We start from the raw sequence: 263,256 nt of genomic DNA, 5'->3' as shown, positions 1-263,256 counted from the left end.
TTGCTCTGCAATTTTTGTCTCTGGGTCATTCTAGCTCATTGCATTTTAACCATATTCTCCTTTGTGTGTGTATATGGGGAGGGGTGTGTGGTCCTCTCATTACACTAAAAATTTCAGGTGTCTTTTAAGGACTTTTCCCTCTATAAAACTCTATGAAAGAGTTTTGGTAACTTTCTCAGCAATTGCCAAGGTAAGACCGCTTCACAGACTTCCGGTGGTCTGGCAGAACCTTTGAATTCTTCCTAACTCTGGAAAGCAAAGGGTTGCTGTGGGACCCATTTAACAGCAGTGCGAATTTCACCTGCAAATTATCTGGCACACACAGGAGAGTCTTTCCTCTATCCCCAGCCCTTCATTTTCCCTGAGACAAATCTCTTGCAGCCCAAGCCGTCCTTGAACTGTATTTGTAGTGGATGCTGGCCCCGAAAACTCCTTATTTTTTACCTCCCGGAGTGCTGAGATAACAAGAAACCTGAGCCACCTTGCTTGGCTTCCTTGCTCTCCTGTGTCCTGATAAGAGGATGATTTCAACACCATCCATACCCGTTTGCTGGGAGGTGTAGGTCATGACCTTCACTTAGGAGAAGGCAGATGGCCTGCCTGAAATTACCCAATCCCCCAGTTTGGAAGGTCTTTACCATTTTTCACAAAATGTTCGTTCCGTTCCCAGCTGAACTCCTCTAGGTAAAATAAAAACGGCTCTGGCAATCTTCTGTTTAGGGGTCCAAGGTTGCTCGCCACAGGGAGGTGGGGAGGTTGGAGCACTCTGACTCTGGGCTGGATAAGCATTAGATAGCGAAACACGAAATGGAAAATTTTCAAGTCCATGTGGGAGAGGAGGCAGGGAGGGCTTCGGGAAGTCGCAGGCCTGAGTGAAAAAAAAAAAAAAAAAACCCGGGCCGACATCGAGAGCACCGAGGACCACACAGACGTACAGAATCGCGTAAGCAGTGCTCGCAAACGCTGACGCACAGCACTGAAATTCAGCGTGCAGGGACCTAGAGATCCCAGGTGCAGCCGTGAAACTCCGAGCGCATCCCAATGCAGGTCACGCCCCACCCCCTACAGCCTCGGGCTGCCGCGCTGCAGATGGCCGGCCCGGCACACACAGACCTCCCGTCTCCAGACCGAGGAAGAAGGGCCGGCCTCGCCGAGCCCTCCCGCGGGCTGTGGTGGGCGGGGCCGCGCCGGCGGAAAAGGGCCCGTGTCGGCCAGCGAGGTGGGCGGGGCCGTGCCGGCCGATTTGGGCCACAGCGGGATGGGCGGGGCCTCGCTAGCTGAGGCGGAAGCCGGAACGCGAGCTGAGCGGGCGCCTCACCAGCTAAAATAGGCGGAAGTAGGAAGGCGAGCTAGGCGGGGCCATGGCAGCAAAGGTGGGCGGGAGCGGACGGGAGAGGTGGGCGGGGCCGTGGCTGCCGAGGCGGGAGAACCGATGGAGTGGGCGGGAGCGGGCACGGAAATGTGGGCGGGGCCGACGCTGACTGAGGCGGGCGGGACGGCCGAGACCGGCGGGAGCCGCAAGCGAGGGGGCGGGGCTGTGCCCGCGGTGGTGGGCGGGGCCAGCGGGGTGGGCGGGGCCGCCGGCTCCAAACTCGGAGCCCGAGGGTGGGCGGCACTAGAGGGAGCTGCGGCCGCGCCCGCCCTGTCGCGCCTGGCTTGCCGCTCGGAGCGCCGCCTCCCCAGCCGCTCGGAGCCGCCGCGATGGCGGAGGACAGCGAGTCTGCGGCCAGCCAGCAGAGCCTAGAGCTGGACGACCAGGACACGTGCGGGATAGACGGAGACAATGAGGAGGAGACGGAACACGCCAAAGGGTAGGAGGTGGCGCGCGCGGGCGCGGCGGGCAGGGCGGGGACCGCGAGCACCGCAGGGCTCCGGCGCCGGCTCGTGGCGCGCGGGGAGCCCCTCGGCCGCCCCGCTCGGCGGTGGCCTCGTCCCGAGACCCATTGTGAGGTGCAGGTCTCCCGGCTCTCGGGGAGCGCGCGGGGCGGGTGGGCGAGGCCCGAGGTGGGCGGGGAGACTGCGACTCGGGCCCGGGGACCCGCGTCTGGGCTGTCACCTGCCGCGCGCCCCCGCGGGTCCGCCGGCCGGCCTCACCCAGCCACGGCGTGTGGCTCGGGGTGTGGGAACCCAGCAGGGGCGCAAGGCCCTCCCCTTTGTGGCGGCGGCGCCTCGGGCCGCAGGGGCGAGCGGGATGCAAGTAGTGCCGCTTGCGCCTCGGCATCCTTCTAGTACTTTCTCGTCACCCCCCACCCCCCAGCCGCCGCTAACCCCCTGTGGAGACGAAACCCGCCAGGCCGGTCGTGGGGGGTGGGATAGGGATGCGCCCTTGGCGGTCTCGGCGCTGCTGCCGCCGAACTGCGCAAAGTTCTGCCTCCTAGGCCCGGCAAAGGACGCCTAGGGGGATCCAGGTCCTGGCCGCGACGCCTGAGGACATTCAGCTTGGCGGCCTCTGAGCGTGTCCCTAGAGCTTTCTAGAGCAGAGCTGACCGGGGGACGGAGTTCCCGCGGCCCCGACCTTATCCTGACTGCAAACCTGGTGTCTGAGCTCCAAAGCCAAATGGACCAAGTACTTTTGAACACTTGATCTGTTTCTCAATCTGTGCCTGCCCTCTTCTGCCCTGCAGACTTGATGTGTTCTTCTGTTGGAGAAAAGACTGCTTCTGGTTAAGGCTGGTGTTGAAGTTGTGTTTTAGAGGCGGGGACTGGGGGGGATCATTTTAAATGAAGACCCGTGTCCTTTTGTAGGTACTGTTTGCCTCAGCCTTTTACCCTGTTGGATTCAAACTATGCCCTGGCATAGAGCCGTTACTGCTGCCCCTTAGAAGTGAGATTCTGCGAACCATGGTGACTGTGTAGAAGTAGGTCAACCCAAAAACACGATAGGGGAGCCTGAGTCACAGATGGCTTATTTATTCAGTTCATGGAGAATCTTTCCAAGTATTTGTATTTTATTCATCGTTTACTTTAAGCTGTATTTAAGAAAGGAGGCTTTATTGATCTTGAATATGTTATAAAATATTAAATGACAAATGAAGAAAAAAGCTGACTGCGTATATCTCCCCTTGGCAAGTTGCTTTTTAATTTTTTTCAGCGAACAGTTCAGTGGCAGCTGCAAGTACTGAATGTTATCATTCAAGTCTAGATTTTTTTTTTAAGCCAGAAGAGGAAATTCTACAGAAATCTGAGCCTGAGTTCTGTTTATGAGTAATAGAAATTTGCCTGTGATAGCCAAATATAAAAATGTATTTTTGAAACACTGGCTTTCTTGCCAGAAATGGGTCCAGATGAGCGCCGATAGATACCTCAAGTAACTTCAGCACCTGTCTTACCTTTCTGGGGAGACCCTGGACTTGTCTCTCCAGTTTCTAATTGTTCTGTGTCTACTTGATATTCTAGATTGGGGTTTTAATTAAAGTTTCCTTGCCTACACAGTCAAGGATACCCTTGATAACAAAAAATTACTCGTGTGGAAATGGGACTATCTAATACCTTGCTATATAGGCTGTTGAAGTTCCCAGAAGAGCATCCAGAGGCATTTTGGGGCCCTCTTCAGAGGTTTCCAGATTTATACATCAGCACATTAATTATATGTTACGATGCTTAATCAAATTTAGAGCTGCCCAGTGGATTGGATTGTTTTAACCACGGATAGGCAATGTGGTAACAACTTGTAGTTGGAAAAGATTAATATAATAGATTGTTAGCTATTAAAATACAGAAAGATTAGTAAAACTCAAGTTGCTGCTCTTTTCTTGTTGAAATGCTTTTTTTTAAATTGCAATTTAGCACAATTTGAGGAAGTCATCTTGTTTTATTTGGCTCACGAATTTAATAGTGCTCTGTAGCAACTCAGAGCTACGTTGAGTAGTTCAAGTTTGTCAGTGTTAAAATATGGGAAACTTTTTCTTCCCCACTTGGTCTCTTCCTTCTCCACTAGTTTAAATAAACAACAAATAATGAGCCTTTAGAGAGTGAGTAGATATAATGCTTTACCTCTAATAGGCAAAGTATTGCTTCTGAGCCAGTAGACAGTGGTCAGTACTTGGAGCAGTAATTTGTTCAATAGCTCCCCTGTGGCTTGATAGGATTAATATACACCCAGCATTCAGTGTAATGCATTTACGAGTTGTTTTAGCTTACTGTGTTGAAACAACAGGTTCAAATAAAGGAAAGCCACCCAATAAGATACTACTATGCTTTTGATTTTGTAAAACACTTTATTGACCTTTTTACTTCACTTTATGGGTAATATTGAAAGCCCATGAGGTTTTATGTTTAAAACAATAGCATAAGTATAAAATACTTGAATGTCACCATTTTTGTGTTTTATTTTTATGGAAAATGTGCTCTTTAACTGTTTGGTTCACCCAAATATGGTAACAGCATATCACTCTAAAAATTATATGCATTCTCAAAGCATTGGCAAAGGGAGAGATTGCCATTTTTAACTAGTGAGAGGATAGCTCAATGTAATTTTAATATTTTCAAATAATTTGGGGAAATTAGAAGTAGGATAATTGAAGATTACCTAAAAAGAGATCTCATTGGTAACTTGCTTTACCGTGTGATTTAAAATTGGGATAAAATAAATAGGTATCAGGAAAGAGCTTGAAAACTTCCAGGCAAATTAAAAAGTCCAGATGACTGAAGACTCCATTTCTGTCCTGGGTAGCAGTGGCAGGAAAGAGGTTATCTGCAACATGACTAGGAATTTGCCAACCCAGGTGTGAGTCTACAGAGGTAATACTCCACTCGTTCTTCTTTTGTTCTCCCTTCTCAGTTTCTGAAGGAACTTGGTAAAACTGTTGAAAATGGGGCACAATGTTAAGTCCACTAAAACTCAGGGTCTTGCCCCACTGAGGTATGTTTTCTCCACTTGTAAACTACGTCCTAGAGGGTTCCTTAAGCTTCACCCTACACTGAGTACTGTGTTAGTTAGCTTTTTAATCACTGTGATAAATACCTACCTGAGAGAAAGTTTAAGGTTGAAAGATCAATTTTGATTCAAAATTCCAGGGCTTTCTGGACATGGTCTGTTAGTTCAGTATTTTAGGACAGAAGCCCAGGATAGAATGATTTGAAGGAGTCAGAGTTGCTCACCTTGTGGCTATCAGGAATGGGGGTGGCAGGTGTAGGGATTTACCCGGCTGGTAGAGCAATTTCCCACTGTGCATTTTGCTCTGGGTTTGATTCCTGCTACACAAAAATTTTATCCCAAGTATGGTGGCACATGTCTGTAATCCTAGCCTAAGGAAGCTGAGGAGAACCTTGAGTTTGAGACTAGCCTGACTTCCATAGCCAGATCTTGTTAAAAAAAAACAAAAAAAAAGTGGGGAGGATCTTGAGACAAAATAATATGTGGTTTTATGTTGATTGAGAGTTCTTCGAGTATATGTTCCCAGGAGTGATATAGCTGATTCATAAAGTAGTTCTGTTTCTGTTTTATTATTATTTAGGAACCTCTACACTGATTTCCATACTGATTAGGCTAATTTACATACCAACCAGCAACACATACAGGCTGTCTCCCCTCCCCCCATCTTAGCTACCATTTTTTTGGTATTTGCTTTCTTAAATAATAGCCTCTCAGTCGGGGTTAGATGAAATTTCAGTGTTTTAATTTCTATTTCCTAATGGCCAAGAGTGCTGACTTTTTTTTTTTTTTAATATTTATTGACTGTTTGTGTTTCATCTTTTGACAGCTGCCTGTTCATTCCCTTAGCCCATTTATTGACTGAATTGTTTGTTTTCTTGGTGGTCTTTTAAGTTCTTTATGGAATCTGGATACTTCTGTCAGATGCATAGCTAGCAAAGATTTTCTCCCACTGTAAACTGTCTCTTCACTTGTATAGAAGCCTTTTAATTTCATCAGTTCCATTTGCCAGCTCTTGTTGAGCTACTTTCAGAAAGTCTGCCTTTGCCAGTACCTTTAAGTACTTTCCTTACGTTTTTTCCTCTAGCAATTTCAAAGTTTCAATCTTACATTAAAATTTTTTTTTTATTTATTTTTTTATTTTTTTGGGGGGAGTACAAAATGAGAGGTACGGATCTAGTATATTGTTCCTTTACATGTAGATATCCAGTTTTACCAGTACCATTTGTTGAAGAGGCTGGCTTTTCTTCAAAATAGGCTTTTGGCATCTTTGTTAAAAAATCAGGTGGCGGCCAGGCGTTGGTGGTGCACGCCTTTAATCCCAGCACTCGGGAGGCAGAGCCAGGCGGATCTCTGTGAGTTCGAGGCCAACCTGGGCTACCGAGTGAGTTCCAGGAAAAGGCACAAAGCTACACAGAGAAACCCTGTCTCAAAAAACCAAAAAAAAAAAAAAAAAAAAAAAAAAAAATCAGGTGGCTGTCATTGTGGATTTTATTCTGTATCCTCTGCCCATTCCACTGATCTATGAGTTTGTTTTTGTGCTGGTACCATGCTGTTTCTATTATGGCCTGTAGTATATCTTGAAATGAGGTACCACCAGTATTTTTCTTTTTGTTCAATCTTGATTTGGCTATTCAGTATCCTTTGTGCTTCCATATGAATTTTTGGATTTTTGTTGTTGTTTTTATGGAAAATGTTGGAATTTTGACACTAACTGCATTCAATCTGTAGGTTGCTTTTGGTAAAACACATTAAAAATTCCTTTATAAAAATAAAAGACCCAATGTGTTAGGAAGATCGAATCTTTTGTTTGTTTTGTTTTTGAGACAGGGTCTCAATGTCAATCCAGGCCAGCCTAGCCTGGAATTTACTGTGTAGCACGGACTGAAACCACCCCCAATCCCCAGCCTTCCTTGTACTAGGATTTCAGGTATGAACTGTCACATAACTTGGAATTAAGAAACAAAAACAATAAAACAACCTTTCTTGTACCACCCTCAAATTGGGGGAGGGGGTTGAAGATAACACAGCATATCTAGCTGTTGTGGAAATGGACTGTGACTACTTCCCTTGGTCAGCTACATGGAATCAGTGAGAAAATGCAGGAGCATACTGTAACTCCACATTCTCATTATAGGAAATTCAAGGGATAATTCAAAGCTGCTCTTTCTGAAACAGGATCTGCTGTCAAATGTATAAATTTAAATGGAAAGATAGATTAACAGCCCTGGTTCAAGGAATCCTCGTTCAAGAAATACTTAAAGCAGTGATCAGGTATCCGCTAAGAGTTGCATCTTAGGTGGTGACATCACCTTTGGCCCAGAGCAAACTTTCCCCAGAAGCTGGCTGAAATACAGAGTTTCTAAGGACAGGATGCACACTTTGCCGTCTTTGTTAATCACTATCAATGCATATCACTTAAAAGGTTCAAGCTATTCAAGTTCAAAAATACCACTTGGTTTGTCACCATTCCATTTGAAAATATTTTTATCACTTTTACTGGTTATATGAGTAAAACATGCAGATTAAAATTAAAAATAAAGTATACAGAGAGCAAAATTCCTTGGTTATCCTATTTCTTAAGATTTATTTATGTTATGTATATGAGTGCTCTATCTGCATGCATGCCTTTATGCCAGAAGAGGGCATCAGATCCCACTAGAGATGGTCATGAGCCATCATGTTGTTGCTGGGAATTGAACTCAGGACTTCTGGAAGTGCAGTCAGTGCTCTTGACCGCTGAGCCTTCTCTCCAGCTCCTATCCTATTTCTTTATACCCCAGTTTAATTGACAGTGTAACTGATTCTCATTTTAGTATTTGCCCTATCAACATAAATAAGATCATGTTTTATGTGGTTCATTGGCAGCCTTGTATTTTTTTACTGTGAATGTTTGCTAGCATGTTCTGAGTCAGTAGAAATGCCCATTGCAGTAGTCATTATTCACATGGCGCTGTTGGACATTTGAATGTGCCTTGAGTGACTGAGAAACTAAAATTTCAATTCATTTAAATTAACTTACCAAAAAAAGCCTTCCACAGATGGTGACTGTCATATTATACAACTCAAATAATATGTACCTTTGAATTTCCTGTCTTTATATACTTAAACATTTATTTCCCTGTCTTTTTCAGAATATAGCATTTTCAGTTTTTCTTCCTTCTAGGAATTCTTTAAATTTTTAACAAGCATGTTTTAACCATATTTCTCTATCATTGTCACATTTTAACCACTCCCAGCTAGGCATAGTGACACATGCCTGCAATCTCAGCACTCAGGAGGTAGAGGCAGAAGGATCCGGAATTAAAGGTCATCTGAACCATAGTAAGTTGGAGGTCAGCCTGAGCTCCATGAAACCTTATCTTAGAAAAATAAAAACAAGATTTAAACCACTATCCAAAACATTTTACCATTTTACTTTTTAGTGTTCCTTTCTTCCTTAAATTTTACATTTTGTATTTACCCTGTTCAGGTTGCTCCTTTGCATCATAAGTCTTCGTTAGACTTACCACTAATAGCCACACAACAGAGTCTATACTAGACTGTTTTGAAATTTCCTCTACCAACGGAATTAATCCAAAACATTGTAGCCTCAGGCAGACTTTTCAGACAAGGGCAAAAAGCAGCCACTTCCTTCACCAAAATAACACAAGAATAATTTCTAGGCAACATACTAAAATTCTTTTCCTCTGAAACCTCTTGAGCTCCCCCTAACCCCCCACCCTGTTCAAATCATTCTCAGCACCTCTGTCTTCCATGTTCACCAAAATCCAAATTCCTCCAAACAAAAACGTGATCGGTCCCATCAAAGCAATTCCTCAGTCCCTGGTACCAACTTCTGTCTTAGGGTTTCACAGTGACCACGCCAACTCTTATAATTAAAACATTTAATTGAGGTGGTATCTTACAGTTCCAGAGGTTCAGTCCATTATCATCATGGTGGGACATAGTGGCGGGCAGGCAGACATGGTCCTGGTGAGGTAGCTGAGAGTTCTACATCGTTTGACTGTCTCAATGGGAGTAGCTTGAGCATAGGAGACCTCAAAGCCCTCCCCCACGGTGACACACTTCTTCCAACAAGACCACACCTCCTAATAATGTCACTATCTTCAGGGGCCATTTTCTTTCAAATTACCACACACTATAACCAAAGAGTTTGAATATTCTTTCATTTTCTGGCTCACCATTCTTTTGTTTAGTTTTTTTTTTTTTTTTTTTGGTTTTTTCAAGACAGGGTTTCTCTGTGTAGCTTTGCGCCTTTCCTGGATCTCGCTCAGTAGACCAGGCTGGCCTCGAACTCACAGAGATCCGCCTGGCTCTGCCTCCCGAGTGCTGGGATTAAAGGCTTGCGCGACCACTGCCCGGCTTGTTTAGTTTTTAAAGCTAAATAAAATGGCACACAATTAATGAATGATACTTTCTTGTGTACTTAAATTTCCATGGATCTCAAGTCTGTCTGTCCAGGTTGCTACCATCTCATCTTTTAACGGTATCCTAATGTTTTTGGTTCCTTACCAGCATTTGAGTCTATGTGAAACAGATCTCTTGAATTTTCCCATCAAGGACTCCCTAAATGGGCTACTGTGCACAGCATTTATTGAAGGTGTTGTGCATAATGGCATGGAGGACTATAGCATATGAAAGAAAACAACTCCCAAATTCATGGTCAGACATTATTGCTCAGCAAAGAGAATTCATCTGTTTCTGTGACTCCCTATAAGCCCTCATTTGCTGCTTCTCCTCCATGTCCTCTCCTTGGGAGAATGAGCACTTACGTTTTTCTACTTTTCCAGATTCAAAGCTATTGCAAATTTGTGTTATGTCATGAAGCTTTCCATGGTCATAATGACCTCAAGTGATGGTGCCTGTCAAGGCCCTGGAGCCCTTACAAGTTGTAGCCTTTCTGTGCTATCTATCCTCCATTCTCTCCCATGCTATCATCTCCTACGTTGTCTGCAGGCAGGCCCTTGTTTTACTGCCAAGGTAGCCATGGCTCCTAAAGATAAGTTACTTGAGCCAGGGTCACATAGCTGGTAAGTGGGGTGCAGCATAGTTCCTTTAATGTGTGTCTTACTTGTATAAACTGACTCATGTAAAAGATGATTTTGTTTAAACATAGCAATATGTGACCTGAAAAGTAGGGCTAGTCTCTATTAGAATTGAGGATCCAAGGTCTCTTTATCTCTGTGTCTTTCTCCTGTTCTGCCTCTTCAGTTAAGTCCTCACTGTCCAAAGGGTGTTTCTTAACTCATATTCTCCAGAACACACCTCACTGGTTCCTAGGCAGCAGGAAAATTATTCAGGCTTGATCAGTTAGATGTGGTGGAGAAATAGCACATAAGGGGAGGGGATTGTTGTGTGGCATAGCATGGCTATTCAGAAGCACCTTAGGTGAGATTTGTGTTTATTATAATTGGAATCATGAGCAAACCAAAGGCTCATGTGTTAAAGGATTGGTGACCCTAGGCGTGACACTCCTGGGAAGTTGTAGAAACTTAAGAAGCAGGCCTAGAGGGAGACCTCTAGGTCATCAGAGAATGTTCCTAAAGGGGTTTGGGGAACCAGGCTCCCCTCCTCACTCCCTTTGGCTTCTTGGCTTGTGATCTAAGCAGTCTTGGACACATGCCTGCTATGATGCGTTGCACAGGCTCAAAGCAACTGGGCTACTTGGTCATGGGCCGAACCTCCACTAATATGATCCAGAATAATCCTTCCCTCTTTAACAGCTAATTTTCTCAGGTTTTGTTTATTTTGGTAATGAAAAACTAACACAGTGGTCAAGAGTAGTTTTTAGAGGAGATATGAGAAGACCAGAAACTGGCTTTGGACCAGTTTGTGTCTTCCAAATTAATCTATGGAATCCTAAACCTCTATTGCCATAGTGATAGGGAGGGCCTTTGAAAGGTAATTAAATAATGAGAGGGAAGCTGTCACTTCAGTAGGATTAGTGAAGAAGACACAAAGAGCTCTGTCTGTCTACTGGAACTCAATCATGCTGGCAACCTGGTCCATCCTCATAATGGACTTCAGCTCCTAAAACTATGAGAAACAACATACTACTTAGAACAATATACTATTAAATCTTTATACTGTAGCAGCCAAGCTGTACCTATAAAGCATGAACATGTGTTTGGAGTCATAGGCAGACTGTAAGCGTGGAGATAGCACTTTGCACCTTTGAGTCTTAGACTGTCTGGTATCTCATATACGTTAAAAGCTTAATAAAAATTGGTTGAATGGGGTTCAGTATTTTTTAAACAATTAAATTTGTGTGTGTGTGTGTGTGTGTGTGTGTGTGTGTGTGTGAGAGAGAGAGAGAGAGAGAGAGAGAGAGAGAGAGAATGAGAATATGTGAATATGTGAATATGTGAAGGGGGAGGGAGAGGGCCTGGGTGTTTTGTCAGTGAACATCCACATACATCCACACTTTGATGTGGATTCTGGGGAATGGACTGACGTTGCCAGATTTCATTGGGAAGCACCATTACCCACAAACCTATCTCCACAGCCTTCCAGTGTATCTTTAACCCCAAATGACAAGGAAGATGTTTGCCTGTGTGCATTATGAGTAGGTGCAGATTTTAAAAAGTTAATTATTTCTGAGACAAGATCTTGATATGTATCTCCATTCCTTACTGGCCTTCAGTGGGTAGCTGTGGGCTACTAGCCTTCTGGAACTAGGACTTATCAGTGGCTTGCTGCTATGACCACAGATGGTGTGGCTTTAACAATATTCTGTACATCAGTCCCCAGAGGAGATAAAGCTGCAGAATCCACAGTGAAATCTCACTGAAGATGAGGTCTGTAGATGAGGCCATTACCTAGCCCAGCAACAGCAGCTGGGAGGTTGGCTTCTGCTGTAGATTGCGCGTCACCCTAGGGGAACAGAGTGAAGAAATTAATGCTAGAAATGCACAGGTATGCCACTGACAAAAGCAAACCCACATTACTTTTTCAAGAACCTGAACTGCAAAAGTAAAAAAATAAAAATAAAATTCATTTCTGAATTTAGTGGCCATGACATAACTTACAACAATGTCTCTGATTCAGGATGAGTACTTATTAGTAGCCTGGACAGCTGATCATTTGTTTGAACCTCAGCCGACTTGTCCAGCTGAATTTCAGTTCTTTTTCATCACCAGGGCAATGTGATACAGTTATCTTTCCTGTTATTCTAAGCTGAATGAGAACCTTGGTTCTCTGCCCTTTTCTAGTAAAGAGATTTGTTATTCCCTTTTTTTTTTTTTTTGTTTTTTTTTTGTTTTTGTTTTTGTTTTTCGAGACAGGGTTTCTCTGTGTAGCTTTGTACCTTTCCTGGAACTCACTTGGTAGCCCAGGCCGGCCTCGAACTCACAGAGATCCGCCTGGCTCTGCCTCCCGAGTGCTGGGATTAAAGGCGTGTGCCACCACCGCCCGGCCGAGATTTGTTATTCCTAACAAGGGCACCAGAGCATATGTATACATATGAGTACTGAAGATGTACAGTAACCTGATCAAAGGCACAGACATAAAAAGGTATTCAAAGGTCATGAAGAAGATGCAGAAGTCATCAATAAATATCTTAAGAAATAGTCAATAGAAATGCAAAAATAAGGAGCAATACAATATAGTACTGGTGTGGATTCTGAGTGTAGACTGGCTAGATTTAAGTCCTGGCTTTGTCATTACTAAAAGTGTTACTTTCAGTGAGTTACTGAGTGGCCCTATATTTTAGTTTCCTTTGCCATCAAGTAGAAATAATGTGTTCTTATTATGACAGTTCATAAGATCAGATATAAGGCACTTCATACAGCACCTACTACTATGCGTTTGCGTTGGGTTCTGTAAATTGTTAGCTGTTGTGACAGTGACAGGAGGTGGTTGTTGTTGGTGCTGGTGGTGGTAATTGTAATGCCAATGATAGTGGTAATGGTACAATTGATGGTGGTAGTGATGATATTACAGAGATAGTGATGTAGGTAGGGGTTGTAATGCTGGTGGTTGTGATAATGATGCTGACGATATAGGTGATGGTGTGATATGATATGTGTGATGGTGGTGATAGTAGTTTTGGTTGTGTAAAGATGTGTGATGTTAGTAATAGTTGATATTTTATCAACTTATTTTAAAGTTGATGACAGTGGTAGTAGTAATAATGATGATGGTTATGACAAAGATTATGTGTGATGTCAGTGATAACAGTGTTGATACTGGTGGTGGTGGTGGTTACGATGATGACAGGAGCCATGACAGACTTTTCCTGTCAGTGGTTGCACCAGCTTACATTTACCAGAGGTATGTGAGGGTTGTCTTTTCTCACATACTTCTGATGTTACTGGACTTAAATATACTTGCCAGATCAGTGGACAAAGTAGAGCACATTTTTTTCAAGAATATTGGCTGCCAGAGCTTTTTCTTTGGTGAAGTGCTTATTCATATCCTCAGCCCATGATTCTGTCAGACTTTTGTCTTTTTCTTAATGATTTTTAAAATTGATTTCTCATTCATCCAGAAAATATTCTCTGAGGCTCTTTTGTGTGCCAGATACTATTTTAGGTGCAGGAAATAAATGCAAAACTCTGTGTTTATGATTTTTGTGTCTAGTTGGAGGGAGACAGTACAGTTTGAGCTAGCATTGTGTTACATGAATAAAATAAAAGTAGAACCATCACAGTGATAGCTAAGTAGATGCTGAGTGACTTCTGTCCTGCTACAAAGGAAAATTCTTCTATGCATTAGCTCACTTAATCCTTAGGATTTTTCTAATACTGTTTTTTGAAAATGTCATCCTTTTGCAGATGTGTAAACTGAGACACAGAGGAGTTAAATAATACACTCAATATAGTTGTGATGTTAGGACTAGAACTCAGTGGTCATATCTGATTGCCAGGGCTGGGAACTTGCTGTGGACTCACAGAGAAGCAGGGTGGGGTTTTGTGGGCAGGCATTCTCTAGGACACACTGAAATGTTTCTGAAGCTCTCTAGTCTATTGTCTCTTCTAGTAAGTCCTGCCTATAGTTGTCATTTACAATCTGCTGGAATGGAAAGTTCAGTATTTGATCTTTCCATGTCAGAGATAGAGTGAACTGGTTCCAGTGGCAGGTTTGAACAAGGCTCAGAATCCCATCCCCACCGCACATTTTTCCAGCTTAAGAAAACAAATTTTAGGACTTGTTTGGATCTTTCATGATTAATCTCAGAGAAGAGGGACATGGAACTCTTCTTAAAGCTGGAGAGATTTTTGTGAAGGGGTAACATGATTTCCACAGTTGCATTTCTGGACTAGGTGATCCACCTCCAACAGGAGTCTAAATCATACTCTACTGGATTTCCATGTGTAACCTTTTTCTAAGAGGGTTTCTCTTTTACTGTCCTGGTGCCTGCTCAGCATCTTGCTCACCCAGGCTTGTGACATCTCTTTCTGCTGTGTGTGTGTTTTTTCAGAGCCTGTGGCCTTCTGTAAGAAGCAAATTCCAATTAAGCAGCTCTTATGGTTCTGGGTCTGTTCAGGCCTCCCTCATCCTGCTACCCCAGGCATAGGAGTTCACTAGTTAATATTTTTTAAAAGGTTTCATTGAAATAAAATTTATATACCATGCAATTTGTCCATTGAAAGCATACAATTTAGTGGCTTTTATAACATCCACAGAGTTGTACAACCATCGCCACAGTCCGTTTTAGAAGTGATTTTCATTATCCCAGGATGAAACCCATATCCCTCAGCAGTCCATTGTAGTTAAATTTTTCTTTGGGCTACCAGCTCAACAAATAATGACATGGAGACTTATTAATTATGAAAGCTTGACCTCAGCTTACTTAGGCTTGTCCCACTAGCTCTTAAAACTTAATCCATTTTTTTTAAAAATCTTCATTCTGCAATGTTGCTTGTTACCTCATCTCTCCGTTATAACAAGAAATCCAGCGTAATCTGTTTAAAGGGCAAAGAATTTATTAAGGAGAAAAACTCACTGTACAGAACAGAATTGACACAGGTTCTGGAACACTGTTCTGGTCGCCTGGATTGGTCCCACATCCAAGTCCCACGAGGGAGTGAAGAGAGTGCAATGCCTACCTGCATCTCAGGTCTTAAGGGTCACAAGAGGTCACACCCCAGAGGCATGTACTTTAATGTCATAGACAGAACAGCTATCCACTACACTCCATACTGCCCATGCTGCTTCCTCCAACTCTGCCTTCTTCCCAGAGTTCTCTGTCTACCTAGAAGTTCTGCCTGGAAGTCCTGCCTGTACCTCCTGCCTAGCTATTGGCCGTTCTGCTTTTTATTACACCAATCACAGCAATACAATTTCATACAGTGTACAAATATCCCACAACAGTCCATCCCCTAGGCTAACTCTACTAGTCACTTTCTCCTTTCGACAAAAGCAATTCAAGACAGCTTTTCTTTTTAAAGTTTATGGGAATGTAGTCTATTGTGGTGAGGGAGGGAAGGCAGCAGGAGCAGTTGGAGGTTGCTCACACTGCATCCACAGTCAGTAGGAGATCATTGCATGTTTGTGCTCAGTTTGCTTCTCCTCCTTATGCAATTTAGGACCCCAGTCCCAGTCCATGGAGCAGAGCCACCCACGTTTAGGGTGGGCCTTTTTACCCCATTTAGCCTATTTAATCCTTCACAAAAAGGCTCAGAGGCTTGTCTTTTTGGTGATCCTAGACCATGTCAAGTTGACAGCATTAGCCATCCTAACTTGCTTTGCTCCTGACAACCACGAATCTGTCTTGTATTTCTTTGGTCTGCTTATTTAGCTATTTTATACAATTAAACTATATAATATGTGGGCTTTATAACACTGGCTTCTTAAACTGAATTCTTCCTTGTTGTGTGTATAAGTGCTCCTTTTTTTATTTTTGAATATCAATCTATTATGGATATGCCATGTTTTTCTTATCTATTTGTCAGTTGATAGGTATTTGGATTGTTTCTATTTGAGGTCTGGCTGCTGTGAATGTTCATATGCAAATTTCTGTATAGATAATTTTTTTGTTTGTTTAGAAACCTGAGAGTATAATTGCTGAATTACATTAGATTATTGTTGAAAGTTCTGAGGAGGGGCTAAAGAGATGGCTTTGTAGTTAACAGTGCCTGCTGCTGAGCAGCCACATAAAAATCCAGGTGTACCTTGCATACCTTTAACCACAGCTCCCATGGGGGAAGAAACAGGAGGATTTGGGACTTTGCTGGCTTCTATCCCTAACGTAGAAAATGTGTACTCCAGGTCTCTGACCCTGGCCTGAGAGGAATGGGCAGAGAGAGTTCTAGAGAAGGACATCTTGACACCCTCTCTGGCCTCTGTGTGTTTAGACAAGAGCACACAGTCACAAACACATACATGCACACTCACACATACAAATAAAATCAGTTCCAAAGAACTCAGAAAATCCCAAAATGGATTATTGTTTTGAATTCTCTATAGTCCAGTTTATCTTTGTCCTTGTATTATTATTATTATTGTTACCATCATCATCATCATCACCATCATCATCACCATCATCATCATCATCATCATCAGTGTGTATGTCTGACTGCTTGTCTGTAGGTGCACCACATACATGCAGGTGCCCATGGAAGCCAGAAGAGGGTGTCAGAATTCCTTGAACTGGACTTACAGAAGGTTATGAACTGCCTAGTGTGGGTGCTAGTACCCAAACCTGGGTCTTCTGCAAGGGCTCTTAATGTGCTGAGCTATTATTCTTCAGCCTCTACTTATTGTCATTGCCAGTAGTCATGTTTTGAGGAGCAGGTTGGCCCCAAACGCATGATTTTTTTTTAGCCTTGCCCTCCTGAGTGTTTGCATTACAGGTATGTCACACCATTTTGAGTCCTTCTCTGTATTTTTTATTGTGGTTGTCTTAGTAATACGAGACTGTACCCCTGTCAGCTCTCACTCCCTATCCTACCTCGTTTCTTTAAGGCTTCTGAAAAATAGAATAGTAGCTTGTCCTTAGTAAGGGTTGGGAAGGTCGGAATACAAATTTGGAAGAAGAGATAAAGTATTTGGTGCCATTTTTTTTGTAGTTCTTTGCCAATTTTTTGATGTTCAGATAAGCAAGGGAAGGGAGAATTTTATAAACTAAGCCTATTAAAAGTTGAGTATATTTTCTTCATTATAACAAAGTACAATTTTAAGCTGGGTATGGTAGCATTCTTTAAATCTCAGCACTCAGGATGAGTCTGACCGAGGCAGATATGTCTCTGTAAGTTTGAGGCCATTTTGGTCTCCATTGTGAGTTCAAGGCCAGCCAGGGCTATACAGTAGAGACCTTGTCTTTAAATTAAAAAAGAAGAATTTAAGCAGTAGAGTTTAGGGAAGGAGTTTGGGTGAGTAGTAGTAACTAATTCTCAGAATAATTAATGCAAAATTTTATCACATATCTATCCTAGTTTATATTATAGGTGATACAAACTTATTTAAGGAATTTTTGATTAAATAATCTGGTGGTTTTGCTTCTAATGTCTCTGCATCCTTTCTAATGTCTTAAATATATATTTGCTAGAAAGCCACCAGGACAAAATTTTCTGAATTGTACATTGAAAATAATTTTATTAAGTTCCAAGCATGCCCACCAGTCATGGCTACTCATTCCCTATCCTGCTGTAAGAAAGTGCTTTAGGAATCTGGGCTATTTCAGACTGGCTTTCCAGTGGTTTCTAGAAAAGGGTTCTGGCAGGAGAAAGGTGCTTGCCTGTCTTAGGAAGCAAGACTATGTCCTTAATGACCTCAGCCTCGCTGTGAACACAACACAGTGTTGAACACTTAAGTAAACATTTAGAGAACATTTGGTATTAGTTAGGTTCAGTAATCATTAGTACGAAGGTAGGGGAAATTACTGCTTTTCAGAGGTGTTTTACTGTCTGGTAGTTCGTGACCGGAGCTACCCTGAGAGCCAAAATTATGCACCAGTCACTCATTCAGAAGGTATTTGTTATTACATCTTATAGTGGGAGGCATTAGGGACCTTTGGGATGCCAGTATGAATTGATTACTTTTACCCCATGCACATATACATGCATATCTACATGTGACTCCCACATCAGCACAGCACTGTCACCTCTTTGTAAGGAAAACCTAAAGTATCCTTGTTCCAACTCAGAATATCTCAAACCAGGCTGATCCACAGCATGTTTCTAGTTCCAGTACCTGGCTCTGATAAACTCGGTTCAGCCCAGTTGCCAGTCAGATATTTATGGGCACCCTTAGTCACCAGATGATTTTAAATATAAACATGGTGATTGTACAGTTTGATTCTCCTGATGAAGATAAACTGCTCATTTTGGGGTGGGAATGCATTACTATTTTTAGGCCACTAGGTTACCACTTGACAAGGTCTTAATAGATCTTCAGCACTGAGCACTGCTTTCTATTTTAGGATTAGGAACAGGGAAACATGAATCTATAGCTGTATATGGTTTTTGTATTTTGGACTTATGAAAGAATAAATTATTCATTTAAAATGTAATGCTTATTATTTTAACACATGAATAACTGATAAAAGAAGGAATCCTTCTATAACCTTGATGTTGGGCATAAAGATGACAGTGTGCTAGGGTATGAAGTAGTAATGGACAACCTCACAGTTGTTGCTTCAGCCAGTGAAGGTGTATTTCGCTCTCATACCGCACAAAGGCAGAGCCCTTCAGCTTCTGATTCACCCAGAGACCTTGGCTCTAGGACACAATGCTGCTTGGCATGGAAGTCAGAACAGCCAAAAGAGAATATATGGTTCTGTTTGTTTGTAAGGCACAAGCTGAAAAGCCAGCCTGGGATACATACTAAATTTGAGGTCAGCCCAGCCCAAATACTGAGATCCTGTCTTTAAAACAAAAGGGAAGGAAAGAAAAGGAAGTAGGAAAGTAGAACACACTTCTGGTGTGTCTGAAGGCTCTTACCTAATGGTTGAACCTTTGACTGGTTCCCAAGATGGTGGAGAGGTAGGGGTTGGGACTTGGTTGGAAGAAGTTGGTCATATGGCCTGAGGGTATCCTTGTGGATAATATCTTGCCCTGGCCCCTTCCCATATTTTCCCCTCTATGTATGTTTGTGGACCATTGTAATGTTCTGCAGATATTCCCATCACTGTGGACCATTGTAATGTTCTGCAGATATTCCCATCACCATGGTGTTCTGCCCACCTGCATGGTTGCCAAATAGCCATGAATTGAACCCTCTAAAACCATGAGCCCAAACAAATCTTTACTCCCTTATGTGTTGTCAGATGTTTTCATTACAGCACCACAAAAGTAACTATTACAAAGCCACAGTTGGAGTCTGACTTGGGGACCCCTGAGCTGGATTTATATGATTCATTTACATAGCTGGTAGTTATGCTGGACCTGAGCCAGGAACTCACAGTTTCCAAGTCAACCAGAGAGTCAACATGAGCCTCACCATCATGGCAGATTCTTAAAGGAGCCAGGCTTTCGAGAGTGTTACAAAAGAAGAAAGGGTGCATGGCCTTTTGTGACCTAGAAGTCACAGTGCCACTTCCACTGTGGTCAGAGCAAGTAAAAGGCTTTCTAGATCCAAGGGAAGGGAGAACAACCTCTAGCTCTCCATGAAAGATGTAACAAAAATTTGTGGACTTGCTCTAAATCTGCTCCCAGCTGCAGCAGCATCTGGAGACACATGGACCTCATTATGGAGTTGTGGAAGGTGTGAATGAGTGTCAATGAGTAGAGGTGCCAGATTCTGTTTGTCCGTTACTACCAGTCTTTGGATACTACAGTTTGGTTCCTGGACTAACATGTTCTATTGTATGAGAGCCTCTTGTATTTATAACATTGCCCTCTTGCAGCAGTAGATTTTAAACCCATGGCTGTGTTTGCAAGCTAGACAGGTGCTGTACATTGAGATACTATCGAAAGCCCCTCAGGTGCCTGCCAAGAGGAGATTTCTCCCAGAGTCCTGGGGAAGACGCTATGAGTGGTGTGGTTACTAATCTGAGGGATAACAAATGAATCTACTTACACGAAACTCTTTAGTCCATTCACTTTATTCTTCTAAGACAAAATTCTATCTACACAGCTTTAATTCTGTTCTAGTGCATAGCTCCTCTCTGTCCCTTCTCCTGTCCTCTCACAGTTCTAAGTTCTTTCCATCTTGTTCTCATCTTTGTCTTCATTCCTCTCTCCATCCTTGTTCCTTCCTTTCCTCTCCCGGTGACCCATCTCCATCACCTACAATCAGCAATACTCTGGCCTTGCAGCTTTCTGGTCAGGCAGGGTAAGTCTGCTGGAGCTAGGAAACCTGTATCATAGCTTGAATCACCTGGTATGAAAAAGCTCTTTTGTTTCTAAGTTGCTTGAGGGGGAAGTCTAGAGGTGCCACTTAGGCTGTGAGAGAAAGGGGGGGTCTGACTTAATTTGCACAAGAAGCAAAGCTATGTACCTAATGTCCATCTGGCCTAGTGAGTGTCTCTGTATGGATATTTACCTTAATTCAGGTTGTCTGGAAAGCTTACTCTGTCTGCTCGTTTGTCCTTAAATGCTTTTGTCCAGAGCAGGCCCTGACTTTGGATGCTTGCTAAAGGAAGATAATTGGAGAAGACAGACATCTGATTCTAACGCTAAAAAGAAGAAATAGAAAACCTGGAAGCAGGAAGCCTTGCCTACGTGACTGTATCTAAATACCTAAATTGTATATGCCCAAGGAATGATCATTCCACACTCTTTAGAAGTTCTTAGGAAAAAGAATCAATTGGGGAAGCTATGATAGCGCACATAAAGTTCATAGCAGAAAACAGCTGTTACATTAAAAAAGCCAAATAACACCAATCAATACTCCTTGAGCCTTGGCTTCCTCTGGAAAGTCCTTGACCTTCCAGGTAATAGCTTTTGTCGTATTTAGCTGAATTCCTACTACATATTTCTGTGGCCCGCAGCAAGATACATACCCATCATGTAATTTATTTATTTATTTATTTATTTTTTTGAGATGGCTTCTTACTTTTGACTTGCCTCTGTTAGCATTGAATTTATGCTGTAGCTCAGGCAGGTCTCAAACTTGCCATCTTCTTGCTTCAGCTCCCTGTGTAGCTGAAATTATAGGCCTGTCTCTATAATGTATTTTGGGGATGTTGAAGACAAAAGTATTTCATGTGTATATATTTGGTCCCAAATGGGTTAGAAAGAGAGACTAGAGTAGGTTTCACAGTTTTATGTTTCTGATCTGTTTTTTTACTAAATGATATGCAAAATGAAAATATGATTAAAGAAGACACTTTTGTAAGCGAATATACCAAAAAAACCCTACTATCTTTGAGAGCCAGTATCATAAGGCTTTGAGTATACATTAATGGCATTGAATCTTGAAGGATGACTGTATATATGCTAATTAGGTAGAAATCAGGAAAGAAAATAATCAGGGACAAATTGATTTACAACAGTGGAGCAAAATCAGTTGTTGCCATTACTTTCCCTACATAGGCAAAAAATGATAATCTCTGATGTTAAATTTTAATACACCTATGAAATTTATGGTAGAGTAAGATAGTAAGTGAAAATTTTTGATATTGTGTCTCTTTTATTCTTTTTCAGAATACAGGATGGAAAGGGTTCCAAACAAAAATACTTTATCCAGTAATATTTTTGATACTCAAGAATTTTTGAAAATATATTATGTTTTTATTTATTTATTTGGTGGTGGTGGGGTGTGTGTGTGTGTGTGTGCACATGCTAGAGTGTGCCTGTGGAAGTCAGGACAGCTGTAGGATATAGGTTTCTCTCTTCACCTTGTGAATCCCAGAGATTGAACTTTAGGCTATCAGGCTTAGTAAGTAGCAGGTGCTTTTACCTACTAAGTCATTTCACTGACACAAACCTTAAAGGTTTTTATTGATTATTGTAAAATTTTTAATCAAAATAAACTTCCTCATGTGGAAATGCAGTTTCTGTTGCTTCAAGGTAAATATTTTGATGGGCTAGGGATATAGCTCAGTAGTAGAGTGCTTGTCTAGTATGTGCAAAGCCAAATGAACAAAAAAGATGACTAGTGTCATCTCAAAGAGGTATCTATAATTTATATTTTTATACATGCAGGTCTTTTTTTAAAGATTTATTTTTAATACCTATGAGTGTTGTATATGTTTGTGCACCATATGCATGCCCGGTGCCCTTACTGACCTAAAGAAGACATTGGATCCTCTGGAACTGAGTTACAGGCAGTTGTGAATGCCACATGTATACTTGGAACCAAACTCAGTTTCTCTGCAAGAGCAGCCTGTGCTCTTAACCTCTGAACCATCTCTAACCTCACATGTATCTCTTAAGGGCTAAGTAAAAAGTGAGTTAGTAGAATAGGAGGAACTATGGATGTTTTTTGATTTCAGTTATAAGTGTGGTTTGTATCTACAATTTTTATGTTTAGAAGGCGTCCGAGCACCAGCCATGTGACAGAGCGAGAACGAGTGTTTGCTCATAGACATTTCAACCTGACACTCTCATAACCCACACATCCTAGTATAGTTATCCTTCACTGTGCAGATCACATATGTTTTTCTAAGTAATGGCTTTTATGCAACTCAGTTTTATATAATGATTTTTTCCCTTTGGTTTGTTTTATCCTCCTTACATTTCCTACAGAAGCCCTGGAGGGGATTTGGGAGCAAAAAAGAAAAAGAAGAAACAGAAGAGAAAAAAGGAGAAGCCGAATTCTGGGGGTACCAAGTCCGACTCTGCATCTGACTCCCAAGAGATTAAAATTCAGCAGTCTTCAAAAGTGAGAGCCTGTTTTTCTTGCCACAGTGTTGCTTCACAATGCAGAAGAGATGGGTTTGGGCAGGGTAGCCCTTTGGGCTAGATGTGTAGCTAGTGATTCGTTTGGCTGTGTGTTGAATGGCACTAGTAACTGGAGGGTATTTATAGCCTCCCTGAAGCTCACTGTGGCACCCACATAACCAAGAGGTACATACTGGGCTTCTCTGTATGTGTATGGCCACCTCATTTCTCCTTCTCTGTGTAGTAGTCTATAGATCATAGTCATAGAAGAATGTCTCCCTGGGAGCCTGGTAGGAGATTTTTGTTCTGTTTTAGTTTTGGTTTTGGTTTTGTTTTGTTACACTTAATCTGTGATTACTTTTAGTTCAGAAGATATTCACATTTTAATTTTTCTGGGTGTCTGTCTAATTACCTGCATAGCACAACGCCATCTGGCAGCAGATTTCAGCGGGAGCAGCCATGGGTAAGTCTTCTGTTGACTTTGAATCAGCCTGGTCTCCAGTGGCTGTCCCTCATGCCATTGCTAAGGGTGGGGAACACCTCCTCATGTTCTCCCTTAGGACACCCCTATTTTAGACCAAACTTTTTGTTCATCTGGGTCCCATGTTGGCAGATAGCCTGCTGAACAGAGGGCTAGTTGTGCTGTACATAGGTCTGGTGATGTAGTTGGCAGTCACCCCTGTTTGTGGAGATTACCCCTTCCTGTCACACAGGAGAACACAGCCCTGGTGGTACAGGAAACCAGAGCCAAAGGAGCTGAATAGAAAATAACAAGATGACTTTGATGGCTGTAGCTTCAAGTAAATTTTTCTGGGCAAGTAGCACCAAGACCTGGCACGTGGCCTTAACTCCATTACTCACAGTATACTGCATCTCTTTGAGCCTATTTCCTTATCCTGGAAAGCCCATTTCCTTCCCCCAGTCTGTAGAGCTGTCATGAAGTTAAAGTGAGATCCTTTTTAATGAAGGTTGCCTTGTTTTCTAAAGTACAGAGCACATGGCAGGAGGCAGCACCTTCAAATTTTGTGGATTTCAGTTTTTTATATGAAGTTTATGTCATATAAATCAGTCTGTGGGTATTTTTTGTTGGTGGTGGTGCCTGCTTTATGTGAAAGGACCAGGAGTCTCTGCAAAGGGTAATGCCTTGCCCCAGTTTTGCCTTGAGTGACTGAGGGAGAAAACAAAGTTGAATTTTTCTCCCTAGCTTTCCTCTTGGTCTCAGATAATCAGTGTTCCACTAGACATAACTTCCAAGGTATATCAGGAAACAACCATCAGCTTGCAAATATTTTTCCCATTTCTTGGTGTTGCTTCAGCAGATAAATGCATCACTTACCTGCAGTTGTGGGCAGCTCTTTGCTTCTACCATGCCATTGGCTTTACCCATCCCTTTTCCCTCAGGGATTCTTAGCACTTCACCTCCACTCTGGGCACTGAAACTACAGCCAACTGAGTGAGAGGAACTACTGCTAGTGTATATGGTAGAGAGTTTGTTTTTTAAACATTAGAAGCTAATGTTTAATAAAACAGTGCTTTTATCTATTGCATTTTTTTAAAAGCTGGGGTTTCTCACTCCCACCTCCCCCCCCCCCCCCGTAAATTTATGGCAGCTATAGATAATGCCATACTATTACAGTGAACTATATTTGGAGAATTATCTGGTCTACATTCAAGGATTAAAATTAAAATATTTATTTGGATTCTTAACAGATTTCTATATGTGGTGCTGGGGATTGAACCCAGGGCCTTGTGCATGCCAGGTAGGCACTTTACCGCCTGAGCCACAACCTCAACACTTTGTTACAGATATTCTAGTGGCAGAAGACTTGGACAGATTTTCCTAAGGTATTCAATATGGAAAATAATAGACAAAGAATGTAGCTGATATTTAGTATTCTTTAGGAAACAGATATGGAAAGAAAGAGGAATTCCTGCCTCTTAGGTAAGAACATAATAGTGGGCAGTTAATTGGGGGCTAATGCAAATTCTCGCCTTTCTCCCCAGGTGGTGATACTATGGAAGGTGAATGGATAGATTTAAGAATGTATCATAAGGTGAGCGTGGTGGCGCCCGCCTGTAATCCCAGCACCCAAGAGGCCTAGGCAGGAGGATTGTGAGTTGGAGGTCAGCCTGAGCTGCATAGGCAGACCTTGTCTCAAAAAAGAAAAGAAGAGTAATAATCCTAGGGCTGGGGGTGTGGCCCAGTGGTTGAGTATTTGCCAAGCATGATATGCAAGGTTTTGCATTTATTCCCTGGCATCTCAGAAATAATCAGAAGGTCTAAAAAAAAGATTCACTGTGAATTTCCTTACTTTGACATAAGTTTGAAAATTGTACTTACTTGTACCTATTTTCGGAAAGCCCTTAAATAGTGAGCATTGGGACATAAATGTGTCACAAATGGCCATTATTTTAGCACATGAGTCAGCTTGGTAACATTGAGGAGGTAGCACATATAAACTACTCTAGGGTCTTCCTGGAGCTGGAATATCATTGGCTCCTTCAGAACCAAGATGCTGTTTCATGATTACTGCAAAATAATTCCCTTTTGGTGTGTCTTGGAAGATTTAACTCAACTATCAGAAAAGAAATTCACTATAACAAACTCAGTACAGGCTCTGTAGACAGGTTTATTTTTTTAAGCTTAGATTCTACTTTGCATTTTCAAGTCAGGTTAAATGTATCTTCAAGCATTATTAGTTGAACTATGTTATAAGCTTGATTAGTTGAACTGTGTTATAAGCTTGGTTCCAGTTGTAGGTCTCTTAGTAGACTGGTGGAAGTTCAAGTGGTTATTAATTTTCTTATCTTAGAAATCAGTTACTTATAAAGTGTTGGAAAATAAAACAGACCCAAGTTGTTGTTTTTTTAATGCAAGAAAAGTTTGAATTAAAACTAATTCACATGAGGTTATGGATTTGAAATTAAAACAATTTACATACATCAACTAAGAATAGCTAGATACATACTATTTTGTTGTTATAAGAGAATTACATTACATTTGAGTATTTGTGCTTAGTAAAATGAACAACACGACTGAAAAAACAGGGCCACATATTGTGGTTCATGCCTGTAACAGTTCCTATTTGAGAGGCTGATGCAAGATCTCAAATTCAAGGTCAGCCTCGGCAACTTAGTGAAACCTGTCTCAAATTAATTTTTTTAAAAGGCTGAGACTATAGCTCACTGGTAGAGCATTGCTTGTCTAACATGTATATAGCTCTGGGTTCAATTCCTAGTACCACTTCCAAAAATGAGAGAAGGGAGGGAGGAAGAGGAGAGAGAGAAGGAATACAATGATTAGAACAGGAAAGTATTCTCTTTAATTTATGAGTCATTAAGATAAATATGGCTCTATTTTTTAAAACAGCTTCCAGACTCAGCAGTGCTGAGTGGGAGCTGAGTGGAGGCAGTAAGCTGTTGGCCTGCTCCAGTTAGACTTCACAGCTTTGTCTACTAGGTAATGTCAATGTCAAGAACCTGAAGAAACCCAGTAAATAAGGCCACCACGGGACAGCCTGTGTTTTGTACTTTAATTAGAGAAGTTTCTCAGGTTATAAAGGGCTTGTTCAGAGCACAGCCTTCAGACTCAAAATTGAGCAGAAGTCCAAAGTTGTTGCTTCTAAATCATGGAGAGTCTATTGTCCCTTTGCTTCATGTTCAGAGTACTGATACACAGCAAAACCTAATGACTCTCAAGTTTCTTACAATCACAATGGAAAGTATTATTTGAGTGGTATCAAAATCCTAAAACTCAGTTGTTTTACATACGGGGCAGGGGAAGGCCACTGAATTCTATATCCAGTCTCAGGTCCAGTGTCTCATTTTGAATGTAGTCCCAGTGTATTATTACAATTAAAGATTAAATAGATGGAGAATCTGCAAGAGAAAACCAGGAATATTGGCTTTGAGAAAGGAATTTTGGAATTTAAAAATATTGCCCACTTTATTGATAAGAATATGTTTTACCTAAAAATGAGGCTAGTTTTCCACACTTCTGTTGGGAGAACAAGCAGTGGTTGTTAAGGATCATGATTTGCAGAGAAAAGCTTCTCTTCTGCCTTCTGTCTCAGGGTTCCTCTAGTATGAGAAGGGTTAGGTGTAGTCCAGGAGGGAGCAGTATCAGGGTTAGTGGTTTCTTCTTAACCATTTCCTTTCCAACGTAGCCCTAAGGATCTCTTTCTTTTTCTTCCCCTTTCTCTCGTCTAATCATCTCTTGTCTGTCTAGTTTCTGTTCTAGAAATTGTTTCCTCTGCCCCTCCATTGCTGCCGCAGAGCATTAACGCTAACAGCGCAACCGAGGCTCCTGGCTGCCTGGCTGCTGTGTGACAGTAATGCATGCCCTGCATGTCACTCTTTGCTTTCTTTTCCCAAAGGAACAGTGGGACCGGCACAGATGGGCGGGATCCTGAAGCAAAGGGTGCTTCTGTGTACTTAGCATTCCCATCCCTCCAGAGTCCCCTTGACACCACAGCACAGTGATAATCTGCAACAGTGCAGTTGTTTCATCTCCATGTATTCACAGACAGCCTTCAGCAGGCTTCCAGGAGGTGGGGCAGTGTTTAGGTGTTGCAGCCTCTGAGACCAGTACACAAAGTTGCCCTGTGTTCAAAAGTGGTGACAGCTTCTTCATATCATGTGTCTCTGTGTCTCTGCTGTTCTAGAATCCCACCATCCCTATTCAGAAGCTACAGGACATCCAGAGAGCAATGGAGCTGCTGTCTGCATGCCAAGGCCCAGCCAGGAACATTGATGAGGCCACAAAGCGCAGATACCAGTTCTGGGACACACAGCCAGTGCCCAAATTGAGTAAGCTCATATGTGTGTTTCCTCAACCTAGGATGAAGAGACCTCACTTAGTCTTGTGTCATACACTCAAAAATGAACACAAAAGCTAGTATCTGTCTTCTTAAAGTATAGATACTAGGTAGGAACATGTGTTTTCAATAACACTGATTGTAGCCTAATTGCTGTTTCTGTTACATTATCCAGTTTTCCCGAATTTGAAATGTGTATTATATATATTATAATTTCCTATTAAACTTTTCTATGTGTATGTGTGTAATATATACAACTGACTGTATGCTAGGATAAATGCTGTATATGATACATAACTATATACACTATATTCTTATAGTATGACTAATATATAGTATATATAATATATAACCTATATATACTGTACAGAAAGATTTGTTTTTTTTCTCTTCATTCCTGTTCTTTACTTTTGATCTTCAGGAAGTTTTTTTTTCCTATGTATTATTGTATTTTTAAGATTTTTTAATTTTTATTGGATGCTTAATGACTGTTTAGCTTGCATGCATGTATGTGAACCATATGTATGGTTGGTGTCCATGGAGGCCAGAAGAAGGCAATGGATCCCCTGAAACAGTAGTTAAAGATAGTTGTGAAGTACCATGTGGGTACTGAGAACCAAATTTGGGTCCTCTGCAGGAGCAGCCAGTACTCTTAACCTCTGAGCCATCCACTCTAGCAACCCCCTCTATCTCCCACTACATTATTTTTTTAGCATTTCTTACACCTCAGGTATTCTAAAGGACTCAGAGAAAAAGTTCCCAATAATATCTCACTAAACAGATAATTGTGTACTTCAGGATTCTGAACACACTCTAGGGTGTACTAATTCAGTATCATATGCGAGTTAGGGTGCCCTTGAAAGTAAAGGCCTTTGTGGGTCTCTGTTCATGTAAAGAAATAACGGAGTCTTGTTCCTAGCACCAGGCCTGCTCCATCAAATTCTACTTAAGACTTTTCCCAGTTAACTTGCTGCAGACGTAATTAATTACTTTTCTTTCCCATTTTGCAAAGGTGAGATTATAAATAATATGAAAGTGTTCAAATTACGTGACAGTGTAAGTGTCCTACTTTGATTTAGAATTGTGCCTACTTACATTTTGATTATTTAGGTTCCAAACAGCATAGAAAGGGTCACTTACCATCTAAAACTCTAAGCAGCCCAGTTATATACAGATAATCGATTTTATTGTGATAACACAAGAGTAATGTTTTTCTGAGCATTGAAGAATCAGTCATATGTTTTCCAATCCTTTCCCACATATATCCACCCCAACAGCTAAAAGAGATGGCATCTAAGTAGGAGAGAAAGGAATAAGAGTGAAAAGTTGGGAGTATGCCTCAGTGCTAGAGCACTTGCCTAGAATGTGTGAAGCCCTGGATTCATCCCTTGCAGTGGGGAGGGGTGGGCATCTTTTTTTTCTTTCAGTGTCTAGAAATGTGTCTGATAATGGAGGAATATTCTTTAGAATGAATTTACAAAGTCTTTAATGGCACTTAATTAAATGAATATTAGCTGAAGAATCTAGATTTTTGATTTTGGTGGATGTGGTTCACAAAGCTTCTTTTTGCCCTCTAGAGAAAACACCTGACCCCAGGGCTTCTTTTGGGAAAGATTGCCCGGGGTGCATCCTGCTTTTCCTTCTTGCTCTAAATCTTTTCAAGGTTCTCGGAATGCTCGAGCTCTTAGTGCACTTGAGTTCAGTCAAAGACCGTATCTGGTGAGGGAACCATAGAGACTGCCTCTCTAGTTCTGTCTGGGGTGTGGCACGGTCCAGGCTAAAAACACCCAGCTGTTCCAAGTTACCTGCATGGCTCATCTTGTAAGAACCAAGTGTTGTCCAGGCTTCATTGGGGACACTGTATAGGAGTGACCAGGAATTGGGCCATATGGGCTCCTGGAGAAAGTCTGAGGAGCTGGTGAAAGTTGTGTACTTCTTGTAGAAGGATTCTGTGACCAGATAGATGTACCAGATCCTTACTCAGCAGATGGTAAATGCTAGGTACAGCATGGGGTCAAGAAGTGGTGGTGGAAAGTGGGACAGAGGTCGGAGGAGTTGTCTAAGGTAATCAAGCACAGCAGAGGCCTTTTAGATCTTCCATAGGAAAAGACTTCAGTTATTGAAAGATGCTGTGAGAAAATGACTTGTGAACGGAGAAATTTCCAGGGACCAGCATCTTAATGACCAGAGGACAAGGCCTCAGCAAAAGGGAGTGCTCTGAACTAGGAAAAACAGTAAGGTCAAGGGCTATAATACTGGGAACAAGGACTGTGGAAGGTATGAGAAGATGCCAGGCAGGCTGGAGCCACAGGGAAATGTGCATTTTATTCCAAATACAAGACATTTAATGTAGAGAAAGAATTGGAAAAGAGAAGTTAAGGGCTGGGCTGATAACTGAGTTTGTAGAGCGCTTGCCTGCTACAAAGCATTGGGTTTGATTCTTAACATTTTATCAACCAGATATGGTACATGGCTGTAATCCTAGCACCCAATAAGTAGAGACAGGAGGATCAGAAAGAAGTTCAAGGTCATCATGGGCTACATAACAAGTTCAAGGCCAACCTGGCATACATAAGACACTACCCCCCGAAAAGAGTAGGAGAACTCAGAAGTTACTAGACATGGACCGTAGTACAGACATGGCTAGCAGTAAAGGTGATGTGGTAGTTTGAATGTAATTGGCCCCCATAATCTCAGGGAGTTCCATTATTAGGAGGTGTGGTCTTGTTGGAGTAGATGTGGCCTTGTTGGAGGGGAGGTATGGTCTTGTTGGAGGAAGTGTGTCACTGTGGAGGTGGGCTTTGAGTTCTCATAGATGCTCAAGATACTGCCCAGTGCCTCAGACCACTTCCTGTTGCTTGTAAGATGTAGAACTCGACGCCATGTTCCGCTGTGATAATGGACTGAACTTCTGAACTGTGAGCAAGCCATCCCAATTAAATGTTTTCCTTTATAAGAGTTGCCTTGGGCCGGGCAGTGGTGGTGCACGCCTTTAATCCCAGCACTCGGGAGGCAGAGGCAGGCGGATCTCTGTGAGTTCAAGGCCAGCCTGGGCTACCAAGTGAGTTCCAGGAAAGGCGCAAAGCTACAGAGAAACCCTGTCTCGAAAAACTAACCCCCCCCCCCAAAAAAAAAGAGTTGCCTTGGTCATGGTGTCTCTTCACAGCAATAGAAACCCTAACTAAGACAAGTATGGAAAAGTTAATCAATTTAGAAATTTGTGTTAGGCCTTGCTGCTGGGAGGGTCAGAAGTCAACTATGGCCTCCACACCCTCAATTTGTGGAAATGAAATAAAAAAGAGAGACCATTTCCAAAGCTGTTTTCTATCAAGCCTGTATCACTTAGAGTTGTGGTAGTGTACTGCTATCTAGGGCTCAGGCTAAGAAATCATTTTATAATGTCACTAGGTGGCATTCAGTTCCTCCTTCATTTTAACTGGTGAAATAAACAGTCCAAAGGAATCCACAATAGTAATGTGTTAGTTATTTCTACATGTGATTATTAATAGTTATATTAATGCGATTGTTATATAATAAAGCATATGCTAACATAGCTGCTATTACTGTTACTATTATTAACTGGATTATTTTGAGCCCAAATGTCCTAAGTCTGAAAGTGTCTTTTAACCTCTGTTGCTGACTGTTTGGGATTCTCAGACTACTGTGAAATGTAATATCTTCTCTTTTTCCTTTTTCTCCAGATGAAGTCATAACATCTCATGGTGCAATTGAACCAGACAAGGACAATATCCGCCAGGAACCGTATTCTTTGCCACAAGGTTTTATGTGGGACACTTTAGACTTGAGTAATGCTGAAGTGGTAAGACTTTAATTCAACACCTGTATTCACAAACATTGTGTCTAAGGTGCTTTCTTAGACACCTTAGACAGTACACTTGTTTTTTCTTGTAGCTGAAGGAGTTGTACACATTGCTGAATGAGAATTATGTGGAAGATGATGACAATATGTTCCGCTTCGACTATTCGCCTGAGTTTCTTTTGTGGTATGCCTGGCTGGTCATGGGTCATTGATGGATTGTTGAATCAGGAGGTCTTGTTTTGTTCCTGTGTTCTTGGATACTGACTGGTGTGTCTCTTCTCTACCTCAGGGCTCTGCGTCCCCCAGGCTGGCTTCTGCAATGGCACTGTGGGGTCCGAGTGTCTTCAAATAAAAAGCTAGTAGGTTTCATAAGTGCCATTCCAGCAAACATCCGAATTTATGACAGGTATGGGTTGGAGCCTGTGTGCGCCCTCCAAAATATAATTAAAACAGGCTTTAAAAAAATACATAGTAGAGAGCTCAGGTGATGGAGCTCAGTAAAAAGCTCTTGATATGTAAGCATGAGGACCTGAGGTTGGATCCCCACCACCTGTATTAAAAGCCAGGTGCCATGATACATGCCTGTAATCGTAGAATTAGGGGAGCAGAGACAAGAGGGTGGGGGATAACAGGAGCTTCTTGATTGGCCAAGTTACTTGAATCAGCAAGCTCCAGGTTCAGTGCTCAATCCTGCCTCAAAAAAAAAAAAAAAAAAAAAAAAATTGTGGAGAGCCATTGAGAAAGACACTAGATGTTTACCTTTGATGTTGCCAGCTTGTGCTGTGTAGTAAAATTCTGACTCAAAAACCAAAGGACAAGAGATGTACCTCTCCAGCATGTGTGTGGCTTTAGGCCCTTAGTGCCAAAGTGAGTAAGTCAGTGATTACTCAATGTGGCTGTTGATAGTAAGATTGCTTGGGAGAGCTGTTTTGGAGCTTTTTGTACACTGATGCTGTAAAACTTAAAAATTCTAATAATTAGATTTATTTAGGGTTTTTTTTCCTTTTTTTCTTTTTCTTTTTTTTTTTTAAAAGGTAAAGGAAAATTTGGACCAGAGATGAAAGGACAGTGCTGTCTTTCTATACCTCCATCTGTCCTACTATACCTCCCTCCACTTTCCTATCCATCCTGTCCCTCTCTATTTTTCTTTTACTCTCTCTGCCTCTCAATCTCATACATGCACACACCTGTATTTATGTATATATCATGTGCATAGAATTAACAAAGCCATCAACAGATATTTCAGGAAAAAATAGCAATTTTAAAGGAGATCATAAACTCTCTCCAGAGGATAAGTGTGTTATGTTTTTGCTCTGGGTTGTCAGCTCCAAAAGTCAGCTATCCAGCTATGAAAGCCAGAGGTCCAATAGCTAATATGTCTGTTTACCATAGTGGGCTGCCTAGCTGACTGATAAAAGCATGTGCTCTCAAGAACACTGTTATTTAAATAAAATGCATGCATACCTAGAGTCAGAATTGAGCTGTGAAGCTCTGGGACACTTAGGGTAGCTTGAAATAGTGTCATTTCTGGTCTGATCAAGGCCCTTCTCCAGGGGTCTTGGGTAGTCTGTGTCATGTTTGGAACAATACTTTGCCATTTCTACACTGGGTTGTCCAGGAGTGGGTGGGATACTGTTTAGTTGGTTGGTTTTTTTTGGGGGGGGGGTTGTTGTTGTTTGAGGTTTTTTTGTTTGTTTTTTCTATAGTTTTATATATGCAGGAAAAAACAAATATAGGAACACTTGAGGCATATCAGATCTAACATCTAAAATTATAATAATAGACCAAAGTTTTAAATTCTAATTGAGATCAAGAGGCCAAGTCTCCCTGGCCTAGAGTTGATCATTTTGACAGTGGGTATAGAAAATAGTGTCTGGTCTGATTTTGTGAAATGCCTGCACAATGCAGTATTTTTCTTGAATATATGTTTTGGGATGCTTTTTATGATCTTATTCTTTGGCACTTTATGAAAGTATTGCGTTGCTTTTTTAAGTGTGCTCTAATTGTCCTATATGCTTATCAGTGTGAAGAGGATGGTAGAAATCAACTTTCTTTGTGTCCATAAGAAACTGAGATCCAAACGGGTAGCTCCAGTGTTAATTCGAGAAATAACTAGAAGAGTGAACCTAGAAGGAATCTTTCAGGCTGTGTATACTGCCGGAGTGGTTCTTCCTAAGCCTGTGGCCACATGCAGGTAATAGCACCACACAAACATCAGAAGTTTCCCCTTTGCCAGAGGTAATGAGCTTACTACCATCTTGCTAGAATTGTTCTCCTCGGATACAGTCCACATGGATTGGGCTTGCTGAGGATAGGAGTTTGTTGGTAACTGAGATGGAGACAAAACTAGAACCATTGAGTCCAATATTCATTGTACCATGTAGCCCTCTTGGGTATTAAAAGTAAAATTTACCCACCAATGATGCTGGATTTATATTTCTGTGTCTGCCCCATTTGATATCTGTGCGTGGGAAAACCTATGGTGTTGCAGTCTTGAAATGCCCATCCACTGTCACACTGTTTCCTTTCAGCATCAAAACTCAGTTCTCTGCTGCTTCACAGCACTGCTGAATGTGATGTGTCGTATCAGTGTAGAAGTCCAGGTGTTCCTGTTGGCTAAGAAAGTTTAAGCTGTTTTCATGACTTCTTAACTAACCAGGCTCTCAGAGGTTCCTCTAGAGGGAATGCAATCAGACTGTTACTGGTTTAACCTGCTTTCAAGACATCAAAAAAATAATCTCCCTCCACAATTTCTCTTGACTCAAGTAGGATGAAACTTGAAATGAATACAGTACAAAAATACAAAATTTCTATAACTTAACAAATTATTACATTAGTAAATAAACAGAAAAGGGCATCACACGTATATTTCAGGACAAATAATATATTGTGTACCAAAACTGAAATCATATAAATTCAAGAATTTTCTCAGAGTAGTTTTCATTGATGGGTATCTGTTATAACAGATACTGTTTATTTTGCAGGAGTATATTCATGATCTTAAACTTCTTGGTTTGGTTTGCCTCACATAAAATCATGAGGCTCATTAAAAATTCACATTCCTCTTATTAAATAAAATACAAAATATTAAAAATTTAATATTCTGCTTGGCAGTGGTGGTGCATGCCTTTAATCCCAGCACTCGGGAGGCAGAGGTAGGTGGATCTTTGTGAGTTCGAGGCCAGCCTGGTCTACAGAGCTAGTCCAGGACAGGCACCAAAGCTACAGAGAAACCCTGTCTCGAAAAAAAAAACAAAAAAAAGGGAACATAACTAGCAATGCAATTCAATTTTATCAGTCAGTTTTTGTCTTTCTTTCTTTTTTTTTTTTTTTTTTGGTTTTTTGAGACAAGTTTTCTCTGTGTAGCTGTGTGCCTTTCCTAGAACTCACTTGGTAGCCCAGGCTGTCCTCAAACTCACAGAGATCCGCCTGCCTCTGCCTCCCGAGTGCTGAGATTAAAGGCGTGCGCCACCACTGCCCGGCAATTTTTGTCTTTCTTTAAAGCTTCAAATTAATGCATAGGAAAGGGTCAGTGCCATTAGTGCTCCTGGTATAGCATAAGTATTAAATAGATGCTTCTGCAACAGCTAAGACAGTGAAACATCCATTGTTTTCCAGGTATTGGCACCGATCCCTGAACCCCAGGAAACTGGTAGAGGTGAAATTTTCTCACTTGAGTAGAAACATGACCTTACAGAGAACGATGAAGCTGTACAGACTTCCGGATGTAAGTAAGAGGCACGTTCAGCTCTCTGAGTCTGTAACCACTGAAGCTTTGAATGCAGAAGAGCTGTATTAACGTCAGACTGTAGCTGTACTTACATCTGGGAAAGGAGAATGCTGTAACAAGAATGGACGATGTGGGACTCCAGAGCTAGGAAAGTGGGGAATTTACTCAGAAAAGCTTTGTTTCTCAGTCCTTTTTAAGTTCACGGGTTTAGAATTGTATGTAACTAAATACAAGCCAAGGGAGTTTGACGTTTTTTTGAGTGTTGTCCCTTAATGAGGGAGAAAAGTCTAAGCCACCCCTGATTTTTTTTTTTTTTTTTATTGTTCTTAGTGTTTTTGTTTGTTTGTTTTTGAGACAGGGTTTCTCTATGTAGCCCTGGCTGTCATGGATCTGGCTCTGTAGAGCAGGCTGGCCTCAAACTCAGAGATCCACCTGCCTCTGCCTCCCAAGGGCTGGGATTAAAGGCGTGTGCCACCATGCCCCGCTTTGCCCCATAGAATTCAGAGTTCAAGTTTAAAGGAAAGTTTTGGGAAATGAAAATAATGTATTCATTTACTTCTTTTTTTTCTGCTTTAGTAATTTTTTTTAAACTCTTTTTAGACATTCTTTCTGTATAGCTCAAAGTGACTTAGAACTGGCTGTGTAGACTATGCTAGACTTAAAATCTTCACCTGCTTTAGTGTCTCAGAGGCTGGGGTCACAGGCGTATAAGCACCATTCCTGGAAATTAACTTGTTTTATTTTGCTTGGTGTATGTAGTGTGTGAACATGTTCATAATGTCTGTGGGTGCCCATGGGGTAAATATGCATGTGAAGTCAGGGACTGACGTCATTGTCTTCCTCTGTCACCCCATTGTATTTATTTAAGGGGTCTTTCACTGAACCCACATTTGGTTAGACTAGCTAGCAAGCTTACCCTAGAGGTTCCCTATCTCTGCCTTCTGAATGCTGGGATTACAAGTGGGCCACTAGACCCATATGGGGTGCTGAGGAACCCAACTCCACTTCTCAGATTTGTTCAGCAAGCACTTTATGCTCTTCCCCTTCATCCTTTTTTAAGCTACTAGAGTCACAATATTAAAGATTGCCATAGTATAAAAAATTTAACTATAGTTAAATGATATATTGTGTATCATTTTTGCTGATTGTCACAAACTGAGCAGCTGCAAACAGTATGGTTTTGTTTGTTTTTCAGAGACAGAGTTTCTCTGTGTAACAGTCCTGGCTGTCCTGGAACTCACTCTGTAGCCTCAACAGAACTCAACAGAGATCTGCCTGCCTCTGCCTCCTGGGATTAAAGGTGTGCGCCACCACTGCCTGGCTTTTTTTTTTTTTTTTTTTTTAAATAGTTAAGTTTAGGGACTGGAGAGATGGCTCAGCGGTTAAGAGCACTGGCTGCTCTTCCAGAGGTCCTGAGTTCAATTCCCAGCAACCACATGGTGGCTCACAACTATCCATAATGAAATCTGGTGTCCTCTTCTGGCCTGCAGGCATACATGCAGGCAGAACACTATACATAATAAATAAATAAAATCTTAAAAAAAAAAAAAGTTTAAACCAGTCGTAGTGACACATTGCTGTAATCCTAGCACTCAGAAGACTGAGGCAAGAAAAAAAAAAGTTGAAGGCCAGCCTGGGTTACATAAAAATACCATGTTTTGGGACTGGAGAGATGGCTTAGTGTTTAAGAGCACTGGCCTCCACATGGTAGCTCATGGCCATCTGTAACTTCTGGCCTCTGTAGCTGCCATATACATAGTGCACAAATAATACATGCAGGCAAAACCCTCATACATGTAAACAATTAATTAAAAAGACATGTCCTGCCTAAACAAAACAACATGCACATTTATTTTCATATGTGTTCTAAGGAGCAGGCATCATTTAACTGAATCTTCTGCTTCTAGCCATCTGGGTGTCAGTCAGTGAGGGCCAGAGTTTTATACACATTGGGGAAAGATCCACTTCTCTCTCGGCTCATAGGATTGTTACAAGGATTGACTCAACCTTCTGGCTGGTGGGCTGAGAGCCATTTTTGCTTGTCAGTTGCCACGGGCTATTCTCAGTTCCTTGCCACGGGGTCTTCTCCATAGTGCACCCCATAGCCTGGCAGCTTATTTATCTCAAAGCCAGTAAGAACAGTTTAGAGAAGGGGGAGTGGGAGCTGCCAGTTAGATGAAAACCAGAACTCTGTGCAGCCAACCAAGTCCTGAAAGAGACCTCCAGTCACTACTATTGATTGGTTAGTAGCAAATCACAAGTCCCTCTGTGCCCAGTAGGAACAGTTCACACCAGGCATGGTCTATAGAAGTGGACTGTCCAGACACTGTCAGCTGTGCATAAGATCTTCGATTTAATGTTTTGCTATATGTGAATTGAAATTAAAACTGCAGCCATATCTGATATTTTTCACCAGGAAGGACTGTTGTTCCACATTAGTCTCCCAGGCCTCTGAATTAAGCACAAAGCAGTCTAGCATATGTGTAAGGAAAATAGTCACTTACATGGAGGCTGCCTAAAATGGAACAAAGGGAAAACAATTCTGTTACCTATCCCAAGTTTTGTGGGGCTAGTAAAAATATAAGGTGCTGAAAGTACTTTAGACTAACTTGGCCTTTATATTTTTTTTGTACAAAAATTACACAGATAGCAAAGTTTGGTAAATTGATGCTGAATCACAGCCAAGCTTTTGTTCTAAAAGCAGGCTTTGGCATGTTCTTTACAGTTGGCAGGGCTCTTTCTGTAGCAGCCATGTCTTCAAAGGGTTGGCCTTTTTGCCGAGTAAGCTTAGGTTTATAATATGCTTTTACATACATAAATCAATTTATTCTTACAGCTTCAGAAGTTAGTACTACTTACTCCTGTCATATACATGAAAAACTGAGGCTTAGGAAGGTTGACATGTAGCCCAGGCCATAAAACCAAAAAGGGTAAGACTGGTGATGTCCCGTCCTTGACTGCAAAGATTTCCGTTAGCCCCCTTTCCTCATGCTGCTTGCCCTCACTCACACAGCCCTGTAGGGTGCCATGGCTCAGGCCCACAGGTGTCCTACTGTGCGGTCAGTACTGTACACATGAGAACAGAAAAGAACAGTTCTCAAGGTCCAGGCAGATCTCTTTGACATACGTGGTCTAAGCATCTTTCTTCTTTTTCAGGTATGGGAAAGAGGAATGAAGAGTAGTCTAGTTTCATTCTGTTGCTGCGGAAAAAATTGACTAGAAAGAGCTTTGGAAGGAAAGGGCTGATTTGCTCAGACTTCCAGGTCACAGCCCATTATTGAGGAAAGTCAGGGCAGGAACTTGAAGCAGGAATGTTGAAGCAAGACTCATAGAAGAATGTTGCTTACTGGCTCATTCTGTGCTTTGGGTCCAGTTAGCTTTCTTACACAGACCAGGCCAGCCTCCCCAGGGATGGTGCTGCCCACAGTTGACTGGTCCCCCTCCCACATGAGTCATCAATCAAAATAATCCCTCAGTTACAGATACAAGCCAACATGATCTGGGCAATTCCTTGATTGAGGTTCCCTCTTCCCAGGTAACTCTAGCTTGTGTCCAGTTGATCATATAAACGAATTAGCATAGTAGTTGGTAGAAAAAGAAGAGAGCAAAAGAGATAAAAGTACAGATAATAGAAAATTGAAAGATGCCAACAGCAGTTACCCTGGAGCCTCTTGATTAAAGATAGATGGTACAGCTGCTAACAGTCATGCCACTTGTACTGCTCAGCATAAGGGAGCCTTCTGGAGTAAAACTGGCTCCATGGCTGTTTCATTTTTACCATCTCCCCCTCCCCCCCCCAAGACAGGGTTTCTCTGTGTAGCTTTGCACCCTTCCTGGAACTCACTCTGTAGCACAGGCTGGCCTCGAACTTGCAGAGATCCACCTGGCTCTGCTTCCCAAGTGCTAGGATTAAAGGCATATGCCACCACCGCCCCGCTCATGACCATTTTCTTACAGTTCTTGTTTCTGTGTTTTAGGCATAGACTTCCAAACCTAGGTGCTGACATTTATCAGGCCAACATTGTGCTAGAGAATGAACATTTATAATCTCATGCACTTGCCTGAGCAGTCACAGGATGGCAGGTTATTATATCTATCATAGAAGTTGACATGGAAATACAAGGTTGACATGTGGAGTCTGCTTTGTAGGAGCAGAGCCAGCCTGATAACTCATTGTGGCTACTATTCCCCAAAGGCTAGGCTTACCCAAGAAATATATCTTTCTGTGTCTCCCTGCCCTTCAGTGTGATTGTTTATTTGAAATTGAATATTAACAAAGTTGGAGGGAGGAGGCTTAAAAATAAAGGAATTGGAAGTAGCATGTCTGTGCTTTGTGCTGTTAAAAGGTATATGCTTGCTAGGGCACATTAAAGCATGTGGCATGTTCTATGATTAATAGCACCAGATGATCTTAGTACTTAGAAGCTCCCTTCTTAATCATATTAGTAACCATAACCATTGCTGCCACCTCTGCTCTAAATCGACATGGAATGTTTGACAGATAACACTTCTGTTTTTCAGTGGAGCTCTTGAGTTTTCCTTATACAATTATATAAGCTTCAGATTACACGGAATTCAAAAAGTAATTGATACTAGTTGACGCTGAGAAAGTATCTGATTCAGACACAGAATTTGCTTAGGAAATGTAACATGCTTCCGTTAACTAGGAAAATTGCTTTATATTGAACCCCCCAAAAAAACAAGCGTTTTATTCAGTTATAAAAAGCATCCTATTTTTAACCTCAGTTTGGGTCTCCCCATTTATTCTTGAGGACATCTATAATTGTCTCATCTATGAAGCATCATAGCTGAAAATACTTTGTTTTTCTGTGCCGCTGAAGCAGACCTTTTTTGTGCTATTCAGGCCTTCTATACTGAGTGAATAACCTGGCCCAAGAGAAAGTAAATTTAAGTGACTTTGGTCTAAAGGCACATTTTAGATAGTTTTGGTCCTTAACTAGCATTCAGAAATGCATATTTATCTTACTTATTTCCAGGTGGGACTGGACGTTTCTTTTTGCAGTACTAGGATTTAATTCAGGGTCTTATATGCATGTTAGGCAAGCACTTGACTGGACTGGATGTTTCAAATCATTTGAGAGTCACAAAAAGTTTCAGAAAAGTGTGAGCAGTTTATTCAGTATTAGAAATTCAGTTCTCCAGCTTTAGATAATTAAATGGTGTTTTAGTTGAGGTTCTGTATGCTTATAAGCTGTGTACCCCATCCTTGAACAGTTCATTGTAAATGCTCAGCTGAGATCCCTTGGGCCTGTGAGTGTAAAGCATGCATTGCTAGCTTCCCTGCCTTCCCCCACTAACCAGTAATCAATCAACACTGTTGGTCACAGAGCCTTGGAAATACCCTCTCAGGCCCCCCCCCCCCCAGTAGTAGTTAATTGTAGCTGGTTTTCCTTCTTGGACTTCTGCATAGGGTCCTTCAGAAATTATAATGATCTCATTCTAGGAGTTTTATTGTTTAGATTTTTTTTTTTAATTTACTTATTTAGTTTGTGTGTGTGTGTGCGCATACAGGTCAGAGAGCAACTTTGTAGAGTTGGTTACAGATACACACCACTACATCTGACTTTTAGGAAAATGTGGGTTCTGGGGATCAAATCCAGGTTGGCAGACTTCTTTGGCAAGTGTTCTTACTGCTGAGTCTTCTCCCAGGCTCTAGGGATTTTTAGTTTAGAAATATTTACAAGTAATTGAGAGCAAAAAAGTGTATTAGCAGTATTTATGTTACTTCCTAAAATTATCCAATATTTTTTCAAGGTGAAAAAGCATAAAGTTTGATGCTATTACTCATGTCTGTTAAATTCTTGGTATAAGAGCTTGTAATGTTCTATTTGGTTTGTTTGGATAAGATGATAGGACGCAAGCTGGGCAGTAGTAGCACATGCCTTTAGACCCAGCACCTGGGAGGCAGGCAGATCTCTGAGTTCGAGGCCAGCCTGATCTACAGAGCAAGTTACAGGACAGCCAGGACTACACAGAGAAACCTTGTCTCAAAAAACCAAAACAACAGCAACCACAAAAAGAAGTTAGGACACATTGCTTATCAACTTTATCTTTGTGGGAGTGCAGGCTGTCATGCATTTGCCAGGTACACCGGTGGAATTCAGAGGATAATTTGTGAGAGTCACTTCTCTCCTTCCACCATGTGGGTCCTGGGAGTTGAACTCAGGTGCTCAGAGTTGGCAGTGGGCTTCTTTGCCCCCTTGAACCATCTCACCAGCCTTCATCATCTTACTTTTTGACTGCCAGACTCATTAAATTGCCCAGACTGGCTTTGAACTCACTGTATAGCTCAGTCAGGCCTTGAACTTGCAATTAATTCCCATGCCTCATCCTCTCAAGTAGCTGGGATTCTGTAGGCCCAGCCTTTAGACCAGCTTTGGGTTTTAATGGAGTCATGGTATGCTTCAGGCTCTGATTCACTAAAGCAAGTCTGGCGTCTCCAGTTCTAAAAAGTTCCCAAAGGTGCTGCAGGCCTGTGGGCCACACTTTAAGCACACAGTAACTTCATTTTACTGCTCTTCATTGCGCTTGTGCCTTTTCTTTGTTTTTCTTCTAACAAGGTTACAAAGACTTCAGGTTTGAGACCAATGGAACCGAAAGATATCACAGCAGTCCGAGAACTCATCAACAGCTACTTGAAGCAGTTTCATCTAGCTCCAGTGATGGATGAAGAGGAAGTGGCCCACTGGTTCCTCCCCAGGGAGCACATCATTGACACATTTGTGGTGGAGGTAAAGATGAGCTGATAAAATAGTCCTGAGAACAGGTTAAAGCTTTGAGGAGGCTCTCACTGTGCTGGTGGCTTGCCTCCATGACTCACTGCCTCTGGTGGCCCTGCACAGCTGCTTATAGTCCTGGATTGGAGCATTTTCACCATTGCTACATGGAAGTTAAGGTGCTTTTCTTTGTCTGCTGTGCATTTGCTCTCCTCATTTTGAAAAGCTAGTAACTAGTCTGTGCCTCCTCCTAGATAGCTATGTTCCAGAGTTGAATATTATTGGGGCTTTTGTAGAGCTGGCTGGATCTGAGTTGCCATGAGTCGACTCAGCCCCTTAACTTTTGTTGAATGGAGGGAAGGAAAAGGAGCCATCTAAATACTCTGACTGTTGCTTAGATGGATGTAACATGGTTTTTCAACCTTTTTTACAAAACTTGGACTTGGTTGTTTAGATGATATCTCACTTGGAAGCCCAGTGGGTTGAAGTGGAGTTGAACTGAGAAAATGGAATTTCATTTGGCAAGCAATTTGAAGACAGTGAAGGCCAATTAGAAGTGACTGTAGGGTTTGTTTACATTACTTGTAAACAGAACTGTTACTTTAGCACTGTCAAGCAGTGTCATAACTTAGGATCACAGGTCCAGTTAGGGCAGTCTCGGAGAGACTAACCCATGGTAAGGATGATCCACAAGACGTTTCTGAAGAACCAAATGAGCAGCAGGCAGTTTCAAAAGTTATATTTCTAAAAACTCTCTGTACACAAATCTTCTTGTACCTGTGTGTCTCCAAAGCCTCATGAACTGTCCATTCTCAGGACTTACTGTCTAAAGAATTACTCAGAACTCCAAGAGCTTCTACTCGGATGGATTATATCAGTAGCTATTTACCATATTCAGTAATACAACAGTAGTAAATCTGTTGCATGGTACCTAAAGAACATCCATACATAAACACTAATTTTTCTCAAACCACAAAAATTAGTGAAAGAATAATTCCACATTAAAAATAGTGTGCCCTTTCCTTGGCTTTGCTTTCAATTCATTGTGACATACTGCCTTGATTGAATAACATAACATCCCATGAAATACTGAAGATTTGAAAATCAGTGAGTAATTTAACTCTTCGGATAATTGTTGTTTTTTTCCCTTGTGAGATGGGGTCTCAGTATGTAGCTAACTGGGGCCTGCTGTGTAGCTCAGGCTGACTTTTAGATTCTTCTTATCTTACGTGTGTGAGTGTTTTGCCTGTATGCCTGTCTTTGCCTTTGAAAGCCAGAGGAGGGCATCGTATCCCCTGGAACTGGAGTTGCAGAGGGTTGTGAGCTTCCCTGTGGATGCTGAGAAGAGAACCTGGGCCTCTGGAAGAGCAGCCAGTCCTCTTAGGCACTGAGCTGTCTCTCTAGCCTCTGGCTTTAGACTGTTGATCCTCCTGCCTGAGCTTCCTGGTTGCTGGGATTAGTGATGTGCACTATCACACACAGCTCTTTTCAGGTCATTATAAATACTGTTACTTATCAGTGAACTTTCTGTTCTCTTGATCCAAAACTCATTGGTATGTCATCCCCCATCTTTGTCCTCTTCCTCCTCTCTCTGTGCCCCCTCTCCCCAGCACAGTTTTTATACACACTAAGCAGATTCCCTACCACTAACTTACATCTGGTTCTTTGAATGAATTTTATTTACATACAAGGTTGCAACATCATGCATTGGCCACTTGGGAAATACTGACTTACTGGGTTACACAGAACTTCCAAATATTGACATTTCATTAGATAATATTTAAAAATTACATTCATGGATAAGACCTTTGTCATCAGAAAGATTATAAGGTACCATATGGTAGAGGATATGATGGGTTTTTTCCTTCTTTAAAACTTCAACGTAGACCCTGAAAGCTCAAGCAAATGTTATTAACAAACAAGTCTTGTCAGTTTTTTTCCTAAAGTAACCAGCTCTCATTATTCGCTTTTAAGAAAAGGTGTCAGATACCAAGGCTGAGTGACCATGTGCTTTGAAATGGTGTTCTATTCACCACGGGGTAGCTAGCTTGGCATACAGCTCTGTTTCCTCCTGTTAGCAGCCCATATATGCTTCAGTGTGAGTGGGGAAGGCAGCCTCTGGACCATAGCTTAGAGGCTGCAATCTGTTTCTGTCACTGTCCTATCAGCATGGGCATTGACTCCTCAGTTGGCCTGGAGAAACTTTTCATTAGGACCTGCTTTGGAAGAGCTTGCACATCTCCCACTAGCACTTTGCGTAAACTTCTGTCCACTTGTTGGTCTCTCCCCAGCATAAAGGGCTCAAACTGGGTTACAGAGAGGAAAATCTCAGTTGTTGCTCCTTATTTGGACAGAAAGTTGGGTTAAGTCATAAGTCAGCATCAGTTAGCCAAAGAAAGAATGCTTATTCGAGGAAACACTCACTTGCTGTTGCTTACCTCTGTCCCTCAGAGCCCCAGTGGGAAGCTGACTGATTTCCTGAGCTTCTACACACTCCCCTCCACGGTTATGCACCACCCAGCTCACAAGAGCCTCAAGGCTGCCTATTCCTTCTACAACATTCACACAGAGACACCCCTGCTGGACCTCATGAATGATGCGCTCATTATAGCCAAGTTGGTGAGTATCGTTGCTTTCTGTACTGCATGGTTCTCCCTAAGCAAGTTAACTTACAGAAAGGTCCCCTGCAAGAGCAGTGTGGCTCTTTAACCATGGCGCCACCTCTCTACCCCCCTTCCCCAGATGTCTTCATAATAGTCTTCTAAGATGGTTCTTCGGCTGTGGATTTGTATATTTAAGTTACTGGAGAGGAATTGAATGTTATACAGGAGTATATACACAATACATTAAGCCCTTGGTATTTTAAACTTTTTATATTGGCAGAAAGGATTTGATGTATTCAATGCACTAGACTTGATGGAAAATAAGACCTTCTTGGAAAAACTCAAGTTTGGTGTAGGAGACGGGAACTTACAGTATTATTTGTACAACTGGAGGTGTCCAGGGACAGACTCGGAAAAAGTGAGTAAGCTTATTTTGACAGCCCCATACCAGCTTCCTTCAAGATAAAGGGGAGCTTTTTATCTATTTCTAGTGTTTTTAATCTCTCTCTCTCTCTGGGTATGGGGGCGGGGGGTATGCGTGGGTGTGGGTGAGAGAGAGAGAGACAGATTATAAATGGAATCTGTTAACTCAGACAGTCCCTACTACTTACTATAGGATGAAGGGGACTTTTTATTTGTTTTTTTTTTTGTTGTCATTGTTTTGTTGGTGGTGGCTTTTTGTTTTGTTTTTTTCTGTGTGTATGTATATATGATGTGTGGTCACATATGTGCTACAGCATATATGTAGATCAGCGGACAGCTTTGAGGAGTCAGTCAGTAATCTCCTTCTACCAAGGCTCCAGGGACTGAACTAAGGTCAAGGCTTGTGTGGCAAGTGCCTTTACCCTCATAACCAGCATCACAGCCAAGGGGACTTTTTAAAACACAGATACACAGTATTATAACTCAATTTCTTCTTCCATTTGGTCTTACCCCATTTTTTCCTTTCTTTAGGTTGGACTTGTTCTACAGTAGATGGATATGTTACTTCTAGAAGGCTGACATTCTCATTTGTTAATATTCTATTTAGTGAGTCCTGGAACTGCCATTCCAAAGAAGAATAAAAGCACAAGTTGAGTGAAATTGAAGTAGTTGCTAACAATCAGAACAGATGGCCAATAGTACACATTTCTAGTTAGGATGTTGAAGCCAAACTCTGCTGTTGACTGATGCGTGGGAGGGATGAAGGTGTCCACAGAGCTCTCGTGGTAAAGAGAGGATGTTTGTCCTTCCACTCTAGAAGTGGGACTGCTTCTCTATGAACCAAACAGAGGTGGTGGCATCATGTTAAGAAAACCTTTGCTGTTAGGAGAGTCACTGCTGCTTTTCTGTTTGTTAAGTGGTGATATACTTGTATAACAGAACAAGGATCCATATGTGTATCACCTTACATGCTACTGGGAGTGTTTATAGAATTGACATATGGTAGATAATTACGTATGGAGCAATATGAAAATGTACCAGTGACTTAGCACATTTATTATTCCATAAGCATAGTAGCCAAATCAGCAAACACACAGGTCTATCCCATAAGCATAGTAGCCAAATCAGTAAATATGCAGGTTTGTCCTTGGCTCTTCAGCAGGTTAGTGGATTGTTTCAAAAGCAAAGTTCGGGGCAAATGTTCAGCATGCCCACTAAAGAGTACACACCTGATTGACCAGACCTTGCGGCTGCTCGCAGTCTCATTTCTCAGCAATGGCAAGGATGTGTAAGGGAAAGGAAGTAAAAGCTCTAAGGTCAGATTTAATGCCCGGAGGAGTGTAGGAGTGCTGTCAGCACACAGATGGTCTGAATGTTTTTATTATGCACAATTGCACATATTCCCTTATGCTGACTTTTATTTATCATGAAAATTGTCATGCTAATGGAAAATGTCTTACTTGTAAATACGTATTCATAATTTTGTTACTGATGTTGTTTTTACCTAGAATTTGAAAAACAAGTTTCACAGTGTACATATATATATATGCTGCCACTATCCAAGGGAAAAATAAAATACTAAACAAGGCCATTGTATAGACTGGCCTTTGAGTCAGATGCCACTAAGTAGATACTTCTTCCTGCCTTTACTCCAGTGCCTCTGCTCTAGTCCAGAACGCTACTTCAGACAACATGGCATTTCCTTCCCAGCTAGAAAGGACTTTTAGGTCGAGTCTCACCTGTTGGCTGTTCTGTACAGCTCACAAGCTGACAGTGGTCATTAATATTTTGAATGGTTGGGGGAAAAATGGCCCAAAGAATGACATTTGTAGCATGCAAATCTTATGAAGTTCAAGTTTTATCAGAATACAGCCACATCTTCATTTATGACCTACCTATGGCTGCCTCATGCTACAAAAGGAAATCAAGTAGTTGTGACAGACTGGAATGTATTGCCTGCAAAGTTAAAATATTTGCTGTCTGGCCTCTTAACCATGTTTGTGGACTAAGGTCCAAAGAAGTAGGCCACAAATTGTGCCATTCCTGATAGCACCACTAGAGGAGGCACCTGGGCCTCACAAGTGGTGCAAAAATGGGACCAGTACTGTTCCTAAAGACACATGGCAGATTTCTCATTTCATGTGGTCCATGACCAACTATCTGACATTTTTAACAGAACACCTTCAGGAAATAAAACTACCTATTCATTGGAACACTGTTTAGAAAGACAGCATTAGGTAAGCGAGTTTAGTGAATCTGGATTTACAGCTCTCTGGGAATTGTCTCACTCATTGTTTATGTCTTATACAAATTGAGTTTTCCGATTAAGAATTGCCAGTCAGGAGTTTTTTTCATGGGCTTCTTTACCTCATGAGGAAAATGTTAAACCATCCCTTTAGAGATTTGTTTACTGCACATTGCAGTTGTTACAGAACTCATCACTTTAAATACACTAATAGTTCACATTGATATATTCATAACTTAAGCACATGACCACTCGATATTTCAGAAAATCAGTAACCAGTGCAACTGCTCAGATATAAAATAGCTGTTAAAACCAAATATAAATGCGACAGTCTCCAGAGTTGTTTTTAAGTTACACTGCCCTGTCTTTATATCTGAAATGTGCTATAAAGTTTCTTTTCTTCACAAAATGGAAATTTGTCAGTAAATGGAACAAAGGTGGCACAGCCCATGAGTTCAGCCAGAACTTGAGGTGACAAAGTTTTCATATCGTATGTGCTTGCTCCTAAATTACAGAATGACTTTCCAGACACATGGTAGATTTCACATCCAAAGCACTGACAGCTCCATTTCCTAGCCTGAAAGACCCATTGAATCTCTTTTGCTACATTTCACCTAAGTTACTACTGTAATTTTTGCTGTTAGTTTTGGAGGGTTTTTTTTGTGTGTGTGTTTGTGTGTGTTTTGTTTTGGTGCTGGGGATCAAGCCAGGGGTTGTGTGCTAATAAGTACATGTTCTACCACAGAGCTGTACCCCTATTGTACTTTTGATAATGTTCAGTATTGCAAGGAACTTAATGATGTGCAGGGAGGGAATTCTTATTGAAATAACCATATCAGGCTTTTTTTTCTGCATCAGTCAAGCCTTTCTCCATGCCTGTGTCAATGCTTACCTACAAAGAAAGCCAAATTTCTACAAAGTAAAAATGGTATGCCGCTTTTGAAGACAGTGTGCTGCTTAGCATTTAGTGTCTTTCCCTTACAACTAGGACCTTCTCCGGTTGTTTCATCCACCTTATTAGACCATGTCTGTGGCCCATTTTCCAAGTTTGGTAGAGAAATGTTAAGTGCTGTAGGAAACTGATGTTCTTGCAAGCAAACATTGTACCAGCCTTGAAAGCAGTGAATTTATACACGCATGGACATTAGTCTCAATAAACTTCAGTTTTGTTAATCATTGTTTTTGAGTGTTTTCCCTACTTCATGGTTTTAAGTTTCAGCATATCTGTCCCACCCAGTTAGAAAGACTTGCCATTCTGAAAGAAGACCTCCATGCAGAATATACGTAAACATACTCTACTTTATTTGTTTTAAAGCTTATTTAGACCATATCCTTTCATGAAATGACAAGTTCATATAAACTACTTTGAAATGGATTTTTTACTTTTGGGTGGTTTCCTTATCTTATTAGGGTTGGGAATGAGTTTCTTTATTTTAAGGGGTTGTAGTGTTACAGGAGAAGCCTGCCCACCTTCAGCAAGCTTTCTCTTACTAAGTTTTGTAAGGTCATCAAATGAAGTGTCCAAAATCTCTTTGTCCTGGCTTTCCAAAGATTCAGTCTCTAAATTGTCTTTGGGATCTTGGGTTCTGTCTTGAAGCCATGGCACATGTAAGCTGGGCACCCTGGGAATGATGGCTCTTACTTCCTCAGCGAAGTCCGGGGTGTTCTTTCTGAAGCCCAAGGCTAGCACACATTTTAAGCCAATGGCAGGAGCAATTCTCTGGCTGAGCTGAGGAACCTGACAAGCAGGAACAGTTCTGCTTATACTCAGCTGAATCAAGTGTGAGGTGATGATGGCGGGCTTGACGGACTTGCACACTAGAACGAGGAGCAGTTCATTCCTCTCCAGGGCTCTAGTGACTTCATTAACGCCAATGACCAGCTGTTTTCTGACATGTACGGGTGTCCACCCTGACACCTGCAGGTCCCCATCATGCTCCTCTTTCAGATCCTCACTAGTCTCAACATCTGGGCTGCATCTTTGCTTTTTTACAAAAGGTTTTTTTTTCTTTTTCTTATCTTCAATTTTCTGAAGGCCAATCAATTTAAACTTGTCTTCGAGTGTCTGTAATATAAAATGTATGTCCTCTCTTTCCAAGGTGCTCCAGGAAATGACATATGGGTTGTTCAGTGATGTCTTTACAACCAGAGGTCTAGTCTTCCGAATAGATCCCCTCTTTGGTGCTTGAGGGGCTGCAGCCATCTTGAAAACCCTTCAGAAAGAAACAAGATGAAAAAATTCTCATGTTAGTTAGCAATGCATGTTCTGAGAATATTTTGGTTATATTCTCTAGTTTTGTCTTTTACTCCTGATTGATGTGCTACAGCAGGTCTAATTATATATGCCCACAGGTAACCATTCACATAACTTCTCAGGTAAAATGAACTGATTTTAATTTTCCCTATCTTTTCATGATACATAGGCAATGTGAGAATGACTGGTATTAATCTTAAGAGATTTGTTAGCATCTTCTAAGCTCTGGACTTCTCATTTTTTAAAAATTAGTAACACAAGGTTTGGGGATCATACATAGAGCACATGTGGAGGTCAGAGTAGGTCTATCGAACTAGGTTCTCTCCTTCCACCATTGGAATCATGGGGCAGAACTCATGTCACAGGCCTGGTGGTAACTGCCTTTACCCTCTGAACCATCTCAAGGGCCCCTCCCTCATTCGTTAACAGCACATAATCACTGAGCTCCTCCATTGGGAAGATGGTGTTCTAGGCACAGCTGCTGGTAGGCAACAAGACCCCGTGTCCGCCTTCAGAGCTTACCTGTAGTCTCTGAGATTCAAAATTAACCAGATCAGATTTTCAGAACCAAATCTATGTAATCTATGTCCATGGCTAAAACTTCTATTTTGTATCCCTTTGTAAGTCTCCTTCCTCCCATGATCTCTAAGTTCTTCCTAAAACATTTTAAACATACGGGCACATTTTCCCTTCACATGATTACAAGAATGACTGCTTTGGCAGGCAATTTCATGAAAACTTAAGAAAATTTTGTGATGAAATTGAGAGATTAATCCATTAGGGAGAAATAAAAGGGTTGGGCTCCTTCTGAAAGCATATTAGAAGACAGTGGCCTATTCTAGTCTTCCTAGAGACTACGTTATTAATCTTAGACTTACTAGGATGCTCTCGATTGCTCTCTAGTTGGGCATTCTTTCACTTAGATCCAGTTTGTCCTAACCAAAGGCAACCACATACTTCCTTCTCTGTTTTCTCCTTCCTAGAGTTCAACTATAAAGACCCAGTTGACAAATTTTAAGCAAGTCCCCTCTAATTTAGGTTCCTCTAATTCAGGGCACTTTCTCCACATACCCAATTCCCTAACATGCCAGGAAACAGACTCACAGCCTAAACTCAGACTTAGTTTTTCTGAAGACTCATTTTAATCATGGCTCCATCTTAGAAATAATCTGGTAAAAAGATGCCCAGGTTAACTGGGAAAAGAACCAACATTTGGAAATGTTGGTGTGGTACAGGTCACCTTTCTAAACTGGCCAGCCCTAAAAATGCTGTTGCAGACTCACTCCTGGATCCTGATCTTTCTAGTCACCTTCCATATATAAAGCCAGAATTCCAGTGAGAGCTGCAACCTTGCTACAGACACTGTCTATGATACTTTTTCCTTCCCCACACTGCACTGCACTCTTCCAATCCATCCCTCATTACCTCTATGCTCCCCACAAGCTCAGAGATTGAAGAACAGAAGACCATCAAAATCTAGTGAGGTGACTGCCAGAAACTGGTATCTGGCTGTAGGTGGCCCAGACAAAATGACCAGGAAGCAAGACAATGGCATGGTTCCACCACTGTTCTTACTAAACTGCAGATCAGTTTTTGTATCTGCCTAGCCCATTGGTGTAAGAGAGACATTCACACTTGGATGCTCTGCAACCAAGGGGCAGCAAGATTGGGATCACTTCTCTGATGCAGAACCTGGAAGAGGAGATGAAAAAAGTCACGTCTGCATAAGGTGGCCGCCATGCAGTATGAATTTTTTGTTTTGTTTTTCAAGACAGGGTTTCTCTGTGTAGTTTTGGTGCCTGTCCTGGATTTCGCTCTGTGGAACAGGCTGGCCTCGAACTCACAGAGATCCGCCTGGCTCTGCCTCCCGAGTGCTGGGATTGAAGGCGTGCGCCGCCACCCTCGCCCGGCTGCAGTGTGAATTTTTAAAAATGCTGATATAAAGAACTGCTTCACAGACGAACAGGGCAGACTTGCCAAGTGCCTTGCTATCTATGTCTGCAAGCTGCTACTGCCTACAGGATCAACTGCAAACTCAAAGGTTTACCTTTTACCCTCCCATTTCTCACCCATCACGCACATTATAGACTCGGGCTATTTAATGAAGCCTCTGGTTTCTCATGTCCTTATTCACCATATACCCTGCCTAGGATACTACTCACATACCACATCGTTTCTTTATCAAATTCTTACGGATTATCCTTGATGCCCCGGGCCGTCAGGCGTTGTGCAAAGCCAAAGCCCTCTGCAGGTAATAAAAACGGCTCATTTTACAGGTAGTGAGGTATCTTAGGGAGCAGAGAGGAGCGGCCTTCATTGAGAGGGTCAGGAAAAGGCGGCTCTCTGGAGGAAATGAACGCTATCGAAAGAATTCCTTCCAAACGAAGTAGGGAGCGGGCAGCGGGGTATCTCGGAAGAGTATTAAAGCAAGTTCAGTGTCGCTGGGACGGAGATGCTAGGGTTGGAGTTACCGGGTAAGGACAGGATGGTGGAGTGGCGCGATTAGAAAGGCATCCCCGAAAGGCCTTGATTCTGGGAAGGGCCCCTGGAAAGGCTGTCGGCAGCAGAGAAGCTCCCGTGGTCTCGGGAGACGCAGGGGTACCCACGTTACCCTACACGAGGGAAACCCCCGGAAGTAGACTGAGAAGAGCCGGGGAGGGCCTCGGGGACCTGGCACTGGGTGGCCGCAGCTGTCCGCAGTCCCCTTCCCACCTGGCACCGAGCCCGCCCGCGGTGACCCGGGTGCCCACGGGCTGGGACTCGGACCGCAGGCGCGCGCCCCCTTTGCAGAAGCGCCCTGCGGAGACCACGTGACATACCGATTCAGTACAGCAACTCCTCCGCCATCACTGGGGTCCGAAGGCCGGCTCCACGTGCGCTTGCGCTGCGCCTGCGCAGAAGGCTAGCTCTGCCAGCCTGCCTCCTGCATTACGTCACACCCAGTAAGGGACTTCAGCAGCAGCCTGGCGACAGCGGAAGGTCCCTCGGTAAAATCCCTAAGCGCGGGACAAAGCTCTGGGGCCGCACTGCGCAGGCGTATGATCTGTCTCGCGAGAGTCTGTGGTTGCCGTAGTAACCAGCCGCTCTCGGTCGGGACTAGTTGTCTAAAGATGACGTCCTAACCAGTGGTTGGGTTCTGGCTCTTTCTGGTTTTAGCCCAGTTTAGCCCGGTTGCTTCTGGCATGGAACTCTGGCCCGCTCTCTCTTTTTGTACTCGGATCGCAAAGCTCCAGCCTTTATAGCCATCCATTCTCTGCACATGTCGCCGCGCCACGAAAATCAAATAAGTAGGGGTTGGTGGGTTGGATGTCGTTACAATTTATGTGGAGAATTTTGAGCCAACTCAAAGGGAAATTAAGGGCTGCTTTCAGTTCCACAGCAGTACTCCAGAATATTCCAGCGTTATCTGTTGTACCTGCTGCACCAATGCTTATGAAGCCCGGCGGTGGTGGCCCTCGCCTTTAATCCCAGCACTCGGGAGGCAGAGGCAGGCGGATCTCTGTGGGTTCGAGGCCAGTTTGGGCTATAGAACTGGCCTTGAGTTCCAGGGCAGCTAGAGCTACACAAAGAAAACCTGTCTCGAAAAACCAAAAGGAAGAAAAAAATGTATGAATGGGATCACAGTGGAATTATGGACAACTGGCTAAACAGTGGAATAACGGATTCAAGATTAAAACCTAAATCTGTTGGCTACATTTGACCAAATGTCTTTATCCTTTCTGTCATTTTCTAATGAATTTGGGAGGACTCAAGTCCTTCTCTATGTCTTCCTCCTTTTCTCGGTGTCTTCATTGCTCATTTTAGACTCTAAAATTTAGAATCTAGCATTTTCATTATTCACCACCTATTTGACATAAATAACAAAAAGGATTGCTTTTGGTCCAAGATTGTTGCAGTGTTTACAGGAAAAGCGCGCTGTGGATTTTTATCACAAATAGATGAATAAGAATGAAGCCAGTACGCGTTTGGAGTGTACTGACAGGCTTTTTGTTTTATAAAATGTTCTTTACACTAACTTGGAGTCATGTAGCGCTAAAGACAAATCGAAATACTAAAGTTTCACATAAAATCCTGGCACTTGGGAGACTGAGTCGGGAGGATCTAGAATTTAAGGTCAGCCTGGACTACTTCCTTCCGACCACCAATCTCAGCTACAGGGCACACACACACATACACACACACACACACACACACACATACACACACACAAACACATACATACACACATACACACAAACACATACACACACATAGGCACATACACAAGAAAGAAAGAAAGAAAGAAAGAAAGAAAGAAAGAAAGAAAGAAAGAAAGAAAGAAAGAAAGAAAAGGGTGGGAGGGAGAGAGGAAGGAAGGAAGAAAGAAAGGAAGGAAGGAAGAGAAAGAAAGAAAGAAAGAAGAAAGAAAGAAAGAAAGAAGAAAGAAAGAAAGAAAGAAAGAAGAAAGAAAGAAAGAAAGAGAGAGAGAGAGAAAGAAAGAAAAGGAAACCAAGAAAAATGAGAGGCACGAGGGGGAGAGAAAAAGAAGTAAGAGGGTAAGGGGAAAAGGAGGAAATGGCTATGGATGTGTTGTCTCACTAAAGTTCCAGACTTAAAGTTTACCCATGACCTGACCTTTCGCCTCCTACATTACAAGACTTTGGAGCCAGGCTGCTAAGTTAGAACCCTAACCTTCCCACTGACTAGTGTGCCTACGCCCGGGGCAGGTGATGAAGTGATAAAAATAGCGCCTATCCTGAGGATTAGAAGAGAATTCTGTATAAGATGCTTACCACAGTGCCTGCCACATAGTAAGTGCCAGACAAACTGAACCATGGTGGCCCAGTGACATCTGTGGCAGAATTAAGTTCATAAAAATTAAATATATCCTCTACTATTTTAGTCCCTGTTTACTGCATGAAAGTTGGCAACATTTCCACAAGAATTTTATCAAAAAGAACATTCTATATCTCAAAGGTAATTTCCTCCATCTGTGTGACACAAACATTACAACAAAAATAAAAGGTATTTTAACGGTTTTTTTAATCATTTGTGATGATGCAGTCACCCCCACACGTTTTTGTTCAGTTATCTACTAACATTTCATATAGATGTGTGCTAAAAAAAACCCCAGTAATATCAATTCAGTTTGTGTGTAGAATTTTTTCTACAAAACATTTTCCAGTATGTCTCAAAATATGCTTCCTGTAGTTTCCTTAATTAATATAATTTGGTATCCTATTCCAAATGGTCAACTTTACTTTTCAATGACTGCTGTTATTTTAAAATAATAGTTAAGTTTATGAACACCTCATAGAAGCTTTTAGTAACTTAGAAGGTTTATAGAAGCTTTCTTTTTGTATTAATTCTTGAACTGTTAGATTAAAAGGTTACAACAATATAACATTAGTTTCAGATTCTGGGTAAGAAATTGTAGCAGTAGAGCTGACAAAAGCCTTATCAATAAAAAAAAATGTGCAACAAGTGAACACCAGATTCTTCTTTTCTTCCATGAAATCCTGACTTTTGTTCTGTATCTGTGTGCTATTGTGATTTTGTGGTTTCTGCAAAGATAACTGTTAATACTAATGATTTGATTTTCAGTTTTTTATTAGTGTGTAGTAATTGTCTAAAATACTGGTTTCATTATGGCTTTTCTTGCATGTCTACAATTAGTCCAACTTTTGAAAATTCATTAACTGGGAATGGGCTTTAATGATGAGCTGCCAAACCAAAGAACAGACTTCAAGTCTGTGCTATTGGAAGTCCATGGGACACCCCAAAGGGCATCCGTGTCTGTGGCTGCAATGTGAACGGAAGGTGTCATCAATTGTTATCAAAAAGAACATTCTATATCTCAAAGGTAATTTCCTCCATCTGTGTGACACAAACATTACAACAAAAATAAAAGGTATTTTAAAGGTTTTTTTAATCATTTGTGATGATGCAGTCACCCCCACACGTTTTTGTTCAGTTATCTACTAACATTTCATATAGATGTGTGCTAAAAAAAACCCAGTAATATCAATTCAGTTTGTGTGCAGAATTTTTTCTACAAAACATTTTCCAGTATGTCTCAAAATATGCTCCCTGTAGTTTCCTTAATTAATATAATTTGGTATCCTATTCCAAATGGTCAATTTTACTTTTCAATGACTGCTGTTATTTTAAAATAATAGTTAAGTTTATGAACTAAGTTTATGCCTGGTGTTTCCCAGGCAATGGTATGGTAGCGGTACCACCCTTCCACAGGTCAGGCCAGAAAGGAGAAAAGGCACCTGATTAGACTGAGACCATCTGTTTATACTCGAGTAAGCACAAAACAACATGATGTCAGTTCCCTGTACCTCAAATTCCCTGGGACAATATCCTTAATCCCTGATGTCAGACAACAGGTGTCATGTGTATTCTCTCTGTGTTTAAGAACCAACTTTGAACTTTTGCATACAGTGCTTTAGTCTTAACGCAGGAAGCCACTACGCCCAAAGGTGGAACCGTCGGCAGGGAAAGGGAAGGGAACCGCCACAGGCCCGACTGAAATTAGAGAAATGGGTGATGGCAGCCTCGGAGAGTCGTGCAGGGCTCTGGCATCTGAGTGGAGGACAGCAGCTAAGAAAGGAGATCTTGAACATTCTGGGATGCTTATCATCCCAGCACTTGGGAAACTGAGGCAGGAGGATCACAAGGTGGAGGCCAGCCTGTGATGGAATTCAAGGGCAACTTGGGATTCATGAGACTCTATCTTAAAAACAGTAAACATTCCAGCATAAAAGAGAGCAGTGTGGCTTCCCTTTACTAACTTCTTTTTTTTTTTTTTTTTTTTTTTGGTTTTCTGAGACAGGGTTTCTCTGTGTAGCTTTGCGCCTTTCCTGGGACTCACTTGGTAGCCCAGGTTGGCCTCGAACTCACAGAGATCCACCTGGCTCTGCCTCCCGAGTGCTGGGATTAAAGGCGTGCGCCACCACCGCCCGGCCCAACCTTTACTAACTTCTTATAACGACTACAGTGTCAAAAGGTCTCAGCTGAGGCTGCAGATGGACACTTTGAGCAGCCACAACTAGACTAACAGAACATGCTCACTGTTCTGAAGCTAACTTTTGCTCTTGGATCCCACCATGCACTTCCCATGTCCAAGGCCACATGCTGCCCAGACACTGCTCCAAAACTGCCTTTTGTCCCGTAGTTAGAAATTAATGTCACCACCAAAAACTAATCAGAAAGGGGAAAAAAGCAAGATTCACATGAATAAAGTAGCAAAATCTTTCTAAAATACATTTTACACAAAACCATGTTAGAAAGCTTGGGGGCCATTTTTTTTTCTCCATCACCAGTTCTATTGTTCTGTGTTTAAACTCGGTCTCTCTAAAAACGGGGTGTTTTTTCTTCTGTCCACATCTCCACAAATCTGTTTTAATCTGTCAGACACAAAATTCTCCTCCTGAACTGGAATCTTTGTCCAGTTCTCCAGAAGTGTAGCAAAATGCGGTTCAAGGCTTCATCCCCAGACCTTGCAAACTCCAAGTGATGGTGAATTCGCACCCTGGGAGATCTTGGTCCCACTACACAGGCTGCAGCCTTTGCTGTATTTAAATGCCGGCGGAGAGGAGTGCAGCTCGAGTTTAGAACTTACATTTTTGCTTTCTTAAGGTTCACAAGCCCCTGGTCCCTTTTCACTCCTGATGAGAGGTGGTACTTGACAGATCCCAGTAATCGCCACTCACTCCCCAGATTTATAAAATCACAGAGGAAGGATCAAGGACTCCCAGGTGAGGTCCAAGTCCTGGGGAGACCTCTCTTAGCTTCCTGCAAACAACCTCTTGAGAATAAAAAAAAAAATTTTTTTTTTCAAGTTTGAGCCAGGAGCGGAGAAATAATCTAGCAAACTTCTCCAAGGAGAGACAACCCAGGCAGGCTCTCCGAGAGACTGGGCGGGTACAGGCCACAGCCCGGCTCCGCCCTCCAGCTCCCGTGACCAATTAGAGTTGTTCATGCCCAGAGCCTGACCTTAAAGAGGAGGAGCGCTTCTCTTGAAGAAAGTGGCCAAGCCCTGGAGACTGGGACCAGAGCCGGAGAGCCACAGCATACCTTACCTCATCACTATGTCCCTGCAGGTAAGCTAGATCTGGGAAGGCTTTGCAGGCGCGATGCTCCGAGAAGGGAGCGCTCTGATGGGGCGAGAAGAGGCATGATAGCTCCGGGGCAGGGCAGGGGCAAGTGGAGCGCTCCGCAGCGCCCGGCTGCGACCCTGCAGTCACTCCTTACACCTGCCTAAGCGCCTTGATGTTGCCCCGTAGACCGAACCGCACTATCTGTTGACAAAGACCCAGGCTCCCCATAGCAACCCTTCTGGGCCCCAGGGATGGTTGGTATAAATTACCCAGACCTAAAAAACTGACAAGCTCCTGGGAACCCTCCTTCATCACTGTCTTAACAACTCAGGGAAGCAGGTGACATCCACTGGGGTCTCCGCGTCCCTTTGCTCTTGGGTCCTTGGGAGGTTTTCACAGGCAAGTGTTTTGTTGAATAGCAGAGCTAGTTACTCTATGAAGCTCTGACCTTACCGTTTTATTGATAGAAGTGGAACGATAATAAATATGAATAAATTAAAAACCAGGAGAACCTCCCCTGGTAGATAACCACATGCTAGGTTGCTTCCTTATATGTCTTTTTTCCATATGTATATAAGTATAGGTATGTGAGCATAATACATCCGTGATTTGTTTTTATATGTAAGTTATATTAGGAGCATTTTCTCATTAGATCACCTTCTGAGACACACATCTCTAACGCTTAACATTTTATATCAAGAGTATAGCCAACTTCTTTAACTATTTCTTCAGGCAAGATGTTTTCATGGGTGAATGACATACCCCAGAGACATGGAGGCTTGCATCTCCCAATTAGTCTGTGGCATGTTAATTTCTCTGTGTGTGTGCCTCAGTCGTCTTATCTCAGGGTGGAGGAGAAGGGCCTGGTGCCTGCTAGCAAACCTGGTAATCTAAGTCCAACTCTTGGAACACATGAGGTAGATGGAGAGAACTGACTCTTGCAATTGTTCCCTAGCCTCTGCATGCACGCCATGGTACGTGTGCACGCGCACACGCACAATAGTAAATGTGGAGTAAATAAAAGCGGAGCAGAGAGGCCATTAGATGAGCCGCATGGGCGGCGTTTAAAACAGCAGTGGGTAAGAGTATCTTTGGTTGCCTTAAAAATATTTTCAGCCAGGCGGTGGTGGCGCACGCCTTTAATCCCAGCACTCGGGAGGCAGAGCCAGGTGGATCTCTGTGAGTTCGAGGCCAGCCTGGGCTACCAAGCGAGTTCTAGGAAAGGCGCAAAGCTACACAGAGAAACCCTGTCTCGAAAAACCTAAATAAATAAATAAAAATTTAAAAAAATTTCATTGAGGATTTAAAGGTTAAGGGACATCACGAGGGGGCAAGAGACTAAGGCATGTGAATAGTAACCATGACAACAGGGCAGCGCTAGAAAAGTAGTTCAAGGAATCAAAACTGATACAAGGGCATGGGTTTCTAGTATGATCAATGTTAAAATGCATTAAGCCTATTATTGCTGGGACAAAACTTTCTTTCACTTTGCTAAAATAAAATTCTAGTTTTAGCCAGACAGTGGTGGCACACACCTCCCAGCACTTGAGCAGGCAGATCTCTGTAGGTTGAGGCCAGCCTGGTCTACAGAGTGAGATCCAGGACAGCCAGTATTGTTACACAAAGAAACCTTGTCTCAAAAAGCCAAAAACCAAAAAAAAAAAAAAAAAAGGATTCTAGTTTTAAAACATAGGCTTGCTTAATATCAGTATCAGTCAGATCACGGAATGTTTGATTTGTAATCACTGCAATTATTTATACTTAAAGAATAAAGTAGGTGTTACAAATGAATTTTTCTTAAAACATATGCTTATTATTTCAATTTTAAATTCTTACTAATGAAATAATATAATAAAAAATACAATATATTCTAGAAGGGGATAGTCCAAGCCAGGTATGGCAGTACACACCAGTCATCCCAGCACTCAGGACGTGGAGACAGGAGGATTGGGGGTCCACAGCCATCCTTAGCTATATGGCAGATTCAAAGCAGCGCTGTGCTACATGAGGCCCTGTCTCAGAAAAAAACACACCAAAACAAGAAGTAGCTCAAGCAGGGAAGAAGGACAAAGGCAGATTGGAAGTCCGTTTAAGAAACTAAGGGGATTTGGCATGTGTGGACCAGTCGGTAGGGCACTTATTTAGAATGCAGGAGTCCTGGATTCACTTGAAACCACTGGAAAAACTGAAGTAGGAGGATCATTTAAACCTGGATATTCCGGGATAGCCTGGACAACATAGTGAAACCCTAACACACACACACACACACACACACATACACACACACACACACACACACACACACACATCTATACTGGTGATTCATTTGCACACTGAGAGAACTGTAGGTAAGTACTTGTTACAAAGACCATACCCAGGGAAGCCTGGTAGATACAAAAGATGAGGTATTTTTATAACTTGTACCTGGGTCTAAAATGATTTCAAAAATCAAAATGTTAGCTTATAGTAAAACTAAAAAGAACACTGAAAAGCCAGCAGTAGTAGCTGGTTAGCGTATTCAAACCTCTTCTCTCTTCAGAATGGAAATGGCACTGGGATGGAAATCATGAACCTCCTGGGTGCTGTTAGTGGCTCACTAGTGGAAGAGACAGGGAGGGCACATTCACCATTGTCCTGGAAGTGAAGACAGAGATGGAATTCCTAATTCAGTTATCTCCCAACTTTATTTGTAAATTGTAATACAGGTCTTTCGTTTTGTTTGGGTTAACTTTTTTTTTTTTTTTTGAAAAGGAGTCTTGCTATGTAGCTCAGGCTAGCCTCAAACTTTATCTGGTCCTGCTGCCTCAGCTTTTCTCGTGCTAGGACTCCAGGTGTTCACTTTCACACCTGGCCTGACAGTCATCTCACTTAGACACATTTCCTTGTTAGATGATGAAGGTGCCGCAGTGGACTGGGTGATGTGTCTCTTCCGGGCTGGAGATGCAGCTCAGTGGTAGAATGTTTGCAAGAGGCCCTGGGTTTATCCCAAAACATCACAGAAAGTGGTGAGGTGGGAGGAGGGGGTGATTTTACAGTCGGAAGACACACACACACACACACACACACACACACACACACACACGTGATTCAAATAATTTCAGTACCTTGACTGTGGGATTTATCTTCCTAGTTCAGTCCTTCAACAAGGAAGAATTGCTCAAAGGGCTTTATCAAGGTCGTATGTAAGCTGACTGACTGTTGGATTCACTTTCTCCAGAAAGTGAAGGTAAAGTGTGAGTCACCCTCAGAGGCTATCTTCAGAGGGGTGAGATTTGAATGGGAGTATCCAGAGGCCCCAAGTCATTCTTTGAGATGGTGTTCTGTGCTCCTTGTGAGTTCATCCCTGCCACAGGACGGGTGGGAACAGGAGGGCCTTGGAGCACAGTCATGAGCAGGGAAGGGCATTGTTCACAAGGGAGAGGAAGATCACAAGGACAAACATCCAACAAGGATGCTGAAAACTCAATTAGCCAGAACAGAAATGCCTGCCACAGGAGCCCAGCTCTCTGGGCACAGGAATTAGGGAAGGTGGCATTCCTTTTGCCCAGAATGCTTTGAAATTCACTGTCGGGGGCTGGAGAGATGGCTCAGAGGGTAAGAGCACTGGCTGCTCTTCCAGAGGTCCTGAGTTCAATTCCCAGCAACCACATGGTGGCTCACAACCACCTGTAATGAGATCTGGTGCTCTCTTCTGGCCTGCAGGCGTACATGCTGTATACATAATAAATAAATAAATCTTTAAAAAAAAAAAAGAAAGAAATTTACTGTCAATGGCTGCACATGTAAAAGATATGCCAATGGTGATAACGTTCTGATCCACCCACCAAGGATATACGTAACAGTCTTTGTTCAGGCTCTTGCCATGGGTCAGTAGACAAGGACTTGACAATAGATATTAAGGTGACTAGTTATGCCTGCCCTTTATTGTGAATATATGGGGAAAAGAAACCGATGTGATTTGACCCACCCTGTATATTCAACACTAGCGAATTCTGCCTTGATTGTCAGGAGCAGCTTTTCTAACTTGTGTCTTCCAACTGGATACCTGCACACTCTTACCCAAGATGCATTGCAAATACCAGCTTCTTGAGGCAGGCTCCTTCTGAGATGCTTCTCTCTAGCCACTCCACCTCTGTGGTCACACCCATGGCTGCTCACCAGCTTTTCTCTTGGTAAAGTGATTTCTCTTCAGCATTTGTTATACACGGAGGGAGGAGAGGAGACGGAGAGATTACAACAATTTTTTCCTTAGGATAAGACACATTTGCCATTCCACCCAAAGTAAGCTAACCAACTTCTCTCTACCGGAAATCAGTTGACATGAGACTTATAATAAAAAAAAATTAGATTTTATGGGTATATCTTGCTTGCAGGTGTGTGTACGCACCACATGTGTGTGTTTTGTGTGTCCTGGATGTCTTTTGCCCTAGGCTGATTTTGACCAGGCCACACAAGACGTGAGGAAGCTGAAAAGCAGACCTGAAGATGAAGAGCTCAAAGAACTCTACGGGCTCTACAAACAGTCCATCATTGGAGACATCAACATTGGTGGTACCCAATCATTGTTTTAGACAGATCGATATACTTGTTGGCGCAGGGTTTGTAGACGGGCACAGTGAGAAGTAACATTAAAACTCTCTCCTTTTGGCAGCGTGTCCAGCAATGTTAGATTTGAAGGGCAAGGCCAAGTGGGAAGCATGGAGCCTCCAGAAAGGTTGTTAACCCTTAAATAAGGCTAGAAGAGACCTTTTTCACCTCCTACCATACCAGTCAGTGCGATAACATGTTTGTCTCTCTCTAGGGTTGTCGAAGGAAGACGCCATGAGTGCCTACATTTCTAAAGCAAGAGAGCTGATTGAGAAATATGGGATTTAGAATTTGACAGGGGAGACAGATCTGCTTTGGAAGCCTTCATACAGCATCATGACGTTTAGGGGGAAATGCATTAGTAACTCTAAAAATCATGTGTATTTTTCCTATTAGCACGAATTTTAATACTTAGGACTGTGTCAACATAGTTACCTAGTTTTACTTGCTTGTGCAAGGTGACTTTTTAAAATTCCTTTTCAAAAATTGTTTTGTAGTATGCATATAAACTTGAATAAATATCTGTTCCTTTTTTGCATTTGTGTCTGTGTGTGGGTGCTCATATGTGTGTGTTACACATGTGTTTGCATGCATGTGGAGGACAGAGAACAACCTTGGGTGTTTTTTCTAAGGCATGCTACTTACTTCCTGTGAGGGAGGGTCTCTCATCGGCTTGGAGCTCAGCAAGTACTCTAGACCGACTAGCCCCAGATACCTCTTACCTCTGTCTCCCCAGCAGTGGGATTACAGATGTGTTCCACCGTGCTTGGTGATCTGGGGCTTGAACTTGGGTCTTCATGCTTATGAGGCAAGCACTTAACTGACTGAGCCATCTTCCCAGCCCCAGTATTTGTTTGCTTGACTCAATCTGTTCTTCTACAATGAGTTAGTGTTACTGGGCAACAAGAAAAGTTTGTTCAGAATTAATAGCAGCTAGACTATTCCCAATGCTTTAGGAAGTGAAGCCAGGGGAGTCATGAGTTTAAGGACAGCCTGGGCTATGTGGTGATAACCTGTCTCTAAAAAGAAAAGCCTGAAACGGAAGGCAAGGGTGAGTGGGCTGGACAAACAAGAACAGTTCAGTTCCTTTGCTGCACCATGTAGCTTTGGACTCCCACGAATGTGGGCACTGTGGAATGGCTGGTAGACTTGCCTCCAGGCCACTTCCTGACTTCCTATGTGATATGGACAAATTACCTAACCAGGCTGTGGTTTAGCTGCCCGTGGAGAGGCTCTGAGTTCCAGCCAATCACTGCCAGGGCAGCAGGACCACAAGACACCTGGGGTTGTAAGCACCCTGAGGTCTTCCTATCACAGTGGACAGTAATTGTTTAGCATTGTATTTTGTTAAAGCAGCAATTATTCTTTCTTATGAAATAGCTCTAATGTATATTTCTAAAGATTAGATTAAACTTTGAGCCACAGCGTGGTATTGGAGATAATTTCCCTCTGTCAGTCACTCTTGCCATTAAATAGTACAAGAGGCTGCAGGTGTAACCCCGCCTGGAGGCTGCAGGTGTAACCCCACCTGGAGGCACTTGGCTGGAAAAACTTTGTATAAATGTCAATCACATTAGATTCTTTTTTTTTTTTTTAAGATTTATTTATTTATTATGTATACAGTATTCTGCCTGCATGTATCCTTGCAGGCCCAAAGAGGGAACCAGATTTCATTACAGATGGTTTTCAGCCACCATGTGGTTGCTGGGAATTGAACTCAGGACCTTTGGAAGAACAGCCAGTGCTCTTAACCTCTGAGCCATCTCTCCAGCCCTAATCACATTAGATTCTAATAAGAAGATAAAGGACTCCAGCAGAAGTTTTCTTCCTTTAACAATATTTTTATTTATCCTTTGAAATTCTCCTAAATGTATACATTATGTTTTGATCACATCCACCCCTCACTTGCCTTTCCAACGCCCCTGACGGACGGACGTCCTCCACCACGTACCCCTCCCAACTTCATACCCTCTTCTCATCTTCTTCTTTTCAAATAGCTCACTAAGTCCAATTAGTGCTGCCTGCATGTGCCACAAGTGTGTAGTGGCATTCACTGGAGCATGAGTAACATACTAGTGGCGACACCCCCCCCCAAAATACCCCCCTTCCCGCTGCACCTATCAACTACAATAGCTCCTTTGCCTCCCTGACTTTTAGCACTCATCTCTTCCCCAGATAAAGAAATGTTCTATGAAGACATTCATTAGTATGCATCTTTCCAGTCTCTGAAAACTAAAGAGCTCCATCTCCCTGACCCCACGATCACAGCTTGTGATCCGTTTGCACGCTGGCAAGACCGAAGAAAGCCCATCTAAAAACAATCAAGTGACGACAGCTCCAGACACTTGGTTATGTAGTTCTTGATGAATTTCTCGTTGCCAGGTTCCAACAGATAGAAGTGATCACCTGGCAGCGTGTGGACATCAATCTTCCCACTGGTGAGGTCTTTCCAGCCTAGGAAATATACAGAATTTCATTCAGCAATAGATGGCATCAGCCAGTGACAACAGAAGACGTACTTCCAGGTATTATTTCACCAAAAGCTGACACTCAGTGGTAGAGTTACATCCCGGGTCTCAGGTTCTGTGTATCCTGTATTGTTTAATCTCTTTAAGACCTATCAGTCATCAGTGGTGTGACCTGTATCTTAAATTTTGCAGGAGACCAACATCTCTTTGTTTACACCCAGCAAAACTTGGGCTGGTTTTTCTATCTGTTTCAGTGACTAGTACTTGACATTTGCTGAGAACCATCCAACGCCTATTTCAACAAATTTCCCAGAATTATAAAAGCAATTTCACCTTCTATGTCCTTTACCGTATCTTCGGATCCAAGAAAACACGTTATGTCCTGAGAAAGAAGGGCTTCTGAGGGTGTGTCGAAGCTGCAAAGTGAAAGAGCTCATTTGTCATTTTCATCCTTCGCATCCCAGTCTTTTCCTCTCCCTGACTTCACTGAAATGAAACAGGGTGTATAGCCTTGCTTCTTGTCCGTCTTCCACTAGTCCCCACAAGGAAGATGTTCACAGGGACCGTCTCTCCACTAGAGATGACCTGAGGTTCATGGGGGCCAGACTGTTTTCCAGTCATGAACTAAGCACTAGACTTGAATGTAACTTTTAGAAATCTATAGAGAAAAGGAGAATTCATTGGGCAGCCTTGTCAGTAGACTTGACACAGCTGGAGAAAGAATCAGTGAACTTGAAAATGGTCATTGGAAGTGATCCAAGGTGGGAAATCCTACAAAGAAAAGGCAGAACGCCTAGGAGATGTGGGACACATCGATAGACAGTCACATAACAAACTGGCTAATATGTGTGGAGTTGGGTGGTAGAAGGGGGGCTAGAACAACACTGGGGTCCAGGAAGGAGACTGAGAGCTGGGAGGGGTCATAGGCTTTGGTATCTCCCAGCTGATAGAGATCTCTGGGCTAACGGTCTGAACCTTGGTGATAGGAGATGGGAGAGGGCCGAGAGATGCTCTGTGGGCCTAGTTTTATGTATTTTAAGGAGTTGAGAGGTAAAGAGTGGTGAGGGCAGGGTAGATTTGGGAACAGGAAAGAAGGGAGACAGGAGAAGGTGCAAGAGGAGGCTAGAGAGTGCCTTTCGAATCTGGAGGAAGCTAACTGTGATGAGTAGCCAGCACGGTTTGATTCACTGAGGAAGAGGTGTGAATGTTGAGGGGACTTCTCATGTGGAACATCCCTATGGGTGAGTTTATGTTTGTGCTACTGAGGCTGCTCGGAGTGAAAAAATGCAACGGGGGTGAAGTTTATTGTATTTTCCTTGTCAAAGTGGCTTCTGGGGCTGTGGAGATGGCTCCGCACTTTCCCCTCTTTCAGTGGACCCAAGGGTTCATTTCCTAGCACCCAAGGGTAGTTGGAAATATGCCTGTAACTTCAGTTTCAGGGGATCCAAATGCCCTCTCCTGGTGTCCTCAGGTACTACATGCACATGACACATACATACAGGCAAAACACTCATACACATAAAATAAAATCTTTAAAGTGGTTTTGGATAAGAAATGGGCTAAACCTAAGCATGATTTCATTTAATCATCACAACCCCATGAGGTGTTGCTAGTATTTCACTGCATAAATGAAACCCAAACTATTAAATACACATGCTCAGAATCTCACAGCTGCTAAAAAACCTGGACAGAAAGTTTTGATCTTAAAGGATGGACTCTAAGGAAGACATGTTTATCCACTGAGTATGTTTTAATTATGACGGCAAGCTTTTTCATACATCATTTCATTGAATTTACATAACAATATGCATTTTTTCTTAATTAAAAAATTATTTGTGGCCAGGCGGTGGTGGCGCACATCTTTAATCCCAGCACTCGGGAGGCAGAGGCAGGCGGATCTCTGTGAGTTCAAGGCCAGCCTGGTCTCCAAAGCGAGTTCCAGGAATGGCACAAAGCTACACAGAGAAACCCTGTCTCAAAAAACCAAAAAAAAAAAAAAAAAAAAACCAAAAAAAAATTATTTGTGCCTGGGCATAATCCTACCAGTCAGGCTGCCAAGGCAGGGGGATAGCAAGTTCAAGACCCATCTGGCCTACAGAGAAAATTCATTGCTAGCCTGGGCTACATAGTAGGATCATATCTCAAAATTTCAGGAGCTGGAGAAGCATCACAGTAGTAGAACACCTACTTAGGCTGCACAAAGCCCTGGGTTCTGTACCTCCCAAATCAACGAAACCTTTTAAATTGACAAGTGTAACTGACACAATGTGATATTGTGATAACTAGGAAGAGTATAGTGATTAAGGGAAGCTATACACCATCTCACATGGTTACTTCTTTTGATGGTGTGAACATTTAGAAGCTGCAGTCCTATTAGCAACTCACCATGATGCCCAAAGGATCTCAAAATTGTATTCTCAACAACCGAAACCCTGCTCTGCCTAGTACCCCACCCCCCATTCTTCCCCTCTCTTCTGGCAAATGGTAACTTCCATTCTGCTCTCTATGTCTATCTGTTGACTTTTATAGATTCCATATATGTGAGGCTGTGTGGTGTTATCAGATGTATAATTTGTAAATATTTTCTCCAAATCTATATGTCTCTTTGTTGATTATTTTCTTTGCTCTTTTTTGAGATCATATAAAAAAAAAATTCATTAACTAGAGAAAGTCAGAAAATTTCCCTTTATATTTCCTTCCAGACGTTTTTTAGCATCAGATTTATGGTTGCCTTTAATTCATTTTGAATTACATATATATATAATTCATATGATGATTTTTGTACACATATAAACATACATTATATATTATTGTATGATGTGTGTGTAAAGTAAAAAAAAAAATCCAATTTCCTTCTTTTACATTGGATATCCAGTTTCTCAAAACTCTTTATTAATTAAAGAGACTGTCCTGGGCCAAAGATGGCTCAGGGGGCCAAGATGCTAGCCACCAAGACGCTTCCGGCAAGCTTCATTACCTGAGTTCAATTTCTGGGACGCACATGGTGGAAGGAAAGAACCAGCTCCCAAAAGCTGTCCTCTGACCTCCACTTGAACACTTTAGCATGTGCTACACTCAGCCCCCACACTCTAAATAAACGAAGAGAATGTCCTTTTCCCCAGAGTATATTCTTGGCATTTTACTAGTTAGCATAAGTACGTGACTGTATTTGTGAGCTCTCTAGTTCTATATGTTAGTTGGTATGTCTCCTATTACACCAGCACTATGCTGTTTCACTCCCTAAAGCTTAGTTTTCAGTTAATGCATTTTAAGAGAGTTTTTCTATTCTAAGGAAACGTTAGCATCTAGAGCTGACTCAAGTGCCCCTGCTCCTGGCCGCCTTTGCTATCCCCGCGAACGTCTCTTCTTACGTTACTGCTGGAACTGACGAATAAAAATGTCTAAATGAAGACAGCTGCACACCAACTGATCTTTTTGTGACAAGAACACTTTAAAACACTGCTCTTAGCGACCCTCAAGACTGCGACACATCGCTACCCACCGCAGCCGCCATTGCCACCGAGTTGTACGCAGATCTGAGCTGGTCTGGCCTGCTTCCTACACAGTTCAACATTTTTGGTCTTGATCCACCTCTCACCGATTTTTTTCAGACAGTGTAGGAAGGACCTAGTTTATTTATCCACATATGGATATTCAGTTGGTCAAAACTCAGATACCTGCCGCTGCGAGGATTCATTTCTAGCCCTCTTTCCATTCCAGGGGTCTGCATCTCTTTCTAAGTTGCTTGCTGTCCTATGGCTCTATAGTATGATTTGAAGTCAGGTGTGGTGACACCACTCGAATTGTTTGGATGTTTGTTTGTTTTTGTTCAGGATTGCTTTGGCAATTTGGTCTTTTGTGCTTCCATATGAATTTTAAGAATTTTTCCTCTATTCCTATGAGGACTATCATTAGATTGTTAATGGGCACTAAATTGATTTTTTTAGATTGTTACTGCTTACTAGCTCTTCAAAAATGTGTTCTCTCTTCTCTCTCTCTCTCTCTCTCTCTCTCTCTCTCTCTCTCTCTCATTCTGGCCTTTTTCAGAAACACAAAACAGCTTCTCCTGGTGAGATGATTAATCAGATAGAAATGGTGAGAAGAAGATGGACCTGGAGTATCTGTGGAGGTGGGTGGGGGATGGGGGGGTGACACTGTGAACTTTGTGGCAGACCAAAGATGGGTGATGAATGGAGAGGCAGAGAAAATGATGGAATTGTGGTGGTTCTCAAGATGACTGCCCAATTTTTATAACTGTCAACTTCCACTGGCAAGTAGCATGCCCCTACACACACACACATACATACACCACACACACTGTCCCAATGCTAGTTCTGGGCTTTGCAAAAGAAATAAATATGGCCGGGCAGTGGTGGCGCACGCCTTCAATCCCAGCACTCGGGAGGCAGAGCCAGGTGGATCTCAGTGAGTTCGAGGCCAACCTGGTCTACAGAGCGAGATTCAGGACAGGCATCAAAACTACACAGAGAAACCTTGTCTCGAAAAATACCAAAAAAATAAAAAATTTTTAAAAAAGAGAAACAAATATGCTTTTAAAGGTCCTAGCCTAGGGGAGCCAGGCCTAGCCAGACATGAGAATGCAGGAGGCTAAATGCTGACCCCAGAGTGATTTCTCTGGAGAAGTTAAGACTAGGAAGCCCTGCCCCCTAGTCTCAGGGGTCTCAGGAAGGATTTGGCTTTTTAACATTTCAGTCTGATCAGAAAAAACAAGCATGGAGACAAACGCCCTCCAAGAGAAGGGGATGGAGAGGTGATGTGGAGTTCTGCAATTCACTCACTGAACAGTGAACCTGGACAACTTCTGCTCCCTGCTCTGTGTCTTCCACACGTAAGTAGCCCATCCACTCTTGCTGATACCTAGACTGGGAATTGTAATAGTTTATTCAATACATTTTATTATGTGATAAAATATGTATGTCTAATCATAAATATTTTTAAAGAAAACATCTGCCTGTCATCTTTCACAGATACAATTTCTGTGCCCCAAATCCATTCTAAGCTAGTCAAAATATCACAGGAGGCCTCAGAAGAAACGAACACATTGCAACCTTTAGAATCTCATATACACAGTCTCTGTGAACTGCCAATCTATATTTTTCTTTTCTTTTTTGGGATGGGGTTTTGAGACAGGGTTTTACTGTGTAGCCCTGTTTGTTCTGGAACTCATTCTGTAGACCAGGCTAGCCCCCAACTCACAGAGATCCACCTGGCCCTGACTGTTGACTGTTGGGATTAAAGACATGCACCACCACCGTCTGGCTTATATTTTTCTATAAATATCAACACACACACACACACACACACACACACACACACACACACACACAGAGAGAGAGAGAGAGAGAGAGAGAGACAGAGAGACAGAGAGAGAGACAGAGAGAGAGAGAGAGAGAGAGAGAGAGAGAGAAGAAATTACTTACATGAAGTTTTTCAAAATGACAACATCTGCCTTCAGAATGGGAATGCACTGACTGAAAAAATCCTTGTCATCCATGAGATGCTTGGGGGTGCCTCCAAAATTCTGAAGGTAGTATTTGATTTGTTCTTCTGACAGTTTGTTAAGTTCAGGAACTTGAGGCCGGGATTTTGACTTGAAACATCAACAAACACAAGGCTGATCATTCATGAGACACGCTAGCCCCAAACTCAAGCCTGCCTCCTTAAATCAAGGAGGGAGAGGAAAGTGTCATAATAACCTTAGCATCAGAATGCCACCCCAATGGCATTCCCAATTTAGAATGCTAGGCCCGTTCCAGTCTGTACAGAGGAAGCAAAGAAGTTCGAAGTTGGCAAGGAGGGACCCGGAATCACGGACTAGCTTCAAAAGCCACAGCTGATCTAAAAGTTTGGCATCATTTTAAGATTCTTTCCCAGCACTGATTGGTTCCTCTCCTGAAAGGTGATTAAGTTCCCAACTCAGACAACGTGCTTAGGACGGGAAGCAGGGAAGGACAGCACCAGCTCAGAGGGGCAGAGACAATGAGCCAATACTCAGAAGCTGAAGTTCATTTTGGAGGGACCAAGAGAAATATGGTGAGAGATCACAGGTGTTTTCAATAGCACATGGTATCTGTGTCATCATCCCAAAGGCACACAACGACTCAGTCATCAGTACCCCATTTCCCTCTTCTTCATTCCCCCATCCAAAGAAAACCAGAACACTTACGTGGGGGGCGTATGCACTAGACACAAAGAAATGCAGCGGCTCCATTTTGTGTTTCTCCTTGAGGCGCAGTGCGGTCAGAAAAGCAATGTAGGATCCCAAACTAAACCAGGGAAGAGATCAATGTGATAGACGGGGGTGGGCAAACCTCACGGGGACCAGGTGTCATGAGCCCAGCGGTGACCGGGGGTCAGGCAAAAGCTAAGTGGCTGATAGCTGGTTTGTAAAAAGTGTATTACTGACGATGAATGTCAACACAGTAAGAGTTTCCGGGCTGAGAGACAGTTCAGCCAGGAGAGCGCGGGCCGCACATACGTGCTGACCCAAGTTCTGATCCCCGGAACCAATGTAAAAAGCTCAGGCCTGCTGCTCAGGCCTGAAATTTCCACAATGCAAAACTGAGGGACAAAAATAAGAAGACCCCTGAAAGATGGGGGGCCTGATAGCTTGGCGTATGTGGTGGCCAAGTTTCAGGCCATTGAGAGACCCCATCTTAAACAAAAGATGGGTGGTGACTAAGAGCCAACATCCAAGTTCATCCTCCGACTTTTTCATGTATTCCAAGCACATACACCCATCCATTCACACACACACACAAATGTGTACACACACACACACACACACACACACACACACACACACACACGGCACACACGGGTCGGGGCAGGGGACTTGCTCTCTCTTGAAACTGATGGTCAGGTATTTGGCTATAGTAGTGGGCAGTTGACTAACACAAGGAACGGCTTAATTTCTGTTTCCTTTCTCCACTAAAGCTGCATATTACTTTGTTCTTACGATATATATCAACAGTTCTCAAACTGTGCTCTGGGGGCACCTAGGGATTTCCAAGATCCTGTCTGTGCTGGCTAGTTTTATGTCAATTAGACACAAGCTAATGTCACCTGAGAAGAGGGAACCTTAATTAAGAAAATGCCTCCATAGGGCATTGATAGGGGAGGGCCCAGCCCATGGTGGGTGGTGCCTTCCCCGGACTGCTGGTGCTGGGTTCTACAAGAAAGCAGGCTGAGCAAGCCATGGGGGGAAGCCATGTAAGCAGTGCTCCTCCATGGCTTCTGTATCAGCTCCTGTCTCCAGGTTCCTGCCCTGTTTGAGTTCCTGGCCTGGCTACCTTCAGTGATGGACTGTAGTGTGGAAGTATGAGTGGAATAAACCTTTTCCTTCCCAAGTTGCTTTGGATATGGTGTTTTGTCACAGCAATAGTACCCTAAGACACCATTCGATGGCCTATGAAGTCCAAAGTATTTTCCGAACAATACTAACATGTTATCTGTAGCACCAGTGAGATGGCTCAGCAGATACCAGCACTTGCTACATAAGCCTGATGACCTAGTTTGATCTCTGGATCTCACGGTGGAAGGAAAGACACAACTCCTGAAGGTTGGCCTCTGACCTCCACATTCACACCACGGCACACGTGTCTTGCACTTACACACACTACAGTTCTTTGTGATCACTCTTCGTTTAAAATGTTTATCTGGCCGGGCAGTGGTGGCACACGCCTTTAATCCCAGCACTCGGGAGGCAGAGCCACGCGGATCTCTGTGAATTCGAGGCCAGCCTGGGCTACCGAGTGAGTTCCAGGAAAAGGCGCAAAGCTACACAGAGAAACCCTGTCTTGAAAAACCAAAAAAAAAAAAAAAGTTTATCTGCTTTTAATTATGTGTGTTCATGGGCATCTGTATTGGGGGTATGCTTGCATTAAGTGCAGGTGCCTATGGAGACCAGAGGCATCAGATTCCTAGGAGCTGGAGTTACAGGCAGTTGGGAACTGCCTCTTGGGAGTGGTGGGAACCCAAGTTAAGTCTGAAGCAAGAGCAATGTGCCCTGTTTACTACTGAGCAATCTCTCCAGCCTCGTGATCTCTATTCTTTTCATCCCCGTGGGTAAGAACTACTCCTTCCAGCTTCATGGAGGTGGAAACTAGTTTAGAAGCCTAAGAAATTTGCCCAAGGTCATGGCCGTGTAGCTTCGAGGGGGTCTGCAATTAGGTCTATGCCCTTGGGAAATAAACACTATTTCCATATTTTTTAATTTGAAAAGTAAATAGAAGCTTCTGGCAGATTCTTCATTTTAGGTGTTAATTCCTATACAAATTAGAGAACTGTAAAAGTTTTGATTGGCAATAATTACCCAACATTCTCTTTAACCAGGAGAAGAAGTTGTATCTCACAAAACACAAAGCACACACACACACACACACACACACACACACACACACACACACACTTGTGGTTAAAGAACCTCTCTAGGGCCGCGCATGCGATAAGCAAGTGCTCTGTTATGCCCATCCTAAATCCCACACATGCTGTGTACAACAAAATTTAAATACCTGTGGCCAAAAAATGCAAATGCTTTATCCTGGATGATGGGGAGCAGCGCAGACACAATTTCATCAGCTACCTGGTAGATGTCGCTTGCAAACGGTTCGTGAAGTCGAGTTTCTCTTCCAGCCAGCCTTACAGCGTGCACTGGAAGTTAAGAGACAAGTCACTTGCACACCAAGAAGACCCTGAGATGCTGTAACCAGATTAACACGGATGGATGAGATGCCTTGCCTTTGTAAAAGACCTTATGTTTACATGATGCAACTAATTTCAAAGAAGCAAATGATAGTGGTCAAACTCACCGTGATGGCTGTGAGGTCAAGCTTGGTTGGTACTTGATTGGATCTGGGGTTCCACTAAGAGACATACTTCTAATGAGCATGTGACAGTATTTCCTCTGTGGTTCCTGCCTGAATTCCTGTTTGGGTTCCTGCCCTGACGTTGCTCAACAATGGACTGTGATCAAGAAGTACAAGCTAAATAAAACCTTTTCTCCCCAGGTTGCTTTTGGTCATGGTCTTTATCACAGAAAGCAAACTGAACAGGCTCCATCTCAAATAAACGAGAGTACTTACAATGATGTCATTAAAATCCATTCATGCATGAATCAGGGGGTTTTCTTCTTCTAGTGAATGAACAAGTTGAGAGCTGAGGTAAGTATGGCTGGGGCCACAAGAACAGGATTCAGAAATTTTTTATTTTATTTTATTTTATTTTTGTGTGTGTGTGTGTGTGGTTTTTCCAAGACAGGGATTCTCTGTGTAGTCCCAGCTGTCCTGGAACTAGCTCTGTAGACCCGGCTGATCTCAAACTCACAGAGATCCGCTTGCCTCTGCCTTCCAAGTGCTGGGATCAAAGGCGTAGGCCACCACTGCCCAGAAGGATTTGAAATTCTTAAGGGGACAGAAAAAAGCTGGGGAGACAGTTCCAAGGAGACACCTTATAAAGAGAAATGTCTGAAGAAAGGGAACATTCTATAGACACATGAAAATACCAAAACATAAGGAGACTATAGAATCAGCAACCTGCACAAACCAGGTGCCAATGTTTTCTCTAAGCTGCACTTCACTGTATCAACACAAGAGGGCACTAGCAAAGTACCACCCCATCCCCAGCCCTGATGCTTAGGAGGAAAATCCAACATCAGGGGCAAAACCTAACACAGAATACAGAAAAGGTAGATCAGACATCTCTGGCCAGTGAAAATATTTACTAAGGAACTCATGGAGGAGAAAAAACAATGCCCCCAAGTGAATTAACTCCAGTAAGGAATGAAAAAATTATCACTGTAATTTGAATGTTTAAAATGCTGACTAGAAAGAGACAAATAATTTCACAGATTGCCAGAAAAAAAAATTGAATAAAAAGACAAAAGTTATTCTAAAACTGAAAAAGAAAAATCCTTCCCTTGTGATAAGACAGGGCAAAGCATTTGTGGATGTAGGGAACAGGAACGAAGGAACTAGGAGAAGGAAAGAAAAGAAAGAGGGGTGCAAAGAGGGCTGGAGAGACGGCTCAGCAGTTAAGAGCACGGGCTGCTCTTCCAGAGGACCTAGGCTCGATTCCCAGCACCCAAGCAGGGGCTCACAACCATCTGTAACTCCAGTCCTAGGGGAGCCAACACCCTCTTCAGACCTCCATGGGTACACAGACACCCATACAAATAAAATAGAAAGACATCTTAAACAAAAAGGAAGATGGGAAAAAAAAAAAAAACAGTCATGGAAGTCAGAAAAACTCGTATCATGAGAAATCACGTAAAACTTCTCTGGAATAAGATGGGGACCTTCACAGTGAAGGAATGTCTGGGTCCTCAAGATGGCTCAGAGCGTAAAGGCAACTTCTGCCTGATGACTTGAGTTTGACCCCAGAACCCACGTGTTAGGAGAGAAGTGACTTCTGAAAATTGTCCTCGGACCTCCACACAAGCTCTGCTGTGGGTGCACTCCCCAAAAATAATTGTTTAAAAAAAATTTAAAAAAAAACAAGGAGCCTTCTTCAATGATTGCTTGGCATCTGAGATCATGCTTCTAGGTACTGAGAAAACTGACTCCTGACAGTTAAGTTACAATGTTAGATCTAGGGGCTAGGAATACAGTTCATTTAGTAAAGTTCTCGGTGTGCTTTGCTAGCCAGGCGGCAACCCAGGATCCAGGGGACTTGCTGTCTACTAGCACAGCCTAATCAGTGAACCCCAGGTCCTAATGAGAGACCCTGTCTCAAAAACAAGGGGAACAGTTCTGAGGAACAACCTAAAGGTTGACTTCTGGCCTACACACACACACACACACACACACACACACACACACACACACACACAAGCACATGTTAGAATTTAAAGATAGAAAATTTAAAAACCTCAAATTAATACATCATTTATAAGAGAGAGAGACAATCAGGGTGGTGTTTGACTTTGCTGACAAATTTGAAGCTGGACAACAGCAAAGCAAACCTTTCAAGGGTAGCGTGCAGACAGCAGTAACCCGTGCCCAGTGTTAGAGTGGGTTCTACAGAGGTAGGCTGTAGCGAGAGTTCCTGCAGAGCTCTGCAGCTGATTTGATTCCAGAGTGTTAGCTCCTGGCTTTGATCTGCCTTTTGCGACTGCTACCTTTTGTGTCCGGTACCTTCCCTTTGAAGTGTGTAAATCTTACCTGAGTTTCCTAGAGGTTCAAAGTCTATGCAAGACTTGGTTGTGAGAGAACCCAGAAAACTGAGATGTCCTGTGACTGGGAATTGCTTTGGCATTTGTCTCTTTGGGGAGCTTTGGATAAGAGGTTTTGGTATGTGGAAATTGACGTGATAAAGGTGTAAATTGTATAACAATGAAAAAAGCCTTTTGCACCGGGTGGTGGTGGTGGTGGTGGTGGTGGTGCACGCCTTTAATCCCAGCACTCGGGAGGCAGAGCCAGGCGGATCTCTGTGAGTTCAAGGCCAGCCTGGTCTACAGAGCGAGATCCAGGACAGGCACCAAAACTACACAGAGAAACCCTGTCTCGAAAAACAAAAAACAACAACAACAAAAAGCCTTTTGCAAAGCTACACTTGGTCAGTTCGCCAGAGGCTGACTCCCCTGTGGCTGTGAAGGCTAAAATTCATCCTAGAGTGACCCAGTTTCCTCCAGGGACTTGCATGAACTGAACACAAGAGTAGGGACCTGACTGGTCTAAGCAGTGTACTAAAACAGGCAGCGCTTGCTCTGTTTTTATTCTTTATTTATTTGGAGGGTTATAGTTTTGAGAAAAGACTTTTAGATGGTGGAATACCACATGACCAAGTTCTATGTTGTAATAGAAGAGTCTCTGCTGGGCGGTGGTGGCGCATGCCTTCAATCCCAGCACTCAGGAGGCAGAGCCAGGAGGATCTCTGTGAGTTCAAGGCCAGCCTGGGCTACAGAGTGAGTTCCAGGAAAGGCGCAAAGCTACACAAAGAAACCCTGTCTCGAAAACAAAACAAAACAACAAAAAGAAGAGTCTCACTTGACACGGAGTGATTCTGAAAGAGTTGGGAAAGTCAACCAAAATATAAATGGAGGGTGTGGTAGCTGATTTTGGTTATCAACTTGATGCATCTGAAAAGGGGGACCCTCCACTGAGGACTTGCTTTCATCACATTGGCCCGTGGGTGTCTCTGTGGGACATTTTCTTGATTGCTAATTACTGTAGCATGGCTCAGTCCACTCTGGACAGTACCATTCCTAGGCATGTGAGCCTGGGCTGTACAAGAAAGGTAGCTAAACCTTGTTCTGGGCCTGGGAATAAGCCAGGAAGTAGCTTCACTTTGTAGGTTTCTGCCTCAAGTACCTGCCTTGGCTTCTCTTGATAATAGACTATAGAGTCCTGTAAGCTAAAATAAGCCCTTTCCTCCCCCAAGTTGCTTTTGGTCACTGTGTTTATCACAGCAACAGGGAGCAAAACAGAACAGAAGCTTAATATAAAGATATAGATGGAAATAAGAAGAAATCATGGGTTGTGTTTTAATCTCTGACAAGGTACCATTTGAAGACAGAAACATCAAACAATACCAAAATGGACTCAGTGGTTCTAAAGGCTTCATGTTACATAGCAATTGCCTCTAGATTAAAATGTTTCATCCTGGAGAAGGTCAGCAACTCACAAGTCTCATAAAGTTCCTTAAATTTGCAAGACTCTGAAGGCCTGTCCCAGAGGTTCTATAAACAGTTACTGTTGCTAGAGAGAAGAAACTTTTAAGCCTGCAGAGTTCCCTGTGAGCCACACAGGGAGCCCAGATATGCAGCTTTCATCATTTATGTTGTGATGAGTGTTTTGGTAACATGTTATGCATGTTCTGGAAAGTAACCTCTCACTCACACTCATGTAACTTCCCAAAGTTATGTGTTATGCATGTTCTGGAAAGTAACCTCTCACTCACACTCATGTAAGTAACTTCCCAAAACTTACTAGCTGATTAAATTAGACTTGGGTGGAATTTTCTATTGGGTCTGACATTAGTTTACATCTCTCCAGGAAAAGTCACAAGCCACTAAGATTTTTTTTTCCCCCGAGACAGGGTTTCTCTGTTTGTAGCCCTGGCTACCCTGGAACTCTGACTGTAGACCAGGCTGGCCTCTAATTTACAGAGATCCACCTGCCTCTGCCTCCCAAGTGCTGGGATCAAAGGCGTGCGTCACCACCTCCTGGTTGCCACTAAGATTCTTTTTTTTTTTTTTTTTTTTTTAATTTATTTATTATGTATACAGCATGTATGACTGCAGGCCAGAAGAGGGCACCAGATCTCATTACAGATGGTTGTGAGCCACCATGTGGTTGCTGGGAATTGAACTCAGGACCTCTGGAAGAGCAGTCAGTGCTCTTAACCTCTGAGCCATCTCTCCAGCCCCGCCACTAAGATTCTTAATTCAAATTGCTGTGGGATGGTCTGTATGTCAAATGTGTTGCTGATTGGTCAATAAATAAATCACTGATTGGCCAGTGGCCAGGCAGGAAGTATAGGCGGGACTAACAGAGAGGAGAATTGAGAGAACAGGAAGCTGGGTGGGGAGACACTGCCAGCCACCACCATGACAAGCCGCATGTGAAGATGCCGGTAAGCCACGAGCCATGTGGCAAGGTATAGATTAATAGAAATGGATTAATTTAAGCTGTAAGAACAGTTAGCAAGAAGCCTGCCATGGCCATACAGTTTGTAACCAATATAAGTCTCTGTGCTTACTTGGTTGGGTCTGAGTGGCTGTGGGACTGGCGGGTGTCAGAGATTTGTCCTAACTGTGGGCCAGTCAGGAAAACTCTAGCTACAAATGGCGCCCAACGTGGGGCAAGAGTTTCCACCTAAAAACTGAGAAAAAGATTCTAAAACGGAGCTAAAAACAGTTCTTAATTGTCTCTCTCAAATGAGCGGCAGCTGCCGGTTTGAGCTACTGGCAGGTTCCTAGCGTGCGTGCATGCTCGACCTACAGTATGGTGGGAATGAGGCCTCTGCAAGTGGCACATTAAGCTGTGTGGTGGATTTAGCCTTTGCTAGTACAAAACAAAAAAAAATAAAATAAAAGAGGTTTCTGGGCTACACGCTGCTTTGATAGAAGCATAGACCCACTATTTCTGAGAGTTGATGGCTCCCAGAGCTGGCGGAAAACGTACCACCGCCATGTTGGGAAGCTGAAGTGGGTGGAGCCAGCAGCCATAGCGCCAGTGCTGTTTCAGGCTTAGAAGGCTGCAGTTTAAAGCAATAGGCTCAAGCTAATACAAAAAAATAAGCTACGTAAAGATGACTACCACACAGAGAATCTGGATTATGTTCTCTTTGATATTCGTAACTGAAGAAAAACATTTAATTACAAAAGCTGTTGAGTTATGCCAAAATGTATATTTTAAAGGTACCTTGACTTCAAAATTTGGATGTAAGGATATGTTGCTTTGGAAAGGAGGCTCTGCTTTTGTTTCCACAGAAAGCCAGAGGCTATGGATTTGTTCCAGATTAAGATACATCAGGTTTGACCAGCCAAGACCACCTGAAAGGTCTCCGATGACACCATGGCCCAGACGATCCAACATCCAAAACTGTTTCAAGGCAACTGGCTCAGACAATACAGCCTCATGGACTATTCCATAATCCTAAAATTTTCTTTGTGTCCCCATAAGATACAGTGCCCCCCTCCAGCAGGAAGTAGTAAGAGAAGCTACGCCCAAATTCCCAAATATACCAAGCTAACTTTGGAGATGTGTAAAGGTTAAAACCTTCCTTTTTAAGAAAAGAAAAGGGGAAGTGCTGTGGGATGGTCTGTATGTCAAATGTGTTGCTGATTGGTCAATAAATAAATCACTGATTGGCCAGTGGCCAGGCAGGAAGTATAGGCAGGACTAACAGAGAGGAGAATTGAGAGAACAGGAAGCTGGGTGGGGAGACACTGCCAGCCACCACCATGACAAGCCGCATGTGAAGATGCCGGTAAGCCACGAGCCATGTGGCCAGGTATAGATTAATAGAAATGGATTAATTTAAGCTGTAAGAACAGTTAGCAAGAAGCCTGCCATGGCCATACAGTTTGTAACCAATATAAGTCTCTGTGCTTACTTGGTTGGGTCTGAGTGGCTGTGGGACTGGCGGGTGTCAGAGATTTGTCCTGACTGTGGGCCAGTCAGGAAAACTCTAGCTACATCAAATGTCTATTCACTGCATTCATTTTTGTAACATAAAAATACAGGATGTGCAAGAAAAAGAGACAAGTACACCATTGAGAGTTCACATGTGAAATGGAGAAAAAGATAAACTTGACAATGTAAATCTTGTAGCTAAATAATAAAATTTTACTTGATATAGAGAATGTATATATTCACAGTCACAGAACATCTGTGACCACTCATCATAGTGAGGGGAAAAAATATCACAGAAAATCCCACAAAGTGGAAGCAGAATCATGAGAAGGAAGCCCAGGCCGAAGCCTCCTGCAGCTGAGAAAGTTAACACTGAGAGTCAATATGTAATTTTGCAAGACTTTCTCACTTGTTAGAGCCTGTTTTATGATTTGGAATGAGCTACAATTTCCAATGGCAAAGAATTTGTCTGCCATTTATTTTATGATTTATTAACTTGTGAAATTTAAGCAAAGAAGGGCAGGTCGGGTTAGGCGGATGAGTCACTTTAGAAGAAAGAGGGGGTACAATAGATGCGTTAGAGAGGACACATTGGAGGTCTTTAAGTGAATTTGTCTTGTGTTTTCTCAGAAGTACCTGAGGCAGCAGACACAGTGGCTTTGCTCCTCTTCCAGAGGACCCAGGTTTGTTTACCAGCACCCACACTGTGCCTGAGGACTATGTGAGATCTGATGCTCTCTTCTGGCCTCCATGAGAACTGTACATACACGGTGTACATACCTACATGCAGGCAAACACTTATATACATTTTAAAAATACAATAGTCTTTTAAATTACCTTTAAAATACAAAATCAGAGACCTTAGTCAAAAATAAAGAAATAATCTAAATATGCCAAAATGTAATATGTGAAATGCCTGATAGTTCCTTATATGACCAGCCTTCTGCTTGTGGCCATTGAGGACTTTCTAAAAACTTCATTCTGTCTTCCTAACTGACTGGACTGGTTGACAGCCCGCCAGCTGTGTAAATAGGTTCCAGCTGTCCCACTCCTGGGCGTGTACCCCATGGGCTACAAGTGTACCCCTCACGGGAACACTCACACATCAGTGTATTTTTCAGCGCCATTCACAACAGAAAAACTGTAGAACCAACCCGGGTGTTCAGCAAAAGAGTAACGGAAAATAAAACGTGGTCTATACACACAGTGGGAACATTTCCCATAAAGTGTGAAGTCATATTGTTTGTGGGAAAATGGATACAGCTGGGGATAATCATGCTCAATGAATTCAGCCGGTCTCAGAAGACACATAGTGTATGTTTTCTCCTATTTGTGATTCTTTGTTCTGTGTAGATATGTAAAACCACACATGTATCTAAATCATACATGTCTCCGTGGCAGCAGTAAAATTACCTACTGGGACAAAGGTGTTAATGGGGTTGGCGGAGGAAAACAAGGGTAGAGGATATGAAAGGGAATATGCATGTATGACCTACAAAATAGATTTGCATGAGAGCTTAAAATACCAGTTATTTAAAGAGAAGTACCTTGTAGTATATCAACACTTATTAAAAACAGAAGCTACACACAGATCAGTGTTCAGGCATCTGGGAACAGCGAGGAAAGGAGGGCTGAGAATTCTGTAACAAAGGAACCGAGTTTTTCCAGTTCTCTCATGGATTAGAGCTGTGTCTGTGATTTTTGTACAGTGCAGACTTCTCAATCCTGGCTGAAGTGTACTTTCTAAATGTGTGTGTGTGTGTGTGTGTGTGTGTGTGTGTGTATGTGTGTGTGTATGTGTATGTGTGTGTGTATGTGTGTGTGTATGTGTGTGTGTGTATGTGTGTGTGTGTATGTGTATGTGTGTATGTGTATGTGTGTGTGTGTGTGTGTGTGTGTATGTATGTGTGTGTGTGTGTGTGTGTGTATGTGTGTGTGTATGTGTATGTGTGTGTGTATGTGTGTGTGTATGTGTGTGTGTGTATGTGTGTGTGTGTATGTGTATGTGTGTATGTGTATGTGTGTGTGTGTGTGTGTGTGTGTGTGTATGTATGTGTGTGTGTGTGTGTGTAGGCCGGAGGACCATTTCTGGTGTCATCCTCAGCAGTTTGATCGACCTCCTCTGAGACAGGGTCTCACCTAGACTTTCTTGCTGTGGACCTCAGGGGTCCTGCCGTTTCTTCTTCCCAGCACTGGAATTACCGGTGTGTACCACAAAGCCTGGTATTTGTAGATGTGTTCTGGGGATAAAACTCAGGTCCTAGCTTGCAAGGAAAGTGCTCTAACTCAGCCATCTGCCCAGCTCCTGAGACCTACCTTTAAGAGAACAAAAAGCCAGAAATGTTGGCACTCCCACAGAGCCAGAGTACAAAATTGCAACACAGAACCATAAAGAATCCTAAATTAGAAGGGCAAGATTGCAGCAAGAACATAAAACTTTCTCACCTATCTTTTTAATCATTTGACTACACTAAATATGTCAAGATATTAAGTGGATAGAGGTAATAGCCAGGCGTGGCGGAGGCAGGTGAATTCCAATGAGTTTGAGGCCAGCCTGATCTACATAGTGAGTTGTAGGCCAGCCAAGGCTACATAGTGAGACCTTGTCTCAAAAACAACAACAAAAGGAGAACAAAGTATAGGTAATCAAGGCATGGTGATTCACATCCGTAATTCTCATCGCTCAGAGGGATGGGAAGTAGGATCATGAATTAGTAGCTGTCCAGAGTAACATAACAAGACTCCTATCTTTCTATGTATGTATGTATGTATGTATGTATGTATGTATGTATGTATGCATGTACGTATACATCCATCTATCTATCTATCTATCTATCTATCTATCTATCTATCTATCTATCTACCTACCTATTATATCTATCTATGTATCTATGTATCTATCTATCTATTTTTAGAAAGGAATTTACAGAGAGAGAAGATGGCAGATTCTAGACACTCAGAACATACCCGAATCTCCACAAGTCTGAGTGATAACAGAAAGTGCATAGCTATAGGGAGGATGGGTAGCATGGAACAGCACAGGAGTATAATTGCAAACGATACAGACAGACTAGGTGAGCCCCAGAAACTTCAGATCTCTACAATGAACAGAGGAGTCTAACATCAGACAGCGTGGTAGAGAGGGAAGAGACATTTCCCCAGTGAGATATTAGCAAATAAGAAAAAGAAGCCTGCATGGGTACACAGTCTGTAAAATGTAGTTTAGGAGAGAGTATCTGTGACCTGTGCAACAGGACCTGCAAAGGTTCCCTGTGCTTCCAGCATGCCCACTGACACTACAATGAAGAACATTCTAAGAGTCTTTCCAGCAAATCCTTCAGCAGGAGCCCCTGGGTATATATATCTCTCAAGTACCAAAGCCACTCTTCTCCACTAGGTAAGTGGGTGATAGCCCAAGACTCAGGAGACTGGTTGTGATCTCCACACTGCCTTTTAGACACTCTGCTTTGGGAAGTGTGGACCAAGCTGAGAGGAGAGTAGAAGGTGCTTACAGGTGGGGCCTGGGACCTTACCTCTGGGAAGGGGATCAAGGCTAACGGCACATAAATGGAGCAAGGGTTGGAACTGAGAATAGCATGGCCAGGACCTGAGAGTACAAGTCTGTCCCTGCTTTATCAGCAGAACCTGGTTCCTCAGAGTCCCAGAGAGTGCAAGTGGAAACACAGTGCTTGGGCGTTTTCCACTCCCATGACCATAAAAGCAGAGTGCTGATGCTGTCAGGCAAAACCCAAGTAATTGGTCCTCCATGTTGGCTAATGACAACAGCCCGAGGCAGCCCCTACACAACCCTGGTAGCTCTGTGGGAATAAATATGGAGAACTCTGGCAGGAACAGCCTAGCTGTCACGACAGTGCACACCTCAGCAGGGTGGAAAACAGTCTGCAACAGTCCTTCCGCTCTAACTTGTGTGCCTCCTACACCAAGTAAACTTCAAAGAGATGTTGGCTGGGAAAGGCATGCCATCCAAACCCTCTTTCTTTTCAGCAAAAGAGTAATAATGTGCTTTTTTTTTTCCCCCTCTGGCTCTGTATTGTTTTTACTGTATTTTCCCTTCACGGTTCTTTCTTTAAATTCAGAAATTTCTTTTTCTTTTAAACTTTTTAAAATTTTTACTTGTATTTTATGTGTGAGTGCTCTGCATGCACACCTGCATGTCAGAAGAGGGCACCAGATCTCATTACAGATGGTTGCGAGCTACCCTGTGGTTGCTGGGAATTGAATTCTGGACCTCTGGAAGAGCAGCAGCTCTTAACTCCTGAGCATGCTCTCCAGCCCCCTCACTGTTATTTCTTACACCTTCAGTTTGTAATCTTTCCCACCTTGATTCCTTTTGTTTCTTTTCCCTATCTCCATTTCTCTTCTAATTTAATTATTAATGCTTTCACCTTCACTAATTTTTAAACTCCTAGTTCACTTGAGAATTATCCTCACTCTTTCCCCCCAGTTGCTTATTGGAGATGTAGCTGATGTCTTTAGTTATTTTTCTGTCACATTTAGATATCAGCCTTGTTTCTCAATTGTCATTATTGAGATCTACATTGTCTGCTCTGAACGGCAATGAGGACTGAGACCTAAAACTGAAAGTAACACACATACCAAAAGATGCCTAATTACAATGCAGAAATTGAATAAATAGGAAAGGCAAGGCAATCTGACTTTTGAAAAAGCTTGTAACCCTCAGCAATGAAATAAAAATGTATCAAAATAGTTGGAATGTGTGGTGGATTGAATAGGTATGCCCCCCTCCCCCATAGACTCACAGACTTATGTGCTTGAATGCTTGGCCCATAGGGAATGGCACTATTAGGAAGTGTGGCCTTGTTGGAGGAAGTGTGTCACTGTGGAAGTGGGCTTTGAGGTCTTGTGCTCAAGCTACACCCAGTACACAGTTCACTTCCTGTTGCCTATGGATTAAGATGTAGAACTCTCAGCTACCTCTCCAGCACCATGTCTGCCTGCATGCTGCCACACTTCTCGCCATGATAACAGACTAAACCTCTGAACTGTAAGCCAGCCCCAATTAAATGTTTTCTTTTATAGGAGTTGCCGTGGTCACGGTGTTTCTTCACAGCAGTAGAAACCCTGACTAAGACGGTGTGCCAGACAAATACTTCAAAGTCTACTGCAGAAAAATGATCTCAAAGAATACGTACATAAACAGATGAATGGAGCAAGGAAGACAGTTCAAAGGAACACTGGTAATGATGTTGGAACTCTGCATGTGTGTGAAGTTTTGGAAATATAACTTTCTTAATGCAACTCTAATACCTCCGTAAATAACAGGAAATTTGACAAATGGGATTGCATTGAAATAAAGTGCTCCTGCACTTCAAAGGAAACAAGAGTCTCCAGCTCCATACATTCTCCTGTAAATGACAACATTCGGGTAAGATGGCTTAGCAGGTAAGGGCCTTTGCCACCAAGTCTGATGACCTGAGTTTGATCCCCCACACCCGCATGGTGGAAAGAGAGAGCTGAGTCCTGCAAGTTACCCTCTGACCTCTGGTTTCTGCCCACACATGCCCACGCATAAAGAGAGAGAGAATAGGTTGACTCTCATTTCCTTTGCAAGGCAGAAACACTTCATTTTTTAATGTATTAAGGAAAACAAGTACCCTACGCTTCCTCTAATATGTGGGATTGAAGATGGGAGACCCCCCACAAAAGCAAGTGGGAACTATAAGTGCTGTGGAAAGGGAAAGAGGGTGGAGGACTAAGAGAGGGTGAGAAGGGGCTGGGACATGATCAAAGCATTGTTCGCGTGTAGGGAAGCACTGTAGTGGAGCCACATTGTACAGTTAAATCTAGACCAATTAAAGAAAGAATTGTTTTAGGAAGAAATCACAGGAGGGAAAATAGAACCGAGAAGATGGGGCTGCAAGATAAAATCCACCGAGAACCCTAAGAAGTCAGATCAGTGATTGTGAATGGAAGTGCATGGAGAGGTGGCCCAAGACACTGAAGAGCGTCGGTGACCCATGGTGCAACGTCCCATGATATCAAAAATAATAGGGGAGGAAGACAGGTGAAAAATATATTTTTGAAGAAATAATGACTGAAAATTTCCCAGTTTAATAAAGGTTAGAAGTCCACAAGTCCAGGAAACCTAATGAACTCAAGTTTCTCTACATGGCTGCTACTGGGCTTGTTAACTTACTTAGATTAGGATGAACGTCAACATACCTTCCAGTAAGTCATTAATTGTTTGACCCCACTTGGCAAAATGAGCAGAGCCGCCTCCGGCCCAGGGAAAGCAAATCAGCTTAAAAATTGCATCGGGCTTTCGATACAAGCAGTTCAAAACATTTTCATTCCTAGGAGGAAAATTCAAATATATTTAGCATTACATGACGAATATGCGATAAGAGTTCAAAATTGAATTAGGTGCGTTTTAATGATAATTCTCAATTTACCTACACAGTGCATGTGTTCAAATATGAAGAAATTACTTTCTTTTCCAAGAAACAAGGCCCCAAAGGTTTGAATAGTATGTTTTACGATTTGAATTCATAGGGACATAGATGGAACTCCTAGAGACACAGATGGAATGATGAAGTGTCTATGTGTTTTGTGTGTCCAATAAAAATGATATGGCTATTAACTCAGACCTACCTTCTTCCACAGCTGAGGAAATAGTTTTAATCAAACACTTCATGGGCGTCACTCTCAGTGTCTCCGTTACTGAGACACTTCTCAAATCATCTACAAATTTTCCACAACATAAACTTTACTCTCTTTTTTTTGTTTTGTTTTGTTTTTCGAGACAGGGTTTCTCTGTGTAGTTTTGGTGCCTGTCCTGGATCTAGCTCTGTAGACCAGGCTGGCCTTGAACTCACAGAGATCCGCTTGGCTCTGCCTCCCGAGTGCTGGGATTAAAGGTGTGCGCCACCGCTGCTTGGCAAAATTTTACTCTTTTTTAAGTGTTTGATAAACAAATACTATTGAATCTGTGCATGATGTCATTAGAAATTTTATACCAAGATCCAGCATTAAAAACAACTGATCTTAAAAATCGATTTTAAATAGCCATCCTGTATGGATGTATTTGTATTCTCCACAATGTAAACCTCTCTTGGCAAGTTTCCAAATTGATCCTTAAGTTTCTTACAAAGATATGGAAGCGTCCCAAATGAGAAACCATAAGCCATATGATAATGATTTTAAGTCTGTTTTGTCTTTTTAAAAAGTATCAGTATTATAGTTTGGATTGTAAGTGTCCCTCACAATTCATGTATTAAAAGCTTGGTCCCCAACTGATGGTGTTATTGGGAGCTGGAGGAACACTTGAGAAGTGGGAACTGGTGGAAGGAAGTGAGGTGATTAGGCGTATTCCACTGAAGGGGATCTTGGAGTTTTGACCTGCTCTTTCTCAGCCTTTTTCCTCTCCCTCTTCCTCCCTCCTAAGGGGTCTATAACTAAGCAGCCTTTACTCTGCCATGCATTCCCTGGCATGTCCACTTTTCTACAGGACCAACACAGCAGGACTCAAGGACTATGGATTGAAAAAAACATGATTTTAATACAAATGAATGTTTCTCCTGCATGTATGTGTCCCCACAGAGGCTAGGAGAGGGCATCAGAGCTACTGGGACTGGAGTCAGGTTCTGAGTGTTATCTGCTGAGCACCAAACCTGGCTTCTCTGCAAGAATAACAGTGCCCTTGACTGCTGAGACACCCCGCCAGGCCCCCAGTCAAATCTTTCCTCCTTTAAGTTTATGTTTTGACATTTGATCTTGATAAAAAGCAAAACAACAACAACAACAAACCCCAAACCCAAAAAACCTCCCCAAAACCCATAACAACAACAATAAAAAAAAAAACAAAAACAAAAAAACCAGATTGAGGTCTTTCTAGATACTCTGTTCTCATAAGGAGACTTTTAACTTTATAATAAAATAACTGAGAACATGCATACTGTGAGACACTTAATACATGGTCACGGGTGAAAGTTTCTTTGGGGTAAAGATAGTTTTAAAAGAAAAAAAATTTTTTTGTATTGAGACTTGTCAGATATTGCACCTAGGACCTCAAACATGCTGGGCAAACTCTCCACTACTGAGCTGCATTCCCAGCCAAGAAACATTTCTTGACTTATAGCTGAGCATTTAAAGTTAGATCAAAGTTTTTCCCTTTGAGAAAGAACATTTGTTCCTGGAGCTGTGTTCACACTCATCAACCCCATCTGCACCAAACTCACAGAGACTAGCTGGACCCTGGATAGGAATTTCCCAGACACACAGCATCTCAAAAAAAATCCCAAAGCTGTTTGATCTAGGGATGAAAACCTTCTATGGAGCCTGCCCTCAACTCAGTTAAAAACTACAGAAGAAAGGGACGACTTTTCTGATTCTAATTTTTTGGGGGCTGTAGAAGATTCTAGAAGAACTAACTGAGTCTAACAATTCTTTAAATTTTATTTATTTATTTGGCTTTTTGAGGCAGGGTCTCTCTATGTAGCCCTGCTTGTCCTGGAACTCACTATGCAGACTAGGCTAGTGCTAGGATTAAAGACATGCACTACCATGCCCAGCTTAAAAAAAAATTGTTTTAAAGTCAAGATTCCATCTAATGATTTAACTATATATATTCTAATAGACAAAAAAAATGTGTTAGGACAAGATTATCTATGAATTTGAGAGCATGGGGGGGGTCTTTGAAAAATAGTACAACTTTACTAATACAAAATTAGGAACCAAACTTTTGACTCCCTAGTTTTTAAAAGTAAAATCATGATTTCTAGGTCAGCGGTGAGGACAGGGCCTGCCATTAATTGGTTTAAATCAATGTCAATCTCCAGAATTCACTATGATGAGGCACTAATACCAATGATGACCCCATGGCCAAGCTCTCATGAGAGGGTGGAGCCAATGGCTGGTCCCCGTGTGACTGAGCCTAGACTACGGAAGCACTCCCACCCTGAGGAGGCTCTCCCTATGCCCCTCACATCCAGCCTCTTCTTGCCACTTTAAAGACCCAAAGACCACCGACAACTGAATACACATTCTCTTTCTCTTCCTTGTATGTTTTTATTTATTTTTATTTTTATTTTTATTTTTTTTTTGGTTTTTCGAGACAGGGTTTCTCTGTATGTTTTTATTTAAATCATCTACAACTTTAGAGTTGAGAGTGACCAGAGAAAGTATTGACTCCATTTGTACAGTGTAGTGATCAAGGCAGCAGAGGAAAGGAAGACTCCTACTTCAATCCTAAGTACACCTCCTGCCACAGAAGACCATACCTGAGGTTCCTCACTAGTTAACTGTGAAAGCAAAGCACTAAAAGTCCCACTCATAGTTTTAGGCGCTCGTTATCTGTTATGTCTTAACAGTTGACAAAAATGAGACTCAAAGACACTAAGTCAGACTGGCGGCGGTGGCACACACCTTTAATCCCAGCACTCCGGAGGCAGAGGCAGGCGGATCTCTGTGAGTTCGAGGCCAGCCTGGTCTACAGAGCGAGATCCAGGACAGGCATCAAAACTACACAGAGAAACTCTGTCTCAAAAAACCAAAAAGAAAAAAAAAAAAAAAAAGGAAAGAAAGAAAAAGACATTAAGTCACCAAACCGGTTAGTGATAAATCAGAATCAGAGCACGGATCCTGCTCATTAGTAAAGCTCTTTGTCTATTAACCCTTTCCCCGCATTCTCACCATCAATGTCACTAAGTGGCAGGAAGTAGGGGACGTATCTGAGAAGCTTTGGCTTAGGGTTGGGGCAAGAATGGGTGCTTTACGTTAGTGTGTTCTTCCAAACCCTGTAGGTTTTTCAGGCAAGCCAGATATACAATTTAACTAAAAAAATGCTGCCGGGCAGTGGTGGCGCACGCCTTTAATTCCAGCACTCGGGAGGCAGAGGCAGGCAGATCTCTGTGAGTTCGAGGCCAGCCTGGGCTACAGAGTGAGTTCCAGGAAAAGGCTCCAAAGCTACACAGAGAAAATTTGTCACGAAAAACAAAAAACAAAAAACAAAAAACAAAAAACAAAAAACAAAAAACAAAAAACAAAAAACAAAAAACAAAAAACAAAAAACAAAAAACAAAAAACAAAAAACAAAAAACAAAAAACAAAAAACAAAAAACAAAAAACAAAACAAAAATGCTGCCAAGGGGCCAGCAAGATGGCCCAGTGAGTAAAGGCACCTGACAGCGAGCCAAATGGCTTGAGCTTGATCCTCGGGACCCACATGATAGGAGAAAAGCAACGCTTGCCGGTTATCCTCTGACCTCCGCACAGTCACAGTGGCACACACAATCACCAATCAATTCATTCATTAAATGTAAGTTTTTGAAACCCCAAGTAAGTAGCATTTTATATACAAGTAATTGGTACCATCTTGCACTAAAGGCATTGGGCACCAAACTCAATTTCGGTGATGAGTCTCTCTAACCTAACAAGGCAATCTGACCAAGTCGGGTGCTGATGCACCAAAGCTGCTGTTAGGGGAGCCAGGAGTTCCCAGAAGTAGCCTACCTGGTTCTCTTGTTGTAATCTGTTGTCTCCATGCTGTGAGTTGATTAGAAATTGCTGTTCTCAGCAATCTGCTGTGTCCTTCTTGAACTCAACTCGCCCCTAGGCACAAAAATCTCCAATAAGCTTTATGTGCACAGAGTGACTGGAATTCCTTTCAACACGTTGACTATGGTGGTCATTCCCAAACCTGCTTTTAAAAGACAGTGAAGGAGAGGGGGAGAGCAGGGGGAAGAAGGAGGAAAAGGAAGATGTGGAGGAGGAAATGTATGAAGAAGAAGAAGAGGAAGGAAGGGAAGACAGATCAGAGGCAGGACAGCATACAGCAGCCTGGTGTTCGTGGCCTCTGTGTACAGACGGCCATCACTGCAAACATGAACCGGACTTTCAGGTGATGTCCATGAAGGCAGACACTCATCCTTTTGAACAGTTTAAACAGTGCCCAGGTCAGTAGATGGAAAACATTTGGAACCTACTGGGAAGTGGGAGCAGAGATACTTGTTTTGAAAATGGATGTCTTAGCTGTCTGGGTATTTACAAAGTTTTGCCCTTTTTGAACAGCAAGAGAGTGTTAGGAATTCTTTTAAAAGGAGTAGAGGGAAAATTATTACTAGATCTGATACTTTGACTACTTGGGTCCACAAGATAACTAAAAACAAGATTAAAAAACAAAACAACGGGGCTGGAGAGATGGCTCAGAGGTTAAGAGCACTGGCTTTTCTTCCAGAGGTCTTGAGTTCAATTCCCGGCAACCACATGGTGGCTCACAACCATCAATGAGATCTGGTGCCCTCTTCTGGCTTGCAGGTGTACACGCAGGCAGAACATTGTATACACAATAAATAAATAAATCTTAAAAAAGAAAAAACAAAACAACAGCCAGGCTGTGATGGCTCACACTTTTAATCCCAGCACTCGGGAGGTGGATCTCTGTGAGTTCAAGGCTAGTCTGGTCTACAGAGTGAATTCCAGGACAGCCAAAGCTACATACAGAAACCTAGTCTCTAAAAACAAAACGAAACCAAAACAAAACAAACAAAAACCACCACAACAGAAAACCTGGCACCTCCGCCTTCTCTTTGTGTCTACCTTCTTTCCTTTGGGTCCTACACCCACCTGGCTGCATAAGCATTTAACCGTATTAACCATTCAGGGTGTCCATTTACAATCTGTGGCGAACAAAACCACTTTATTTCCCTCCAAGGCTGAAGGCAGCAAGAGTCATTGTTTGAAACCAGAAGTCTGTGGGTATCAGAACCAGCAAAGCCCACGAGACAGATGGTGGCCAATGGAGGAGAACTAGATGCCAGTCAGGACTACTGGGAAGCAGCTGCAATCATCTCAAGGGAGCCAGCTGGTCTGCTCAGCCAAATGCAGTGACTTCTCGGAACTGTCCAGAAGAACCAGAACGGAGACCGTGAACAAGCACCCTCACCAGAACTCCCTGTTACCATGCCTCTCCCCTGCCCCAGTTCTTCCTTTGTTTATACACCACAGTCTGTCTGCACCCTGAAGGTGGACATGGGGTCACTGGATCCCTTTGGTTCACATGAGTGGAATCTCCGTCCTCCGCCTTTCAACATCACTCAGTTCTCACTGTTGCTTTAGTTGGCACAGTGATACAGCCTAACCTGTCTGGGCTGCTGAAACCCTGGGTTTTATCCTTAAGACTCCAGTAATGCTAGCATAAGACTCAGATAATGCCAGCACATCAAACTCCTAATCTTTTAAGCTTCCCTCATTCAGTAAAGAACATAAAGATTACTGTAGTTTATCAACATATAAATGACGCATAATTTGTAAGGATTTTTAAATGACTTACCTCGTAGGAGTCCCCTGAATCCCTGGCAGTTATGTTAAGACTATGGTTTAATTCACAGCCTCAGTGGTGAGCCTCAGGAATGTTGGGTGGAACTGAGACTCAGCCTTCAGCTATGCTCCTTATGGCAGACAGGACGGCACTGAGATAAACAGAGAGCCTGCTCACAGAAGGCAGAGAGCTAGCCTTTTATCTGTAAGGACTCAGTCATCCTAAGGTCTCAGATGACTCACCCTGATAATTCACTAGGCCTTCACTGACTCTGTGAGGAAGTTTTTGCTCCTTAGATAACAATGCAAAATGCAGCTTGGCATGGTGCCTGCCTGCCCTCCCAGCACACAGGAAACTGAAGTACAATGATTGCGAGTGTGAAGTTAGCCAGAGCTAGAGGGAAAGATGATCTCCAAACAAAAGCAAAAACCCAAGCAAAGGAGCCTGTGACCAGCTATCTTTGAGGAGATCAAGCGTTCCTCGGGGCTCAAATTTATGACTTAACAAATATTTTCCTAAAGTCAAATTGGCTGCATCATTTCTCAAGAGTGTCAGGATCCAAAGGCAAAGCAAAAAAGATTCTCTTTAAGGGAAACCCCTTAAACATTTGTTTGCGGCCACAGTGGAGGAACAAAGGCAGGTGGGTTGTGCCCAAGAAGCCAGAGCTCAGATTTGACGAGGACTGATACATGACACCAGGTTAAAAGTGAACCGTGCCTAGCAGATTTTAAGAGAGACAAGAAGGAAATCTGCTTACATCTGTGCAGCAGGAAAACTGAAGACGAAACCAACAAAGGATATTGACAAAGGTAAAATGAACAGAGGAGGCGAGAACAGGACACAGGGTACAGATGTTATCTTTGAGGAGCAGCAGTTAAGCTGCTAGCAATGTAGAAGAGCCATAGAAATAAAAAGTAGTTAATTTTCAAGCAAAAGAGAACCACATGGGTGTGTGAGTGTGTGTGGTAAACCCAGGGCCTTGCTAATGTTAAGTGCTTTAGCACTCAGCTACAAAAGAATCTCAGACAACATGGAATTCTCAGACCCAGCAAAAATGTCTTTTAAAAACCTGAGTAACTGGTAGGATTCTGTTGTTCCCATGCTTGGTCCCACAGCCATGCACATATGGGAAGACTAACAGGACTTAGTGGGTTACAACAAAAAAGACATGAAGTCGGGAGAGGGAGATGTTGGAATATAGGGAGAGTTGAAGAGGGGAAATGATGGGGGACAGATGTGGTCTGCTGTGGAATAATCCTCTTGTACATTGTAAAGATTTGTCGCTTGAATTGGTTTAATAAAATGCTGATTGGCCAGTAGCCAGGCAGGAAGTATAGATGGGTGACCAGACTAAGGATGATGGGAAGGAAAAGGGTAGAGTCAGAGAGTCACTGGCAAATGCAGAGAAGTAAGATGAGAATGTCATACTGAGAAAAGGTACCAAGCCACATGACTAAACACAGATAAGAATTATGGGTTAAATTAAGTGTAAGAGATAGATAGTAACAAGCCTGAGCTATTGGCTGAGCATTTATAATTAATATAGCCTCTGTGTTGTAATTTGGGAAGTGGCTGATGGGTATTCAGGAACTGGAGGGTGGGAGAGAATCATCCATTTATGGTGGTCATATTTCATTGTATATCTATACGAAATTTTAATAATAAAGAAAAAATTTAAAATAAACACATGGAAGAGTAAACCACTGTCTACACAAAATGATGCTAGTTAAAATATGATTTATAATTTTCATCGTAGTTTAGAAAAATTGTGAAGTATTGAAAATTGACTGCAAATGTAACAGAACAGAACATTGGGGGAATTAAAAAAGAAAATTACATTTGTTTGAAAGGATAAACAAACAAATAAATAAATAAAACAAAAAAAATAGCCAATATAAAAACATTTTCACAGCAGTGGAAACTAGACTGTCACTAAGTGGAAGACTGGTCTGAAGGCAAAGTAACTCAGGAACAATGTGAGATGCATGAAGGAATGAAAGACATGAACAGTGGTAAATAACTGAGTGACTAAGGACAATGACAGCATAAACTATAATTGTAATGTGTACTGAGTCTAAGTTGCATTTAAAATATCAGATCCAACATATAAGTCAGCAGTACGTGAAGAAAGAGCTCTCCCTACATTATAAAATACTTGGACTTTGGTAAGTTTGTAAGTTTCCATTTCTAAAGCAAGCCCTCAAAACAATAACAAAAGATGACAAGTCACCAAAAGTTGAAGAGAAAAATATTTAGTCAGTCAAAAGGGAAAGGAAGAAGAAACATAAAGTGGGTAAAAGAGATATAACGCCCAAGCCAAGATCAGGTTTAAACCTGAATTCTGTCCCTGGAACTGATGGAAAGGTAAGAGAGGAATGGTTCCACAAAGTTGTCCTCTAACCTCTCCATGGCCACTGTGGCACACTAAGCCTACGTACACATTCACGTGTATACACACACAGTAATAATAATAAGTAAAATAAAAAATGAAAGGAAGTTATTATCAGATTGAGGCACCTCCCTAGGTCATTTAATTTTTTTTCTTTCTTTTTTTTTTAAAGATTTATTTATTTATTATGTATACAGTGTTCTGTCTGCACATATCCCTGCAGGCCAGAAGAGGGCACCAGATCTCATTACAGATGGCTATGAGCCACCATATGGTTGCTGGGAATTGAACTCAGGACCTTTGGAAGAGCAGCCAGTGCTCTTAACCTCTGAGCCATCTCTCCAGCCCTGTTTTTTGTTTTTTGAGACAGGGTTTCTCTGTGTAGCTTTGCGCCTTTCCTGGATCTCGCTCTGTAGACCAGGCTGGTCTCGAACTCACAAAGATCCGCCTGCCTCTGCCTCCTGAGTGCTGGGATTAAAGGCGTGCGCCACCACCGCCTGGCCCATTTATGTTTTTAATTACATTTATTTACTTGTGTGTGGATGTCTGGGGTGGGAGGAGTGTACATTCAGGTGCCACATTTGTGGACTTCACCTTTGGCTTGGTCTCCATTGTTAATGTGGTCTTCTCAAACTGCCACCTGTTTATCTGTCTGGATCCAGTCCTGCACATCACCTCCATGGTTCTACGGACCTGCCCTCTGCTCCTGGGGACTCCACGGTTCTACACTTGGCCTTTTCAACTCAACTCAACCTTGATGCTCAGTTCAAACTTGCAACCTCCTGGCTTGGATCTGTAACAGCTGCGTTTGCTGACATCTTATCTAGTCTCAGCCCTCTGCTCCACTAAAGCCTCTTTGAATTCTGCTGTGGCCTTCTTAACCTGTTTGTAGTCATTCCGTGACCTACAGATGCATACATAGTACTGCATGTTGTGGATTACGTAGTCCAAGAGTTAATTTAATGAAAACTAACTCTCCTTCCTCCCAGAAGCCATTAAGTGTCCACAGAGCCTCACTTAGGACTGGGTGCTCTTGAGCTCCTTCCCATTCTAGGCTCGAATGCTGGTGGGTCTGATCTTGCGCAGTCTTATGTAGGCGACCACAGCTGCTGTGAAGTTGTGAATGCAGCCATCCTGCCTTGTCCAGGAGAGCGACAGCACCAGCCTGTGTCGTTTTGAGGTCCTCTGAGACACCTCACCAACAGCTTGAGGGAAGTATCCCATATCTAGCACTGATCTTTTTACTTGACTTCTGGAATGAGCATAATCCCTTCCTTGTGTAAGATGGCCTAAGAGTTATATTAGCCATAAAGATTGTGATAAAGTGTGACTGCCAACGGCCATTTGGCAGAGAAACCAGGACTGCTTGGCAAGTTGTGGCTAATGAAAACAGCCTACCTTATTGTTACTCAATAAGCCCTGACATTTTGGAAAAAGTAAAAATAGCCATCTATGATTCTAACATTCAGAACTCCTGACTGTCAGGAAGGTCCACATCTCACTTTGATGATTTTGTGCTGTGAAACTAGACAGGGGGAAGTAACCAGTTACTCCAAGTAACCATGTTAATGACTCAAGATGGTTACAGACACGTCAACTGAATTCTTATAATAACTTGGAAAGCACATAGTGTTGATATTGGCTGATATAATGGTACAGTGTGAACTTCTGGTTCTTGAATTCTAGAATAAAAAAATTGGAGTAGAGATAGATAGTTACAGTAGAAGAAGCAAGGACAACTCATTAGGAAAAATGTGCTCCCCAGTGAGGAAAATAGGTCATAGCAAAGAGAATAGGGTTAGCTCAAGATGCCCCCGGTATACAAAGAATTAGGGCTTTAAAGCTACCTCAGCATAAGCTTGGCTCATTTGTACAGCATGCATTTTTTTTGCCTCCTTTGTATAATATGTTTTGTTTTGTTTTTCTGTGCAAGCTCTGTTACAAGTAGAAGCTCCTGCATCACATGGTTCATCAGCATCTGAAATCTACATCATAGTCTGTGTGGTTGGCCTGGGGTGAGTAGGTGTCCATATTTCCTCTTCTTCCTCTTGGTTAACTCAATTTTTTTCACACACTAACTGTGTATGGCTTTACACAAAGCTTTCCAGACCTCACGCTTGGCCCCATTCTCCTCCCTGAACATTAAGAGGTTTGGACTTGATCTTAAGGATGAGAATTCAAGATGGTGAGCAAGTGTCACAACCACCTGCTGCTCTCCTGTAAGACGGGTGAACTCGGACGAGCGAGCACTGAGGTTTGGATAAGCAGAAGATGGACATGGGTGTGGCCACAAGGCCAGTCACAAGACCACAAACAGGCTCCAGAAGGAAAAAACAATTTCCAGTTGAAATTTATTCTAAGTAAACATGGGGAGGGGAAATATATTTCAAGCCATTCATTGGGAGGCAGAAAAAGAAGGCTGTAAGCAAGAGCAGGTAGAATAGACAAAAGAGAGGAACCTGGGGCCCTCAGAGCCAATCCTGCTGATGACAGGCTGCCTTCCTTTTCTTTTTTCCTTCCTTTCCTTTCCTTTCCTCTCCTCTCCTCTCCTCTCCCCTCTCCTCTCCTCTCCTCTCCTTTCCTCTCCTCTCCTCTCCTCTCCTCCCCTCCTCTCCCCTCCTCTCTCCTCCCCTCCCCTTTCCTTCCCTTTTCTTTTTTCTTTTTTTATCTTGTTGAATTCCTCTTGTTGAATATGCAAGCATCAAGGCATCCCATGGCACCCTGGAGCCAGGATTCAAATCACTTAAAGGCAATTCTGCCTTCCACGAGAAGAGATCTGCCAATATATCTGTTTGAACTAAGGCTTGCTTACTCTTCTTTTTCTAGTTCAAGAATCTCTTTTTTTTTTTTTTTTGGTTTTTCGAGACAGGGTTTCTCTGTGTAGCTTTGCGCCTTTCCTGGGACTCACTTGGTAGCCCAGGCTGGCCTCGAACTCACAGAGATCCGCCTGCCTCTGCCTCCCGAGTGCTGGGATAAAAGGCGTGCGCCACCACCGCCCGGCTCAAGAATCTCTTTTACGTCTTTCTCTCCACTCTTTTTCCCTCTCCTACTGGAAACCCCTTCAGTGTCTAGTGAGGGCCACAGGCAAGCCATCCTCTGGGATGATGGCTCTGCCTCTGTTGTTCCTTAATTATGGCTGATGCTTTCTGTCTTGTCCCTCCCTGTTGTGGCTGACAGTGGCCGCCTCAGACTGCTTCTGACAACTGTTTCCCCCTGTTTACTCCTCCATCCTCCTCCTTGCCTGTGTTCCTCCAGCCTCGGGCTCTTCTGTTCACTCAACTCTCACCAAGGCCAACTCCAGTTTTGTGGGTGCCTATTGGTGAAATTATTAAGGCCACTCCACGTAGTTAAAAGGAGATTTATTTAATGGCGTAACTTATAAATGAAGGGATAGGTAGGTCGCAGGGTCTGGGGAAGGTGTATCGCAGTCCAGCGGTGTTCTCTGGAGCTCTCCTCTGTCCACCTCCGCTGTTCAGGGTCCTGGAACAGAGAGAGCGCTGGCCCATCCCGATCTCGGGTCTCCTCCTCTTCTAAAAGCTGCCTCTGCCACAGGCATATGAGACAAGAATTTTGAATATTTTCTTTCCTTTTCAAGCAAAGATGGAACTGTGTTGTGTTTTGAAACATCTTTGGGTGGCCACACACTACTCACAGGAACAGGCCTCCTTCTGCTTGCCCTTTTGGTATGAGGTGTCCCATGACCCTGTAAGACTTTGTCATATCAGTTTTAGAAACTTTAGGGACACCTTCTTTTACTTTGTTCCAATCTCCTGGACGTCCTTATTTAACCTGAAGATGTCTCTATGGGACCAGAATACCAACCAAATTAATACTAAATTAAGGGGAAAGACCTCATTTGTCTACATGAGCAGAAAGAGTGAAGAAACTGCTTACCATGGGAACGTCACCTTTGGTTCATCCAACCTGCCTTCCTATGAGATTGTACTGACTCCTCTCTTTCATCAGCTTATTTATTCATTTGTTTATCAGAATGACTGTAGACTTATTCAGGAAAAGTAAGAAAGGACTCCTAAGAGTGGGCAGGGGGAGCTCTAAGAGGAGAATCCTAGCAGTTCATTTTAAACCCTCAGATCTGAATTTTATTTCCCAGTCAGTCTCCTCCCTTGGTCCAAATACATGATTAACAAAATTCACTTGGGGATGAGCATCATGAGAACTGTTTTTTTGAACTGCCCAATCTCCAGATGCTGAGTTGCAGAATATAAAGTGGCTTCTATGTCACACAAATCTTCTGAAAGCCACTAAGGAAGCACAGGAAGGAATTAGACAAACTGCTTACTCCTGATCTTTGGGATCCCACAGGCATCTCAGTCATCACAACCAGTTCTGGAGAAGCCCAAACCACAGTAGGAACTAGACACAACCTGAAGGACCAATATGGCACTCAAGGGTAGCTGTGAGCTTTATCCCTGATGCTCTTCCAGATGGAAATCAGCTTTCTGTACCAGTGGACATCCCTTTAAGAAGCATCCCAAGGAATTGAGACCTATCTGATGTTTAACCCCTGTACCCCCCCCAAAAATAAATTTTATTCTTTTGTGACATCTGAGTCTCTATAATATCTAGAGCACAGTGAAGCATGTTCTCCTAAAGGCAACCTGAACTATAACAGTGCTCTTCAGGGAGATCTTTTCTATAACTGAGATGGAAAATGGTCTGATGTTAAAGTTGAAACCTTCCTTTATGATTAGGAAGAAAGGGGAAGTGCTGAGGGATATCGTTCTGTGTGCTGTAAATATATGTTGCTCTGATTGGTTGATAAATAAAGCTGTTTGGACAATGGTGGGACAGAATAAGGTTAGGTGGGACATTCCAACTAGAGAGAGAGAGAGAGAAAGGAGAACAGCAGAGCTGAGGAGACGCTGCCAGCCGCCATCAGCAAAAGCAAGAAGTAAAAGTATCGGTAAGCCATGAGCCACGTGGCAGAGTGTAGATTTATAGAAATGGGTTCACTTAAGATGTAAGAGCCAAGCCAGGCGGTGGTGGCGCACGCCTTTAATCCCAGCACTCGGGAGGCAGAGCCAGGCGGATCTCTGTGAGTTCGAGGCCAGCCCGGGCTACCAAGTGAGTTCCAGGAGAGGCACAAAGCTACACAAAGAAACCCTGTCTCGAAAAACCAAAAAAAAAAAAAAAAAAAAAAAAAAAAAAAAAAAAAAAAGATGTAAGAGCCAGCTAGCAAGAAGCCTGAGCCATTTGGCCATATAGTTGGAGAATAATATAAGCCTCTGTGTGTTTATTTGGGTCTGAGTGGCCGCAGGTCCGGGTGGGACACAGGAAAACTTTCAGCTACACAGAATAGGCCTCTTATCTCTAGAAACATGGGCCCCACACTCCAACCTGTTTGTCAAACAATGTCTTCTAGACTCTAAGCTATAAAACTTCAGATGATGATGACTTTGGAGTATCGGTCACTGTCTGCTGCTACCAATTTCCTTTTAAAAACAGCACCCATGAATCATCTAGACTCCACTGACAGGCAACAAAACTGGAAACCTCACACCCCAAGCCTATGACCCATTTCAGGAGGGAAGAGTCACAAAGATATTATTGTGTGACTTCCTAGAGATTTTAGGGTTTCCAGTTCCAGAGAGTAAATGTAAGGTAGAAAATAAACATGAAGCCGGGCGGTGGTGGCGCACGCCTTTAATCCCAGCACTTGGGAGGCAGAGCCAGGAGGATCTCTGTGAGTTCGAGGCCAGCCTGGTCTACCAAGTGAGCTCCAGGAAAGGCGCAAAGCTACACAGAGAAACCCTGTCTCGAAAAAAAAAAAAAAAGAAAATAAACATGAGATAAGCTGGCGGGAGACCAACCGTGAGATCAGTTATAAGACACTGAGTAGTGTCGAAAGAGGGGAAATGATTTCCAGGGAGCAGAAGGCCTGAGATGAAAGCTTCAGGAAGCATAAATGGTAGTTTTAGTTGCAAAGAGAAATGATTGCTGTTTTTATTAAAAAGAAATTTCTAGGGTCTTTCCATCTATTGCAGTTTTTTTTTTCAATTTATTGGAATATAAGTTTTAAAAATATTGCTTGATAAGTGGCTTGGCAGAGAGATTCCAAAAGAGTGTACCATCCAAGCTATGGCATGGTTATTATTTACTGCTCTTAGTGAGAGCTCCAGTGAGAAAGACAGGAAGATACAAAAAATATGCTGTTGAGTAAGGAAAGGACTGCAAGTCTAAAGTTGCAGGCAAGGGGCAGGGGGTTCAGAGAGAACAGCTGTATTGTTAATCAGATTGGTACTATTATGGAGAAATCTTATACTCTATAGCAGGACCATATTCAAAGGCATGCTGAGGACAAGATCCTACCTATCAAAAGCTCTAGTTTACACCAGTACAAATTCATTTGAGAGGGCATAGTTTGAACCGAGAGTGCTACCATAGGAATTCCCTGCTCAAAAATGGCTATTTAAAGAAGTGTTTTCCCAGGGTAAATCTCAAAGGTACACAGAATCCTGCAGCTGTAGTCCAAGGCACCAGGGTACATTCTGACTGGCAATAGGATTTGGCAACATCATCCACACGCTACAGGTTTTTCAGGAATAGGAAAATGAAAATGTGAGGGAATCCTGGAGGCTTACATGAAGATTCTAGAATGCAGCTGAGGACAGTCAATATGTGTTGGAGTGGAATCCCTTGGAAGGAGGCCTAGAGGGGTCATTGTATGAAGCAGTGAAAGTGAAACACCAGCTACAATGGAAACCCCAGGATTCTGGAGACTCTAGGACTATGGGATGTCCACCCATGAAAGCTGCAGTCATGAAGAGCATAACATTTGCTATAAATGGGTCTGCACCTAGCTGATAATGCCAAGATGATTCCAACACAAGTCCTTAATGCCAGATATGGAGCTTCATGGATTTTTGTTTGCCCTGCTGGGTTCCAGTATTTCTTTGGTTTGATCCTTCCTTGATATTTTTCTATTCTTTCTTTTTGGAATAGGAATGCTTATTCTGTGCCCTTGTATAAGTGGAAGTATATAACTTGTGTTTTCATTTTATAGAGGTTCACAGCTAAGAGTTTGCTGGGAGTCTCAGAAGAGACTGAATATGATAAGATAAAAAGGTCAAATTTTGAATCTACTTTTAAAAAGGAACTATTTGTTTTAAATAGGATAAGTAAAGAAATTTTTTTGTCTGAGTTTATCAAATGTTACTGGACTGGACATTGTTATATATTAATGGAGTTATTCGTCTAAATATGTCAAATGTTAATGGACTCGACATCGTTAATGTAATTCTTGACTGCATATATTGTATATACTTATTGAGTAGTTTTTCTTGTATTAGTTATAAGCTTTTTTAAATTTTAGAAAAAAAGGGGAAATGTAGTGGTATTGTGTTCCCCAAAATATTGTGTACCCTAATAAACTTTTCTGGGGTCAGAGAATAGAACAGCCACAATATTAAACATAGAGGTTAGGCAGTGGTAGCACATGCCTTTAATCCCAGCATTCCAGAGGCAGAAATCCCTCTGGATCTCTGTGAGTTCAAGGTCACATTGGAAAGAGCCAGGCATGGTGACAAACGCCTTTAATTCCAAGAAGTGAGCCTTTAATCCTAGGGAGTGATGGCAGATAGCAGAAAGGTATATAAGGGGTGAAGACCAGGAACTAGAAGCATTTGGCTGGTTAAGCTTTCAGGCTTTTGAGCAACAGTTCAGCTGAGATTCATTCTGGATGAGGACTTAGAGGCATCCAGTTTGAGGAAACAGGATCAGCTGAGGAAACTGGCAAGGTGAGGTAGCTATGGCTTGTTCTGCTTCTCTGATCTTCCAGCATTCACCCCAATAACTGGCCTCAGGTTTGATTTTACTAATAAGACTCTCTAAGATTCCTGCTACAAGAGACTCTGGGCTTTTGAACAGTTTGGGGACTATTGAAAGACTGGGAGGACTTTTGAAGGTGGGCTGAATATATTTTTGCGTTATGTGATGGCTGTGAACCTGTGGATATCAGGTTGACAGGGGGTGGACTTGAGATGTTTCATCTTGATTGCCAGTTTGGTGGGTTTTAGAATTACCTAGAAGATACAATTCTGGAAATGTCTGTAAGGGCATTTCCAGGAAGGTTTAACTGATTAGTAAGATAAACCCTAAATATGGGAGGCACTACTCCATGAGGTGGGGTATTAGACTGAATAAAAAGAAAAAGGGGAAATCACTCTCAGTACTGGAGTTCACCTCTCTCTGTTTCCTGACTCAGATGCAGTATACCAGGCACCATACACCCCTGCTGCTGTGCCTTGTCTGCCATGATGGACTGTACCCTCAAATTGTGGGCCAAAAATAGACCTTTCCTTCTTGACTTCAGTGGATTCCCTCCCCCTCCCCCCAGACTTTGTCATAGCAATGATAAAGTAACTAATATGAGTTCCAAGTCATGAAGAAATGTTTAAGATCTTTGGCCAGTGTGGAAATGTAAATCAAACCTATGCTTACTTAGGTCCATGACATCCTACTCAGAATGGTTGTTATGAAGAAATAAAAAAAAAAAACACAAGGCAATAACAAATGCTGGTGAAGACAGTGAGGAAAAGGAACCCTTATATACTCTTGGTGGAAATGTAAGAATACAGACACTATGGAGGTTCTTCAGAACATTAAAAATAGAATCTATGTATGATCATCCACATCACTTTTGGGTACACAACCAGAAGAAAAAAAATGTCAGAGATACCTGCATACCCATATTTATCATGGCACTATTTATGATAGTCAAATTATGGAATTATCCTAGGTGTTCATTAATGAAAAGTGGTACACACACACACACACACACACACACACACACACACACACACAATGGGGCTTTACTCAACCATAAAGAAAAAAAATCAAGTTAGTTATAGGAACAATGATTGGAACTGGAGTTCACCATGTTCAGTGAAATAAGCCAGATACAGAAGACACGTGTTGCATGGATTTTCTCCTCCCAGAGAACGCTGCACATGAAAGAAAAAGGTAGTCATACTAAGGATCTGGACAGGAAAGGGGAGAAGGGGTGAGGAAGGAAAGATAAGAAAGAGTAGTTGAGGGGCTAGATATAGTCAAGATATAGTCAACACATAGATCATGCATGTATGGAACTTACACCTTAGTTTGTAAAGTTAATATGCACTAATTAAAAAATAAACTACAGGGGTGGAGAGATGACTCAGAGGTTAAGAGCACTGACTGCTCTTCCAGAGGTCATGAGTTCAATACCCAGCACCTACATGGTGGCTCACAACCATCTGTAATGAGATCTGGCGCCCTCTTCTGTGTACATAATAAATAAATAAATAAATCTTTTTAAAAAAATAAATAAACTACATACACATCCAAAAAAAAATAGTGGGGAGAATCCAGGAGCTGAGGAATGTTTTTCTTTGCTAGAATTCTCACCTAGCAGTACAAGTCCCTGGATTTTATCCACAGCAATAGGAGTGGGGGGCATAAGAAATCATTGAGAGGTCAATAATAAACAGGTACAAAGTGGAAACAGGTCTGATTTTGTAAGTCTTCTTTGTAAAACTAGAACAGGAAAACAGAGCAATATAAAAATAATGTACTGAACACTGTCTTGTCATTTACCGTCATTTCTTTTGAAAATATTAAAGCATGATTGCCTAACTAAAGTTGGCTGTGAGGCCGAGAGAGAGAGAGAGAGAGAGAGAGAGAGAGAGAGAGAGAGAGAGAGCAGAAGGGAGCAAAGTTGGAGGAAGTTGAGGGGGAGTTAGGAAAAGAAGGCAGAAGTCTGGCTATTACCTCTGTCTCCTGATATCGTGGAAGTTCAAACAACAAGTTGATTTTCATTTAATAACTTGGAACCTTAGCATGAGTGACTCTAATTTAACCTTTAATTCAGACAGTTAGGGACCAGTGCAGGAGCCTAATTTTAAACAAGGGCCTCCTGTAATATTCATTTAACAATTCTAAGAAATCAAATACAATAAGAATTGAAAGTGCTCCGTTGTGACGCTGATGAAGAAGGAAGCAGGTTTTAGGTACTAGTCTTTTGCTCATGGGCAAAGCTCCAATAACCTGAAGGCCTGGCTCCCAAACACACTCTCATCTCACATACACACGTGGAAAGGGGTAAGAAGAAGTTTGGAGCACCAATACTGATTACTATGTCTAAAAGGAACATTTTAGGAGGCTAAGAAGAATAGATCAGACACTTACGTGATCAAGTAAAACAAAACAAAACAAAACAAAACCTACAATAATTTGATGGTCCAGGGAAGGAGAAGGTACTTACGAAAGAGGCGAGGTTAAAGAAAACCATGGTTTGAAAGCAAGAGGAATCAATGGATGAAGAAAAGTCCTTGAATAAAGGGAGGATTTTGTAGTCTCTATTACTATTCTCCCCTGACAGATGGTACACTCTTTGGAGGTAAAGGCCTCTGTGAACTCTTTCACTGTGGTGTTCTTCACTGCGTTCTACCACGGAGTTGTGTGGTCAGTTGAACAAACAATAAAAAGTAGGTTAGGAGGCAGGTTTCCTGGTTATCGTGAGAAAAGCACGCAGAGGTGATATGGAGACATAGGATATAGATCTGATAGGATGAAAGGATGTATTGTTGAACTTACTTTTAAGGAGCAAATTATTTAAAATGGTTTATATTGGTATAATTTTTAGTTTATTGATACAAATTTAAAGTTAATTTTGTCATACTGTATATATTTTTCCACTCTTGTTTAGGATATCATGTTTATATAACTCATTTAAATTGTAATATATAGTTGAGAAATATAGATTAACAATTAGTCTTCTATGATAGTCAAACTTATAGTCATCTTAAGTTTTCTAGGTATACATAGATATCATTCAGTTCGGTAGGTAATCTTCAAACACTTCAAAGACCTGCAGAATATGGCAGTTAAAATATTTTTAAAACAGCTCTTTCTCAGGGGAAGGACGACAGTGACAGCGAGGGTAAGAAGGCAGTCTTGGTCTTAGCTCTTGGCTGCTGCTCTGACCTCTTGGGCTTTTAACTCTGCATTTGGCCCTGTGTTTCTTATTTAATAAAACTGTTCAGAATTACAAAAAGCAAAAAACAACAGCAACAACAACAACAACAACCCAAACCAAAACCAAAAAACAAAACAAAACAAAACTTAGACTTTCTGGACAGTGAGACACGTCTGCTCCTGGCAGCACTGATTTACTTGAGAGAAAGATGGGCATTGAAGACACTCCATATGGAATTTATCTTCTTCTTGGCCAAATAGCCATTTGGGCAAGAAACTGTTCTTGCCTGGACTGCTTGACAAAATGTTGTATCGACTGGACATGCAGGACCCATAGGAAGGTGACCACTGGACTTTACAAGGCGAGATGGTCCTTCAGGTTCCTGCTTTACAGAAGAAACTGCCAGACATTCTACAGGACACAGGAAGAAGCAACTGAGAGACTCTAGGCCTGTAGGCTGAAGAAGGATGCCCCAACATTGCAGAGGAACTTTGGGTAGTCACCAAAAGTTCCAGGTAGCCAGTTGTCCCTGTCATTCTAGATTTTTGGAAGTTGCTTACAATGCTTTTCCTGTTTACTTAGGTAATATATCCTTCTGAGGTCTGTGATGTAGTTGAAGAGTAGATAGTTAAAATTTTCCTTAGTTATGATAAAAGATAAATTAGATATGAAACTTTAGACTCACAAATATAAGATAGATAGGATAACTTCTTTAATTTTGCCAAATATAAATAGACTAGCTATTATAACTATAATTCTTGCTTGATAACTGTTTTGTTATATGTAATTTTACTATCTTAAAGTCAAAAACCTTCCTTTTGAATAGAAAAAAGGGGAAATGATGGGAGTGTCTTTTTGTATGCTGTGAAAATATGTTGTTCTGATTGATTGATAAATAAAGCTGTTTGGTGAGGCAGAATAGGGTTAGGCAGGACATTCTAACTAGAGAGGAGAAAGGAGAAAGGCAGAACAGAGAGATGCTGCTAGCCGCCGCCACGAAAAGCAAGATGTAAAGATACTGGTATGCCATGAGCCATGTGGCAAGGTATAAATTTATAAAAATGGGTTAATTTAAGATGTAAGATCTAGCTAGTGAGAAGCCTGAGCCATTAGGCCATACAGCTTTAATTAATATAAGCCTCTATGTGTTTATTTGGGTCTGAGTGGCTGCAGGCCCGGGTGGAACTGGAGAAAACTCCAGCTATACAGAGGTCTACTTCTCTAGATAAGAGAGAAGGGAAAATGGAAAGCATGAAACATGAGTACATTTTGAGGTTGGAGAAAAGAAAGCTAGGGATTAGATTTGTGATCCTTCTCCTCAGTGAAGCTGAAGAAAACACAAGAGCAGTAAAGAGGTTGATGATTAGGGTGAGTCAGGGATGCTAACAACAGCTTCTCTGGCAGGGTACAGGTATTGCTGCCTGTACCCAGAGAATTCCCACCTTAGAGCCTGATCAGGCAAAGCCAGGCCCTGGGCTACATACAACACAGAAGAGAGCTTCAGGTTGTGTTCAACTGAAGCAACATTAATGGGTTTATAAAGCAGAGACAAGATAGAATATGCTTTAGATTTGTGTGTGAGAGAGAGACAGAGACAGAGAGACAGAGAGAGAGAGAGAACACATTAAGAAAAGGAACACAGTGTACACCCACAGCATGGGTATGGGCTAATCAAGAGGAAAAGGGTCACACCTTAGTGACTTAGCGAGAGCTTTATGCACAACTTTGTGGCTTTTGAAGTTACACCACTTAAAGGATAAAACTTACAATCAGGCTCAAAGATTATGAAAAAAAACAAAGGCCCAAGAATAACTTCAAAAGTAAGTATAGAATATATGTAGAGAGCTGTGTACGGCTGCGCCGCAAAGATGGCGCCGGCGTCCGGCTTCCACCTTTCTGATGGCAGGTGCTCCTTATTTGGCTAAGGCTAGGATCTGGCTTGCTTCCGCGCACCTGGACCTAATCTGGCTGGCTTGCATATGTCTGACCCTATCGGCATTGTCCACGTGGCACTACGGGGTTGATTGTCCAGTGGCTATAAAGGGCGTGGGCTGGCTTTCCCCAAGAGAGAGAAGAGAGAGAGTCAGAAGATGGCTTTCCCCGGGGTCAGAAGATTGTTCAAGGTTCCTGAATAAACTGCTTGGAGAAGAACCTGGTGTTGCGTCTTCCTTGCTGGTCGAGGCGGACGCGACAAATATACAAATTAGTTTACTTATTTCTCTTATCCTAAATAATTTCAGTAAAACTATCAAGTAGTCTTAGGAAGTACATCGCTCAGGTTTAGGGATACGAGAGGAGTGGTGATAAAGTTCAGATCATACATATTCTGTTCCTAAGTAAGCACAGTTCATTTGTTTCTAGTTCAATTTCTTTTTTAAAAACTTGTTGACATTTTCATAATGCGTACAGTGTGTTTTTGTCATTTTATGCCCCCATTACCCTCTCACTCCCTTCTACCTGCACTGAATCCCTCTCCTCCTCAACAAGTCCCTTCCTGCTTTCATCTCCTTAGTTTGTTTTGGTTTAGTTTTTGGATGTGTGTGTGTGTGTGTGTGTGTGTGTGTGTGTGTGTGTGTGTAGTTATTTACTGGTGTATAGGCAATTTACCAGTGGCAGCATCATTGCAGAATTGTTTGTTCTATTTATTTGTTTGGTGTGTGTGTGTGTGTGTGTGTGTGTGTGTGTGTGTGTGTGTGTGTGTGTGTATACATGATGTGGCATGGGGGAGGGCATCAAAGAATACGTCTGTGAAGTCTTTCTCTCCTCTCCTCTTTACATGGGTCCCGGGGATGGAACTCAGGCCATTGGGCTTGCACAACAACCACATTTACCAACTGAACTGTCTTGCCAGGCCCATGTGCCATCTCTAGCATCCTTAATTATCTTTAGAAAAATAAGCATTATCCCTAGCTAGGAAATCTTTACCAATCTTATCAGCTGTGTTGAAATGCTGAAACAGTACTGAGCATTGAACCTAAGGCTTTGTGCATGCTGGCCAAAGGCTTACCACCAGCTACACTCACAACAGGGGCCTGAACTCCTTGGTTCTCAGCTGGCTTGAGATGTAACCAGACTCTAGAGGAAGAGACTTCTTTTTCTTCTCACATCCCCTAAATTTTTCTCTCTTCCTAACATTCTTCACTGAGGGGGACTAAAAGGGCTGAGTTCAGAGTTGCCAATACCCTGGAACTACAAGGCTGCAGCTCTTACTGCTGCTCAGATTTCTGGAGCTTCTGGAGTAAGAAACAGAATATATATGGAGACATGAGCCTGAAAACTGGCAGGTCAGAAGGTCAGAGAGCCAAAGAAGAGCAAGAATTAAGAATGCCCTGAGAGGACAGAAGATACCACGGGAGTGTAACTAGAGAGTACCAAATGACAGCAAATGGAGGTTGACCATCAGGGGACAGGTCTCAGAGCTGGAACTTGTAATGGAAATAAACAGCAAGTTTCAATAGGAAGGAAGGAAGGAAGGAAGGAAGGAAGGAAGGAAGGGAGGGAGGGAGGGAGGGAGGGAGGAAGGAAGGAAGGGAGGGAGGGAGGGAGGGAGGAAAGAAGGAAGGAAGGGAGGGAGGGACGGAGGGAGGGAGGGAGAGAGGGTGAAGAAATTGTCATGAGGCACCTGCAATAACAAGATAAAACCTCAGGTTTTGAGACTTGGAGGTGAGGTCCCTCTAAATATTGATCAAAGCAATCAAAATAATATTGATGGTGCCTTATGAAGCTTTTGAGGTTTGAGGGTTGATCAAAGTGAGTTAAAGACAACAGACAACACGTAAACACTGCAGACTCTCAGTTTCTCAAGAGCTAAGGAGTAATTCTGCTAAACACATGATACTAAAGTACACTCTTCTTTCTACAACTCAATGCAAAGTGAGCTTTAAGGCCATGTTTGTTCACCACTGCAGAGACAAGGGGGCTCTTACTTTAGGCATTCTCTCCCACACTGACTTACTGTCTAGAATTGCTCTTGGCCAGCTCTTGAATAACTCCCCTTCTTCCTAGACAAAGAACATGCAGGCTCTGTTTTAGTCCACTTTCTATTTGCTAAAATAAAATATCTTGGGATGAATAATTTATAAATAGAGGCTTATTTAGCTCATGGGTCTGGAAAAGGTTCTCTCTCACCATCACAGCATGGCAGACTGTAGCAAGACAGAACTGTTGCATGAATCCTAAATGGTCCTATAATAAAAACCCAGAGCCAGATACCAGGGTGAAAGCTGAAAGATCAGAGAAGCAGAGCAAGCCACAGCAACTTCTCACCTTGCCAGCTCCATGAATCCTCAGACTGAATGCCTCTGAGTCCTCAGCTGAAAGGGTCTCTAGTTTCTGTCTCCCCATGCTTTATATTCCTTTCTCCACCCAGCCACATCACTTCCTGTCTCAACCTTTCTAGTGCTGGGATTAATGGCATGTGTGCTTCCCAAATACTGGGGTTAAAGCTGTGTGCCACCACTGTCTGGCTCTGTTTCTCTCCTAGACTGGATCAAGAGACTGCTCTTCAGGCAAACTTTATTAGAGTACAACAAAATAGGACCATACAGAACCATCATAGGTCATCTCGGGTTTCTCCTGGAGACGTCAACCTGATCAATCTGCCAATGCTAATGACCTCACTAAGTCCTCACCTTAAAAGTGATCCATTTGTGAATTTAGAGACTTGGTTTCATTCAAACCAGAGGTAAGGTCTTTGGCTCTCCACTCTTCAATGAAAGACAATGGTAGGAGAGCTGGCTCATTATTTCAAAAATCACCTGTGAAGTTATTCTTATTGGGACATGAGAAAATTCAGCTTTTCTTAATGAGTTGCCATTAATCAAGATGCTGAAGTTAATCCCATGCATCTAGGACAACTGTTTTACCATCTGAATTATTAATGGTCACAGAACCTCTATATGCTCTGTTTCCCACATTCCTCCCCAGTGAGTTTTAACACAACCCATCTTTACTCCTGATATCTCCTACATCTCTCCAGTTGCCCAAGACTCTGACAATGTATTTCCTGATCCATCTGGCAAAGTGCCTAGCTTTTGACTTTCTGTCTTGCCAACACAGAAGACACACTCTACTATATTTGTTTCTGGGTCGAAGTTCTTCCCAAAGATATAAAGAGCAGTGTGTCCAATGATGAGCCTACTTGGTTCAATGCCTTCTGTCCTCCAAATGTAGAGGATTTGGGTCAAGGTGCTACTGTCAATGCAGGATTTCTCATACCATCTCTTGCCCTTCTCAGACACTGTCACCTGTGGGGAGTGCTGTGGGATAATGCTTTTGTACACCAGTTTAATAAAATGCTGATTGGCCAGTAGCCAGGCAGGAAGTATAGGTGGGACAAGCACACTAAAAGAATTCTGAGAAGAGGAAGGACAGAGTCAGGAGTTGCTAGCCAGACACAGAGGAAGCAAGATGACAAGGCAGAACTGAGAAAAGGTACCAAGCCACGTGGCTAAACTTAAATAAGAATTATGGGCTAATTTAAGTGTAAGAGCTAGTCAGTAATAAGCCCGAGATAATGGCTAAGCAGTTATAATTAATATAAGCCTTTATGTTTTTACTTGGGGGATGCGAGTGGGCGAGATTTGTCCTGACCACTGGCCAGCTGGCCGGGACACATGAAAACTTAGGACTACGGGGGAAAAGGCTATGTACAATCTAGGAAGACACTAAGCACATCAGCTCAGCCCATATATAGGCCCTGGCCCCAATAGTTGCATTTTCAATGAGTAACTAATACATCTTACTATCAAAGAGTCATAGAGGGGGCTGGAGAGATGGACCATTGGTTAGAGCACATACTGTTCTTGAAGGGGACCCAAGTTTGGATCCCAGCACTCATGTTGGGCAGCTCACCTGGAATTCTAGCTTTGGCTGTATTCAACATTCTCTCCTAACCTCTAAGGTGCCTGCACATGTATGTACGACCCCGCCCCTGGCATAAATGTAATTAAAAATAAAAACAAATCTTTTAAAAAGTCATAGAGGACTCAACTTTCCAGGAAATCATTGTGATCATAATGTAATGTAAGGCAATGACATGATATCCATGTGTACTTAGGCTTTGAGCTAAGGCCTCCCTAGGGCTCATGTGCAGTTCTTTCTTAGATGATTTCTCACCGCAGACAGATGGCACTGTGCTTGGATTCTCACCACTTCCAGGATTGGTGTGAGGCCAGAGGGTGTCAGGCCACAAGAACGACGACATGTGTGCTATAAACCCTGTGGTTTAGTGACCTTTTGAGTTGGGAAATGGCAAGTCATCCTCCTGCTCCCCTTCCTCATCTTAGTTAGGGGTGCTGGAGAGGTGGTTGAGAGTTCTACATTTGGATTGGCAGGCAGCAGGAGGAGAGAGAGAGACTGGGCCTGGCTTGGGGTTCTGAAACCTCAAAGCCCATCCCCAGTGACGCACTTCCTCCAACATGGCCGTATCCACTCCAACAAGGCCACGCCCCCCAATAGTGCTGCTCCCTAAGAGCCTATGGTGGCCATTTTCATTCAAACCACCACATCCCACTCCCTGGCCCCATGCACTTGTAGCCATGTAATAATGCAAAAAGCATTCTGTTCAACTCCAAATGTCCCCATAGTCTTATCAATTTCAACCCCGTTTAAAAGTCCAAAGTTCAAAGTCTCTTTTGAGCCTCATGTCAGTCTCTCAACTATCACCCCCCAAAACTGCAAGACTAGGGGTTTTCCAAGTGTCTTTGGTCATATAGGAACTCAGCAGGACATCTGAAGATTACTTGGCAGAACATGCTATCAGAGTAGAGGTCAGAGTATAGGCCTACATTTCTACTATAGGGTATAGAACATGTTAAATTCCAGAAAATGGGTGCCCAACCAAGACTTCAAGTGGGGGAGTGGGAAACCAAACCAGCCACAGAACCTTCCACCTACAGTCTGTCCTGCCTGTGGGATGTGCTGGGATTGGTTGGTGCCTAGCCCAATAGTCATCAGAGAGGCTTCATCCAGCAACTGATGGAAACAGATGCAGACCCACAACCAAACATTAGGTGGAGGTCAGGGAATCCTGCAGAAGAGGGAGAGGAAGGATTGTAAGAGCCAAAGGGGTCAAAGACACCACAAGAAAACTCACAGAATCAACTAACCAGGGCTCATCCCAGCTCACTGAGACTGAACTGACAACCAGGGAGCCTGCATGGGACTGACCTGGGTACTCTGCATATATGTTACAGTTGCATAGCTTGGTCCTCTTGTGGGACTCCTAACAGTGATAACAAGGGCTGTCTCAGACTCTGACTTTTGGGACCCTACTCCTCCTACTGAGTTGCCTTACCCAGCCTTAATACATGGGGATGTGCTTAGTCTTACTGCAACTTGATATGCCATATTTTGTTGATACTCATGGGAGACCTGCCCTTTTCTAAACAGAAACTGAGGAGGAGTGTGTTGGAGTGGGGAATAAAAGGGGGTGGGGGAAAAGGAGGAGAGGAGGGAGGGGGAAACTGACCAGTATGTAAAAAAAATAATTAAAAATATTGGCCAAACCCAAGTTTTACATAAAACAGGAATGGACTTATTTTGACCTTGTAACAAGATGGCTTTTAATCTTAAGACAGAGTCAGGTTGGTTCATCATTCTCCCCTTTCAAATCCTTAATAGAGAACATTCATTTCTATCTGTTTTATGGGCTGATAATTTTGGCAGGAGGGCAAGTATTTTTTTTTTTTTGGGTGAGGGACAAAATTTGTACCACAGTACCAACATCTGTCTTAGTTAGGATTTCTATTGCTATGAAGAGACAACATGACCATGGCAACTTTTATAAAGGAAAACATTTAATTGAAGCTGGCTTACAGTTCAGCAGTTATTATCATCAGAGCAGGGTGCATAGTGGCACACAGACAGACATGTTGCTGGAGAGGTAGCTGAGTGTTCTACATTTGGATTGGCAGGCAGCAGGGAGAGAGAGACACTGGGCCTGGCTTGAGCTTCTGAAACATCAAAGCCTACCCACAGTGACAGACTTCCTTAACAAGGCCACACCTCCCAATAGTGCCACCCCCTATGAGTCTCTGGGGGCCATTTTCATCAAACCACCACATTTCTTAAAGGAGAAGTCCTTCTGTACCTCTTCATGGCATCCCAATGCAGCAAAACAGAAAGCATGAAAAGCTCTTGGTTTCAGAATTATAGCTAAAGCAAAGGGCATGATGTCCTTTGTAGCATCCCAAAGATTGCGAATGCCACAGTTCGATGTTTGCCTACCTTCTCTATTTTGTGCGTTCCTTTTCTCCAACTTTGTTTCCCTATGTCCCCACAGTGCACCTTCCCACCTCCACTGCTTTCTCTGCTAGGAGGTACAGCTGACAACTCTCACCCCCACCATCTTTAAGGATATTTTATTACACTTTAATTTAGTGTGGGGGAAATGGGAGTCAGAAGACAACTTTCAGAAGTTGATCCTTGTATCATCTAGGTATCCTGGGCATCAAACTTGGGCTGTCAGGCTCAGCAGCAGGGGCCTTTACCCATTTGCAATCTCACTAGTCCTTACCCTCATCATCAGGTTCATTTTGGAAGACTGATCCTATACTCTGGCACTTCTTTCTAGGCTGTTTAAGATATGTTCTGATTTTTGGCAAAAGTCATGGGGTACTTAGTGTGGGCTTCCAAGGTTATTGTTCTTTAGTTTATTAGGGATATACATGCTAGAACAAGGTGGCTTCCACCTTCATCACAACCTGCATATGGCTAGACTTCTCTCACTATCAGCAGCAACCTACTATTAAAACCAAGACCAGTAGGGTCTTGGTCTTCTTCTCTCTTACTGCCTTTCCTTTTAGAGTTCCTTGGTTCTTTTTCTTGCCCATCAGAAAAACTCCAAAGATGATGAACTTCATAAAGAACAGAGTCTTCTGCTAGGACATTATTTGGTTTCTACAAAAATGTCCTCATTGATGAGTAACTGTAAGTGCTCAGCCCTAAGTGAGCCATTGATATTATACCCCGTCCTCATGTGGCTCAGAGAACCTTGAGGAAGACAAGACAAGGGACTGTAAGGGACAGAAATTAAGGAGGACTGATGTAAAACAGAGTCTTATGAACAAGTCCAGGCTATTGTGCTAGCGAGGTCATAGTGGCTGTGGTTGCCAACACATGACCTATACAATCTCAAGCCTGGCAACATGCCAGTACAGACTGGAGAGGGAGTCATAGAGTTCTACACCTAGCTGAGAAGTTTTGTACACTGAGGCTTTCTGGGATAGGGAGAGCTAGTTTTCTTAAAGTGGCTGCAGTTAGGATGCCCATGCTCCAGCCGATTGCCCCACAACTATGAACGTAAGTAATGACAGCAGTGATGGGACTCAGTGAGCTATGAAAAGAGGTTATGAAGTTGGGAAGGGGACCTAGGAAGAGTAGAGAGGGACAGAGGGTTGTGACATAATCAGAATGTGTTGTTCCTGTGTCTGAAATTATCAAAGGATGAATTTTTAGAAGTCCTTCACTGTGAAAGGACAGAGCTCCCTGCCCCCACCCACGTTAGCTCTATGAATGCCACATGTTTCCTGCTGACCTCTCTCTTCTAACAAAAACACAAAACAATTTCTTTAAAAGTTTCCAGCGGCGATTGCACCTTCTCTCCTCTCAGAGCAAGGAGTATTGGGGTGGTAAGTTAAAGGAAACTTCTGAGTTCTAAGATAATATTACAAGCTGCAGGAACATAGTAAGAATTCAGCTGAATATAGTAAAACTATACCTGGAAAAATCAAGGAATTCTTCCAGAGGAAAAGCCAAATCTCAGGGAGTATTTGGTGTTATTTTGCTTTTCATATATCAGCTTGTTTCCTGCTATGAATTTCATGTGTGCTCCCATAGCTCCCCAAGGACTTCTAACAATGTATTTTATCTGAAATAGCTCTCAAGCATCCAAGACAAATGGCAGACAGAAGGACCAGCTGCTAGTCTCTTGAATTAAAGTAAACACCCTTACAGAGACACCATCTGTCTGCTAGGCCTAGGAGACAGGCAGAATTAGGTGCATAGCTTTGTTTCTTGTGCAAATGAAGCTCAGGCCCCAAAGGCACTATAAGCAATTGACTCAGAACAAAAGGGTTTTTTGCATATCAGGTGCAGTGTAGCTATGAGGCAGGCTTCCTAGCTCCGAGCAGAGTTACCCCACCAGACCAGAAGGCAGTAGGGCAGAGTTTGCATATAGTAGGGGATTGAGGCCAAGTCACAGGAAGAAGAACGGGAAGTAATGAGGATGGAGAAGAATGAAGATGAAGATGGGGATAGAGACAGAAAAGAACTTAGAGTTATGAGAGAACAGGAGAAAAAGGGACAGAGAGGATCTAAGTATGAGTACAGAATTGAAGCTGTGTAGATAGAATCTTGTCTCAAAGGAATAAAATAAATGGACTGCAGAGCTCAGTGTACTTAGATTCACTCCCTCAGATTATTCTCGCCATTGGTAGCATCTCTTCTGGACCCCTGGGAAGGAGACTGTAGAGGCTGGACCCCAAAAGTTTCTGATAGGATAAGAATTCAGGTTTCCTAATGGGCCTTGGCGGTTCGTGTTCCTGGAGTTGTGTCCATGCCAGTGGATGTCCACACGCTCCAGAAGAGAATTTGACATTGCTGCTGCCGTTGTTGCTGTTATAGCAGTGGCGGACACCACTGCTACTGTTTCTGGGATTGCCATTTCATAATCGCTTACTACAGCTAGCACAGTGGAGACCCTGGCAGCAAAAGTAGTTACCACAGTTAGTTAATCTTTTATTCTATTGGGCATGATAAATGTAATTCAATAGTTATATACATTTTGATTGGCTTTGAAAATTATACATTTATAAACTCAAGTTCCATTTGCTTTTGGGATACCATCTTACAAGGACTCCAATTTGCAGTAAGGCTCATTAAGGAAGGGAATGGCTCAGTTGCCTTTAGCCTACTGGCTATGGGTGGGTTAGGACTTCTGTTGGTCTTTTATGTGATGAACACACAGATTGCAAGCCCAGCGCCACTTTGAGATCTTTGGCAGCAGTTAACTCTGCAACTCACACATGATTGAGCCTGTATGCTAGTGAGTATTCAGAAAGGGGTAATGCCTGGGGGGCACGTACCAACCTGAGACAGAGTGCCCGTGTGGCCTGGGCAGGCATCTCCATGATGGGTAAGGTGACCTGCTGACGTCTCACGCAACCTAAGTCAGAAGCTCATTTTTTAGTAAAAGGGGGACCTGTAGTGCCGCGGACTGGGTCTCAGTAGGAACACCAGACCGAGGGAGAACAGGGTGAAGGTATTCAGGATAAGTGAGATTCGGCGAATGACAGACAGACACAGACACCAGAGTATGCTGTGAAACTGCTGCAATTTTACTCAGATCAAGCAGTGTTTTTTATAAATTCATTTGAGGAAACATGGCAATCGGCCAGTGGGGCAATAGACATAGAATTAACAATGTGGTCACACAATTTTCTCAGAATGACTAACAGATCTCATGAGTACAAGTGTTATTTTCTCTTTTGTGGTCCCTCATCCAGACAGAGAACATTACGGCCCTAGCTGAAGTTTTCCTTCTACATAATTATTAGACCTTTGTTTTGTATCAAAGTTAAACCCTTCCCACCATCGTTCTCACCATGGTTTCATTTGTGTGAAAATATTTAACCTTTGCCTGCAGGTGGGAAGGCACCAGGGGGGTTGGGACCTAGCTATTCTTTCCATGAACTGTAACTTATGCCATTCTGTTTTCATACTATTATGATTCACCCATTGGTTCCCATGTTTATCATAAGCTCCCGTAAAGGGCAATGGCTCCAAATAATTATTATATCTAGGATTAAAGTTAGGGGGTTGCCACCACCGGCTCTTGATGAGAAACTCTATTTGTCCCTGGATAATTCTTGTAGCAATGGCTAATTTCTGTAACTGTTTCCTTGTAGCTGCTGTTGGCTGTGCATGTGGATTGTTTATGAGTTCCTGGACTCTTACTTTTATTTTCTCTTTGTTAGAATCTTTGTCCCTTTGAGTCATAAGTTCTTTTTGCTCTAAATCATTCATAAATTCCCCCAAACTTCTAGGACCCTCTTTAATTGTTTGCCTAAAAGCTTGAATTATAGGTGGGAGTATTGAGGTCACTTTTGAGGAATCATTATTCTCTTTATGGGGCACATCAGGAACATTGAGAGTTAACTTCCTGAAATCAATACACAAGGAAACAGCAATAGTCACAGCTGCAAAGAGAAAAAGGCAGAGTGTCAGCCAGCCTCTGCAAGCAGGTTTTGCGTGGTTCCGTGTAGCCTGGCACCATGATTCGGGCAGATTGATAAGGGGTCGCCGGGGGCATAGACCCAAGGGCCGCGAGCCCCCCTTTTTCACGTAACCACCTCATCCAAGGCATTTGTCACGCGGGCGACACCGTCATGGGTGTGGCACTGTAGGGCCCTGGCTCCCGTTTTGGGTAACTGTTGCCTTGCTTGCTGACCTTGACCTTGATATCTTCCCTATGCTAATTCCCTGCTGGGTTCCATCCTCCTAAATGCTTAAGGGAAGTTCCTTGTCTGTGTATCCTGCATAATGAGTGTTAACAGCTTAGATACAAGATTGTAAAACATCAGTAGCGAACTTCTGCTCTCCGGGGTTCTCCCATTGTGCTCTAAACCTGTATTTAAGACCTCCTCCCTCCTTCAATAAATGGCATTCTGCATTAAAAAAAAAAAAGAATTCAGGTTTCCTATGTTAATCTTGCAGGTTAGGAGCTGACCATCAGTGAGGAGAGTCAAGATAACAAATGATACTATTCTAAAGACAGAAAATTTACAAGATTATCAGAAATCCTATTGGAAGTTATGGACCGCTGAAATGTTCAGAAAAACAGAGAGCTACACTGAAGAGAAATAAGTACAACAAGGATGACCTAACAGCACAGGCCTGTGATTCCTGTTTCACAGGAGGCTGAGGCAGGAGAATTATGAGTTCAAGACCTGCCCAGGCTACAGAATAAGTTCAAGGTCAGCCTGAGTAACTTTGGAAGCTTTATCTTAGTAGTAGAGTTATTGTCTTGCATGTATGAGGCCCTAGGTTCAATCCACAGCATTGAAACCCCCCACACACACACGCACATGCACACACACACGCACACGCACACACATGCACATGCACACACACACACAGAGCTCCAGCTGTGATTTCCTGATTTGAGGTGGGAGAGAAATATAAGCCCCATCCAGAAGTAATGCTGGGCACTGAGTCCTGAAAGACTCGGCTGTTTAGTAAGAAGATCCCCCAAGAGAGCCACCAGAGCTGTCTATCTGGCACATGCACAAAGTGCCACACAGAAACACATGAAGTGTGAAAAATAAGGGAATATCAAGGTAGGGGAATAGACTGGAGAGCTAATCTCCAGAGGTATCATGATTAATACATAGAAGAAACTGTTGGCAGAGAAAGATGATCCTAACCAACCACCCAAATACCACCACCACTGCCATGGCTGCCAGCTCCACCCCTACTGCCACTGCCACCACCTCTACCACCAACTCCTCCACCACCTCCACTATCACCTCATCCTTCACCACCACCACCTCCACCACCTCTTGCTCCACCAACACCTCATCCACCAACATCTCCTCAACCACCACTTCCTCCTCCAGTACCACCACCTGTGGTGATATATTGTGTACCCTAATAAGCTTTGGCTGAAGATCCGAGAACAGAACAAGTCACTAGATTAGACATAGATGCCAGGCAGTGGTGGCAAACGCTTTTAATCCTAGCACTAGGGAGGCAGATATCTGACTGGATCTCTGTGAGTTGAGAGCCACCATGGACTACATGAGATCACCTCAGTCTAGGAGAGAAAACAGAGCCAGGCAGTGGTGGCACACACCTTTCATTCCAGTACTAGGAAGCACACACGCCTTTAATCCCAGGAAGTAATAGCTGGGCAGAGAAAGGTATATAATGTGTGAAGAGACAGGAACTAAAGGCTTTTTTGGCAGGTGTCCCTTTCAGCTAGAGCTCTTTCAGGCTGAAGAGTTGGTGGGGTAAGAGGCTGTGGTAAGGTGTGGAAAAGTGGCTGTGGCTTGCTCTGCTTCTTTGATCTTTCAGCTTTTACACCAATATCTGGCACCGGGTTTTTGATCACAAGACAATTTTAGCAATTTGTGTTACAATCAACACCTTCTCCAAAACCACCTCCACCATCTCTGGCTCTACCAACACTTCATCCACCAACACTCCTTCCACGAACACCTCCTCCTACACCACCACCACCACCACCACCTCTTCCAGTACCACCTCCATCTCCTCCAACATCTCCTCACCACCACCTCCTCCATCACCACCACCACCTCTTCCAACACCACATCCTCCTCCTCTACAACCACATGACCTCCACCATGAGCTCCTTTTCCACCACCCCTTCCTAAACCACCAACACCTCCACCACTACCACCACTAACTCATCCACCTCTTTCACCACCACCACCTATGGTGATATATTGTGCACCCCCAAAACACTTATCTGGGGATCAGAGGACAGAGCCAGCCACTAGATTAGACATAGAGGCCAGGCAGTGATGGCATACACACCCTTAATCCTATCACTCAGGGAGACAGAAATCCATCTGGATCTCTGTGAGTTCAAGGCCACACTGGAAACAGAGCCAGGCATGGTGACATACACCTTTAATCCCAGCACTTGAGGTCTCATGACTTTACTTGGGAAGCACACATGCCTTTAATCCCAGGAAGTAAGATGGCAGGGCAGAAATAGGTATATAATGTGCGAGGAAACAGGAACTCACTCTCTTGAGGCTGAGGATTTCACAGAGGTAAGAATGTGGCTGGCTTGTTCTGTTTCTCTGATCTTTCAGCTTTCACCACAATATCTGGCTCTGGGTTTTTTATTAATAAGGCCATTTAGCAATTCATGTTACAACCACTTCCACCACTACTAAAAACTCCTCCACCTCATTTACCACCACCACTTCCACCCCCATCACCTCCTCTGCAATTACCTCCTCCTCCATCCCCACCTCCTCCTCCTCCAACACCAACTTCTCCTCCACCACCACAACATCTTCCACAATGCCCACCACCACAACCTCCTCAAACCCTCCAACAACACCACTACCACCACCTCCAATACCACATCCTCCTCCTTCACCATCTCCTCCAATACCACCTCCTTCACTAGTACATCCCATCTCAGCAACTCCATCATCACCTCATTTATCACCACCTCCACCACAACCACCTCCACCACTACCACCTCCACCACCTCCTCCTCCACCACCTTCTCCTCCACCACCTCCTTCTTCTCCACCTCTTCCTTCTCCTCAGTCCTAGAGAGGAATTTCCTCCACAGTGGCTGGAAATGTTTGGACCACATTCAATTTGGGGGCTTCTTTGGCCCCCTGAAGCATTTCCCACTGGTAAAGGGTTGCCTCGTATATCTATTATTGATCTGCACTCATTGGTCCAATGTCAGCCTTTGCTGCATCTTCTACATAATCCAGAAGGTTGGAATCTCCTGTTTGGGTTATTTCTAGAAGAAGTATTACTTCTAGAAGCACCCCATGTACAGTTTTTACTTATATGACCTGGTGTACCACATTTAAAGTATTTGGTACCCAGGGCCTTCTTCCACCTCTGGAAATTTGCCTCTCCTATCCAAGGCTCATTACTATGGTTAAGAGACTCAACACCATTAGTATACTGAATCCATTCTTCCAAAGGAGCTGATCTGACCTTTAATGGCATAAGTATTCTTCTGCATTCTGTATTAACATTGTCAAACACAAAGGACTCAGTTAATATTTGTCTTAATCCTTTATCTGACACAGCTTTCATTATAGCCTTGGTCAGCCTTTGTAAAAAAAAATTAGTGAAAAGTTCTTTCAGTCCCTGAAATATCTTTGTGTATACTTCAGTTGGTTTTCCTGGTTCTGGAATTTTTTCCCAAGCATTTAGAGCTTCTGTACAGCATAGGGATATTGTATGCTCATCATAAGTGGCTTGTACATTACTATCCTTGAAATGTTCCTCACCAAGGATTTGATCTTTCTTGGGAGATCTCAAAACCTCTGATTTTACCTTGTTGTTCCAAATCCCTTGCCTCTTCTCTCAATAGCTTTTCCATTGTAACTTCTGGCTATATTCCAGAACAGCTGAAATTAACTGATTCTAGCCATCTAGTATGATTCCATTTGAGGTAGACCATGAATTAACATCTGTCTTACAAATGTTGAGTGTATGCCATAAGTGACTACCCCTTCTTTCATAGTTTTAAAAAAATCTCTCATCAAAATAGGTTGTAATGTATATTCTACATATGGCTCAGGGTGTCTATCATCTGCTGGCCTCTTATGGATGATGACAGGATAAGCCACTGTATGAGAACCATCTGGAGATGTTACAACCTATATGGTCTTGCCCTTCTGCTTATTAGGTCTCTTCTCATCTTTACTGAGAGCTTCTTCCAGGGCTTGCAAATGAGCACCTAGGCTCTGTCTCAGTGAGTGAACCTCCTCTGTTGCAAGGGATTCCAGATTTCTCATGGTATCATGCAATCTTTTACGGTCTTCTGAAACACATGATTCCATAGACCTTATTTTATCAGTTAATGATAATCTTTCTTCCTTATAAAGTGTCTGAGCAGTGACAACATCACCCTGGAGAGCTATTGTTCTGTCCAATAAGTATTCATAATTACTATCAATAAAATCAAGTCCCTTTTTACATTTATTATTAATGGACTGAAGTTCTTGTAGTAAGTTAGAAGATTCCAAACCAAGGAGCCTGTTATGTAGGTCTCTATTACTACCTTGTAAATCCTGGTTAGCAGATTCCAGAAAAAGAATCGGTTTATTCAAGTCTGTATTGGTACCTTGTAAAAAGAATCTTTTTATGTAAGTCTCTGTTGCTACCTTGCAAAGCCTGTATCAGTCCCAGTAATGACTCATCGTTGTTATTATTATTAAACCGGTTTTCCAATGCTATGTGAATTATTATGGAAAATGCCAGAATGGTGTACGCTAAATATGCCCCATGAAGATCCTGTATTTCCTGTAATATTTCACCCATCATATAAGTAAAAGGTTCTTAAATCCTTATGAAGTAATGTTATCCGCCATATTCTGAGAAATATTCAAAATCTGTAAAGAAAATTTTATTGATTTGTTTATTAATCAGTTTTAAAGTGTAAAATTATCGAGTACTCTCACCTGCTTGTGATTCCGTCCTCGCGATGGTTTTTTTGGGTGTAGTACTGCAGTTCGGCCAGCAGGTGTTACTGGTGTGACGCTAAAGCAGGTCCCATCGACGACTTTGGCCTGTTTTTGCTTAAATAGGCTACAGAGCAAGTTCAATAATAGGGCAGCTGCAGGTACACGCCAGCAGGCATCTCGTGGTGTGGAAGACTGCGCAGCGACCCGGTCAGGCACCCACGGAGAAGCGGGGGACATTGCAAGCTGTTGGCCAGGGGCTGATCTCAGCATCTCGCTCCTGGGCAGAATCGCTGGTCTGGGAGCTAAGCTTGCCACAGGACTGGACTCAGCCATTCCCTTGCGTGGCAGGGACACAGCTGCCCCCTTGCACTGCGAATGGAAACCACACTCGCCAGGGAGGTGCTCCCCGGGGCCGGCATGTGCATGTCAAGTGGCACACACTATGTGTAGTCAGTGGCTACATGGAACGTGGGGGGAAGGGGGGAGCGCAGCGGCTGCTACATGCCTGCGAGCTGGGGAGGAGGGAGGCAGCGGTACCCACGTGGCTGTAGGCGGACAGGGTAAGCACTAGGTCCTCAAGAGGGGCGGGAGTTTTAAAAGAGATAGGGAAGCATGGAAAGTTTGCCACGGCAGCCAGAGAGGCTGAGGGTGGAGGCCACCCGGGCGTTTGGAGTTTGCCCCACACAAGCACCAGTTATAACGACAACTAGTGAGGCGATTCATGTAGTTTATCTGGTAATTAAAAGAGGTTTATTTCAGGGGTAACTTACAGCCAATAAGGGGTCAGCTACAGGATCTGGGAGAGGTGAGGTGCAGTCCAGCATAGTTCTCTGGAGAACTCTGACTTGGTCTGCAATCCAGCCTACAGGTCCACGAAGAGCCACGAGAGCAAGCATGTATGCATCTGGGTTCTTAAAGTTGTCTTATCTCGACCACATCCCAGGGGATCCCAGGGGCAGGTCATAGGCAGGTGTGGCACTTACTTGTTGCTACACTAGGGGGCAGTGTTTCAAGGTCAAAGCTGGAACAGCTACCCACTATACTAGAAGATAACCTAATCTAAATAACCCCCACAGGCATCCTAGAGGATAATCTAATCTAGATAATCCCCCACAGGCATCCTAGAGTATAACCTAATCTAGACAACCCCCACAGGTATATCCCAAAGCTTCTTTCCTAGGTGATTCTAGATTCTGTCAAGTTGATGATGAATATTAACCATTATCATGGGAATAAGTTATCTCAATAAAAATAGCATCCATTGAAAAGAGAGGCTAGCTGAGTGGTGGTGACACCTGACTGTAAGTCCAGCACCCAGGAGGCAGAGGCAGGTGGATCTCTGTGGTCAGCCTGGTCTACAGAGTGAGTTCCAGAACAGCCAAGGCTACACAGAGAAACCCTGTCTCAAAAAAAAAAAAAAAATCAATGTGAGAGAGAGAGAGAGAGAGAGAGAGAGAGAGAGAGAGAGAGAGAGAGAGAGAGAGAGGCTAAATCATCAAGAATTTTCTAAAACATGGCCTAATGTTTCCTAACCATCCCAACCCTGTTACATCCCAATCATTCCAGTAGTCAAGCCAAGGAGACAGCTATGTAACTCAACTTAACTGGATTTCTTCACCCCAGACCAAGTACAATGAACTCTATTAATGAGGTTCTTCCATGTGGGTCCCTGATAGCGTTAGACCTGAAAGACTTGCTTCACTCCTTTCTACCCTACACTTGGTAATCATTTGCTTTTGACTAGGAGGGCCCAACTACTAGAGTTAGTCAACAATCTACTTGGCCAGTCCTCCCCCAAGGGTTCAGGGGCATGTCCCACCCTTTTTCTTGAGCATTAGAAAAGGATCTTAGGCTGGGTGGCGGTGGTGCACGCCTTTAATCCCAGCACTCAGGAGGCAGAGGCAAGCGGATCTCTGTGAGTTAGAGGCCAGCCTGGGCTACAGAGTGAGTTCCAGGACAGGCTCCAAAACTACACAGAGAAACCCTGTCTCGAAAAACAAACAAACAAACCAAAAAAAATAAAAATAAAAATAAAAGGAAAGGATTTTAGGGAATTGTTTTCCCACAGGAATCATTCTATGATGATGATATATTAATATATATTCCTACTACAGAAATCTCAGACCAAAATACCATCAAAGCCTTAAACTTCCTGACCTCCTGAGGCTGTCAGATTTCTGTACCCAAAGGTCCAAATAACTTAAAAGGAAATACAATATTTAGGATTTGTCTTGACTCCTGAGGCATGATGATAATCCTCATCTTGAGTCAGGGGCATGATTGAATTAGTTCTACTAAGAACAAAGAGACACCTTCAGTCCTTTACAGGGATGGCTGAATTTTGTTTGAACTTGTATTTCTAACTTTTGTTTTTGTTTTTGTTTTTTTGAGACAGGGTTTCTTTGTGTAGTTTTGATGCCTGTCCTAGATCTTGCTCTGTAGACCAGGTTGGCCTCAGACTCACAGAGATCCTCCTGGCTCTGCCTCCCAAGTGTTAGGATTAAAGGCCTGTGCCATCACTGCTGGGATATATTTCTAATTTTGGATTAAAGGCAAAAACCTCTCTATGAGGCCATCAAGGGCAGAGATTCCCAGACTCTGGACTAGAATGCTCAACTGGAAAAAAAAATCTCTTTATCAAATAAAATAGTCTTTCACCGAAGTGCCAGCACTGGGCATGCTCAATATTTGAGGTCTTATTTCTTATTCGTGGCAGGAAAGCAAGTCCTAGAATTGTTGACTTGGTGTTCAGGTTTCTTAGAGAAACTGAACATGGCGACATGAGCGTGGCCTTCCTGACAAGAACTGGGGCAGGTAAAGTATTGCTAGCTGGAGAAGCTTCTCACCTGTCTGGGTCAGCCATCAGAGCCTTAGATCTCACCAGGCAAAGGCTGTACTAGAATCGAGGGAGCACCTGTGATTGACCGGAAGTATGCTAACAAAATATGAAGCAATCCTCCCAGACAACTCAGAGGTAACTATTAAAACTTGAGACGCGCTAATGTCTGCCTCGTTGTTTCCCATGGAAACGCCTTCTAATTTGGCATACATGTGTGGTGAGATCATTTCTCCCATAGGTTTGACCTAAGTAACCAGACCCTGGACAACACAGAGGAGAAATCATTTATTGATGGAAATGGTTCTGTTCTAAGGAGAGAGCATGAGGCTCTCCCAGAAGAGAGTGGCCAGCCCAAGAGAAGAAATTGAGAGCCGGGCGGCGGTGGTGGTGCACGCCTTTAATCTCAGCACTTGGAAGGTAGAGGCAGGTGGATCTCTGAGTTCAAGGTCAGCCTAGGCTATTTATTACACAGTGAAACCCTGTCTTGAAAAACCAAACCAGGAGGAGGAAGCGGCGGTGGCTCCACGGCCCAGGCGCGCTGAGGGACTCAGCTCTGGCCTCAGCCCGGCGGCGGCTGAACAATGAAGCTCTTGAAGCCAACCTGGGTCAACCACGATGGCAAGCCAATATTTTCAGTTGATATTCACCCCGATGGGACCAAGTTTGCAACTGGAGGACAAGGGCAGGGTTCTGGGAAGGTTGTGATCTGGAATATGTCTCCAGTCCTCCAGGAGGATGACGAGAAGGATGAAAGTATTCCCAAGATTCTTTGCCAGATGGACAATCATGTAGCTTGTGTGAACTGTGTGCGGTGGTCAAACAGCGGGATGTATTTAGCTTCTGGGGGAGATGACAAACTGATTATGGTGTGGAAGCAGGCTACGTACCTTGGGCCCAGCACTGTGTTTGGCTCCAGTGGTGAGCTTGCGAATGTGGAGCAATGGCGGTGTGTCTCCATCCTTCGGAGTCATTCAGGTGATGTGTTGGATGTAGCATGGTCTCCCCATGACGCCTGGCTAGCCTCGTGCAGCGTGGATAACACTGTTGTCATTTGGAATGCCGTGAAGTTCCCAGAAATTCTTGCAACTCTGAGGGGTCATTCTGGCTTGGTGAAAGGGTTGACTTGGGACCCTGTTGGTAAATACATTGCCTCTCAAGCTGATGATCGAAGCTTGAAGATATGGAGAACGCTAGACTGGCAGCTGGAGACCAGCATCACCAAACCTTTCGATGAGTGTGGAGGAACGACCTACGTACTCCGGCTTAGTTGGTCACCTGATGGCCATTACCTGGTATCTGCCCATGCCATGAATAACTCTGGCCCCACTGCTCAGATCATCGAACGAGATGGCTGGAAGACCAACATGGACTTCGTGGGGCACCGGAAAGCTGTGACTGTTGTGAAATTCAACCCCAAAATCTTCAAAAGGAAGCAGAAGAATGGGAGGTCTACGAAGCCCAGCGGCTCATACTGCTGCTGTGCTGTTGGCAGCAAGGACCGCTCCCTCTCTGTTTGGCTCACGTGTTTCAAACGGCCTCTGGTTGTCATCCACGAGCTGTTTGACGAGTCCATTGTGGATATTTCCTGGACTCTGAATGGGATGGGTGTCCTGGTATGTTCCATGGACGGCTCTGTGGCATTCCTTGATTTCTCCCAGGAAGAACTTGGAGATCCCCTGAGTGAGGAGGAAAAGGGCCGCATTCACCAGTCCACCTACGGCAAGAGCTTGGCAGTCATGGCTGAGGCCCAGCTTTCCACAGCTGTTGTTGAGAACCCCGAAGTGCTCAAGTACCAGCGGAGACAGCAACAGCAGCAGTCGGACCAGAAGAATGCCACGGCTAGGGAGGCAAGCTCGGCATCCTCAGCCACCGGGGTGGTCAATGGAGAAAGTCTGGAAGACATCAGGAAGAGTCTTCTGAAGAAACAAGTGGAAACACGGACAGCAGATGGTCGGAGGAGAATCACGCCTCTCTGCATAGCACAGCTGGACACTGGGGACTTCTCCACGGCATGCTTTAACAGCATCCCACTCTCCAGCTCCCTGGCAGGCACCATGCTCTCCTCTCCTAGCGGTCAGCAACTACTGCCACTGGACTCCAGTACCCCCTCCTTCGGCGCCTCAAAGCCCCGCACAGAGCCAGTGGCAGCCCCTGGCGCCAGGCCTACAGGCGAGTCTGTCCGTAAGGACGGTGTGACGGCTACCTCTACTCCTGCTGCAACGTCACCCTCCATGTTCACAGCCCCATCCAAGACTGAACCCATGAAAGCAGTTGACTCCCGAGTCACAGAGCGGTCCAAAGCCATGCCAGGTGCTCCTTCCTTGACCAGTGTGATCCCAATGGCTATGGAAAGGTTGAAAAAGCAGAACCTTGTGAAAGAGCTGAAACCCCGGGACCTCCTGAAGAGCAGTAGCAGTGACAGTGAGGAGAAGTTCCACCTGGCAAAGCCCTCTTCACTATCCAAGCGGAAACTTGAGCTTGAGGTAGAGACGGTGAAAAAGAAGAAGAAGAAAGGTCACCCTCAGAAGGATCCTCGTCTCTCGCCCATGTCTCTGTCTGTCCAGTCTCCAGCTGCCCTGTCTGCAGAGAAGGAGGCCGTGTGTCTGTCTGCACCAGCTCTTGCACTGAAGCTGCCAATTCCAGGCCCACAGAGAGCGCTCAGCCTCCAGGTGAGCTCTGACCCTTCCATGTACATTGAGGTGGAAAATGAAGTGACCGCTGTTGGGGGAGGAAGGCTCAGTCGCCTGAAGTGCATCCGAGGAGGGATGGAGTGGGAGACGGTGCTCACCAGCCGTGTCCTCACCGCTGCTGGCAGCGGTGATGTGGTGTGTGTCGCCTGTGAAAAGAGGCTGCTGTCCGTGTTCTCTGCTCGAGGTCGCCGCCTTCTCCCTCCCATCCTCCTTCCAGCTCCAATCTCTACTCTGCACTGTACGGGCCCCTACGTCATGGCACTCACCGCTGCAGCCACACTCTCTGTCTGGGATGTTCACAGGCAGGTGGTTGTGGTGAATGAAGCGTCTCTACACTCCATCTTGTCAGGAAGTGACGTGACGGTGTCCCAGATCTTGCTAACACAGCATGGGATCCCAGTGATGAACTTGTCTGATGGGAAAGCATACTGCTTTAATCCATCTCTCTGCACATGGAACCTGGTTTCTGACAAGCCAGATTCACTGGCCCAGTGTGCAGACTTCAGGAGCAGCCTACCATCCCAGGACGCCATGCTGTGTTCAGGACCATTAGCCATAATTCAGGGCCGCAGCTCCAACGCTGGAAGGCAAGCTGCCCGGCTCTTCTCTGTGCCTCATGTGGTGCTGCAGGAGACTACACTGGCCTACCTAGAGAACCAGGTTGCCGCGGCACTTACCCTGCAGTCAAGCCTTGAGTACCGCCACTGGCTGCTCCTCTATGCTCGGTACCTTGTGAATGAAGGGTTTGAATCCCGACTCCGAGAACTATGCAAAGACTTGCTGGGTCCAGTTCACTGCTCCACTGGAAGCCAGTGGGAGTCAACAGTAGTGGGTCTGCGGAAGAGCGAGCTGCTGAAGGAACTGTTGCCCATCTTGGGGCAGAATCTTCGATTCCAGCGCCTCTTTACTGAGTGCCAGGAACAGCTGGACATCCTGAGAGACAAGTAGCCTGCCCTGGCTTGCCCCAGCTTCGGCAGGGGCGTGGCCACACTCTTGCCGCTGGCATGTGCCATGGGCTAGCCCCCACCTTCCAGGGGGGGTAGCGGAAAGACAGAACTTGGCAGAAGGTATATTGTGCTGCACCAGCACAGCCCAGCTCCCTGGGCGGACATACCCTATGTCCCAGGCCTGGGATGACTCCAAAAGGAGGGAGCTTGTCCTTCCACGGGCCCAACTGTGGATCTGGGGCTGGGACTGGGGCTCTGCCTCGCTGCCCTGGGGCCAGCAGCGGTCTCCTGAGCCTGTCTCCAGCTCCGTCCCAAGGGAGACACTGGCTCCTGCCCCAACAGGTGCCGTACAGCTTCAGCTCTGAGGAATGAGCCATCTGTGAGAGCAAGAGCCTGAGAGCGTTAGGGGTTCTGCAGTCAGCAGACGGACCGAAGCCTGTGTGAAAGCAAAGCCGTTCTGACACATAGACTATTTTTATACTAGAATTTGCTAACTTGGAATATGGAGTTTCTTTTGGTCGATCAGAATATCCCTAGAAGTTACTTGGATATTGGTTACTTGTAGGAAATTAAAACTCTAATTATGACAACTACACTGAAAAAATAATTGTACTGAAATTAACTTGTCTATCTTCATTTGGTTTAATTTTTAAATGTTTGCAAAAAGAGACACTTTGTGTGTTGGGGGATGGGACAAAGGGGAGGGCAATTTCTTTTCTAAGTGTAAAATAAATGAACATGCATTGGATAAAAAAAAAATTGAGGCACCCCCATTACCTCTTTCCACCTCCTTCTAAAAGGCTGACTTAGCAATAGTCCTGACAAGATGAGTCACTTGAGGGAAGGGCAAAATGATCAACACTACATTGATTCAAAACATGCATTCATGGGCTGAGAAAACTGCTCAGTGGGTGAAGGTGCCTGCCATCAAGCCGTTTGACCTGAGTTCAATCCCCGGGACCTAGGCAATGGAAAGAGGCAACTGACTCCTGCAAGCTATCCTCTGACCGCCATGGCACATGTGCAAACACACACACACACACACACACACACACACACCACACACACACACACACACACAAATTATTATTATTATTTTTTTTTGCTAAGTATGGTCATGATGCCATCTGGAAGAATCCAAGATTGTTAATGGTCAACGATTCACCCATAAGACACAAGCAAGCTATTGTAAGTATATGGGCAGCATCCAAATCTCCAGTTAAGTGACAGCCATCTACGGAAAGGGCCATCAGAAGTACACGTCTGATGTTGCCCAAGAAAATAGAGTGGCAGACAGAGAATCAGAAAAAAAAAAGTCAGCCTTAGCCAGGCTAAGCACTTGGGAGCAAGAGGCTAAAAGATCTGTGAGTTCAAGGCCAACCTAGTCTACATAGAAAATTACAGGATAGCCAGAACTACATAATGAGACCCTGTTTCAAAAAATAAAATGAAGCCTTGCAAATCTTTTGACCATTTACTCCTGGAGGAGGAATGGGCTCAAAATCAATGGGGCAATCAACCAAAGATGATCACCAATCTATGTTGGGAATAAAGTACTATTACCCTTGTAGGGTAAAAAGGTCAGCCAAAGAAACACACCCTGACCCTGAAACCAGAGCCAAAGAAACACACCCTGACCCTGAAACCAGAGCCAAAGAAACACACCCTGACCCTGAAACCAGAGCCAAAGAAACACACCCTGACCCTGAAACCAGAGCCAAAGAAACACACCCTGACCCTGAAACCAGAGCCAAAGAAACACACCCTGACCCTGAAACCAGAGCCAAAGAAACACACCCTGACCCTAAAACCAGAACCAAAGAAACACACCCTGACCCCGAAACCAGAGCCAAAGAAACACATATTGGCCCTGAAACCAGAGCCAGTGAAAGAAACACACCTTGGCCCTGAAACTGGAGCCAAAAGGTTAAAAAGGGCCAGTGAAAGAAACACACTTTGACCCTGAAACCAGAGCCAAAGAAACACAATCTGCCCTTGACCAACTGAGCATGAAACCAACCAATCCCTGAACAGGAAAACCAACCAATTCCTGAACATGAAACCAACCAATCCCTGAGCATGAAATCCAGCCAATCTCTGAGCTTGTCCAAGCTCAGGGATTGAAATGCAACCCTGAAAATCTTCCTGGAAAAAAAATTCTGCTCCTAAAAATCCCTGTGTAAGCCCGTTGCCTATTCAGTTGGCCACTGCCCTTCTCCACCCTGGCAGAGGCAGCCACTCTCCTGGATTCCTCCCTCCCAATAAATCTCTTGAATGAGGTTTGGGTTAAGACCTTCTTTCCCAGAGCGGAGCAGAGGAACAACAGACATCTCTGCTGAGAAACTCCCTTAGGGGAACAGAGCAGAAAAGTAACCTTCCCCAGAGAAGGAGTAGAGGGCTACATTTCTGCAGGGTTTCCCCCTTAGTAGAGTGAAGCGAAGAAGAAACAACTTTTGCCAGAGTAAAAGAGCAATGGACATCTCTTCTGGGAAACTCTCTCAGCAGAGTAGAGAATAGTTGAGCTGGAATGGTTCTCTTGGAGAGGAACAGGATTGCCACATCCTGCGGGGAGACTGGAACACAGCTATTGGTGTAGCCTGACTTCCCAACAGTCAGGATACCTTTTCCTCCAGAGCTGTAGGTATCCAGGATACCTTCCCTTCCCAGATGTAGGTATAGCCTGACTTTTTGACAGTTAGGATGCCTTTCTTTTCACAGCTGTAGGTATAGCCCGACTTCCCACAGTCAGGATACCTTTCCCTCCAGAGCTGTAACACTTGCAACCCCAAGCCCCACCGTGGGAAATAATTAAGGGAATACATGACTCATTTCACGTGGAAAAAGGTGCTACTCTAAATGCTATCTCAACTGTTCTTCCAACAAGACTGACTGACACAGTGAAAATGTACGTGGGGGTCAGGTCTGTACTCTGGATACATAACAACTCCAGCCACCCTGATCCTCCACCAATCCTTGAGCCAATTCAGAGGAAAGGCACCTTGCCACATGAGGACCGGCAAATAGACTTAACTCATGCCCTCTTGTGCCAGTTTCAAGTTGGTGTTTATAGACACTCACTGGCTGGATCCAGGCTGAGAAGATGACTACAGTGACAAGGATTACCCTACAGGGAATTACACCAGGGTCTGACCTCACCCACTCATCCACAGGCTGACAATGGGTCCTCATTTATATCACAGGTGACTCAGTCTATACCTAGGGCTCTGGAAATAAAATATTATCTACACTCTGCTCTGAGATCACTGTCTTCAGGCAAAATTGAAATGACTAACCAAAACATTAAACAGATTCTAGGAAAGCTTTGCCAGAAATCCTCTGAGAAATAACTAACGTTGTTACTCATCACCCTTGGGAGAATTAAAACAGCACCAATGTCTAATGCTGGGGGCAGCCCCTAGAGTTACTGTATAGTAGGCCCTTTCTCACATGAGCAGGTACAAAATAACCCTAAGGCAAATCCAACAAGCCCTATACAAATATGGGAACAACTCAGACAAAAGGATGGAGCCTGAAAGACTGTGGACCCTGGAAACTAGATCCTCCTTAAAACCGTGAAAGACGGACCCACAGAACAGTTGAATCCTCAATGGAATGGACCTTTCCAAGTGGTCCTAAGTGCTCTCCATAGCTACCAAACTGCTGGTCATTGACAGCTGTGTTCACACCCCTCCAGAATAATGCCAAAGGATGCACCACCCCCCCCATGACCCAGAAGAGAACAGCTGCACCTGTGTGCCCATGAAGAGTTTGAACTTCTCTTGACAAAACAATGTAGCATCCTGATGACTGTTGGCTGGGGGCTGTGCTGAAAGATGCCCTGCACTGGCTCTTCATGTTTCTACTGGAATCAGAGTCCTGAACTTAAGTATGGAGAGTCATGTGCTCACAACAGAATGGAATCATTTCTCCTTCCCAAAGCAAAAAACCACCCATAATGATGTTTCTCCTGCTTTTGTGTTCTTCTTTTTCCAGGAGCAAGCATCTACTGGTTCCCATTTTAAACGAGGTGGTTGACCTATCAACTCCTCTAATTGTTAGCTTTTTCTAAAGTTGCATCAACTACACAAGGAATAACTATCCCTGAGAGTCTTCCCAATAATATGTGGAAATTGTCCACACACACACAAATCTTATATATACCCTATATAATGAGAAGATTATGAATGTAATGAGAGTTGGTCCCAGATCTAAGTATCCAAATTGGAAGGCTGCTACCTTGGACCATATTTTCAAGTCAGAAGGCCACATAAACTTACTTTAAAAAAAAAAAAAGTTGTATTTTTCTAATTTTGATGGAACTGGCCCATTCATAGATATTTGAAAAGGTTTCTCTGCTCAGTACCAATGTGCATTCTGTATGGGAAGGAGAAGAACCTGACTCTCTTGAAGGTTGGATCCACCAAATACAAACTCATCCATGGATAAGCACTGCCAAATGAGTGCCTCGGTCAACTGGAGAAAGTGTCTTTGATAAAGATGGGTGGATAAAACCTCCTCTCAGTAGAGAGCTGGAACACTCTTGAGTCCCATCACATATGAGGCAAACAATGGGGTGGCCTTCTCCATGAACTGCTAGACTGTATGCACCAGTGAAGGGAGGGATCCAATGATCCCCAAGGAAGCATTGTACATTGATGGGTAGGGGAAGGGAAACCCCTTGCAGTGGAGGGCAATAATCTACTTCCAAAGGCAGAGGATGTCTGCAATGATCAAAGTGAAGGTTCCAGCAGACAGGGGGCCAAATTCCAATCAGTATGGATCCTAATAACAAGGGAAGAAGACCCCAAATCAATGCACTGACAGCTGGGTCATTTACAACAGCCCTATTCTGTAGCTTCCTCAGTGGCCGACTCAACAGTGGGTCCCTTGATAGGTACAGTCTGTGGGGGCAAGATTTGTGGAAACATCATGAGATAATACAAACACTTGGTGTCATATTATGTGGCTTACTAATCCTTAGTCACCTAAAAGCGATGAAGCTGATCAAATAGCTTGAAGAAGCCCAGCTGAAGACATCGCCTCCTGGCTGCAAAGCAAAATGTAACAGAAGCTAGAAAAACTACAGAGTTGTTCTGCAACAGTGGTTCATGTCAATGTGATAGACATCATGTGCTCTTGCCAGCCATGTGTGCTCAGTGATACCCAAAGTGCCTGGCAGTTGCAGAGAGTGACATTGAGAGGAAATATAGCCAGCCTGGGCTACAAAGTGAGTTCCAGGAAAGGCGCAAAGCTACACAGAGAAACCCTGTCTCGAAAAAACCGAGAGAGAGAGAGAGAGAGAGAGAGAGAGAGAGAGAGAGAGAGAGAGAGAGAGAGGAAATATTTCAGTGGTGACAGGGAGACCACAGCAGTCCTCTACCACATTCAGGGAAAGCCTGGCATACTGTGGCAGATGCTGACACTGTTATCAGATGCCAGGTGTTTTTCATGATTTTCCCGGTAAAAGAGCCACCTAAAAGATGACAAAACCAGGACTTACTAGGTTGAACTTGAGTTATAAAACACCCCAAACAGTAGAAAGTGACCAAAGTACCTACTTCACAAGTTATGAAGGATAGCAGTGAGCTAATGACCTGAGACATACTATGGACCTTCTACCTGCTGTATAGTCGCACAGGAGCAGGGCTCCTCCAGCAGAGAACTACTGAGGCAGGCTTTCCAGACCCGCTCCTATTCTCTATAAGGTGGACTACGCCTCGAGAAGTCTCAGTGAAAGGCTTCAAAAAGACAAGCTCGTAGCAATGCCACAATCACCCAACTGCAGTTCCCAGCCCGAAAACTACAAATTAAAATGGAAAGATCCCTCAAGCCAGAGCAGGGACACGACAGCAATTCATCACGTATGGATACAACCAATAGAACAGTAGACACAGAATGCCTGGTGTGGCCCTGGGGAAGTCTGAACCAGCCCTGGATAGTTCACAATATCAGCTCCCTGAGAGGAGGACCAGGTTAGACATTAAATTTAACTGTCCTCTACCATGTTGTGAAAATGGTCTATCACGATTTAGGCAAAGATATATATAAAATGTGACAGTCACACCTCCCTATGGTCTCCTTTCTCTTTCTGTCCCCTGATAGATTTAACCCTGCTTTTCTTGTGATGAATTATATATACTGTTGCTGTAGCAACCAGATACAGTGCCTGGTGCCTTGTCTCAGAGACACATGGAAGATGCAGAGTAGAGTGAGACAAGAAGGCACAAGAAAGGCATCAGCCTTTGAAGGGGAACATGGGAAACATGTCGGTGTCTGAAGTCACAGTGAACTTGTCCTTGCAAAGGTCTCCAACTGGAAGAGTAGATGCTAGTGTGGGAGGTACATCCCCAGCCACATCCTTTCTTTGAAGATGGTGAAACCTAGGAGGATGGTAATGTCTAACAGACACGCAGAGAATGCCCATTTGAAACTAGTTAATACGGCTTTGAGTGTGTGGACTCCACTTCTCTTCATTCTCTTCAAGTGTGAGTGTCACACATGGTGGGCGTTGTGTGGAGCCTTGTCTTTCTGGCATCCCCAGCCAAGAACTAAGGAAAATGTCCAAACACCCATAGAAACTTCCTAGTTCTTTCTTTGGTATTTTGAAACAGTCCTGTGAGGTTTCTGAAGCCCTTGAATATTTAAACAATAGACAGCCTGGCAAATGGAAGACAATTAGAAATAAGGAATAGGAGATGGTACCGGGATAGATTTTGTGATATGAATGCAAGTTAGGTTGGAAACCTTAGAGTCACCTGACTGAACTTATCCTCTGGACTCAACTCTTTCCTGTGACCAAGGGGCCCATGCATTCCCAGCATCTTCTGGGGGAGGCACCAATATATTGTGACATACTTCAAGGAGTAGGTGGAGGGCTATGACAAGCACTCTTGCTGAGAGCACTTTAGGACACTGGGTCACAATGAGGTGTGGTCCCTTTTGCCATGGAGCCAAGCACTCCACCGCAAGCTGATTGGGATGGTCCTAATGTCAGAAACAGAACTATGTAGCATGGAGCAAAAAAGCGCCCCCTAGTGGAACAAGCAGTGGGGTCATTAACTAATAGATCCATCATGGAAGAAACATGAAAAGCAAAGCCCCAGCTTCCTAGAATTGACTATCAGTGTGTTAAAACCAAACAGCAGACTAGAAATAGAGAGAGAGAGGAGAGAGAGAGAGGAGAGGAGAGAGAGAGAGAGAGAGAGAGAGAGAGAGAGAGAGAGAGAGAGAGAGAGAGAGAGAGAGAGAGATATTAGTGTGTTTTAGTGGATTCAGCTTAGGCCTCTAGAAAGCTGACATGTAAACAGAGTGAGGAGATAGCTGTCTGGAAGTAAAGTTAAATAATTCTTGTTAGAGGCTGCCTGAGTGATTTGAACGTCGGGTCAGGAGTTGAATCCATGCACTAATGGGTGGTGGTCTGTATTAGCTACTTTTCCATTGCTGTGGTAAAATATCATAACCCAAAGGAACTTACAGAAGAGCCTATTTTGGCTTACGGTTCAGAGTGGGGAGTGTGGGTGGGGTGGGGATGTGGGGGTGTTCATAATGATGGGGAAGGCTTGGCAACAGGAGACCAGAGCAGGAAGCCAAGAGAAGACATCTTCAGAAACAAACACAAAGCAGAGGGAAAGCAAACCGGAAGTGGCTCAAGGCTCTAAGCTCGAAAAGCCTGGCTCAGTGATGGAATTCCTCCAGCAAGGCTTCACTGCCTAAAGAAAGGCTTTCTAATCTCCCCCAAACTGTACCAACTGAGGACTGGGTATTCAAATACCTGGGCCTACAGGGGACAATTCTCACTCATCATAAGGTCCACATCATTAAGTGACATGCAAAAGCAACTTGCAACCACTGGGTCAGAGATGTTTCATCATTCCTACTGATGGGTGAGATGTGGGGACAAACCATTGTCCCACATTCACTGGCATGGCTATGTACACATTACAGCTGGAATGTGAAAGCCTCTCACAGATCCATATGCAAGGGGTTTGGTTGTCTGTTGGTGGACTTCCAGGAAGTGACTGGATCCTGAAGGTTCTGTCCTAATCAATGGATTAACCCCATGATGGATTCGTAATACGATGGCATTATGGGGAGGTGATTAGAAAGTGGGGGCGGGTGGAGACTTGTTGGAGGAAGTCTACTCTTGAAGGAGCTATGTTGTCCTTGGCTCCTCTCTGCTTCCTGGCTGTCACAAGGTGGGCTGTATTGTTTCATCATGCAATTCCTATTATGATGTTCATGCCCAGGAGCAAGGAAGCCATTTAACCTCAAACCAAAATCTTGGATGATGTGGTTCATGTGTTAATTTTCCAGGGTCACTGTGACAAAGTACCACAAACCAAGCAGCTTGAGCAACAGGAAACATTGTCCTCTTAGCTCTGAAGGCAAGTTTTCCAAAGTCAAGGTGCCTGTAGAGCCAAGTTCACTCTGAATGTTTTAATAATAATTTCTGCTTCCTCCTTGTCATTTCTGGTTGCTGGCAATGTATGATGTAACTTCACCCAAAATTTCATCACTCCGATTTGGATCTCCATAGTTTCTGTGACCCCTTCCCTAGATTGGTGTGTCTTCAGATCGTAATGATACCAGTCATAAGATTAGGGACTAATATGACCATGTTTTAACTTGATTTCTCCTCTAAAGATCTTATTCCAATTTCCATCACATTCAAAGGTACTGGGGAGGTAGGGTTTAGATGTTTTTGGAGAAAGGACATAATTCAGCCCCAAACAGGTTACAGCGAGGTGTCCATTGGGTGCCATCAGCACAAACTTCAAGACCCAATTGCTTTCTGAGAGCCTAATGAGTTAGAAATGGTGGTGTTATTTCAGCACTTGGGGAGGAGTGTTGAAGGAAGAGGGTCATGAGTTCAAAGACAGCTTGAATAGACAGCAAGACCCTGTTTCACAGTTAACTAGCTGACTAAATAAGCCAGGGCTGGAAATATAACTTAATAGTATAATGATTGTCTGGTCTTTGTGAGGTCTTGTGTTTTGTCCCCAGCACTGGTAGCTAAATTATTAAATGTTAATTTAAAAATGTAAATACTTGTGTTTATATAGTAATGAAATATAGTTTACTCTCTCTGGCTCTTTGGTTTCATTTTCTGTGTGTGTGTGTGTGTGTGTGTGTGTGTGTGTTCTCTCTTGTGGTGCTGGGGACTAATCCTACATACAGCTTCGTGCACATTAGATACTCCTTTTCTACATTGTGGAGGGCTCCTCCAGGGCGGGTATCATTCTTTGTATTTATGTCTAGCAAGAGGCAAAAGACCCAAGAGGCGAAAACAAAACCTCAGGCCAGAAAATGCAAGTACTATTGTAGGCAGAGAAAGGCTGGGAGGGGGCTCTCAGTGGAGTACTGATCTGCTGTAAGGAAATACATCGTCTAACCCCCTTTGGAGCTTCCAAAGGGTTGGTTTCCCAGGAGAGCCACTAAAGTGCTCAGGAGGAGGTAGAGGGGCGGCGCCCAATTCTAAGGTTCTCTGCAGCTGCATAAGTGTGTTCAGAACGGGACAGGATGACTAGCCAATACCAGCTTCCATGGTGTTTATGGTGTAAGACATTGAATTAAAGACAGCATCTTGAATTGTTTTGTAAAATGGCATTTACATGATGGAAAGTGTAAACAATGAATTCTTAAAATAGGATTGCCAAGCCAAAGTAATGAAAAGGTCAGTATGCATAAATTTTCACTTTGTGGACTTCCTTGTCCTCACATTCCCTCTGTTTGTTGTAGTAATAGAAAGTATTGTCCCTCCGCTGAAGTTTCTTCACGTATCCTGTCTCTGGCCAACGGTCTACCTGCATGGGAAGGATGAGAACGCTGTAATGCCAGTTTTATTTTATATCATATTTCACCATCAAACAACTGCACCAAAATTTAAAGTCTGAGGGCTGGAGAGATGGCTGAGGTTAAGAGCACTGGCTGCTCTTATAGCAGTCTTGAGTTCAATTCCCACCAACCACATGGTGGCTCACAATCACCTATAATGAGAATTGGTGCCCTCTTCTGGCCTGCAGGTATACATGCAGGCAGAACAGTATACATTATGAAGTCTGAGATAAACTTAAAATCTGTGTGCTCTTAGGGAGAGCATTGTGTGCACACACATAAAGCAAATATTAGTTTCCAACCTTATTCTGGAAAACACGTACTGAATTGAGTGCTTCTCTTCACAGTCAAGTCTCCAGGTTTTAGTGTCTACATTATGGCCAAGATCGAAGATATGTGCCAAGTAATTTACAATGCATTGTTTTTATATTTCTAAGTGACTTAAAATGTTGTAACTTCAAAAACAAATGCTGCAGGAGTAAGCTGGGAGAGAGCCCAGGGCCCCTGCTGAAACACTATGTTGATCATGGGCTTTCCGCAAGGACTTAAGTGGTGGTTTTCAACCTGTGGGTCTCGACCCTCTGGAGTCCAAGGACCCTTTCACAGGGTCACATACAGGATATCCTGCATATCTCATATTTGCATTACAATTCATAACAGTAGCAAAATTACAGTTATGAAGTAACAACATAACAGTAGCAAAATTACAGTTATGAAGTAACAACGAAAGTAATTTTATGGTTGGGGTCACCACAACATGAGGAACTGTGTGAAAGGGTCTCAGCATTAGGAAGGTTGAGAACCACTGCACTAAAGGCAGGCACTGGACTTGAAGAAGTACCTATGCACTTCTACCCAAGCTTCAAGTTCACCATCAAGTCCAGTTTTTGTATCCTGCCACTTTACTGAAGGAGCTTATCAGCTGTAGGAGTTCCCTGGTAGAATTTTTGGAGTCACTTATGTATACTATCATATCATCTACAAATAGTGAAAGTTTGACTTCTTCCTTTCCAATTTGTATCCCTTTGATCTCCTTTTGTTGTCTTATTGCTCTAGTTAGAACTTCTAGTACTAGATGGAATAAATATGGGGAGAGTGGACAGCCTTGTCTTGTTCCTGATTTTAGTGGTATCGCTTTGAGTTTCTCTCCATTTAATTTGATATTTCAAGTCCAATTTTTAATAGAAACTTGAACTCACACAGTCCTCAGAAATCCTTCCTTTCTCCCCACTATTCCTTCTTCTTACTCTGATTTGTCTATCATTTGCCTTGCTCTAACTTGTATGTACTTTCTTCTTTCTATCCAACTTCAGTGTTGCGCTCTCTTGGCCAGGTTAATGTGTGGTGGCTGTTGGTTTCAGACAGTGTTTCATGTATTTGCTGTCTGTGCTACATAGCCCAAGGATAACCTTGAACTTCTGACCATCTGGCCTCCACCTGGGGATTACAGGCATGCAATTACCACCATACTCAGTTTATGTGGTGCTGGGAATGGAGCCCAGGGTGGCTTCCTGCATGCCAGGCAAGCATTCTAATAACAAAGCCACATTCCCAGCTGCTGTGTGTGTGTGTGTGTGTGTGTGTGTGTGTGTGTGTGTGCGCGCGTGTGTGTTCTTTTAGGAACTTGTTAAGTCAAAACTAATAACTTCTTTGGCCCATAACTCATCACAGTGCATTCTGGAACCCAATGTGTTCTTTTTATTGATAAAAAATGTTCCTTCTGAATTTGTGAGATGCACTTTATCATTATCAAAAGTCCAAATCCAGTTCTGGAAAATCAAACCCTTTTCTTTAACATGACCAATATGGGCCACCCTTCCCTTTCACATTTCTCCTATAACTCACAGTCTGCAACTGGAAGAAAAGAGTACACGACTTGGGGAACTGTGTCTATTATTTTCTAGTAACTTGTCCCTTTTCCTTTTCCATTTCTTTCACCTGCTTTTGTTTGAGACAAAGCCTCCTGACATAGCCCAAGCCTAAGTGCTTCAACCTAAGCTCCTTCCTCAGTCTTGAGAGCGCTGGGATTTCAGGCATGTGCCACAATGCATGGATCTTGCATTTTCTCTCGTCTGCTTTAATTATGTGTCAGTAGAAACAGACCCCAGCACATCTGATCTGCACGGCAGGTCCAGCTGCATTTACTTTGTAGGAAAGCAGCTAATGTTTCTAATACTTAAGTCAAAGCTGCCACCAGCAGGGAAAAGGAGTGTCCTCAAGACACCGGGACAGGTTCTTATCCCTTCTCCAGATTCCAAAGACAACGCTGTTAGTGTATAAACAGTGCACTCACTAGATCTTCAGCACATTCAAGGTTTATGCAGGAGGGAAAAATCCATGGTAGAAAGTCAGGTAGAAGGTCAAATAGTGAGGCACCCAATGGTGTGAGCTATCTAGCTTGATATCTCCTAATGTAAAATTAGTTAATTGCAGAGTGTAGCTACAATGGATATGGTGTTTGCATCTGTAATCTGCCTGGGAAGTGGATGTAGGAGGATGTAGCAATTTGAGGCTTTTATCTACATAGTGAATTCAAGGCCAGCCTGGTTATAGAGAAAGATCTTATCTCAAGAAACAAAATAAAACAGAAAAAAAAGACACCAATATATACAGCTTCTTTCTAATTCACTGTCAAAATAAGAAGAGAAAGGATATTTTACCACAACTGAATATATGATAATAGTTAGCAGAGTAAGGAAAAGGACTGTTTGAAGATTCACGTATGTGAGAGCACAGTGGTTCAGAAAGTGTGCATGTGCCCAGCCAAGGGACCACACTGTCCCCCAAGTTGTAGACCACCTTTATAGGCCTCAGTCTCCCTCCCTTCAGATGAGAGTTTCAAAGATTTCTCTGCAGCTGTACTTCGTTACTCTGTTATTAAAATACATCTCACCATCTGCGAAACTGGTTTTTTGTTTTTATCAAGTTTGAAGAGCAGTAAATTTTACCATAGCAACTTGGTTCACTTGTTTATATTCGATCTCATCCCGATAGCCTGCTTGCTGAAATCTATACAGGTTTTCTATTTCTTCTGACCACTTCTTGGCGCGACTTATTGATTTCGGTTTCACATCAGAACTCGCCATGGCTACAGAGGCCTTCCTAGCGATTATTTCTGAAAGAGGTTAGAACAATTTCATAGGTAACATGATTACAATTTTCAAAACCTTTAGAGTGAACAAAAATGACTGAAGAAAAAAAATGGAAGCTCAGTAAACATTTCACATTTTAACATTCATTTCTAAGACTGTTGTTTTGGGGAAAACAAAATGATGCACCCAAAATACTTTTTAGTCCTAGAAGACACACAGAGAATAGTTAATTTCATCATCAAAACTGCAGTTATGAATTAATGTTCTAAATAGCCATTCTTTGTCTCTGGACACTAATAGTGTACATTTATGAAAACATATTGTCATTTGTATTTATCAATATACTCTCAAAATATCCCCCCACTATTCCATTGATTTATATTCTCTCTTCCTCTCCTTTTCCTTCTCTTTTAAAAAAGGAATGTAAGGACAATCACTCTTAGCAAGGCATGGTGATGGACTTGAGAGGCTGAAGTAGGAGCAGCTGAGGTGAGGCCAGCCTGGGCTGCTTACAAATCAAAAAAGAAAAAGCCCTCCTCTTCTCCCCTTTCTTGTTCCCAAGGCACACCTTCCATTATTTTCTTGGGTCCCAGTGTCACACTGTCCTCTGGTAGACTAATGTAGGAAGACAACTGGACAAGTTCCATGCTAATTGTTTGTTATGTTAGATCATTGATTTGAAATGGCATGGGTGGTTACTATTGGTCCAGGACATTCAGCTCTCCAAGCCTAGTTTACATTGTCTACTTACCAAACTTCCATTGCTGAGTTTTTCCCCTGGTTCCTGGGACTAAACTCAGGACCTTGTATGGGATATTTTATTTGTACTGAAATGTGATTTTATTTGTATGTTAATAAATAAAGTTGCCGGGGGGGGGGGGGGGGGTCAGAGCTAATAGCAAGCCATAGCAGAGCTGGGCGTTGGTGGCGCACACCTTTGATCCCAGCACTTGGTAGGCAGAGCTAGGTAAGTCTCTGTGTGTTCAGGGATACATCCAGCATTGGAGACACACACCTTTAATCTCAATACCAACCATAGAAGACCTGGAGGTCTGTACAGACAGGCAGTGACGAGGTGGTCATGTGGTTGGGTTTACAACCAATGAGAAGGCAGAACAGAAAGTCTTTATAAAGACAGACACACAGGAAGTAGGTCTCTTTCGGAGAGGTAGGACCACCGCAAGAGGAAGATTTTTAGCAGCTCTGACCTCTTGGCTTTATTCTTAGCAATGGTTCTGAGTTTCTTATTGAATAAGACGGTTACTTCTACAACCTTGTGAGTACAAGCATTCTACCATTGAGCTGCATGCCTAACACCACAGTCAGTTTTTCCAAGGCATTGTCTTGTATTTGTTTTTCTCAAATACTTATTTTGTTACAAAAAGTCATTTAACTGACATAAAGTACCCAAAATTTTCACCGTGGATTCCTTGAATCCATTCTATTAATGTTGTTTGTCTAAAATTCATTGTCACACTTCATAAAGATGATCCTAAAGGGAATTCATGTACTTTCAACCACGGTAACAAATTCTCATTAGGTTAACTCTTTAAAAGGTAAACAAATACATTAAAATATAATAGATAGAAAATGGAAAATTGTCCTCATATCAATTAGAAATATTCCTCCTTGCCACTGGGTGAACATCATCCCAAAGATGGGCAGGCTCACAGCAAATGCCTTCACAAATGGAATACATTTAGCTTTTACAGAGGGAAAAATCAGAAAAGGAAAGAATGACGGACTTGCTGAACCTTCTTGACTGTTTCCCCAGTGTGGAAAATGTAGCCTTCAAGTCTATTCTCACGGTTAGTAAAAGAGAGACTATCCGGAAGCTGTGACCTTGGTTTAGTTTCCAGTATCAGTCACACACAAGTACTAAGGGCAGCCTAGGAAAGATGAGTACCCACTACAGATGAGGAACTTGCCTATGCTCTTTCTACATCCTCTGGATCTTTTGCTACATTACTTACATTATTACATCTAAATAGAAGGCTGTTTACATTCCATTTGGAAATCATATTACCACCGCAGTTCAGTTTAGCTCCAGATTTAAATTAATTTAAATGAAATCACTGGAATTGTATAATTCTAATTCTGATAAAAATAGTAACAACATACCAGATAAAGATCAGTATTGGGTTTTGCAATTTTTTTCCAGTGTGCAAACTGACATGCACATTGGTTAGACTAGGGAAAATTAGGCTTTTGTTATAGAGTGTGAGGGTTTTTTTTTTTTGTTTTTTTGGTTTTTTTTTTGTTTTGTTTTGTTTTGTTTTTGTTTTTCGAGACAAGGTTTCTCTGTGTAGCTTTGCGCCTTTCCTGGAACTCACTTGGTAGCCCAGGCTGGCCTCAAACTCACAGAGATCCGCCTGGCTCTGCCTCCCGAGTGCTGGGATTAAAGGCGTGCGCCACCACCGCCCGGCGAGTGTGAGTTTTTAACAACTTTTGTCTCAGTTATTTTAGATTCAGGCTCATGTTGCATCTTATTGATTTCATTGTTATGGTATTGTAAGAGTTTTTGTAAAATCTGGAAAGCCCGATAAAACAACCTAGTTTTTTGTTTTATAAATCCATTCATTTCACTGTGAAGTCTGTCACATCACCAATGCACCATACACTAGTGATGACTAATAAGTGAGCTGGAAATATGTAGTAAAGCTTGGTAATCCACTTATATGAGATGAATCAACACACACATATTAGAAAATATGATATGAAGAATCATGAGAGGGAAAATGGGAATTCATTATATTAAAAATACATTCAAGCAGGGTGCAGTGGTGCACATGTTTAATCCCAGCACTTTTGAGGCAGAGACAAATGCGTTTCTGTGAGTTCCAGGACAACCAGAGCTACACAATGAGACTGTGTCAAAAAACAAACAAACAAACACCACTCAAGTGTCTAGAGCACGACCCAGTGCTTACAAGTTCTTATTGTCCTTGTAGAGGATGAAGTTTGATTCTCAGCACCAAGTCAAGCGCTCACAACCACCAGCCTTTCCAACCCCAGGGAGACCCATCACCACCCTCTACTGGCCTCCTCGGGCACTGCACTCATGTGTGCATGCCCTCTTAGACACATCCAAACACAGGTCATAAAAATTACTTTAAAATAATAAAACCTTTTAAAATATTCAAAATTAGTCACGTCTATGAAGTTGGTGGTTGAATCACTTTGCTGCTTCCACAGACAAAGTTCATTTTCTCAGGGCAGTGTTTCAGGGTTAGTTCTGTTTCCCCATCGTATTTACTTAGCTGGTTGATATGCAATAAGATACTTAAATTTGCTTGTGTCATTCAAAAATATTTTCCTGAGTGTCATGTCACTTTTAGGTTAAGCAACTGTTTAAAGTAGACACCTAAAAACGCTACATGTTATGGAAGGGTGGAAAAGATGCTGACCCAGTTGAAGTTGCAGGAAATCACAGTTTTTCTTGGCAGGAATGCCCACCTTAAAGACATTATCAGACATTTGGAAATTTAATGTGAATTTCACCATAACAGAAAAAGTAAATTTAGTACCTGCAGTAACTATGCTATGAAGTGGTAGTGCAAATTATATTCTAGTTATTAAAAGCAAACAAAGTGAGTCTTGTGAAGTTCTGTGTTTGAGATGGCGAAACCAGACTGCCTGACCAGAGTTAAATGACTTCAGGTGTGTCGCAGTTCAAACGTTATGCGGGACTATCCTTAGGCGCTGCACAGACATTTGCTCTCAACCTCTGGGTCTGACCTCTGGATCATCAGATGTAAAGGGTATGAAAGTATCGATGCTTCGATATTTGACTTGTTGCCAGAAAAATAATCCCCAACCTTTTGTGGAAGAGATTTTTTTTCATTAATTTTTTTGCTCTTTAAATACACTACCACAGTAACAATTATACATTTTTTCCGTTTTTGCTTTCCAGTTTTGCTCAGATAAAAATACCTATGCATAGTATTTTTTAAAAGTAAATGAAAAAATTATTATAGAATAAAAACACACTTCTATAATACATAGGTGTATCACTACAAACAGGAAGTGGCAATGCTTGAGTGTCTGTTTTAGAAACGGAATTTCATTAAGCACTATTAAGGGCTATGTGTGCGCTGGAAAAAGAACACCACCAATCTCAAGTCCCTGACAAATTAAGGTTCTAAAGTAACAGCAGACACCTGTGACCTGCCGCCTCACGCTCTACAAGAAGGACTGACAATTTAAATGAGACTGTTGGTGCATACCTCTTAAGTCCCGTTTCTTCCCCTACTTAACCCTAAAGCGTATGTCAGCGCCTCGAACACAAACCTGGGTCCCAGGACCCTTTTCCTTATTACTCTGCCCGTGTGCCACCTTAATTACCTCTTTCTCTACTTTTCACGTTGAGCGTCTCTTTAATTGGTGTATTAGGGATGGCTGGCTGAGTCCTGCCTGCTGTGACTGAAGCTTTTGTCCCATAACTCTAAGAACATGATAACATGCCTAATCTTACAACCCCCAACTCTCCTCACCTTATTTCATTATTTGTGCTCCAAGCAGGTGGCGGGATACAACTGAGGATCCCTTTAAACTACATGTAAACCTTGGCCAAGAAAATGAACAAAAGCCGGGACTGTTTTCTGAATCCAGCTCTCACACTGGGTCCGAAACAGAACACCATTTTCCGAACCCAGTCTTCACACTGGGTGTTCATTTTAAAGACAAAAGTGCCGCCCCGCGCCCCGACCCTAAGCACTCCGTTATGGTCGGTCCACAGTCCATATGTGCCAATTTGCGTTTATGGAGCATAAAGCCACCCTTACGAGGGTTTCCCACAGCTAGCGTTCTCTGCCTGCCAGAAACCACTTTCTTTTTGCCATAAATCACGATATCTGTAAGGTATAACTTGCCCAGAAGAAGCTGGGCTAGAGACAGTCCTCTGAACCCAGGCATTAGAGGGCAGAGCCATTACAGTAGCTGGTTTGGGGAGCGCAAGAATTGAGCTGGGGAGCCCATCCTAAGATGTAGGAAGGGCCAAAAGAAGACCGCCCTAAAAGAGAAAACCCAGGTACCAGGGCGGCCGGGCGGAAGGGGCGGGTCCTGCGCTCCCGCGGCGGGGCGGAGCCAGGGGCACGGCGGTCAGGGACCAGGTCCTCGCTGTTCATCCGCTCAGGCCCGGCTCCCGCTATCCGCGGTTACCCTCGCTCAGCCGGCCTCGTAGGAGGGCGCAGCGGTGCTCGTGTTCTCTACTCGGGATCCGTGGGCTGAGTCAGCCGGAGGCCAACTGTTGCGGCTGTTGCCGCCCGCGCGTCTCCTAGCAACGCAGCGACGCCGCTCCGCCCGCTCACGTCGGCGCCGCCCGGCTCCCGCCGGCCCCGCCCCCTGCTCCTGGGTCTTTGTGCGCACTTTAAAGGGCTAGACTGGGTGAGGAGGTCGGTGTTCCGGAGTCAGAGGGCGCCCCAGCTGAGCCCTCTTCACTGCTGTGATGAGACGGAGACTCAGAGGCGTTGTATGAAAGCGTTTGAGAGACTAGAGATCGCAGAGGTTCTGGATCCTGATAGAAGATAAGTGTCAGTGTGTGTGTGGATTCAAGGAATCCGTCCAGCATGGTGTCTGACTATAACTAAACGAAAGTTAACTAACACCTATAGCTTTATTTTCCCATCAGTATCTTCAGTGATAGTTAATGTCTCACTTATTTTGGTGAAAAGTGATTCAAGATCAGTATTTTTGAGTGCAGAGCCGTGATGAATTGCTAATAAACAGAGGGCGAAAGGGAGAAGGGCGATGAGTGGGAGCCAGCTCATTGAGAAGACCCAGAACCGGTAGTTAACTGGGAGGGCTGGGGAGCCAGACCAGAGCCATGACAGATTTCTAACAGCCCTGCCAGGGACCAGGCCTTAGTTTCGGTTTACTGGAACTAAGACCGCAACTCGGGCAACCAATCAGCAGACCCTCACAGCCTTCTGCAGATTCCTCCCCCAGCCCTTTGCTAGCTAAAGATAGCTTTTCCTACCCTCCAGTCAACAAGCCCCTAACCACTGCAGCCTCCAACCAATCAGCCCCAGACTAATCTTTCCTCCTCCAATCAGCACCAGATTAATCCCTCCTTCGGGTCGCTCTTTGCCACCCCAACCTGTTGCAAATAAACGCTCCTGCTAAATTGAATACGTGACTGTTGGTCTTTCTTGGGGGCTTCTCTCAGACCCTAACATTAACAATGTAGGAATTTTGTGAGCCAGTTAAACGCAAGCCGTATTTTTTACAGATTAAATTCTGCAAAATTCTATTTAGGAAAGTTACTAAATACTAAAAATAAAAGGATCTATTTATAACCCCCAAATTAATTTCCTTAGCCAAGATATATCTCTGAATTTTAGATTTATGTCTACAATTTGTATTCTACATCCAAAGCCAACCTCTACCCCCAAACAGAGGAAATCCTGCGGTTTGCACATCTCCCACTTGGAATAGCTGTCGCCCAGAGTCCTCTGTTTCTCTTATTGCACCCATCAGGGAGACCTGTTGACTTTAATAGCTCCCACACAAGTCCAAAAAAGCCATCTCTCTGCAGTCTCTCTGGTGATTACAGTAATTCCCAATATCTCTCCCCACGCCCATAGCTTATTCTCAACACAATAGTCCTCACAATCCACTTAAAACCTAAATCAGATGATGCCAGTCTTGGGCTTGGCTTGTGACCCTGCAATACTTTTCCATTTTATTCTCAGTAAAAACAACAATAAAGGGATTTAGCTCAGTGGTAGAGTGCTTGCCTAGCAAGCACAAGTCCCTGGGTTCAGTCCTCAGCTCAGGGGAAAAAAAGGAAATAAATAATAAATAAATAAATAAAACCTCAGAGGTTTACAAGGCCAGTAAGACTCGGGAGATCTGCATACTGCCCATATGGATTTGTCATCTTCCTCTACAGTCCTGGATCAGTTTTCTCCAGCCATACCTGGTTTAACAGCACCTAGCATGCAGCAGATATGAATGCAGTGTGCTTCAAGGGAGTACATACACATCATCACCTCACTGCTGCTGATTCCGCTCTGATGCTATGAAGGAAGTGGGATGTCAAGGTAGCTCTGAGAGAAGTGCTTCAGAACACAGTGGCCTGGAATTTAAACCCGGACTCTGCTTACTGAGAACATGACCTTGTGCAATTTACATAACAATGCCCCACACCTGTACAATGACCACAAAAATGAACCTGTCTGCTAGGGTCGCTGTGAAAGGCAAACAGCAAACAGAACACTGACAGCGTTTGGAACCACACAAGTGACAGTGACAATCTTCACTAGAATATGCGTTCTGTGAACAAAGGTTTTTTGACTACTTTACTCGCCACTACGCCTTAGTGTTCAGCCCACGGTCTGTAACATAATAGAGTGGGAGACTATTCATTAAAGGAATAAATGGATTTTGACCATCAGATTTCCTGGGATATTGTAGTAGCTTCTTTGGTTCCTTTCCTGAGACCTGTATATATTATTCCATATATAGATTTCATATATGTAAACAATGTTTTTTTTTAAAGCCTGAGTGCAGATACTTATGGAGGCCAGGGGCAGTGGATCCCCTGGAACTAGAATGACAGGTGATTTTTTGAGCCACCCAATGCGGGTGATGAGAACTGAACTTGGTCTTTCTGCAAAAGCAGGATGAAGTTTTAACCTGCTAAGCTGTCTCTCTAGCCATAACAATGCACTTTGATAATATCCACCTCCAACTCTCCCTCCCACTCTCCCCAGACACCCCAGCAATTCACTTTTACCCTTCATGTCTTCTCTCCTTGCCTTGTTTTTGTAAGAAAAGTAAAAGATTTCTGAACCTGCAATGGCCAAAAATAAACTCAAAAGCAAATATGTGATTAACCCAAGGTGATTGTACCATGGTGTACCTGTGTCAAATTTGCGGTTCCCTGAAGTCTCTGTTCTAGTATTGGTTGTCATTTTGAGACAGGGTCTCACTATGTAGCTCTGGCTGACCTGGATCTTGCTATGGAGACCAGGCTGGTTCTGAACGCACAGAGATCTGACTGCCTCTGCCTCCAGAGTGCTGGGATCACATGTTTGTGCCACCATACCTGGCCGTCTCAGTTCTAAACATAAAATACACACACTCTGCATTACACATGCTGTCATGCCACACAACACCAACAAACACTGCCTGAAATAGTACCTCAGATTCAAAAATTACAATATTTTTACTGTACATACTATTTTTTGCTAATATCAAAACAATAGTTTAATTATGGGAATAAAAGACTTTTAATATTTTCCTACCATTATCCCCCAGCATCTAAGTATTAAATTAATACATGTATGGATTGTATTATGTTGTATGTTTAATTTCAAAAATTGCCATTTGAGATGCTGGTTTGAGCTTTATAAGAAACAGTCAATTTTGCCTAGCATGGAACAGAATTTTCAACAATATCTGAACTGGTTGTAAATATCTTTCTGCCACTGGGATGTTGTCATATTTATGCAAAGCGACATTCTCAGCACTAATGATTATAAAATTAGTACCGATCAACTCTTAAAAAATGCTGACGGTGTTCTGCATACTGAAGCACCAAATATTGTCAAGACTGAATTCTTTATGTAAAAAGAAACAGGCCTGTCCATCCATTAGTAGACAAATTTGATTATATGTGTGTGTGTATGTGTGTGTGTGTGTATGTCAATTTTTCAGCCCACCTGTGCAAGGATTGTCTACTGGCCCTGGGATCTGAGGGCCTGAAAGAATGGGGTGGACTACAGTCTAATGCTGTAGACAACTTTACTTCAGTTTATGTTTTTTACACAAATGTAACAAAGAAAGCAATGATCTGAGGAAGGTTCTTTGAATTCAGAAAAACATGATCAGAAAAACATATAAATGCAAATAAACACATGCTAAATATTAACAGAGAAGCCCTTTCCCAGAACTTTCTCAGGAGAGACCAGTTTAAATACAATTGCCTGGCGTGTACTACAGATTACATCTGGGAAAGCATGAGAGCAAGGCAGGAGAACATATCCAGATCCAGAGTGCACTGGCCAGATTGGGTTCTATAGCTGTGTTCTGACATCCAAGAATAAAAATCTTTTATAAATTGAATGTAAATGTTTGTCACAGGAGGCACGAAATCACATCCAAGAACAATCACATCCAGGGAACAAACTGCAGCTGAGGTAAAAGGCCCTCTGCCCTTTTTCCTGGATCCTCTCTCACAGTTCCCCAAGCATTGTTCACCATGCGTCATTCCTTTGACGGTGTTCCTGAAATATGTATATCAAAGAATTATTTTCAAGTAGATCTCTTCATGATTCATTATCAGCAAGTGCTTGATTTGCATGCCTGTTTTATATGTGTCCAGTGCTGTGTAAAAACTTCTAAAAGGAAGGAGAGTCCTGAGTGGAAAAAGTTAGGCTGTAAGAATCTAAGTGTGCATGTTGCTTACATTGTAACTTGATTCCCACCATTATTTCCTACTGTATACATTATAAAGAGGGAAGAGGTGAACAAATAAGTAAGAAGAAGAATCTTATTTTGTCTTGCCTCTTTCGGAGCTTCAACTTAGGAGCAATTCTGTAGATAGCCAGACTCAGGGCAGAGTGTATTGTTCTGTTGGACAACCCACTCACAGCAATAGTCCTCCTTGTTCTAGGACAGACCATCTTATACAAAGCCAAGGCTTTACTAGTACTACTGTGGTAAAATGTATACATTAGTGACTATGTCTAAGCCACTTCCCTCCACTGCCCGCCTTCCTTCTTCCCCCACTCCTCTATGAAAATCTGTATGTGAATAGAACTGAATATTCTGGCTGCAAGAGCAAGCCAATGTTCTCTGGCAGAACCAAGTAAGTCATAAATTAAGGCATATTTAAAATACATTTTTGGGTACACCAGAGAGAGATACAGCAAAAATGGGGAAGCGTTTCTATAGGTCCAAGATGCTATCTGATGACATTCTTAGCTTTGGGGCTGGTGGAAACTAGTGGTCTGCTAAATTAATAGATTACCAAAGGTTTCCATCTGTTAGTCACAAGGTGTTAGTTCCAACACAGAGTTGGACAAGGAATAGCTATTCCCAAGGGCTACTATAAGTAGCCTGAGATAAGGTAATTAGCTTCTGGGCCTGCAACATTCTTATCTCTCCACAGTACTGTAACCAGTCAATCCGTTTCTGCAGACACAGCTTCTTTTAGGGAGTTTTCCTTCCCACCTCCATAAGGCTTGTCAAAGTGTTCTGCATAGCAGGATTTGGAGGTTCCAGTTGTTTGTGATCAACAGTGTCTAAGGAGAACTTGGTAGGAAGGAGACAAGTACCACTGACGGAAGTCTTTGGTGGATCTTAATACTGTTACTATGAATTTTCCCAGACTTCCCCCCACCCCACCCCACTCCCGCCCCCATCATTCTTGCCCTCCGTTTCTTTATATATCTTTCTGGCTTTCAAGAAACACAGCTCTAGTGATTACTGGAGGCTAGCAGATCAACAGGATCTTTGCTTTTTCCCCCTTTTCCTCTAAGAATCTATGTCTGAATTGTAGCCTTCAAGATATAGTTAGCTTATGTACAAACGGGAGAGGGAACGAGTACCAACAGAATTTATTAACCAAGAGTCAGAGGTAATTTTCTCATCCAGTCCTCGTGGTTATCCTATAAAATACAAACTGGGAGAAGAGAAAAACGGAAAAAATAAATAAACAAAAACAAACAAACAAACAAACAAAAAAACCCAACTCGATCTTCGGTAGACAGGAGGAAATGCAAGGCAGTGTGATGGAAAATGAAGCTCCCTGGCCACCATTTCCAGCTGTGTTTTGTTTCCTGCCTCGGATACGCCACAGATGCCGGCAACTCTGCACCATTGCATCAAACACTTTTGGTTTCCTTTGTTGCTTTCTGGCAGGAACGTGACTCTTGGTGAGGAGGAAGCGGTACACACTCGCCGCGCTTCGCTGGGTCTCAGTGTGCAACTGCTGCAGCTATTTAAACCGAGGGCCGTGGGAAGCGGGAACAGGACTGGCTGCTCCTTGGCTCCGCCCCCTAGCGCAAGGCTCCTTTGATTGGACGTGGCTGAGCTCGGCCGGCCTATGGGGAGGCGGTGCGCAGGTTCCCGGAAGTGGCGGCGCCCAGGCTCAGTGTGCGGCTCTGCTTCCGCGGTGGGCTTAGGGTCTCTCCTTCCTGGGCGCTATGAGCTCCTTCCAGGGACAGATGGCGGAATATCCAACCATCTCTATTGACCGCTTTGACAGGGAGAACCTGAAAGCCCGCGCCTACTTCCTTTCGCACTGCCACAAGGGTGAGTGAGCCCCTCTGGCCACCTACTGCCTGGGCGGTAGGGCTGGAGAAGACATGACAGGAGGGTCCGGGCCTGGTAAAGGGGGGAGCACGCTGCGGACTCAGCGAGGCACTGGAAAGCACCCCTGTCCCAGTCGGCTCTTCTTGCTTTGGCTTTATTGAGTTCCAGGTCTGTACCACCCCAACTCTGGTTGCAGTCTGACCCTGGACCCTGTGGTAAGGCTGAGCTGTTAGAAATGCTGGTTACTATCCCAGCAGAGAGCTAGGTAAGGTTTAGTTAGCTCTTGTCCACACTTCCCTAATTCTCGTTTGTCACGCGTGAAGAAAACACGTTTCAGAACTTCTCCTGCACCCCGAGACATTAGGCAAGAGCCTAAGATCTATCTTTCTATCTTCCTATCTTTCTTCCTATCTATCTTTCTTTTCTCTCTCTCTCTCTCTCTCTCTCTCTCTCTCTCTCTCTCTCTCTCTCTGTCTCTCTGTCTCTGTCTCTGTCTCTGTCTCTGTCTCTCTCTCTCTCTCTCTCTCTCTCTCTCTCTCTCTCTCTCTCACACACACACACACACACACACACACACAGTCTATCTGATACACACACTAATCTCAGACACACACACTCTAATGTCTCTCACACACTAATCTCTCTCTCTCTCTCTCTCTCTCTCTCTCTCTCTCACACACACACACACACACACACACACATACACATAAAATCTGTAAGCTTGGCCAGGTGTCCTCCATTTTTTTTTTATTATTCACTTATTTTAGGTTATGGTCAGAGTTCATGTATCCTAGGTGTCGTCAAATCAGTTCACATAGGTTCTCTTACTACCTGACTGCCTCAGTCTCCTCAACCATGTGAGACTTCAATTGTTCTCATCAGCTCAGGTTGGACAACTTTCAGTGGTTTCTGTTCTGTACTCTGAAACATTCATCATCTGCAGAAAAACCAAAGACCTACAGGATCGATATGCTCATAACAGTGAGCCTTATGTAATTTCTCTCAATAGGAAGCTCACAAAGACAGCCCAGCTGTCATGGGCCGAGAATTCTCCTTTAAAAAAAATTAAACAAAACATGTTTATGACTTCTGATTTTTTTCCTTGTAGATCACATGAAAGGATTAAGGGCTCCTTCCTTGAAAAGAAGGCTGGAATGCAGGTAACTGATTTTTTTGCTACTTATTCATGTATAAGTAAACATCTTAACTGAGAGCGCCTAGACAGAACAGTACATACACCCTAAGGGGGTAGCTTGATAAGCCTATATATGTAGCTTCCACACCAATAAGAAACCGAACACTACCAATATCCCAGACCCCTGTCTAATCGCTGTTGTTCCTTCTCACAGAAGTAATTCCTATTTTGACTTCTTGTCATGAGGAGCTGACTTTGGTTATTCTTGAATTTTATATAACTAGAAGGCTTGATGTCATGGTGTAATCCCAACACTGTGGAAGCAAGAGGATTGTGAGTTCAAGGCCAGCCTGGGTTACATAGTAAGAACTTGTCACAAACAAACAAAAATAAGTAAATAGGATCATACGTTGGATGGATTAAGAAATCTTCTTAAACATTTTCAAACGTTCAATTATTTTTGTTTTATGTATATGCCTGTTTTGCCTGCCTGTATATGCACACTATATATGTGCAGTGCCCACGGAAGCCAGAAGAAGGTGCCAGATCTCCTGGAACTGGGCTTACAGACATTTGTAGCTGCTATGTGAGTGCTAGGAACTGAACCTGGGTCTTCTGGGAGAGCAGTGGTCCTAACTGCTGAGCCATCTCTCCAGCTCCACCTTCTACTTAACATTGTATTTATGTGATCCATCTGTGTCGCTGGCTGCAGCAATAACTCATTTGTTTTCCTTTTGGTAAGAGTGTATGTTTATGTGTGTGAATGGCTGTTCTCGAATCCTAGGCTGGCAAGATGGCTCAGTGGTTGAGAGCACTGGCTGCTGTATGGAGCAGGCGTGATGGAGGTTGAGAATACAGTAGTCCACATGGAGCTGGTATTCCCATTAGAACTTCTTGATAACCTTTTAAATAGGCACTGTTATTATTTCTAATTTACAGATGAGAAAACTAAGAAGCCAGGCAGGTTAAATTAGTTGCCCAGTGTCATAGGACCAATGTAGATGGACGAATCTCTCCCACCCGCCTGTTCCCGAATAACCAGTCAGAGGCTTAATATTAATTACAAACTGTTTGGTCTATGGCTCAGGCTTATTGCTAACTAGCTCTTTTATCTTAAACTAACCCATTTCTATCAATCTATGTATCACCATGTGGCCATGGCATTACCAGTTTGCTAGCACCTTGCTCCTTGGGCGGCTGGATGGCGTCTGCACTGACTCCACCCTTATTCTCTCTGTATCTTTCCTTGGATTTCCCACCTGGATATAACCTATCTTGCCATAGGCCAGAGCAGCTTCTTTATTAACCAATGGTAGCAACAGATATTCACAGCATCCAGAAAGACATCCCACAGCAGACCAGTGAGTGGCAGGACCAGCTTTTTTTGAGACAGCGTTTGTCTGTGTAGTTTTGGTGGCTGTCCTGGATCTTGCTCTGTAGACCAGGCTGGCCTCGAACTCACAGAGATCCACCTGGCTCTGCCTCCCGAGTGCTGGGATTAAAGGCATGTGCCACCGCTGCCTGAGGACTAGGTTATTAGCCAGGTCTGGCTGATTTCAGAGTATCAGCTGTCTATTGCTGTGTAACAGGTTACCTTGTAACTGAGTATCTTAAGATGACATCAATTCCTTAGTTTCTCTGGGTCAGGAATTATGAGAGTGTAACAATGGGGATTGCTGGTTTCTACCTGCCCGGCATCAGGTGGGACTGAAATTATCTGAAGACTCGAGTGTGTGAAACATGGAAGGATGCATAGACAGCAGCAAGGCCATGAGGAGCTGCCTTTTTGAGCTTGTCTGTCTCTGAGGTTTCTTTAACCGGGGGTCGCTAGTGTTGTAGTAGAGACTCCAGGGTTAAAAACTGTATGTCCTGGGACAGATATGGTGAAGCATGCTTTTAGTCCAAGCACTCAAGAGGCAGAGGCACAGGCAAGTCTTTGTGCAATTGAGGCCAGCCTGGTCTGCATAGTAAGTTCCAGGTTAGCCAGGATGACATAGTGAGACCCTGTCAAAATAAACAAACAAACAAAATAAAATCCCAAGGGTGAGTCAGGAGGCAGGCATTTAGAGAGTCTGGAGAGCAAGCTTTAAGAATCCTGCAGTTGCCAGGTGTGGTGACGCATGCCTTTAATCCTAGCACTGGAGAGGCAAACAGATTTCTGTGAGTTCTAAGCCAGCCTGGTCTACATAGTGAGTTTCAGGATAGCCAGGGCTATTATACAGAGAAACCTTGTCTCGAAACACAAAACAAAAAGAATCTTGCAATTACTTCCATCATATCCTGTAGTCAAGGCAGTTACAGAGATCTGCCCAGTTCAAGATGAAGGTACAAACATAAGCCCCTTCTGTTAATGTGGCAATGTGTGGGTATGGAGGTGAGTAGTTGTGGGTAGTTGTGTTTGAAACACAGTCTTGCCATGTAGCCCTGGCTGTTCTTGAACTTATGTACATCAAAGAATACAAACGGATGGGGTATATTGTGTGTGGAAATATAATTCAGCATGGAGTGTATTCGTAATCTCCAAACTATACCATTACATTTTTAGAATTTAATAGGAAATTACTATCTGTTCACTAGAAATGTATATACAAGGACTGGAAGGGTAGCTCAGTGGTAGAGCACTTGACCAGCCTGTGCAAGGCTCTGGCTTTGCTTGTGAGCATACATAAATAAGTAGATTTATATGAAGCAAAAAGCGGAATTTTCTGTTCCCAGCACCCCTTTCCTGTCCTCTAGAAGTAGCTTAACATTTGGTGGTGTCCTTCCCAGCTGCACCTGGCCGTATACAAGCATTGTTTTTATTTTCTTCTCATGATGGGGATCATTTGCTAGGCAAGTGCTCTACTACCGTGCTACACTTTGAGCCCCAAGCACATAGTTTCAGCATGAGAGAAGAGATGGGCTTCTTAGGGAGTGGGAGGACCCTGCAGGTCCCTCCACTCCTGTCCGGTGATAGGACTGAAATAGCTGATGGTATACTGGTACTGTGTTAGCCAGCTTGTCACTGTGGCAGGGCACCTGAGAAAAACAACTTCAAAGGGGGCAGGATGTGCTTTGCTTCCTGGTTTCAGTCTGTGGGTGGCAGGTTCCAGTGCTCTTAGGCTCCCAGTGAGGCAGAAACATGGGAAAAGAACATGGCAGAGGAAAGCTGCTCACCTCCGGCAGCCAGAAAGCAGAAAGCAGGAGACAGGCAGGACCGGGGCAGGGTATGCCCTTCAAGGATGGGTCCCCAGTGACGTCCTTCCTCCAGTTAGCCCCACCTCCAGCAATGCTATCAATTCATGACTCCATCACAGGATCCGTCCATGGATTAGGTGAGAGGCCTCGTATACCCCCAAAGCCCCACCTCTCTTTGGACATTGCACTGGAGACCAAGCCTAAGCACGTGGGTTTTAGAGAGACTTTTATATCTAAGTCCTGGCAGGTGTGTTGGGAGCCGCTGTCATATTTTCCATGTTAGATGATTCGATTTCCTGGAGAAAAGTGATATCCCGTGAAATGAATCGCTGACTCACCAAAGGGGCTTGTTTTGAATTGTGCGGAAACAGCTTTTTTTCTTCTGTTTTGTGTTTTGCTTTCAGCTTGAAGGTTTTCCTGTACTGTTCTCCAGTTACCAAGGAGCTGTTGTTAACTAGTCCAAAATACAGATTTTGGGAAAAACGAGTTGTAAGTCAATTGTAATTCAAAAAATTGTAATTTTTGAATAGCACTACTTTGTTGTGTACATGGGGAGTATTTTTACAGGCATTTAAAAAAAAAATCATTGAAATGACCCTTTGTCTAACTCCTTTCTTCATACATTATAGATCCATCATTAATTAGAACAGTGGTATTTGATGTGTAATTCGGCAGTTTAGGAGTCAGCCATTGGTTGTTTCTTGTTCCTCAAGAATGTGATTTAGGTCTTACACTTTCTTTACTCTCATAGACTGCCTAGCTGAGATGTATCAAAGTGTAAACAAAAACGTGCATGCTCATAATTTTTAAATCGCAGACTAGTTCAGGAAGAAGAAACATAATTTGAAGTTTATAACAAGAAAGGGTAGGGGCCAAGAGATGGTTCAGTGGTTAAGAGCACTCCAGCTCCAGGGGATCTGACTTCCTCTTCTGGCCTCAACAGGTATTCATACACAGGTGACATTCATACACACACACACACACACACACACACACACACACACATCTTTGAAAAAAGAAAGAAAGAAAGAAAAGGTAACAAGCAGAGTACTAGATATTAAAAGATAGAATGGAGCCAAACACAGTGACACAGGCCTGAGATCCCAGCATTTGAAATTCTGGGCCAAGAAGATCTCAAGTTTCTTTTTCTTTCTGAGGTTCTGTGGACTAAACGTAGGGTCTTGTGTGTGCCAGGCAAGTACTCAATGACTGACCTATATCCAGCCCCCAGATCATAAGTTCCATGTCATCTTGACCTACATGACAAAAAAGAATGAGAAACAGAGTGCATAACTGAGAGAGAGAGAGGGAGAGAGAGAGAGAGAGAGAGAGAGAGAGAGAGAGAGAGAGAGAGAGGCTCACTATGTAACCTTGGCTGGTCTGGAATTTGCTATATAGACCAGGCTGGCCTCAAACTCAGAGATCCACTTGCCTCTGTCTCCTAAGTGGTGGGATTAAATGTGTGTGCCACCATGCCTGGCCTAGAATGGGTAAGTTTTATTCTGGAAAAATGAAATGGATCTCTCCTCCAGAAGATAGTCAAAAGAAAATTGCTGCAACACGTAAAATATAAACATGGCAGAAAAAGTCCTATTATGAACCTTATTACCTTTAGTAGGAACAGATTTTTCCTTGGAGGCGAAAAAAATTAAGAAAGCCCAAAGGAAGGCCAATACTAATCTAGATCTAGATAAAGCAAAAGGATAGATTTAGAAAATAAGTAAATAAAAGGAAGGAAGAGCATGAACCAAACAGAAGCCCAAAGTGCCAGAGTAGCGCTTTTCCATCACATAGAGTAGAAGGCCAAAGAAGCCAGCCAAACAAACAAAAAACCAAGCACTGAAAGATCCAAGGGGGACGTTATTCACGGCTCTGAGAAGCCGCAGCTCAAGAGGACATGAGCATATATGCTGTCAACAAAATGCCTCTCATTCAAAGTAGTGTCTGCTGGAATCTGTTGTGTCTACTGCTCCATCAAAGAAGGGTGGCGACCACAGAGAGTAGGGTTAGTTAGGAATTACTGGGGGGCGCAGGCCTTAAGTAACTGGTAGCTGTCAAAAAAGTCTGCATGAAGGGTGGTGTCTTGCTGATGTCTGACAGATGACAGCTCTCAAGCCCCACCTCTTCTGTCCCCTCTGCCCCACATCTGGCATGTCTCTGTGAAAAACGGCCGCCATATCAAAGCAAGCCCAGGCCCGCCCCTTTACCACAGTGGCCAGGTGCGCAGCTCAGGGTGGTGCATGTCTGCCCAGCGTGTTTGATCCCCAGTGCTACCAAAACAACGGAAAACAAGAGGAGAGTCTGTGAGAGGGCTCAGTGGGCGAAGCTTTCGCCAGCAAGCCTAATGACCCGAGTTTGATCCCTGGGACCTATGTGATAGGAGGAGAGAACGGACTCCAAGTTAGCCTTTGACCTCTACGTACATGCTCGCTTCCCCCTCCACTCCACAATAATTAACTAAATGTGAATGATTTTTAAAAAAGAAAACAAAGGCCGGGTGGTGGTGGCGCACGCCTTTAATCCCAGCACTCGGGAGGCAGAGCCAGGCGGATCTCTGTGAGTTCGAGGCCAGCCTGGGCTACCAAGTGAGTTCCAGGAAAAGGTGCAAAGCTACACAGAGAAACCCTGTCTCAAAAAGCAAAAAAAAAAAAAAAAAAAAAAAAAGAAAAAGAAAACAAAGACAGAAACAACTTTATATATAGACTGAGACTGCAACAGACTGTGATAATAAGGAATCCACTGATTCCCAAAGAATGGAAGTGATAGTTAATGAGACAAAATTATAATAACTCGATTTGATCATGACACATACAAACCAAATTATTGTTCTGCACTCAATAATTATGTGTGGACATTATGTTTCAATAACATAGAGATAGGCAACATCTGCTGTCTCTAAAGCCACATCAGCCCATTCCATCCTGCTTGGGTGCTGTACCCAGAAGATCCTGTGCTGGGAGTAGCCTTTCATAATGCATGTTTAGTCTTGATATCCCACCTGCCAGCGGAAGGATGTCCATCCATGTTCTCTGCAGATCTGTCACATCAGCCAGACTGCTCTGCCTTTGCCTCTAGGATTGGGCATGTATTGTTATAGGTTAGTCTCTGTGGGGCAGTCGAGAATGGGGAAGAGTATACACAAGCTGGAATTCACAAAGGCATCTAGAATCTGGAGGGCAGCCAAGCCATGTCAGCATCTCCTTCAGCCTTGATAATGATCACCTGCTTCGGTACTACATGTGAGTTATAGTCACGTTGGCCTTGACTCGTGGAAGTCCATAAATGCCTCTGATCCCAGCACTGGGGGCAGGGGAGGGGGAGGGTTGAAGACAGGAGGATCCCTAGTGCTCACTGGCCAGCTGCAGGTTCAGGTAAAGGTCATCGAGGAAGACACCTGACATCAGCCTCTGGCTCCCACACATACATGCATGTACACAGGAACACATACATGCCTAGGAAGTGTCACAGTTCTGAATTACGAGGGACCATCAAAGAAAGAGGGTCACTCCAGAATGTAATCAGGCACTGAGGCAGCAGGGAGGTCCAGCCTTGACAAACTGAACCTCAAACAGCCGGGAAGAAGCGCGTTTACATCACACCTCTGCAACTTTAGTCCTTATCATGCATGGTTTGCTGTACCCAGTAATACAGGACATTCAGGGTTTGCCAGGACATCTTGTGACTAAAGTCTTGCAAGAGCTGTAAAGCTCCTTCAGAAAAACTACTCCATAAGTCTCAGAAAATAATCACTGATTAGATAGAAAGGATTTCCCCAGTGTGCCCAAAAACAATCCCAGCACTCTGGTGTTCATGCCAGATCAAATGGCTTTAGGAATTTTCTACTACAAGGAGCTCTATCTGGAGGTGGAACTGCAGCTCAGTGGTGGAGTGCTGAATGGGCCCCCATGGTGCACACCATACACATACACATGCAAATAGGAAAAATAAGGAAAATTAAAGTTATCAAAATCTCTTCAAAACAGTTTCCAGCCCAGGTGGTTTCATGGTGCATCATGAGCAGGATGCTTTTCATCTGTAAATGTGATATTTTAATATTTGTCCCTGGTCTGTGTGCTGTGTGTATGTGTGGGTACTGAGTGTGTGTATCTGTGCTCTGTGTGTGTTGTGTGGGTATGTGTACTGAGCCTGGAACCTAAGCCCTCCCTGTACATGCTGACAAAGTGCTGTTGACACTGAGCTGTAACCCCAGCTCATTCAAGGCACTTCGTTTTGTTATGTCTTTTTTTAAAACTGTTAATTTTACTGAAATCAGAAATGATTACATGGAGTCTATAACTTCTTCACTTAATCTCTTTTCAGAGAGCCATTGAAATTGAAACACCTACCCAGATAACTTTAGTTGACGAGGCATCGGGTGAGGTAATTACATAATACATATTTTTTTCTTAGTGCTAAAATGATTGTTTAACTTTCTCTTTAATTTAGAATGCTCATTTATTCATAAACAATAATTTATGAAATAAGTAAGTTTTTAGAAAAACAACCTCAACATTTGTGAGTGTTTTGATCCCTGTGTACTGGGGTCCTCTCAGTGTAGACTGGGGAACTCTCACTGTGGACTGGGGTCCTCTCATTGTAGACTGGGGAACTCACTGTAGACTGGGGAACTCTCACTGTAGACTGGGAACTCTCACTGTGGACTGGGAAACTCTCACTGTGGACTGGGGAACTCTCACTGTAGACTGGGGAACTCTCTGTAGACTAGGGAACTCTCACTGTAGACTGGGGAACTCTCACTGTGGACTAGGGAACTCTCACTGTGGACTGGGGAACTCTCACTGTAGACTGGGGAACTCTCACTGTAGACTGGGGAACTATCACTGTAGACTGGGGAACTCTCACTGTAGACTGGGGAACTCTCACTGTGGACTCGGGAACTCTCACTGTAGACTAGGGTCCTCTCACTGTAGACTGAGGAACTCTCACTGTAGACTGGGGAACTCACTGTAGACTGGGAACTCTCACTGTAGACTGGGGAACTCTCACTGTAGACTGGGGAACTCTCACTGTGGACTGGGGAACTCACTGTAGACTGGGAACTCTCACTGTAGACTGGGGAACTCTCACTGTAGACTGGTAACTCTCACTGTAGACTGGGGTCCTCTCACTGTAGACTGGGGTCCTCTCACTGTAGACTGAGGAACTCTCACTGTAGACTGGGGAACTCACTGTAGACTGGGAACTCTCACTGTAGACTGGGGTCCTCTCACTGTAGACTGGGGTCCTCTCACTGTAGACTGGGGAACTCTCACTGTAGACTGGGGAACTCTCACTGTGGACTGGGGTCATCTCACTGTGGACTGGGGTCCTCTCACTGTAGAGTGGAGTTCTCTCATTGTGGATTCTTAGCTATCATTTCCAGTGTCCTCACACAGTGGGAGAAGTAAAAGTTCTTTTTAAAAGGCATTAATCTGTTTGGGGGGTGGTTAACTTCAAGAACTAATCACCAGTCAAAGCTTCTTAATTAAATTTCCAGGGGTCACCATTTCAACCCCCAAGTTTCAGAGGTTGGAGACATTCCGTTATAGAGTGTTAAAATTATTTCCAACTTTAGAAGGATTAAACATGGTGTAATTATTTTTTAAATTTTTTGCCAATTTATTTATTTATTTAATTTTACCTGTTCTTGATGAGAATGTTATTTGTTAATACTATACAATGTTGTTGTCATATTTATTGTTTCTTATATCTGGGATATAAAATAGTGATTAGTTAATTTTTTTTAAGCAAACTCAAGTATAAAGGCTGTCTTCTTTTTGAATCATTTTCTAATTCCAAATAAAGTCTCTGCCCAAGTGGGAAAAATTTTATTTAACCTTAAATTTAGAGCTAATACTTTATGAATGTATTGTTTAATAGTAAATAAGTCTGTAGGCCTACCTTAAAACAAAGCAAAAACCCATTTGAATGACACCAAGGGCCAAGGGAATTTTACTGTTTTCTGGCAACTGAGTTAGCATTTGCTCTATAGTCTGTTATAACATTATCATGTGTGGCTTCACAGTGTGGAACTCTGAGGGTGACCTGTGTGTGTGACCGTGATCAGAAGAGACGTAACTTTTTAGATGGTTTTTCTTAGATCAGACGTATTCTTCATCAGTTTCATCCTGGTAGAGCCAGGTTTGGGTGGCGGTGGAGACAAGGAGGGAAGGAGAAGAAGGAGAGCAGGCCTGAATCCTTGCAGGTGTGACTTGGGAGGGGTGTTATCAGGGCCTTGTCAGCTGCAGATGCTGCCTCCGAGCCCAGCCCTGAGCGGCAGGGCAGGCTTTTGTTGGGGGTCTTGCTGTGCCACTGCTTACATGTCTTGTCCTGTGACCTGGCTTTTGTACAGTGTGTGTCCAGCCCCAGCTGGGAAGCCCCCGTTGAAAGGGGCCTGCAGGATGAATGCTGTGAGAAGTGAGTGAGGAATTATTACTGAGCAGTGAACCATTGCAGACAGAGTTCTGCCCCTCCTATTGAGAGCTGAAGAGTCAGTGGTGCCCAGCAGGCTCTGTCCTAAAGGGACAATGCCACGTACACTGTGATGAGCTGGGACTGGGCTGCATCCACTCCTTTTTTCTCTTAATAATAGCATTATTGCAGTATTCATCGACACACACAATTCACTCATTTGAAGACCTGGTAGCTCTAATGTATTCACAGAGCTGTCACCACCATAGTCAATTTTAGGATATTTTCACCGCTCAGAAACCCTGTGCCTGTTACAGCCCTCCCATGCCCCCCCATCACAGCGCCTTTTAGCTACTGTTTTCCTTTCTGTCTTTTTGGACTTGCCTATCTGTGGAATTATTATACATCATGGGACTTCCTTCTCTGAGCGTATTTCAAGAGGTATCCCTGTATGTGAATGGCATACACATATAGACCCTTATCTTTATGGCCAAATAGTGTTCCATGGTGTGGGCAAACATGCACTGTTAGCCGTTCATCGGTTGCTAGGCATTTTGAAGCGTTTCCACTTTGGGGCTGGTGTAATTATGCAATGAATGTCCATGAACAAATTTTTTCGTGTGGACATTCTCCTGAGTGTGTACCTACAAAAGGAACTGGGTCCTGTCATAGCTCTGTTTGGACAAAGGAGTGGACAAGGTGGACAAGTCCACTTCTTCCAGGGTTTGAGCAGTGGGAGACTGAGAAGAGGTACACCCTTGAACAACACTTTATGAATCTAGCCAGCTCCTCACAGGAACTTCTGTTACTATTGTTCTCTTTCTTTTCTTTTTAGAAGGAAGAGGTTGTCGTGACTCTGTTACCAGCTGGTCACTGCCCAGGATCAGTTATGTAAGGGGGCCCATCTGTTTCCACTTCTCTATACATAAATATGTATTATATTTGTAGAGATAGCGTTTTAGGTAGTATGTGTACAGAAATAGATTTTCTTTTTCTGGCTGTGTCTTTAATCTTTACTTCAGAATCGAGCTTGGGAAACTCAGATGAAGACCCATGAACTGTGGCTTTCTTAGCACACATACCTTTAACTGGTATTTCTCCTGTGGCTCTGCACTGTCTTATCACATGGGGTTTTCTCTCCCTGGAATGAAATGATCTGAGTGTATATTAGGAAGTGCTAGAATATTCCAGGCCACGCCTAGTACAGATTCAGTAATGTTACCATCTTGTTGTTTATCTTATTTTTATTTTATTTGTTTTTGCTACTCATGGGGAAAGGTGGCAGTTACTTGGACTTAGCACCCCCCAAATTCTAACACTACATTGTAGGGGTTGTGTTTGGCAGGAGACCTTTGCTGCTACTTTACCGTTCTTAGGACTTTGTGATTTGGAAGTCACTGAGATACATTTATTTTTCAGGTTTTTATTTCAGGGCAGAAATGGAACTGTCTTATACACAGGAGACTTCAGACTGGCAAAAGGAGAAGCCTCCAGAATGGAGCTTCTGCACTCTGGGGGCAGGTATCAGACCTTCTATAATTTTTGGCTGTGCAGTTTGAATAAATGTGTGTGTGTGTGTGTGTGTGTACGTCAGAGGACAGTTTGTGGGAGTCAGTTCCCTTTCCTCCACATGGCTGTGGTGGTATTGTGTTCCCCGAAATATTATGCACCCTAATAAACTTATCTGGGGTCAGAGACAGAACAGCCACAATATTAAACATAAAGGTTAGGCAGTGGTAGCACACACCTTTAATCCTAGCATTCCAGAGGCAGAAATCCATGTGTTCAAGGATACAGCCAAGCATGGTAACTCATGCCTTTAATCCCAGAAAGCGAGCCTTTAATCCCAGGGAGTGGTGGTAGAAAGCAGAAAGGTATATAAGGCGTGAGGACCAGAAACTAGAAGCATTTGGCTGGTTAAGCTTTCAGGCTTCTAGCAGCAATTCAGCTGAGACCCATTCTGGATGAGGACTCAGAGGCCTCCAGTCTGAGGAAGCAAGACCAGCTGAGGATCCAGCGAGGTGAGGTAGCTGTGGCTTGTTCTGGCTCTCTGATCTTCCAGTGTTCACCCCAATAATTGGCCTCAGGTTTGATTTTATTAACAAGAACTTTTAAGATTCATGCTACACATGGCCCTGGGGATCAGACTCAGGCTTCAGGCATGGTGATAAGTGCCTTTACCCACCAAGTCATTTCTCTGCTCCAAAAATCTGTTGGTTTGTCTTTTTTTTTTTTTTTTTTTTTTTGGTTTTTTGAGACAGGGTTTCTCTGTGTAGCCTTGGCTATCCTGGAACTTGCTCTGTAGACCAGGCTGGTCTTGAACTCACAGAAATCTGCCTGCCTCTGCCTCCCAAGTGCTGGAATTACAAGTGTGTGCCACTGCCATCTGGCTCAAAAATATGTATTTTATTGTATTCACTGGAAGTCATTTTCCAGTGAAGTTGATGAACAAAAGATTTGGAAGTGGAGTGGAACACCCTTGAAAATAACTGAGGGTCAACGTCATTTTATACATAATTATGCCCCATGAAAAAGCTAACACTATTTTTTTCTTCATTTCAGAGTAAAAGACATCCAAAGTGTATATTTAGACACCACATTCTGTGATCCAAGGTTTTATCAAATTCCAAGTCGTGTATGTTTGCCTGGGGTGATGGGTCTGCCTGGGGTGTTGGGTCTGCCTGGGGTGATGGATCTCCCTGGGGTGATGGATCTGCCTGGGGTGATGGATCTGCCTGGGGTGATGGATCTGCCTGGGGTGATGGGTCTGCTGGGGTGATGGGTCTGCCTGGGGTGATGGGTCTGCCTGGGGTGATGGGTCTGCTGGGGTGATGGGTCTGCCTGGGGTGATGGGTCTGCTGGGGTGATGGGTCTGCCTGGGGTGATGGGTCTGCTGGGGTGATGGGTCTGCTGGGGTGATGGGTCTGCCTGGGGTGATGGGTCTGCTGGGGTGATGGGTCTGCTGGGGTGATGGGTCTGCTGGGGTGATGGGTCTGCCTGGGGTGATGGGTCTGCCTGGGGTGATGGGTCTGCTGGGGTGATGGGTCTGCCTGGGGTGATGGATCTGCCTGGGGTGATGGGTCTGCCTGGGGTGATGGGTCTGCTGGGGTGATGGGTCTGCCTGGGGTGATGGGTCTGCCTGGGGTGATGGGTCTGCCTGGGGTGATGGATCTGCCTGGGGTGATGGATCTCCCTGGGGTGATGGGTCTGCTGGGGTAATGGGTCTGCCTGGGGTGGTGAGCTGTGGTGTGGCTACCTGTCTTGTTGGAAGGGTGGGTGTAGGCTAATACAGCAGTTGTCCCTTTGGGCATGATTGTCTATGAATGTTGAAGAGGAAAAAGGTTAGTGAGTTCCTTCAAAGTGTCAATTTTTGTTGGCCGTCTAGGAGGAGTGCTTGAGGGGAATTTTGGAGCTGGTTCGGAGCTGGATCACTAGGAGCCCACACCACGTTGTGTGGCTGAACTGTAAAGCAGCTTATGGCTATGAGTATTTGTTCACCAACCTGAGTGAGGAGCTGGGAGTCCAGGTATCTCTCCATTTCCCTGCGCCCCTTTCCCTGCTCTGCCCTCCCCTACTCCCCTTTCTCTGCCTTCCCTTCCCCTACTCCCTCTCCTTTCCCTCCCCCAAATAACTGAAGAAGGGAAAGTGGGAGCAGCTTGTTAAAACACAGGTGCAGCGGAGGCTGGGCCTCTCAGAAATCACTTCTTCTTCATAGGTGCATATCCTCACAAAAGGACAGTCACAGCTCAGAAAGATTTCCCCGAGGCAAAGTATTTTTTTCCAAAGCGTGGGTTATAAAGTAAATATAGCAATTGTAAAAGTGAATTTGAACCCAGTGATATCTGGGTGTATTGCTTGCAGTTAAGGTATTGACAGTGAGCCTTTACTTAGGTGGTTGGAAACACACATATATACATGTCTGTATCTGTATTTTTCCATGACTGTGTGCTGACCAGGTTGTTATGGAAATCGTATTTCTTGCTTTGAGTCATGGTCAACAGCACATGAAGAACACTGACCTGCATCTAGTCAATGGGTCAGTGTTGGGCTTGGTGGGAGTTTTCACTTGTCTGTTTTAGATGTTCTTTCCCAGTTGTTCGATGCTGGACCCTCAGACTCAGGGCAGAAGAGCCTGGAGTGTGTGTTAAGCAAACACTTCCCCCTCCAGGGCATTGAAAAGTGTCTGGGACTTTTGTCCCTAAGAAATGATGGATTTGAAAGAATCATTGAACAAAATGAAGTATTGGGACCGCATGGATATTTTTAGTTACGCGCTTTTAAATGTAGATCCACCAGCAGACAAACCTGTGCCCAGAACTTAACAGTGATCCACGGTGTACTTCAGCAATGTTAAAATTCTGTAGTTTTGCTGGGGATCTGACTCAGTGGCAGAGCACTCATCTTGCATGCACAAGGCCCTGGGTTCTATCCCCAGCACTGGGGAGAGAAAGATCTAGTTTTTCTGTGTTGGAAATTATAAAATTCTAACCTTCGCTCTCCCTAAATGTCTGTCCCTCCTTTCCTATTCCTGTCTATTTCTGTAAGTCCTTCTAGCCAAATATTTTGATGTAAAGTCATTAATTGTCCATTTTGAGGAAGATTTGCTTTTTATTAAAAAAAAAAAGATTTATTTATCTACTATGGGTACAGTGTTCTGTCTGCATGTATCTCTACCCGCCAGAAGAGGGCACCAGATGTCATTAGAGATGGTTGTGAGCTGCCATGTGGTTGCTGGGAACTGAACTCAGGACCTCTGGAAGAGCGGCCAGTGCTCTCAACTTCTGAACCATCTCTCTAGCCTGAGAAAGATTTGCTTTTATCTGGGATCACTCAGCCTATGTGCTTGAGTTAAGATGGCCTTTTACACTAAAATCACAGTAGTGATAATATTCACATGTCCACACATGCTTATTTGTATTACCTGTCTTTTAGGTTCTTTTGCACATTTTGTCTCTATGATATATAAAGGTGACAGTTATTTGCCTCCCCTAAACTTGGAGTGTAATTTCAGGGGTGTGTGAAGAGTGGAAGCTACTGCTCTGAGCCCTGGAAGAAGCAGCCAGGGGCAGGCAGGTTCAGGGAGAGGCTTTTGATGGTGGCCCCAGAGTTTCCTTAAGTCCCTTTGCCAGCCTAGATCAGGAGTTTACAAAGGGAAAATGGTGAGGTTTCCCACCAAGGTGCCTCCGGGACAATCTGTGGCTACCTTTGCAGTCCTTTCTGTGCACATTACTTCATACAGTTCACGTTATCCCCTTCCCGGTTTCCTTAGACAGTCTGGAAAGTCACATTCACTTACTTCTTTCTTCCTTACTTTCTTTCATCTTTTTGGGGAGAACGGGTTGCATGGCCCAGGTTGGTCTGAAACTGTAGCCACAATGGCTTCCAACTCATGATCCTCCTGCCTCAGCCTTCTGAGTGCTGCAATAATAGATGTGTCACCATACCTGGCTTATGTTTTATCTGTGTGTCTGTGTCTGTGCAGATGCATGGGTGTACACAGCACCTGTGCATGTAAGTGCACTGTTAGAGGCCCAAAGTGTGTGTGTGTGTGTGTGTGTGTGTGTGTGTGTGTGTGTGTGTGTGTGTATGTATTAAAGACAGTCTCTCATTGGCCTGGAACTCAGTAGGTAGACTGGCTGGCAAGTGTGCCCCAGGGATCCACCACCTGTCTCACCTTGAGTGGGATCACGAGCACAGGCCACCAGAGCAGATTTTTGCATGGGTTCTGGGGATCCAACTTAGTTCCTATGCTTGCAAGGCAACGTTTCCTGGCTGCTCCATCTCCCCCGTCACTTACCTTTCCTTCTGATCGGCCCTAAGTAAATCAGCTGTAACCGAACGGGCCGCTCGGGAGGAAGCAGTGTGCCTGTGTTCTTTCGTGCCCTGCCTTGGTGGCAGCCAGCCCAGCACTTGCACATTATTTCAGCGTGTTTGTTAGTCCCACACCAACCTGAGAGTGCTACAATTTTCGTTTTGTTTCATGATCCTAACAGTTGAGGCACTAATATCATTTGCTTTGAAAGACCCAGAAGACAAGCTTTGAGTAAAGCTGACATAATTGGTTTTAATACTTTAAACTGTAGATGCATTCGTCAGTATGAACCAAGTGATTCTTGAAGGACAGTAATAACACAATCAGATCCAACCTATGGGATGAGTCCTTTGCCTAGTGATATCCTGACAGGATATTACTAAGCACGGCAGTCCAGAACAAGACTGCAAGAGAGAAGAGAAGATTGATCCACTAACTGGACAGTGTCCCCCTGAATACACCCTGGAAGAGTGTGTTCTTAGGACTGCATTTCAAACAGTGTGCTTCTACCCGCTGTTATGCACAGGTTCATGTGGACAAGATGGACATGTTTAGAAACATGCCTGACATCCTCCACCATCTCACCACGGACCGAAACACCCAGATCCATGCCTGCCGCCACCCGAAGGTACTGAGGAAACACCCGCCCTATTGTTAGTGGGACCTGAGAGATTGAGATCAAGAAGGCAGCCCAGAAATTCTTCTTTTGAAGCTGTTCATGGTCCTAAGCTGTTAGCTGGAGGCTGTGCAGTTATCCATACCTGAATTCCATGAGCATGTACTTCATAATGAGGAACAGGCACAGATTCCGAACATGCTTCACAAAGAATTGCTTCTTCTACATGGGAATGAAAAGAAGGTCATGTACCACCTTACCCAGCCCAAAGAGTAGATGGTTTTGATTTTCTTTATTGAGTGCTTCACTGTAGACAGGGCCGGGCTGCTGTAGTCCAGGCTGGGCTCAAACTCATGATCTTCCAGCCATGTGCCACCTCACTAAGCCTGAGAGTTTTCTTGACACAAACCTGTTCTCCAGCATTTTGCTTCTCTGTCCTTGTATTGAGGATACTGAAGCACCCAGGCCAGGCATTCTGTAGACTATTTCTCAGTATGGAATAGCCTGCTTCCTTCCTCGTCTTCACTTCTTTCATGTCCAGAAACTCACCTGCAATTGCTTTTGAACACTAGTCTACAGGCAGCTTTGTTGAAGATATGGAACTAGAATCGAAAACAAATGTGGTTTTTGGTTTGTTTGTTTTGTTTTCAGGCAGAAGAGTATTTTCAATGGAATAAATTACCCTGTGGGATTACTTCCAAAAATAAAACTGTGCTCCACACCATCAGCATCAAGCCATCCACCATGTGGTTCGGAGAGAGAACCAGAAAAACAAACGTGATAGTGAGGTAAGGGATCGATGCCCTATGTCTTCAGAAACCTAGAGGTGAAATGCTGAGTTTAATGTAGTTTAAACTGAGATCAGCATGAGCCCAAGGAGAGGATGTTATCATTGTGGAAACTATCCTTTTCATTTAAACATTATTTAAAATGAAGGGATGTTTCTTCCAAACTATGACAAGACATTAGCTGGTATATCCAGGGACTTCCTCTGTGAGCGGCAAGATGGCTGGACTCTGAGGCATCTGAGAGCTTTGCTGTGTATCACAGACTAGTATTAGAAAGAATGGAAGCACCTGGAACAGTAGAGCGCCTCCACAGTGACCCTAATACCTTAGCAACACTCCTTGATTTGGGCTATTTAGGATGTCTGCAGCAGGTTTCCATGTCTGAAGAAGTTGACTCCTGTCCTAAGAAGCAATTCCTCACAGCCACGCGGCTTCCCACCCCAACAGCCTAAGTGACACCGCTGAGTCTTGCTAAGTGTCCTTTGTGTTCTGCTTTCCCCCTTAGGACGGGAGAGAGCTCGTACAGAGCTTGTTTTTCTTTTCACTCCTCCTACAGTGAGGTAAGAGGATCCGTCGGCTCTCATCGCTGTCTGCAGCCTTTGTGGTTGATGACCATGGGGCAGGGTACATGCGTCTGGGGTGTACATATACATGTGCATATGTGGGGGAAGGGATGAGTGGAGGACAGAAGACAGCTTCAGGTGTCATCCGCAGGAAGTCCATCATACTCATCTGCATCAAGGCCTCTCATTGGCTTGGAGCTCAACAATTAGGCTAGGTTGTCTGCCCAGTCACAGGGATCCTCCTATGTGCTTTCCCAGCACTGGAATGCAAGTGTATGCCACTATAGCCAGCATTTTCACATGGTTCTGGGCATCCAACTCAGTTCCTCATACTTGCAAGGCAGGCACTTTAGGGGCAAGTGATGGTTTTTGTGTGCATGCCTCCCTAAAGGTATAAAGAAGTTGTTTGTGAAAAGTGCCCGAAGAGTAGATGTTCTTTACGTTAGAGTAGCCATTTTCGTGGTTATTGGAAATCCCCGAGGCTCTGTGTACTCATTTGATCTTTGAGTTAGATGCTGATGGTTTTATGTCCTCGTCACCCGTTTTGCAGAGGGGATCCAAGCTTTTGCATTGTCATTACTGACTTTGCCCTCATAATGGCAGTGGATGTTTCACCGGGTACCAGGTACTGGCCAGTGGGTCCTGGAGCTAGCATTTTACAGGTGTTGTCTTGTTTATACTGTAAATGAAGAATCTGAGCCTTAGACTTACTGAGATCACAGCTTTCCAAGATCTAATAAGTGAGGTTTGCCTAGGTTGTAGAACTCTTAAGAGGAATTGTGACAGAATTCTTCTGTTTAGCATTCTGAACATGGTTAAAAAAAAAAAAAATCAACATACTTGTGAAGGCTTTAAATTATAATTGTTTAGAATTGTTAGGAAAAGAATTTGTATGTGTAGTCTTTCAAGTCACACACACACACACACACACACACACACACACACACACACACACAAAGTATCTTGGGCCTAGAATATTTCCTCCCTGTTTTGTGTCCCAGTCAGAGTACCCACAGCCTGCACCGACTAGCAGCTTTGCTCAGAAAGCCCCTTCTGTTTCAGTCTTGCGTGCTCCTTGTCCGCATCCACCTATTTGGGAACAGCTTTCAGACACCTTAGCATCCAGTGTTTCAGACTTTATGGTAAGGGGCTCTTTCTCTGGGAGTAGAGAAATGTGCACAGAGGTAGGATGTCCTAAGTCGGCTGCTAGGAGAGACCTGCAGTCCTTGGGCTGCCAGTGGTCACGACTGGACCCGATCTTGCCCTGGACTCCTTAAGTAAAGAGCTCTTGTATCCAGGATTGACTGCACTGCTTCCATCAGTGACTGCAACCCAAGATGTAAGAAGAGAGCTTTGAGTCTTCCTAGGGTGGTAACCGCCGGGTGCTATTGACTCCACAAGAATAGGCATTAGAACAAACCAAGTCATCTCCAAGATGCAGTTGCCCTGGTAATGAATTATTTAGATATTTAGACCTGGAAAGAGGTGTGGTTACAAGACTTTGTTTTCTTGTGTCTATTATGGTCCATACTCAGTTGTATTCTAACTCATATGGAAGAGGGTTTGCCAAATGTAGGCAACTGGTCTTGGACAAAGAAATGGATGTCCTACCAGGCGGTGGTGCTTCCCCAGCACTGGGAAGCAGAGCCAGGCAGATCTCTGTGAGTTCGAGGCCAGCCTGGTCTACAGAGTGAGATCCAGGACAGGAACCAAAGCTACACGGAGAAACCCTGTCTCGAAAAACCAAAAACAAAAAAAAAACCAAACAAACAAAAAAGACAGAAAAGAGAAAAGAAATGGATATCCTATTGTAAAAAGACAATCTTTAGGTCCCACTATTCAGGAACTCAAGCTCTTTCTGTGGAGCAGAAACTGAACAAAGTTCAAATGTGCGAGTCCCAGAGCCCACATCGCCCAGCGCAGGAGGATCTATGGGATGAGGCCAAGGCACTGCATGTGTCTTTGGCTTGACAGATTCCCGGTGGTCCCCACATGCAGCCAGCACTGAAGCAGGGTCATCATAAGGAAGCTCTGCTGCTCTTCTCTTCCATACTTGTATCTTTTCTGACACCCTCATTTTTTCTTTTATTAATGAATATTTTAGTTAGTATACAAATAATGAATCTCGTGATGACATTTTCATACCAATATATCTTCATACTTGGTTCACATTTGCCCACCATTCCCCTCTCTTGTCCCTCCTCCCCCCCTCACTGGTCCCCTTCCTCTCCCAAACAGCCCCCCATCCGTTTTCATTATAGATTGTTAAATCTAGTTCCCACAAATGAGAGAAAACAGACTAGACTATCTTTTTCTCTCCTGATCCCCCCCACAGTTCCTGCTGTTCTGTCACATATCTGCACATGTATCATGTATGTGTGTATCTATAGAGGCTCCACACGATACAAAATGGGCTATTTGTCTGAGTTTGGCTTGTTTTGCCTAAGACAATGATCTCTAGTTTTATCCATTTTCCTGCAAGTGACATAGATTGTTCCTTATGGCTGGATAAAAGTCCATTGTGTCTGTATGTCACCTCTTTATTTATTTACCCGTGGAGAGGCGTCTAGACTGGTTCTGTGTACTAGGAACTGTGAATGGACTAACACCTCAATTTCCCATCATAGAGATAGTTGATGCACTTTATATTCCTTCTAGATTAAAGATTTTTTGAGCTACATCTGTCCGGCGAATGCATATCCAAATGTCATTCCAGTAGGCCTCACCGTGGATAAGGTCATGGACGTGTGAGTAATTTCTGTTTGGGGGCTTCTATTGCTATTGGTAGTTATGGCTGGGAGGCATGGGAGTGCTGTGCTTAAAAACTTATAGATCGAGAACCCATTTCTATTGTAACATTAAAAAAATTTTTTGAAAAGATTTTATTTATTATGTATGTGTTCTGTGTGTATGCTTGCACACCAGAATAGGGCATCAGATCTCATTATAGGTGGTTGTGAGCCACTATGTGGTTGCTGGGAATTGAACTCAGGACCTCTGGAAGAACAATCAGTGCTCTTAATCTCTGAGCCATCTTTCCAGCCCATAACATTTTTTTGAGCTTCCCCTCTATTTCCATGTCTTCTGGCATTTCTAGTGAGCAGAATGTGCAAGTAACATCAGTTTATCCTAAGTGGAACAAAGTTCACCAATTGCTTACAATGTGCATTTGACCAGATCACTTCTGAACTAATCATAACTAACAAGCAAATCAACAAATTAGGAATATGTTGTGGGATATTCGATCACACTGTGAACCCCAAGTTTGCATTAATTAAATAAAATCAATGGTCAGGAGGCTGAGTTAGCAACTAATTGACAGAAAGTAATCATAGAGAATAATAGGGTGTCTATAAGAAGATAGAGAGATGCACAGGAAGTAGGGGGACTTATTGTAGCTGGGTTTATTTGGAGGAGCAGAAGGAAGTTCTTTCGGAGATGCAGGTAAAGAGAGAAGGTCAGCTAGCTGCTATTCAACCTCTCTGAGCTAGCAGGTTTTCACCCCAGCCTTTGACTCCCAAGTCTTATTGATAAATAGAAGGATAGAGAGTTAATTAAAAGCTATATTTGGCAGCAGCTACATAGTCAGTACCTACAGGAACAGAATTCCCACCAGGCTGTGGCCTGAGTGGCCAGGCTACTGCCAGAGAAGTGCAGAGTCATATTTGCTGGCTAAAACAGCAGCTTCTGTGCCAATGGAAAAACAACAGGAATGTTCATTCATGCCTACATGTTGAGGTTCTCAGGGATCTAGAGAGAACTATGAAAAGCACTTGGCAAAGAGCCAATAGGTAGTCAGTCAAGGTATCTATGGAATGAGTGAATGAAACTCGAGAGCAATAGTTGTCATTTACTATTACCACTTTTTTGTTTTTCAAGACAGGATTTGTCTAACAGCCCTGGCTGTCCTGGAACTTACTCTGTAGACCAGGCTGGCCTCAAACTCCCAGAGATCTGCCTGCCCCTGCCTCCCAAGTGCTGGGATTAAAGGTGTGCATCACCACTGCCCAGCTTTGCCTTTTATTTTTTAAATTGCATTTATTTTTGTGTGCGCATGCACGTGTATGTGAGTTACTGTTATTGTTGATGTATGTCATCAAGGTCAGAGGACACCTTGTACAAAAAGCTCTCTTTCAGCAGGTGGGTCCAGGGACTGAACTCATGTCCTCAAGGCTTAGTAGCAGTTGCCTTTACCCATTAAGCCATCTTGCCATCTCATTAATCAGCTCAGGCTGGCCTGAAATTTGTGATCCTCCTGCCTCCACCTCTCATGTGCTGTCATTACTGACAAGTGCTACTACTCCTGGCATAACGTCTCTAAGTCCATTCATTTTTTTTGTTTTGTTTTGTTTTTTTTCTGTTTTTTTAAATTTATATTTATTTATTTATTTATTTATTTATTTATTTATTTATTTTTAGGACAGGATTCCTCTGTGTAACAGTCCTGGCTGTGTCCTGGAACTTGCTTTGTAGATCAGGCCTCGAACTCAGAGATTCACCTGGCTCTGCCTCCCAAGTGCTGGGATTAAAGGCATGCGCCACCACTGCCTGGCTAAGTCCATTCATTAAACATTTCTTTAGTGCCAGCCCAACAGTTATGTGGGGCAGATCCACGCTGACTGAGTTTTAGGGTTCTGTGGAAAGGCTAGTGTATGGAGGCATACATGCACACAAGCTGCCAGGGCCATGAAGGAAATTAGCCTTGTGTCAGGGAATCCGCCTGAAACTGATGAGGACATAGAGTACTGAGCTTAGAGAGAGAGATGGAAAACAGGCTCTAGGCTATGGAGAGAGGTCTAGGTGGAGAATGAAATAGGTGCAGTAAAGAAACCCAGATCCACTCAGTGGAGAAAAAGGGAAGTTTATTCCAAACTGCCAAGGCAGTCTCTTGGGAAAGCAGAGAGCAAGACAGGGGCTGGGGGTGGGGTATTTCCAGGGTTTTAAAATGAAGGGGTACCTGGGCAGAGAGGAACCTATAAACTGGGGTGGAGGTCTTTGAAGTGTAGGGATTGATGGTTCCTAGAAGCTTGATATGCTAGTAGGCACCACAGGGTGTATGTTAATGGAAGAGCCAGAGGTCCCTTTTGCCAGAGATAAGGACAATGCTTTGTTTAGCATGTAAAAGCTACTTTCTCAAGTCCCTGAGGGGATGTTAGCTTTTGTCTAAATGCCAGACTTTGGGAAAAAAAGATTTCTTGGGACCAGACAGGTGGGAGGCACAGATTTCTAGTTGTCAGTGAGGGCAGGAAGCATGAGAAATGATAGCCAGGCTGAGGCCAGAACTCCAGCAGCAAACGAAGGAAGAGCTGGAAAGCGAGTTCTGATAGCAGGAGGAGGGAAAGTGGAAGCTACTGGTGAGCAATTCTTAAGACTGCTAAGCTGGCGAGATGGCTCAGTGGTTAAAAGCTCTCCAGAGGACCCGAGTTTGGTTCCCAGTACCCACATCCAGAGGTGCACAACTGGCTGTAACTTCAGCTCCAGGGGACCCAATACCCTTTTCTGGCCTCCATGGAACCTATCTACCTCAAACATGTGATGGATACATGAATAGATACAGAAATAGAAACAAAATTTCTTAAAGTGACCTAGTGCTGGGACTGTGATGTCTCTGGTTAGCTTGGTAATGAGGCGATTTGTGTCTGCTCACAGCAGTTTTAGTAGACTTGTTAGAAGCCAGAAAGCATGGAAGTGTAAAGGAAGTAACATGCTGGCTAGCAAGGCAAGCGTTAAGAACTTGGTCCCGATAGCTGAGGTTGAAGATTGTCTTGTAGATTTAAGTGGGAATATGCTTAGAATCATTTGGATTGCTTGTTAAAATGTATATTCTCCTATCTTGCATCTCTATTGGGCAATCTGTTGTAGGTGGGTGGGTGGGTGGAGAGTGAACCTCACTTGGCAAAGTTACCTAATGAGAATGCCTGAAATGGCTCCAGAGAGAAGCAGTCCCAGCAGATTCTAGAGGGGTCACATGGGACGGAGCCAGGGACTATCAGACATGAGAACAAAGGTACTGTAGTCAGGTTGGGAGCTTCATGGCTGTCACTATCTGCTCTGTTCGCTCTAATCCTCAAGGCTTCTAGCAATCTGGCAGGAGAGTAGGTAGTGTAACCCCCTTCAGTGCCCTTAAACAGGGAAGAAGCACCTCTCCTATACTCTCTGGATGCTAGATGGTGTCAGTGGGTTACTTAATCCTGTCTTGGGATAGCGTTTGGTCATGCTCTTAGCGTTCTAAGAGCAAAGATTCAAGTTTGGCTTTAATCTGCTAAGGCAGTTAGTTCCCTCTGTAGATGATCAGTATCTACTACGTGTCTGTAAGTGTTCTATTGGCCACTTTATTAAGTTGCAGGATCTTTATTAAATATTTCCCCCTTGTCCCACAAATGCTCACATGATCTCCCTATGGTTTTGTTCTAATCTCTATAAGTGATGTTTATGCTTCAGCAGCTTTCCCAGAAGGAAAAGTCAAATATTCTGATTTATGTCAGTTTAAAGCCTCTGTGCCGATCTTCCCAAAGTGCTGAACCAAAATACAAACCACTTGGAAAATTGAAGAGAACCAGAACAATCCATCTAGACTCAGGTAAGAATGGTTCTGGTCTTCCCAGAATACGCCCTGTGACTGGTGTGGGCTGTAGGAGGGCTGTGTTGTCACCCACCCTGGAATGTTTTTGATAGGACTTTAGCAGATGCTGAAGAGACTTGGTTGCCTTCCGTTCTGAGAAGACCGAGCAGGGATGTTATACAAAGAGTACTTCTCCATTCATTCCTACCTTCTTATATTGCTATTTTGTTTTGTAGTTAAGAACACAGATAAGCTCTGATTAGAAACGAGAACGTCAGATTCTGAGCAAAGCCTTGTTGGCTTATAGCAGCCACACTTGGTGGTTACAACTTCAGATTTCCATCCCTCGGTAGAGTGCCATAAGTGAATTCTTACTGGAGAAGGATGCTATTTACTGAACACTTATATAGGGCAAGTCTTAGGCTCCATCTTCTACACATATTACAGCTAAACCTGTAAACAAACTTACAAGTGATGTCAGTCTGACTTTACCAAAGAGAACACTGGAATTTAGACAATTTAGAAAATCCCCCAAAGTCTAGCAGGAAATGATGGGGCCAGGATTTGAACCCAAGCCTGTTTTCCATTTTAACCTCTGTATTTCTATTCATTTAGAATCTAATTTTAAATTACTTCTGAGATTTTATTTTTAATGTATATGAATTTTTCTCCCATGTATATCTGTGCACGTGTACCTGGTGCCCTCAAAAGTCAGAAGGCAGTGGCCTTGGAACTAGAGTTAAGGATGGTATATTTTATAAGCAATATCTATTTCAGTCCATACATGTCATTGGTTTTATTGAGTGGGTTTTAAAATGTGATCATGACTTTCCTTCCTTTTCCTTTCTCTAGCCCCTCCCATATTCCCCAAGTTGATAACCTCTTTTATTTTTACACATATACACATGGACATATGTACATGCACAAACATACATGCACAAACATACAGAAGTACAACTTGTTTTTGTTGTATGTATGGTTTCAGGGCTGATAATTTTGCATTGGATGACTAGTAAGGGGGCTCATCCCTGGAGAGGCTAATTCTCCTCCCAGCAGTCATTAGTTGCTTGTAGTTCTGTCAATAAACTTGTAAAAAATGATCTGTAAACCTACAAGTCTAGTTCTACACCCTCTGCCCTTGAGCCTTCTTTGTGCGTGAGCCAACTTTCTTGATAACCCCTCATCAAATAAGCCTCTCTTCACAGTAAATGGAGGCCATCACAGAAAACCACAACTGAACACAATGCAGACATCAACGGACCATGAAGAGCACAGCCCCAACCGATACATCTACATCATAGCTTCTGCATCTATGGCTCAGGCAATATAATATTGGGGAAGAGGGGAGAGAAAGACTGTAAATGAGCCAAAATAGAAGTCTGCTGAGAAAGTCTCTCCTAGAAATGTCTGTATAAACAAGATGAGAACATTGACAATATGAATCGACATGTTAATGTGGAAGGGGGAAATTTTCCAGAGTTCCAACCCTAGACAGAACTACAGAGGGTGTAGAACTAGACTTGTAGGTTTACAGATCATTTTTTACAAGTTTATTGACCAGGCCTTCATATCCCTTAGTTCTTTCTTACACTGTTCCATGGATTGTCCACACACAGAAGTATTAAATCAGAATCCATGTTAGTTGGCTCACAACTGCCTCCAACTCCAGCTCCAGGAATCTAACACTGCTGGCCTTCTCAGGCACTTCATTCATGGGCACGTACTCATACACAGATACACACACATAGATATAATTGAAAACAAAATCCTTTAAGAGAAAAAAACCAGGTCACCCTGTTAGTCTAGTGGTCACTCAGATTTGAGAAGTACTGACCTATATTCTCGACACACAGCAGCCTTTTAATTTCTCTTTGCAGACTGGCACCTGTGTTTTATACAATTCCAAGATTTAAAACAGGTAAATGCTACAGCTCCAACTTTCACTGAAGTGTTCTTTCCCTTGTTCCGTACATGCCTGTTTTGCTTGTTTCAGAGGAGGAAGATGATCTCTTCGATGACCCTCTACCAACACCGTTAAGGCACAAAGTTCCGTACCAGCTAACTCTTCACCCTGAGGCATTTTCAATGAAGGCACTACCACAAGGCCAGTCTGAACCAAGACAGAGCCCTGCATGCTACACAGCAGACAGTGTGCAGAATGTTTCTCTGGCCAACTTTGTAGACTGTGAAGAATCTAACAGTGACAGTGGAGAAGAGCTGGAAACCCTACCTTCACTGCAGGGAGGTCTGGGCCCTGCGACACTCCCCCAGCAAAATGCTGATGCAGACACACCACAGTGGGAAGTATTCTTCAAAAGAAAAGATGATATCACAGATGAATGTTTGGAAAACTTACCTTCCTCTATAGAAACAGGGGGATCTCAGTCACCAAAGCTTTTCAGTGACTCACCAAAGCTTTTCAGTGACTCTGATGGAGAGTCCACTCACATCTCTTCCCAGAATTCATCTCAGTCAACACACATAACAGACCAAGGAAGTCAAGGCTGGGACAGCCAGTGTGATACTGTCTTGTTATCTTCCCAAGAGAGAAGTGGTGGGGATAGTACATCTTTGAACAAGGGTGCCTACAGACCAAAAAGCAAAGAGAATATTTCCGCCTCTCAAATGGAACAGAATGCACTTTGTCCACAGGATACTTACTGTGATTTGAAAAGCAGAGATGAAGAAGTAAATGGAGATCCTCACACTGGAGAACCAGACACTGTGAGTGGCAGGAAATCCCCACCTGAGGAGAAAACATTACTAACTAGCTCACGTGCGGATTCTCAGAGCTCCTCCGATTTTGAAATCCCCTCAACTCCAGAGGCTGAGCTTCCTAAACCAGAGCATTTACAGTATTTATATGGAAAATTGGCAACAGGTCAGAGTATAGTTGTTGAAAAAAGGAAATGATCACTCTTAGAGACATTTAAGAATTAAAACCCTCATTCTAACAAGAATGTGCAATCTTTTGTTGGTGCAACACAGTGTCATATACAAATGTTCTGGGCAACATTCACAGCTGTGGATGTGTATATATATGGTTTGCAGGTTAGACACACCTGTTAGAGCAACCACTAAAACTACACAAGGTGATACATTAGTGAAACAACAGATCAAAGTGGAATACTAAAGAATGCTCAAATGACCTAAAAGAGAAACAGGGTCAAAACCACTGTTGCATGAGATGGTAGAGCTAAATCTGAACACATTAATAATCACATTAAATGCAAATGATGTAAAGACATTCATAAAAAGAGACTCAGGGAAAAACATAACTGTGTCCTGTTTACAGAAAATGCAATTCAAGTGATAGGAAAGTTGAAGTAAAAGGACAATGTAAATATGTTAAAGCCAGAGAGGTTATAGTAAGAGCAGATACTATCCTGGACAAAGTGTCTAACTCACCAAGATGGAATGGTAGTTTTTGCCTAGCATGTATGAAGCCCTAGGTTCAATCCCTAGTACTGCCCTCCATAAGAGAGACCAGATAATACACAAATACAAAAATTTTAACATGCTTCCCTTAGAGAAACAGTATATAGACAGAAAATCAGTAAGACAAAAATGGAACACCACCAGGCAACTGGATCTGATAAACAAGAGTATTTTACTTCACAGCAGAATACATCTCTTCAAGTAAAAGCAGACCATTCCACCAAGATCCACTATATGCTGAATCATGACAAGCAGTCTAGAAGAATAACGGTGGCTCTATTAAAGTAAATGGATAGCACGGGGAAACCTCAAAAGATATTATATCACATAAAGACCTGAGGGCAGGGCTGGAGAGATGGTTCAGCAGTTTAGAGCACTTGCTGTTTTTTGTGGAGGACCCAGGCTTGATTTCCAACACCTACATGGTGGCTCATTACCTCATTACTGTCTGTAACTCCATTCCGGGGGATCCAGGTACACGTGTGGTGCGTATACATACAGGCAGGCTAAACAGACATTAAACAAAAATCTTAAAAACCACCAAGGGGGGGCTGGAGAGATGGCTCAGAGGTTAAGAGCACTGGCTGTTCTTCCAGAGGTCATGAGTTCAATTACCAGCAACCACATGGTGGCTCACAACCATCCACAAAGAGATCAGGTGCCCTCTTCTGACTTGCAGGTGTATATGCAGACAGAACACTGTATACATAATAAATAAATAAATCTTAAAAAAAAAAAAACACCAAGGGGCTACTAGGTAAGGCTGTGTTCTAACTACTCTAGAGGCTGAGAAAGGAAGGACTTGAGTTGGAGGTCAAGCCTGGGTAACTTAGCAAGAACTTGTTTCAATAAATAAAACTTTGGCCAATATAATGATAAATTGAAACTACAACAATTAGAATGTAAAGGAAAATACTTAGAATGGTTAACATATATAAGCTCTGTCAATTGTTAAATTGCCTTAAAGTACAATGCTTTTGTATTGATGTGTATGGATTTAATAAAGCTTTATAAACATCTTCCTAAGCACTTTACTATGCTGACATTTTATACATCAAGGAAAAAGATGTAGACATACCACTTAAAATAAGTTTAAATGGAGTCTCACAATGTGCAGACTAAACTGAATGTCACAGATCATCACTATGCTACATGGCAATTAGATCAGGAATTACTGGACCCAACCTACTGGGTGATATGACTTAGAATACATGTATATATAACTATGCATTTGTATATATACTAATTTGTATATATTTATTTGTATATATACTAATACTCAAGACTTTTTATTTTGTTTTTGAACTGAGCCATAATCTCAGCCCAAGACTTTAGTTTTAATAGGATATTTCATGATCCAAGGCAAGCATTCAAAACATGCCTGCACATTGTTCTGAACATATCGCTAACATTATATAACTGTAATGTTCACATTTTAGGTCTTACGCCTGGCATGAACACTGGCTAAAGTGAGTTAGAGAGCTAAGAACAATAGAGTAGATTTAGATGAATCTACCTGATCAGCTTATGTTTTGAATACAGAGTAACAGGAAATATTTATATATGGATTTATTCTGTGATAAAACCACTTTATAAAGCTTTAATCCGTGAAGCCACACTCTGAGGTAGGCATGAGACTAAGGCACACAGATTAGTTCACACAGCTAGTAGGCGGCAAAGCCAGGACTCAAACACACAAGCACGGCTTCTGGAGTCCATGCTTCTGAGCACTATGCTATATGATGAAACCTCTGCTTACAAACAGCAGAGAAACGGGCAGGATGGATTGTAGTGGCTACGTCATTTTTCAAAGGTTATACATTATCGAAGGTTAAGGAGTTTCAAAATGCCAAGATACATCAAGAACCCTGTCACATATGCAAAATGCATGTAATCCACATATGCAAAACGCATGTATATACATTATCATAGTTAGCTTCAGCTGTGAACTTGACAAAACCAGGGTCACCTAGGAGGAGAGAACCTCAGTTGAGGAACTGTCTCCATCAAATTGGCCTGTATCATGTCTGTGGAGGATTTTCCTAATCGATAATTGATATAGGAGAGTCTATCCCACTGTGGGCAGTAGCATCCCTAGGCAGATATGCCTGGGCTGTGTAAGAAAGCTGGCTGAGTATGGGTCTGGGAGCAAGCCAGTTAGCAGTGTTCCTCCATGGTTCCAGCCTCTGCTCCTGCTAAAGTTCCTGTCAAGACTATCCCCAGCAACACAGCAAATTCAAGGCTAGCCTAAGCTACACAATACCCTACCTCAAGACATATCCTCACCCCACAAAATCTTAAGGACCCATTAAATTTCTATTAGTAAGGACAAAACATAATCTTTCCCCATTTGCCCCCTTTTCTTTTAACCTGAATAGTAAATAAAACCAAATATCTAGACAATCAAAACCTGATTTTTTTTTTTTTTTTAAAATCTCATCTTTAAACCTGAGAATACTTCAGAGTGAGCTTGGCCATTGGGGGATGGAGGGGAGGAGAAAACCAGACCCGGAATGTTTTTAAGATTCTCAAAGAAAAACAAAAGAAATTCAATTAAAAAATATATTTTCTTGACACATTCTGAAAATTCTGGGTAGCAGACATACAATGAGGCCCCAAATATTCAAACAGTGTATCCTATGTATTGTGAACAAGCAGTCTTGTGAAGGCAATACTCTGAATAACATTGTAGCTTCTCCCCAAACAGGTTAAGAGTTAGGAAGATAAAGGAAGTGCTGAATTCATTTCATTTTACTTGAGCTTACCACAGTCTATTAAAGCCCAGAGCAGTAAGCTTAGGTAAATCTTGATCAGGACACCGAAAAAAGGATTATTTGCTGCATTTCTTTTTCTTGTTTTGGTCTTCACAATGGACACCATGATTAGAACTCCCAGACCCAGAAAGATGAAAGTAAGTTTTTTCTTTATTGGGTTTTACTACACAGGGAAAAATCCCATCTAATCCCCATAGGTTAATAAAAGTTCAATCAGACATAACTTTGGCCAAACTTAGTTTTATCTTATCTAAAAAATCTTGTATAAAACAAGCATCTGTTCAAATATAGGTTACTTTTCAAGGACATGCAGAAAATGCAAAAATAATTGAATTTAGTAGAAAGGAAATGTGAAACCTGCCGGGCAGTGGCAGCAACATGATGTGAATCACACTGCCATTGGGGACAGGTACTCCCCAGGATCTTGCTCTTGGGTTTTGATGAGGTACTCTGTGGACCTCATTCATGCTGTGGCTCACTTTGTACTCATGTACTCTGCCTGGCACTCTGATGGGTCCTCTTAGTCATACTGTTATGTCCTTTCAAAGAAGCATAATGGCCAGCCACTATGGACTTCTAGAGAAGGTGATTAGAGATTTCTCTTGAACAGGATTAAAAAATCTTTTAAGAATTTCAGGTTCAGACATACAATCTTTGTAATGGTATCTATTAATAAATGGTATCTATTGCTTCAAAATGAGATCAAGCTGAAAGAAAATCTTTCATATTTACTTTTATATCTGAAATATATCATTAAGATGCCGACATTTTAATGTAAAAGTAAAAAATATAGTAAAAAATTTCAGTGTGGCTTCTTTGTCTCAAATACAAGATCAGTGAGTATTAAGCAGGAACAATACAGTAAAACAAAATAAAATTTGTACCTTTGCCTAAACTGAATTATCTGAGTCACGGGAAAAGGTTTCCTAACATCCACTCTCTCATTGCTTTTCAAACACTAAAGGGGACACTTGTCTATTCAGATTTCTTAACTAAGCATATGGTGATTTGTAAATAGTTCACTTTCCATATTTAGTATGTAACCACCAAAATATTCTATTTATGTGGTCCTATAGTCCTTTTCAGAAGCATCAGTAATGGACTTTGTAAATACCTTGACATAAGTTGTACATTAATATACATAATCTTGATAATAGAAAGGCATCCCAAATACTTTTTCAGTTCTTAGAACAAAACAAAACACATTCATGATCTCCATTTCCTGAAGTTTCAGTTGAGGTAACCTCTGCAAGTCTCAGCCCCACATTTACATTCAGTTCTGACCCTTTTCTTGGCAGGGCTGTGGTCAATAGAATCTGAAGATAATTCTCCAGAACCTGGAAATACAGAGAGGGAAACAGATATTTTAGAATAGGGGCTCGAAGATGGCTCAGCAGGTAAAGAGTAGTTATGCTCCTCTAGAGGACCAGAGTTCAGTTCCAAGTATTCATGTCAGGCAGCTTACTACTGCCTGAAATGCCAGCTCCAGGGGATCCCATGCCCCCCTTTTGGCCTCTGTGGGTATCCGTATTCACATGGACACATACACAAATCTTTATCTTAAAAAAGGTATTTTAGCTGGGCATGGTCAGGCATGATTTTAATATCAGCACTTGGGAGGCAGAGGCAAGTGGGTCTCTGTGAGTTTGAGGCCAGCCTGGTCTACACAGTGAGTTCCAAGCCAGCCAGGGATGAATAGTGAGACCCTGTCTCAAACAAACAAGTAAATAAAAAAAAAGATACTTTAGAACAGATTTTAAATCTGTTTTGTTTGGTTTTGGTTTTTTGAGACAGGGTTTCTTTTTGTAACCCTGGCTGTCCTGGAGCTAGCAATGGTGCTTACTTTCTTAAGGTACTGGTTAACTCCCAAGGAAAATAGTTTTGTACTTATGTGAACATCCTGAGACAATTCATTCTGAGTTATGTTGAAAGGACGGTTTAGACTAATGTGAATATCTGCCATGATAAAGTTTACTGAGAAAGTCCAATGCACAATTATTCTTTTTATATACCACTAAGAACACAGGCAGTGAGGCCAAGTAGGAACAGCATATAAAGCATATTGTTCATAGAAAATACAATCACAGTACAGTCAATATAATTACTTTAAAAAGCTAGATTCAAGGACTAGAATCATTCATATGTAATTGAAATCATACTTTCAATCTTGTCAATATTTATCTACTAGTAGAAGTTCAAAACCTTTTTATTTTATTTTTATTAATTTTTTACTAACACTACATTTTTATTAATACTAATTGTATTGAGAAAAGATGTTATGTAAGTCAGCTTCCAAAATGGAAGTCCTAAGAAAAACCAGGCTGCAGTGACTTGGAAAGTAGACCACGTGCTAGCTTTAGCTGTCAGGCTTTGGGCAGATACTCCTCCACCTCCAATTTCTTTCATTTTTAATGATTTTTAAATTAGTACAGCGTAATGTGTTTCATCTTCTCCACATATAATTTGGTTTGTGTATCCCACCCCACCCCACTGATTTCTTTTATCTTTGCTGTTAGTTTGGTTTGCGAGCCAAAGACTTGCCTTCATTGTCATACTGAAACCAATACCAATGGAATTACTCTTGAAAACCATACCTTTCATTTGATAATCAAAAGTCAGCTCTTCTCCAGCTTTTATGGTTCTCGTGGAAAACAGTGCTATCCTGGGAAGCCGAGTATCAAGGTTATCGATAAAAACGCTAAACACCTGAAGATTGGGGTCACACTAAAAAAAGAATAAAGCTTGCTTAAGTGAAACTGGTACAAAGGTGCTCATCTATGTACCACATTACATGGTTAACCTCCCACATGATCACTTTAAGTTCTCATGCAAATCAAGCTGCTTCCTATGACATGTGCATTCAAAATACACTTTTCATGTATAAGAAGATATCAATCATACATAAAAGAACAAAAAGATAAAACAAATCAAGTATTCAATATGTCGCTTTTGTGTTAGGTTTTTTTTTTTTTTTTCCTGGAGAATTTTAATCTAATTTCCATCTATAACAAGGACATTTCACTTGTAACTCTTTCAATAAGGCATATGTATATATGTGTGTGTATATATTTTAAATAATTATTTTAAAATAAAATCAGCACCATGGAACTCAAATTTTATCTTACATAGTTTCATGCTTAAACTTTTATTTGGACTTGTTTAGGATTTTGAGAACACCAAACTACAGAATATGCAAGAAGAAAGATCTAGGGAGTCACACCAAGAAATTTGAATTGGTGTTTAATCATTCCTGAGTAGGAAGTATGTGTTGGGTATTAGAGCTGGCCTTCTGGACTCATGGGTCCCATATCTGAACTCAACCAATTGCAGAGTCAACTAACTATAGATTATAAAAGTATTTATAGAAAAGAAAGAGCACACCACAGTCTTGAACATGTACAAGCTGAGTGACCTTGTCCTCAGTCTGTAAACAATACAATATAACTATTTACAATCTATTAGGCATTAGAAGTAATCTACAGATGATTTAAAGTATAAAAGAGGTTGTATGGGTTTTTACATATGTCTCAAATTTAACACAAGGAACTTATAAGGATTTTGGTACCTGTAGGGGGTCCTAAAACTAACTGAGGGATAGCTAAATCTCAAATTTGTCATTAAGAAGAAATTACTTAAAACAAACATTTAAACAAATCAGGCAACCAAAAAGGAGTCTAGACAGTCTCTTTCATTTCACTGATATTCACACACAACTCCTGGTGAACAATCCACCAGACATTTTAACTTGGCTACATCTTCTAAGATTAGTTATATAACGTACTATCTAAGACATACTTCCTTTATTATCTGTCATGTATATATAATGGCGAAAAAAGTATCAACCTCACTAGGCTTATTGTCTGGTACTCAGAAGGTGCCCAGTAATTATTATTGTCCCTTAGTTTTTGGAAACAAGTTATTTATTTATTTATTTACTTATTTATTTATTTATAAAGATTTATTTATTATGTATACAGTATTCTGCCTACAGACCAGAAGAGGGCACCAGATCAAATTACAGATGGTTGTGAGCCACCATGTGGTTGCTGGGAATTGAACTCAGGACCTCGGGAAGAGGTGCCAGTGCTCTTAATCTCTGAGCCATCTCTCCAGCCTGGAAACAAGTTTTATAAAGTAGAAGATTCTGCAATTGTGGTCCTAAGGGTCTGGCCAGATGGCTCAGCAATTAAGAGCACTTGTTGCTCTTGCAGAGGACCTGAGTTTAGTTGAGCACCCCCAGGTGTTACAAACACTTGTAACTCTAGCTCTAGGAGATCTGATGCCTGCCCTCTGGCCTTCATAGGCACCTGTGCACACATGTACACACACACACAAACAAAATCTTTAAAAAAAGACTGGGGTTCAGAGGTTAGGAGCACTGGCTGCTCTTTCAGAGGTCCTGAGTTAAATTCCCAGCAACCACATGGTGGCTCGCAACTATCTGTAATGAGATCTGGTGTCCCTTTCCTGCACGTAGGATGCAAACAGAACACTATATACATAATAAATAAATCTTTAAAAAAAGACTGAGATCTAACTTTTTCAAACATAAACTAAAAACTAAAGAATACTAATTTAGGGAAATAGACCTAAATGCTTGAATGCTCTAAAAATCCTTAAATTTTATTTAAAAATGTTAATACACTGACATTCAAAACAAAACAGAAAACAATCCTGTTACCTTAAGCTGTACAGTAGTCTACCCATATCCGTGGGAGTATAATTCAAGATCCTCAGTCGATGCCTAAAACTGGCAATAGTACCAAACCCTATATTGCTAGGGGTTTGTCCTATACATATATGCTTATGATAAGTTACTGTTAATTCAGACAGTAAACGATTAACAACAACTGAACAATTTCAGTTATATGAGTGGTCTAGCTCTATGAAAATATCTTATTGTACTTTCACCTGTGGCTTAAAGCAAACACTTTGGCAAATCCAAATTGCTAGCATTACTAATCTTGTGGTTCTGGACAACTGCTGAGTAAAATAAGGTCACCTGAACACAAGAAATACTATGATGGTTGCTGATAACCCAGAGAGCCACTAAGTGACTAAAAAGTAGCATACACAGTGTAGACACATTGGACAAAAGGATGGGTCACATCTCCAGCCAGAGACTTCAGCTACTAATCAGAATAGCACACAACTTAAAACTAAGGATGATTTATTTCTAGAAATTCCCACTGGGTATTTTTGGACTATAGCTAACTAGGTAACTGAGATTATGAAGAATAAAATGTGGATGAGGTAAAGGGTTACCACACACTGTGAAATTTAGTAGTATTAACTTCTATAAGATAACTTTGTTGAGATTCTTAAAACTTTTACTTAACTCCCTTGCTTAATAACTCCCCTTTTCTGCTATGAAGTTATCTATCTACCCTATAAAGTTATTGGAAAGCTTAAATGAAGTGAGATATAAAGACTGTGGTAGAACACAGTAACTGTTAAACACCTCAATATGTATGTTCACATTACAGCAATAATGCCCTGACTTAACAGGAGCAGCCCTTATATTAAAATACTATGAGAATGCTGGGCGGTGGTGGCGTACGCCTTTAATCCCAGCACTCAGGAGGCAGAGCCAGGCGGATCTCTGTGAGTTCGAGGCCAGCCTGGACTACCGAGTGAGTTCCAGGAAAGGCGCAAAGCTACACAGAGAAACCCTGTCTCGAAAAACAAAAAAAAAAAAAAAAAAAAAAAAACTATGAGAATGGCTGTATAAAAATGATTATCTTTCAGTTAAGGAAAAGTCATCCAAACAGCACTAAGTTATTTGTCTTATCTACAAGTGTTCCTTACACTGTGATTCACAAAATGAGACACATTTCCATATCGAGCTGCATCCACTGTGAATTCATCAGATTCATAGTCCAGATCAAAAAGATATGTGATTCCTTGGTTGTCATATAACCGTCCACGCTTTTCAGCCTCTTCACTTGTGATTACCTAAGGAGATAAAAACAACAACAACAGAACTATAGTTTTACAGGTTTTTCTTTTTGTGATAGGATCTCTCAAACTTCTGGACTCAACAAGTCTTTCTACCTCAGCCTCTTGCGTAGTGGGGCTACAGGTGACATGGTGTTCTGCAGAACCACAGAACAGTATGGAGCTACTGTGGAACCAAAGAAACATCATTAAGCTATTAACATACCTACAAACATTTTAAAAGAAATTTAAGTGTCATTAAAACAAACATTCATACAAACTAAAAGCTAGACAGAAAATAAAGTATAAAAATGAGGGAAAGTAAGATTAAAGACTAAAAATGAACTTTGAGCTAAGCTGAAATACGGTACTACCTTCATTATAATCAGGCCATGCAAGAAGCTACCCACAAGATGAATGCTCTACAGGACAGCGATGAACAGAAGACTACCTTTACAAGAGGATGTACTCTCAATATCCTCTAAATCAATAGTTCTCAACCTTCCTGATGCTGTGACCCTTTAATACAGTTCCTTATGCCGTGGTCATCTGCTGTGGGATGGTAGTCTGTATGTCAAATGTGTTGCTCTGATTGGTCAATATATAAAACAGATTGGCCAGTAGCCAGGCAGGGGCGGGACTAACAGAGAGGAGAAATGAGAGAACATGAAGGCAGAGGGAGACACTGCCAGCCGTCACCATGACAAGCAGCATGTGAAGATGCTGGTAAGCCACGAGCCACATGGCAAGGTATAGATTTATAGAAATGGATTAATTTAAGATGTTAAGAACTAGATAGCTAGAAGTCTGAGCCATTAGGCCAAACAGTTTAAATAATATAAGTGTCTGTGTGTTTATTTTATAAGTGGGCTGTCGGACTGCCGGGGCTTGGCAGGACCCGGAGAGAAAACTCTCCAGCTACAATCACCCCAACCATAAAATTATTTTCATTGCTACTTCATAACTGAACTTTTGCTACAGCTATGAATCGTAATGTAAATATCTGCTATGTGATCCCTGTGAAAGGGTTATTCGACCCCAAAGGGTCATGACCCACAGGTAGATAACCACTGTTCTGAAGGCATATTGTTCCTATCTATGAGTAATAACAAATGGAAACTGGTTACATAACAGAGCCTTTATGCTAAATATGCAATGAACCAATAGAAAAGCTCTGTTTTTCAGAAGATATTCAGGAAATGCTTCAACTCAAAATCATCGCCCAGGGCTAGAGACGCTAACTCCGCAGTAGAGCACCAGGCACTCGCTAGGTTCCATCCCTATTACCACAGGATCTGTCACAGTATTATCTGCAGTTCTGCTAATCTTAAGATTACAGCTTTAGGGCTGGAGAGATGGCTCAGATGTTAAGAGTACTGACTGCTCTTCCAGAGGTCCTGAGTTCAAGTCCCAACAACCACATGGCAGCTCACAGCCATCTGTAATGAGATCTGGCGCCTTCTTCTGGCGTCCAGGCAGACAGAACACTGTATACACAATAAACAAGTAAATCTTAAAAAAAAAAAAAAAAGATTACAGCTTGATTATTAGTTCACTGAAGACACTGACAGTAGTCAAAGTGATATATATTATCACCTAAATCTGGCTGCTGTTGTAAGCTAAAAATCTCTGTGCCTCAGATTCTTCATTCGTAGGAGTGGAGATAACTCCTCTTTCACAAAGTTGAAGATTGGGGGTTAATATACTAAGGTGCTTAGCTGTGGCCCATGATGAGCACTACTTTGATACTTATGCATATGATAATTATCAAAGTAAATATGCTAGTATTTGGTAATTAGAGAATTATCTGCAGTTCAAAGTGGCTGAAGTTTAGGGTAGTGTTTTTTAGATATAGTAAATGCTTTTGTACACATTTGACAACACTCAAACATTTTCTACTCAGTAATGTCCTTCAATATTGATACAAAACAGAGTAATAACTTTAATCATATTGGACAAAATAATAAAATAAATGTAACTTCAAAGTTTCAATGTCAGCATGTATGTAGGTAGGCCTGATTTCCTTCTTCGGACATTTGTGTAAATATAGTTATGCTTAAAAAATATGGGCATAAGGTGGGGGTGGTGCATGCCTTTAATCCCAGCACTCTGCACTCCAGAGGCAGAGGCAGGCAGATCACTGAGCTCAAGGCCAGCCTGGTCTACAGAGCAAGTTCCAGGACACCCAGGGCTACACAGAGAAACCCTGTCTCAAAAGACCAAATATATATGTGTGTGTATATTTTTTTTTTAATAAAAAATATGCCTTGGTCATTGGCTATGAGGAATGCCAACTATTAAGTTAATTTATTATCTATTTGCTCATATAAAGTTTTACATTTCTAACTATGTCAGTGAATCTTTCTCCTAAACCTGAAAATGAATTTCTACTTATCTGCAAATGATAACATCAAAATATATCAAGTATATATTTTGAGGTAGAAAAGTAACTTTTTGAGAGTATAAAGTTCATATGCATAGGATGAATTTAATGTACCTCTCCAACATATTCCATGACAAAACTCATTTTTTTAATCTTCACAAGGGTTTTTACACCCCAGCCACAACCATTGCTAGTTCTAAAGATGCACAGTGAATATTGTGTGCCTTTTTGTACAATCCTATTGGGACAATCAGGTCCACATAGGCACCTTGAGTTGCACTCGTAGATGGGAGTGCCAGGTTTGATTTTAATTTGCTGGTTTTTATTATAAGCCAAAACAACTCCGGCTTCAACAGGACAACACTTTTCAAAGAAGCAGTCTGTACATGAACATCCAAAGGTAGCTTCATTGTTTAAGATGATTCCTGGAGCTGGCCTGTATTCATTAATATAGTAGAAGTCTGAAGGCGGGCCCTCCAAGTCAACGGTATTTTCAACAAGTATCATCGCTTTGTGGTTCTTTCTTCTGTTGAGGTAATCTTGCCATCTCCGCAGAGCTATTCTTTGCTTGGCTTTATTTACAATGTACTCAGCGACAGCAGGTGGCAAGGGCTTGCTACTGTTTTTTGGAGTGACTGCCTTGCCTTTCTTTAACCGAGATAAGTAACTACTCTTGTCACTGCAGAACTGCTGCAGCAGCTGTGGACACTTGAGGTTTCTCAAGGGCTCCCAAGTATTTGTAGACTCTGGCCATCCTTTCCATTTTACAAGATAATATTCCACACCCTTCAAATAGGAAAGAAAATACAAATCAGATTATGACAGTCTCTAAAATGGCATTTCTCTTAATTCAAAATGTGTGAAGAACCACAAGTTTCTAAGAGTAAAGTATAAGTCAGACAAACAACTTTTGTATGTCATCAGAAACACTATTTAGTGAGATGTGACATTTGGCAACAGGCCAAAAAGTCCTATCTAGGGAAATATAAAGGCACTGAAACCTATGATTGTTTTACTAAATAGTATTAGGTCAAACAAAAAAGTATTTACCTTGTTCATGGAAATAGGTGGTCCCAAAGCAAACATTAGGCTAGTGGCTCATGGCCAGCATAGTTGCAGGCAATCTCGAAGGGCTATAAGTTAATAATGTTCACTGGACATGTGGGAACTTATACCTTCAATGTCATGGCCACACATCCCTTAGATGTTCTAAAGATAAACTGGATAAAAAAAGTCAGCTGGCCACATGTAGCTACCGAGAACCTGAAATGTGGCTACTCTCAAATGATATACTTTGTGCATAAATACTACACTGAATTTCAAGAAGGGGGGGCGGTGTAAAATATCTTTACCTTTAAAAACGACTATATGTTAAATATTTTACAGATATTGAATTAAATATATTATTGAAACCAATTACTTTGTATGTGGTTCCCAAGAATAAAAGTGACACTGCAGCTCACATTATATTATTACCAGACATTAATATTTTAATAAATGCTGACTTCATTTAGAGAAACCTATGAGTAGCTTAAGTAGGAGGCATAAAGGACAGCAAAGATTCACTTTTTATCACCTAGAATGTTATTGGCCACCATGGTTTCTGAAATTTCTTTACACACAGTGACGTCAGCAGACACTGTTGCTAAGGGCCTAATGTAAAAGGCAGTTCGTGTACAGGAGTAAATTCTGAAGGGATGTCTTTCAGTAATCACTTTTTTATTTTAGAGTAGCTAGCACATATCCACAGGCCCTAAGGTAATGTAAGCTCAGAAATATCAAAATGGGGGGGCTGGAGAGATGGCTCAGTAGTTAAGAGCACTGCCCGCTCCTCCAGAGGACCCAGGTTCAATTCCCAGCACCCACAAGGCAGTTCACAACTGCCTGTAACTCTAGTTCTAGGGGATCTGACATCCTCACATAGACATACATACAGGCAAAACACCAATACACATAGAATTAAAAAATAAGTATCAAGGTGATTAAGCATCATTTGTTGTTTTTTATTTTTTTACATGACATCTATTTGTATATATGTGTATACTGTCATGGGTCCACATGTATACACCATAATACATGTATGCAAGTTGAGGACAACATGCAAGAGTTGGTTCTCTCCTTCCACCAGGTGGGTCCCAAGGATGAAATTCAGGGTGCTCCAGCTTGGTGGCAGGTGCCTCTATGCACTAAAGCCATCTTGCTGGCCTGTTGTTTTCTTAATTTGTGGATATTAATAAAAACATTACTTATTGCAATAAATTTGCCTATGAAAATTTGAGTAATTTTAATATTAAGCAAGAATGGACATAATAATTGTTTTATTATCTATTAATCACCCCTCTGCTCAATATACACACAGTACTAGAGCTCAAACTCTGGGCCTGACACACTCAAGCCAGACAAGCATTACACAAAGTTATAATCCCATGACTTCAGGACAAATGACTTAGTCCTGAATGACAAGACTAGAGTCTTTGGCATACTGCTAAAGTACAAATTCAGTTCAAGAATAATTGCACATCCACAGGTGAGCTAATTTTATCCTCATTATCAGTACCTTAATGTTTTATTATGTCCTATTCATCCATCAGTAATTCCTATGAATTAAAAACTCATTTTGAAAACTGTTTAAAATGTTTGGGTTCTTTTTCTGTTAAAATGTGTTTAATTATGATCTGAGGATATGTAGTACCCAAACTATATGTATATAATACATGTATGTATGCATGTATGTGTGTGTGTGTGTGTATATATAGTCATATATATAGTTTTATATATATATCTATATATAGTTTTATATATATCTATATATAGATATATATATCTATCTATATATATATATATATATATATATATATATAGATAGATATATATATATAGTCATTCCAGAGAGGAGAAATAGAAAGCCTAGTTATACACCAAAGTGTGCCAAATTGGGCCTAAGGCGTAAATTTCTTCCTTCAGTCAGGTAATGATAATTTGGGACTGTTGGTACCAGATCTACTTACACAAAAGTAGATATGAGATCCAACTGGCATTGTCTGAGCTCATCTATTTCCCCATAATTCTTAAGTTTTGACCTTTGATACCAGAAGGCAGCTGCAGAGAAGCGATAAAGACAAGTGCTAGCTACAGGCTGCATGATGAAATTACCACCCGAATGAAATGAGACATCATTAATGTTCACTTCCCAAGTTAATCTTGGATAAGTCACTTGTATTTAAAATGACTGAGGCTTATATAGTAACCACATTGGTAACTAATCAATTTCTGTACAGAAAATACACTTTGAAAACAAGATTGATTTCAACAAAAGTTTGGAAATATTAATATTTAATTTCTGGTTTATAGTCTTTGATAAGCATATTTCTTTTTCTTTTCCTTTCTTTCTTTCTTTTTTTTTTTTTGAGATAGGGTTTCTCTGTGTAGTTTTGGTGCCTTTCCTAGATCTCGCTCTGTAGACCAGGCTGGCATCGAACTCATTTAGAGATCCCCCTTGCTCTGCCTTCCGAGTGCTGGGATTAAAGATGTGTGCCACTGCTGCTAGGCCAGCATATTTCATTTTTAAAAATCTAAAAAAGATTTCAATTTTTGAAAAATAAGATTACTTTACAAAAACCACTGACTTATAAGGCAAATTTAATTAATTCAATAGCCTATAATTCAAAATTAAAGCCGAAAAGCTTTTTGGCTTTTATCATACCTAGGATGTATATGTGAAGTAAATAAATAAGGCAATATGTGAAATAAATATCAACAGAAGGCAATTCAATTTAAATGCCAAAATAACATAACCAGTATTACTAAAACAGAAAGATGGAAATCAGTATGGGTCAGATAATTAGAAAAGAGAACAGAGAAAGCAGAAAAGACTACTGTCAAAGACTAACAATTTTGTGTGTGTGTGTGTGTATGGAACATTTGCTTTTGTGTATGAAAGCAAAAGCTGTGACTTGTAATAAAGCATAAAAAAATTAAGAGATGGATTTTTCCAGTTTGCAGTTGAGAATGTTGAATTGAGATTAAAATTATAATGCTAATGCCAACAAGTAATTGTGGACAACCTAAACACTTGGCTGACCTTCATTGTTGGTCACTCCAATATTTCTTACAATTCTCAGAAACCATGGTCTGGGTGAGGCTGAAATACATACACATTTAACTTCACTTTACAATCTGACTACCAAACCAATCGAGTCTTCTGTCCTCAGCTCATCTGACCTCTCTGTAGCAGCAGCCACAACTTTACATTCCTTGGGGTCCAAAGCATGACTTTCTCTGTATTTTTTCTACTTTCCTTATTGGCATGGCTTCTTAGCCCCCTTTTTATATCGAATGGGTGTTTATCCTTTTGAGAATCTGAGCAAAGCTATGAATCTATATGTCACGTAGGCAACTCTCTGGGTAACTCCAGGTCACTGGAATTTGAGCTCTAACGCTCTCCCTGAGTTTGATCTCCAGGACTCATTGGGCAGAGAGAGAGCCAACTCAGAGCTGTTCTCTGGCCCCTACATACATTCCAGGTACATTCCCCACCCATGGCATGATAAATAAATAAATAAATAAATGTGAAAGACAAAACAGATAATAAACAAACCCTTTTTGGGATTGGTCCGTGATAGCCCTCACTACTTTCCTACTATAATCCCATTCACTCACTACTCTCTCAACACACTGAACTCACCTGAACACACCAGACTAGTCATAGTTTTCTGCTGCTTGCTCACCAGGTTCTCCATGATTAGAATGCCTTCTGACATTTGCCTAGAGAATTTATTTTAATCTCATAGTATGTATAGAGAGAAACCTATTCACTTAAAAGAAAGTAAGCATGTGTATAAGCCTATGTTCCTGTATATGCACCATGTGCATACAGTGCCTTAAGAGGCCAGAAGGGGGCAGTAGATCCTCTGAAACTGGAGTTACAGGCAGTTGTGAGCTACCATTTGAGTGCAGCAAACCCAACCTACATGCTCTGCAAGAGCAGCTGGTGCTCTTAAGCACCGAGCTATTTCTCCAAACCACTGTTCACTTTTTAAAATAGCTCAAAGACCTTTCACAACATCCATCCTGCCTCTCTTGCCCAAGAACTGTCAACTTGCCTATGTTTCCATTTCTAAGTTAAACTATGAGCAATTCATGTGAAGGGATGGAAACTTTTCTTCATAACCTCAAAACATGCACAACACTACTATCTAAATTTGAATAAATGTTTCTGAATGTGCAACAAAAATATGATTACTAGAATGACAGCAATATAAAAATCACAACAATATTATGAACTTTCAAAAAATAAAAGTGAGAACAAGTCATGGCTTCTCAATGTGTTTATCAGTTTTAACTAACTATAGCTAACACATAACAAATTACCTAAACTTTTAAGTGTACACATGAAAATACAGAAAAAGATTTTTTTTTTCTTTTTTTTTGCTTTTTGAGATAGGGTTTCTCTGTGTAGCCTTAGCTGTCCTAGAACTCACTCTGTAGACCAGGCTGGCCTCCAACTGACAGAGATCCACCTGCTTCTGCCTCCCAAGTGCTGGGATTAAAGGCGTGCACCACTACTGCCCAGCAAAAAACATTTTCTAAATTTCCATTCCTTATTCCTGCCATTTTCTGTGATAACCACCATAGTTCATATCATTACCACAACACCAGTAGTATTATATGAATAGTTGAGAATCAGCATAATCAATAGAAAGTTGGTAAAGAGTTTCATGTCAGTAACTAACAGAAAAGAAATTCTGAGGGGCTAGAGAGATGGCTCAGCAGTCAACAGCATTGGCTGCTCATCCAGAGGACCCAGGTCCAGTTCCCAGAACCCACACAGCATCCCACAACGGTCTATAACTCCAGCTTCAGGGGATACAACATCCTCTTCTGACCTCTGCAGGCACTGCACACACATGGCACACTTATATACATGTAGTGGGCAAAACACTTACATATAACATAAATCAGATGATAGACAGATGATGAATGGATGAATGGATGGATGGAATCTGAGACCTGGGTTATAGATCCTAAGGTTAAAAAAAAAAAATCTATGCAACCATAGGAAAGTCCTTTCTAAAAGCTCCACTTTTATACTCCTTAAAATTTAGGTTATAGGGATGGAGAGTTGGCTTAGTGGTTAAGCACTTACTGTTATTGCAAAGGACCTGAGTTCAATTCCCGACACCCATATGGAGGCTCACCACCTACTTGGGCACCAGGCACATATGTGCTACAGATGTACATGCAGGCAAAACACTCACATACACAAAATAGTAAAAAAAAAAATTGAGGTTGCCGGGCGGTAGTGGCACATGCCTTTAATTTCAGCACTCAGGAAGCAGAGATCTCTGTAAGTTCAAGGCCAGCCTGTTTTACAAAGTAAGTTCCAAGACAGCCAGAGCTGTCAGAGAAACCCTCTTAGGAAAACAAACAAACGAACAAACAAACAAATAAATAAAGGTTGCAGACACTTTAGATGTGCCCTGTTTTTCAGAAATATTAATCTGTTAGATGTACACTATTCTGTTTGTGCCAGGTAGTAAGTATACTAGTGCTTGTAGACACGCCTAGATAGTTATAGACTTTAAAGAATTTTCCAAGGGACAAAGCCTATCATTGTGAGTGGGGCTATTGTTCTTTATTGAAAAGTATGTTAAGCACCCAGAGTTATTAATTATCCTCAATTATTCTGTATGAAGGAGCAACATGGCAGTAACACTGCTATAAAAAAATGCTACAGCACTTGAAACAAACCCACTACAGTCTACACTGTGTAAGTTCATCTACACCACTGAGTGACATCAGATAGCATTTTCCCATTTCAAAGCTGGTTACTTCAGATTGCTTTAGGTTCAAGGTCTTCTAGCCCACTAACTTCTTCATTTTCAGTAGCATGTGGCCTTTGTTCCTAACTGCCAGTCTCCTATGGATATTAAACTATAAGTCAATGTAGCTATAATAGAAGAGATGCACTTCATCAATGATTCTTATATGTCCAACTCTTTGGTTTCTTCCTCACTACTAGTTCTAAGTAACATTTAAACACCTCCCATTTTTCAAAAGCAACATAAAATCTAGCTTCCTTGGACATATAAATGTTTATATAGCTAAGGAATCCCTAAAGTCATTGAGTAGATTTTAGCATATAGCAATTTAGAACATCAAAAAATAGTTTTAAAACATACAAGTATGACTCAATTTTTTAATACAACTTTAAAACTATAAACACCATTACACCTTTTCTTCTCTCTCCAAGAGTAGGATGCTTGAAGAGTCCATCCTACTTGACTCTATGTTTATACCTCCTACTTATTCTTCCCTTTGTTCTTTTGGCTCTTCTGTTCATCTAACACAGAAGCCACTCACAGGGCCTGAGTGGCCCTTTGACTGCTAACTTCAGTATATTCTGCAGAGCTTTTCTTTTATCAACTACTCAGTACTCTTTTACTGACATCATCCCTTCTTCTGGCTCCCAGGAGTTATACTTCCAGATTTCCTATTATCTTTCTTGCCAGTTAATGGCATAAGCCTGCCTCCTAGGATTCTTCATCCAGGCCTTGTGCTCTTCTTCATTTGTTTTGCTCTGACTACTATAACACCCTTCTGACACTACCCACTGAAGACGCAACAGCAGAGTAATGCTCTCCTGTCATGCCATTTCTGTTCTTGAAAAGACTCCATGGTTCTGTGCTTCCCTCAAGATGGGGAAGCCTAAAATCCTTTAGCCTGCAAAGAGATGCACTCCTTCTAGCCTCATCTTAACTCTGGACCATGTTCTACTCATATTTTCTATTCCTTGAAGGAGTTGGGCTGTCTTCTGTATCAGGACCCCACCCCTTATCTTTTCATTCTTTTTTTTTTTTTGTAGACCAGGCTGGCCTCGACTTTTCATTCTTTAAAACTAAGTTTAAAACACATTTCTCTTAGATAACTGCCCAGTCTCTCCACAATTAAGTCTTTCTATTACACCAACACTCACCTTCTCTGTAATTAAGTACTTTGTACAGGAACTTAGTACTCTGCTCTGAGTACAGTCGCCTCACTAATTATCATGAGTGAACAAATCCCCAATAGAAACTGCTAGGGAAGGTTACCTAGAGAGCAGCTGCAAAGTGAGGAGAGGACCAAGAACAGCCCCTTAGAAGTTATCTACATTCAGAGGGGAAAAAGATGAGAAGCAAAGAGATTCTGAGGAACATTAAAAAATAGATTGGGGGTAGTGGTGACAAGAAATAGCAATGAGGGGCTGGAGAGATGGCTCATAAATCAAGAGCACTTGCTGCTCTTGCGGAAGATCTGGGTTCAGTTCCCAGAAGCCACATCAGGTGGTTCACAACTATAAGTAACTCTACTTATAAGGGATCTGACATCCTCTGCCTCCCAGAGGTACCTGCATGATCATGCACATACATACACTTGGGCATCTGTACATAACATAAAAATAAATATATATTAAAAATAACTAGCAGGCCGGGCGGTGGTGGCGCACGCCTTTAATCCCAGCACTCGGGAGGCAGAGCCAGGCGGATCTCTGTGAGTTCGAGGCCAGCCTGGGCTACCAAGTGAGTCCCAGGAAAGGCGCAAAGCTACACAGAGAAACCCTGTCTCGAAAAACCAAAAAAAAAAAAAAAAAAAAAAAAAATAGCAGTAACAGTAAATACTGATGTCATCCAATTGTTAAATGTCAGTATCTATTGTAAGCAATCAATATTAATCCATTTAATATTAATTACACACCATTAGATGGTTGCTTTAACTACCCTTATTTCATAAAGAAACTGGAGGACAGAGACGCTAGTTGCTGAAGATTATGTAATAAATGACAGGACCCAGAATTTGAATCTAGGCAGTCTTCCATAGACAAGAGGGTTTCAAAGAAGAAAAGAGAACCAATCATGGTAAATGTAACAAACTAGTACAGAAAACTTTAAGGTCTGCACACTTGACAATAGGTGGTCAGTGATAGGGACACACAAATTGGAATAAAATGGGTTAAAAAGTTCAAAGTAAAAAGAAAACCCACAGGATAAAATAAAAATTTTTACAAATCATGTATCTGACAAGGGATTTGTATGCATAATATATAACTAATTATAACTAAATAATTCAAAAGACTACAACTTTAAAAACTGAGCAAGGGATGGGAGGCCTGAAGAGATGGCACAGTGGGCAAGGGCACTTGTTATGAGAGTGTGAGGACTTGCGTCAAATCTCTAGTACCCACTGGAAGGACAGAGAGGCAGATTCTGGGAACTCAATGGCAAGTCAACTTAGCTTAAATGGAATGCATCTGCCCAATGAGAGATTCTGTCTTAAAATAATAAGGCTAAGATGGATAGTCTTTCTCTGGCTTCCACATGCATGCACTACACACTCACATGTGCATGCACACACGCACATACACACACTATACACATAAATATAAATAAATATTTTTAGAATAAGCAATTATTCTGAATAATTAATTCATCACAACAGATACCAATGTCCAGGAAGAGCATGATAAAAAGATGTTGGACATCATTAATCCCTAGAGAAATGTAAATAAAAGCCATGCAACTCTCACAAGGGAAGCTACATAGAAACTAAAACTCTAATACTCCCCTAATGTGGAAGTAAAATGTTGTAAAGCTCTGGAAAAGCTTGGCAGTTCTCAAGAGTTAAACAAAAATATCTTATGACCTCGCAATTCCACTTCAAGAGAAATGAAAATTTTGTCCATACAGAAACTAGCCTATGAACACCCATAACAGCATCAATTATAATAGCCCCTAGATGGAATAACTCAAACGTCTGCCCCATGATAAACGTGATGTATCCACACAATGTAACATATCTCACAACAGAAAGGGAAGAAGTACAATACACACTACCACACAGATGAACTTTAAAAACATTATTCTAAGGGCGAGTCCAGCGGTACAGACTTGTAATCTTGCTCCTCAGATGGCTAAGGCGAGAAGGATTCCAATTCAAGACTTTTCTGGATTTCAGAGTGAGCTCAAGGCCAGCCTGGGCAACTTTAGTGAGACTTCATCTCAAAATGAAAAATAAAGGGTTAGGGAACATAACTCAGCTGTAGAGCACTTGCCCAGTACATGAGAGGCTCCCAGTTTAATTCCCAATATTCCAAAATACACCAAAAACCATTATTCAAAGTAAGTCAAGCCACTACTAAGAAATGTATTATTCTCTGTATGTACAATGAAGAGCACTGGGATGAGACAGATCACTGTGTAAAAGCACTTGCTCCACAAGGATGAGGACCTGAGTTCAGGTCCCAGCAGTCATCAAAAGCCAGCCGAAGCCACGTGCACCTGTAATCCCAGTGGTATTGGGGGCAGAGGTCGGGTGATTGCTGAGGCCTGCTGTCTACCAGCCTAGCTCAAAGCTCAGCTAGAGACCCGGTCTCAAAGCAATCAGGCCGTGACAGAGCAGGACACCTGAGGTCTTTCTCTTGGTGCACAGAGCTTGAGGAGAGAGGAAGAGGAGGAAGGAGAGGCCTCACGTAACTCTACAAAAACAGAAAATAGACTTGGGCAGTTGCTTAAGGCTGGTAATTGAAATTTAGGCAGTAATGAAAAACATGTTCTAAAATTGACTGACTCTGGGAATATATTAAGATTTGAACTGTACACTTTAAGCAAATTATATCTCAATAAAAGTGTTTGTTTGTTTTTTTGTTTGTTTAGTAAGAAAGAAAATAAAAGAAATACCTGTGTGAGTAGATGGGAGGCCAAAGGAAGCTATCTAAAGATTAGAGAAGATATGAGTATGTTTACTGACTGACACAACTGAGTGAAAAAAGACCTTCATATTTAAGACACAAAGCTGGAAAACATAGTTTATGCAGGTAATCTCAGCACTGAAGACGCTAGAGCATGATGGCTGTGAGTTCAAGGCCAGCCTGGTACTAAATAGAAAACCCCTGTCTAAATTAATTAAAAAGAAACCACGGGGCTGGAGAAATGGCTCAGAGGTTAAGAGCACTGGCTGTTCTTCCAAAGGTCCTGAGTTCAATTCCTAGTAACCACATGGTGGCTCTCAACCATCTGTAATGAGATCTGCTGCCCTCTTCTGGCCTGCAGGCATATATGCAGACACAACACTGTATACACAATCAATCAATCAATAAACAAAAAGAAACCACAAGTTCAGGTAAAGTCCTGGGGGAGTAGACAGGAAAAAATGGTGACACTTTTGAAAGACTAAAGCTAGAGATAACGAGTGGTGAACAAAGACTGAATGCTAAAGGCTTATATTCACAGAGGCAGACAGCGGGAGTCTTCAGATGGATATGAGAAAGTACGGGAGAGGAAAAGGTCCAAAACAGCAATAAATATTGGGAAAACCGCTGATATGAACAAGAAAACAGAGCAACCGGTAAAAATCTTGTCAAGTAGAACTAAGCACTATGAGAACAGTAGAAGTTTGGTTTGTTTGGGCTTTTGCTGAGTTTCTTCTTTTCAGGTGTGGGGAACTGTTGGGGCTTTATACATGCTGGGCAAATACTCTGCCACTGTGCTGTGGTTCCCTTTAACAACCTTTTTAGAAATAAACTGTAAGGAGTCTAAGTTGCCCAGGATGGGCTTGAACTTGTGAGTCTCCTGTTTTAGCCTTGCTAGTAGCTGGGATTACAGGTCTATGCCACCTCGCACAGCTTAAAAGTATGTTTTAATGGAGCTAATGCATATGATCAGATGATATTCTCAGCTAGGCTGATTAGTCTAGGGCTTGCAATCTAAGATGGAACACGATTAAGTAGGGTGCTGAGGATGCTGGTAGAGATGCTTGACTAAGATCTCTGCATGGGGAAGGCAATGCTACCATAGGAAGACAGGCATTCAAAGGAAGAAATGGATTTACTGAGGGGCTCAGCAGTGTGGAGATATATGTGCACCCCAATATATGTGTATCCTATTAGTGTACCCTAATAAACTTATCTGGGGATCAGAGGACAGAGCCAGCCACCAGACTAGACGTAGAGGCCAGACAGTGGTGGCACACACACCTTTAATCCTATCACTGGGGAGGCAGAGATCATCTGGATCTCTGAGTTCAAGGCCACACTGAGAACAGAGCCAGGCGTGGTGGCACACACCTTTAATCCCAGGAAGTGATGGCAGGAAGCAAAAAAGTATATAAGGCATGAGGACCAGGAACTAGAGGCTGTTAAGAAGTTCAGCAGAGATCCATTTGGATGAAGACTCATTGAGGCTTTCAGTCTGAGGAAACAAGACCAGCTGAGGAGTTGGCGAGGTGAGGTAGGCTATGGCTTGTTCTGATTCTCTGATCTTTCAGCGTTCACTCCAATATCTGGCTCCGAGTTTTTTTTTTTTTTTTTGTTTTTTTTTTTTAATAAGACCTTTTAAGATTCATGTTAATGAAGAACAGAAAATGTGAAAACCACATTAAGTAGGATTCATGATTGTTTATCTACAAGAACTGAGATTAATGGCCAATTCTTAGAGGAAGCTACAAGTAATTGAATTACCAAAAATATAATTATAGGGTTTAGATCAAAGAGTTTCTTAGATTAACTCATTTTAAGATGAATAAAGGGAAGCACAAAGCAATTAAATAAGTTTGCTGAAGTTGTAAGATATGAAACAAAAGCTTGAAATGACCATGAAAGCCAGTCCATTTTATCACGCCGTAACTTATAACACACAGTTTAACAGGCTGGCAGGAAATAGAAATGGCAATGCTTCTGGAGGACACTCAATGATTCTACAGTTGGCTTGAAACCCCAGGTTCCTTCCAGATGATTATGGGAAATATGATCCAGGAACAACATGAATTACAGGAAAAGTCAATCTGACATAAAACACTTGCTCTGGTAATCCATATGGAGATAATCAAGAGTTGGATGCAGAATGATATAAATACCCTAAATATTCTAATGCAAGAGCACTTTATACTTCCAAATCCCTTCAGTGTTACTTGAACAGTAAGGAGAGCTTTGCTTATTTTTAAGGCTATTTTTATGTTAGAGAAACATGAAATACTGCAGTGTGAACAGGTCTCTTTCAAGGGGCTAGATATTGCCTTACCTTTACTACCTTGTAGTCACACAAGTACTCCACCTCATAATTGTTTAGATTCCTTTTGGTGATTCCAATCGATTTACATGTGAGCTTTTCTTTTCTACATAATTCCTGAAGAGTATCAAGGGAAACTAGGCAAGGCACACACCAGGCTACAATAAGAAAATAGAATTCTTTACTAATAAAACAGCTACTAGGTTGAAACAAAAACTTAAAAACCTCTCAACTGACAATTTTATAGTCTAGAAATACACACGACAAGAAGCCAATTATGTGTGTTTAGGAAAGTTACATGATAAAGAACTATTTTTGGTGAATTGGATTTCTGTCTTACTGACAATGGCTAATTCTGGCTTGACCACTTAAATTACTTCATGTCTAAGCTTTCTTAGGCCTACATATAAATGCAAAAGTAAAAAGAGGTAATACTTTTTACTGTTCCATTATATTCTACACATAATGTAACTGTTCTCTTAATAAACAGCTAAGACATATTGTTAGAAATATATTAAAATATATTCTAAAACAATCACAATTTATAAGTAACCGTTGCTTCTTTTAATAGCACAGTAAGATTTTAAATCTGAAATATAGTTCTGTAGTAAAATCCATATCCTTTGGAATACTGCAAGAAATCTGAGCTTCATTTATTTTGCCCATGGTGAAATGTATTATCAACATGCATAAACCAGAAAAGTCTACTTTAAATGGAGAGTATAGTGAGTTTTGTAATGCTCATTTTCTGCACTGTTTGTAATCCTGCACTGTTTTCAAGTCAGCAGTTACAAAACAGAATACTCAATGTAGATAATCCATAAACAAGACCTGAAAGTCAGACATACTAACAATAACCTTACAGAGGCCAGAAATGAACTGTGTTCCATCCGAATTTAAAACACAATTACACAACTGATGTCTAGAAAATGTAAAACTTTTCTGTAGGGCTAATATAGAGATAAATACTAGATGATCAATAGCCACCTAGCTCCACAACTTTAGGAAGCGCCCAATCTTTCTGGGTATCAGATTCACTAAAAAAAATTGAGGCTGGTGAAAACAGAGGCGACCAAACAAAATGTATCATCAATTCATCACGCCGTATTTAACAGTTATTAAAGGTAGTAGGCAAAACATTTGGAGGTAAATCCCTTCCTCATCCTCCCCACCCAAGGACTTCCCTGCAGGAAACTGAAGCATCACTTCCCCACTCCAGTCACTGCAAAAGACTCCTATTTCTGGCACACGCAAACGGCAAAGTCTTTTCCTCAAATTTGCCAGAATACATTGATTGCTTAGGTGTAGTGGTTTGAGGATAGCACAGCTATAAAAAAACAAAACACTTCTTACAAATCGCTTCCATCGAAAATCTTATGGGTGTTTTGTGTAAGGCTAATCTCCTTATGCTAATCATCTCCAAAGAAGCGTCCTCTTGGTTACGTACCCAGGGTGTTTGTTGTTTTTAAATTTTTCGCCTAGCTGAGAATCCAAAAACACAACCCTATAATGGAGGGTGGTGTTGAATGCGAGTAACATACGTACTCGCATGAAAATGCCATAATGAAGCCCATTATGTGTAATTACGGCGCATCGCTCAACAGAAATGCTACACTATGAGCATTTCGGAATATATCTATATCTCTATATAAACGTATGTATTTTAATCTGCAAACACTTGGTTTCCAAAATTCCACAGCCCATAATGATGGAGAAAAAAAAGTTTCGTTGTCCGGAGTATTTTATGACATCCCGCTTATAAAATCCTTCCACCATCCCACCTCCGCCTCGCTTCAAGGAAGTAGAGTTACGGGGATAATAAAGTGTCACCATCTGAGTGGAGCAGGGTGGGGGAGGAAAGAAAGCTGGAGAACCACCTTTTCATTCCAGAACGCTTCACAAACCCGGGACTTTCAAAGGGCGCGCGACTCGGGCGCACGCACGCGCACTGCGTGTCCCCCCCACCCCCCCCACCACCACCCCCCATCCACGGGCTTCAGCATCCACATAAATAACCCGCAAGTTCCAGCCGGGCCCCCCAAAGTTTCCAGGAGGCTCAGGGGCAGTGTCTGCAGACGCCCCCTTTCTCACGGAGACACGCCACAGCGCTGCCAGGCCGGCTCGGACGCGGGCACCGCACCTCAGCCCCGCTCCCCACCGCTCGGAGGTGGCGACCGCGACCGCAGCGGCGCGCGCGCTTTCCTGCTCACCCTTCCAAGAGGCGGCGCGTGCACACACGCCGCCGAGGAGGACCCGGGCCCGCGGGACTCGGAACCACGCTCGCGCGGGGCCGGCGCGTCCCGGGCCCGGAGCCGGAGCCGGCCGCGAGCGTCCCGTGCTCGGGGTGTCCGCGCGGCGGCGTCCCGCCCACATCGCCGTCCGGCAGGGCTTGGGCCTCGGGAGCGGAGCTGGCGGCCGGGGACACCGCGCTCCCGTCTCACCTCTCTCGGGCTCGCCTCCGGCCGCCGCCATCTTGCGGAGCTTTCATTCAAACTGGCGCGGTCAGCCGGAATAGCTCAGCTGGCCAGACGCCCCGCCCCGGCCCGCGAGGGACTCCGGAGCTGGGAGGCTTGAAGTAGCGGGGCGTCCTGACGTCAGCGGAGGCTGACCCCAGCCGTGGTAGCCAGTGCGCGTGCGCGGCACGGTGAAGCACGAAGGGGCGGGGCCCGGCCGCGGGGAGCTCGCTGGGGCCCCGCCCCCCTCTGGTTCCACGCTGGGTATGATTCTAAAGGATGCTTGCCGCCATCGTTCCCTCCCTATTCGGTGCTTTGACTCCCTTCACAAAGAAAGGCATGGCGTGCACTTTATAAAATGCAAAATGTGCTGTGCGGGTTCGTGTGCACAGATAGCTTCTTTCCTGCCCCGGTTCCTCAGCCCTTGAACTCAACCAAGCCCTTTCACTCCCTGCCACTACAGCTCAGGATCTCAAGACTCGTGGGCTCTCAAGCACGTGGGCTCGCTTAGAGAGATGTGGTCTGTTTGGATCACTCAAAGAGATCCTGGTGAGTTGATATGGCCGTGTAGCAGCTGGACTCAAAGGCAGGGTCTGACCGTTGTCAAAATCCATCCAAGCAACAACTGCCAACAGTTCTTGCTTAATTAAAGCAAACTTACAAGGTACGCTTACAACAAGGACTTATTTTAGCATTCTTAACAGTCTTAAGCTGTTCTCTGTTTTTAGCCATGTACACTCCGGGAGAATTGGGTCACTGTCATTTTCACACCATTGTAAATATGAAAACTTGTAAGGGGAACCATTATACACAAAAGCTCTTCTGTAATTCCATTAGCAAGTCATGTCGATGCTATTAGCAAATACACACTGCCTGTCTCCTCTCCGTTTCCATTGCTGTTACCTTTACCCACGTCATCATTTCTCAGCCAAAGAAGCCGCACTGCTTTAACTTTTACAATTGCTCCCCTTCCAGCCACTTCCCATGTAGCTAAAGTGGCTTTAAAACATAAAGTGAAACATGCCCCTGCTGCTACTTTAAATACTTACCCACATAGCACACCTTCCGGTGCCTATGAGACCTCCTGTGATTAGAAGTCTGTTTTTCTCACTTACTTTGGACCATTCTCCCCTTTGCCCACTATGCTCTATGGCTTTTCAATTTTTCATGTGCATAGTCAACTACAGTTCAAATACATCAGACATATACAATGCAAATGTAATAGACATGCTCAAAAATATTTTCATGTGTATTTTTTAATGTGCCAGGTGCCTACTAGACCAGAAAGGAAAAGAGTATCCCCTTGAAGTCTTTTTCCTACTGGGAAGTACAAGCAATAAGCAGTGAAGTAAATAAATACTATTGGTGTTTGGGGACCGGGTCTCACAGAGCTGAGGCTGGGCTCAAACTTGCTTTGTGTGTGAGAATCGCCTTGACTTCCTGATCCTCTTGCTTCCACCTTGCTATGCTGGGACCTCAGGTGTGAGCTGGGCCCACAGGTGTGAACTGGAACCACAGGTGTGAGCTGGGACCACAGGTGTGAGCCAACACTCCTTCCTCTAAATAAACGTTTAACCTGGACATTGCTTTCTAGCTCTTCCCCTTTTCATGTGGCTATCTTCTTACTAGCTAGGTTTTGACTCCAGGGTTACTTCTGCAGAGAGGCCTCTCAGGCACTCTGTCTCTCTCTCTTCTTTAAAAGCATTTATCAAAATTTATGTCTGTGAAATTGAAAGACTTTTTTGGCCTTGCTAAGTTTCAATACAAATTTAGGAGAGGAGGCTGGGGCAGGACAATAGCTCAGTCGAACAGTGCTTGTCTGAGAGATCCAAGACTCTGGGTTTGATCACAACACTGAATTTTTTTGCTTGCTTGTTTGTTTTTTGAGATAGTATTTCTCTGTGTTAACAGTCCTGGCTGTCCTGGAACTCGCTCTGTAGACCAGGATGGCCTCGAACTCACAGGGATCCGCCTGCTTCTGACTCCTGAGTGCTGGGATTAGAGACGTGTTTCACTAATGCCTGGGCTGAAAAAATTTTCTTTTTTATAAATTACTGTTTTATGAATGAAGTGTTTCCTTTGTTTATCTCATCAGGAATCCCACCAATTTCGAGGCATAGAGTATACAGGGAGTAGACCCAGGCATTTCAGTATTTGTCAGTGTCGTTTATCTATTCCAGAACATCAACTCTCAGAGTATGGAAGAGTGGGCCTGAGACCCTTCAGGAAACCCATGAGCACAAAACTGCAGTCTTACACTGTGGAACAGCTTTGTATCCTGGTGACATGGTAACCAGCTCTGCAAGTGTTCTGTGATGTTTACCCAATAACTAGCCACCAAACGCAGTTCTCAGCCATGTCCTTGTCACAAAATGGCACTCAGCATTGTCATGAAGATACCAAGAAGGCCTTGTCATTTGCCCTCTTTTGTCTTTTCTCATTGGTGTTCTAGAGTTTTCCAGAATTCATAGAACTTGTGTCATATATATATCCAAATATAGCTGTCTCCTGGCTAACCTAGATGTTAGGAGACTTGAAAACATATGCAATACCTCACTTGCTGTGAAGCTTTTGTTTCAAGTTATTTTTCGTAAAATGATATTCCCATGAATAACATGTTCAATTACTTTTTACATTTAAAATGATTTTTAAAATCTATTGAATAACTTGAAAAAATCTTTCTCTAGCTGTATAAGTAGTTATATATGTTATAAACAAAAGCTCTTTGGGTGATTAATTTTATATACATTTTTTAAGGGAGAGAATCTCACCATGTTTTCCAGGCTGTTTCTGATCTCCTGGGTTTATTGACCCTCTTGCCTCAGCTTCTTAAATACCTGGGACTGCAGGAGATGCCATACTGCTTGGTGACAAGAATTTTTAAGTGGAGAAAGGTCCTGAGATTAAACTGAGGATCTCAGTAAACACGGGCTAGCAGTTGATTTGGAAGAAGACAATCAAAGGTTGCTAAGGGATAGACGCCACATTCTTTGAGGTAGAAGGATAGGATTATGATCCTTCTCAGTTTTTTGTGTCCATCTCTGAAAACATGATTTCCAGGGAATTGTGGAGGTTATCTTTCCCCACTTGAATGAGAGATAGAGTACAATGCACACTAGATTAAAAATATGAAGTTAAATAAGCATGTAATGTACTTAAAATATTAAGCAGTCAAAATGTAAGCTCGAAAATTAATCTTAATATTGGTCTCTCTCACCAATCATTCATACCTGGGACTGTGAAACACAAGAAAATTTAAACTTTAAAGTCTATTTCACAACTAGAAAATAGAAATAATAGACACCACATTACTCTATACACAGCATTGCTACTCAGGGCTGTGGTGAGGTTCATGAGATATGAATTAATGCAAATAAAGAGTATTATTTGTTGAATATTGAGCTGGATAGTTTTATGTCAACTTGACATCAGCTAAAGTCATTTGAGAAGAGGGAACCTCAACTAAGAAAATGGCTCCATGCTGGGTACAGCACACATCTTTCATCCTAGCACTTGGGAGGTAGAAGCAGGCAGATCTCTGTGAGTTCATGGCCAGCCTGATCTACTAATTAAATTCCAGGTCAGCCAAAGCTACACACAGAAACCCTGTCTCAAAAAACTAAACAAAACAAACAAACAAACAAAAAAAAGAAGGGGGGTGGGGGAGAAAGAAAAAAGAGATTGCTGTAGGCAATCCTGTGGGATATTTTCTTAATTAGTGATTGATGGGGGGAAGGCCCAGCCCATTGTGAGTGGTGTTTATCCTGGGTTCTATAAGAAAGCAGGCTGAGCAAGCTAGTTAGCAGCACTCCTCCTCCATGGTCTCTGCATCCACTCCTGCCTCCAGGTTCCTGCCCTGTTTGAGTTCCTGTCCTGACTTCCTTTGATGATGAATAGTGCTGTGGCAGTATAAGCCAAATAAACCCTTTCTTTCCCAAAGAAGTCATGGTGTTTCATCACAGCAATAGAAACCCTAATTAAGACAGGTTTAAATATTATCATGGTTACTCACTGTCATTTTAGATAATCTGACATTTTTTTCAAATGACCTGTTTTGTGATCATACCTTCTTTTTTCTTTTTCTTTTCTTTTTTTTTTTTTAAAAGATTTATTTATTTATCATGTATACAATGTTCTGTCTGCATATATTTCAGAAGAGGGCACCAGATCTCATTACAGATGGTTGTGAGCCACCATGTGGTTGCTGGGAATTGAACTCAGGACCTTTGGAAGAGCTGCCAGTGCTCTAACCTATGAGCCATCTCTCCAGGCCTATACTTTCTTTTTAACATTTAAATTTTTCACACATGTTAAAGATATCAAAATGTAATGAAATATGGATTGAATGTTTGGATACAACCTTCATCTCTTAAATTATATGCTGAAATCCCACTTCCTAATACGGGGACTTAGGAAGCAGAGCCTCTGGGAGGTAACTGAATCACAAAAGTAGAGACCTCAATGGAGTTAGCACCCCTATAAAAGGGACCTTGATTAGGATACCAGGACTTGTATTTCTCCTATTTCTGTATTTGGTTATGTCCTTTAGACAGTGTCATATGCACTGGCAAAATTATAATTTGATGGGCTGGAGACATGGCTTTAACAAGTAAAGTACTATGAGGATCTGAGATCAGATCTTCAGTACCAATATTTTTTTTTTAAAAAAAGTCAAGTTTGGTGAGTAAGAGTAACCCCCATAGGCTCATATATTTGAATGTTTAGTCATCAAGGAGAGGTGGCACTATTTGAAGGGATTAGAAGGGTTAGGAGGTGTGGCTTTGTTGGAGGAAGTGTCATTAGGAGTGAGTGTTGAGGTTTCAAAAGCCCATGTCAAGCCCAGTCTCTCTCTGTCTCTCTCTCTCTGTCTCTCCCTCTCCCTTCCTCCCTCCCTCCCTCCCTCCCTCCCTCCCTCCCTCCCTCCCTCTCCCTCTCCCTCTCCCTCTCCCTCTCTCTCTCTCTCTCTCTCTCTCTCTCTCTCTCTCTCTCTCTCTCTCCCCTTCTCTATGGGTCAGGATATAGAACCCTCAGCTACTTCTCCAGCATCAGGTCTGCCTGAAAACTACCATGATTCCCACAACAATGATAATGGACTAACCTCTGAAATTGTAAGTAAGCCCCCAATTAGATGCTTCCTTTTATAAGAGTTGTCTTAGTCATGGTGTCTTTTCACAGCAATAGAACAGTGACTAAGACACACCCATAATCTCAGCACTGAGAGCCAATAACAAGAGGATCTGGGGGCTCACTGGCCAGCCAATTAGAGAGTTCCAGATTCATTGAGAGACTTCAATTCAAAAAATAACATAAAGAGTAATGGAGATACCCAATGTCAGTTTATCCTCTGATGTCCACATAGGGGGCACACACTAACACAAACAGAATTATAGTTTGACTTCAGAATAAACAAATTAATATGGAAGGAAGGAAATTTCAAATAAGTCCTCATGATACTTTATTCTAGAAATAATAATCTACTTCAAGAGTTAAGAGACTTTTCTTATGTATTTATTATTATTTTATATGTGGGCATGCAAAGTCAGAAGAAAACTTGACAGATTTGGTTCTTTCCTTCCACCATGGGTTCCAGGGATCTAAACCAGATGGCCAAGCTTGGCACAATCACTTTCCCCCACTAAGCCTTCTCATAGGCCTCCAAACTTGTTATGTAGAGTGCCAGACAGTAAATACTTTTTTTTTTGAGACAGGATTTCTCTGTGTAGTTTTGGTGCCTGTCCTGGAACTCACTCTGTAGACCAGGCTGGCCTCGAACTCACAGAGATCCGCCTGGCTCTGCTTCCCGAGTGCTGGGATTAAAGGCGTGCGCCACCACCGCCTGGCAACAGTAGATATTTTACTTTGTAGGTCACAACACCCTGTTACATAGCCACAACACATGACTATGTCTATGTTCTAATAAAGCTTAACTTATCAAAACAGGTATAGGATAGATCTGACCTGTAGGCTCAAGTTTACCAGCCTCCAATTTATTTTAAAACACCTAAAGGCAATAACCATAAAGTAAAATCCTACATCATTTCCCAAACCACAAATGAAATATTTTATATTAATAATTGAATGAGTTTAGCTGGTATTTCCCTAGTCCTGAGGTCAGATAATGTCATATACACACACGCACACACGCACACACACACACATCTTTAAATAACATGTAACTTTACACAGAAATAGCAAAGTACTTAGTCAAGAATATACATTTGAAGCTGTTTCCTTATTTAAAGATATGCTTTCTATTCAGTTTACCACTAATTTGATACAAAATTATCATGAAAACATTTACCTTTGCCTCCTGTGTCTTTAGGAACTTCTAAAGGGTGCTTCCATTTCCACAATAAACATTTTTAATAATAAACCACATCCATAGATGTCGCTGGGTTCTAACGGCTCCCTTGGGGGTGGGGGGTGGGGGGAGGTGTGGCATCAATGGCACAGACACCGGGAGTCAGTTGAAGGCAAATAACAAACTCCTTTAATAACAGGGAAGGCCTTATATACCCTCCTCCCAGCACCCAGTCTGTGTCATAGTCTGGTGGCATTGCATAGTCGTCCTCATTAGCTGGGCATGATCAGGAACTTTGACATCGATCAGGAACTGACAGTGGCCAGGAACTCTGACAGCTCCTGTTGCTAGGCCCTCAGGCAGACTCCAGGTTGGCTCATAAGGAGTAGGTTATGTGCATGCCTTGGCAACTGGTCTGAGCCAATTTTCTCGACCCTATGGGCCTGTCCTACTACACATGGAGTTTGAACAAGTTGTAGACAATATAGCTTAGAAAATTACCATGAAGTTACGGTGTTTGTTAGCTTGTTTGAAACAGGGACTCTCATTATGTTGCCCAGGCAAGTCTCTGACTCATGGGCTAATGCCCATTTAGCATCCCAACAGCTGCAACTACAGATGTGTGCTACCATGTCCTATGGGAAAGCTTGGGAACCAAGGAGAGAAATCAATGTAGACTCTTCTCTTAGGGGGCAAAAAAATCTAGATATACTGCCCACTGCCATGAGGTCAGTAGCCTCTTTATGCTCCTTTCTCTGTTTGGTCTCATTTTGAGCCCAGAATCAAACTGAGCCATCATAAGTAATTCCTCATGTGTGCGCTGAGACATTTTGGTCATAACAATGAGTAGGCAACACAGGAACTGGCGGTCTATCCTTAGAGGGTGTATCTTACTCTGGCCCCTTGCAGTACTCCCTTTGCTTGCTGTCTCCCATGATGTGAGCTGCTCTTCAGAGTTCCCGACCATGATGAACTAAAATCTCTAAAACCACGAGCTAAATAGACCCTTCCTCATTTTAATTTTTTTATCAGTTGTTTTCAACACAGCTCTGGCTGTCCTGCAACTCCAGCCTCCCTCATTTTAATGTGTTGACGTCAGGTATTTATTCTGTTACACTGATGCAAAAGCTAATAGAAAATTGGTACTAAGATCATTTCTGTATCTTTACCCAATGATGTAATCTGTAAGCCTTTGGAATTGGTGTACAGAAGGAATTTGGAAACACTGAGAAATGCAGGCTAGAGGAGCCCTAGAATGCTGTAAGCGGTTAAATGGTCAATTCCTGTGGGAATTTGGGAGACCAGGACACTGATTTGAATGTGGACAGTAAAGTTGGGCTCAGGATGGTAATGAAGCTTACTGGGAAGTGGGTTAGGACAAGGCTGTTGGATATTGACCCGGACTCTCCTGAAGCTATCCTGTGTTTCTTTTTTCTTGTCAGCTAGGTCTCTCTTTCTATCATTCCTTAATTCCTCTCTCCTCCACCTAAGAACCCTTCCAAAGGTCAGAGCTAGACTTCCACAACCCATGCCCTAAGATTTTGTATGAGGCCGAATTAAAATGTAATTTGCTAATTTGGGAGAACAAAATTAATGTAGTCCAATATTCTATGGTATGATTATGTCTCATCACTTTTAGTCAGATTTATAGCAAGAACGAGAAGCAAAGTACAGAATAGAAATGCTTGGAAATAAGATTTTGATTAAAATAGGAGTTACATCAAAGGAAGTGGGGTTGTTAAAAAGATTGGATTATTAACAAGAAGCCAAGTACTTTATATGAATAGGAAAATGACCTGAAGCCAGCCCAGGAATCCTTGAGACTCCATTTATTGCAGCCTCATGGGTAAAAATGTGTAAATTCACAGAAACCCTAAAGCCACCTCTCAGGCACTCTGCTCACACAGGGCTTCCTAAGCTGTTTGCCCATGATGTATTTCACTATTCTGAGTTAACCAGGCACTCCATGGATAACCCAGTAAGTTCAAGTTGGGGGAAGCTACTACTGGAGCTGGTTGCAGACTGTGGGGTCGCCTGTGTGAAAGTAGTTTTGTAGGTATGTAGGGTCCAAGAGTCATGGAAGCTTACATTTAGACTTCAAAGGAAGGGCTGGGATGCCAGGCAATGTGGAGCAGCATGGAGAGGGGAATGCATGAAGTTGAGGTTAAAGCCATAGAATGGAGACCTCAAGATGCTGGAGATGACAGGAGTGTGAACATCTGCTGAGGAAAGCTGCAGGCAGTGAGCAGAGCCAGATGCAGAGATGTAGGTTGCAATGACAAGGCCATAGACAGGACCCAGTCTGCTAGAGCTTGCAATATGCCAGTGTGTCCTTGATGCCAGACATGGAACTACAAGATTTAGTATTTGCCTTAGGAGGTTTTGGTCTTGCTTTGGTCATGCTTCCTATGCCTGCATGTCTTTGGGAATGAAAATGTTTATTCAATACCATCATATGCTAGAAGTATGTAACTTGTTTTTCAAAAGTTCAAACAAAGGCTGACAGCTAAGTTTGTCTTGAGTATAACTTTTCTTTCTTTTTTTCAAGATAGGGTTTCTCTGTGCAATAGTCCTAGATATCCTGGAACTTGCTTTGTAGACCAGGCTGCCCTTGAACTCACTGAGATTTACATGCCTCTGCTTCCAAAGTGCTGGGATTAAAGGCATGCGCCACCACCGTCCAGCTGAGTATCTGAAATTTTTAATTTGGACTTTTGAAGAAGGCTGGTATTGTTAAACCTATGGGGACTTTTGGAGATGGACTGAATGCATTTTTCATTGTAAGATGGCATAAGCCTTTGAGGTCAGGGGTAGAATGTTACAGATTAAATATGAAATAGTCCTCAAAGGTTTGTATATTAGGAGTTAGCTGCTGGGTGGGAAGGGACTGGATCTACTCAATGGATTGGATTCATGATATGATGGCACTATTGAGAACTGGGTGGAAAATAAGGGGTGAGGCATGGTTGATGGGAAGTGTCTTGGGAGCGTTATCTTGCTCTGGTTCCTCCCTATACTCCTTTGTCTGCTTCCAGTCTACAATGATGTGCACTGGGCCATGCTCTCCCCATCATAATGGGCAGAAATCTCTGAAACCGTGCACAATGGTTTTCTCCTTGTAAGCTTTTGTTGGGCATTCTGTCACAGTGATGAAGAAGCTAACATACTACAGTATGCAATGCTTCCAGTTCGTCTGATAGACATTAAATGCTCTTACTTACCAAGAAATCAACAGAAGTCTTTTAAAATTAAAACATTTAATACTTCAACTTACATCGGAAATAGCTTCATGAACAAGTCCCATTAATAATTACATTAATAATGGTTAATCTTATATAAAAAAGAAAACAGACTCCAGTACTTACTAATGAATTGTATTTTAATAGAAACATAGCTTATACCATTGAAAAAGCATTTTATTATAAACATCACTTATACACAAAATCAAATAATGTTGATATTATAGTTCTAAAAAATTCTTGGTTTCTCTAAAACAGTTACGATGCAACCTCAACAGTGATGGCTTCACATTTTCCAGTCTCTTGGTCTGTGCATGTCACCTGTAAAGATCCATCCCTAAAGAAACAAGAAATCAATTACATTTCATAAGCTCAGTTTAGACAAATGAAAGTCATGCATGGAGGACTTGGAAATTTTCAAAAGAAGTTTATTAAGATAACAATTAAACACAGGTTCAGGGTCTTTAAGTTCAGCAGGTGCTGTTTCTAGGAGGCTCTTAGATTTCCTCCTAGACCTCTGAGACCATAGCTATATTCTCTTGGAAATCTAAGATGATAAAAGCTTCAAACTTTATACAAGCTCAAGACAGGTCATGGCAAGCCCATCTGAATGAGTTCAATATCCTTTCTAAGTATGGCTTACAGAATATCTTGTTCCTAAAGTCAAATGGGAAAGATTTACTTGAAATAAACAGTGGTGGGCCTGGTAGTAAAGAAATGGCAACAGCGGAATTTAATTAGCAACAAATTCCCTAGACTAGCTTTTCCATAGCAGGAAGAAGGGTTCACAGAAGACCCACAATGCTAATTAGTTGGTATACACATCTTTCTAAAATAGAAGCTCTCACACTGGAAATGGTATCCACTAGGAATGCTGCAGCGTCTTAACAAATGATTTACCTAAAATGTAAGTTAATCAAACTCTAATGGAACCAAGCTTCACAGTCTTCATAATATTGGAAGCACTGAATTTTGTACCTTTTCATAGTAAGAACAGCTAATATATCACGTAATCCATTTTCTTTTTTATCTAAATCCTGAAGCACAACCTGTTCATGCAAAAACAACAAAAACAAAAAGATGATTCAGTACTTTTTGCTGTAAAGGATCGAAGTTTACTTTTTAATCAAAACAAACCTTTTAAAACGGGGCAGTTTTCAACTATGCCACCATTTAAAGAACATTCAGAGATTAGGGGAGTTAAGCTTTGTTAAGTACAAATATCTCCTTCAGAGGGAGGATAGATAAGACAATTAATGTATTTGTCCCTCTTTTATGTCACATCCCATTAACATGATTGCTGCTAAGAAGTACTGTCCTCAAAAAACAAAGACTTGAGAGTGGGGGTGGGGAGATATTAAGCCACTACCAACAGTAACACAGATTATGCTCCATAATACTTTCTGTGTATACTTGGAATGCTACGCATTTAAAAGAAATATACGGAATTTTGGGGCTACATTTGTCAGTAAGAGGTATTATGAAAGTCTATACAATATCTTTCTTTCTGAAAGACAGGTATTCCAATAAAGCAAATTAGGAGTTTGGCACTGCCTTCCCAGACGTTGCCAAAATCAAGTTTAATAACCTTCCAAGTAAGTCACCATCCTGTGACTTATTTGGGAAAGGAGGTGAAAATGGACAGGAGCACAGAAACATTCTCTTCTCAACTGGATGCCACATAACTTCTGTATTTTCTTTTTGAAAAACTATTTTTATCTTACTTATTTTGCATGTGCATGTGAGTGCTCCAGCCCTGATATGCGTGTGGGGGGTCAGAGGATAACTTGAGTTAGGTGGCTCTGTTTGAACATTACCTTCTACCGTACCTGGCATTTACCAAACAGAAAACTTTATCTTCTCTTTCCAGTTACCTAATTACTAAGACTGGCCAAGAGCATAGAGAAGCAGTATAATCACAAAATGATTGCATTCTTATTTGGAAGATTATTGATTTCTTCTCACTTTAAAAAAAATGAATAAAAATAATATTACCAGACTACATATATTTTGTATTAATGGAGATATTAACTGAATTGACTTTAGAGGAAAAGCTGAATATTTTCCTGTGACAAAGTTGTAGTGTCCAATTTTGTGTATTTACCTGTGCAAACTTGGTCTCCTCTTTCGCAGAGTTCTTCCCCTCAGACTCATAGAGTTCAAGGCAAACGGAAGATATACTGCCAGGGGCTTGTAGGGTGTGCTGTCTTCGGGCTGGCAGAGGAGTCCCGGATGGAAACAGTACTGTGAATCTGTTAGCACCTGATTCATCAATCCCCTAGGAAGCGGGAAAGCAAGATGAGCACTCTGGTTTTCACCTTTACTACTGAGAACAGCCCTTTACTCCCGCTGTACAGGAAATAGACAGTCCTCGCTGACAGTTTGCAGAGTAGGACGGAAAACACAGGGACAACCCCATTCCACCTCCTTGTTTCCTTACATATGGACACAAAGCTCTTTCTACATATGCTAGAAGCCAGTGCTTCAAACTTGTACTTTCATTTTCTTAGGAAATTAACATGTTCCATAGATATGAAGTGAAACAACATAAAGAACCCATAAAAATAAAATTACTAGGGCTGGAGAGATGGCTCTGTGGTTAAGAGCACTGGCTGCTCTTCCCAAGGTCCTGAGTTCAATTCCCAGCAACCACATGGTGGCTTACAACCATCTATAAATCTTTTTAAAAAATTACTAGTCTCAATTTAAAGTCCTTACTATACTTATTAAAGGGCTCATTATACATTATAAATGAAAACTTACAGCAGTTAATCTGTAGTAACTTTATGGAGATGCAGAGAAAATTAAGCACACCTTAACTAAAATATCCTTGGCTGAACACTCTATCATGACAGAGTCATCCACTGAAGAGCTCTCTTTCCCAACAAGAATCCCAGCTTCTATGGCTGCACCAATAGGGATGACTTCATCTGGAGGGATAGAGTTGAGAAGCTCCACAGCTGGGAAGAGATCTTTGATCAGCTGCTGCAGCCTTGGAATCCTTGAAGACCCACCACACAGCACAACCTAAAACATGAAGAATCTAGTGAGCCACCTGTATGTAACACATGAGACCTTGTTTGACACAGTATGGTCCTCTCAATTAATTTAAAATACAGAATCACACTATAAAATACAGTACAGAAATATATATTGAGCTTATGATCAATATGGTACAAAGTTTAATTATGAAGTCAACTAAACAGGAAGTAATTAACATTCTGTACTGTCCCAACACTTTATAAGAAATGTTTATGTACATCTACATCATTTTTGTAACCTATATTGCTATTCTCTCCATAAGAGAACTTTACTATAGATTGTTTTATGTTTGTACAAAGCTGTATTTAAATTCTAGTATGCTATCTAACTAAATCTCATCTCTGGCGAGCTTAATGTAAAACTACTCCTTTGTAAGTCCCCCAGGTTTCTCCTTGATTCATCCAATCAGCAACTGAGACTCTGGACATGCAGAATACTGAACAAACACAGTTTGGGGAAAGTTACTCATCCCATGGATGCTCTCCAAGTTAGATTGACAAAGAAGGGCAGTTAGAACTAGTTAGTTAGAACAGTAGTGCTCTTGAACATGTGGTTTGAGACAAGGGATACCATGCCAATCTTCAGGTGAGGGTATGAGAAATACTAGGTTTTTTTAAAAGTGGGTTTGTCTTTAAGAAGGAAATATTTTCCTAAAGTTTTATGATCCTAGTAAATACCCACAGAACAAAAATGTAAAATGTCTTTTAAAAATTCTCATATTCAACAAAAAGCTATATTAGTAAACTAATTACCTTAAACAACCTCCCCCACCCCCCTAAAAAAACCTGGAAATTTTTGGCTTTTTATCTTTCATTTTAGGATGAAAAAGACAGTGTTACTATAAATATGACAGTAAAGAGTAGATTTCAATCTAAATAAAATTATTTAAGTACTGAATCTGAGAAATGATATTTCTTCTCCCTACTTAAATTTGAATAGAAAAGTTTTCATTTATATTGTAATTTGTAATACACCTTCTGTACAGTAACATAGTTAATCGTCTTTTTGGGGGGGTTGAGGGGAAGGCTAGACTTGTCGGGGGAGCTAAGGGGTAGAGATAGCTTCATGTAGCCCAGGCTCACTTTGAACTCTCTATATGCATATGACCTTGAACTCCTGATTCTCCTGCTTTCACCTTCCCAAGTACTAGAATTACTGTTCACATTACCCTACACAGGGTGGTAATTACCTGTTCTTACTACTAGTTTTCAGTGTTTTGTAAAACAAAAACACCTGAAAATGTAGATAGTGCCTATCTCTTAGTGCTTCTGAGGATTAAATGTTGTAATGCCTATAGCTCAATCGCTCATTCTCCTTTCCCTGTAAGAGGATTGGCCATCATATTGTCAGGCCTGTCTAGAGCTGACAGAGTACACTGTCAGATCACATCTAAACAGAAGCATTAGAGGTAGCAGATGTTCTCAGTGTTCATCTTCTTTAATCCACCATGGAGTGGGGACCGCACATGGCTACTCCTTAACCTAGGTCCTGTGTGAAGCCGAGGAACAGCCATGAACGCAGGGCTCCCGTCCTTGCTGCTACTAACATGCAACCTGGGCAAGACCAAAGGTTGGCTCTAGACAAGCACTGAGAGTGGAGTTCTCTCTGTGGCAAGGGCAGCAGACGGCATGGCAGAGCCCCAGAACACAGGAGGAAGGGAACGGACACTAAGGGATCATCCACAGTATGCTTCCGACTGTGCCCCGGGTGACAGTCCAGTTACTGGTCCCGAGAACCCTCAGCATCAGCTACCTACTTAGTCTCTGGTGAAGTGTGGCCAACCCTCTGTGAGAAGGTAAGGTGCAGACAATGAAGCGACACCATTCAGCTCTTTCCACTGAATTCCAAGAGGGAAGCCGGAAACTCCGGAAGCTAAGGAAACTCCTAAGCTCAGAAGGATCCAGACCCTCGAGGCCCACCTCTAAGTTACAGAGTAATAGTTGCTGGGGACAAAAGACGGTGTGCTGGGGCTGCTGCAAGGAGAGAGCTCTAGGGAGACAGAGCTGTCATCCATGGGGGGGGGGGGGGGGGTCCGCTTTCCCAGATGCAGCAGCCCAGGAATTGCCTATATTCCTGCAAGTCATTCCCCGAAATTCAGGAATGATACTGGGTTAAATCTTGCTTCTATTCCTCACTAACCTTGAGATCTTCAGGAAATCATTTCTGGACTCGAGTGTCTCAACTTACCAAATTGGGGCAGATGACAGTGACTACCTAGAGCTGATGGTTAGTGGTCAGCAAGCACATGTGCCTGGGGCACAGGACACACTTCAATACCTGTCTGTCTGTCTCACACATAGATAAATACTACTGGAAGGGAATTATTGTTTTGTTTTGTTGAGGAACAGAATACACACTTCCATATGTGAGTTCACCAGATCATAATTAATTAACCAAAGTTCTGAAACTAACATTTTTCTACACCTTTATCCCTTAAGTTTTCAATGTGAAATTGCCCCAAAAACAGATTAGGAAAGGATAGAGCGTTACCTTGTTAATATCATCTGCCGTGAATCCACTCTGACACAGAAGTTCTCGGACTGCTTCTATACATTTGTTGAAAAGTGGAGAACAAAGGAGCTCAAACCTTGCTCTGCACGTGAACATGGGAACAGAGAGGGCAGAGCAGGGGCTTAGTGCAGTGTGACTTCTCAGCAGAGGGACGACAATCTCTTAAGAACGGGTTTGCGGGTTACTAAACAGTGTGTGTGTGCGTGTGTCCATCCGCGTTATTCACCTACACATCTGACAACATTTAATATCTAATTCAAAGGGAGAGTTGCCTTGCTCATGGCTGACCCATAAAGCATCCAAAAAAATAGCTAGGATGCACAAATACATAGTATGCCCAATAGTAAATCCACTGACTCTAATAAAACCATCATTTGGACCATTTTGCTATTTTTCATGTCCAAGCTTTAACAATTAATTATCCCTAGTTACTTCCCTTTACAGCCTGAGATCATGTTATAAGACTATCCAGTCTGTACTAAGAAAGTTGTATACTGACATGTAATATCAAGACAGATTCTCTCCATAAGAACTGCACTACTCCATTTCATATTCAACTGTTTTTTTTTAAGATACCACATTTTATTAATGAATAAAAACAAAAACTCAGAAATCGACATTAAATGCATGGCAAGTTCTACAACTTGCCCAGAGTGGCGGCTCACTTCTTTAATCCCCGTGTGTTTAATTTCTTTTACATTTCTTTATTTGTATGCATGTACATGGTGCATAAGTACAGAAAAGATAACTTAGAGGAGTTGATTCTCCCATCATGTGGGTTTCAGGGATCGAACTCAGGTCATCAAATACCTTTACCTGCTGAGCCATCTCGCTGACCCACATTTAATTTCTCAAAGGCAGGTAAATGATCTTAAATTTTCTTACCTACAAAAAACTAAATATACTTTATGGTTGAAATCTTTGAGATCAATTCCTTAATGAAAAATGACCAATTTCATTTCCTTTTTACGTGGCTTGAATAAGCATGTACACACTGAGTATTTGAACAGACTTGGCACTAAGGCATTCTGGAAACAGAAACAATGTGAAGACTCTCCGCCTCTCAAGAGCCTTTAATGCACTTTTAACACGTTTTCTGTCGCTTGGACTGTGCTAAAGAGCTGGCCACTCACCACAAAGGCTCCCAGAGAGCAGTGTTTGTAATGTTTCCCTCGGTCAACATGACTTTAATTTATATATCATGGGCAGGATTTTCAGAAAAGCCAACGGAAGGGAAGAGCCTCAATTACGAGACAGATGGAGAAGCTGCCCAAACTCAGTCAAGAGAATCCTGAAAACACAACTTGGGAAGCGGGTAATTCTAACTGTGCTTCAAAGTGGTGTGCTGTCAGATGGCTGGGGACTGCAACAGGCTGACTAGTTATTGGTAGGAAATGCGCAACGCGGGAGGCAAGGGCAGCATCACTCATCTGGATAAAGGTGCAATCACTTGTCAGCAATGTCTTCGATCACATAAAAGACATGCTATTAAAGGCTACTTTATGCACATTAAGCCTGTGTTTATTAAATGTCATAAAGATGGTTAAAGTATAAAATACTAGCCGGGCGGTGGTGGCGCACGCCTTTAATCCCAGCACTCGGGAGGCAGAGCCAGGCGGATCTCTGTGAGTTCGAGGCCAGCCTGGGCTACCAAGTGAGTTCCAGGAAAGGCGCAAAGCTACACAGAGAAATCCTGTCTCGAAAAACCAAAAAAAAAAAAAAAAAAAAAGTATAAAATACTGGCTAAGGATGTGGCTCAGTTGGTAGAGGGCTTGCTTAGCATGCATGAAGTCCCAGACTCTACTACTGCACAAACTGGCACTGTGGCGCATGTCTGCAGTCCCAGGACTGAGGAAGTAGATACAGGAAGATCCAGAGTTCTAGGTCATCCTCAGGTACTGTGAGTTTGAGGCTAGCCCGGGCTATGTAAGACCCTGTCTAAAAAACAAAACAAAGAGTTGGGGAGATGGCTTGGTGGGTAAGAGCACTTACTTTGCAAGCGTGAGGACCTAAGTTTGAATCTCCAGCACCCATGTAACAAACTGACATGGCTGTATGTGTCTGTGACGCAAGCATTAGGGAATGTGATGGGGGAACCAAGGATAACTCTCCTGAGAGCTCACTGGCTAGCTAGCCTAACCAAAACAGCAAGCCCAAGACAGATGTCAATCTTCAATAAAGAGTAATGACTACAGAGCAAGAACTTTGTAGTCAAACTGTAACAACCATTTAATCTAATAAAAATAAGACCCAAATCTGGACAGTGAAGTCCTTTCACTACAGATAACCAAGGAAAGAAAGAAAAGCTGCCTATTGGAAAATTATACACACAAGATGCTCCCTGAATGTTTGAACTTTCTTCCGTGCATCAGCTTTACCTGGACACATTGCAATCAAAGTCTTGACCTTCATACAATGAATCGACGAAACAATTGGCACTTCCCAAGGTTGACAAAGAATGCTTGGCCACTTCAGCACTGTTCATCAACTTCATCATGGCTCGGGCATTTCCTCTCACATTATGTTTGAACAACCTAAAAATGTAACATTGGAAGTTTAAAGGTCCTAGGTCATTTATAATTTAACGTCACTAAAATCTAAATACCATTACAGCAATAATGAATTAATCAAACACTAGGAACGTAGCTTCTAATGCTGTTAAACTTTTCTAAGCGTACTGTCTAGGCCCTTCAGGAAAAATAACCAATTTTTACACTGTTTTGAATGTCTGTATTAAGTAACCAAGATCAAGTGTACTTTGGTCTCAGAGTCTATCACAGGCGCAGCACTCAGACTGGCGACTGTGGGCCTCACCTTTACAGTCACACACAATCAGTGTGTGTGGTGTGAGCTAGCTGCTGACACTAATGGCTCAAGGCGCTGGGACTGAAGAGATGGCTCAGCCATTACTAGTGTGTTATACCTGAGTTCAGATCCCCTACAAGAGGCTGAGTCACCTCTCCAGCCACCTAAATAATTCTAAGAAAGAAAAAAAGAAAGAAAGAAAAGAGAAAGACAAAGAGAAAGGTTGAAATTAGGGAAAACCAAACCAAACCCTTGAAGAGAAACCTCAGTGACAATGAACTGGGTACTCACCTCTGGAACTCCGAAGCCAGATACTGTGCTAAGGTTTCTGTGAAGTGTGCACCCCCTACATTATCATCGCTGTTCGTTGAAAGAACCCGATACATCCCACTGTTAACTTCCATGACACTGAGGGATAAGGATGTTCCTCCAAGCTTAAATACCAAAACATTGCTTCAAGAAACAAAGAAGAAAAGGTAACACATCTGAGAATCACGCATTTTAAAGCCAGACTGTACTTTGGAAGCCATTAGTTGGATCTGTTTACATTACAATGAGGCAAGTCCACAGCTGGCATGTGCCATCTCTCGTCTCTAGGCACCGGAGTCCAAGTCTGCCTTGATACACACTCTTCTGAAACCAAATCAATGCTCCTCTCAGCCAGCACGCTGGAGAAACTATTTTTCTGAGGAATTAGACTTCAAAACACTAACTTTTCAAAGTAAATCAAACAAGGAGTTCATGACTATTATGAATCCGAATAGAATCCAGTACAGAAATCCTGTTAATATTAGACAAGTTACTACAACATGGATCCAAAACACAAGGACACTAGAAGCCAACTCCCTATTTCTGGTATACGAGAATTCATACTTTACAATACTTTTACATCAATCTGGTTTACCTCAAAATAATTTCCTAGTGACTAGTTTCTCTAACCATGAGAAATTTGGACAGGGTCAAACAATTTGGACAGGTTAACACCTCATCTAAATTAATTTCTCTAAGCGTGCGTGGCCATCAACTGTTAAAGTAATACAGACTGTTCCTAAGCACGTCTAAAAACTGGAAGTGCAGTAAGACCGACAGCGCTCCAGTGAAGTGTGAAACCAGATCAGTCTACAACTGTCCAATTTCTACAGCAAAATGAGGGCGACAGGACTCTCAGCTTCTGCTTCCCTGCATCTCTCTGTCACCTGCTCAAAACTAGTGAGGTGAGTGTCACGTGCCTTTCCTATGTAAAGGTCAGCACCGGGCTGATAGACACAGCTGCTATAATGCATTGGAAATTGAAAACTACAGTTCTGGTGTTTACCTCTTCCCGGTAGGGCAGTCTTGTCCAATCCCATAGGCGAGAAGAGCTGCAGATGGCTCATGTATTAGTCGCAACACATTAAATCCAGCGGCTCCAGCTGCTTCTCTGGGGACAATTTGCTCTCAATGAATTTCATATCACAACATGCTCAGTCCTATACTTGTAGCTATGCTCTGCTGAAAGGTTCATGCATTAGCGAATGATACTCCACAAGAGAGTGCAAGAAGTAGAACACGTGAAAAGGAAGTGACCGGAATTCACTTTCTGGTTCAAAAAACACTGTTTAGAGCCTGTTTTCTTGACAACATGGTTTGTGCTTACAAAGTATTAATTGAGAAAAAAATGAAGCTGTCAGGGCTTGGGGGTGCCTCAGTTGGCAAACAGGCCTGCTACACAGGCATGAGGATCTGGGTTTGAATCCCCAGCACCCACATAAAACACAAGTGTGGTGGTGTGTGTCTGTAACCACAGTGCTGGGGCAGGGTGTGTGTGCGCCAGCGTGGCAGGACAGGACAGGCTCATAACCAAGCTGCCCAGGCATATGGTTGATTGCCAGGTCCAATGAGAGACCCCGTCTCAAGAGATGGGGTGGAAAGTGACCGAAGAAGACACCCGGTGGGGTCCTCTGGCCTCCAAAGGTACCACCAAACACATGTGCACTGTACATGTGCAGACAGACACACAAAAAAGCAAGAAATGGAAAAAGATAGTTCTCAAATACATCTATAGTTTAAAAAAAAAGTTCACTTCTGGGGAGTCTCTAGGCTCTGAAAGTCTAGGATCAGTACCTTGCCTCCATACAGTTCAGAACACCCCCTTTGAAGCAATGACTACACTGTCCTAATTAGTTAACTCTGAGGTCAGAGTCACGTCTCACTCATCTCTATGTACTCTACCAAATACAACGCACCTTAGGAGGTGAAAGAAGTCAGTAATTTTTGACTAAATGAACAAAGCAAATAAATCCCCATGATATCAAATTTTAGGAAGTGATAAAAATGTCTAAAACATCATGGAAGTCTTCAATTTCTTTACTCTGGGCCCACAAATAAATACGGCAATTCTGGTAGCCAAAACACAGGCAGAACTCTACCAAGCAGAGTAAGGGCACCCATGTTCACGACACCTGTGAGGACCAAATGGACCTTTTTTTGTTTAGATGTTAAGAATTACGATAAATTATAATTGTCTGGTCCCAAGAAATCCCCTTTCCCAAAGTCTGGTGTTTAGACAAAACTCAGTACCCCCTACGTACTAAAAGGAAGCATTCTCCTTATTTCTAGCAAGAGAAACCTCTGCCTCTTCCATTAACATACACTTGTGGTGCCTATTAGCATATCAAGGTCTGTGCTAGCTTCTAAACTCCTTCAACGAGTACCTGTTGAGTACACTTCAAAGTCCTCCACCCCAGCTTACAGATTCCCCTCCTCCCAGGTACCCATGTCCTTTAAAGCCCTGGAATGCCTCCCCTTCCCCCGCCCCCTGCTTCCCTGACAGACAGCCTAGGCGGTTTGGAATACTCATCCTTTTTACCACAGAGCAGCTATTTTGATTTCTTTAGTGTGCCCATTTTATTCAATAATCACCCATATTTTTTTTATAATATTCTTATGTATTTCCCACATAAACTTCAATTACACGAAACAGGCAAAGTGATTCATAAACAGTTCCCAATCAAAACAGTTAAGAGGGCACACAGCATCTAATACTAAATTCTCTTGGTGCTTCATTTGTTTTTTTTTTGTTTGTTTGTTTTTTGTTTTTCGAGACAGGGTTTCTCTGTGTAGTTTTGCGCCTTTCCTGGAGCTCACTTGGTAGCCCAGGCTGGCCTCGAACTCACAGAGATCCGCCTGGCTCTGCCTCCCGAGTGCTGGGATTAAAGGCGTGCGCCACCACCGCCCGGCCTCTTGGTGCTTCATAAAAAGAAGTATTAATGACATTACCATGAAATGACTTATGAATGCTATTGTACTGCCTAAGCTATTTCTAAATGTAACTTTACATTTTATGACTGAGTACAATTTGCATTTCTTTTAACTAACCAAGTTAAGACAGTTAGTTACACTTACCCCAGAGCAGATTTTTGCTTTTCTCCAAAATCAAATGGGACGGTAATAACTACATCATTTGCATCTGAGCCCAAGACAGAATGTGCTGTTTCTGTACATTTAAAAGCAAACATGAATAAACGCATTATGATGAGACATGTTAAGTGATGAAACTTTCTGTAGTTTCCCAATTGAAGCCAAAGATTTTCTCACTATACAAAAGTCCCAATTCTGTGAATCCTGTCTCCTCCCCTCCTGTGGCTCCTAAGCCATGCAAGTGCTTCTTGTGGTTTTCATGATGGCTTATGGACACAGAACCAGGTACTTTCCAAAGAACCCAGCTTTTCAGTCTTGGACTGAGATCTAAATTTTATTGGGTCCAGGGGACTAGTTCCAAAGACATTAATCTGAAGAGCCCCCTTGCCCCCCACCCCCCATGAGCTCAGGACATTAAAAGACTGCCTTGCCTCTCACAAGATTTTTTTTTTTTTTTTTTTTGGTTTTTCAAGACAGGGTTTTTCTCTGTGTAGCCCTGGCTGTGGAACTGGCTCTGCAGACCAGGCTGGCCTAAACTCAGGGATTTACCTGCCTTTGCCTCCCGAGTGCTGGGATTAAAGATGTGCGCCACCGCCGGGCAGTGGTTGTGCACGCCTTTAATCCCAGCACTCGGGAGGCAGAGCCAGGCGGATCTCTGTGAGTTCGAGGCCAGCCTGGGCTACCAAGTGAGTTCCAGGAGAGGCGCAAAGCTACACAGAGAAACCCTGTCTCGAAAAACTGAAAAAAAAAAAAAAAAAAGATGTGCACCACCACAGCCTGGCTCCTCACAAGATCTTAACGACTGCAGAGCTGAACTGAGCCTTGTAAGGAATCTACAGAGAATTTCCCAAATTGTTCTACAAAGTGCCACTGACTCGCTGAGCCTTTGTCTAGAGTGGTGATAAGCCAGTGTCAATCTGCCCACATCACCCTGGGGAGGGCATTGCCAACCTTGAAGTTCTGAAGTTGTTAATCTGGCCTGAACCTTTTACATTATGATTTAAATAGCTGGAACCTGCAATGTTCAACAAGTTCTTGACTTTGGAAAGGTTTGGAGTTCAGAATTCTGGATTTGTTTTTTTTGGTTTTTTGAAATAAGGTTTCTCTGAGTAGTTTTGGTGCCTGTCCTGGCTCTCGATCTGTAGACCAGGCTGGCCTCGAACTCACAGAGATCCGCTTGGCTCTGCCTCCTGAGTGCTGGGATTAAAGGCGTGTGCCACTGCCGCCCGGCGGATTACGGATTCTTTTTTTTTTTTTTTTTTTTTTTTTGGTTTTTCGAGACAGGGTTTCTCTGTGTAGCTTTGCGCCTTTCCTGGGACTCACTTGGTAGTCCAGCTGGCCTCGAACTCATAGAGATCCGCCTGGCTCTGCCTCCCGAGTGCTGGGATTAAAGGCGTGTGCCACTGCCGCCCGGCGGATTACGGATTCTTTTTTTTTTTTTTTTTTTTTTTGGTTTTTCGAGACAGGGTTTCTCTGTGTAGCTTTGCGCCTTTCCTGGGACTCACTTGGTAGTCCAGGCTGGCCTCGAACTCATAGAGATCCGCCTGGCTCTGCCTCCCGAGTGCTGGGATTAAAGGCGTGCGCCACCACCGCCCGGCGGATTACGGATTCTTAACTGGCAGATTCTAGAGAAACATCCCCAAATTTGAAAGTTCCTGAAAGTTTGTATACCTCTGGTCCCAAGCATTTCAGATATGAGATATTCAGCCTGTTCTTACAGGGAAGGTTATGGTTAGAGCCAATTGGCAGCCAATCAAAATCTAGTTTAGATCTAACTGCTGGTTTGTGGAGTCACTCACTGTTTTCCCCTTCAAATCTTTTTCTTTGCTCGTGTGTTTGTGTGTGTGTGTATGTGTATGCTAAGATGGCTTTAACTTGCCTAGAACTCTTCAAGTAGGCCAGGATGGCCAGCCAGCGAGTCCCAAGCATGCATCTGTCTCCAACTCCTCGCACTGGAAACCACCATCCCAACTGTTTTAATGTTAAGGAACCATTTAAAATTAATAGTTAGGGGATGCAGAGGTGGCTCAGTAGTTAAGAACATGCATTGTTCTTGCAGAGATCCTAAGTTCAATTCCCAGCACCCACATCAAGCAGCTCCAGGGGATGCCTCTAACCTCAGGCATATGCACATATGTAGGCATATACACTTGTACATGTAAATAATTATATATAAAAAGTTGCAAAATAAAATAATTTCACAGTTAACTTTTGTGCAGTACCTTTCATTTTTCTGAATATCAGTCTGGCAACATCTTCCGGATTAACAAGTTTTGTTTCTTCTCCAGTATCTATTTCATATCGCAATTTCCCATTTTTCTCAATGACCTGAAAAATTACAATTATGTCAAATATAGAATTAAATAAAAACTTTAAACGAATTTCAGTTTAATACTGTATGTCATGACCTTTGGCAATCAATTACATTGAGCAAGGAGAAGAGGGTAAAAGAACCATACTCACTAGACATTTACTTTCCGAGATGTATTTCTGAGCTTGTGGATCGGCAGGGCTGTTCATAAAGAAAGATATAAAGATACCTCAGCATTAAAAAATTAATATTGTAGATACATACGGCTTAAAAGTCTGTACTTTTCACATCACTGAGTAGACACATAAATACATCAACAAAATTATTAAACTGCTCAATAATAACAGATGCTTGAATTCAATGGAGGGTTTACAACAGCTATAATTGTTATTCTTTGCATTTGAAAGTAATTAACTCTCTTGTTCTGACCTTGCCATACATTTTTGAATGGGTCTGAATACTATCAATGATCTTATTCCCTACACTTTCACACCTATGATCCTGAAGACCCAACCACCGAGATACAAAGGACAAAAGGAAGTAAGACTGTCAACTCAGGGTAAAGACCGAACCCACATTTGTTTCTGGGTTTCTATACATGAAAATTAACACCCAAAACCAAAATACTGAGCAAAAGTTTGGATGTTCTATATGGAAAGTTGTACCAATAGACATTATCTTAGTACCCCATATAAAATACCAAATAACTGCATCTATGAAGGCAAAAATGTACTGGTATGTCACTAAGATGTTAACACCAACGTATGCAGTTGATACTATTTTCAAACTTACCACCCATTCAGCCTCATAACACCCAGTGGGCGCCAGGTTAGGTGTGCAGTATTTTAGAGACATGTTCAGAGAGGGGTGGTTACTTCCAGGACTTGACCCCAGCTACAGTTCAGCAGCCTTCCACTGACATTGTAAATGACCACTCTAATTCTGCCCCTCAAAGACAGGTGGGAACTCTGATCCTTCACTTAATATCAAGTAGAAATTGCAACAAAGTAGTTTGCACCTTCCTAGTAGTCTTCTAAAGAGCTGTGGCTATTCTCTATACAATGTGTTAAAGCTTAATAAGAGATGAAAACTAATAGTGGCCACTGGTGGGCCCCCGGGGTCACTTGAGAACCGTAACCTCTGCCATCTGAGGGGACAAAAAGGGTTTCAAAGGCTAATTTGGTCTAGAACTCTGGAATCACATGTGGGTTCACCTTACCTTTCTCCTATCACCGAAAAATCAATTGAGAATTAATTAGTAGAGGCCAGAGGTAAGCTTGCTCCACGTGTCACAGCTAATTAATGATGTAACTGCCAGCAACCAGATCCACAGTGTAGGATTTAGTTTGTTGTTTTTTTTTTTTTTTTAAATGAAACTGCCTGCCCCTCCTGTTTTCTGAACCATGTGACCCTCATTTCAGATATTTTAAGGAAGTAGAAGAGACAAAGTTTCCCCAGAGTGGGATTTTGTACTCTTAGATTTTGTGTTCTAAGTTCCCCATAGTTCTCAGGGGTTCAGAACAGAATTCAAGTTAGCCAGGAACATCTACTGTATGGAGTTTAAGTTATTGTCGCATAGGGTCACTTTCAAGGAAGGGTGTTTTATGGAATTAATAAACTCTCTTTCCTAACTGTCATGCAAAGAGGGCCTCTTTCATCTGAGGACAGGATGCACATGTAGCATGGGGGGAGGGCGGCGCAGCAACACATACATCAATGACACCAGAGGCTCACAGTAGACACAGAGAAAGCAGGGTGGAGGTGACAAAGGATCCCTATCATCAGAAAGTAGTGGACAGACCCACAACTCCACACAAGTCACAACTTTATTTGTCCACACGAGGATTCAGGTATGTAACAGGAACAGAGGTGGTGGGCAGCTGGCACAGACAGCAGCACCTCATTCACACTGCGGCCTTCAGGAGGCGTTGACCCTACCATTGCACCACAGCTTTTTACCGGCCATGCCATATCCACTTTCTCCTCAAGTATCTCTTACAGTTATCAGGGCCCCTGGGTTTGCCAATACCGGCACTCAAGCGCTACGGGTCTCCTTCCCCACCCGTTACATTCCAGTGCCTGCACATCTAAATGTACATTCATCTGTGTGCTGGATCCTCACAACACCCCTGTGAGGTAGGTAGGACGGACAGTGTTAGTTCCCACGCTAGATGAAGAACCTGAGTCACAGAATGGTGAGAGGCTTGTTGGAGGAGGTAACGGCAGGCCCGAAGCTCAGGCCTCTCCTGCGTATGGCCTCCACCACTGCACTGTCTCTTTTAGTATTCTGCACGTTTTCTTGTTAACTCCTCCTCAGGACCTTGAGTTTTATTCTTATTTTGGTTACTCTGCCTACTAGGGTTTTCAAAATACCCCAATTTAACTCCACTTCTGTCCTTTAGCATCTCTCCTATCAAATACATGCCCATCTACATACTGTCACCATTAGATTTATATGTCACAGGTCTAAGTCTCCTTAAAGTACTTCTGTGTTTTTTTTTTCTTCCAGAAAACTTATCAGTATTAGCTTTATTTGGTTACAACAGATATGCATCTTTCCACGTCATGGCCTAAAACAAGAAACAACATACACTTATATATCCACTTCAACGAGAGAAAGGCATCTATGATGTTCAGTATGATGCTCAGAACTTTCACCAGCATATCAATAAACATCAATACCATAGAAGGGGTCCTTAAGTACAATTGTAAACAGTATTTCAAATATACATTAATAGCTGCCGACTGAAAATACTATAAATAGCTCACCTCCATTTTTACCTTTACCATGTTATTTAAAATTCTAGAACTAAAAGGTACTATAAAAATTGTCTAATAAAAATTCCTCAACTTAGAGATTTAAAAAACTTGAGGTACAAAAAGGGTAAGTGGTTCACCCGATGGAAACAGCGGTGGGCCTGCAGGCCCGGAGTGCGGAGCTCTAAGCAGATTCCAGTGGCGTCCACAGCACACACTGCTCATACAGCTTGCTCTTTGTCACCTGTCATGGTTCCAGGGAGGTCCCAGCCCGGGTCTGTCCTTTTCTTTACTAATTTGCATTTCCAGCTTCCATGTAAGCACCTGGTTCCACTGCATCCTCCCCCAAACCTCAACACACCCGCTCATTTCCTCCCAAGCTTCCTAATTGCTGGAGGGCATTTAAATTCAAGCTTTTTCCTTGTGTTTTCTAAAGTACTACAAGACCCACTAAGAACCAGTTCTTGCAGAGTAGTGTATCACCACCACCTCCCCTCGGGGATGTGTGCCTGGGCTAGGGCTTGAGTTTAGAGCTCTCCCTAGGGAGTATTCTCAAAACTACAGGGCAAACACAGCTGCTCTCTTCCATCACACCCACTAGCCCCATGAACTCTTGTTTACATCACTTAGATGAAAAAAAAAAGGTCCTCTGGATCTAGACTTGCCCTCAATAACATGTTAGGGCCCAAACCAAACACCAGCTGATAGAAACAAAAGCAATCAGCCACAAGCGGATTGGCAATGGATATGATCCAGGTGGTTCCCATGTTCAAACGGCAACCACAATGTAAACATACAACCTGCGCATCTAAAAGGGCTCAAATAACACAAAATGCAAGGAATTTACTTACACTTTCTACTTTATAAAAGTCACTATTTTACCACATCAAAGCCTACCAATAGGAACCATTTACCCCACAGAGTGCTGAATCAGATCCTCACCTCTACAAAGACCAGGAACTAGTAAAATGAAGGAGGGGAGCTGGTTTGACTGGAAGTGTTTGCTGGTAGGTATGTCGAAGACACAGCAGTGACAGTGAAAGCGACACAGACACAAACAATTTTCCCTAGACTAGCGACCACAGAGAGGGTTAAGAACTGAAGATCTCAGTCTAAGAGGCAGACAAGTTAAATTGATAAAGATTCAAGCAATGAGGTCATGGGACATCCCTACACTTCTGTATGTTGTAAACGGAGTGGGACACCCCTACACTTCTGTATGTTGTAAACGAAGTGGGACACCCCTACGCTCCTGTATGTTGTAAACGGAGTGGGACACCCCTACGCTCCTGTATGTTGTAAACGGAGTGGGACACCCCTACGCTCCTGTATGTTGTAAACGGAGTGGGACACCCCTACACTCCTGTATGTTGTAAACGGAGTGGGACACCCCTACGCTCCTGTATGTTGTAAACGGAGTGGGACACCCCTACGCTCCTGTATGTTGTAAACGGAGTGGGACACCCCTACACTCCTGTATGTTGTAAACGGAGTGGGACACCCCTACACTCCTGTATGTTGTAAACGGAGTGGGACACCCCTACACTCCTGTATGTTGTAAACGGAGTGGGACACCCCTACACTCCTGTATGTTGTAAACGGAGTGGGACACCCCTACGCTCCTGTATGTTGTAAACGGAGTGGGACACCCCTACGCTCCTGTATGTTGTAAACGGAGTGGGACACCCCTACGCTCCTGTATGTTGTAAACGGAGTGGGACACCCCTACGCTCCTGTATGTTGTAAACGGAGTGGGACACCCCTACGCTCCTGTATGTTGTAAACGGAGTGGGACACCCCTACACTTCTGTATGTTGTAAACGGAGTAGGACACCCCTACCCTCCTGTATGTTGTAAACGGAGTGGGACACCCCTACGCTCCTGTATGTTGTAAACGGATTGGGACACCCCTACACTTCTGTATGTTGTAAACGGAGTAGGACACCCTACGCTCCTGTATGTTGTAAACGGAGTGGGACACCCCTACGCTCCTGTATGTTGTAAACGGAGTGGGACACCCCTACGCTCCTGTATGTTGTAAACGGAGTGGGACACCCCTACACTTCTGTATGTTGTAAACGGAGTAGGACACCCCTACCCTCCTGTATGTTGTAAACGGAGTGGGACACCCCTACGCTCCTGTATGTTGTAAACGGATTGGGACACCCCTATGCTCCTGTATGTTGTAAACGGAGTGGGACACCCCTACACTTCTGTATGTTGTAAACGGAGTGGGACACCCCTACACTTCTGTATGTTGTAAACGGAGTGGGACACCCCTACACTTCTGTATGTTGTAAACGGAGTGGGACACCCCTACGCTCCTGTATGTTGTAAACGGAGTGGGACACCCCTACGCTCCTGTATGTTGTAAACGGAGTGGGACACCCTTACGCTTCTGTATGTTGTAAACGGAGTGGGACACCCCTACACTTCTGTATGTTGTAAACGGAGTGGGACACCCCTACACTCCTATATGTTGTAAACGGAGTGGGACACCCTACGCTCCTGTATGTTGTAAACGAAGTGGGACACCCCTACGCTCCTGTATGTTGTAAACGGAGTGGGACACCCTTACACTTCTGTATGTTGTAAACGGAGTGGGACACCCTTACACTTCTGTACGTGGTAAACGGAGTGGGACACCCTACGCTCCTGTATGTTGTAAACGGAGTGGGACACCCTACGCTCCTGTATGTTGTAAACGGAGTGGGACACCCTACGCTCCTGTATGTTGTAAACGGAGTAGGACACCCTACGCTCCTGTATGTTGTAAACGGTTATGCTTCCCCAGCTTCGCCTTCGCCAAGGGCAGTTGCATTGATAACTGGCATGTGTCTAGTGCTTCCAAACTTTAAAACCCTTTCACATCTATAAGCCACCTGTTCCTCACAACAGCCCTGTGAGGTAGGCAAGGCAGGAGTGACTACTGAGCCCCTCAACAGACGAGGAGAGTGCTGGAGAGGTAAAGAGGATTGCCTCACTCTAGTGAGGAGGAAGCCAGGACAAGCTAGCTATGGATTTGTTCCTTCTGGTTTCTACTAGGTCACCCTTCCGTTCCTCAAGGCCTTTCCATTAGTGGAGAATCTTAGGAAAAGGAACTCACTACCGTTCTGCGTATCAGCAGTTCATCTATTCTTTTTTTCTGAAGACAGAAAGGGAGCCAGGGTTCCAGAAGGTAGTTGTTCGATGTGGGCTTGTAACAGTCTGAAAAACAGGTCCATTCAACCAGTTCCTAGCTTTTGGTATTTGAAATCAATCTCTGAAGCAACTTCTCAAGCCCTAGCTGAAAAGCTCCAGTTGCTTCTTCCACCGCCGTCGCCAAGCGTCTGAGGGCGATGACAGTGTCCCTGCGCAGCTCATTGGCAGTGTCTTGCTGGGCACTGGCCTCCTCACCAATAGCAATCAGCCTGTCCAGCTTCTCTTCCTCTCTCTTGGAGAGTTCTCGCGCCAACCTCCTGTTCTCTGCCAACTCAGCTGCAATGGTCCTGGCCACTGAGCGCCTTCTTCGCCTTGCCCACCGTGGAGGGGGCTCACTGGTCAGAAGTCTATCCCCACCAGAGATAAAAGCAACTCTGGAAGAGGAGCCTGGAGGCTGTGGTGTGGAGGCTGCCCCAAGAGGGTTTCGGCTGGTGCTGGTGCAGGGACTGAATTCCCTCGACACACCCAGTCTGGTCATGGGGCTGCTCTGACAGGGAGCAACTGAACCTCTGAAAAGGTGGTGGGAGCTGCTGTAGCTGGGGGTCCCTTGAGAGCACCCTGAAAAACAAAGCCACAGTGTTGCAGAGAGGACATTCCTGCTGAGGGAATGCCTGCAGCCAGCAGCTGAGTTGAGACAGTTACAAAAGCAGGGCAGTTCTTGGAAAAGTCTCTTTCCACAAGGGAATAAAAGGAAATGATTCTGTAATGTGGATATTTTGGTTTTAATCATCTATAAAACTGACCCTGTGAGATCCCCAAGACCCTTTCCATGTGGCTAGGTAACCCACTCTTTTCCCCATGTATTCTTAAGTACCCATTACAAATAATGCCCAAAGATGGACATTATCAGTGTTGGAGCATTTGCCTGGCATGCACGAATAATGGCCAAACTAGTATGCTTTGAAAGAACATGTCTTTATGTGCGAAGAGTTTGACTACATATGTAAGGTCATAGCTAAAAACTTGAAAGTACTTGAAAAAGGGGGTTCAATGAGACAGAAATCAGTTATGCTCAAGAGGGTGCTATCCAAGCTTTTAATACTATTTGGGACCAAGTGACTCTAAGCCCCAGTCCCTTTCATGCTTGGGAGTTACCTGCACCCGAGGAGTCATCCCAGGAGTCCTCAAGGTCACTGGCTTCTGGCATCCGATCACTGATTCTCAGCTGACAATCCTCATCTGATTCCTTAACTGTTTGCAAAATACGCTGGTGACCAGCTGCCTGAGTCCTTTTCGATTTCCGCATGCTGCTTCCCTCTTCCCCTGGGGTGTCAGAGGCCACTAAATTCTGATCACAGTGCTTGGCCCAGGCAGCAGCCTCCATTAAGTTGTCTGGGTCAGTCACTATCTGATTTCGAAGAAGCTGATCCAACATATCATAAAATGGACAGTGCGGTGGATCCCCCATACTTGTGGCATGAGCAACATAGGCCTTTAAATACAATGCCTTCAGAACTTTAAACTTGGAGCGGCACTGGCGTTCGGTGCGGCGGAAGCCTTCCTGCTGCATCCGCTTAGACACGGCCTGATAGACATCTGCATTATGATGCATAGTCTGGAGGCGTTGGATGTACTCTGCCTCGCCTAGTATGGAGAGAAGAGTTCGTGTCTCCTGTCTGGACCAACGGACGCCCGCACTGCTATTGGTGGTGGCCATAGTGGGCTGGGAAGGCTACTGAAGCAAGCTCCTGGGCAGCAGGGTACAATTTTGAAGGCGTGGGGAAGTTCTGTATGCTCTCAGCATATTTCCAGGAGGAGCCAGCCGGTTCTTTCCTCTCAGGGCTAACTGCTGAGAAGCCAGGTCTGAGGACACCACTTCTGGCTGGAAAGCCACAGGGGAATGAGAGTGATAGGGAAGGTGTAAGGATCATTCTGGCAGCAAGATAAGTAGTGCTACCTGTGTGTAAGCCACTGAGGTATATGGCCAAGACTCTGGGAACTCATCCACTCACAGGAAGTACTGGACTATGGGCTTAACAGCTTGTAACAAAAGGAACGGCTCTTTTACAAAGGGTTAAATGCACTCAAGGCTAAGGCCTGATATAACCAAGCTTGATAAAGATGACCGTGGTCTGGTTAAGTAGCTAGGCCGAGGAGGAATATAACCCGACCATGAGGCAACTACCTCTACAGAAGTACTACCAGGGCTGTGTGGTCTCGTGGTACGTATGAACAGTATTCGACTTTTACTAACTTTGGTTTATTTACTGTGGTGTGTGTATGTGTTACCCATCTGACTCACTACTGAATTCTTGCAAAATGGATTTAACTTTCAAGGCCAGAAAAATGAGCTTAAGCTGGTCTGCTAACATAAAAGTACATAATATGATAAATGACAGTCAGGGTAGCACAAAGGAAACAAATCGAAACATCACCGGCTTCCAGGGCATAGATCTGGAAATGTTCTCTGTCTTGACTGGGTCAACATTAGTGCCCTGGAGTGATACTCAACTATAGTCTTGCAGGACGGTACTACGGGGGAAATGGTAAATCTAGTAATATACTGGTTGTCTTTGTTTTCTTTCACATGAAACTAGAATTATCTCCAAAGGGGGAGGGTCACTAAAAAAATTACTGGTTCCTCAATGACTCTGGCTTCAAGATCTATCACAACTCCTCATTTATGACTCAAAAACATTTGATGACGATTTATTTTTAATATGCTTAGCAGGATATTTTAACATACTTAGTAATAACTACCAAAACTAAAGGATATGGGAGTATAATTATCACACACACACACACACAAAATCTGAATTCATTCCTAAATATTCTGTTATCAAGTTCAGTGTACTAAACAGGCAAGAACTAGATAAATAAACATGTATAGGTAAATGAAGTATTAAATTTAACTAACAATCTCTAAATTTTAAAATCAACACAAGGAAATGTCTAATATTTGCCTTCTAATTAAATGAAGTAGACCAGAGAGAGTGGAGCTGAGGATTGAGTCCCAATCTGCAGGCTCATCTAATTCACCTCTTTAATTTGGAAAAGCCACAAATTCCTTGTGCCTTGACTTCCTCATCTATAAACAGCAAAGGAGAGTGCTGTGGGATGTTTTGTATGGCAAATGTGTTGCTGATTAGTCAATAAATAAAACACTGATTGGCCATTGGCTAGGCGGGAAGTGTAGGCGGGACAAGGAGGAGAATAAAGCTGGGAAGTGGAAGGCTGAGTCAGAGAGACACTGCCAGCCGCCACCATGATGACAAACAGCATGTGAAGATACCGGTAAGCAAGAGCCACGTGGCAAGGTATAGATTAATGGAAATGGATTAATTTAAGCTGTAAGAACAGTTAGCAAGAAGCCTGCCACGGCCATACAGTTTGTAAGCAATATAAGTCTCTGTGTTTACTTGGTTGGGTCTGAGGCTGTGGGACTGGCAGGTGAGAGAGATTTGCCCTGACCGTGGGCCAGGCAAGAAAACTCTAGCTACAGGAGAGTACTCGCCCGACAGATTTTTATGAGGGTGTTGAGAGGAGTCAGTAGAATCACAGATGTGAAAGCCCTTGAAACACCATCGAGTATCACTACTCCAGAGAAAATGAAAAGGCCTAGTTATTATGGTAATCCATAATTTGAGGAGACAGAAGTCTGGGGAAGCAAGCTTCTATAATTTTCTAATTAAAGTCACAACAGATGATTGACCTGCTTCTTAAGATATTAATTAAGCTGTTTCTCTGATGATTACATTTGTGAGTCAACTGGAAAAGTCAGTTCCCACAAAGAGTCACGAAGGGCCCCCAAGGAGGAGGATCAATAGCAGCAACATAAATTAAGACCAATTATAAGAGATTTTGCAAAACTCAATCACCATGCAGAGAAATCTTCAAGTTCCAAGAAAATTATTCAAGTTCACTGCTAAAAAGCATATAAAAATACAAAATGCCCGAATTACTACTTGTGAATGACACAAATGCCCAAAAGTAAATGAACGCTGGCATTCATGAACACCATCGGACCTGTTAGCAAGAATGGAATTTCTGAGCAAGCCCACTGGGGTGCTCCCTAAGATGACAAGCATCACACAAACTGTAGTGTCTCTAGTTCCATTCTGCCTAGAACTTACAAACACTTTTTGGTTACCACATCTTAAAAAGTACTTTACGTCATACCTTCTGCCAAGGATCTGCTTCACTTTCACTACTGTGCTTGAAATATTTCTTATTCTACTTTGTTTTGCTGCCAGACCAACCACCTGAAAAAAGAGCAGCGTATTAACTACAATGCATGTAATTTTTCATTATTTTCGAGTACAAAAATGAGCGTAAGAGAGAGTACCTGTTCATTTTCCGAGTAAGCAACGATGGCTGGTGTGACTCTATCCCCTGCATCATTTGCAACCACATCAGCCCGGCCATCCTAAAAAGACATACAAGGGTTAGTTCTCTCACACTGGAATAAACAATCTTATTGAACTTATCTGCAGGTTGTAGTGGATTTTAGAAGAGCCTGTGTACTTGGCATTTAGTCGGAGTGATGGCCATTTAGGTCTTGAAGTAATCTTTTGTAAATAATCAGTGATTGTTATCTGAGATTTAGGAGGTTGCTCTTCCTTTGGGAAATTCAGAGCCTTTGCATGACCTCAGTCACAAGACATTCCTGGCAAACCAGGAATTCTTGCAATGGCTGAGAACTGCTTAGGTCATGGCTCCTCAGACAACTCCTAGATCAGATAAGAGGTTGTGGTAGTCGGGGATTGACTTGCTAAAAGGCCTTTTGTGTAACAATCAATAAAAGCGCTTCTGCAAGGCTACTCTGGGTTCAGTCCTCAGAGACTGGTCCACCCTGCTGCGTGCAAAACCTTATTCCATCCTTCAGTGTCTCTCTATCATCCTGCTTAACTCAGAACACCGACAGCAGGTTACTTTGCCATCTATGTGGAAAGAAAAAACGGTAAAACAATCTTTTAACTGCCACTATTAGTTTCAAGGCTTCTACTCCATGCATTTTTTTTCCCTGGTTAGTTCTGCACAGTAAACTGAATCAAACATTCTATACCCAATAACTAGTAAGCATTGTTACACATGCCTCTCCCACAAATACACCTTTCCCCCCTACTCTCCTACAAACGCAGTAGCTAATCCCTTGGAACTTTCCTTATAAATCACGTATCGCTTGAACCCGGAGCTAGAAATAGGTAAACTCCTTGTCATTGTTCCTTCTGCCCCGATATTCAGGAGAGAAAAAAGCCACAGCTCCTTGTCAAGTTCTCAGTTCCAGAATCATCAAGTGTGCACAGCAGTGTCAATTTTTAACCAAGTACCCTCCAGGTACCCTTCTCTAGGCTGCAGTTCCACAGCACTTCTGGTTGCCCGAAATTCCAAAGACCTCCCACCTCCGGGAATCCCGAGCCCGTGACGTCACCGTGACCTCGGGGAGTCTGCAGCCAGTAGTTACTAAGAACTCTCAGGCATCCAGGGGATCCTGACATCCAGGCTTGTTCTAGACATCTTTATAAGAACGATGGCCCGGGGACTCCTCCAGGCATTCTGAGCCCTGACATCTTCTGAACCTTTCTGGTCATCCTATGGCCACGGCCTCCTAAGTGCACCCTGCAGGCTTGAGGTGCTGGAGACTCCTCTGGGTATCCCATAGCCTTCCCGTCCCTGGAACGCCTCAAAGGAGACAGCAGCCCCGACGTCCCAGTAGGGAATCCCGGAGTGCCGGAGATCCCCTCTGTATCCACCCTCCCTCCACGCAGCGGGCTTGGCCGTGGAGGACGAGCGGAGAACCCGCAACATCGCCACTTGCTCGTACGCAAGGTTTGGGGGCGGATGACCCGGAGCCCAGAGAACAGGGTTGCCGCCACGAAACCCAAAGCCAGCTTCCCAGTCTCACCTTGTAGACAGCCACACAGGCCGATGTGCAGCCCAAGTGCACGCCGATCGCCGCCATGAGGCGGCGGAGACCACGGCAGCTCAACGAGGGACCCTTCAGCAGCCACAGCTAGCTTCCTCGGAGTAAGCCCATCAGGCACTGCGGAGACTTCACGTTCCCGCCCGCCTACTGCGTCCGGTCCGCTGCGCCGGCCTCCCGAGTCGCAGCCAATCATCATAACGATCCCGCCTCCCTTCACAGCGGATAGCCAATAATCTTGGCGCATCACTCCGCGCTCCTTTGGAGCCCGGCGTGTATGCCGTAACGCGCACGCGCAAGGCGGAAAGGACCGGAAGAGGCTCATTAGCTTCTTCCTCTCCTGAGCCCAGTTCATGAGAGCCAATGGGAACTCTTGGCGAAATTGCGTCACTTGTTTCCTGCCTCTTTCCCGGCTCACGAGGTTGCCTACGGCGACAGTAGTGCAGGAGGCACTGGCCGTTCCCGGTCCCAGGCTCAGCATGCGGTGCACCAGCCTACCTACCCTAGTGACCTTTTGCGCCGGGCTTTGGATCTCGGACCTGGTGCTGGCGCAGGGCCTGGAGGCCGGTGTGCAGCCGAGGGCTGACTGTGAAGGTGAGCGGTGTGTGACCTGCTTGCATGGCGGCGACACCAAGCTCAGCCCAGCTGTTATCTAAGCAGCTTCTCCCGGCCCAGGCTGTAAATAACATCTCACCCAGGAAATGCGGCCCAGTCAGTCATTTACCCCCACCTTTCGCAGCCTAAGCAAAAGCTTGACTTGGGCGCAGTGACGCTTGAGGACACGTTCTGCTTTTTGCTGTTATTAAGTTGGCGCAGGAAAAGGAGTGAGTTAGGATTTGTATTGGATTTTGTGCAAATGACCTCGTTGTCAACTTAATTCTGTTGCTCCTAAACTGGGGAGATTTGCCTCTTTGTGCATAAGACATGTTCTGAGGTGCAAACTAATTTGTCACTCCCAGAAGGAAAATAAAACAAGATAATATGCTAGGGTTGCTGAAATCAAAGACAAAGTTAACGCTGGTTAACACTTTATAGACGGAAGTCGCTTTACAAGGGAGCACATTAATTCCTTGAGAAGAGAAGGATAAAATAGAAATATTGACTTTTTTTCTTTTATGGACTTGGCGATCAGAACACCTTTATCCATTCCACCAAACCCCCTGGCTTTGAGGGTGTTGTACTACCTAGGTTTTACAAAAAGAGCATACATTTTAGAGGGCTGTTAACAAGAACCAAGATGAGAGCTTTGATAGCCCCTTCCTTTGGGACCACTGCAGCACTTAACATCCTTGTTTTAGTGAAATAAATTTAAATGTGTGTCCTCTGATCTTGAGGGTGGACACACTAAACAGGAAATGTAGACTTACAAGATTCACATGGAATGAGTGGTTGAGTGTGTAGTCTTACTGTAAATAAATAAAACCTTAATAATTGGAGTCCCGCTTTCTATCAGCAATTATCCAATCTTTCTCTAGAAGTTTTAAAATAGGTTAAGTGTTATTTTAAAACTCTGTAGGGGCTGGAGAGATGGCTCAGCAGTTAAGAGCACTAGCTATTCTTCCAAAGGTCCTGAGTTCAATTCCCAGCAACCACATGGTGGCTCACAACCATTTGTAATGAGATCTGGCACCCTCTTCTGGCATGCAGAACACTGTATACATAATAAATAAATAAATCTTAAAAACAAACAAACAAAACAAAACAAAACCCTCTGTAGATAGATAGTTGTTTCACAGTTATAATTTCGGTTAAAGATCTCATTTTGGGCAATCAGTTGGCTCAACAGCTAAAGGTGATTGTTCCCGAACCTGAAAATCTCAGTTTGGTCCTCAGACCCTTACAGTTTGGTGTCTCCAGACCCTACATGATTGAAGGAGAAAAGCCACTCTTGCAATTAGTCCCCTGACCTCCACACATAGCCATGGTGTGCTGACTTACAAAATAAATCAATAAGTAGATAAGCAAATAAACAGGTAAGTAAATAAATACATGTAATAATTTTTAAAGATCTCATATTTCCCAACACATTTCAGCTTCATTTGTGAGGCATGTACTATTGATTTGATGAGCCATTCATAATTAATTTTTTGTAGTTTTGGCCTGAAAACATATCAGAAGAGATAGCGCATCTGGATTAATGGAGAAGCCTGTCACCTTTTCTAATTTACTAGTCTGTTGTGATTATTAGTTTGCATGTCTGGCTAACCCACTAATGTATCCTTATTTATTCAGTAAGGAGGCTACATACTCATACACGTGGGAATTATCATGGAGCAAGAGCTAGACTTTATATTGTGTTCTATTACTGTGTATTAGCCTTTTAATTTTATTTATTTTGTGTGTCTGGCACAAATGCCACAGTGTATGTGAGGAGGTCAGAGAACAGAATCCTTTCCTTTTGCAGTGTGGGTCCTGAGACTCAAACTCAGGCCATCAGACTTGGCAGCCAGCTCTTTTACACACTGAGCCATCTCATCAGCCCTTGTGAGCACTTATTTATTAGTTACTTATTTTCCCATCAGTGTATCAGATTAAAATAATGTATTATATTGCATATAACACAGCATGTATTATACTGCATATAATAATACAGTATATTGTATATAATATAGCCGTGGTAAAACATGGTTGTTGTAGAATATTATTTTAAGGCGTGTTATTTTTGCTTATGTTGCATTTGTTTAACTCTGTGAACCTGTGTTACTTTGCCTGTCTAAAACACCTGATGGTCTAATAAAGAACTGAACAGCCAATAGCAAGGCAGGAGAGAGATAGGTGGGGCTGGCAGGCAGAGAGAATATATAGAAGGAGAACTCTGGGAGGAGGAAGAAAAACAGAGATAGAGGAGTGAAAGGAAGGAGGAGCCAGAGAAGGAGGAGGACTCCAGGGGCCAGCCACCCAGCTACACAGCAAGCCACAGAGTAAGAGTAAGATTTACAGAAGTAAAAGAAGGGGAAAAGCCCAGAGGCAAAAGGTAGATGGGATAATTTAAAGTTAAGGAAAGCTGGCAAGAAACAAGCCAAGCTAAGGCCTGGTATTTGTAGTTAAGAATAAGCCACTCTGTGTGATGTATTTGGGAGCTGGGTGGCGGACCCCTCAAAAGAGAAAAGAGCCAAAAACCAACCAACAACATATGGTCATGGGCCCCTTTCGACCTGTTGATGTGTTCTGGTTGGGGGAGATTTTCAATTTGCTTTTCTTATTCACTTTGCTTAACCAGTCCCTGTAGACAGTTTAGTTTGTGAGTCTTGGGCTTAGGTAATTTGAGGTTTTCTGAGAAAACTTGAAAAGGATTTTATTATGGAACTTAAACTATTTTGAAATCAGTATAGATTGATGTATGAAACTACTTTAATAAACAAAGAAAGCCCTGCAGCATGAATACAAGAAAGGTAACTATTTGATAGCACACTAACAAACACAAGCCAGGAACCTTAAGCTACCAGCTTCAATCATCCCTGCTGAAGTTATTAGAGAATAACTTCATCTAAGTTCAAGGATTAAACTTGGGTTTCTCTGTGGCACGTGCCACTGTTGTTAATTTTATTTTCCTTTCAGAAACTCTTGTCCTGATGGTCTTGATGCTGCTGTTTCTCTTGTCTTTGCCTTTTGTCACTGCAAACATTTTTCAGATTTCTTCCTGTGCTTCGAATCCTCTGGCCATGGCTGCCTTCCCTTCCTTCCTTTCCCTTCCTTCCTTCCTTCCTTCCTTCCTTCCTTCCTTCCTTCCTTCCTTCCTTCCTTCCTTCTTTCCTCCCTCCCTGCCTCCCTCCCTCCCCTCCCCTCTCTCTGTCTCTGTGTCTCTCTGTGTCTCTCTGTCTCTCTCTGTGTCTCTGTCTCTCTCTGTCTCTGTCTCTGTCTCTCTCTCTCTCACTTTCGACACAAGGGCTCACTATGTAGCACCCAAGTGCTGGGATTAAAGACATGTGCCACCAGGCTTGGCCTAGCCATGATTTAAATGTTGGAATTGTTCAGTGTTGTGCCCTCTGTCCATATTTATTATCAGTCTACATACAGTGCAATAAAAATCAATCTATCTGACAGTCTAGTAAATCCTACATCTCTATAGCCAAGATGCCATCTTCCCACAGTTCCAGACATATTGTCCATTAGGTGATTATGGAATGGCTAACATTTCAAAAACTCAACATAGTTAAAAAGTAATCCTCCCCACTTTTTATTCTTTAGGAGCTTGTTCCTATGCTGCAAGGTCAGTTATTAACTGGTTTGTTCTATATGTCTTTTTCCTTCTTTCTGTCAACCAATTGCTTGTTTATTGATTCTCCCTTCCGCTGGTTTCTCTGCCTTTCTACAGACTTTCACTGCTTTTACTTTCTACTGTCCTTGTGTCCTTCCATCCTGTACTTTGCCCCATCTCTAGCCCCCTGTGAGGGTTGTCACATTGCTCCTTGGTTTAAAAAAGTCTTTCAGGGGTTTCCCAGTTTCCTCCAGGTAGTTTCTCCTGCTTTTTTTCCCCACAGCACCTAATTAATGTGTTTCTCAAAAGATTCAAAAAATCATTTCACTATCTGCCATGCAACTATGTACTTTTTTTTGAGACAGAGTTTCTCTGTATAATTTTGGTGCCTGTCCTGGATCTTGCTCTGTAGCCCAGGCTGGCCTTGAACTCACAGGGATTCTTCTGCCTCTGCCTCCCGAGTGCTGGGATTAAAGGTATGTGCCACCACCGCCTGGCTCAACTATGTACTTTTAAAAAGTCTTTCTGGCCGGGCGGTGGTGGCACAAGCCTTTAATCCCAGCACTTGGGAGGCAGAGGCAGGTGGATCTCTGTGAGTTTGAGGCCAGCCTGGGCTACAGAATGAGTTCCAGGAAAAAGGCACAAAGCTACACAGAGAAACCCTGTCTCAAAAAAAAAAAAAAAAAAAAAGTCTTTCTGGATGATGTCTCTCATCCTGTGGTTTTCAAAATTATTATGACACATACTAGGCACATTATTGAACAAAAGGCTATAAATGTGCTGTGGCAAAATTTCATGCAAGTTTTGGTGAGCCAAATGTCTGTCTTTTCCTCATTTGGAAAAGGTGACAGTTGAGGTTAAGAAATCATATGAGGACATGTTGGGGAAGTGATAGGAGACTTCGCAAGACCGAATCTCTCTTGTAGGAAGACAAAATGGAAAGTTGCTTAGAGACTGATGAATTCCTGCTCACCGGCAGCAAGATCATGACAGCAGCTGTGTTCTTTGCAGACTTAATGTGTTTGATAATTAAGCTGATATGTCAGGAGACATTTGTCACTCTATCAGTGGCTCATAACATTGTTGATCAGTTAGATGTGTTTTCATCATTTGCCTCTAGAGAGAACACTGGTCCTTTCTCTTGTTCTGCTTTACTGGCTGTTCCGAGGAGTGCTTTTCTGATTCTGTCTTACATCCTCAACTTCTAAACGTTGGCGTTTCATGAAGGTGATACCCAGGCCTATACTTTCTTCATCTCCCTTTTCTCTGTGATGCCATCTTTGGAATATTTGCTTGAATATGATGAATTACACATTTATGTATCATCCTAGATCATATCCCAGTTCTCAGATTTATAACAATGTGCTGCATATTAACATTTCAGCCAACAAATGGACCATGTATACAAAAATGGTTCTATGTAATTATGAAAATTTTCTATCACTCACTGATGTTAAATCATTTTTTAATCATTTGTTTGTGTTGATCCTGGAATAAACAGACCCCATGCAGGCTTAGACTAATGCATGTTTTTGTGTCTTAGTGTTTAACAAACAAGTTTAAAAAGTAATAAATAAATTAAGAACTTAATAAAGATTTAAAGAAGGAAGATATAGTGCAATATTTGTGTTTCAAGCTTAGTGTCATAACAAAACGGTCAAATAGTTTCTTTAAAAATTAAAGAGAGTTTATATGATGGAAAACTTATAGTAAGCTAAGGTTCATTTATCATGAAAGAAAAAAAAAACTAATCCCCCCCCTCCCCACCGAATTTCATGTAGTCTGTGTTCGGTGCCTATAGTGTCTACCTCAGTGTCTACCTCCCTTGACTGTCACGTTGGCTCACCCCTTCCTGGCTCCCCCAGCTCAGCTTCTACTTCTCCAGGCTCCATTTCTAGTAAGAGCCAGGTGCAGGCATACCATCTTATTTTAAAACTCTCTTTTCTGAAGACTTGTTTTTATTTATTTATATGTCTCTGTTTGATCTATAGAATGCATGTGTGCAGAAACTTTCAGAGGCCAGAAGAGGGCGCCTGATCCCTTGAAACTGGAGTTTCAGGCAGTTGTGAGCCACCTGATTTGGGTGCTGGGTCCTTTGGTGGAGCAGTGAGTGCTCTTAACCGCTGAGCCGTTGTTCCAGTCTTGATTATTAATATTCAGTTTCTACTGTACCTTTCTTATATTTATGTACCTAAAATTGAGCAAAACTTACCTACAGCATTCAGTATGGTAACATGTTCTACACACAGGCATGATCATCTTGTGGCTGCAGGCTGCATATGGTTCAAGATAGCTATGAATGTAGTTCAACATAAAATCACAATATATTGTAAGATTTTGTGTGTGTATGGTTTTTTTTTTGTTTCGTTGTGTATGTGTTTACTTGTAGCTGTTGCATGGTTCTTGAGCAGAAACTTTGTACATGACAATGCAGTGTTATAATTCTAAAAAATTGAACATACCTGCCAATCATGTAGCCCAGGAACAATGAGCTGTACACTATGACTTTGGTGTGTAGCAGGTTACAACATCTAAGTTTCTGTAAGTACCCTCTTTGATGTTCCTACAATAAAGTCACCTAGCAACACATTTCAGAAGCAACACATCCCCATCATTAAGAGATGCATGACTGTACCAAGAGGTTTCCTCACTGTTTCTACTTGAATTATGCATTAGTCAGAATTCATCAGAGCAATAGAACCAATACCAAATGTGTGTGTGTGTGTGTGTGTGTGTGTATGTGTGTGTGTGTGTGTGTTAGTCTTTAACTTACAATGAGGTTACATCCCCATCATAAATTGAAAATATCATAAGCCAAGCTGCATTCAGTACACCCAATCTGCCAAGCAGCATAGTTTTGGAACACGGTACACTGTAGAGTGTGGTGTTTAACCTTGTGATTGTGAAGTTGAGGGGGTGCTATGAGTGGTTTTCCAATCACATTCTCATTCAGGATGGGGAAGGAGGGTATCATAGGTTACGGCCAGTTGAGACCAGAGACAGAAGTAGTCTACTTGAAAAGATTTCAGGTTTGGTTATTATCAGTCATTAAATTGACTTTATTTTATGTTTAAAGAAGTGAAAGGATTAGTAATATAAATATAGAGCAGAGGCTTTTGGGAAAGAGCCAGTTAAACTTCTGTAAATAAAGTTGATAAGACCAACAGCAGATCAGATGCCAGTGAGAAAAAGAAATAGTGTATAACAAGATCTAAGAGGTGGACTGTGGATGTAGCTCAGCTGGTAGAGTGCTTGCCTGGCATGTATGAAACTCTGAGTTTGAGCCACAATATTGCATAATATGGTTGTATTCACCTGTAATCCTAGCTCTTGGGGTGTGGAGCAGGAGAATCAAAAGTTTAGCTAAATAGGGAGTTTGAGACCAGCCTGGGATACATGAGACTATTACTAGTAGTGGGTAAAAAGATGGCTAAGAATGTATCACAGAGAGATGAAAGGATAAGATGGGAAAGAGATAATAAAGATAAAGAAAACTCAGCATATGTTCATTGGATTTCCAGAAGATCAGGAGAGAGGCTATGTGCATTAGTGATGTTGCTCCTTGCTGGGACATACATCCTGACAAAAACATCTCAAAGAAGAAAAGATTTCTTCTTCCTTTCACAGGGCCGGGGCCACTGGGGATCAAGTGCCCTCTTTACTACTTGCCCAGCAAGTTAGGGGATGTCTCTCTGGCTCAGGCTCTCTATCTGTAAAGAGGGTAGTGATGTATCTATGCCATAGCTTTGTTGGGAACCTTGAAGGAGTTAAAATACATGCAATGCTTGCATCAGAGCCAGCACCCGCCAGCCCTGACAAGGGTTAATGTGGTGGTTGCTCACGGCTGCGCCTATTCCGAGTCCCATCTCTCACAGCTCAAGACAATTGGGATTGAATAATGTTCTTCAAGTTAGGATTTAACTATGCTATACATAAAGTATAAAAAAGCAGATTAGAATTCCACCAATCTCAGACTCATGGGGAGGAACATAAATACTTGTGCATGCTAAGGAACTTTATTTAAGGTATTATAGTTATTCTGGTTTTTCTCTATGCCTGAAGCAAAGTTATTCCCAAGACCATATCCTATACAAAAGCTATCTTATCTTTTAGGGTCTGCCAAAGTTTATACAAAAGGTTTTCATTTTAGGTGGAACTTGGTTCCAAAGACTGACTGGTAGATTCTGTCTACTGCATTCATGGCTTTAGTAACAGACCCCCCAAATAATGTTTAGCGTTTGAATCCATGGTCATAATGCATTGAATCCTACCTATATATTGTAAATGTTATGCATATAAGTGTTAGCCTGAATGTATGCAACCATGTGCCTGGTGCCAATGAACGCCAAAAGAGGGCATCAGATCCTTAGAACTGCAGTTACACGTGGTTGTAAGCTGTAGGTGGCAGGCACCGAACCTGGGTCCTCTGTAAGAGCTGCAAGTGCTCTTAATTGCTGAGCCACCTCTCCAGCCCTGAATCATACCTATATTTTTCTCGCTTGGTGGGTGGGTCATGGTCATAGATGCGGTAGAGGTAGAATTTTGTAACAGACCTAAGTCTCTCTTCCTTCTAGTATGTAAAGAATTCTTAAACCGATTCTACAACTCCTTGCTAACCAGAGGAATAGACTTTTCTGTGGACACCATAGAGAAAGAGTTGATCAACTTTTGCTTGGATGCCCAAGGAAAAGAAAACCGCCTGGTATGGTAAATTTCATTTTTCCAGTGTGCTTCAAAAGAACTACTACCAAGTTTCCCTTTTCCACTTGGAGTTGGTGTCTTCCTACTTCAGTGCCTACTTCAAACATGCTTATTGTAGATGGAAGCAGAAGTCAATCTTCTGGGAAACACAGTCCTATGTGTTAAGTCTCAAACCCTGGGACAGATGGCTGAAGTGCCTATTTAACAAATTAAAGTGGGGACCTGTCCACTAGGTACTCCCAGCATCCCTCAGTCCCTCCCTGTTACAGGGTCCTCCTGGTTGGCATACTCTGTCCCCTAGCCTAAACTTCTCCAGCCGGGGCTGGGCTTTCTTTCCCCCAGATGTCCTTCCAGCCATTTTGGTTACCCCTTCTCTTTGGGGCCTCCTGGCTGTTCCCCTCTATCCCCTCTCCCTTACCCTCTCTGCTCTCCTCACACGGCTCAGGGTGACCTCCACTCTGGACTCTTCCAGACATCTCTGCCTCTGACTATGCTCTCACTTTTATCTACAATAAACCTTCTCCTCCACCATACCTAGGAGCAGTCATGTCATGTCCTTTCCTTTTTTTTTTTTTTTTTTTTTTTAGACAGGATTTCCCTGTGTAGCTTTGGAGCTTTCCTGGAACTCACTCTATAGACCAGGCTGGCCTTGAACTCACAGAGATCCGCCTGCCTCTGCGTCCCAAGTGCTGGGATTAACGGCATGCACCACCACTTCCCAGCATCCTTTCCTTTTTCTTTCTTTCTATTTTTTCATTCACTATGGATTTTTATTGAGAGTAATCCAGTTTTCCTTTCTAAATAAATCACAGGCAAGCAATTTTACATTTTCTTAAGCCGAATTGTAAAGCTGTTTCTGGTAATAATTTACTATTATAAGGCTTTTGCATTTGTTACCAAGACACTTAGTCAAACCCATAAATCATCTCAGTATCACTCACATGTAATGATTGAGGCATATATGTGTGTGTGTGTGTGTGTGTATGATTGTGTTTCCTGAAATTTTTTTAATTATTTATTTATTATGTATACAATGTTCTGCCTGCATGTATACCTGCAGGCCAGAAGAGGGCACCAGATCTCATTATAGATGGTTGTGAGCCACCATGTGGTTGCTGGGAATTGAACTCAGGACCTCTGCAAGAGCAGCCATTGCTCTTAACCTCTGAGCCATCTCTCCAGCCCCCGTGTTTCCTGAATTTAATGTATAGCTTATTTCAATATTCAATAAAGACAATTTTAGATCAAATCATTTTTTTTCCATCTTGGTATTGAACCTACAACTTTGTATGAGTTAAGCATGTGTTTTACCACTGAGCTATATCTCAGGTACCAGACCAGTTCTTTTTAGCCTAAAGTGGTCATGTTAATGTGTATCAGTGATTGACACATTGCCAAACTCTTGTCATTTATTTGTGTGTGTTTTTTTTGTTTTGTTTTGTTTTTCGAGACAAGGTTTCTCCGTGTAGCTTTGCGCCATTCCTGGAACTCACTTGGTAGCCCAGGCTGGCCTTGAACTCACAGAGATCCGTCTGGCTCTGCCTCCCGAGTGCTGGGATTAAAGGTGTGCGCCACCACCGCCCGGCTTGTCATTTATTTGTATATAAACACAAGTAAAGATTTATTTTTATTTTTAATAATGTGTATGTGTGTGATTCTGTGTAGGGGTTTGTGCACTGTGAATGCAGGTGCCTGCAGAGGCCAAAAGAGGGTGTCAGATACCCTCCAGCTGAAGACACAAGATGTTGTGAACTGCGTGATATGGGTAGATGTTAAGAACCCAACTCAGGTCTTTGGAAGAACTGTATGAACTCTTAAATGTTGGACCATGCCTCCAGCCATATATATATATATATATATATATATATATATACACACACACACACACACACACACAGACACACATATATATGCCTGGTTTTTTTTTTTTTTTGACAGGGTTTCTCTGTGTAGCCCTGGCTGTCCTGGAACTTGCTCTGTAGACCAGGCTGGCCTCGAACTCAGAGATTCACCTGTCTCTGTTTTTGCCTCTCATGTGCTGGGGTTAAAGGCATGTGCCATCACCACCTGACTTTATATTTGTATCTGTAAAATTTTAAGTCAGGTAACTGGAAAGGCAGTGTGATATATGTGACAGCTAAAATGCTGGACTGCATAATTCTGTCTTTTCTACTTTTGGGCTGGGTGATCTTCTACTGTCTCGAAAACAACATGGGGATAATAATAGCACTCACTTCTCAGGATTACTGTGAGCAGTGAATAAGCTAATCCCTTTGAAGAAGTGAGAGCAGTGCCTGACAGAGCAAACACTAAGTGTGAGCTCTTCTTGCCCATCTGTCACTATCTCGGGAATTATCAGGTGCATCTAATTAGCCTGATGACAAAGGCTGGAGTCACTGGTCTTCAGGTGCCTCAGCCAGCCAGGGTTAAAATTTAATAGCTGGACTATGAAAACAAAGCTGACCTCGTTCTCCCCTACCCCCACCCCTTTTTTTATTTTGTTTTTTTGAGACAGGATTTCTCTGTGTAACAGCCCTAGCTGTCCTGGAACTAGCTCTGTAGACTAGGCTGGCCTCGAACTCAGAGATCCACATCCTCTGGCTCCCAAGTGCTGGGATTAAAGGTGTGTGCCACCACTGCCCCGCCTCGTTCTCCCTTCTTTATACCGTTTTTTCTTGCTTTTATTCATTATCGGGAACGCTAAGTCTTTTCAGTCATGTTTCATTGATCTATTATGTATGCATGTGTGCGGCCTGCATATAGAGGTCAGAGGACAACTTGCAGGAGTCAGTTTTCTCCTCCTACCACATCGGACTCGGGGATCACGCTAAGGTTGTCAGTCCTGGCGGCAGGCACCTGTACCATCCAAATCATCTCACCAGCCCCGTATTGCCCATCATTCTCTTTCTAGTGCTATTATCTGGGAGCCACCAAAGACGCAGCCACCAAGATCCTAGGTGAAGTTACACGTCCCATGAGTGTGCACATGCCCATAGTGAAGATCTGTGAGAGGCTGAAGAAGATGGACAGCCAGATTTGTGAGCTAAAGTATGGTACGAGAGACTCAACTGTCTTTGCCACTGTGTTCCATGTGTCGTCCAGCTTTGAAACACTGGGCCATGTTATCTAAAAAGCCAGCGTTAGAGAGACGGAATTCTCCACTCGCTGACAGGTTGCTGAATGGTGTTTTATGGCGGCTGACCTCATATAAAGGAAGAGAAATAAATGAACTAATAATAACCTAATAGCAAATATTGGATACTAATGAATAATTGGCATTAAGTTGGAACTGCCAGTCCCAGAGTTTAAGTTCCTAGTTTACTAAGGTGATGTCAGCCATGTGTGTCTGGACAGTTTGTGAAAATGAATAGAAGAACCAGGCATGGTGGACGCTGAAGACATGAGTTCATGCGTTCAATGGCAGCAGGGCTCTGAAGTCGTAAAGTGACTGCATTTTCATCCTAGGTGTGTTCATCCGTCTTTCGCCTTTCACTTTCAGGAACTGGGCTAGTCCCATCAAACCAGGTCTTGCATGATGACGTAGCTCATCAGAGGTGCCTAAAATAAACAGCCAGGAAAGGAAGGGGATGTCCTATTTAAAACTATCCTTGGCCTTATAAATTTCACATGATTAAATCTATTCTTATACTGAGGAATTGTATCTGGGCCAGCCTTTTGCGTAGATGGAGTCAGTGTGATGAAAGGCTGGGAAAATTTTTCCCTCAGCTATCCTTAACACCTGAAATTCCACGGATGGAGACTTTCTTTTTGCGTAAGTTGTTTTCTGTCACACACACACACACACACACACACACACACTGTATTACTGTAAATGACCTAAGTAGTTAGCATCCAGATCTGAATCATTTAGCCTCATTTCCCACCACAGCTGTGTAATGTGCATACATACCATAGCTACACGGCAAACAAGGAACAGGTTCAGGGTTGAACGGTACCAAGGACAACCTCATTCTTAGTCTGCCAAGCACAGGCCCTGACTTCCAGGGTAGTTTTTATGAGTAAGTGTCCCTTTTTATTGACTTCAAAGGAGTAGTAGGGTAGAGGCAGGAAGCCCTGAGTCCATACAAAACATGTTCACACAAGGGACAGCTGTGTGTTGAGTATTTCATACAACAAATCCATTTTCAAAGACTTGTACATTCAGTGAGTGGTTTCACCTCAAAGGGCTTCTTAAATATTAGAAAAAGTATCAAATATTATAGAGAAAATTAATATTTATTTATGCATGAGAACACTGGCCATTAGAGAACCTTGGGAAGCCATAAACTAATTTTAATTTTTGTATTGACCTCTTTCTTGTACTTTTAAGAGTATTGTGGCATTCTCCCTTTTAAATTTAGGGAGATGCCATTTCTTTCCCAGGAAAAATATCAGAGAAACTGCTGACGTTTACTTGAAGTTTCTCTTCTCCTTCATCCACTTCTCTTGAGTGTATCAATAGTTATAAGTTCTTTTCAGCCTACTGTCAGATCCCCTGGAACTGGGCTTTGAGGTGGTTATGAAGTACCTGTTGTGGGTTCTGGGACTTGACCTTGGTCCCTCTGCAGAGCAGAATATGCTCTTAACCAGAGAGCCATTTCTCCGGCCCTGATTCTTCACATTATTATGGAGACTCCATAATGCTCACATACATTATTGGAGATGTATCTTCTCTTTAAACTGGACGATAACCTGCTGGTTAGTTATGGCCTATGTCTGTTAGTTAGCCACAATGAAGGCCATGCCAAAGACACTGGCTTTTATTTATAAATTTCTGTCTTTTCAACCTTCGGAGAAGCAATTAAGCAATTAAGTTTGTTTCAGGAATGCAGACTGGAGAACTCTGCAAAGCTTCCAGGCCCTTGTTTTGAAGCCACACAGCCCTTTAGGAGGATGGTGGGAATGCAAACTATCCTGGTGTCTTTATACAGTGGAGGATGACAAAATCCCCAGGGGTTCAAGTTCCTAGTATAAACTGGCATAGCATTTGCATAGAATTCAGGCATGTCCTCTTCTTAACTCTAAGTCATCTTCAGATTACTAATATTACATCATACAATGTAAATGTCATGTAATAGTTTTCCATTACATACTTTGTGTGTGCACACACTTGTGTGCTCACACTCCTGTGAAAGTATAAAAACGTAAGTGCATGTGTGCCCCAGCACACACGTGAAGGACAGGGAACAATCTGTGGGAGTCAGTTCCCTCTTTCCACTGTGTGGATCCCTGGAGATTGAACTTAAGTCCTTGGGCTTGGTAGCAAATGACTTCATCCACTTCATCTTGCTGGCCAGTAAACAGTTGTTATACTGTATTGTTTAGGGGATTATGACAAGAAAATCTCTGTACATGCGCAACATAGATTCAATATTACCCTTCCCGAATATCATTGGTCTATGATTGGTAGCATTCAAGGACATAGAACCCAAGGGTGTAGAGAGCTGACTGGTGATACTGCATTTTTACTGGGCGTGTCTTGATCTCCATGGAAGGGGAATTGTCTCACACTGAAGGAGAACGAAGTTGCATGAAATTTTGTTTTGTTTTGTCGTTCAATCGTGTGTTCCTTTTTAACCTTTAGAGAAGAAATTGGACTTGGCGTCGGTGGACCTGGGGAAGATGAGAGTCGCGGAACTGAAGCAGATCCTGCACAGCTGGGGGGAAGAGTGCAAGGCCTGTGTAGAAAAAAACGACTACGTCAACCTCATCAAAGAACTGGCCCCCAAATATGCGGAGATGCACCCCCAAACGGAGCTCTGACCTCAGCTATTGGTGCACATGGACTGTAGTTAGAGCAAAACGACCGTCTAAGACATGGATGTGTTGGTTAAGGCTAACCAGGGACCGCCCTGGTGGTATACTCACTGTTGTGCTGCTTAGGCTTGTGATTAACCAATGCTTCCTGCTGGTCACCCACGTTTGCAGAGTCCGGAGACCTCAAAGTGCCTTTCTCCTCCTCCTTTGGAAGGTGCAGGGGTTCTCTTTGCACGACTGTGACAATGGCGCCCGGCAGAAGTGAGTCAGGGGAGGGATATTTACTCATGGTTTCAGCCCATCATGTCGGGGTAGCTAATGGCAGAGCAGCTCAGAGCACGGAGACAGGCGCTCGGCAGAGACGGTTGTCATTATGGGGGACTGAGAAGCAGAAAGTGATGTTCAAATAAGGGTAAGGCTGTGACCTTCAAAGATACCTCTACTTCTGCCAGCTAGACTTCACCTCAGAGCCTCCCCTAATCACCACTAACCGGGGAACACACATTAAAAATGAACCGATGGGGGACTGCACGGGCTGGTGGTCCTGTGTTCTGTAAGAAGACAGGCTGAGCAAGCCATGGGAAGCAAGCCAGTAAGCAGCATCCGTCCGCGGTCTCTGCATCAGCTCCTCCTTCCAGGATGCTGCCCTGTCTGAGTCTATGTTTGGGCTCGTTATAATCGCCTTCGAGTTGCCAAGTGACCCAAGCTTAGAGTCCTCTTTCACTGTCACATACTGGACTGAAGCACACTCAGCACATGAGGCAGCAGAGACGCTTGTGGTTTCTAATGCTGTTCTATCAGCTTTAAGCAGTAAGCAATGTTTTCAGCTCCGTTTTCCAGCCATAGAAGAATAAGAACCCCATGATACAAGTGGGTGCCTTTGTGTCATAGGTCGGGGTGTGGATATTCAAGAAAGCATTCCCTTGAAATGTTCTGGGGTGATGGGAATGTCCCTTATCAGGGCAGGTGATGAGAGATATGATCATCATATTGATATAGAGGTATAATTAAGATGTGGGTATTTTATCATACATTAATTCTATCTAATAAACAGTTGTAAAAGTTATTTGAGGATTACCCAAAATTAATTGATTAAAAACAACTGTTCATTTCAATAATCAAATGAACTTACTGGTAACCTGTGGAGTAGAGAAGAACTTATTCAGACAATAAATATACATTGGCAGAATATTGTTCACTTTCAAATGATGCATTTTCAGCCGAGCAATGGGATATGAGTGAGCTTGTTAGCGAGTTAGTGCTCCCCAAGGAGATGTGTAGGGTGTGTAACTGAAAAACGAGAATAAAGGAGTCGTGTAATGAGCGGCCTGAGGTGGTTATTATTTCTGGACTTCAGCAGTTTTCTTGCCGTGTGGGAATAGCCTCCTTCATTTTGAGTTGTATTTAAGAAATACCAAGGTTGAACTGGAGAACTGGCTCAGTGGTTAAGAGAACTAGCTGCTCTTCCCGAGGACCCAGATCCCATCCCCAGAACCCACAAAGCAGCTCACAGTCGTCTGTAACACCAGTTCCAGGGCCTACAACACCTTCTGACCTCCCACAGGCACCAGGCACACAAGTGGTGGAAAGATGTCCTTGCAGGCACTATACACAGAAAATAGAAACAAAAATACCCAAATTAAACTTTAAAAAGTTTCTAAAAACCTATCTGTGTCTTAGTCAGTGTTCTATTGCTGTGAAGAGACACCACAACCACAGCAACTCTTGTAAAATAAAGCATTTAATTGGTGGCTTGTTTACAGTTTCAGAGGTTTAGTTTATTATCATCATGGTAGGGAGCACAGCAGCAGGCAGGCAGACACGGTGCTGGAGAAGCAGCTGAGAATTCTATATCCAGATCTACAGGCAGCAGGAAGATAAGATACTGGGCCTAGCATGGGATTTTAAAACCTCAAAGCCTACCCCTAGTGATATACTTCCTCCAAGAGTCCACACCTCCTAAACCTTCTCAAATAGTGCCACTCCTTGGTGAATAAGCATTCAAATATATCAGCCTAGGAGGACATTCTTATTCAGATCACTACAATGTTTCTATTTTGCACTTGAACTTATAAAACTTATCATTTGGAAATAACCTTAGCTCCCTGATTTCAAAATTAGGTCATATTTTTGTGTCACTCCCGCCTCCCAGGAATCTAGGTAATAGGAACGCTTTTTAGTAGGCCATTCAGATCACTGATGTTGTCTTCTTTTTTTTTTTTTTCCCCTCAGTGCTGGCATGGTCTGTTTTTTCTCAAAGAGGTTTTACACAAATACTTCACAGACTTCTGAAGTTTGCTCCTATAGAGCAGTAGGGAAGCGTACTATACTGCATATTCTTAACCTGTGAGTCTGAGACAGAACTTCAGTTATCTGCTGTGTGTGTGTATGTGTGTGTGTGTGTGTGTGTATGTGTGTATGTGTGTGTGTATTGCATATGTACACATGCATGCTGTTGCTCATGCCTGCAGTGGTTGGAGGATATCAAATGTCCTGCTCTGTCCCCCTCCACCTTACCCCCTTGAGTCAGAGTTTCTCACTGAACCTCAAGCTTATACTTCGCAGCTAGCCTGGCTGGCCGGCGAGCCCTGGGGGTCTGCCTACCTCTTCTTTCCAGTCCAGGAATTGTAAGCATGCATAGCCATGCTTGGCTTTGATGTGAGTCCTGGAGATTTGAACTCAGGCCTTCAAGACCCACTGACTGAGCTATCCACTAGTCCTCAATCAGGTAGGTTTTGAATAGAATTTAAATATATCAGTATTACATTAGGAATGAAGAAAGTTTATTCTCTTGCAGAAAAGAAGTCCAGTAGACAGAAATTCAGGGTGGATTTGGTGGCCACAATGGTCCCACAGACTCAGCTCTGAAGTTTTTGCTTCCTGTCCTAGTGATGGTTTCATTGCTAACCCTGGGTCCACAAACCATCTCCAAGGAGCGGTATAAATTCTCTCTTGCCATGCCTCCCAGGCTGTAATTCCTGGTTATTTACTCTAAATAACCCTTCTCCTGGCTATTTCAATCATTCATGCATGTAAGCGGTAATATTTTCCCTTTTATTGTTTTTGGTTTGAGAAGTATTCTTTTTCTCCTTTATTTTCATTTTAACTTGCTGCTTCTCTCATTGCATATGTGTTTGTGTATGCATTTTCCATGAAAAAAATCTGTGAGCACAGAAGATGTGGAAGTTACACAATCTGGAAAAAAAAAGTGATAAAAATGAGTTGGGGCCAGGGAGTTGGCTCTGTGGGTGAAACAATTGTCCTACAAATGTGAGGCCCTGAGCTTGGATCCCCAGAACCCACATAAAAACCCCAGACATGGCAGGGTGCATATCTGTAATTCTAGCTTCTCTCTGATGAGATGAGAGCTGAAAACAGGAGAATTCTGGGAAACTCCTGGCACAGATAACCTGGAGTACACAGTGATGAACAAAGAACGGACTTTGCCTCAAAATCAAGGTAAGAGGCAAGGACAGACACCCAAGCGACTTCTCAAGACACCCATCAGAAAGAAAGGATAGCTGGTGGCTGTTCTCTCAAAATATATTTGAAAAAAAAATTTCACCTAAGAAAAATCTTGGGCATATGATCATTTTGAATATAGAAACATATTTTTTCTTACTATCTATCATTTTTTTCTTTTTGTTATAGTGCGGGCTTCTTAAATTTGTAGTATCAAAAAATACTGAAATTAGGAAATTAGTTGCATTAAGTTATTCTCCTAAGAATGAATGAATATATATATATATATATATATATATATATATATATATATATATATATATATATATCTGGCAACATAAGGTCAGTAGAAAAAGGAATGTATAGATATGCTGGGGTTTTTTTCTTATCAACTTGACATAAACTAGGGTCATCTGAGAAGAGGGAACCTCAGTTGAGAAAATGCCTACATAAAACTGACCTGTAGACAAGACTATGGGGACATTTTCTTGATTAATATGAGAGGGTCCAGCCCAAAGCAGCTGGCGCCACCCCTGAGCAGGTGGTCCTGGAGTATATAGGAAAGCAGGCCGAGCAAGCCAGAGGGAACCAGCAGTAAGTGGCACCCTCCATGTCTCTGCTTCATTTCCTGCCTTGAGTTCCTGCCTTGACTTCCCTCAATGACAACTATAATCTGTAAGTCAAAATAAACCCTTTCCTCTCCATGTTACTCTTGGTCAGCATTTTTTTCTACAGCAATAGAAACCCAATTAAGACAGTAGATGTTGTTAGAAGGTGTTTGCTATCCTTTCCACTGATAAAGATGTGGGGAATTGTGATTGGGCAGGACTGGCTGGGCCTGAATTTACCACTCTCTCTAGTGGATTGTGGGACTGATAAAATAGCATTTTAAATATGGTGGCTGGGGCTGAGGAGATGGCTCACTGGTTAAAGTGTTTACAGTGCAGGATTCCCAGAACCCATGTAAATGTGGGGTGCGAGTGTGGGCCCTCCTGTAAGTATGTCCTCAGAAGGCAAATACAGGGAAGTCTAGAGCAAGCTGGGTAGCCAGACTAGACTCTGCGTCAATCAATAAGGAAGAAGAACAATTGAAGATGATTTTTTTTGTTTTTGTTTGTTTGTTTGTTTTTTTGAGACAAAGTTTCTCTGTTAAACAGTCCTGGCTATTCTGGAATTCACTCTGTAGACCAGGCTGGCCTGGAACTCACAGAGATTCACCTGCCTTTGCCTCCTGAGTGCTGGGATTAAAGGTGTGCACCACCACCACCTGGCTGAAGATGATTCTTGACATCAACTTGGGTGTCCACATGTATCCTCCTATACATGCACATATGTGGTGATATTGTGTTCCCCAATATATTGTGAACACTAATAAACTTATCTGGGGTCAGAGACCAGAACAGACACTACATATAGAGGCCAGAAAATGGCACACACACCTTTCATCCTAGCATTCCAAAGGCAGAGATTCGTCTGGATCTCTATGAGTTCAAAGCCACACTGGAAACAGCCAGGCATGGTGCCACATGCCTTTAATCCCAGGAAGTGATGGCAGGAAGCAGAAAGGTATATAAGGCGTGAGGACCAGGAACTAGAGCCTGGTTAAGCTTTTAGGTTTTTGAGCAGCAGTTCAGCGGAGATCCATC

The 263,256-nt window shown here is 42.7% G+C and overlaps 11 protein-coding genes and 1 long non-coding RNA gene across 17 annotated transcripts; 6 read left to right on the top strand and 6 right to left on the bottom strand.

Moving 5' to 3' along the window:
- The first annotated feature begins 1,589 nt into the window (after window positions 1–1,589).
- Nmt2 (N-myristoyltransferase 2) lies at window positions 1,590–48,132 on the top strand. Its single transcript, XM_059263588.1, has 14 exons — window positions 1,590–1,811; window positions 22,450–22,585; window positions 23,005–23,047; window positions 24,589–24,638; window positions 27,249–27,393; window positions 31,103–31,221; window positions 31,314–31,405; window positions 31,511–31,627; window positions 33,245–33,415; window positions 34,840–34,948; window positions 41,533–41,703; window positions 44,140–44,307; window positions 44,572–44,709; window positions 45,246–48,132. Exons 1-14 carry the CDS (start codon window positions 1,702–1,704, stop codon window positions 45,264–45,266), a joined length of 1,590 nt encoding a protein of 529 aa, XP_059119571.1. The 5' UTR covers window positions 1,590–1,701; the 3' UTR covers window positions 45,267–48,132.
- Window positions 48,133–48,240: 108 nt separating this feature from the next.
- On the bottom strand, window positions 48,241–52,238 carry Rpp38 (ribonuclease P/MRP subunit p38). Of its 3 annotated transcripts, none has more exons than XM_059263590.1 (2): window positions 52,033–52,238; window positions 48,241–49,172 (listed from the first exon to the last, which is right to left on the bottom strand). In XM_059263590.1, the coding sequence occupies exon 2, from the start codon at window positions 49,160–49,162 to the stop codon at window positions 48,320–48,322; it is 843 nt and encodes a 280-aa protein (XP_059119573.1). In that variant the 5' UTR covers window positions 49,163–49,172; window positions 52,033–52,238; the 3' UTR covers window positions 48,241–48,319. The 3 variants fall into 3 exon arrangements, with proteins under 3 accessions (XP_059119573.1, XP_059119572.1, XP_059119574.1); XM_059263589.1 differs by lacking the exon at window positions 52,033–52,238 and adding an exon at window positions 51,380–51,966; XM_059263591.1 differs by lacking the exon at window positions 52,033–52,238 and adding an exon at window positions 51,685–51,966.
- A 4,955-nt stretch (window positions 52,239–57,193) lies between these two features.
- Acbd7 (acyl-CoA binding domain containing 7) lies at window positions 57,194–62,441 on the top strand. 2 transcript variants are annotated; one of them, XM_059263592.1, is made up of 4 exons: window positions 57,194–57,303; window positions 61,731–61,851; window positions 61,952–62,014; window positions 62,102–62,441. In XM_059263592.1, the coding sequence occupies exons 1-4, from the start codon at window positions 57,292–57,294 to the stop codon at window positions 62,173–62,175; spliced, it is 270 nt and encodes an 89-aa protein (XP_059119575.1). In that variant the 5' UTR covers window positions 57,194–57,291; the 3' UTR covers window positions 62,176–62,441. The 2 variants fall into 2 exon arrangements, with proteins under 2 accessions (XP_059119575.1, XP_059119576.1); XM_059263593.1 differs by having other exon boundaries at window positions 61,731–61,848; window positions 62,102–62,439.
- A 1,277-nt stretch (window positions 62,442–63,718) lies between these two features.
- Olah (oleoyl-ACP hydrolase) lies at window positions 63,719–92,499 on the bottom strand. 2 transcript variants are annotated; one of them, XM_059263587.1, is made up of 9 exons: window positions 91,764–92,499; window positions 91,058–91,331; window positions 89,945–90,043; window positions 85,658–85,788; window positions 72,890–73,028; window positions 70,543–70,642; window positions 69,797–69,966; window positions 64,689–64,771; window positions 63,719–64,341 (listed from the first exon to the last, which is right to left on the bottom strand). In XM_059263587.1, exons 3-9 carry the CDS (start codon window positions 89,974–89,976, stop codon window positions 64,199–64,201), a joined length of 798 nt encoding a protein of 265 aa, XP_059119570.1. In that variant the 5' UTR covers window positions 89,977–90,043; window positions 91,058–91,331; window positions 91,764–92,499; the 3' UTR covers window positions 63,719–64,198. The 2 variants fall into 2 exon arrangements, with proteins under 2 accessions (XP_059119570.1, XP_059119569.1); XM_059263586.1 differs by lacking the exon at window positions 91,058–91,331 and having other exon boundaries at window positions 91,764–92,497.
- LOC131911490 (uncharacterized) lies at window positions 70,030–73,383 on the top strand. Its single transcript, XR_009379381.1, has 2 exons — window positions 70,030–70,409; window positions 73,011–73,383. It is a non-coding gene; the product is annotated as an uncharacterized LOC131911490 (long non-coding RNA).
- A 32,582-nt stretch (window positions 92,500–125,081) lies between the features above and the next one.
- LOC131910528 (protein HIRA-like) lies at window positions 125,082–129,369 on the top strand. Its single transcript, XM_059262441.1, has one exon. It carries the CDS (start codon window positions 125,734–125,736, stop codon window positions 128,788–128,790), a length of 3,057 nt encoding a protein of 1,018 aa, XP_059118424.1. The 5' UTR covers window positions 125,082–125,733; the 3' UTR covers window positions 128,791–129,369.
- Window positions 129,370–138,377: 9,008 nt separating this feature from the next.
- Meig1 (meiosis/spermiogenesis associated 1) lies at window positions 138,378–146,851 on the bottom strand. The gene is made up of 3 exons (XM_059263585.1): window positions 146,749–146,851; window positions 141,572–141,738; window positions 138,378–138,592 (listed from the first exon to the last, which is right to left on the bottom strand). The coding sequence occupies exons 2-3, from the start codon at window positions 141,707–141,709 to the stop codon at window positions 138,464–138,466; spliced, it is 267 nt and encodes an 88-aa protein (XP_059119568.1). The 5' UTR covers window positions 141,710–141,738; window positions 146,749–146,851; the 3' UTR covers window positions 138,378–138,463.
- A 5,960-nt stretch (window positions 146,852–152,811) lies between these two features.
- Dclre1c (DNA cross-link repair 1C) lies at window positions 152,812–182,211 on the top strand. Its single transcript, XM_059263582.1, has 14 exons — window positions 152,812–152,977; window positions 154,086–154,137; window positions 157,694–157,778; window positions 161,610–161,669; window positions 164,536–164,591; window positions 165,120–165,221; window positions 166,263–166,335; window positions 167,086–167,226; window positions 170,039–170,140; window positions 170,780–170,916; window positions 171,422–171,476; window positions 174,138–174,226; window positions 177,965–178,059; window positions 180,035–182,211. Exons 1-14 carry the CDS (start codon window positions 152,869–152,871, stop codon window positions 180,952–180,954), a joined length of 2,076 nt encoding a protein of 691 aa, XP_059119565.1. The 5' UTR covers window positions 152,812–152,868; the 3' UTR covers window positions 180,955–182,211.
- Window positions 182,212–184,646: 2,435 nt separating this feature from the next.
- On the bottom strand, window positions 184,647–208,248 carry Suv39h2 (SUV39H2 histone lysine methyltransferase). The gene is made up of 6 exons (XM_059263584.1): window positions 208,052–208,248; window positions 205,623–205,768; window positions 192,688–193,359; window positions 190,062–190,208; window positions 186,848–186,977; window positions 184,647–185,590 (listed from the first exon to the last, which is right to left on the bottom strand). The coding sequence occupies exons 1-6, from the start codon at window positions 208,080–208,082 to the stop codon at window positions 185,484–185,486; spliced, it is 1,233 nt and encodes a 410-aa protein (XP_059119567.1). The 5' UTR covers window positions 208,083–208,248; the 3' UTR covers window positions 184,647–185,483.
- A 9,477-nt stretch (window positions 208,249–217,725) lies between these two features.
- On the bottom strand, window positions 217,726–243,666 carry Hspa14 (heat shock protein family A (Hsp70) member 14). Of its 2 annotated transcripts, XM_059263579.1 has the most exons (14): window positions 243,475–243,666; window positions 241,915–241,995; window positions 241,749–241,831; window positions 231,824–231,872; window positions 231,583–231,688; window positions 229,346–229,436; window positions 227,277–227,381; window positions 226,253–226,414; window positions 225,535–225,690; window positions 223,136–223,238; window positions 220,418–220,630; window positions 219,708–219,881; window positions 218,582–218,652; window positions 217,726–217,940 (listed from the first exon to the last, which is right to left on the bottom strand). In XM_059263579.1, the coding sequence occupies exons 1-14, from the start codon at window positions 243,529–243,531 to the stop codon at window positions 217,862–217,864; spliced, it is 1,530 nt and encodes a 509-aa protein (XP_059119562.1). In that variant the 5' UTR covers window positions 243,532–243,666; the 3' UTR covers window positions 217,726–217,861. The 2 variants fall into 2 exon arrangements, with proteins under 2 accessions (XP_059119562.1, XP_059119563.1); XM_059263580.1 differs by lacking the exons at window positions 241,749–241,831; window positions 243,475–243,666 and having other exon boundaries at window positions 241,915–241,994.
- Window positions 237,198–240,105, bottom strand: Msantd7 (Myb/SANT DNA binding domain containing 7). Its single transcript, XM_059263581.1, has 2 exons — window positions 238,725–240,105; window positions 237,198–238,187 (listed from the first exon to the last, which is right to left on the bottom strand). The coding sequence occupies exons 1-2, from the start codon at window positions 239,284–239,286 to the stop codon at window positions 237,664–237,666; spliced, it is 1,086 nt and encodes a 361-aa protein (XP_059119564.1). The 5' UTR covers window positions 239,287–240,105; the 3' UTR covers window positions 237,198–237,663.
- Window positions 243,667–243,850: 184 nt separating the features above from the next.
- Cdnf (cerebral dopamine neurotrophic factor) lies at window positions 243,851–258,571 on the top strand. Its single transcript, XM_059262440.1, has 4 exons — window positions 243,851–244,086; window positions 252,265–252,392; window positions 255,303–255,444; window positions 257,976–258,571. The coding sequence occupies exons 1-4, from the start codon at window positions 243,972–243,974 to the stop codon at window positions 258,152–258,154; spliced, it is 564 nt and encodes a 187-aa protein (XP_059118423.1). The 5' UTR covers window positions 243,851–243,971; the 3' UTR covers window positions 258,155–258,571.
- Window positions 258,572–263,256: the final 4,685 nt, after the last annotated feature.

Source organism: Peromyscus eremicus, chromosome 5 (genome assembly GCF_949786415.1).
Source record: "Peromyscus eremicus chromosome 5, PerEre_H2_v1, whole genome shotgun sequence".
Taxonomy (NCBI): Eukaryota; Metazoa; Chordata; class Mammalia; order Rodentia; family Cricetidae; genus Peromyscus; species Peromyscus eremicus.
This window is presented reverse-complemented; position numbering and strand designations above follow the sequence as displayed.

Coding starts and splice junctions, on each gene's coding strand:
- Nmt2 (XM_059263588.1), top strand. CDS start 1,702: ATGGCGGAGGACAGCGAGTCTGCGGCCAGCCAGCAGAGCCTAGAGCTG. Junction 23,048..24,588: donor TTCAGCGGGAGCAGCCATGG/GTAAGTCTTCTG, acceptor CTTTCTCCCCAG/GTGGTGATACTATGGAAGGT. Junction 44,308..44,571: donor CGCTCATTATAGCCAAGTTG/GTGAGTATCGTT, acceptor TTATATTGGCAG/AAAGGATTTGATGTATTCAA.
- Acbd7 (XM_059263592.1), top strand. Junction 61,852..61,951: donor TGGAGACATCAACATTGGTG/GTACCCAATCAT, acceptor TCCTTTTGGCAG/CGTGTCCAGCAATGTTAGAT. Junction 62,015..62,101: donor AGCATGGAGCCTCCAGAAAG/GTTGTTAACCCT, acceptor GTCTCTCTCTAG/GGTTGTCGAAGGAAGACGCC.
- Olah (XM_059263587.1), bottom strand. CDS start 89,976: ATGGAGACAACAGATTACAACAAGAGAACCAG. Junction 85,789..89,944: donor GATTACAACAAGAGAACCAG/GTAGGCTACTTC, acceptor TTTTCCTCCTAG/GAATGAAAATGTTTTGAACT. Junction 73,029..85,657: donor AATTAATGACTTACTGGAAG/GTATGTTGACGT, acceptor CTTAACTTCCAG/TGCACGCTGTAAGGCTGGCT.
- LOC131910528 (XM_059262441.1), top strand. CDS start 125,734: ATGAAGCTCTTGAAGCCAACCTGGGTCAACCACGATGGCAAGCCAATA.
- Meig1 (XM_059263585.1), bottom strand. CDS start 141,709: ATGGCGAGTTCTGATGTGAAACCGAAATCAATAAGTCGCGCCAAGAAG. Junction 138,593..141,571: donor AAGTGAACCAAGTTGCTATG/GTAAAATTTACT, acceptor CTTCCCATGCAG/GTAGACCGTTGGCCAGAGAC.
- Dclre1c (XM_059263582.1), top strand. CDS start 152,869: ATGAGCTCCTTCCAGGGACAGATGGCGGAATATCCAACCATCTCTATT. Junction 154,138..157,693: donor AAAAGAAGGCTGGAATGCAG/GTAACTGATTTT, acceptor TTTTGCTTTCAG/CTTGAAGGTTTTCCTGTACT. Junction 174,227..177,964: donor GTGGATAAGGTCATGGACGT/GTGAGTAATTTC, acceptor GATTTATGTCAG/TTTAAAGCCTCTGTGCCGAT.
- Suv39h2 (XM_059263584.1), bottom strand. CDS start 208,082: ATGGCGGCGGCCGGAGGCGAGCCCGAGAGAG. Junction 205,769..208,051: donor CGGAGGCGAGCCCGAGAGAG/GTGAGACGGGAG, acceptor TTCTTATTGTAG/CCTGGTGTGTGCCTTGCCTA. Junction 186,978..190,061: donor CTCATTTTGTGAATCACAGT/GTAAGGAACACT, acceptor TTCTTTTTTTAG/TGTGACCCCAATCTTCAGGT.
- Msantd7 (XM_059263581.1), bottom strand. CDS start 239,286: ATGGCCACCACCAATAGCAGTGCGGGCGTCCGTTGGTCCAGACAGGAG. Junction 238,188..238,724: donor GGATGACTCCTCGGGTGCAG/GTAACTCCCAAG, acceptor TTTGTTTTTCAG/GGTGCTCTCAAGGGACCCCC.
- Hspa14 (XM_059263579.1), bottom strand. CDS start 243,531: ATGGCGGCGATCGGCGTGCACTTGGGCTGCACATCGGCCTGTGTGGCT. Junction 231,689..231,823: donor TCTCGGAAAGTAAATGTCTA/GTGAGTATGGTT, acceptor GTAATTTTTCAG/GTCATTGAGAAAAATGGGAA. Junction 226,415..227,276: donor GACTGCCCTACCGGGAAGAG/GTAAACACCAGA, acceptor TGTTTCTTGAAG/CAATGTTTTGGTATTTAAGC.
- Cdnf (XM_059262440.1), top strand. CDS start 243,972: ATGCGGTGCACCAGCCTACCTACCCTAGTGACCTTTTGCGCCGGGCTT. Junction 244,087..252,264: donor GCCGAGGGCTGACTGTGAAG/GTGAGCGGTGTG, acceptor TCTTCCTTCTAG/TATGTAAAGAATTCTTAAAC. Junction 252,393..255,302: donor AAGGAAAAGAAAACCGCCTG/GTATGGTAAATT, acceptor TTCTCTTTCTAG/TGCTATTATCTGGGAGCCAC.